The sequence below is a fragment of the Antechinus flavipes genome, chromosome 1 (assembly GCF_016432865.1).
Source record: "Antechinus flavipes isolate AdamAnt ecotype Samford, QLD, Australia chromosome 1, AdamAnt_v2, whole genome shotgun sequence".
NCBI lineage: Eukaryota > Metazoa > Chordata > Mammalia > Dasyuromorphia > Dasyuridae > Antechinus > Antechinus flavipes.
Window position 1 is genome coordinate 135,091,897 of NC_067398.1, and position 272,923 is coordinate 135,364,819.

Here is a 272,923-nt window from a genome sequence, read left to right on the forward strand (position 1 = left end):
TTTCACTTACAGCTATTACATATAGAAAGATTTCTATTTGAGCATCATTCAATGATCGATATCAGATAATTATTTATGGGACTTTTCCTTATAATTTGAAATTCATCAGTACAGATACTTTGGTACAAATTTGATACTTTTCACTGGTACAAATAAGCATTTACCTGTATCTTCTTGTCCTATGAAACGCAGTCATATGTTTCCACAAATCTACCATAGGATATCAATTAAGCATACAGGAAATTTTGTTCTAATATCTTTAATTTTAATAGTTTAATATTCACCAATGCATACATCATGATTGTCTATTTGTAGTCCTTTACTTTTACCACATGATCAAACAACCTCAATTGGGGCTCATATATGCCCTGATGATATCTTTTATATCATTTATTATGCACAAGACATCATTGGTCATATGCTATAATCTACTTATATCTCCTTCTTTAATTTGCTTTAGGAGCACTCCTTCCCCAGCTCCTGAAGTTGCCACACATTAAGTTGCAGTGTACAACCAGTTTTTATGTCACAAGCTAAAACAGGGAAGGGAAATTATATCTGCTGGTATTGCACTGGTTTAAAGTACTGAATATTTTCTTTGCAGATGCCAGTGTTTTTGCTATCAATTTTATCCACAATCCTTCTGCCAAGTGTCTAAGTCAATCAACTTCCATTCTCCAGTCCTGGGTTGATTATGGACTTAACCTCTCTCCCTCTTTTTGTCCTTTTTTTTACTCTACATTTCTTACAGTTTTTAACTCTGTATTTCTTATTTGCGCTAACTACAGAAGATATGAAATTAACTTTACTTCCCTACTTTCACTATAAGGAGTTCTGGTGTTTTGTCACTAGCAGGTAATTAGGTGATTATAAAATTTAGAATTGCTAGCCTGTATATCTTTTGTGTGATTCATAAATCAATCAATTAATAAGCACTCATTATATGCTTACTGTGTGTAGGCATCTCCTAAGGATTGAAGATAAAAGAGAAAGAGAGAGAATCCCCATCCTCAAGAAATTCATAATCAATGCATAATTAATTTTAATTAGACAATTTTTTATTAGTAAAACATGTAATGGCTTTTTCTGCCCCTGTCTTTGTTTTCTTTTCCAACTTGAATTAGGATATCAAGCTCTCTGTCTTCCTAATTTTTTCTTTTCCTTGCCTTTTCCCAAATAAATCTCAATTCTCTCTCTTAATTGACCCAAGTAAGAGTTTTTAACCTCTTCCTCTCCACTCTGACCATAATTTCTTTTTTAAAAATACCATTTCCCCTATTCAAGAATTTAGAGTACACAAATTCCATTTTTAAAGCAACCTTCATTGATTTAACATTGCATACTAACATTTTAACAGAAATTTTTACTGTAATGATTTTATGTAAAAGAATTTAAATTTCCTAAAACAAAAGCAAACATGAATTTTAAAAGTTTATTGAATTTAAATATTTTAAGAGAAAAAAATTTAGAGATTAATATTTTTTCAGGAAAAAAAATTCATAGGATTGATACAAATTATATGAGGGAAAAAATTCATCAAACTTGTATCTGACTGCATGTTTTATAAATATTAGTGTATATTTCCTAGAAAAATCATGCAAAGGCTTTATTTATAATATCTTGCTCTTTTATATAACTTGTCTTCACTACATTACACTTATTACTGTCATATTACTTGTATACCTCATTGTTATTTTTCAAAGCTTTTTGTTGTTGTTATTGTTTATGATTGCTTATTGTTTTTATTCGTAGTTATTGGCATGTTATCTTACCCATTAGACTCTGAGCTCTTTGAGAACAATTTTTTTGAATCTATAGTTCTTAGCACAGTACTTGGCACATAGTGGACAGTTAATAAATAATGGACAATACATTTAGTGACATCCAGTTACTTAGTGTCAAACTATTTTTCAACAAAAATGACTACATCCTGTATGACAGGAAGACGGGTGGAGGACTTTGTATATCAAACTTCCAGAAATCTTTGTTTACAAGACTGAGCTTTTTTTCTGTTGTTACAAGGCTGCCCAAAAGTTTCTAAGCAGGTCATGGCTTTTTCTGACAAGAGTTATCTCCACAACACATCTAAAGATGTTTCTTTTCCTTCTTTAATATAATGAAAAGAAATTTAAACCATCAGAATGAAAGGCTCTTATAAATATCTAAAGTTTATGGAATCATAAATCTCAAGTTAGAAGGGACTTTACTTAGTCAAATCCTCTCATTTTACAGATAAAGAAACTGAGGTTCAAGAAAGTTCACAGACAGGGAAGAATAAAAAGACTCAAAACCAAAATCTTCTAACTCCAGAACTGTTCTCTTTATCAAATTGTCTAAGTGCTAAAAGAAAAAAAAAAAAAGTTCTTAAGAAAGGAAAAGAAAGGCTCTGGTTTACACTGGCATTCTAGTTTGACTCCTCCCTCTATTCTCATTTATGCAATTTTTTTCAGTTTTCTGACTATTATCTGCTTTAATAAATACTATCTTTTTTGATGGGCAGTCAAGGTGGTACAGTGAATAGAGTGTCAAGCCTGAAGTCAGAAAGATTCACCTTCTTGAATTCAAATCTGGCCTCAGATACTTACTAGCTGTATGATACTTAATCCTTTTTGCCTCAGTTATCATCTGTAAAATAGGCTGGAGAAGGAAATGGTAAACTGTGCTAGTATCTTTGCCAAAAAAACTCCAAATGGGGTCATGACAAGTTGTTACAACAACAATAACAACAAACTTTTTTGATAAGCAGATTTAAATGTTATATTAGTTCAAATATATGTTGTTGTTTTTTTTTTACATTTTATGTGATAATGTCCTTTAAATTACATGGAATTTTATGGCAATTTAACTACATTTCTCAACTGAAGTTAAACACAGAAAATATATCCATGTTGAGCAAATCCTTTGTTCAGTCATTCCTTCACTTTTTGATTAAGTTGTTATCATCTTAATCCAAAGAAACTCAGATTTGTAGCTTTATTTTTCTTGATTTTCACCAGGAGATTCAGTGGCTGAAAATACTTAGTCTTCCATACTTTGAAGGCTTAAAGTTTAAGTAAATGAAACTGTATGGGCTCACAGTGTCAAAATTAGAAATCAATGGTGAATAACTTGTATTGACCATAACTTTGATCCATGAACAGGCCTAATTTATGCAGTCTTCAAGATATGAGAGAAATAGTTGGATTAATGAGAATGTTGGTGATCAGTTATATCCATTGTGTCCAAATCTTCATGATGCCATTTGTGGTTTTCTTGGCAAAGATACTGAGGTGTTTTGCTATTTCTTTCTCTAGCTCATTTTACATATGGGGAAACTAAGGCAAACAGGGCCAAACAGTAGTAAATGTCTGAGGCCAGATTTGAACTTAGGTCTTCTTGACATCAGACCCAGTATTCTGTCCATTGTTCCACCTAGCTTCCATAATAATCATAATCATTATTATTATAAATAACAATATTAATATAATAGCCCATGGATATAGGGAACTTCCAAGTCACTAAATTTCCTCTATTATTGTAGTTCAGCACCTTGTTTGCCACTAATAGTAAAATTTCCTAAATCTTGATCACTGAAACCTCATGAAGATATCTTGGGGTTTAAGGGCTAGAACCATGCCATAATCCAATCATTTTGGCTGACATTGGTTGACCAATAAGAGTTCTCAAGCCAATCCAATCCGCATTGGCTATTGCTTGGATCCAGGCAGACTCATAGTGAATATAAATAGCAATTGTTACTGTTTTGGAAACCCTGAGGGTTTTCCCCTCCCAGATCGAATTTTTTTTTTTGGACTAGGTAAAAAAGGTTATTCTCTATCTCATTTCTTACTTACACTTAATCACTTATTGGACATTGCCAATATTAAACTGTGACCTGTTAAAGACCTTAGTTTGAAAAGGCCAAGGTCTCCCACTGCATCCAGAACCATTTCCAATCATCCCGATCTGTATCTTTTCACTGGACTCAGATGGTTCTGGAAGAAAAAGTAAGGTTGGTGACTTTGCACAGACTTCCCTCATTTAAATCCAATTCCTCTACATGTTCTCATGACATCACTTCCCTAATGGTCAAGAACTTGAAACAAACAAGAGTTACTAGAATAGTGAGAAGTTACATGGTTTACCCAGGGTCATGTAGCCAGCATGTGTCACAGATAAGATTTTTGAACTTATATCTACCTGGTTTCAAGGACAAGTATCTAATCACTATACAACACTCCATCTCTCTCTCTCTCTCTCTCTCTCTCTCTCTCTCTCTCTCTCTCTCTCTCCCCGCCCCTCTCTCTCCTTTTCTCTTTCTCCTTCTCTGTCTCTCTGTCTCTGTCTCTCTCTCTCTCACCTTCTCTCTCTCTCTTTCTCTCTCTCTCACCTTCTCTCTCTCTTTCTCTCTCTCTCTTTCTCTCTCTCTCTCTCTCTCTCTCTCTCTCTCTCTCTCTCTCTCTTCCCTCCATCTCTCTCCTCTTTGTCTTTTCTCCCCTCTCCAACCCTCTCTCTTTAAATGTGTGTGTATACACACATGTGTGTACACACATAATCTTAATAATGCAATTTGTTTCTTAAGATACAAGATTCTGATTTATCTTATGAAATTTTCTAACAAAATATTTATTCCAAAGGCTTGTCTTGATCTATTATTAAAATATATCATATTTTAAAAAATCTCTAGCACCCATCAAGTTAAAGTATGTATGTGAAGCACTTCATAAACACTGAAGTACCACACAAATAACAGCTTTTCTTATGATTTGTTTCTCTAAAATCATCACTACCTCTTCTTATATAGGATCATAGATTAGATCTTAAAAGTGATCTAATGTAACTCTTTGTCTTACCAATAAGTAAATTCAGGGACATAGGGATTTAGTGCCTTGTCTCAAATTATAATTATATTAAATGGCAGAATCCATACCAATATTTGAATCTTTAACTACAAATTTAACTCCAAATCCAGGTCCTCTGACTCCATTCTCATTCCATCCATCAAGATGTTGTTAATTAGTATATAAGACACTTTATAAAAGCATAATTTTTGAGACAATTTTAGTATGTTTTAAATGGCACTCTTCTAATCTAAGTTCTATTTCAACTTAACTCATGGTTTTATGTATAATCAATTAGACATCTAATGTTAACCATTGTTCTAAATTGGGGGTTCTCAACATGGGGTCTATGAACTTGATATATTCTTTATATATTCTTTATTCTGAGAAGGGGCCACAGGCTTCACCAAATTCCCATTGGGACTATCACACCTACATACACACATACACACCTACAAAGATTAAGAATCCCTGATCAAGATCAATATATTCTGAAGGGTCTTTTCTAAACTAGAATCTACCCATGATACCTGGTATGGAGTTTCTATAGGATGACTTGATTTAAAGGCTATTACAAGTATTTAAACACCTTGGGGAACATCCATAGATATAGTTCAGTTCAAAATCTCTAAGATCTTGAGTCTTTGCTCAAGTAATTTAAAACCTCAAACTAATCCAACTTTTTAAACACCATCTAGATTGAGACATTCTGAAACTGGGCTAGATTTCTTTGGGTAGCACTAACTATTTCAGAATAATACACATAACTAGAAAGTGGAAAAGAGGCAGAGAAAGATCCTATATGAATTAAACTGTTGCATAATAACATACATTGTTATCGTGATTAATGGAGGAAATGGGAATGGCCGATATTTTGGAATTTCTATATGTTATATGACTTGCTATGTGATTCAGCAAATTAGCAAGGGTATTAGGGACAAAGAAACCCTACCCCATGCCATCCCCTTCAAAAAAAATTACCAGATTAATATTTTCCTACAGAGATTTTTTCTGGGAAAAGTGTGTAGGATTGAGGAAGGTGCTGGAAAAAGGAGAAAAGAGACATGAATAATTTCTTTGTTGCCTTACCTCTTACCCTGATATCTACATATCAGATTTAAAGCAATGAATAGATAAGCATGATACAATACATAGAATGCTAGATTTGAAGTCATGTCTCTGCATTCAAAAAGTCAGGTCTCTGCATTCAAAGGTCTGCTTCTTATTTCTATGACTTTAAACATTTACAATCTCTGGACCTCAATATCTTGATCTATAAAATGGGGTAAATGAGAGATAATAGATGACTGTAAGCACTAAATCTCTAAATACATATCAAACAATAGAATGATGACTATGATTTCCTATAGTTTTATCTCCTTATTTTTCACTAAATCTATTCTAATTTTCAATTTAGTGGAATGCAAGGATAAGCTTTGTAAACCTTCCCAATCATAAATCAAATCTTGTTCAAAATACATGATTATTACCAAACTGTTTATAGGTTTTGGATAGGAAATTGTGCTCTGGTACTTAAAATAGATAATAAAGCAAAAAATAAAAAATAATCCCAGCATTGGGATAACATTCCCTCTATTTACATTCATCCATCAATTTGTGACAGCATCATAAAAGTAACAGAACAGCCAGGGTAAGAATGCAAAAAATGTCAGTTTAAAAAAAAAAAAAAGTAAATCAGTCCTTTGATATTTATTGCTATTGAAACTGGTATTTGTGAGACACACACACACACACACACACACACACACACACACACACACACTTTATAAAGCTTTCAAGATAAGTAATCAGCTCCCATATTTGAGGTAAGCGCTGAAAAAAATTATACTAATTGCTATTGTCATTTCTTGAGGTTACCAAACGTCACTTTTCATTCCAAAAGCTTGCACCGTGATGTGCACAATGAACAGGAAACAGATGTCTCCTAGAGATTTATTCCTGCATTTGCAAGTATTTACTACAGATGGATGAGAATTAAAAATCCAGTTTAGCACGTAGTAGCACTCTCCATAGGCCCAGAGTGTTAAATTCTGCACTGAGTTACATTTTTTGTTGTTCTTTTTGACCATATGCAGTTCATTAGTGTATTTACAGAATTCCCCCCAAAGGCTTCAAACAATTCAATGCCAAGGACTATTCTTAAACCTGAGAAAATAGAATAGGCCCCTTACCAGGAGGCAGTGTGGTACAGCACTTTGAGTTCTACTGTACCAGGAGTAAGGAAGACAGGGATTCAAGCCCTCTCTTGGACATTTAACAGATCTGGAACCTAGACAAGTCCATTAAACTCTCTATAGCACTTTCATCCTCTATAAAAAACAAAGGGGAAGGGAGGCAGACTCCTTGGTTTCTAATTTCCTTATAGATTCTAAATTTATGATCATATAATTAGGTGAAAATCAACTAAAGGACCATGAGGTTCTGTTGAGATGGGCAACAAAGGAAATGAGGTTCCGCTTTCTGGAACAGTTTGCCTTAAAACTTGGGCATTCTTGAATCAATACACTTAGTCTAGGTTGATCTATTCCAACAAACTTAATAGACTTTATTCTGATCATTTGACAAGATATTAATAACTTAACTGCTCGTTTGATATTGTTGTTAATTTCCTTTTGTTTTTACCATTATGTGATAATCCTAAGCAACTGAATGTCCCTTGGAATACAAGTTATTTCAGAACAAAATAATTCAGTCAGCTTTTAATGTTAAGCAGTTTTCTGAAATGTAGTTATAAATGAGGCAAATCTGCTTGCTTATTAATATTTCATTTCTAATATTGCTTCCTGTTTGAAATTTCTTTTATTAGGATTAGTTCACTAACAGGGCAAGATAACACCAGTGATAACAAATATTTTAAGATCTACATTTCATAAGGAATTTGAAGTGAAACAGGGTGAAAAGACAAGTCACTATCCTGCCAGTATGCTCTGATATTCATTGTTCCCTGTACTATTAGACTGATTGACTTTAAAAAATTAAATCATTCAATACAAAGTATTAAGATGTAAACATCTTCTATAAACTCACTGAAAGCATTTGGAGAATAACTCTAGCAGCATACAGGAAGTTAGACATGATATATACCTTATTCTATTTTCACATTTTGATTCTTCTGTATATGGATCAATGTTATACCTAATCAATAGTGAGCAATAGTTCTATCTTCAATAATGGCCCAGTCCAATATCATTTATCTATTGAATTTTCAAGGATATTTTGAGGTTGGTGTTTGTAGTACAGATATAAATAAGTGAATTTTTATTAATGCAAAACACCTTTGGTTATATATTTGAAGTTGGAACTCCTGAAATTGCCTCATACCTTTAGTTCTCTTTCCTTTGGATACTTTCCAAATTTGTTATTGCCCATTTTGCAGATCCAAAAGTGTGTGTTGACAGGCATCGAGTAGGTATTAATTATTTCTGGTGTAATCTTCCCATTGAGTTTTGATTTTAGGAAGCCAATAAATTTCTTGATTTATATAGTCATGGCTTTCTCCTTGAGAGTTGCATGTTTGGTGCTTCCCATTTGAAGGAATCATCTCTGGTTCAGTGTTATCTCTGGATTCAAGCTTAAAATCTTATCTCTACCATTCATTGATATACATTTAAGATTTTAGACATTTTGTCAGCATAATCAATCTAGGAAGAACCAGAAGCAATCAAATAAAGTATCTCCAAATTTAATAAATCCAAAACATAAGTGACTAAGAGAGAACTTTGTAGTCAATAAAAACTGCACAAAAAGAACTACAAATTAATCCACAGAGATTTTGCATGCACAGGGCACATAAATATCACCAAGCAACAATATTTTATATCATTCAGTCTTTGAGTGTTAAGATGTCACAGAAACTTAATCTATATGCAACAAAAACTACTACAGAATGATTTCAAAAAGCTAACTTTGTATCATATCTATCTGCTATAATCTGTCTACAGTGTGATGGGCAGAGACATCAAAGTACTGACTGCTTTGATTACATCTTTTTATAGACATAGCAGAGCTGACCATATTATTTTAGAGTTATGGCAGGAACCATTGTATACCAGTGTACCCCTGTGCTTATAGATTATGATGCTGCTTTGAATCATTTACAAATATGAACACTACTAGAAGCCACACAAGTTCTTTCATTTTTTTGAATAGAAATCTAACACTTGACCACAAGAACTGACCTTTATGACCGTGAAAAAGGAAAATGTTAATTCCTTCATGTATTCATGTTGGCACCACATAAATTTCTGAATTAATTATGAGAATTAAGCACTTGCTTTTCCAAGCCTTGCATGATACTAAAATGCCAATTTCACATTTAACAATGTTAAGGGCAGTCAGAAAAACAATGTAAAGATAATTTCTGAAGTTTGATTCAATTAATGTTAAAGGTGTTTTTTTTTTTCCTTATAAGATTCTGAATTTATTTTTTTTTCCTTTTAGTAATACTATAAAATGTACCATGAGATTTTGTGACAGGCAGTTTTCTTTTTTAAAAACCCATGACATAACCAGACCCTGGATCCAGACAGGTTTTTCCAGGGTAGGAACACTGACTTTGGTTTCCTGTTTTCTTTTTCTTGCATCAGTAACTACTCAAGCTTTGCCTCTAATTGCTTCAATACTCATTTTTTAACAGCTAATACTCCTTTTTTAAGATTCAGAAGTTCCACTCATGATTATGTTTCAATTGTATATCATGGTTATAGCTGCTATTTTGTGTCTTAAATAAACTAGATAAGTCCTCATAATGGTATAAATTCATGATCAAAGCACATTTAAGAGGTCTCCTTTAAGGCTGGAAATCTTGATTTGACAAGTGTCAACTTTTTCCTACATTGGCAACCAAGGATTATATGGATTCCCCAGTCTACTACAATATTCAACAAGAATTCATGAAATCATCCTACTCACCCAGCTAATGAAACTTTACTTTGATATTCTCCAAATTACAAAGTCACTCCAATTCTTCTGTCAAACACACATACTTTTTTTTGTATAGATTTATGCTAATATGTCTTTAATACTGTTACAAATCTTACTAATATAAATGAACTTTAATAAAGTTATTTTAAGTATCTAGTACATGAAAATCCATGACCTGGACATTTTAATTGTGCATTATTTTTCATACTTCATTTTCTCCTATTACAAAAATATCAATATAACCTAATCTGGAGAAGTAGTGTAATGAATAACAAAAATATCAAGATGAAAGAAAATGTTAAAGTGATTTTTAAAATTATCTGTAGTGACAAATCTAATCCTAAAGATAAAAAGAATTGTTTGGATTTTTTAAAAATATCTTATGGTTATCCCATTACTCTAAGAATAATTAGAACTAATGGAGAAGCCTGCTTCTTCCACAGTAATCTCCAAGAATCTTTATCCCCAATTCTATTTTTTTTTAACTAGATGGCACAGTGGACAGAGTCCTAAGCTTGGAGTCAAGAAATCTTACATTCCAAAGTTCAAATCTGGTCTCAGATACTTACTAGCTGTGTAAGGTATATCACTTAATCCTGTTTGCTTCAATTTCCTCATCTATAAAAATGGGCTAGAGAAGGAAATGGCCAATCATCCCATTATCTTGGGAAAACCCTAAAAAGGGTCATGAAGAATTAGATGTGACTGAATAACAATAGGAAGAAAAATGGAATAGATAAGACATAAAAATTTGGACCAAAAAAAAAAAAAACCATACTTGATCATCTTATTATAGTAAGAATTATAAATCTTTTTTTTTTTTCCAGTGAAAAGATAGAGAAGCAATATGGTGGAAAGAGTGCTAGATTTGGAATCAGAGGACCCAAATTTGAACAGCAACTCTCCTACATACTACCTGTGTCATCTTGGGCATCTTAACCTCTCTGAGTCTCAATTTCCTTATCTGTGATATGAACGGGGTTGAACTAGATGATTTCAAAGTTTCCTTCTAGTACTATATCTTTTATCAATCTCAAATTTAACCTCTCTCCTTTAAGTTGAAGGAACCAGCTCTGGGTACCTGCTTAGTTCCAGAAATATCTGAAGGGAGAACTTGAGGGAAAACAATGGAAACTAAGAGCTCTGAAGAGCTTCTCTACACTAGGAATTTTTGGTTTGGGGTACCATTAACTTGAGGTTTAAAGGAAATTGCTTTATTTAGTTATTCAATATAAATGTTTTCTTTATTGTTCAATGTATTTTATTTTAAATGTAACTTCTGGGAGCAGCTAGGTGGCACAGTGGATAGAGTACCAACCCTGAAGTCAGGAAGACATGAGTTCAAATCTGCCCTTCAGACACTTAACACTTCCTAGCTGTGTGACTCTGGGCAAGTCACTTAACCCCAATTGCCCCAGCAAAATAAATAAATAAATAAATAAATGTAACTTCTGTTCCCAAGCACACTATGGGATTCTTTCCTTATTGGTGGAGATAAATGTCCTGTCCTATATAAGGGGTGAGGCACAGGTAGGGAAAAAGAGAAGATGGAAGAGACAGAATGATTTCATGGAAATTTCATAGTAACAGAGATAGATTTAAACTACAAATTAAACTACAGAGCTATAGCTCCACTGAGATAAGAGAGCTCTGGAACAATTTCCACAGATGTGGAACTGGCCTCTGATTGATATACCACTGAATGAGAGTTGTTTCAATTACTGGAGATTGTAACCAAAGAAAACAGTTGTGCAGTGACTGAATCATGATAGAAGTGGTAATGGGGAGCAAGGACCCTACCACTGAATGAAAAATCCAGAGGATGCATATGGGGCAATACACTGCCTAGCAGAAATGCTCACAGGAAGATGCCAAGGAAGGCCCATCACAAATCTTCATATGAAAAATATAGTAAAAGCCATATCAACCTTTTAAGATGCTCTCTAGAACATTACTTTGAGGGAAAGAGATAGGCAAAATTTATCATGGAGGGGGTGGGGAGAGGAGGCTCATTATTTCTCATTAATTCTATGTTGGCCCTATCTATCTTTTCTAAACCATAGAAATAAACTTGTTCATCTTGTTGACCTCATGAACCATGGGATTATAAGAGAAATTCATATCATTATATTATATGGTATCAGATAACAAAATTTCATGATTATTTGAGTGAAAGAAATAAAAGCAGAAAAAAATGAAAAACATCCCTAAAATATACCCAGATCATTTGTGAGAGCCTCTGACAGAAGAGAAACATCATCTTTAAAGTGACCCCATCTTTGACCACTTTTAATAAAACTCTATAGCACTTTACAATTTTGTTAAATAAGTTACCTTTTTTATTTTTTGTCTTCTAGCTCCATACTATATAATAGTGAAATCATAAAGGGAACAAATTTTCCTCCTTTTTTATTGCTTTCATGAAATAAAGGGAAAATAGCAGCTTCCAAGACTGCATAAGCTTTTAGTCTGCTGCACTCTAAGAATTCACAATTCAATTCAAAAAGAATGTATTAAGTACTTATTATGCACAAGGAATTGTGCTAGGCACTGATGATATGAAGATCAAAAGTGAAACAATTCCTGCTTTCAAGGAGTTCCCAATCTATTTATGAACTCAAGCTATCATTTATAGATGAATACGGTATATATGTATATATATATATATGTGTGTGTGTGTGTGTGTGTATACATATTATATATATATACATATCACAGAAAAGGTAGCATTTGAAATTCATCTTGATTTTATTAGAAAGAGATGGTAGTGGGATGGAAGAAAGGGGGGAAATCAAACAACAGCAAATTAAAATGCAAGATGGAAGTGCCAAGAAATCAGGTTGGAAAGCTGAATTGATGGTGATCAGATTAGAAGTAGGATGAGAACTTTAAATGCTAAGTTGAGCTTGTATTTTATATAAAAGGCAATAAAGAGCCATTACAGGTTTTCAAGTATGGGAGTGATGATATCATACAGGTTTATTAATTGCTCTCAATATAAAGGATTAGAAAGGGAAGAAAATAGAGGCAGGGAGACAAATTAGGAAACTATTATAATAATCTAGACAAAGGAGCCTAAACTAGGATAGTGATAGTGGAAGTAAGTGATAACAGATGCAGGAAATATTTTTGAAGTAAAATCAACAGGATATAGCAATGGGTTTAATTAGAGGACAGGAGTAAGTGAAAGGGAATAGTCACAAATGGCTGAAATTTTGAGCCTAGGTGACTCAAAAAAGAGTAGTCCCATCAAAAGAAATAGAAAGAATACAAGTTGAAGAGGGAAGATACTAAGTTTAATTTGAAAGACATTGAACTTTGAGGTCTTAAAAGGGCATTCAGGTGAAGAAATGTTGAAACTTTTGGAAACCAAGGGAGAAAAACAGATATGAGCTATAGATTAAGGAGTGATCTGCACAGGGGAGTTCGTTTTAGCAATCTTAGTGGATGAGCTTGATGTGGGAGAGAGAGCACAGAGGAAGGGCATAGTATTCTGGGGAACAAAAGCATGAGGGTTCAAAAAGAAATCAGTAAGAGAGAAAGAAAAGCACTCAAACAAAGAGGCAGGGTAAGTCTCAGAAATGAAGAGGAAGAGAGAACTAAAAAATGGAAAGTAATAGTATCAAATGTCTGATAAAAAGTCATGAAGAGAATGTTACAAAAGCCAGGTTACATTGAGTTAAAGAGTGAGTGTTGGGGAGGGAGAGAGGTGGGGGGTGAAGGGATTGGAATACAAAGTTTTGCAAAGACTAATGTTGAAAAATTATCCACACATATGTTTTGAAAAATAAAAAAAAACTTTAATAAAGGAAAAAAGGGAGAACAAAAAAAAATAACTACAACTTAAAATTAAAATTAACTTAACAAATGACTTAAATAAAACGTAGTTGAACAAAAAAAAATAGTGAATGTTAATGAGTTAATTGCACATTATTCTTTACTTCTAGAAGTTTGACTGTAGAAAAGGAGGTAGAATGATAATTTGTGCAGGAGTGAGATCAAGAGAGATCTGTTCCTTTGTTTATCTGTTAATAGGACATAGGAACCCTGAGCTTGTTTATAAATAAAGATGGAAGAATAAAAAGGGAATGATAAAAGATCAAAGAGAGAATGAATTCTTGATGGTGAAAAGCCCATGAAGAGATTGGAGAAAAAGAGATAAAAGTCAAAACTGCCGTAGTTAGCTTTGGCAAGGAGGGCCACTTCACTGTCATTAAGAAAAGCAAAAAGGGAACAGGGAGAGAAATAGAGAGATTTTGAGCTATTGGGGTGGGGGGAAGGAATGAATGAATTGACTCATTCTTCTCAGAAAAATAAGAATAGAAAGGTATAGAACATCCACTGTGAAGAATGTTCTATGTTGTTTTGAGAGGAATAAAAGTTTATCAGAATCCCACATCTGAAATGAAATAGTATTAGTAATGGACCCAGTCGAAAGGCTTTCATGGAAACTTAATATACAGTTGATTTTAGAAATATGAGCTAAGGAAAATTTTCTCTGTGTATCATTACTTCATGAAATTGAATTAAATAAATGTTGAGTAAGTACCTACTCTATGTGAGGCACTGTCCTGAAAAATAATGACTTAAAACAATTCCTGTCTTCAGAGAGCTTACTCTGTGCTTCGGAGTTGAATGTACACAGATATGTGTACAAAGCTCTCCAACCCCCCCCCCCAATATAAATAGGTTTTAAGATGCAAATGACCTGGTACAATTTAAATGTCATGAACATTTGAAGTTGAAAGTGAACACATGAAGGGATAGAATGATACAAAAAAGGAGAAACTGCATAATTACAGAAAAAAACTTAGCAAATCTCACAATTTAGTTTAGACAGTTGACCTCAAGTACTCAAGATATTCATTAGCCATTTTAAATAGTACCTTATTCTGAGAGGATTCTTTATAAACTAGAAGGACAAGGCATAATACTACAATAATCTCTACACCTAACATAAATTTCTGGGCTTCTGAATATGCTAGAAATAAATAGCATTTTTTGCGGAGTGGGGTGGGGGTGGGGGGGAGGGGGTCAATGTGCCCTATGAAAAAGTCATGTTATAAGACACCAGTTTTATTCATATTTACTTAAATTATTTTCTTTTCCAAAATATATTTTATATTTGATATATGTTTTACATGACCAAAATTTTCTCCTATATTCTTCCCTTCCCTCAGAAATTGATCCCATTAAAAAAAAAAAAGAATTTTTTAAAGAAAAATAGGAAAAAAACAGCAAAAATTATACATTAAAAGAATCTGAAAATATACTCAATGCCTTACATCCATGGCATCCCTCCTCTTCAAAAAAGTAAGAGATTTGACATAACTTTCCATGGAATTTTAAAAAGGTCTGGATAATCTAGTACAACTCACTCATTTTACACATAAGAAAACTAAGTAAATTAATTGCAGCAATTCCATCAATATTGGGGTATTTAACAGATTTAAAATAATTTTCAAACTTGCACACCAGGTCAAGGAAGTCAAAAATGTGACTGAAAATTGCTTTTCATCAGTACTTGATATTCTGAGACAGGGAGTGTCTCAAATGGAAACAAGGCTGCCAGTCCTACACCACCCTGCGCCACCCTGCCCCCACCACAGCCTTGGTGTGTCATTATTTCTAAAGTCTGCCAGGAAGTTTTAGGAAAATTGAGCTTAAAAAGCTGTACTGCCCTGGAGTTCTGAAGTCAAAAATTTCTTTCATACATACACGTAGCCCAAAGGTCTTTTGGACTAGTTTTTTTGGCAGTGTTTGGCCAGGAAATAAGGAGGCAGGAACACCTATTTTATATTTTAAGTGAAAAAACACTAAGAACATTATGCAACAATGAAAAAAAAAAAAAAAAAAAAAAAAAAACAACAACAACTGTTTGGTAGCAAAGGAAACCTTGAAAGCCCTGAAACATTAAGGTTTTTTTTTTTTCTTTTCAGAAACATTCTCCAACAGGATCTAGGGTGCAGAAATCAGAGTAGGATGTTACTATGAGCTTCATCATTTAATATTTTACATAGAATCCGGTCTTTTATTTCAATAAATTACAATAATTCTATTGAGTGTAACCTCCTGCCCTTTTTCCTGGATTACAGGTAAAATGAATTAATGGACAAAGAACTGACTTCTAATAAAGCAGGAAGTGTTACTCAGAGAGGTTGGCCTCATTCATAGGTACTAGGAATCTTAGGTTTCCTTCTCCCTCGAAGGAAGCATAATAATTCTCTATGAGCATGAAGATGTTTCTCAAGTTAAGAGCAGGGAGGATAACCTAATAGATTATGAGTACCTCTCCCACCTATCCCCAGTAGGATGTTAGCCCCTTAAAGCAAGAACTTTTTCCTTGTTGAATTAAAAAGAATCCAAGACAAAATATTTTAAAAAGCTAATATTCAGCTTCAGTCTATTTTTAATTCCTTCCATTTCTCCTTTCCCCTTCCAAAAACCACTTTTCTACTGTATACTGTCTTTATATTGTCTTGAGTTAATATATATAAAGCCCTTTGCAAACCTTCAAGTACTTGATCAATGCTAACTATTATTATTAACTTATGTTATCCTCAGACTCCTCAGAATAATCTTCCTTTGCAGGGCACCCTATTAGAGAATTGATCTACCCAGCTAATGCCCCATGCCCTAGACATGTTCTATCTTCAACTTTCCCCTTCACACCATCAAAATTTATCAAATCCTATGTCTCATTATTTCACAGCAATTTTCTGGTGATAGTAAATCTCATTAACAAATTTTTGCTGATGTGTTGGTTGGGGCTAATAGCTTACAAATGTGCTACTTTCCTGTCAGTAACAGGTTTGAATTTTTGTAAAGAGTTCCCAGAAATAATGCCCTAATTAAAAATAAAATAAAATGAATATGATGATGAGGTCCATTATGCAAACAGATCTTCACTCTCCTCCTCTGATCCATTCATCATAGCCCATCCAGGTTATCTTCTGTATGTATTTATTGTAGCCATTCAATTTCTCTACTTACAAATCTTCAATGACTCATTGCTACTGACCAAGTTCAAATTCAACCTGGCATTCAAAATCATTCACAATTTAGGTCCACCCATCTTGCTAGCCCTACTTTATCCTACTCTATGCTTACATTTTCTTTTTTTTTAATAACTTTTTATTGATAGAACTCATGCCAGGGTAATTTTTTACAGCATTATTCCTTGCATTCACTTCTGTTCCGATTTTTCCCCTCCCTCTCTCCACCCCCTCCCCCAGATGGCAAGCAATCCTTTACATGTTGAATAGGTTACAGTATATCCTGGATACAATATATGTGTGCAGATATATTGTGTGCAGAACTGAACAGTTTTCTTGTTGCACAGGGAGAATTGAATTCAGAAGGTATAAATAATCCGGGAAGAAAAACAAAAATGCAAGCAGTTTATATTCATCTCCCAGTGTTCTTTCTTTGGGTGTAGCTGCTTCTGCCCATCTTTGATCAATTGAAACTGAATTAGCTCTCTTTATCAAAGAGATCCACTTCCATCAGAATACATCCTCAAACAGTATCATTGTTGAGGTATATAATGATCTCCTGGTTCATGTAAGTCTCGCCAGTCCTCTCTGTATTCATCCTGCTGGTCATTCCTTATAGAACAATAATATTCCATAACGTTCATATACCACAATTTACTCAACGATTCTCCAATTGATGGGCATCCATTCATTTTCCAGCTTCTATCCACTACAAACAGGGCTGCCACAAACATTTTGGCACATACAGGTCCCTTTCCCTTCTTTAGTATCTCTTTGGGGTATAAGCCCAGTAGAGACACTGCTGGATCAAAGGGTATGCAGAGTTTGATAACTTTTTGAGCATAGATCCAAATTGCTCTCCAGAATGGCTGATGTGTTCACAATTCCACCAACAATATATCAGTGTCCCTGTTTTCCCACATCCCCTCCAACATTCTACATTATCTTTCCCTGTCACTCTAGCCAATCTGACAGGTGTGTAGTGGTATCTCAGAGTTGTCTTAATTTGCATTTCTCTGATTAATAATGATTTGGAGCATATTTTCACATGTCTATAAATAGTTTCAATTTCTTCGCCTGAGAATTGTCTGTTCATATCCTTTGACCATTTATCAATTGGAGATTGGCTTGATTTCTTATAAATTAGAGTCAATTCTCTATATATTTTGGAAATGAGGCCTTTATCAGAACCTTTGATTGTAAAAATGTTTTCCCAGTTTATTGTTTCCCTTCTAATCTTGTCTGCATTTGTTTTGTTTGTACAAAAACTTTTCAATTTGATATAATCAAAATTTTCTATTTTGTGGTCAATAGTGATCTCTAGTTCTTCTTTGGTCATAAATTCCTCCCTCTTCCACAGGTCTGAGAGGTAAACTATGCTATGCTCTTCCAATTTATTTATAATCTCATTCTTTATGCCTAGGTCATGAACCCATTTTGACCTTATCTTGGTGTACGGTGTTAAGTGTGGGTCAATGCCTAGTTTCTGCCATACTAATTTCCAATTTTCCCCGCAATTTTTGTCAAATAGTGCATTCTTATCCCAGAAACTGGAGTCTTTGGGTTTGTCAAATACTATATTATTAAAGTTATTGGCTGTTTTGTCCTTTGAACCTAACCTATTCCATTGATCAACTAGTCTATTTCTTAGCCAATACCAGATGGTTTTAGTAACTGCTGCTTTATAATATAATTTTAGATCTGGTACAGCTAGGCCACCTTCATTTGATTTTTTTTCATTAATTCCCTTGAAATTCTTGACCTTTTGTTTTTCCATATGAACTTTGTTGTTATTTTTTCTAGTTCACCAAAGTAGTTTTTTGGGAGTCTGATTGGTATAGCGCTAAATAAATAGATTAATTTAGGTAGTATTGTCATCTTTATTATATTTGCTCGCCCAATCCAAGAGCATTTAATATTTTTCCAGTTGGTTAGATCAGACTTAATTTGTGTGGAAAGTGTTTTGTAGTTTTGCTCATAAAGTTTCTGATTTTCCCTTGGCAGATAGATTCCTAAATATTTTATACAATCAGTAGTTACTTTAAATAGAATTTCTTTTTGTAACTCTAACTGTTGGGGTTCGTTAGTGATATATAGGAATGCTAATGACTTATGTGGGTTTATTTTATACCCTGCAACTTTGCTGAAGGTGTGAATTGTTTCTAATAACTTTTTAGTAGAGTCTCTGGGGTTCTCTAAATATACCATCATATCATCAGCAAAGAGTGATAATTTTGTTTCCTCATTGCCTATTCTTATTTCTTTAATCTCTTTCTCAACTCTTATTGCCAAAGCTAGCATTCCTAATACAATATTAAATAGTAACGGTGATAGTGGGCAACCTTGTTTCACTCCTGATATTATTGGGAATGGTTGTAGTTTGTCCCTGTTACATATGATGCTTACTGTTGGTTTTAAATAGATGCTATTGATTATTTTAAGGAAAAGTCCATTTATTCCTATACTCTCAAGAGTTTTTAATGGGAATAGATGTTGGATTTTATCAAATGCTTTTTCTTATGCTTACATTTTCTATGCAATGTTCTTCCATTCTTTTATGTTTTGTGAACTCTATGTATCCATTATAATAAAGGTTCTTAATTGTGCCATGGACACCATGAAGAGTTTTATTAAACCTATGCATCCCTTCTCAAAATAATACTTTTTAATAATCAAAGTAAATGCCATCTTTGGGTTACATTTTAATGAAAGTAAAGGTGTAAGTTTTCCCCAACTTTCTCCAAGTTGATAGTTATAACTAAATTCAAATGTCACTTCCTTCAGAAAATTTTCTCTGATTCCCTTAATTAATAATAATTTACCCCACCCCCAAACCAAGACCTCTTGTGATACTTTTTTTTGCAATTTTATATATACTTTTTTTACATTACTTTTTTTTTGTAGGTTTCATGTTCTTCTGCTAGGGAATAAGACTGCATTTATCTATGACTGTATCTCTCATAGAACTTAAAAGAGTGCTTTGTATAGAATATATGATCACTGTTTATTAGATTCAAATAGACTCCAGGTACAATGGCAAAATAAGGGGAAAATGTTAAGTAAAGACTGAAAAATCTCTCTTCTAATGCCCTTTACATCATATCGTTCCATATATGGCACATTGCCCATGAAGCTAGGCCTGGCTTGTTTTGTTTTTTTTTTTTTCTTTTAAGAAAAGCAATAAACAAAATGTCAATTGCATCATCTTCATCTAATAAGTATAATTTTCCAAACCTTTAATAATTGATATTGACCACCTGTGACTCCACCATTAATTTCTTCACAAATACAAATTTTGAAATAATGAAATAGACATCTACCATTTTGATTTGGAAATAATTTGAACTGGTCACTGTATCCAGGGCAAAGAAAAGGAAAGTCAGACTGGACATATTTTCATGAGGCCAAGCCACAAGGTAGAATTCCAATACTGATGCCAGCCACTACTTTTTCCCTTTTAACTCTCTAAAAAGTATTAAATGGGAAAAGATATCCCACAAGTCACCTCTCAAAGGCTCGATTGCTTTGAGTCAGTATGACTAAAATGAAAGAAAGATTGCATCATATACACTTTAAACAAAAAGGTAATATTAACAAAAACTGAAGACAGAAGATTAATAAAAATAAGTTGTAATAAGAAAAAGATAGGGATTAGACCCATGATTTTATGGTAGAAGAAATTTCCTCTATTAATGTCAGCTGGCACTTTTTCTATAACTTTAAGTTTGATAGAGTGGCTTAGACCTCTGAGAGGGTAAGTGATTTGACCAGGGTCATATGGCCATTATGTGCCAAATGCCAGAATTGAATTCAGATTTTCCTGCCTACAAGGATGACTTTTTAACCTCTACTCCATATTGTCTTTCATTGTTTAAAAAAAAAAAAATCAAAGGAAAAGTTGTAATAATCTAAGATGCATGGAAATGGAAACTGTCAAGGAAGTTAAGTGGTATTATGGTAGACAGTTCAAAAAACAGAAGACAATTATGGAGGTCTGGGTTCCAGTATTAACAGTGTTGCTCAAATCATTTAGGCAAATCATTTTTCATCAGCTGGTGGCAGTTTCTTCATCTCTAAAACTCAGTTTATAATTTTTGTTCTAACTGTAAGATAATGTAGTTTTATATAAAATTATTCATAAGAAAAAATAATCCACAGTTATATTGTAATAGAAATGGTTCAACAAGACTTCCTAGTAAATTTGATGTGAAAATAAAAGAACAAAGAAGAATAAAAAGCAGTTATTTGTATAATAAAGATGGTGTCATGACTAATAAGGGACAATTAGATGGAGCTTTGGATAGAGAATTGGGCTTGGAATCAGGAAGATTCATCTCTCTGAGTTCAAATATAGCCTCAGACACTTGCTAGCTATATGACTCTGGGCAAATTACTTAATCCTATTTTCCTCAGTTTTCTCATCTGTAAAATGAGCTGAAGAAGGAAATGGCAAATCACTTCAATGTCTTTGCCAAGAAAATCCCAAAATAGGGTCATGAAGAGTCAGATACTACTAAAGTGAATAACCACCAACAGAAAATGATGAAGAAAGTAGTATGTGAAAGGCTTGAGAAGAGAAACTAAGGGTTTATCTAATCACAAACAATAATAACATAAAATCTGCCCAAACAATACTTGTCTTTCAGATGTCACAGAAATAAAAGGGAATTTAGAGACCATCTAATCCAACTCCCTTCTTGTTATAGATGAAGAAATGGAAGACTGGAGAGATAACGTTATTTGCCCAAGATCCCATAGGTATGAATCAACTAAACCAGATAAATATCTAAGAACTTTTGTTCCAAACACAGCACCCTTCCCAATATATCATACTGCTTCTTTCTACAATACTCATTATCGTTATTGTTGGTAGTGGTGATGCTTAGAATAAGAAAAGAATAGTACAGTCGTCTCCCCCTGAAGATTTGTTTATTTTACAGTTAACAGAGTTAACTTTTAAGTGTTATCTTTATGAAAGGTTTTTTTTTGAATATAGGTTTATGAGTCCCAAATGTAACTTTTTAATTTTGTGTTGCCAATTCTTGAATTCTCACTCCCTTTAAACTATCTGTAATTTAACTTCCACTCTACTCACTAAACTGAAAGAATTATCAAATCTAATAATCTTAAATAAATAATTAATTAAATAAACAAACAAATAAATGAATGAATAAATAAAAAACCGGGTCAGCTAGGTGACACAGTGGATAGAGCACTAATCCTGAAGTCAAGAGGACCTATGTTCAAATCTGGTCTCAGACACTTAACACTTCCTAGCTCAGGTGACCCTGGACAAGTCACTTAGCCCCAATGCCTCAGGAGAAAAAAATCCTCTTTTCCTTTTCCTTATCTCTCCATATTTGGCACTAGGGACCACCTGTTCTTTCTAAATTCACTCTCCTTTCTGGGTTTTCATTATATCATTATATCTTAATTCAATCCTCAGTCTCCTTTGCTGGATCTTCATCCAGGCCACATCCACTGACTGTGGGTACAAGCCAAGTCTCTGGCCTTGTTCTTCTTTTATTTCTCTTACTTGTTAATTTCATCAGTTCCCATGTGTTCAATTTTGATGGCTATGCAAATGATTTCCTGATCTATTTATCAAGCCTTAGTCTCTTTCCTGAACTCCTTAAATCATGAAATGTCTGTTAAAAATTTCCAACTGGTGATTCCATATTTCAAACCAAATACATCCAAAACTAACTAATTATGATTCCCGCTCCCCCTCAAAACTCACCCCTCTTCAGAACCTCCCTATCACTACTGAGGGGCAACATCATTTTTCAATCCACTTAGGTTTGCAACTTTAGTGTCATGCTCACCTCTTCACTCTCATTTGTTCAGTTGCCAAATTTTGTTGCTCCTGTCTCCACATCTCTTGAATCCCCCTTCTTTCTCTCCTGACACAGACAACAGTTCAAGATTATTGCAATAAGCTCTTGAATCATTTTCTTTCCCCTTTCTAACTTATCCTCCACACAGCTGACAGTGAGTTCCCTAAAGCCCAAGTCTGACTATATAACCTCCCTACTCTAATGTACAATGGCTCTCTAATATCTCTAAAATGGAGGTGTCAAACACAATAGTTAGGAGAAGCATGCAGCCCACAACACTTCTGTGTCAGATTAAAATGTCATTGAGAGATATTTTACAAAATAAATAAAGATGCAATAAAATAGAGATTATGTTCATTTGTGGTTTTCTAAATCCACATTCAGCCAACAGGGAACTGTTTCTACTTGAGTTTGATACTGTTTCTCTAGAAGCAAATAAAAACTACTTCTGACATATAAAGAAAGCTCTTTACCGCTCTTCCTATTTTCCTATGACTCTTTATAACCCCATTTGGGATTTTCTTGGCAAAGATACTAGAATGGTTTTCCATCTCCTTCTCCAGCTCATTTTAGATGAAGAAACTGAGTCAAACAGGGTTAAGTGACTTCTTTGGTGTTAAACAACTCATGAATAACAGATCAGATTTGAATTCAGGAAGACTCATCTTCATTCAAGAAGACTGCACCACTTAGCTGCCCTATGTTCCTCACATCTTCATCTCCTATCTCCAAGATTTTGCAATGAATATCCCCAATTCTTGTACTGCTTTCTCTATTCACTTCTACTTCTTATAATATCTGTTTTCCTTTGAGATCCAATTCAAGTTCCACTTTCTGCAGGAAGTCTTTCTCAGCTCTCTCAGTTGGTACTGATGCTCCTTCTAGGTTTATGTTGTTTCTACTTTATATAGATCTTATATATATAAGCACCTGCTCCATAGGGAATGTCTTCACTTTTTCTTTGTATCTTCAGCGCTTAGTATAGTGTCTGGCACACTATACAGTAATCTTAATAAAGCTTATTGATTGATGACTCAGAACAAATGAGGTTCTCAATACCTGACCATCAGAAGCTGATTAAATAAATATAAAAATTTGATTTACATCAAATCAATTAAAACAATCAGTTGGCCACTACTTGTGAACACCTGCTTGGAAGGAAATAAACCTTCTTGAAAAATAAAAATATGTTATTAAAAAAAACTTTAAAAATATACAAAGTCTTCATTTTCCATTTAAAATCAATATTAAATATATAGTATGTAGTGAAAGACATGGGAAATATTTGAAAATGCAAGTGACTGGAGTGTTTTTGCACTTGGAAATCTTACATATAAAATTGAAAAAGAAAAAAACTAACAGCATCATGCCTTTTTCCACTGAGATTTCATAACATTTTTATAGCTTGGTTCATATTGACTTGTGTTTACTTTATGTCTATAGAAAAAGTTGCATGGAGCTCAGAAAATAAGCACTTACTCTAAATTGAATTCTTAAGCAAGGAGATATTTTCTCAGTCTTTGCATTTGCAAAGATTTGATGAGAAGAAAATCAATAAGACCTATTATCAAAAGACTTCTAAGATAAACAAAAATAAATTTAACTACTTGTAGTTATAGCATACACTAGACTTAGTCTGTCCTTAAGCAGCTTAAAATAGAGGTGAAAATTTATTCTCCTAAAATAGTTAAGTATTAATGGACAGGAAACAGTAAGCATCAAATAAATGGAAAAGACACTAAGTGCTTTACAGGAGGGATACAGCACTTCCTGCTAAGGGAGTCAGGAAGGACTTTACCAAAAAAGTGGAATTAGAGTTGAGCCTTGAAGGATGAGTACAATTTAGTTATGCAGAGAAGAAAAGAGCAAAGGGCATTCCAGGTAGGGAAAATGTTCAAAGACAAAATCGTAGTAAATAATCATTTTTTAAACAAGTATTTAGATAAAGGATAGATATGATAAATTTATCAAATCTGTGGATGGGCCAAAATTGGAAAAGTTATTATTGGACAAAATTGGGACTCAGAAAGATTTTAAGGACCTAGAATCACAAAATCTTAGCGTTGAAAAAGACTGCAAAGTTATTTGATCCAGCCCATACCTGAAGAAGAATCCACTCAGTAACATATCCATTTGCTCACTCATTTTTGGTTTGAGGAACTTCATGGACACTAGGCCATTCCAGCTCTGGATTACTCTAATTATTACAGGGTTTTCCTTATATAAGACCTCAATCTGAGACCAAGAAAAACATGTCTTATTCCTCTTCCACATGATAGCACTTTGAATACTTGAAGACAAGAAGAATAGCATGTCCCTTAAGGCTTCTGCAAACTAAACAACTTCAGGTTTTCCAGACACTCCTCATGTATCATGATCTCACAGCCTTTTGCCATCCTGGCCAGCCTCCTCTGGACATTCTTGGTATACCAGTGGGTTTTTTTTTGTTTGTTTTTGTTTTTGTTTTTGTTTTTAACCCTGAATTGGGGCAGCTAAATGACTTAGTGAATAGAGAGCACCAGCCCTAGAATCAGAATGATCTGAATTTAAATCTAGCCTCACTCATTCATTAGCTGCATAACCTTGGGCAAGTCACTAAACCCAATTGCCTTAAAAAAAACTGCATCTCCCAATTTCAACCACGTTAGAAGTACAGAGACCTCTCATAGACCTTATCCCACTATTGATCTACGTGGAAGTTTTAACCTGTTTAATTTACAGCTCAAGCCTCTTTACTCCTTCTTAAATAATCCCTTCCTTCTAGGGTTCCATCAGCTTGGTAGTACAATAGATAGTGCAGACATTGGCGCTTTTTTAAAACTACTGCAGCTCAGAATTTCTAAACTTAAACAATTCACTAGCCTCAGCCTCTCCCAGTAATAGAGATTCTAGTCATATACTACCACTCCTAGTGGTCAATATCTTTCCTAAAATATGGGCCACAGAATAGAATATAACATTCCAAATATGATTTGTTTAGAGCAGAACATAGTATCATAGACTTAGAGCTAGAAAAGAAGTTAGAGATTAAGTTCAATGCTATAACTTAAAAAAAAAAATGAGGAAACTGCTACAGATAGATGTGATTTGCTTAGGGTCACAGAGCTAATAAAGTTTATCATTATATCTATTAATTTAGTCTAAGATTACATTAACTTTTTTTTTGCTAACAACAGGTGAAATCTCATAAAGTACAGATTAATAAGAATACATAGAAATTCCTATACTTAAGTTCAAAAAAACAGTTTGACAAGTACAAGAAAGCAGAGGGACAATAAGACATAAGTTCATTTGGAAAAAAACTTGGCAGTTTTCATGGAAAAGAAACTATCTGAGTCAATAGTGTCATGATGTTGTTGGGCCTGCTTATTAAATTATGACTTGTGTGATTCATTTAACAATGTCTGGTTAGTGGTTTCAGTGACCTTTTTTATTCTATGTATAAAACTATGTTTGCATCTTCAAATTTTGTAACTACAAGTGACATTTTCTCTATGGGGAATAAATGAATTATTATTGCTTGCTGTAGAATAGATATGTATATATACATTAATAGATGGTTATTCAATCATCTATTCAGTTCAGTCATCAGTTCAACTCATCATTCAATTATTCAGTTTCTTTGTGACCCTATGGACTTGTCCATGAAGTTTTCTTAGCAAAGGTACTAGAATAGTTTGCCATTTCCTTCTCCAATGTATCCCCATTTTACAGATGAGGAACTGAAGCAAATAGGGTTTAAGTGATTTGCACAGAATTCCCTAGCTGGTATAATGTCTGGGGTCAGATTTGAACTCAAGTCTTCCTGACTCCAGGCCCAATTCCCTCTCTGCTGTATCACCTAGCAGTCGCAAGTATTCCATATGTCCCTCCAAATATATTGTCTGCTATTATATACCCTGAGACTAGTTTCTTATTTGCAAGTAGACACTTCAAAGTATTAGGAGCAACTAGGTGGCACAGTGGATAGAGTGTTGGACCCTGAAATTGGAAAAATTCATGTCTCAGAATCTAAATCTGGTTAAGTAATTGATTGAGTAGAACAAGACACATTGTAATGTTTCCCAATTTACTCAAGGTTAAATACTAAGGGGCATGAGGAGGAGTTTATCTATGATTTCAGGTGCTATGAGACTGTTTGGGTCCAGTGGATAGTTGTATATTGTTATTAATTGGGGACAAAATGGGACTCCATCTCTGCTGTTTTTAGAATGAAAGCAAAAAAAAAAAAAAAGCAAGAAACAATGAACAGTTGTAAGATACTAGTCAAGCAATATAGGAATGAATCTTCCCAGGGAGTTCTGTCACTTAGAGGGCCTGTCCAGTGCCAGTAAAATGACCTTGGAATTTTTTTTTCTCTAAAGAGGATCAAAGGCTTTATAGAGATGCTTATATTTTTTTTTTTCTCTTAGGAATATACATAGGAATGCTTCCTCAGATTTTTTAAAGGAAAGGAGGATAACCTATTACACAAAAATCCTAACGAAATGGGATTTAATTTCTTTTCTAGCCATAGGCAACCAGGTGATGCAGTTATATTAACTGTGTAATGCTGGGTAAATCATGCTATCCTTTCTGCCTCAGTTCCCTCAGCCATAAAATAAACCGGTGAAGGAAATGGTAAGCTATTCGAGTATCTTTGCCAAGAAAACACCAAATTGGGGTCATGCAGAGCCAGACATGGAATGACTGAATAGCAACAATAGATAAATGCACAAATATATATTATTATGTATGTATATGATATATACATAAATATATATGTGTAAGTATATATATATATCTGCATGTACATGTATATATATATATGTAAATGTGTACCTCTACGTGTATAGACACATATATGAATGCATGCATGCAGACAGATGTTTTCCAAGGTTTCCTGGATTGGAAGATATGTGTCAAGTGAACAAGAAAATACATGTCATGAAATAGTTTTTGACAAAAGAGTTATACTTGAATTATTTGAAGGAATTAGGAATGTTTAACCTAGAAAAAGAGAGGAATGAAGGGGTAGGGGTGGATATGTTAGATCTGCCCTCTGGCTGGAGGGCAGAAAAAAGATTAGACTTACAGAATTCTTCCCAGTCTCACTGCTGAATCTTCATCCAGATCTTATCTACTAACTACAAATGTTCTCTGCCCCTCCAAGATCTTCTCCTGGGCCCTCTTCTCCCTCCATAATATTTCATTTGGTGATTCCATCATCTTTATGGAATCAATTATCACCTCTATGCAAATAATTCAATAAACCTCAATGGTTGCCTATAACATCCAGAATTAAATATAAAATCCTTATGAGCTCATCTTTCCTGACTTTTTAGTCTTTTTATATCTTGCTTGTATGTATCCACATTTTCTTCAAATCAGTGACACTGGCCTCCTTGGTTTTCTTTGTTTGCTTGTTTGTTTTTGAATGAGATACTTCATCTCTTGACTCCATATATTTTAACCAATTACTTACCAAGCCTAGAATTCTCTCCATTTCCAACTCCCATTTTCTCTGGCTTCCTTCAGATCACAGCTAAAATCTAGCTTCTATGAGTAGCTTTCCCTGATCTTCTTTAAAGTTAACATGCTCTCTCAGTTGCTTATCCTCCAGTTTGTATGCTCTTTTATGTTGTTTGCATGCTATTTACCCTCATTAGAGTGTAAGCTCCTTAAGAGTAAAGACTGTTTTCCTTTTTAAGTTGAAATTTTATGAGAAAGTTGCAACAAAAAATCATATTTCATGATATTGCACACTAATGCAGTTTAATAATCATTATTTATCCAGAAGGTAGAGAAGAATCTGAAAAGTTATGGGTTGAGTTTATTTTAATACATCTAAAACTGTCATTCCAAGCTAAATGAAATATGCTTTTTAAAAAGTATTTTTGAATCATCAATTATGATTTAATTATTTATTTGCCTGAAATTAGTATTAATTATTTATTTGTTAGTTATTTAGTTATTTAAAATCAAAACAAATAATCCAAGTTTGAATCTGTGATTTTGTGATCCTATATGATCCAAAAGAAGAAAGCCCCTCAGTATAGTGGTGTACCCTTGCCTACTATTGCTACACATTTTCAAGTTTAATCTTCATAATCAACATTTTTCAAAATAAGACAATTAACAATGAATCAAGCCCTGATTTATAGCAGTTGCTAATTTCCAAGATGCAAATGCTCTCAACATCAAAAAGATTGAGAATGGTATTCTGTGATCCACATTCATTTCTCACAGTCCTCTCTTTGGATGTAGATGGCTCTCTTCATCACAAGATGAAAATTTAATAATCAGCTTAAATTAGTTCCAGTTCACCCCTGCATGAAACTCACTACTGGGAAGACTAAGATTGGTGGAACACTTGAATAAGTTTTGAGTTAATTGGGTGTTCGAACTATGTGTGGCACTATTATAGTGAACTGCTAGATGAGGAAGGCAGGGGTCAAATTCAAGAAGGGACAAACCAGACCAAACTAGAAATAAGCAGATAGAATCCATGTGCATTAAGCAGTGAGATAAGGCTCTGGAGCCAATATTCTTTCAATCTAGGAAAGAAAAGCAAAACAGAAATGGAAGGAAAAGAGAAAGAAAAGGATAAAGAGAGGAGGGAGAGAGGGAGAGAAGAAAGGAAGGAAAGAAAGAATAAAGGAAGGAGGGAGGGAGGGAGTGGAGGAAGGAAGGAAGAAGGGAGGGGAAGAAGGAAAGAGGGAGAGGAAGAAAGAAGGAAGAAGGGAGGGAGGCAGGAAAGGAGGGAAGAAGGAAGGAAGGAGGGAGGAAGGGATGAAGGAAGAAAAGAAAGGAGAGGAAGGAAGGAAGGAGGGAGGGAGGAAGAAAAGAGGAAGAGAAGGAGGGAGGGAAGGAGAGAAAGAAAGAAGGAAATGAGGGAAGGAGGGAAAGGAAGGAAAGGAGGAAAAGAGGGAAGGGAGGGAAGGTGGGAAGGAAGAAAGGGAGGGAGGGAGAAAAGGAGGGAAGGCAGGAAGGAAAGGAGGGAGGGAGGAAGGAAAGAAGAGAGGAAGGAAGAAGGAAGAGAAGGAGGGAGAAAAGGAGGGAGGGAAGGAGGAAAGAAGGAAGGAAGAGAGGGAGGGAGGAAGGAAGAGAGGGTAGGAAGAAGGGAGGAAGGGAGGAAAAAAGGAAAGGAGGGAGGGAGGGAGGAAGGGAGGAAAGAAAGAAAGAAATCTTACCTGTTTATCTATGTGTAAATCAACACTTTTCGTTTGTTAACTGCAGTTTCATGATTCCCAGATGACTCTTTTCTCAGTATTCACATAAAGGTAGGAGTGTGCTGGCAAGTGGTCAACAATTAGCTTGGGCAGGGAAAAGATGTTCTCATAGGACAATTTCAAGTTTAATCTTCATAATCAACATTTTTCAAAATCTAGTCAGTTAACAAAACAATAAACCAAACCCTGATTTATAGCAGTTGCCAATTTCCAAGGTGCAAATAAATACTCACATTGAAAATAAAATAATCAGCTTGAATTAATTCAAATTCACTCCTGCATAAAAGTGAATCAAGCTGGAAATAACCTCTTACACAAATGTGTACATGCACACACGTGCACATGCACGCACACACACACATACACACACACAAAAACAACACACACACACACACACACACACACACACACACACACACACACACCACCTGTCTAAATCCATGGCTCAAGTCTCCAGCTGCAGATCTGGTTTATCTCATCTAACCAGAGCTCCAAATAATCAAAACACTTTTGAGTACCTATCAGAAGCAACAAATGTTCTAGACTAGTAGTAATGAACCTTAGGTTCATTTATTTGATCCTATGGCAATATATCTTGTTCCTAGATATAAGTATCTGCCAAATTCACTTGTTGTTAGGAGGAATCTCCAGACTTCTGACACAATAGCTGTAAAAAATGAGTTGTAAGAAAAATTGCTTTGAATCTGTACCCAAAATATTTACTGGATAAACAACAAACATGTTGGTGACTTGAGTTCCTGAGTTTCTAACCCAAGTATAACCCTAAATCCTTGCTCCCTAGTCTTCTACTGGTGGGGACCATAGTCTTGGCCAAGCCATTTGAATTTTCTTTGGCTTCAGTTCCTCAAAGGAAAGCTGTGAGGTCTCACCTAAAGATGGTTTAAAGCATTCTGTATTTATAAAATTTTACAGAAAGTTCCTTAGTATATTTCTATAGAAAGTACTGGGATTTAGAAGAGAGGCAATTCCAGTATACAAACAGGGTAACGAATCTTAAACAAAAAAGCCCACACACATTCCTCTTCTAAGGAATTTGTTTTCCTTTCTTCCTTCCCTGTTGTTTTCCTCTTCCTTTACCCTTTCTCCCTTCCTAGAACATATTCTTATTTTCCTCTCTTTCCTCTTTGTCTTCCTAAAGAAAAGTATATCTTGCACCACTTGTTCAACCCCTCTCTGTTTAATAAAATTACGTAAGCAAACTCATAAAAACAAAGAAAAAACACTCTTTGGGGAATCAGTGGTCAGGGCAGGAAGCCTCCATTTGGGGGAGACAAGAGGGGATTTGCTTTATAATTTATCCTACATAGAGACAGTGACGAAAATGATTCGCAGGAAAGGGACAAAATGTTATTTACTTTGCCTGCGAGGAAAGTGCATCTGATTTTTTTGACAGCCGGGACCTGAGGGAAAGTCTCACCTCTAGTAAGAGAAAACGTACTTTTAAAGAGGGTCTCAGTGTAATTGTCCTAAATAGAAGGAAAGAGTGCGAAGGCGGAGCTTGCTAGTGAACCCGCGCCACCCAGAAGTTTCACTGAAAGTTTCCTAAACGAGCTCTCAGTAGCATTTGTACGACCCTGGGGAGGTGGCACGGGGAGGGTGATCTCCCATTCAATAGAATGCAGATGTCCCTTTAAGGTTTGCCTCTCTCTCTCCGTGGACTTTAGCCTAAACACCGAGTGAAGCTTGCTTTATTTGTACATGAGCACAGATTTTGGGAATCAGCCAGTTGCAATTTGAAAGACCAAGAACGAAAAGGGAGGGGCGATGTGGCAATTCATCTTGGATGTGAAAAGCGTGGAGAGGACTTAGAAGCATTTGCCGAAAACACAGGAAATTACCCCCTCGGCTGCTGCTGCTGCTGTTGCTGTTGCGCTGCCACTGCCACTGCCACTGCTGCTGCTGCCACAGCTGTTTGAAGAACTGAAGAAGTATCTCAGAAGCAGCGCTCCGGCCGGTTTGTTCAGGGCAACTTGAAGCGTGTCCCAGCTGAGACAGGGAGCCCTAGAGAGCCTGCCCTATCTCTCCTGCCTGTGCCAGGCTGGTCATGGCCCGCCAGTGCTGCACCAGGCCAGGTGTCGCTGTCGCATGTTGGTTGCTTATCGGTAAGAAATCCCATCTTTCTTTAAGCATCGTTACCCCTCTCCCTTCTCTCTCCCCTTTGCTTGAGGGTTGAAGTGAAGAATTAAGGGTGTGAGGCTAGGATTCGGGACAAATATGAGTTGTGGAGAAAAGAGGGATGGGAAAAGCAATAAAAACACTTCAGATTTTGGAGCCAGTACGGGCAGGTTAGAGAGTATAAAAAGAGTTTTGTGTTTGGTTTGACTAAGAATTTGTTCTGATTTTTCACCCTGGGGTTAGAGGATAAGAGATGACTGTTTGGAACTTTAAACCGTAGGTGAAAATAGGATTTTAAATTAAAGCCCTCTTGCGATGGAAAATAATTTAGTGTTTTTAATTACAGTTACGAGTTTAGTGAGTGACTTATGTTTAGGGTTGGATGGGGCTGTATTGAGCTGGAGGAGGAAGATGGGCAGCAGGCAGTCTATGCCAAATTCAAATCTCTATACTCAGGTTGCTCATGAATCGAAATATTGTATGTCCTTGACATCCGGCTTTCAGAATAATCACTATTTCAGGACTAGGGGAAGAGACGTATGCAAATTTTTTTTTTCCTGACTCTGAGGTGATATTTTCAGATCACTCTAGTGTGGAGATGTTGTGGGGCAGAGGATACAGGAAAAGTTTTAAAGTGAGAAGTAATTGGTGAACGTTTAACTCTATTAACTCTAAAAAGAAATTAGGCAAATAAGCAGTGTTATCCACAGTTTGTTGTTGTTGTTGTTGTTGTTGTTGTTGTTCTTTATTTTCCCCAATAGTTCCCCAGCAAATAATATGTAGGAATCTACATGTGAAGTGCCAGGGATGTAGAAAAATGAGAGGATGACTCACATAGACTGTTCCCACAAGAGTTAATACCTTACAGTATTTTCTAAGATGTATCACCAAAATTTTCTACTTGTTAGTATATAGTCTATTTTTAGTTTTTTATTTAAGCTGCTATATACTGTGAGCCCATTTCTCTTTAATAAAAAAGGAAAGAGATATTGCTAACCTTTGTAAAGAAACAATATAGATTAATGAAATTATTAACAAGAAGATAATTTGGTTCTTCATGAGAATGTTGAAAGGAGGAAAGAAAGGATTCTTATGGAACTATTGTGATGTGTGGGCCCTTCATGCTCACACTTAACAACTCACAGGCAGTTTCCAGTAATATAAACAATGGTCACACAAGAACAGCATTGCAAGCCAATGAGCTCTTTAATTTACCAGCTACTGTCATTACACACAGACACATATTTGGAAATACTTAACTGGATCTGAGTTGCTCAAGACCAGAATAATCTTTACCACTAATAAAGCTGTTCCTTGTCATTTTATAAAATGAACCACAGTAGTCAAGGACCCCTTTGGTTAAAGATGAAATAGAATAAGTAGGAAGGTGATACTCATAAAATAACATGTCAAAGGCCTACAATAGCTTCAAGATCAATTAATTCTATTTTCCCTATACTTTAATTAACACTTAGTTATAAAGAAGTCACTTAGGAGAATACACTTAAGAGAATACTAATGACCAATGAACCCAGACACAGAAGAGATGGCAAACTGATAGCAAGTTATCCTTCTTATGGTCTTTACACACACACACACACACACACACACACACACACACACACACACACATGCGCACACGCATATATGTATGTTTGTGTATTTGTGTGTGTGATCATAGTAGCTGAGTTAAAATAAGAATGAGATTCTAAGAGCATAAATTTAGAGCTAGAAAGAGAACTCAAAAGCCATTTAGTCTAAATCCCTCATTTTATAGATAAAGTAGCCTTTTCTACATAATCAAACAAGGATCAAAAGGAAAATAACATCCATTATATTTAGTTTTTCCCAAGAAGTTTTGTATATTAATTAAAACTTTTAAAATTTCTGTAACAAATGTAATAATATTGTGCCTAATCCTATGATACCTGAAGATAAGAAAAGACTTGATTATCAACAGGTTCCCAAAATGAAGACACAGCAGTTAGCAATTTGAATCCCCAAAGATTTAGTTCATTCATTCATCATCTTACTTCTTTATTTCCTTAATTCTTTACACCCAATTAGTCACTAAATTTCATCAGTTTTTCAGTAATATCTCTCTAAATTCATCCCTTTCTCTCCAATGCAATGATTATTTCTCTAGCATAGGCTCTCATCAATAAACATCTATAAAGTACTATAATGATTTATTTCTGCCTCTAAATCATAAACTTACCTCTAATAAATCTTGTATGCTTTTGTCAGATAAATTTTCCTAAAACATAACTTTTACCATAATAGGTCCTTTCTCAATAATAGCTCCCTATTGCCTATTAGATGAAGTTCAAGTTCTTCATTATGATATTGCAGGCCCTCTGTGATCTTATCTCACATCATCTATCCCACACTGCTCTCTCTAGTATATAGAAAGTTCACAGAACTTGAAGCTGGAAAGGATTTTAGACCTCTTATCCCTAAACCACTTATATTTAAAAAGGGAAACCCAAAGCACAATGGTTTGCCTTAATTTGCCTCATAAAATGTAAAGTAATAAGCCCTCATGCCAGTCAGGCTGCTAATCTTATCACCATCCCTCTGAAAGCATTATCTTTTCTTCCATCATGCATATAGTTTTTATTCAATTCACTTCCTTCCTGCTTCTTGACTTCTCTACAGGTTGACTGTCCTTCAGAATCTAAAAGCTTTCTCTAGGATTTTCAGTTCATTCAACTCTTCTTTTTATGAATTCTCATTGTAATTATTTTGATACTCATAGTTTATTATATAGACTATTAATTTGTTTGGTTTTTCACCATGTAAGTCATATCCTATCCCCAAGACTTCCAACTCATTGAGAACAGGTGCTATGGTTTTTTTTTTTTTTTTTTTAATTGAGTTGTGTCAAACAAATAAAAATGAGTCCTCCAAGAGGACTTAATTGTCTTAAAAAAAACACAAATTAACATTTTTGATACTGTATTATGTTTTTATTTATTTTGTTAAACATTTACAATTACATATTAATCTGATTTGGGCTCTGGAATCCTGGAGCCACTTGCAGCCTGGAATCTGAGCCCAATATAAAGCCCTCAAAGACTCAAACACATCCAAGAAGAAATAAGAATGATTAAATCTTACTGGAGAGGTTTATAAATATTCATTACAATGGAAAGAAGATTGAACTTTTGCTACTTACTACCTAAATGACACCCTCTCCTTGTCTAGGATTCCTCATCCCTAAAATGAAAGGTTCCATTAAGTCCTACACAGCAAATCTATTGTGACTCTTTAGAGAATCATAGGCTTAGAACTGGAAAGGACCTTGGAGTTAAATAAGAAATTCTAGTGCATTATCTATGATCTTATCATCTGATTTTGCAAATATTACACATTTTCTCAGTAGACTAATCTATTGTTTATCACTTTGTTGCTATCATGAAATTCTCCTTATGGTCCACACAACTATTTTCCATTTTAACTTGTTCTTCCCATGAAGACCTATAGATATGGAGTATCACCAAGTTACACATTCTAGTAATCTCATGACTACTGAAGAATTATTTGAGTGATCCTTTATATATGAGCCTAGCACTATCAGAATATAAAGGGGACCTCTTGGCTTTTAAAAATGCAAAAAAGATAAATGATAGTGGAAGGAATTTTAGAATTGTCATTTATAATTCACAAATATGTCATAGGCAAGGCTTTGAATAACATCTTCTACACGCAAGATTTCCTATTTGAAGTGAAACTGGCAGGCAATCAAGCTACTTACTAAAATGACAGAGAAATCAGAGGAGCTGTCAATAATGCAAGAACAAAGAATAAAAAAATCCTTCTAAAAAAGATAAATGGTTTAATGTCTTTATTCAAAGTGTTTATCAATGGAGTAATATTAACTTTGGGGGAGGTGTCTCTGTCCTAAATCCTTTTCTATTCTAAGAGTTTTATCAATAACTCTGGTGAAGGCAAAAATAGCAACTTTAGTAAATTTGTGTATAATAAAAGAATGGGAGGATTTTCTAATATATCTATTTGATATTCTGGAATTGAAAAAGATCATTACAAACTGGAAAGAAAAGCTAAAAACCATCAGAAATGATCAAATATAAGAGGAACAAATGTGAAGTACTACACTTAGGTTAAAAAAGAAAAAAACAACAACAAAGTGAACATAAAATGCTTTGATCTGCACTCAGACTCCATATTCTAGCCTGTCAAAACCTGGTCAGGTCACAGATGAAATACAAGGATTAGTATCAGATACCACCTTTTAGGAGAGACATTGATAAACTAAAGCATGTTTAGGGAAAAGCTATCAAGACAGTCAAATGATCCTAAACTATATGAGAATCAGTTGAATAAACAAACAAAAAATATGTGTAAATATGTATGCATACACATGTGCATAAATGTATGTATACATAAGTATAAATATAGATAAACATGTATGTAATTATACACACATATTGACACAGATATATACATATTGTACATTTTTGAAAGGCTTTCTAAAAGAGGGTTTATATTTATTTGACTCAAAGGTGGAGTTCCTTCTGTTCCAACTTTTCCCCTCCTTCCCTCCACCCTCTCCCCTAGATGGCAGGCAGTCCCATACATAATTAAACATGTTAAAGTTTATATTAAATACAATATATGTATATATATATGTATATTTATATAGTTATCTTGTTGGTCAAGAAAAATCGGATTTAGAAAGAAGGTAAAAATAACCTGGGAAGAAAAGCAAAAAGGCAAACAAACAACAACAAAGAGTGCAAATGCTATGTTGTGGTCCACACTCATTTCCCCGTGTTCTTACACTACATGTAGCTGGTTCTGTTTATCACTGATCAATTGGAAATGATTTGGATCCTCTCATTGCCGAAGACAGCCATCTCCATTAGAATTGATCCTCATATAGTATTGTTGTTGAAGTGTATAATTATATCTGGTTCTGTTCATTTCATTTAATATCAGTTCATGTAAGTCTCTCCAAGCCTCTCTGTATTCATCCTGCTGGTCATTTCTTCAGAACGATAATATTCCATAACATTCATATACCATAATTTACTTAGCCATTCTCCAGTTGATGGGCATCTATTCAATTTCCAGTTTCTGGTCTTGCTCTTGACATAATGGATTCCTCATCATTAATAATGCTCAGGGATAGACTGAATGCCAATTTGTCTGAAATTTTATAGAAGGTTATTCATTCAAGTTTCACTAAATGCCTCCAACTTCATTTCCTACAATCCCATTCCTGAGATTTTCACTCTAAGATCCCATGATTCTATGAAATTTGGTGCTTCAAATAATTTATTATAAGAAACAATTAGAGTGGTCTCAAATCAAGTGGTAGATCCAAAAAACTTCCAGGGTAGAGACAAGGAGAATAACAATGAGATAGATTAACTAACGCAACTTTGTTTCCTTCCTAATCACATTACAAATAAAGCTATTTCTGGTAGCTCACAAACTCTCATGAAAGCTCATCATTGTCCATTTCTCTTGACTTTTCTATGATTTCTTTTCAACTGGCCTAATCTTTAGCCCCTCCCTTCTCCCTTCTCTTTCTTGTTTTTCTTTGCCATTGATGATTCTGTTTTCAGATTTACAACTTGTCAAATTCAAATGTGATTTTTATGAAATAAAGTCAAAGTCAAAACCTTAGGGGTATTATTTAGTTACTTGCAAAGAAGCGGAATTTAACAATATTCTAGAAATCACCACTGCAGTTCTAAAATCAGAGTAGACTGTCTGTTCATTATGTGTGACTAGGAAAAGTTTAGTCACTGTCAAAGAAAGTTCAATAGGGAATTAAGAAATGTCAATGGATTTAACTGGTTCATCATACTTCCTGGGGAGGAAATGGTGTAGACTTTCAGAGGAACTTAGGAGTTATTCATCTTTAATAATATCCTCAAAAAGATACTAATCTAAAACAACTTGTAAACATTGTGCCATAGCTCTTTTTGTTTTTTAAAAAAATCTATTATCAGAGCAATTTTTATGTTCATAATCTGGAATGCAGAAATTAGAAAATTATCCCTCTACCTCTGACATAGATTTCCAGAGCCAAGCTTATAACTGACTCAAGGAGATAATTGCTCCTCTTAGTAGTAGCCTTTAAAAGTAGCACATGACATTTTCCAGAGAAACTCATGTAATGATGACTACCATGAAATATGATCCCAACTTTAGTATAGCCTGGCCACATCCTATGTTGTTACTGTCCACTGGAACTATATATGTTAATCAAGTTATCATCCAATTTAGCTTGTCTAAATCTAAATTGGAATTTGTACCTGATTTGGCAGGCATTAGAGAACTATGAATAGTTTGTGATGATCAGAACTACATACTAGGAAACAACTCAGTATAATACATAGGCAGATCTCACTTTTTTTCAGAAGTTCATCCTCTAGTCTGTTGGTGCTCATATGCGGGAATTACATTCTTCCAGCTTATACATTATGGGAATAATAATAATAATAATAATAACTAGCATTTATTTAGGATTTATTAAATGGCAACGACAATATATTATTGCCAAGCACTTTGCTAAATGTTTTTCAAATTTTATCTCATTTAATCCTTACAAAAATCCTAGGAGGTATGTGTTATTATTCTCTTCATTTTACAGTTCAGGAGATGAAGGCAATCAGAAGTTTCCCCAGAGTAACTTTTCTGAGTATTTTCTGAGAATTAATTTGAACTCAGGTCCTCCAGACCACAAGTTCTACCAGAATGCTATTCACTATACCCCCGCTATCAATTAAGAAACCTAGTGCTACAGAAGCTTCTTTTTAGCTGGCACTATGGATAAGAGATGAACAAGTACATGAGAAGACCCAAAGTCAAATTCAGCCTCACTTATTTGCTGATGGGACCCCAGGTAAGTCACTTAACCTTGACCTGCATTAGTTCCCTTGTCTATAAAACAAATAATAATAATAGTACCCTCTGCCCACAGTTGCTGTGAGAGTACAATTACAACATTTATAAAACAAAAAACTTCACAATCTTTAAGAAGCTATATAAATGCTAGCTATTATTATTATTTCAAAACAATATTTGTCTCTGTTTCATAACAACACCTACTTAAGTTGTTTCTCATCCAACTACACCTCACATCTTAAAAAAAGGTTTCTAACTAACAATGGGGAAAGCTAGTTTGTACAGTGGATAGAGTGCTGGGCCTCAAGCCAGGAAGGCTCATCTTTCTTAGCTCAAATCTGGCCTCAAACATTTATTAGCTATGTGATCCTGGACAAGTCATATAAACCTGTTTGTCTCAGTTTCCTCATTTGAAAAATGAGCTGGAGAAGGAAATGGCAAAACCCTCTAGTATTTTTGCCAAGAAAACACCAAATGGGGTCATGAAGTCAGACGTGACTAAATAACAACAAATAATAATGGTAAGAGCTATCATTTATATAGTGCCTATAATGTTCCAAATACTGATCCAAGCACTATATAGTATAGATATTATCTCATATATTCTTACAACAACCCTGCCAAGTAGGTATTATTATTATCTCCATTTACAAATAAGGAAACTGAGTCAAATAGAGATGGAACATAGTAGGTACTATATAAATGTACACACACACTGTGTAAGATTGACTTCTCCAGGATCATACAGTGTGTAAGGCTGAATTTGAATTCAGATCTTCCTGGCCTATCCACTGCACCACCTAGCTGCCCTCCAAATAATGATTTTGAGATTTATCTATTCTTTTTGGTTTTAATAACAAACCAACATATTGTTATATTTTAGTGTTTTCATGTCCATGATACACAAATCCAAGTCTCTTCCTGAACTCAAAAGGAGCCAATTTTTATTTGTGTGCCTAAAGCTTCCTATAATATCCTAACAGCAGAAATAATTGTGCTTCTAAATAAGCACAGTAGTGGATAAAGTATTATACTTGATCTTGTAAAAACCTGAGTTAGAATTATGTCTTAGACACGATGTTGTGGTTTGGACTTAATGACCTATAAAATCCATTCCACTTCTTAGTCTCCCATTCTATGATCTTATGAATTTATTAGCTGTATGACCCTGATCAAGTCATTTAATCTCAGACTCAGTTCCCTCATCTTTAAAATAAAAGGATTGGACTCTGGTTTCTAAGGTCTCTTGAAACTTTTAATGTATCATTCTATGACTCCTAAGCAACAGTGTTCCACTCTTTATACCCAGTGAAACCTAAAAAAGAGCAATGCAGAGACAAGTCAGGGAACTGATTAGCTGTCAGACACCTTCCTTCAATCAGCCACACCAATAGCAACTTTTCCAAACAAGAGTAACTGATTCTTTCAAAGTGACCAATTTGGCATTCTGCCAGAGTTACTCCAGAATTCTGATTCCCAGCCAAGAATACATATATATATATATATATATATAAACTTCATATTTGTAAAGGGTTTTATAAGTTTACAAAGCACTTTCACATATATTAGTTCCCTTGGTGCTTCACAACAATCCCATCAAGCAAGTATTAAAGATGTTATAATACCCAAGTGTACACAAGAAAAACTGAGATACAGTTGCTTAAAGTTAAACAACTAGTAAATGGCAGACCCAGGACTAGACTTGTTCTGGTTCTAGTCCAGTACTTAATCTTTAATTTGAACATTCTAGTATTTGAGAATTGAAAAGAATTTTAGAGACTGTCTAATCTAACTCATTTATTTTCTCTTTTAATCACATTTTATGGGTAGCTTTTGTCTTTATTTTGCCTTGATTTCACAGTATTTCTCTTGTCAACCCATCACTTTCTTTTGAAAGAAGCATTTAAAAAAATAGAGAAAAAGCAGTTCAGCAAAAGCAACCAAAATATCAACTGTGCCTTACTATAGAGGCAGAATTCCAGTCTCTTACCCTACAAAAAAGGAAGATGGTGCTTTTCCTCAACTTATCTGATGGCAAATACAGTCATTATAATTAATTAATCAATCAACTTACCAACAAACATTTATTAAAAAGCCTGTGCTAGAGTAGGCACATATATGTGTGTGTATATATGTTATGTATTTTAAATGAAAAAAAAATCTTTACTCAGAAGAAGCTGATATTCTATTGGCAGAAATAATATAAATGAGAATGTAAATATGTATATATGAAATGAATACAAGGTAGCTAAGTTTAAGGTAGTAAGTGAAGGAAGGAGTGCTCTAGCAATTGATGGAATCTGGACAGACTTTGTAGTGGTGCTTGAGTTGTATCCTAAAAGAAGAAAGGGATTCTGTGAGGCAAAGGTGCATAAGGGGAAGATCAATGCAAAGGCACAGAGATGGAAGATGAACAATCATATGGGAAGAATGGAGAAAGGGCCCGTTTTTCTGGACCCTATAATGTGAGAATGGGAGTAATGTATTATGAAGCTGGAAAGATATGTTTGGACCAGCTTTTTTTGTTCTTTTTTGTTTTTGTTTTTGTTTGTTTTTAAAGAGTAGCTTTTTAAAAACCTGGAGAAGACTATATTCTATCTAAGAGGAAATAGGGTCCCACTGAAGTTTATTGAAAAGGAGAGTGACATGGTCATATATAGGCAAATAATTTCACAGCATTCTGTTTGAGTTTTTTGTTCTTTGCATCTACATTCCAACTCCTTTATTATAATAAAGTATCTGCTGAAGTGGAACTAGGATCTTGAATTTCTTATTTTCTAATCCATTGTTTTTTATGTTACATCAGTGTCAGCTTAGAATGCTGTGTAATGGAAATTCCTAGAGATTACATCACTAAACTTTTTATAACCAGTTTTCATGAGGATAAAACTCCAAAATAACATCAATTTTAGAATAAATAACAGATATAATCAAAATTACTGGCAAGTAAAAAAGACTGAGTTGACAAAAGACTAATGAGTCAGAATCCAGATTAAATTTAAACAAGAAAACTGAGACAGGGTCTCAAATTCTTTATTTTAAGAAAATACAAAAATGCATATATAATAACAAGAGTCATTTCTAAAATAGACTTCTTTTAACAAGATTCATAATTTACAATGTTAATATTATCAATAGATTAAGTAAGTCTTTAAATAATAATGTCAGTAACCTTGACACATTTAAGTTTAATTGATTTTAAAATAGATAACATGACGTATTCCTTACATCATCTATAATAAGTGTAAAGTTACTAGAAAGAATATGTCTCAAATTGTTATAGATATTTCAGATTAAATTATATTTCTAGGAGAAATCTGTATATCAACTGACAAAGTAATCTCAAGAGACAGTCTAATAGATTTACATCATTTTTAAAAAGAGGATCTATGGAATATAATATATACAAGATGTTTTCACAAGTTTTAATATTTAATAAATGAATGTTTTGTAAAAGTAGAATTTTAGATCACCTTCAAAGATACTGCTGATCTCTTCAGGTGGATAAAGAATTAACAGAAAGAGACGAATGTGGAGGGAAGTTTAAAGTTAGAGGAACTATAGACAGGCCTTTCAGGTTCTTGAAATATACTACCATTTACCAGGAAAATGTCTGAGTCATTAGCCAAAAAACTTATATCTAAACAGATTACAGCATTATACAGTGAAATAAACTATCTTCATATTCCTAGCTTGTCTCCTGGCTCCATTCCATAAGCAGGCAGTATGAAACTATTCAGGAAACTGTTCTTAGTTCCTAAATTCTGAGACCATCAGGGTCTAAAAGCATTAACTTTGATGAGTGAAGAGAATGCAAGATTTCTGCAAGCATATATAAAAACAAATTTCGTATGGCTATCAGATCTTTCATCTGTTCCAAGTCATTTTTAAATCCAAATACTCAAAATTGCCATTGACATAGCTTTATGATGAAAGGAAAAGGATGTCCACCTTAATCCTATATTGTGAGGTGTAATAGTATATCTTTATTAGTAAATCAATCCAAAAACATTTATTAAGAACATACACCTTCAGGGACCTATATGTGCACGAATGTTTGTGGCAGGTCTCTTTGTAGTGGCCAGAAACTGGAAACTGAGTGGATGCCCATCAATTGGAGAATGGTTGAATAAATTGTGGTATATGAATATTATGAATATTATTGTTCAGTAAAAAATGACCAGCAGGATGATTTCAGAAAGGCCTGGAGAGACTTACATGAACTGAGGCTGAGTGAAATGAGCAGGACCAGAAGATCACTATGTACTTCAACAACAATGATGTTGATCATTTCTGATGGATGTGGCCATCTTCAGTAATGAAATGACCCAAATCAGTTCCAATAGAGCAGTAATAACTGAACCAGCTACACCCAGCAAAAGAACTCTGGGAGATGACTATGAACCATTACATGAAATTCCCAATCCCTCTATTTTTGTCCACCTGCATTTTTGATTTGCTTCACAGGCTAACAGTACACTATTTCAAACTCCAAATAACTATTAGGACATATATGCTTTAACATATTTAACATGTATTGGTCAACCTGCTATCGAGGGGAGAGGATGGGGGAAAAGAAGGGAAAAATTGGAAAAAAAGGTTGGCAATTATCAATGCTGTAAAATTACCCATGCATATAACTTGTAAATAAAAAGCTATTAAAAAAAAAGAACATACACCTTCACTATGAAAATAAAGCACTAGCTAGATTATATACATACATATAAAATTATGTATGTATGTGACCAATAAGTGCACAAAACAGATACAAAATAAGCTGGTAATTTTGATAGAGGAGGGGCCTAATGCTTAAGGGGCAGAGTCAGGGACAGATATGATGGTACCCAAAATGAGTAGTGAAAGAAACTTGAGATTTTAAGAACTGGAGGTGACAAGGGAGACTACTCTAGAAATGGGGGACAATTAATGCAAAATCACAGAGACAGAAGGTTAAAGAGTCATACATAAAAACTACTAAGAGGGGAAGTATAACTGAATAATGGAGTATATGACAAGTAATGATGTATAATAAGGCTGGAAAAGTAGGACAAGACCAGGTTCACAAGAACTTTATCTTTTAAATTTACTTCTATTCTTCTGAACTTAAGAAATAAAACAAGAATTTCCAGAACAAAGTTGGATAGAAAAACAGGATTGCACCTGAAATCACAGATCTATCATGTACAACTTGCTATCCCTTTCAAATATGCAACAAAGTTATCATGTAACTTTCTTTTTTTTACTCCACTCCAAACTTTGAGATGACTACCATTAGACATAAATATGTCTATATGTGTGTATACATATAGGCAAATATATATATATATATATATATATATATATATATGCACAAACATATATGTGTGTATGTGTGTCAGTTCTTTTTCAGGATTCAAACAGCATCTTCATAGGATTTTTGCAGTTAATTTGGATATTTTATAATAAAATGCCTTGGTCGCTCAAAGTTGTTCTTAAAAGAATACTTCCTTTACTATAAACAATATTCTCTTGGTTCTGCTCATTTTATGCTGCATTATTTCATGGAGGTCTCTCCATGCTTTTTTTTTAAATTATTAAGTTCATCATTTCTTATAGCACAGTAATATTCCATTATGAATATAGATCACAACTTATTTAGCCATTCCAATTGATGAGTATCCCACAATTTTCAGTTCGACACCACAAGAATTACTATAAAAACTATAGAACACATAGGGTTTTTTTTTTTTCCATTTTCCCTAATCATCTTGGGAAACAGACCTAATAGTGCTATTGATGGGCCAAAGAGTATAGCCAGCTTAATAACTCTCTGGGCATAATTTCAAATCTCTCTCCAAAATGATTGGATCAGCTCACAGATCCACCAACAATGAATTAAAGTCCCAATTTTCCCACATCCTCTCCAACATTTGTCATTTCTTCCTTCTATTATTTTAGCCAATGTGATAATTGTAAAATATCTCAAGTTCGTTTTAATTTGCATTTCTCTAATAATGATTTAGAACATTTTTTCATATGACTATAATTTTTTTTGATTTCTTCATCAAAAAATTACTTGTTTAGAACATTTGATCACTTATCAATTGGTGAATGCCTCACATTTCTACAGATTTGATAGAGTTCTTTATATAATTGAGATATGAGACCTTGGTGGTCTATACATTTTTCCCCCAGTTTTCTGCTTTCCTTCTGATCTTAACTACATTTGTTGTTGTTGTTGTTTTTTTTTTTAATTTAATTCAAGCACAGTTGTCCATTTTACAATATTCTCATTCTTTGGTTTGTTTATAAATTATTCACATATTCCTAAGTTTGATAAGTTCCGTGTTCTTCAGAGCTGGTGCTCTATTGCTCCATCTAGCTGCCCCACTTCTGAATATTTTTAATAGAAATCTGTGTTGTACTTTTATCAATTAAATGTTCTGCATCTATTAATGTTATTATATTATTTTGTTACTTTTTTATTGATATGATCAAGTATATTAATAGTTTTCCCTGAATTCCTGGTATGAATCTTATTTAGTCATAATATGTCTTTGTAATATATTGTTACAATCTTTTGGCTAGCATTTTATTTAGGATTTTTACATCCATATTAATTAATTAAAATAGTCTATAATTTTCTTTCTTTGTTCTTACTTTTGCTGGTTTAAGTATCAGTATCATATTTCTTTCATAAAAGGAATTTGGTAAGACCCCTTCTTTGCCTTTTATCAAAAGTGTTTTAAATATCAAACAGGAGTGTTTAAAATTGATTCTAAACTAGGCATAAGGAGTCATTGTAATTTACAGAGAAAGGAATTATTCAGACCTGTGCTTTAAGAAAATCTCTGTGCCTAGATTTTATATTGTATTCCTTGGAACTGAGGTAGGGAAGGAGATGGTTTAGGAATGGAGTAGAAAAGGTGTAGAAGAATTCTTTGCTCAAGGCAGCTAGGTAGCGCAGTGGATAGAGCACCTGAAGTCAGGAGGATCTGAGTTCAAATGTCACCTCAGACACTTAACACTTCCTAGCTGTGTGACCTTGGGCAAGTCACTTAACCCCAATTGCCCCAGCAACAACAACAATAAAAAAAAGAAATTCTTGCTCAAAAATGTGTCTATACTATTATTTTGGGGACTGGTATCTGCAGAGTACTGGACATTGCATCTCCTCAAGGGAGAGAACCTAAGGAGGTTAAGTGTGGGAGAGTCACAATATCATGTAATGAATGTGCCTCAAATAGATCTTAGAACATACTTAGACATTCTATAAATGGTTCTGTTCATTTTCTCTACCAATGAAGAGGGTCTTATGCAGATGTTCCAGGCTTGAGAACTGAGTTACAACCAGTTAGTTATTGTTGTTCATTCATATCTGACTCTTCCTGACCCCATTTGGGGTGTGTGTGTGTGTGTGTGTGTGTGTGTGTTTGTGTATGTGTGTGTGTGTTTGTTTTTTTTGTTTTTGGCAAAGTTACTGGAGTGGTTTGCCATTTCCTTCTCCATCTCATTTTACAGATGAGGAACTGAGGCAAATGGGGTTGGCTTACCCAGGGTTACACAGCTAGGAAGTGTCAGAGGCCAAATTTGAACTCTGGAAGATAAACACTCCTGACTCCACACCTAGCACTCTGTCCACTATACTTCCTAGATAATCTGGGTTATATAACATACCAATTAGAAACTTTTGGGGGGAGAAAGGAAAGGAAATCAAATCTTAGCTTAAAAAAAAAAAAAGATTCACACCTTATAAAGAATTACTTTAGCCAGTTATTGAGACTAACACTTGGATTAAATTCCTCAGCCTTTTTTTTTTTTTTTTTTAATCATGAACCTCTGACAATCTGGTAAAATTTATGGATCCCTCATTGGAGCAATATTTTAAAACTCAATGAATAGAATACATAGGATTACAAAAGAAGCAAATTATATGGGCCACACAGGCAGCCCTGACCTCTACCACCTAAAGACTAGGAATGTCAGATTTTTACCATTTCATTCCTTCTTCAGAGTTTTCTGGTATCATTAAGAGGACTGGGGAGGGGGGGAGAGGGAGGGAAGAGATTCTTTGACATTGGCTCCAGCTCCCATTGATGTATTCCCCCAAATGTAGGGGGTGTGGTTTTCTACACTGTAGCTCTCATTAGCCATTAAGAGCCTTTTAAAATTAGCTTTAGCTTTTACACAGAAATCTTTATTTGAAAAGGTAGAATTATAAACATAAAAATTTACTCTTCCATCATATAGGAGTCCTCCTACTCCTTTGTGTCATTTCATTCCCAGGAGAAGGGAAAGAGATTATATTCCTAGTTTAGTTGGGTTCCTATGAGATATAATCTCAGTTCCAAATCCAAAGGGCTGGAGTCCCCATGCATCTTGGCTTCTCCAGGTTTCCATGCCAGACTGGTTGGCTGCACCTTCCTGCCTTCAATCATGGCTCCAAGTTTGCCACAATTTAAACTATCATGTTTAAGGAGATTATTTATGAAGCTAGGGACAAACAGAATGCAAATAAACATGCCCAGGCTCCTTTTTACAGAATAAAAAAGAAGGAAAGTCTTTCTCCTCTTAAAATCCCCACTGTAAGTAAACTGAGTAAATGCAACAGTTAAAAGTTGTTAAATAGATAGTAACAGAAAGAGATCATCAATCTACTCTGTCTCATCAGTTTTAAGGATACCGGCAGCCAAGATAAGGAGACTAACTCTACCAATGTGGCAGGGTAACTAATGGGCTCCAGATTAGGCAAGCTAGGTGTGCTCAAAAGGCTCCTCAATTAGACCTTCAAGTTAGACAAAATAGGCATGAGCCAATACATTTATGTTACAAACAAATATAGTTCTCAAAATATTTTTTAAAAAACAAGTTTAAAAACCTTCTGACATAATTGAATGTTGATGGGCATTCAGAGAGTGAGAGTTTTGAAAGGGAAAAAGTAGAGAAGATGATATGTTTCTGGTGAGGCAAGGGAATTTGTCAGTTAATAACTTTAACTCAGAGTCTGCTGTATAATAAGAACTTTCTAATGAAACTAGGTACTGTTAAAAACAGTTGATCTGGACAATTTAGGACCAAAAGCAGAGTTGGTTGTAAACTTTTTGTTTGATTTATCCAGTTGCTCTCCATTTTTTTTTTTTTTTTTTGCTTGATGTTGGATAGAAACATTTGGCCCCACACTACTGTGAAATGAACTGTCTCCAAATCCAGCATTTTACACAGGCTACTGCAGAATGTACTGATTGATAGCTTTGGATTCTGCAATTACCAGGTCACTGGGTCAAGTAACTGAAAGGCTTTCTAAATGGTAAATTCCACAAATGCTTTCTGGCTCTGGAATCAGTGCTTTTTAACTATATTAAAACTAAGTCATGTGAGGACAGTTAGAAAGATCAGAAAGACAACCTGGTTGGTTAGGCATGCAAAGCTGTAATGCCATTTATTTTGGAAACTTCCAAACATGTTTGGAAACCCAACATGTATACCCAGCTCAAACAGGCCATCTGCTGAATCTGCACAGAGGAGCCAAGAAATATGGTAGGACACAGTAGTCTGTCATGGCTAATGTCACCCACCTCCCTGACAGCAATGACTTTCAACTTGATCCTTTTCTATGTAAGAACAGCTTTGGCTATTCAGGCAAAGGATCTCAGTTTGAATCTCCACTCTGTCACTTTCCACCTTCCTGACCTTGGGAAAATCACAACCTAATTAAATCAAATTTTTCATCTCTAAAAAGAAGGAAAGTAGGGGAGGAGAGAAAGAATGGACTCCATAGCTAATTACTAAAATCATTGACCCTTTAGACCCCAGATTCTTTGCCTTTTTTGTGTTTTATGAAGTATGCTGGTTAATGTTTAGCACCCAGTTCTCTGAAAAGAAAAGAAAAAATAACACTTCTAAGTTTAACCTGAATTATTAACATTTTAACATCAGTTAGTTTAACACTAACATTTTAACATTCCATCACTTTCTTCACTCTGTAAGCAGGGGTCCTCAAACTACAGCCCACGGGCCAGATGCGACAGCTCAGGACGTTTATCCCCCTCACCCAGGGCTATGAAGTTTCTTTATTTAAAGGCCCACAAAACAAAGTTTTTGTTTTTACTATAGTCCAGCCCTCCCACAGTCTGAGGGACAGTGAACTGGCCCCCTATTTAAAAAGTTTGAGGACCCCTGGAATCAACCAAAGAATAAATCATGCCCTGATTTGTAATCTGCCAATTTCTGAGGTGTAAATGCTCACAATGAAAACTTAACGTGTACTAGCTGCCTCCAGCAAGCCACTGCTGGTACCTTTTGGCAATAGGGTGAAGTCTGTATTCTTTTCTCAGAATATCTTTAAACTCATAAAATAAAATTCCTAGAAATTACAAAGGAAATCAGTGATCAATCAGCGAACGTTTATTAAGCACCTACTAAGTATCAGGCACCAGGTACCATGCTAACTGCTGGACATAAAACGTTTCTGGAGGTGCTTTGTGTCTATACATGTCTGTATTTGTACCGCATATGCTTCCATTTTACAGATGAGAAACCCGAGGCAGAGGTTGCCCAGGGTCACACAGTTATGTCTGAGGCCACTTTAGAACACATGTACCTTCCTGATTCCAGGTCCTTCTCCCTACCTCACTTAAAAAAAAAAAATACGCTAAAATACCAATATACATGACTTTTAAGGCATATTCACAGCTCCGTCTCTGCCTATTAGCTATCTGTGTACAAGGCCTGTATCAGTTTTATGTGATTTCTCCAAGCCTTGGTACAAAGCAGGCGTTTAATAAAATGTTTGCCGAATGTTAAACGAATGACTGGATCCCTTCCAGTTCTAAGGCAGTGAGTCTCCGTGAACAACTGCTGCTGCTGCTGGTACGGGAGAAGCAGAGCAGGAGGGGCAGGGCAGTCTCTGAGCCTCCCCAGTTCCTCTCCCGTCCACCCCGAGAAACTCGGAAAGCTGGAAAGCTACTGCCTGCAGGAACACCCGTAGGAAACTCATTGCCGCTTCTCCAGCCGGCAGAGGTTTAAGGCTCTGTGAGCCTGCGCACGCCGCATGCGCCTTCTACCTCTCCCGTAGCTTTACGTACACCCGTAGAGACGTGGCTCAGGAGGCGGTGTCTATTGCGCAGGCGCATAGCCAGCCGCCGTTACATCGGTACTGCCGGCCTCCCTGAATTGGGGGCTACGGGACTACGGGTCTTCACCGCGGCTCCCTTCCACCCTACGCAGCGGGGTCCTGAGCGCCGCGCGCAGCAGGAGGAAGGTTCTGCGGGACGCTCTTTCCCTCCTTCCGCGAGGCCGAGTACCCGGCCGGCGGGGCGGCGGCGGCAGCGGCCAGAGCCAGGCCCGAGGAGGCGGAGCGGGACCCTTTCCCCCCTTGACGGCTGCCTCCGCCGCCAGCATGAAGCTCGTGAGGAAGGACATCGAGAAGGACAACGCGGGCCAGGTGACTCTGGTGCCCGAGGAGCCCGAGGACATGTGGCACACTTACAATCTTCTGCAGGTGGGCGACAGCCTGCGTGCCTCCACCATCCGCAAGGTGCAGACCGAGTCCTCCACGGGCAGCGTGGGCAGCAACCGCGTGCGCACCACGCTCACACTCTGCGTGGAGACCATCGACTTCGACTCGCAGGCGTGCCAGCTGCGGGTCAAGGGCACCAACATCCAGGAGAACGAGTATGTCAAGATGGGGGCCTACCACACCATCGAGTTGGAGCCCAACCGCCAATTCACCCTGGCCAAGAAGCAGTGGGACAGCGTGGTCCTGGAGCGCATCGAGCAGGCATGCGACCCGGCGTGGAGCGCGGACGTGGCCGCAGTGGTCATGCAGGAAGGCCTCGCTCACATCTGCCTTGTCACGCCTAGCATGACCCTCACCCGAGCCAAGGTGGAGGTGAACATCCCCCGCAAGCGCCGGGGCAACTGCTCACAGCACGACCGGGCCCTGGAGCGCTTCTACGAGCAGGTGGTCCAGGCCATCCAGCGCCACATTCACTTCGACGTGGTCAAGTGCGTCCTGGTGGCCAGCCCCGGCTTTGTGAGGGAGCAGTTCTGCGACTACATGTTCCAGCAGGCCGTGAAGACGGACAACAAGCTGCTGCTGGAAAACCGGTCCAAATTCCTTCAGGTACAGTAGTCTAGCTAACAGGATAACCCAAATTAAAGCTTGTGGGTTAGCATAAATCTGTATACATAGTGTAGGAATGAGGACATTTGAAGGGATGTGGGAGTGACGTCTTAATCATATTCACATGATAACCCTAGAAATGTCACCTGGGCTGTAAGAGAAAATTAGTGTCCTTATTCACGTTGGTGATTCCTTTTAGATTAAAAAAAAAAAAAAAAGTAGTTGAGATATACCTAACAATAAGCAGTTTGATCCTAAGAAAGTTAAATGTTTGATAAATCTTTATATTGAATTCCTTTTGAAACATTTCTACATAAGTAAAGCAAGATTGATGCTTTATAGCTTTGGCAATTATGTCAGGATTGGACTAGGATGAGTTAACTTTTTCAAGGTAGAATAAGTGTTCTGAAAGATTTCTTCTAACTTCTCTAATTGTGATTCCAGGTGCATGCCTCTTCTGGGCACAAATACTCACTGAAAGAGGCCCTTTGTGATCCTACTGTGGCCAGTCGCCTCTCAGACACCAAGGCTGCTGGTGAAGTAAAAGCCTTAGATGACTTCTACAAGATGTTGCAACATGAACCTGACCGAGCTTTCTATGGACTCAAGCAGGTGGAGAAGGCCAATGAGGCTCTGGCAATTGACACACTGCTCATCAGTGATGAGCTGTTCAGACACCAGGATGTAGCCACCCGAAGCAGATATGTGAAATTGGTGGACAGTGTCAGAGAGAATGCAGGCACAGTTCGGATATTTTCTAGTCTTCATGTATCTGGGGAGCAGCTCAGCCAGTTGACTGGAGTTGCTGCCATTCTGCGCTTCCCTGTCCCTGATCTTTCTGATCAGGAGTCTGGTTCAAGTTCTGAAGAGGATTAATGATTGGCACTTGTAAAAAGAGACCATTTATTGCCCAACTTCTTCACTTACATAAACTAATATATAAAACAGATGTTCTTAAATCCAGTATGAAAGCTGCTAGGAGGTTCTGTTTCATTTCCATGAGAGAGTTTTTCTTGTCAGGCTAATCTATTACTGTTGGAAGATCTATACAACTAGAAAATAAAGAGAAAATTAATGTCTTAATTTTATCCTTATTCACATTACTATCACTTTAGGGGGAAAATCTCCTAGAGATAGAGTAAATAGTTTGATAATTAGAGGAGAAAAAGATGTGTTTCTATTATATCAGCTGCATTCAGTGTGTACTGTACTGGGGATAAACTACTGGTTTTGTTTTTACTTTATTTTCAGAGCGCTTTACAGTAATTTTACCTAGTCTTCAAAAATGGCTAGAAAGTGTTTTTGGAAACTGGATAGAAAATTCACTAAAGAAAACTTAAAAACTGACATTACAAGAATTGAATGAGATAGTTTCTAACATGCCAAGAAGCCACTGTCCTTAAGTTAACTTTATGCTATACTTAGCTTACTATTCATAGTTTTAGAACAGAAAGGAACTTTTTTAACTATAACACTTGATTTTACAAATGTTAAACTCAGGCCCAAAGAGGATAAGGTAACTTCTCTGAGGTCAAGCAGCTCAACAGTAGCAAAGGTCATAGTGCAATCCAACTTTGACTTCACATACAGTGGTCTTTCTGTTTATGCCATGTACTTGTTTTGATTTGTCAGATTTATTAATCGTTAAATTATTAGAATGTCAAATTGTCTGCCTTTAACTTGGAGTCTTTAAAGCAGTATTTTCTATATTCTAAACAATTTTGATTTAGTCATGCAAATGCTTCATGATTGAACAGAACCCATGTGGAGCAAAATAATGACAACGTATTTGACCTAGTTTATAATTGAAAAGGGATGATAGGTAATTCACTACAATGTCAGCAAAATGGTCTACTGTTTGAAATGGTAAATTGTATTTTGCTTATGGTTTTGGGGCATCAGGTAGAATATTTTTGACATTCATTGACTCATTTCAAAATAATATGGTTTATTTTCTGTTCTGACAGCTGGCATGTGTAAATACAATCTACTAACAATTAATTCTAACTACTATTCTAGCCAGTATTTTACATGTGCCTTCCCAGTAAATTTTTTTACAAAGTTGCTAACTCTGTGTAAAAATAGATCTTCTAAATCCAGGCTTTTCTACCACTCTACAATGTCTCCTTTTTTAAGCCCTTTCCACCCCCCCAAAAAAGTTGTTATATTCCCCTTCCTACACACACACATTCTAAATAAGCTTATATCATACTTGAATCTGATATGGATAGTTTCACTTAACCTCTACAATACTTCATTTCCAAATGCAGCAAAACATTAGGATGATATCTGTGATATTAGTTTATGCTAAGTAACTAAATTCAGGGGAAAAACTGGATTATTCCTCCAGTAATTTTGACCATTGCTTCGCACTTTTCAGGAAGGCATGTCCTACAGTTCAGAAACTTCTGCCTTAAACCAAAATGTTTTATGTTACCAAATGGTCAATAATGTGCTCATACGTTGGCCTTGCTTTATACAAAATTTAGTCTTTAAAGATAGCCATAACAATATTAGGAAATTATAAGAGGCCATTCAAAAGTCAGGAAGAACTAAATTCAAGTACAATTTCTGAAGTGCTATTCTCCTGAACCTGTCATTTAATCTCTCAGGCAACTCTTTTAGACTAAATTGCTGAATAGTTTCCAGTCTGCTTTTGTTTCATCCAGAGAATTTGCTCACTAAAAATTCTCTTCATTAGTGAAATAATGTGCCCTACTCCCCTGCCCCCCAAAAGGCATTTAAATCATGAATTGTTTCCTTATGTTCAGATTGTAATTCTTTTCAAAATCCCATAGTAATCAAATACATAACTGAAAAAGTTCTCTAATAATTTGTATAACAAATAATAAAATTAGCATTAACATCCCTATTTCCAAATCTCCCTTTAAAAACAGGAGTATTTTGGGAGTAGTTTAATTTTCTTTTCAATCTGAGCAAAGAAAATCATGAAATGTTTTATTTAAAGAGCATCTGTGGAATTTGCAGGATTCAGAAAAGGAGAGGGTTCCCAAGAGGGTGGAAGATCTAGAGGGCCTTGAATTTAAACATGCCATTGGTTAAGAACCAAATATTTCAAGTAACATAATGGTTTCTTTTATGTCTTAAAATTCAACGGACTTGAATTCTTGCTGCCTTTTATAACTTTATAACTTTGGTGTACAAATATTTATCTTTTTTGATTTGAAACAATTTTAAGCTTGTTTTGGTTTGCCTTGGATTTCTGCAGTGCAATGGTGCTTTACTTTAGTATACTCATTTTTGGAAGAAAAAAGTTTAGAAAAGCTCTTGAAATAAAAATATTTTAAACTCTTAAAATATTTAACCCAAGGTCTTAAAAATTATGTTGGAGTAGTAGTTCTTCCCTTCAGCACTTCTTGTTCAATTATTTCTGACTTTGTGGGCCATATCTCCCCATGGGGTTTTCTTGGCAAAGATACTAAATGGTTTGCCACTTCCTCCAGTGAACTGAAGCAATCAAAGGTTAAATGACTTGCCTAGGATCACACAATTAATATTTGAGGTCATATTTAAACTCAAGTCTTCCTGACTCACAGGCCAATATCCACTAACTTCACCTAGCTTTCAATATAATGTAGTCTTTAAGGATCTTTTTCTGCAAAATTATTCTTTGTCTGTATCCTTTTATGTTATCATTTATGATTGACTCTCCTGTTGAGAAAGTTTAATGCTATTTTTTAATTCTGAAATCTTGTTTGATAGTTATCTTCCTAGAAAATGAAAAAAATTATAATTAAATCTAAATGAAGAATGTCAGTATTGATGTAGTCCACTTCCTCCAGTAGTGTCTCAATTTGTTGGTATAGTAATTGAGTAAAAATTACTCATTTAGATTAATTAGATCATCTAAAAGCCATGATTACTAGTCCCTTTGATTCTGTTTCTCCCTTTCCAACCCCATTGTTACAGAAAGGGCCTGCATGATATTGAAAACTATCTTCTGTTTCTTCTGTCTTAGTAGATAATTATAGCCAAAGAATCTGTCACTTGTAGCCATTAGGTGTTAAGTATCATTATACTTAAGTATGTTAAGTATCATCATGAGTCTTAGACTGGTCATTAAATAGCAGATCATCTGTACCATGACTATATTTAAAGCATTTCCTTCATGAGAGCATCTGCCAGAGCTTAATCTGTTGAGAATAGTCCTTTAGTAGGGTATTGTCCCCTCCTGTGCCATGAAGAAGCAACAAAATTGTTTCTTAAATTTTTTCCTTAAATCTGTGAATGTGCCTATTTTGGCTGCCATCCTTGTTCTTTTCCATTGGATATATATTTTGATTTACATAAAAACTTACAGGAACATATTCATTATGGTATTACTGATAGAGAACTAAAATGACATTGGGGGCAGCTAGGTGGTACAGTGGATAGAGCACCCGCCATGAAGTTGAGAAGACCTGAATTCATATCTGGCCTCAGACACTTAACACTTCCTAGCTGTGTGACCCTGGGCAAGTCACAACCCCAATTGCCTCAGCAAAATACTTTTAAAAATAATAATTTTAAAAAATGACTGTGATGTGTAGCTGTGGCTGATCATACTAATAGGAGCTTAGAAGATTCTATTTCAGGTCAGGCACAGATCATCTTTATGACCGTTTGGGAAGGAAATGTCTAAATTTCCATTATTTTATAACCACACACATAAATAACTTCAGAAACAAATGCTAGGAGGCATAAATTTTATAATAATCCATGTATTAAGAGTTTCATATATTATTTGAAAGATTTCAGAGGGGAGGTAGGCAATTTAAAAATTTTGCAAAATAGGAACCATAAGAAAAGTTTGAAGGACTTAGAATTAACGTGCTGGAAGGTTTCATTGTATTTTACATACACAATCTACAAAACCGCATTCTAAAACTGGCAAATCCTAGGAACTAAAAATGTTATACAAAACAAAGCAAAAAGAAGTTTAAAAATCATATTTTGCCTATGTTGTTATCACCTACAGATTTATTGAATAAATGAATGAATATATAAGGAAGGAAAGACTGGATCATAAATTTGAAGCACAACTCTACCCTCAAGAACCCTGAAGGGAGAAGTAGTAGCTTAAGTAATACAAATGAATGAGGGATGATAAATTAGAATTAAAACAACTGCTAAAATCAGCTTTAAAACAATCTATTTGTTAGCATTAAGTAAATGCTGGACAGGGTAGGTAGCTTAGTGAGAGTTGGCTTTAAGGCCAGAAAAACTTAGATTCGAATCCTCTCTGACAGATAATATGCTCATGATCTCTTTTCTCTATTTCACATTATGCATGTCTTCTCCCTATTATCTCTTTCAACTTTTCACCTCACCAATGTGAGAAGATAAGGTAGCTTTTCATCTTACCAAGGCAAACCTTTCTATGTATATCCTTCATCCTATTCTTTAATCTTCAATTTTGTCCTCTTGTGGCAGCTTTTCTTCCTGCAAACATGTTCATTTCCCTCCCAACCTTAAAAAAACAACCACCACCACCAAAAAAAAAAAAAAAAAGCTACTTATCCAACCATCCTTGCTAGCTATTATCTACTTTGTGGCTGAACTTGAGAAAGCAGTCTGTAGTAGGTAGTAGGGTACCTTCACTTCCTCTCTCCTGTGAATCATCTGCAATCTTCCTTCTGACCTTATCATTCAACTGAAACTGCCCTCTGCAAAGTGGCCCTTATTCTTTTAATGGCCAGATCAAATAGCCTTTTCTCAATTCTTATCTTTGGTCTCCTACAGGATAAAATATTACTCTTTCCTGGCTTAAATTTTCCTATCTGGTGTTTGACTCGGGAAGACAGAGTGAGACTGATGTAGAAGCAACAACAATGATACAACAAGTTTTCGTAACTGCTATCTAACTGTTTCTTCTTAGTCTCCTTTGCTAGATCTTCCCAGTTACAACCATTAACCTTGCTTATTTCCAAAGGATCTATACTGGGCTTGCTTGCTTTCTGTGTTTTCTCACTTAGTCATCTCATCACCTCCCATGGATTCAGTTTTCAGATAACTCCCAGATCTGTACATCTATACATACATAACTTTTCTTCTGAGTTTGTCTCATATCACAACTGCTTTTTGTACATCTCAAACTTAGACATTTGAAATTCAGTATGTCCCAAAGAGATTTCATTATCTTTATCTTCTTAACTCTTCCCTCTTTCTAACTTTCTTCTTTCACCAAAAGCATCACATTCCTTTCAATCATTTAGCCTTGCAAACTAGATACCATCCTCAATTCCTTATGTATCCCACATATTCAATATGGGGCCAAGTTTTGTTTCAGAGTTGTCTTGTTTCTTCTCACTCAGTTGCTGCCTTTTATGCCAGCCCTCATCACTTTACATTTTTTGGTTGGTTTTTCCTGCCTCAAGGTCATCCTTTCTCCGATCCATCTTCCACTCATCTGCCAAACCAACATCTGATTATGTTATTACTCTACTCAATAAAGTCCAGTGGCTACCTATTATCTCCTAGATAAAATATAAAATTATCTGGATGGCAGTTAGCTCCTTCCTGTCATTCTAACCTATTTGTTCTTTCCTCTCCTCCATGAACTCTGCAATCCAGAAAAACTGGCATCCTTTGCTATTCCTCAGGTGAGACAATTCCATTTCCTGACTCCAGACTCTGAGTCTTGTAATTGGGTGTTTGTCCCCCCATTCCTAGAGTACATTTTTTCCTCATTTTCAACCAGTCTTTCTTACTTCCTCTAAGATAGCTCAAATCCCACCTTCATGAGACCTCTCCTACTCCCAAGTCCCTAGTGTTTTCCTTCTGAGATAACCTTCAATTTATATAGTAGAGATTTTACATTTATTTATTTATTCACTCCCAAATTAGAACGTGAGCTCCTTGAGAACAGGAGCAATGTTTTTGCTTTTCTTCACATTGCCACTGGGATACAAAGTGCTTGCCCCTTACATAGTAAGTGTCAGTAAGTGCTTATTGACTGACTCATTGACAGAAAAACATTCCCTTAGGGAATCCATATACCAATGAAACCATAGGTTTTGTCCCTAATCCTATTTCTTTTAGGGAAGCTTAAGATAAAGTAGCCATCATCTGTCTCTGACAGATATTGCTCACGACGCTAGCAAAATCAAACTTCTCCTTTCTTTTTATTTCTCATTACGCATATCTTCTCCTTACTATTTCCTTCAACCTTTCACCTCACCAATGTGAGAAGATAAGGTGGCTCTTCATCTTACCAAGGCATCGATACTAGATTGATAGAATTCAAGAATTAGGTAAATGAAACTCTCCTCTTTACTATAATGCTTAAAACTTCTCAGTTTCATGCAACCTAAATCTTGTGCTGTGGTCTTTTGTGCCTACCTCTGTCCCTTCCAACTCCTTCATTTTACAGATAAGGATAATGAGGAACAGGAGCAATAGGCATTTGCCAATGTTGTTACAGGCTAGTAGTAGACTATAAGTCTCCAGAAGTATACTTCTTGCTTTTCCAACTTCATCATGTTAAGATTAGTTTACATTTGATGTGAATTACTGTGTATCAGTAGTTTTGACTGCTATTTTAACCAAACTTTTAATCTCAAAGAAATTTTGAAATATTTCACTAAGGGTTTTCTAATTTTTTTTTAAAGAAGATCTATAGTATATTCACTTTCCTTTGTGGGCTATGTTCATTAAAATTCTTTTAACCTAAATAAATTTACTAAGAATAGACCTCTACTAAATTTATTTATATCCTAATAATCACAAAGTCTCAAATAATCATTTTGTATTTCATAGGAGTATAAGTTCCTTTAGGAAAGCTAATGGGTATAAAGATTGAAATACAGTAAACACAGCTTTTTCTTTAGAGTATTTACTGCTACTAGAATAGTTGTTTGTTTCCTGCCTTAGACCTTGTGGGTCATAGCTGACTAAAGGAAGTTAAAGAACTTCCTGTTTTAAAAAGTAATTAATCTACAATTTAATTTTTTAATGGAAGTTTCTTCTGTTTTTTTTAATCCTAAAAAGAGATAGGGTTTTTCTCCTAAAGACTACAAGAGACAATTCCAAAGAATCTATAATGTAAATAAATTGTGATCGATGTTGTATTTACAGGCCTTACTCTAACTCATATGATCTTTGCATCAGTAGAAATGAATGAAATTTTTTATGTAAAATTATTTTTAAAGTATATATTTCTGCCTTTTTGTTCTTGGTAATATCTATTAAATTCTATGGCAAATCAGTCTATAAACAATTATTAAACATTCATTATGTGCCAGACACTGTACAAACACTTGGGATACAGAGAAAGACAAATGGCAATCTTTCTCTCAAGAAGCTCACAGGCTGATGGGAGAAATAGCATGCAAACAACTACATAAGAACAAGATATAGACAGGATCAGTTAGTATTAGTCAACAGAGAAGACACAAGAATTAAGGAGAATGAGAAAAAATTACTTGTAGAACTATTTGTAGTTGGGACTTGAGGGAAATCAGGGAAACCAGAAACTAGAGATGAGGAAGGAAAAAATTCTAGGTAAAAAGGATAGCCAGAAAAAAAAATTGGGGGAGATGGAAATAAAAATGCCTTGTACAAAAAGAGTCTTGTCATTGGATCTCAGGGTAAAGAGAGAGTAAGGGTAAGAAGACAGGAAAGGTGAAGATGGTGGGGAAGATGGGTGATGGAGGACTTTTTGTGCCAGAGGATTTTATATTTGATCCTGGAAGGGGTCAGAAAATATTGAAGTTTATTGAATAGGGGGGTGACATATCCTTTTGGAAGATCATTTTAGTAACAGAAAGGAAGATGGTCTGGGTTGGGAAGAGACTTAGAGCAAGGTTGAAATAGTCCATGTGAGTAATGAGGGCCTGGTCCAGAATGATGGAAGTGTCAGAGAACAAAAGAGAGCATATGTGAGAGACAAAATTAAATCTTGTGACAAAACTAAAAAAGAGACATCCCAATTATATGGGATGTATATATGGGATATATATGGGATATATAACTGTTTACATGAATTATATGTTAAAACTTTTTGAGATATTAAAATCAGATGTAGAAATGAACATTTCTGTCTTCTCAGTTTTAAAATAGGTATTTCTGCTATGTGATCTCCTTTATGCTTCTATTCAAGGAAAGAGAGGATTCTTAATTTATGTTTCTATTCAAATTAATTATTTTCAAAAATTCTATTATCTATTATTTTACATATATACATATATTATTTAAATTAAATAATAATACTAAAACAAACCAGCAGAAAAAAAGTAGTTACCATTTTTATTGTCCAGATCTTGACATCATTTCTTTAAAATACAAGTTTTTTTTTAACTATCTTATGATTAGCTAACATCTGGGAGCCAAGAATAAGTAGTTTATGAACATGTAGCCTATTAGAAATATGAAATATGAGAATGATGGAAGTCAACAACCTAGTTATAAACATTCATACTCATAATTAAATACTATTACAGTAGCTTGAAAATAGCCATATAAGTGCTTTCATGAACCATCATTAACCACTGGGCAATTAATCTATGATTTTCTTATCATTGGGTAAGTGTGGAAATGAAATGTTAACTAAATTGAGATTATTCCAACCATACATGAAAATCAATTCCATTTAAGAACGATGGCTATTATTATAAAATCAATCCTGTAACTAGCAACAGAAATTTTATGTAGTAAATCTGAATTTATTCATGCCAAGTTGATTCAGTTTGTTTTTAATATTTTTCCAGCCTGATAATAACACAACACATATCTGGAATTCAGCTACTCAGCAACTACATTTATCTGAAATATAGTTAGGAATCTTTAAAAAAAAGAAAAAAAGACAAAAATATCTCTGAGCAAATGTTGTAAAACCCACACACTAAAACATGCACTTTACTCACAGGGAAATGCCTTGATGATGTCACCTATTTGGTTGTTTTATACCCATTTATAACAGATTTTTCTGTCTGATATCTAAATCTACAATAAATTAAAGATAGCAAATCAGTAAGGGTAGCTTCTACCGGTAGGCATGCTGATATCACTGATAAATGATAACTGACATTTTGACAATAAAGACTAAAAATATTTTTCAAAAAATATATGCTTCTGAGAGAAGAAGGAAAGAATTAGTGAATGAAGGACCAAAGGAAAGGGAAAAACAATTCTAAGAGTCTGGGGCCATTTAGTAGAATGATAAATAGCCTTCAATCGCATCTATGAGCAGTATTATTACAGCACAGTACCATCACTGACTGATGTTCACCAGGATGATCCTGAGCCATCCAGCATAAGTTGATTTATGTTTAATATTGTTTGAAACAACAAAGAATTATGCAGTATGTAATAGTCAAGATTTTAAAAGTTAAGTATGAAGGTTTAAGGGTAGTAAGCATATTCTGAAAAGTCAACTATCCAGAATGCTTCCTGGAGTTCTAATTAAAGAAACATGCACTAACAATGCTAACAAATGAACTTTTACTAAAGAAAAAAATTAATTGTACTTGTAGAGGGTATTTTGGGTTTGGGGTTTTTTTGTTTTTTGTTTTTGTAAGACATGATAGGCCAAAAACTGTAGGTCCTCTGAGTTCTTCATGCAAATCTGTTCCAGGATTTTTATGTCTGGAATTTTTCAGCAAGGCTAAGTATAAACATTGACTAGAACTTTTTGTTTGACACTTTGCTGATAAATTACTCTATGAATATAAAATGTACTTTAACCTCATCCTTCGGCTCATTTGATCCAAAGAGATCAGTTTATAGCTTGTTCTTCCTTACCAAGTATGTTACTAACAGAAAAGTACTAGCATTCTATTGAAAATAAGGTCAAGTATCTTACTGCATGGATCATTTAGATAATCTAAGAATCCTTATAAGATTACAGAAACTCAGATTTGAAAGGAGGGATCTCTGAGGGCATCTAGTCCAACCTGTACATAACCAAGAATTGACTGCTACATTGCCAACAAGTATTCCTCCAGCATCCACTTGAGAGTCTCCAGTGAAAGGGAACCTGGGACTTCTGAGGAAAGTCATTTCACTTTTTGATAGCATCTAATTATTAGGAAGTTTCTCTTTACCCTCCATCAATTTTTCCTAGTGGTACCTCATGAGACCAAACAATCCTTTTCCCATTTTGTTCCTTCCTTTATTTTGAGTCCTGCTTCTGTAACTGATCTGTTTAGGGAGAAGGATTGGGAGCAGGGAGAAAAAAAAGGGCAAAAAATACTTTAAGGTCATCATAGTTCATCACTTCTTTGTTCGTTGTTTTATTAATTTATTAATATGCCAAGTACTAGAAGATTATCTTCCAGAATCACATCAAATCAGCTTACTGTCTTTGGAGTCTTCCTGCATTTTTATTCATCGTTTCATTTTCCCTTTCATCCATCAGGAGTTTGTCCTCAACAAATCATGAGAACTTCTATCCTCTCTTCAGTGATATTTGTAATGAAATTACTAGCTGGGCTTAGGATGTGGTAGGACAAAAGATGAGTTTATGTAAAAGGTAGAGAGGAAATAGACAGAATCTTATGATTAGGAAAATACTGTGGGAAGGAGCTTCTAAATGGCATCCTTATTAAGAAAGGGAACAAAAAACAGGCAGTAAGCTGCAAGAAGATATGAGGTTATTATGAAGGATACCTCCAAGGACTCAAAGTTTTAGGGTAAAAACACTGCAGTAACTTATAAGCCAACTTTGTCTTTGGTGCTGACCTTCCTATTCTTCAGCTTGCAGCTTCTTTCTGCTCTAGGCAAAGAATAGCATCACCTGTGCCTTCATCCTCCTGCTTATTGCACATTGTATGACAAACCTGGTGGGATACTTGGGAAGGCATTTTTTGGTTGTTTTTTAAGTTATTTTAATGAATCTGTAATCTTATCCTCTAGCAGTGCAAATCAGAGTTGAGAGATAGCACCCTGCAGCAGAAAATACACTTGGTTTACAATCAGAACCCCTTGTCATCTCTTTCCCCTTAGAACCTTAGTGACTATGAGGAAATCATTACATGATCCAGAAGGACATCATTTTCCTCAGCTATAAAAATGTAAATGTAAAAAAATACATCTATATATACTCCTACCTTTCCCGCTGAGATTTTCTGATGTGCCATTTTATCCTAGACTATTTCTATCCAAAGATTTTAATAAACCATCTACTCAAAACACTCAACCTCTAATTGCTTAATTGGGAGAAGCTTTTTCTTCCTTTGGGATTTTCTCCCTATGGATGAAATCCATACTAGTACTGTAGTTGAGAAAACGCCCTCTACCATTGCAAATCAACATCTATTTTGCCTCATTACAATTTCATTGAGTTACCTGGAGCATTGAGAAATAAATAGATTTATCCAGAATAACATAAGCAGCATATAACAGAGTGAAAGCTGAAGTCATATCTTCCTAGCTTAGGATAACTCTCTACTCACTGTTCTGTGATACTTCTCATGATTCTTGTACCATCAGGAGCATTTGAGACATTCAATATGTTGTGTCTCATTCTTGTTACATGTCTTACCCACATCCCTTTCTGGACATACAGACAATTACTCAGTAGCATTTTACCACATCTCATTGGTCACTGATGATGTACTAGAACCTCCTTCTAACACTGTGGTGTTTGAGGATTTGCAGCTACATTACACTATGAATCCTGAGAGAAAATGAGAATCATAGTGTAAACTAAATGAAGCTATTTGTTTTAATATTTCCAATAAAATTAGTATTATGAATACTGAACTTACAATTTGCCTCTACAGATAAATTTGATCCTTTTTTAACTTAAAAATGATGGAACAAGAAATTTCATGAGTATCATAAGCATTTAAAAATTATTCAGACACAATTATCTCATCAACCAATAAGCAGTTATTAGGCACCTACTTTGTGCTAGGCATTTGGTTATGTACTAGGAATACTAATCTAAAAATAAAACAATTGTCTCCCTTCTATTGAGAAAGACAAGATGTATATAAACAGTTGTATAGATTATCTATGCAAAATAAATCCAAGGTCATTTTGAGAAAATTACATTATTTTGAAAATTAGGTAACATGCCTACTTGGGAAAAAATTCTCTTATTACTTTCCATTATTATTATTTATTATTCCATTATTCTATAAATTTACAGAAATTTTCAAGCCAGAGAACATACAGGAATGTTGAGGTTAGCAATAGGCAGGTATCATAAAATCTGGCCACAGAACAAATTGTTCTTGCTCATATTTTTGCACCACATTCTAGTTTTTGTTTTTTTGTTTCTTGTTTTGTTTGGGGTTTTTTAGGCCTATCTTTCCAACATAGTAAATCAGTAGTGACTGCTACATTTAAAAAAAAAAAAATAGTGATTTGCACATGTTCCAAAAAGCTGCCAAGTTCTGGTTTTGGCAGACAGACTGTAGGAAAGAGCAGACTGCTAGAGGGAGCAGATTCCAGAGCAGAAGGTCATTTGTTTTGAATGTTTTGCCCTCTAGGGCCAGGTTTTTTAAGTGTTAGGAGGCTTTCAGTTTGAAGCATTAGGGAAAAGATTATATTTAAACAGCTTTGCTGGTAGGTGCAAAAAAACATCTTGAGGCTTGCAAATATTTTCATTAGCTTGCCAAGTTTTACTTGGTCTGCCAAATCACATACCCCTATCTCATTTGTCAAGATTATTAGAGACAGTTAGGTAGCACAATGGATAATAGTGTGCTGGGTCTGGTGTTAGGAAGACCTGATTTCACTTACTCACTGAGTGACCTTAGGCAAATTCATTTATCTCAATTTCCTCAACTGCAAAATGTAAAATTATAAAAACACTCATCTCCCTTCTATTCTGATTCTATTATATACAGTTGTATAGATTATCTAGGCAAAATAAATCCAATGTCATTTTAAGAGAATTACATTATTTTGAAAATTGGGTAACATGACTACTTGGGAAAAAATTCCCTTATTATTTTTTACTATTATTATTATTATTTATTGGTCCATTATTCTATAAATTTACAGAAGTTTGCAAGCCCAAGAATATACAGGAATGTTGAGGTTGTCAGCACAAATGAGTGGTTATAAATATCAAATGAAAAAAAAAAATTTTGGTGAAATTCCAGTGATTTAAAGGATATTACAAAATGTTATCAGGGGCCTGACATATAGAATGCACTTAATAGATATTTGTTCTCTTCCAAATTTGTAATTCCCTTACTGTTAGGATTCTTACAAAGTGTTAAGTCAGTTATCTAATTTAGCATGGTATTAACAAGTTCTCTAATTCACTAACATATTTAGCACTCATTGGAGTTCTACAAGATTCACAAGTCCAGGAGATTCACAAGTTCAGTGGAGGAGATTCACAAGTCATAGCTCCCACAATCCTGCTCTCAGAGGAGGAGTCAACCTTTAAGTTCATACCTCTAAAAGAGCATATAAAAGGACGAGCCTCAGCCAGGAATCAGTTGGGGAGATTGAGAAGCCAGGAGTCAGAGAAAGCTAGAGGCTGAAGTTGGCAGAGGCAAAGGACAAGCAACAGGAGCTCTCACAACCAAGGAAAGCTAAGCGGGCTATTTTGAAGGAGACAATAAAGGACTGGACTTTTAACAGCTAGCTGTATTGATTATTGATCTGAACTGAAACTAAGGCTGCCTCCAGAAGCCCCCCGAGAAATCTGCTCCCAGAGAACAATTACATATTTTAGAAAAGAAGAACATTACACCTTACCACCAATAATAATTTCACTTTAAAAATGATAGAACAAAAAATTTCATGAGCATCATAAGCACCTAAAAAATTTTCCAGACACAAAAACACATCAATCAACAAACGGTTCCTAGGCACCCACTTTGTGCTATCCAAATGTGCAATCCAAAAATGAAACAGTTGTCTCCCTTCTATTGGAAGAGACACAATGTATATAAACAGTTTTATAGATAATCTATGCAAAATAATTAGTCTTGCTGACATCCTAATCCCAATGTTATCACAATTCTTGGAAAGAAAGCACTGAAAGGGACCCTGCTGAATACTGGCTCTATTCTATTTTGTTTTCCCCTATTAGAATGTAAAGTCCTTGCAAAATGGTAGGGATATGTATGACATAAAGTAAGTGCTTGATAAGTGTTTTATACATTTGAATTTGTAGTCCAAAGACCTGGACTCAAATCCCAGTTTTGCCATATGCTTCTGGTTTAATTTTGCAACTCACATGACCCTTTTGGGAGGCTTCAGTTCTAACTTCTGTAGAATAAAGGAAGTGAACTAGATGATCACTGGGTTGAATTTCACTCCAAGATCTGAGTCAAAGAGCAGCCCCTATTTTATAGATGAGAAGATGGAAGCTGCAAAAAAAAAAAATAACTCTCTGGGGAAGCTAATTGGCACAGTGGATGGAACACAGGTCCTGAAATCAAGAAAAACTCAGTTCAAATATGGCCTCAGACATGTACTAATTGTATGATCCCAGGCAAGTCACTTAACCCTTAGTGCTTAAAAAAAAAAAAAAAAAAAAAAAAGAAAAGAAAAGAAAAGAAAAGAAAATAACAATCCATATATAATAGTCAGATACTTGCTAGACTATTTGGTTGATGAAATGAAGATGTCCTAAAGCTGTTATAGTTCTTTGCTCTTTCATTTTAGACAGTGCCTATAACCCAGTCAATTAGAGTCTTCTATTCATAAGGGAAATTCTGAGACTACTCCCAATATTTCCTGTATTGTCTTGACCAAACATAATTATTTGCATAGTATTTCCCCATTAGACTGAGTTTCTTAAGGACAGGACTTGTTTTTTGTTTGTCTTGTTACCTTTCTTTGCATACTCAGTGCTTAGCACAGTGACTGGCACATAGTAAACATTTAATAAATGCTTGTTCAATGATTGATTAAATTAATATGAAAGGATCAGCATTTTAGAAAAGCAAGCAATTCAGGGGCATGATCTTGCAAGAGTAACTTCAACTCTTTTTGCAAAAAGGACAACATATTATCATTATTAAACATATACAGGTTTTACTCCAGACACAAATTCCCAATAGTAAACATTAAACATTTTGTGCCCTTTAAATATCCTCTAGATAATCATAGTACAGTCTAATAGGAGACAATCAAAAAGCATTTATTAAATGCCTATTATTTGCACACAGCGCTATACAACTTGGGTGATACAAAGAAACATAGGACTTGACATTGACCCTCAAGAAGTTTATCATGTCATTTGAAAGATGGAATAACTAACTGCTGATGCTAATATAGTTTATAGTTATGAGGGAGACCTCATCATATAACAACAGAGAGTCAGCCTGTGCTTTAGGAAGAAACAAATTTCAGAACCATCTCTGACACATACTGACACATACATGCATGTTATTTAGTCCCTCAGAGTTCCAGAGCTAAGATCCAAGCTGCAGAAGGGTTGCTCATCTGTCAGCAAAGGCAGGATGTTCTGCACCTGGATTCCCCTACATTAGTGAAATCAAAGGTTCCATCTGGTTCCATTATGGCTTGCAAAGGAATTTCCATTTATCATGCTGTTTACCCTCTCTGATAGCCTACATGATAGATATTGAAAGTGTTATTATACCCATAGAACTTATATAAAATAGGGAACAAGACTGTTAAACAAGAGATGTGTAGCCTTATGTTATTTGGAATCAGAGATAATAGTTTCAAATTTCAGCTCTGTCATTTATTGCTAACCGTGTGATTTAAGTCCAGTCATTTTTCTCCATTGAGCCTCAGTTTCCTTACATGAAAAATAAGGCAATTGGTATAGATGGCCTCTAAGGCCCCTTCTAATTTTAAATAGCAGCCTCCCTTCCCCCCATATTGTGTTAATGAAATTCTTTGTGTGTTGATGAATTAACAAGTATTTATTAGGTGCCTAATAAGTGTCATATTGTCTGCTGAACTTTGGAGACACAAATATAAAAGTGAAACATTCATTGCCCTCAAGGAGCTTACACTTTGTTGAAGGAAAACAGAGAAAACATGGCTTAGTGCAGATGATAACTGGACTTAGAAATAATTGAATGACCTGGGTTGAAATCCAGCTACAATACTTAGGCAAATAACTTTACCATCTGTAAAGGAGAAGATTGGCCTCTGAGTTCTAAATCTATGATCTTATATCAATATAAATAAAGGTATAAAAGGTAATTTCAGGGAAGTGAGCACCAGGAACTGATCCTGTGAGGATCAGAAAAGGCTTTCTATAGAAAGTGGCATGTTAGCTGATTTTGGGGGGATACAAGAGATTTTAATTGGTTGAAGTAAGAAGGGGGTGCATTTGAGGAATAGGTACCATGCACCATCTGGAAATACCTGTTAATCTTCATGTACAAATAAAGGGGATCCTAACAGCCTGGAAGATCCCTTGCCAAAAGTTTCCAGTATATCCAAGACCCTGATACTTAATAATAACACCTGTTAGCACCCCACCATTCTTGGAATCTCCCTAAAACCCTTAGCTTGTTCACCTTTGCTTCTTTTCAATCAATCTTTGATCTTGTTCTACGAGTGAGAAAGAGGTCAGTGTTAGCCTATTTTGAAATTATATTTATCTCCAGGCATGAATTTGGAGAGCTTCCGGTTTGGAAAGCACTGATGTTTTTCCAGGAAATACACAAAGGGTATTTGTCCTGTTATCAACTGGATCTATGATTTTATTGATTTTAGAGTTTCCTCCAATCGTACATATTGTAACTCATTCATGCTTGCCTATCCTAGGTGGCTCTAGGAGGACTAGGCAGTCCTCCCCCATGGAGTCAACCCAGGTTTTTCCCTCTTCTTCTTGGGTTTTGAGGTATTAGTAGACTATGCTAGTAGTCAATCTTCACTCTCATTATTGCCACATGACTAGCCCATCTCTCTTATCATAAGACAGTTCTTTCATGATATCCTGTGTAGGTATGTTTGTGTGTGTGTGAGTGTGTTTGAGTGTGAAGGGTAATTCTTTGTTGATTATATATTATGACCAACTCATATATAGCATATATCTATCTTTTGCTGTCTATATTATATTCATTTTTAATTTTTCAGAGTTAGTTGGATTCCATGTCTCTCTGCCATATACCATCACTAGTACAATATTACCATTGGGAAAAATGGACTTCTGTTTTCATAGGAATCTTGGAGATACTAGAGAAGCTTCACAATTTCCCAAGGGCAATCCAGGCCACTCTCCTTCTCTTTCTCATCTCTGGACTCAGCTTATTATCCATCAGTATGGTCTGTTCAAGATACACATACTATTATATAAATTGATATGATATCTCTCCAAATACATATTGGAATCTAGAAAATAGACATTCTTCATTCACTTTGTCTTTTCTATGCAGCTGGACAGGCCAAACACTTTTGAGGGATTACCGATCCTTTTAGGAGAATTTGTAGTATTCAGGACTTGATGCAATCAGTGCGTCATCCATCTGGAGGACCATCTGGAGGACCTCAGCATCTACAGGGAATCATTCTTGACCTAGGCTACCCACTGGACATTCTATCTGTGGTGATGTTTCTTGATTAAGATGCTATCTGTCTGGGCTCTTTTGGTCTCCTTTTATGGCAATTAATTTATATTGGTTAAACTCCTGGTCAAAATTATTATATTACTTGTCAATTTCTTTTCTGTTGTCCAGTCTCTATTTTTGATATTAAATAACTTGTTTGAATAGTTCATGATTAAATTGTTACAATTGTAAGCCATATCTTTTCTTCCTTTTTATTCACTTTCCTCTTAATTCTAATGAATTGATCCTCTGCACACAGACAGATGATTCAGGAATAACATCCAAATCAAAAATTTTTCCTGTCCATTAAAACATAACATATTTCATTCTTTTAGTATTATTTTGCACATGCTGCATTTATTTCTTACCAATAATTTTTTTAAAGAAAACATTGACCTTTTCCTACCTTTATAATGCAGTCACCAAAGGCAGGTAGGTGATATAGTAGTTAGAGAAACAAGGCTATAGTTGGGAAAACTCTTTTTTGTGAGTTCAAATCTGTCCTCAGACACTTGTGTGAGTTTAGTCAAATAACTTAATCTAGTTTGCTTCAGTTTCTTCATCTGTAAAATGAGCTGGAGAAGGAAATGGCATACCCTCCAATATCTTTGCCAAGAAAACTCCAAACAAGATCACTAAGAGTCAGATACAATTCAGTACCATTATCTAATGTCATTATAATAGCTGACAGCTTAAGATTTGTAAAGTCCCTTATATTTGTTTATTCAGTTCATCTTTCATAGCAACTCTGTAACTAATGATAAGGAAAGCAAAACAAAATTTGATCAATATGCATTATGGTGAGTACCTGAGGAATTCCTCATACCAAGATGAATAAATACTCTTGCCACTACACTGCACCAGATTGTGTTTCCTTATGGTAACCCAAACCAAAGTAAAAATATTATGACCAGACATAGGCCTATAATTGTTGTTGTTGTTGTTTTAAGTTTACCCATATGACTTCTGTCTCCCTGTTTAAGGATGCATCAGATTCTGTCATATGCATGGAAAGAATAGATTTAGAGCTTTTCTGAGAAAAGAGATGGATTGTATTGTTCCCTATAATTTGATCAATATTTTGTCCTAGTGCTAACTAATAGGACTGGCATTAGGACATAAGTGGAATGAGACTATTCATTTCTTATCCATTCCATTTCTAATGGTTCAGAGTCAGCAATCCAAACCTTTCAGTAATAACCCTACATATAAATAAAACAAATCTATTAACTATCCCCTAAAGAAAAGATATATAAATCCAAATCATTTAAATTATTATTCTTTAGTATTCATCACTATTTCCTTAAGGGAGATACTAGTTGCAAAGATATTTTATGATGCTATTCTGGGATGAAGTCTGAGACATATGCTTGTTCAAAATAAAATGGGAATTCCCAAGGATAAGCGAGATTTCAGGTGGAGTCAGAAGCTTGATGTAGCAGGATATTTTTACTGATATTTGTCATTAAGCATGTTTTGCAATTTAGAAAATTTTAAATATCAAAACTCCTTAAAGGCAGAGTCGATGTATTATCTATCTGATACAATAATCTCTTGATGTTCAATAAATACTCTGGATGCATTGTGAAAAAAAAAACAAAAAAAACAAGGTAATGACAAAACCAAGGCAGCCTTTATCTTCTGTGACCAGTAATGACTCTTTTCATTTTAATGAATGAAAAATACAAAAATACCATGAAAACAGTCAGGAGTATATGTCTATCTGCTTTGAACAGTCAGCTGCTAAAACTATTTGGTCACATGACTGCCAAATCATCTGAATTAACTCTAACCCAAACTAAAAAATGAACTATCTAAATAGGTAAAGGTAAATTGTGGTGAGTCTGATCCATTTTAGCATTCTGAGAGCATCCTTAGATCACCAATGTCCATCTGCTAACTTTTCTAGACAGTCAAAGAAGTATAATATAGGCTTGTCACTATAAAAGGTCAGGTATCTCCCAACCAGTTCCCCTTACCTCATTATTATAGGAGAGGAACTGCTATCTGGAAATGAATTGAACTAATGGATAGGCCCCTGAAATAAGAGTCAGAAAGAACTGAGTTTCCATTGTTTCTCAAACTATGTACCTTACCCTTTCATCCTGTTTCCTCATATGTAAACTGGGAATGATAATTCCCCCTATTACCAAGGTTGTTGTGAGGTCCAAATGAAATAACATCTATATAGATGCTTTGAAAACTTAAAGTGCTATATAAGTGAGAAAAGTGGGAAATATTCTTGTTTTGGTTGGGATGGCCAGCTGGAGATGGAAGTTTTCTTTTGAATAGAAAAACGCCTGTGAAATGCATCACCTAGCAGCTTGATTCCTTTGCCAGGAAGAATTAGAGTCCCAAAATCAGAGAAGCAGAAACACTTAATGTTGACAAACTTGTGTCAATTTACAGTCAATTTAGAAGAGGTCTAAACCCTTCAAGTCTGATGCTTTCTTAATTCCAAGAGGTTTATATGTTTTCCATTAAGAAATTATAGCAAAGGTACTTTCACTTTAAAATTTTAGAACTTTGGTTTAAACTTAATGATGCTTATCTTTTAAAAAAATGTTTTTCATTGTGAGCAGCAGTGGCTTCTCTTTATAAAGGTCAGTGAGAGTTTAATATTACAAAACATTTTATGGCCTCCCTCTTTCTTTAATGAGCAAATATATATTGAAAGGCAATTTTAGGCTTCTAATTCCCAGACATAGCATTATAGAGACCATCTTTCCTAAAGGAACTAAAACATTTTGAAAAGTAAATGTCTTTGGTTTTAAATTAAGTGAGGAAACCTGCAGGAGCAAACAGTGCTGGGTTTAGTCCCTAAAGCTAAAAATAGTACAAATACATGATTGCCATGTTTATCTTTTCTGTCAGGATTCCCCCCCCCCCCGCCCCAGTCCTTATGTTTCATAGTTTAAAACATAGGTTTCTACAACTTTCCTATAAAGACTCTCAACTATTTGCCATATATTCTTTTGTAAAATATAATAATAATTAGTATTTATATGGCACTTTGAAGTTTGCGAAGGACTTTACAACTATTTCATTTGATCTTCACAATAACCTTGGGAAGTAGGTGTTATCTCCACTATATAGCTGAGGAAACTGAGGCAGGCAGAGATTAAAGTGTTTTGCAAACAGTTACATAGCTCCTAAATATCTGAGACCAACTCCAGGACTGGTGTTCTCTCACTGCCTCTATTTCTTTTCTGGTGTCATGCTGAGTATTACTGTTGTTCAGTAGTTTTCAGCAGTGTCCAGCTCTTCATGACCTCTTTTGGGGTTTTCTTGGCAAAGATACTGAAATGATTTGCTATTTTCTTCTCCAGCTCATTTTTACAGATGAAGAAACTAAAGCAGATAGGGTCAAGTGATGTGCCCTGCCTAAATCCCACTGCTAGGAAGTAAATGAGGTTGGATTTAAACTCAAGTAGATGAGTTTTCCTGACTCTAGGTCCAATACCCTATCCTCTGAATTTCCTATGACTAATTAGAGCCAATTGGAGACTTAAGGAGACAAGGCAAAGGAGACTTTGCATATTTATTTGTAATAGTTATATAATAATATATTGGAGATGAGGGGGAAAATATGGACATAAAATTCATTGGAACTTAAATCAGTAGCCCCTACTTAAGCAGCTTGGTTGTTGTCCTAGGAGCTCACCTTATTGGTGTCAGACTTAGTGCAGACAACAAGTAATATTTAGCTTTACTTCAGTTGTATAAAAATGCTCCACAATCTTATCTTCTCTCATCCTGTATGACCAATGACAAAAGTAATTAGTTTGACTCTTTCATTAAACTTTTATGGAACTATCATGTATATCTCATACCATAATGGGTTTGTCTTCAGTCACAGGTTTGCCAGGACATCTTGGGCTTCTAGGTCAAGCCCACATTTGTTTTCTTGTTCCTCTGAGCTCTTCCTTCCATGTTTGGCATGTATCAGAATTCCACAAAGTTCTGTTTGGGGAACATTGAAGAGAGGATTTCCTCCTGTTCCCCCAAAGAATCCCTGGGGGAGCGCACCCAAGGGATATCTCATTTGGCAAAAGCTGAGCCATTGTCTTGTGTGGAATCTGTCAGTGTGAGCATGCCTTTTGTACTGAGACCTGTGTTCTCAATTGACTTAAATCATGCCTTTCAAGAATTTTTTAGATGGCTCTTTTTACGGGAAGAACTTTTAAGCAATGAAATGCCTAGCATTCTGTGTGCTGGTACATCATTTTCCTGCTATATTAGTACAAGAGGCTAATTTTTAAAGTCCATAGTTCCTTGCCAAAAACTCAGCATTCATGTTGACTTAAAATGACTGAATTGTTTGGCATTACTCTTGCCTTTTTGGTGATGCTCCTAGTACTCTGATAAGTTTAAAATACTTGGAAATACTAAAACAAAACTGGAGTGTTTTGTTTTGAGACTGAATTTTCCCATCTTTCTCAAGCTAGAAGTAGAATCTGATTGGATAATCTCACTGCTGAGCCTCTGGAAAACTGATCTGCTCTGTTTTCAGTTTTGAGCAATTTGTTCCTCCTTAGGCAGCTTGTTGGTTTTCTATTCCTAGGAACTCACCATATTGGTACCAGATCTAGTACAGACATCTAATCAACTTAGCATACTGCATCTCAGAATTCCCAATCTTAAGAGCCCCACCAGTCTCAGCCTCTCCTAGTAACAATTACAGTAATCTTTTTTCTACAGTACTTATTTTTATCCATGTCACCAATTTGCCGAGTCATTTCTTGCTTACCTAACTAGATTATAATCTTCTTGAAGGTTGTGACTGGGATTCTACTTCTTTATTTCCTCTTTATAATGATCATAATAATATTGATGAAAACTAATACTTAGGTAACACATCAATGTTTGCCAAGTGCTTTGAATATAGTGTTTTATTGGTTTTTCACAGTCACTCTCAGTGGCCAGGTACTAGAATTATCATTGGTCTTATCATATAGATGAGCAAATTGAAGTTAAGATTCAGCTCAGAAGTGGTAAAGAGGTACCATATGGAACTGTTTATTCTTTGATTGCAATTTTTGGAGAAATTTGTAATGTTCATATTTATATTAATAATATCATCATAAGCATTCTCTGTTGAAATAATGATTAAAACATGTAGAGCTAATCTACTTTAGAAGAGGAAGAGATAGTATGGAAAAATGGACTCCATTCATACTTGGAACCAATTCACAGTGTATGAAGAACACAGGATTTTTGTGGACTAAGTATTTATTAGATGCCTGCTGTGTGATACATAGTCACTAGGAATACACAGACAAAAATTATTGATTGATCAGTCCTTACCTTGGAGAAAAGTACATTCAAAGAAGAGAACACCTATGGAGTTTAATAGATAAAGTACTGAGCCAGGAGTCAGGAAACTGATCTTCCTGAGTTCAAATTTGGCTTCAGATACTGACTGTTTGACCCTGGACAAGTCACTTAATTCTGTCTGCCTAGATTTCCTCATCAGTAAAATGAGCTAGAGAGGGAAATGGCAAGCCACTCCTTTTTCTTTGCCAAGAAAATTCCAAAAAGGGACCCAAAGAATTGTGATTAACAATAATGACTAACAACAATAATAAAGGAGATACAAAATAAATACAGTACAGTTTCTGGAAAAAAATGTTTTATTAAAGCAAATCGTTTCCCAAAACACAATTAAGCAAGTCATTTTAAAAATCTGTTTTTAAAAATACAACACTCTATCCACAGCTGAGATAGGAATTATTTGGTCAAGGATTTAAGCAACACACATAAACATGTGTTTGCCTTCAATCACTTTCAGCGATTGAATATAGAGATCGCCTCATTCAGATATCCTTTATTCCCTTATTCTTTTCTGCATTGGTGAATATAGAGTTTAGGAACACCTAACCACCTTCCAAGTTGTGGTTTGGCTGCATGATCCTGCTGTGTTCTGAATCTACCCTCAGTTAAATGTTTATTTATTTGGTCAATGTTTAACTTTTAACTTGGGCATTGAAACATCCCTAGTGTAACTGGAAAGAATTCAGTGTGATAGAAGGAAATGAAAAGGGAAGAAACAGCTGAAAATATGGAGAAAAATAGAGGGAGGCAATTTTATTTAACTCACCTATTAATTCTATGTTTTCTTCCACATGCTTGCAATATAGAAGATATATGGATTTTTCAGCCTTTTAAATAGATTTGATATGTTTTCATACATGAAAATCCATTTTTTGTTATAAATATGCAAATTTCTCACTGACCCTTCCCACCCCATTACTTGGTAATGCTCTGATGCTTTGAACAACAGCAAATAGTAAACACAAGCCAAGTCACGGGTATTTTACATTAAACTTTTTAATAGCCAATATTCAAATTTCCTATAGACTCTGAACCTATGTTTCTTTGCTAATCTACTTAGCTAAACAACCTCCTCCCCCCAAAAAAAGTATGAAACAATTGGATGAAGTTCCTTTCTATCCTTGATCAATCTAATCAACTATGGACATTGGGTATTCATGACTTCATTGGGGTCTGTAACCTAAGAGATAATCTTTCCACAATTTGCTAAACAGCTTCACAAGCTGCTGTGACCAAAACAACCCATCACCTGGTGGCCAACTCTATGTTGACCAATGAGCTTCTTCCAGAATGGCCAGGCTAGTTTCTAGATAACACATATACATTTTATCTCCATGTCCAAACTCAGATCTCCATAGGATATATCATATCTTATGTTCTGAAAGTATACCTTCATGGTCCTATGATTAAAATTTAGAATACAAGTTAAAATTAATTCAAATTTTAATTTAAAAACTAAAATTTGGAAAATAAATTGAAATATGTAAGTTAAGGCTTCATAGCTTTAATGCCTCTTTGCTTAAATTCCTTTTATCTCCCATGAAACACAACCAACTTGAGAGAATGTTCTTTACTAGAAGGGCTGATAAGTAACCAAGTAAAACATACTGTACTTTTACCCAACGTCAGTGACAAGAGGCCCAACTTGTACAAGGGCCCAGTTACACAATCTTATATCAGGCACAAAAGTTAAAGGTATTTCCCATAACTTTATCTTAGCATTTTAATCAAGCCAAAAGCAAAACACTGCAAGGTCTTATGATGCATAAAAGTATGTTAATTAATACAAAGACAGCCAATTTGTATTGATTTCTTCATTTAAAACAGAAAGGGAAAGAATTCTGAAAGAACATGTTTAGTATTTGCAGAGAAAGAACTTCCATGATTAGAAAGAGACTGAGTAGAACAGAACTCATGTGGAAACCTAAGGGAGCTATGGAGTTCTTGCAAAGGGTCCACAAAGTATAAATAAGTGATTAATAGAATGAAGTAAGATAAATAAATAATTATGCCTTCTGTAGAGTGAATGGTGGTATGTTTGGCTCTTTTTCAAATATTTATAGAAGTTAACACTTAATAAAATGCAAAAATAATCCAAAAGAATTACTAAATTCATTGTAATTTTTGTCACTATATCTTTTCTCCAATAATACATACAAGACATGCCTCTCCCTTTATGTGAAGATTTGAGAAATGGGTTTTGTTTTTGTTTTTTGTTTTCTTAATATTTAAAAAGGTACTCTTGCAATAAAATAAGGATTTACTACATTAGAATAAAAAGCAAGAGTATTATCTTTTAAACATATTGATAAAGAGTTTTGTATATATTAAATTCTACCCATTATCATTCTCTTAACAGATTATACAAATTATTTGTAATAGATTTATGTAGTGCTTGTCCTGGTGCTGTAGATTTTTCCCATAAATCTCTGCTTTTCCTGGGTCATACACATTGTGATATGTAGGTCAGTAGCTAACCAAAAGTCTGACCCAATCATTTATTTATTTATTTAAGCAAATCATATCCCAAAACACAATTAAACAAGTCATTTTAAAATCAATTTTAAAAAAATATAACAATCTCTTTACAGCTAAAACAGGAATTATTTGGTCAAGGATTTAAGCAGCACACATAAACATATATGTTTTCCATTGTTGATGGTGATTGAATTTAGAGACTGCCTCTAACTATTTGAATAATAACAGCAAACATTTACATAGTACTAACCAAGTGCTAGGAACTATGCAAAATGTTTTATAATTGTTTAATTTCATTTTCACAATAACCCTGGGAGTTAGGTACTATTATTGTTCCCATTTTACTGATGAGGAAACTGAGTCAAAGAGATTGACTTGCTCAGTATCACACAGCTAGCCAATATCTGGGTCCAGCTTTGAATCAGACTAAACGTTTTATCCACTATATTGCCTAACTGCCCTAGAATTTTAAAATAGTATTGTGAAGTTCAGTATGAGAATAAACAAATTTAATGATTAGGAATCAATGACCTCATTCACAAGACTAAAGTCCAGTAAATGATTTTCGGGAATTCTAGTGCTATTTTAGAATAAGTTTTCCTCTTAGGCTGTGCAATCCATTCAGATATAGATGACAAAACCCTGATTCATAGTATTCTCAGGCTTTCCTCTTATAACAAGATGATGTTCTTCTATGAATACAAGTTGAGAATGCTTTTATATGTTTTTCACAGCCTGGATTGTATGGAAGTTTTGAACAAATAAGTCTTGATATTTTTTTTTTACCAGAGATTGCTCTCAAGAAGCTCTGCCTTGCTTTAGTTGACAATTGGATATTTTTAAAAAATAATGAACAGTCATTTCTCAGTCAATTGGACTTTATCCAGAAAGCCAGTTTCTTGTTGGTGAAAAGTAAAAGGTTAAGGGAGACCAATTTTTGACAACAATTCACAAAGCTCCTTTTATACCTTCAAAGAAATAAAAGGCCTGTTAGGTTTTACACAGGAAAAAAAAGTTTTAACTGAAATGTTTTATAGTGTTGATACAATTACTGTTGCTGCTCTTTGATCATCACATTCAGTAGGTATAACGCTCAACAGAGGAACGAAAAAAATGCTGAGTGGCTTGGCTGTGAGGTGACTGATGTGAAGATGCATCACTCAACTGTACATTATAAATGTCTATAACATCAATGAGCAAAGCATAAAGTACGTGACTAACTCTACTGTTCTCTCCCAGGCAGACCAGTCTGACAGCACAGTACCATTCTTCTTTAGTATTACCATCATCCTTCTTGACTGGGTGGAATTTAAGCTAAGTATTCTCACATATTGCCCAGAGTTTGGCACAGTACCAGTCCATGAAGTCCATTAATAAATGCTGATTGGATTAATTAATTGAATCACAGTACAGAATGTCACAATTTATACTCTTTCTCAGGGAAGCCGTATGTTATGGTGGAAAGAATGGTGGCTCTAGAATCAAGATTGTGTTCAAATCCCAGCTTTAAGAACATCGACATAAAATATATTTTTATTGCAATGTGCTCTAACTTTTCCCCTTTGAGAAAATGTATTTTAAATAGAAATCATAAGCAGATATTATGGTTTTACTTTAAAATGAAATTTTGCACATTATCTCTATTTTCTTTGCCTTATGAAGTTCAGGCAAGTTAAAGCAGAAGAGGGAGATTATACCTTAACCAATACTATAAAATCATATCTTCTTGGTGACATTTGTGCTTTCCCAGGGGCCTTTTGTTTTCCTAAAAGTTTTGTCCTCCGAGGCTTTTTAGATTTTCTTACAGATCATAGATTAAAAGGTAGAGAGAAAAAATACCCCATGAATGTTGAAGAGGGACTTTAGGGGATAGGGATCAGACTGCCCCATGGAGGAGAAAATGTTTTCACAAATCTAGAATTTCCAATGAAGACTGGACTCTAAGACCCTTCTCTTCCCAGGAAGATGTATCTTTAATCTTGTTACATCTAGGGAAAGAGAATGTTTAATAAACTCTGGACCCTCTGGCAGATGTGTTGTGAAAGATGGGAAGGCTTTATTAGGGAAATAGCATCCTCAGTCCCTGTAGAAGAATCATGCCTTCCTGGTAATCGCACAAAAGTTCTTCATTTGAGGTTGTGATTTTTTAAATTTATTTTTAATGTTTTGACAGTTATATTTCAACATATTTGATTTCCTTTGAAATTCTGTATACTTTATGTATTTTAAAATATTCCTCTGAGAAGTGGTCAAAAGCTTTCATCAGAGATCCATTACACACACATTAAGAACCCCTGCTTAAGGAAAATTTATCATTCATTTTTCTTTCTCTGGATCAGATAGGAGTAGGGAGCATGATGACTGAGCTCAAGGGACAGATACCCCATATATGCAGAGGGCAGTCCCAATCCATGACCTGCCCATAGGCTGGATTTGTAATAACTGAATGTCATTCTTCCATGTGAGGATTCTGGGAAACCCTAAATCAAGGGGCATCTTGGGGTCATCTTCCCAGAATTTCTGAGGCTGTTCCCCCCCCTCCCAGAAGCCCATTTTGCCCAGAGAGTATTAGAAATCTGTGATCTCCAGTTGTGCTTTCTCCTCCAGGGCTGAACCTCATGTTCACTCTCAATTCATTGCCCTCTATTTGCCCCAAGTTCAAAAAAGACTTCTTCCATATTTTCCTTCCTCTCTTCTTACTCCCTTATCCCTCACTTCCACCCATTCCCTTGTCTAATTCCTCATTTTCCACTTTTCTCTTTCCTATATCCATCCCATACTTCCAACCTCAAAGAAAAGCCACCCCTTTCCTTTTTGTCAGGCCCCTTAGAGCATCTACTTCTCCTCTCTGCCCCAAAATGCCAAGAAATTTGTTTGTTTGTCCTTCATTCTCAAAGAAAATTAATGATGTCACAAGATTTGAGTGAGAAAGAGCTGTGCAAAGTCATCAACCTCCCTCTCTCCTCTAGTCATCAAAGTTTATTGGAAAGACAAAAGACAAGATGACTTGGCAATGGCCCAGGATGCAACCCAATCCATCATCCATTCAACTACCAATGTGATTTTCCTAAAGTGTAAGTCCAACTATGTCACTCTCCTACTTAATAAACCTAACAGAGTAACATACTATTTGACACTAAAATATTACAATATGGGTGTGAAGATTCATTATTTAATGAAAAAAAAGAAAACAACTAGAAAAGCTGAAAAGCATTCTCAAAAGAAATTAGGTTGAGATCCATATTTCCTACAATATACCAAAACAGATAAATCACTTAATCATAAAAGGTCATATTATGAATAAATTACCTTTTAAATATTTTTTCAAGTTTGACTTCAAATACTTTTTTTATATATATAACTTTTTATTGACAGAACCTATGCCAGGGTAATTTTTTTACAACATTATCCCTTGCACTCGCTTCTGTTCCGATTTTTCCCCTCCCTCCCTTTACCCCCTCCCCTAGATGGCAAGCAGTCCTATATATGTTAAATATGTTGCAGTATATCCTAGATACAATATATGTTCGCAGAACCGAACAGTTCTCTTGTTGCACAGGGAGAATTGGATTCAGAAGGTAAAAATAACCCGGGAAGAAAAACAAAAATGCAAATAGTTTACATTCATTTCCCAGTGTTCTTTCTTTGGGTGTAGCTGCTTCTGTCCATCATTTATCAATTGAAACTGAGTTAGGTCTCTTTGTCAAAGAAATCCACTTCCATCAGAATACATCCTCATACAGTATTGTTGTTGAAGTGTATAATGATTTCCTGGTTCTCCTCATTTCACTTAGCATCAGTTCATGTAAGTCTCTCCAAGCCTCTCTGTATTCATCCTGCTGGTCATTTCTTACAGAACCATATTCCATAACATTCATATACCACAATTTACCCAGCCATTCTCCAATTGGTGGAAAGACAAAAGACAAGATGACTTCAATTTCCAGTTTCTAGCCACTACAAACAGGGCTGCCACAAACATTTTGGCACATGCAGGTCCCTTTCCCTTCTTTAGTATTTCTTTGGAATATGAGCCCAGAAGTAACACTACTGGATCAAAAGGTATGCATAATTTGATAACTTTTGGGCATAATTCCAGATTGCTCTCCAGAATGGTTGGATTCGTTCACAACTCCACCAACAATGCATCAGTGGCCCAATTTTCCCGCATTCCCTTCAACATTCATCATTATTTTTTCCTGTCATCTTAGCCAATCTGACAGGTGTGCTGTGGTATGTCAGAGTTGTCTTAATTTGCATTTCTCTGATCAATAATGATTTAGAACACTCTTTCATATGAGTGGTAATAGTTCAATTTCATCATCTGAAAATTGTCTGTTTATATCCTTTGACCTAAATCTTTAAATAATAAATGTTTAAGGACAAAAAATTAGGTAACTGAAGATAATGGGCACCAAATAACAATACACATTTAACAGTCAGGAAAGGAAGTTCTCTTCTTTGAAAAGGGGCACAAAATCATCTGCTCCTCAATAAAACAGATTTAGGAGAAGGTAACAGATTTAACTGACTTCTGACTGACTAGTTCTAGATGCTTTATTCATCTAGAGTAAAGTCTGGCATGGTAGTGAGCATTTCCAGTTAGCAAGAGCTGAGTTTAAATCCTGCCTCCAATATTTACTAGCTGTAAGAGTCTGGGCAAGTCATTTAAGCTATAATCCTACCTTGTTAAAAAAAAAAAATGGAAGGGCTATGCCCCCTGACCTCTAAGATCCCTTTCAACTCTAAATCTAGGGTCTTTTAAGTCTTAGGGCAATGACATCTGCACTTCAGATTTTAAATATACAAAGACATACACAGTTGAATGAGTTACAATGGATAGAGTTCACTGGGGCTAAAAGCCTGAAAATTAAGATAATTGAAGTAAAATGAGATAATTTTTTGAATAAGAAAATTTAAATTACCTACTTGGCCATTCAACTTCTCATAAAGAAGATATGTACCAGTGATGATTATAGTGACTTCCTTGCATTTGGTAGGTGCTTAAAACATAATTGTTAACTGGGTTATTCCAGAACCTATGGAAATTACTTCATATTAACTTTTCTGATAATATTTCTCAACAAGTTAGGCTTGGAAGAAGAGGAAGTTGTTTGTCTATTTTAAATAAATTGCCCAAACTTTGAAATTGTCTTACCATGTTTGCTGTATCAATAATGGAAAAGGCCATCTTTTACAAAGTAATCTGGTCCCTTTAGCATTATAAAATTGCTACATAGAGCACTCAGGATCTGGATTATTGCCTCATAAAACAGTGTACCCAGCCTAATGCCACTTAATTATCAGCACATTTTTTACAAGACACACTCTTTCTGTAACTCTATGGATCTTAAAAATACTCGTATAGCATGATGTGATGTATTATTTGTTCTGAAATGCATTAAGGGTATATCCTTTCTGGGAAAAGGTTTCAAAGTGAACATCCATATTCTCAGCAACATTTTTACCTTTGTCTTAAATTATTTTAAGCTTCTTTTATTACTATCGAGTCTTAACTATAGTTGAATTTTCTGACTGTTCCTTCAGTATCTACTAATGCTACTTTCCATTCGTGTGAATGTGTGTGTGTGTGTGTGTGTGTGTGTGTGTGTGTGTGTGTCCTGTGGGTTAAGAATTTTTGCATAAGTATAGAATTAAAATTTTCAGTCAAAGTCACTTGTTTCTATATCTTTGGGACATTTAATTTAGATGGGAAAAGCTAAAATTGTTCATAGAAACTAATGAACATTGAATGACAATTAAGAAAGTAGGTATAAATCAACCTCATAACAGAATATTCTATCCTCTAGGATTTTCTTTGCAGTGAGTTCCCTTTGAACTATAATGTATCCTTAACATCCAAATTATTTTATTCCTCTCCTTAAAGTCCTTGGATCCTTCTACTTGCTTGGGATTTATGGAAACTTGAATGCTTGTTTTTGACTAGGAAACACTAGGTAGGGATGGATGCTTTAAAAAGGCAAATTCAGACTCCATGTAAACAAAAACTTCCCAACACTTAGAGATATACAAAGTAAAAGGAGCTGCTTTTGCATTTATAGGTCCAACTCATTCCTTTTTCAAATGAAAAAACTGAGAGATTCAGTGATTATCCCAAGGTTACACAAAAGGAATTTGTCAGAGACAGAATTTAAATCCACGTCCTCTGCCTTTAGTCATAGCTCATTCCGCTGAACCATGCATAAAATTCCAATATGAACTGAAATATTTAAAGAATATAAACTTAATCAAGATTTTGATATGCAAACTATCATATAAAATATCAAACTATGGATAGTACTAAAAATAGACTTTCAAAAAGAATTTCCAGGTATTAGGTAGGTTGTAACAAATATGTGGCAAAGCAAAGCCTTTCAGAGAACATTTAGGCAAAAGAAACATTACTTTTTTTTGGTGTACTATATGGCTACGATAATTTCAGTTTCCTGAAAAACATTGTCATAAATACCCTATCACAGAAAGTGTTCAATCAGAGATCAGATGACCATTTATTGGGACAATGTAGAAAAAAATAAGGCCTAAGAGAAGTTAATAAATCTGGGCTACATATTCATGACATTTCCAAATCCGCTTTACTTTGGCTAGAAATTTAAATGTAGTAAAAGTCAAAGTTATTCTTGTTTCTTTTACAACTCCCTACCACATTCACACACACACACAAAAAAAGATATAATAAATTTGAAAGTGGCTTGATTTCAGTAAAAAGTGAGCAGCTGGAAATGGCTTCATAAACATCCAAACAACATTCAAATGAAGAGTGCTAAATTTGGGATTCTGGTACCTGAATTCAAATCCCTAATCTGCTACTTATGACTTATGACTGGACTCTCTCATTTATAAAATGAGGAGGCTAGATTTGATGATCTTTCATCTCTTTTTCAGCTTTAAGTCTTATTACCTCAAGACCATTGAAAGATAATTAAATTCTAGCATAACAATTGGGAATTTATCCCATGTTATTCTTGAAAGGAACTGTTGTCTACATTGGGCAAGACAATGGATTTGCTTGCTTTTTATTTTTATTCATTTTTTTAGGTTTCAGAAATGAGAGCAACATATACATGTATATAACAAAGGAAATTGTAGTTTTGAGCTTATAAGACAGAAGTTAAAATAATCATGAATTTTATTGTTTAAAAGTTCAATCTCCTTTTATTATTTGGACTCACCTATAAATTATTTTTGTTCAAAGGCTAAATGGAATAGGAAATCTAAATCTTGTGTCATTGGTCACCTTTCTCTTTGTTTCTGCCTCTCTCTTTCTTTCTTGACTCTCTCTCTTCCTGTAATCCTATCTATTATCACCTTTTTTATAAGTACTCTCTTTGGGTACAATTTTCAAATCTTTATCTCCAGCTCCAGTCTTTCACCAATAATGCCAGCAATCATCATCATCATCTAATTTAGATGCCACCTGTTCCATGAAGTTTTCCCTCTCCTACTCTACTTTATCTTGTCTTCCTAATTTGTACTGCTCTTTCTTTGTATCTTCCTTATACATATGTTCACATTCTACCTCTTTGCCAATGATTGGTGTATGTTTTGTAGTTGCTGTTGTAATTGTTATTGTTTTTATTATTAGTCTTCTATTTAGTTGTAAGTTCTTATGGGCAAATGTATATCCCTGAAATACTCAGAAAATCATTGCTCCATGCAAATTTGACAAATGAACATTGCCTTTTGTAATTATGAAATAATAACAATGGAGATAGCACTATTATATCTCTTCAGAAATCCTTTTGGGTATACACAGTCTACATACTTATGGCTAGCATTATAATTATAAGTAGCAAAGTGCTTCCTTTTAAGGAAAATTCAGGCGAGTTAACATTAGTAGACATTGATAACAATTGTATTTACTCCAACTCTAAGATACTCAAAATAAGTGGAAAGAATTTCAAAGATCATGATGATAACTAGAAATCATGCACTTGCATTCCAAGGATGTTACTGTTCAATTTATGTGCTGGGTGTAAAAAGACATTCATAGTCTTAGCCATGACAACAATAAAAACCAAACAAGACTGAATTTTTCAAATGGTGCAGCAAACACACTGAATAAAATTTTTCCCTTAAAAAATTCTTTGTGACACTCGATTTTCTAGGTTATTTCAACAACATTCCATACTGCAAAGATTGTTGCACCTCTCTGTTCTCCTCTCTCTCTCTCTCTCTCTCTCTCTCTCTCTCTCTCTCTCTCTCTCTCTCTCTCTCTCACTTTGTCTCTCTCTGTCTCTGTGTGTGTCTTTCTCTCTGTGTCTCCCTATCTCCACTATGTCTGTGTTTCTATCTTATCCATTTATTTTTCATCTCCTTTTTACTTCTCTTTTATTCTAAGTTGTCTACACTCATGGGAAACAAAACACTGACCTTAAAATTCTAATTTATTGAAGAGATCATTTCATATGACTACTAAATTGCATTTCCTCGACCTATTCAAATTATTTCCTTTGGATAAATTAGATGATTTTGAGATGAAGAAAGATACCTTAAAAAGCTGTACAAGTGGAATGAGAATAATGTTTAGTTGTAAATGAGACAATGGAAAATAGCTTTCGTGAGTAGCTAAAGAAGGAAGAAAAATGATACACCATCAAGTGTTGGTTTAAATAGTAGTGTGCTATTAAGGGCAATACAAAGTCATCCAGAAAAATTAGTCTATTGGGATTATGGGAGAAACAATGAAGACAGCTTTTAATATTTGAAAATTAGAATTGCTTAGCAAAAGCTAGCTAACACAATTAGGTAATTCTGGGATATGAGGATTTGTTTTTAAGATGGATTATTTTGTTTATTCAGTTTTCTAAGGAGCCTGGCATTTCTTCTAAGCCAATATAGTATTTGACTTTGCCAGTTAGCTTCATGAAACACTAGATTCATTAAAGTAAATGATGGATTGCTTGTCTGGTGAGCCAGAGGCTATTTACATGATTTCATTCTACTAAAAAAGAGATACTACTAACCCATGCACTCTGCATTCTCTTTCTGAGCAATGAGGCAAAATGAAAAAGAAAATTCAACAAGTGTTAAATTCGTTTTTATCTTCTACTCAAATGCCCAATATACTCAAATGCCCAGTAAATGTGACTGGCTTCTTGAAGGTTTTATGAGGCAGACATTCTGGCAACCACTACTAAGCTAGATAGGCTTTGAGTAGAAGCCCAGGTCATCACAAGAAGTTTGGCACTAGATGGTTTTGTTATTGCTGCTGCTTTTATAGTTTTTTATTGACAGAACATATACATGGGTAATTTTTCAATATTGACCCTTGCAAACACTTCTATTCCAACTTTTCCCTTCCTTCCCTCCACCCCCTCCCCCGGATGGCAGGCAGTCTGATACATGTTAAACATCTTAAAGTATAATGATACATTGTTTTTGACCACAGTAATTCATGAAGACTGGGAATTAAGGAGTGGAAGGGTCATGATCTGCACAGAGAAGAGCCACAACTATGTAATATTTTGAAGTGTTGAGGTACTGGAATAATAACAATAAGTGTAGATATACTTCACTTTATGTAACAGATGTGTTTCGGTAAATTGAATTGCATGATGAATAGAAACAACCCCAAGGATATTGTAAGGAAGTTAGAAATTGTATCTAAAGCACTTTGAAATTATAAACCCCCTTTATAAATGTTGGGATATGATAGTAGTGATAATGATAATATTAAAGATCTAGAGAAAATTGTTCTTTCATATAATATTGTAGTTAACATTTCCATAATCTGCATAAATAACCACTCCCTAAGTTATATGTTTTCATATCAACAAGTTTTCAGCATAGTACCTTATGGAATGGTATAACACATTATAATAGTTTATACTTATAAACTTTATAAGTTTATAAGTACCAATCTTTAAAGCTTAACATCTGATTCCTTTTCTCTTTTGCATCATATCAAGTTACATTTTTCCTTTTATACCTTTCTAATAATTTAATATTAAGCACTTATTTTGATATGACATGTTAAATTTACAAAGCACTTTAAATTTGTTATCTTATTTAATACTTACATAAACACTTTGAAGTAGGTATATATTACTATTATCTCATTTTATAGATGAGGTATGATATAAAGGGAAGAGCACTGGTTTTGGAATTAGAAGATCTATATTCAAATCTAGATTCTGATGTTCTCTTGACATCAATTTCATGTGTAAAATGAAGGAGTTGGAACAGATGTTCTCTCAGGTCCTTTCCATCTCAAAATTTATGATTTTCTAGTACTCTAACTTCTCCAAGAGCACATAAAAAAGAAAGGTTTGAATCTTACTCTTTGACTCCAAGTTCAGTGTGTTTTTCACCATCCTCATTCAATAAACATTTATTAATCACTTTACAGAAGCAATATGGTATAGTTCAGTAGTTAAGAGTTCTAGATGTAGAGACAGGAAGGTCTGGTTTAAATATTACTTCAGATCATTTTTAGCTATGTGACCATGGGCAAATTCTTTGTGAGACTAGTGTCTTTGTGAATAAAATGGGGATAATAATGCCTGTGATAACTAGATAATCTATATAAAGTTCTTTTCAAAATTTAAAGTGATCCGGAAATATCAGTTATTATCATCCCTATATTCAGAATACTGTGATAAAATAAAAATAAAATAATATTTAGAGAAAAATGGTTGCTGCCCCCAGAAGAGCTTACAATTTCCTGGATAGCTAGCTAGAATAGTGGACAGAACCCAGGAGTTAGGGTCAAGATTATGTGAGTTCAAGTCTTATTTCAGACACTTACTAGCTGTGCAATCCTGGACAAATTACCCTACTTCTTTGTGTCCTGATTTTTTCATCTATAAAATAGAAAATTATAGCACCTACCTCTGATTATGGATATCAAGTGTTATCTAAATGGTAGTTATGGTTATTATCATAATTATTATTATTATTAAACTACTTACCATGAGACATGTAACTTATAAATTAGGTAATTGAGGTATCTCAGAAATACTATATAAAAGACTTGAGTCCTCTAAGGTAATTTAGAGTGGAACCCTATGATGACAGAAGTCATCATAGGTCAGCAGACAACTGTGTGATGTCAGCATCATAGCATTCATTCACCACTGCTGCCTTGAAAATTTTGAAAGATGGTCTTGTACCTTTGGCAGCTCTGGTCCCTTTTTCCCTCTGTGCTACTCCAAATCTAGCAGGATTCCATGGATTTTAACTCTACTTTGTAGTGTCCAAACTCCTGACTACTTTCTGAGTCTCTTAGTCTGAAGTCATTTGAACTTCATTTACCATGAAGGGTTTATCTATTTCATCATGTCATAAAATGTTCGATCGTAGATTTAAATTTGGAAGGGACTGTAGAGTTCATGTAATAGTATTCTGAGCTGTGAGGCACCTCAGGAAAAAAAAAGAAAGAAAGGACATTTTGAAAGTAAGACAATGGATTAAAACTTTTCCTTCGTTAAAATGATTCTCCTCAATAAATTTCATTAAGCCATTTATAATTTTTGTCTCTATACTAATTCCTAATCCAAAGTAGCTAGTATCTGGTCTCCCTCCCACAACTATTGATGGCATTCTTATTCAAACATTTACAAATTTAACATTTAATAAGTATAATTATTTAATAATAAGTAAGCCTACCCTATTAAGGTATTGGGAATACAAAAATAATAATGAAACAGAAGACCATTCTCTGAAGGAATTTACAGACTAGTGGTATGATAAGAAATGTACAATAATGCTGATCATCATTTTAGAAAATGAAAAGTACAAAGAAATCCAAACAAAATGAATTGGAAAATCTGAAAAGAGAGATCATTTATATGGGGATGGAAAAAGAGTGGGTGCAGAGATCAGGGAATACTTTGTTGAAATATTCAAAGGTGAGTTACATTTTGATAAAGTATATATTGGGAAGGGGGAAGAGTTAATGGACAGAGATGGGAATGAGGCAGCCAATCATTTTTTTTTTTAATGTCCTTTAAGTCATATTGAATCTTCATGAGTCTATTTGGAGTTTTCATGGTAAAGATTCTGGAGTGGTTGTTCATATTCTTCTCCAGTGTTTCTTACAGATGAGGAAACTGAGGCAAACAAGGTTCAATGATTTGCCCAGAGTCAGCTAGTAAGTATCTGAAGCTGCTTTGAACTTATGAAGATGAGTCTTCTTGACTCCAGACCCAGTGCTCTACTATCTAAGATTCCTAGCTATCTTAGCCAATCAAGTATACAAAGCCACAAAAACTAAGGCATGAAAGTAAGAAAAAATAGGATGAGAACTCCAACTCCTTTTTTGTTGTTTTTTTTCTTTCCATTTGCTTTCCTCTTTCCAAAAATCAGCATCAAAAACTTAGATATTCCATTTGTTTTTCTCTCCATTTATAGTTATTATCTGGTTCTGACTACAATCAATACACTTGTGAAATAGCTTTGCAACTATGTGTTGGAACATTACTTTCCTGTTAGTCCAATTCTATTTAACAAACATTGATTAAGCACTAACTATGAGCAAAGCACTGTGCCAGGTGCTAAAGCTATACTAGGTATTTAATAAATATTTTGTTGAACTTAATTGAAAAACAACACCACCACCACAATCCTTATCTTCCCCATCCCCCTCCTCCCCTCCTCCCCTAGGAATTTCCAGTCCACTAGAAGGGATGTACATTTAAATAATAATGCAAGGTAGATTAGGTCTGGAGAAATCCAAATATAGTAAAAGAGGGAGGAGAGATCACTTTCAGTGATTTTAGGCACAGGGATATATTCTGTTTGAATAAATAACAGAGAGAAGGTAGAATCAATTCAGGATTAGCAATCAAATCGTGAAGATCTTGAATCCTATACAAGATCATAGGTTTATATTTTATTCAGAAGATGATTAGTAAGCCACTGAAGGTTTTAGATGAAAAAGCACCATGGTGAAAATAGTGTATTATGATATGAACTTTGGAAGGCTTCTGGGTAATCAAAGACTTTAGTTGCCAGTCTTTCTGGTAAATACTGAATAGAGTAGTAACTCAATTTGAGTTTAATGCTGACTATGCCTTTAAGAATGAAGAATTCCAAGCTGAACATTCACATAACCTAAGGAGTATCACTCTCAGGATATGCCAGGGCAGCTGTGTAGAGCGGCCCTGTTTGCTTGCTGTTTTCACAAATACTAAGCCAGCAATTCCCACAGTGGGAAGGAGGGACCCCTGCTGTTCCATATTTATTTAGATCTGCGATACATACATCCAGAAGATATTGGGGGAGGAAGTTGGGAAGAGAATACTGTGTAGACTAAATTTCAAGGACTAGAGTATTTGGGAGTAAGGATAATCTAAGGGGGGGTGTGAGAGCAGACAGTTATTTGTGGTGGGAGGATATGGGAAAAGAGCAGTTGTCAGTAGATACTGAAAAGTCAAATAAACATGTAGAAGAGCAAACTTACTGAGAAAAATGTTTAAAAGGCTCACAAAATACCAAAGTGGTGTTGTTGTTTTAAACAGTGGGAAACACTGAGCTTTACTTTAACAATCTGATAGCATATGTGCATATTATATATCTATAGATATATATTGTATATTTTTGTTATTTAATTATATCTGATTCTTTGATTATAATTCTGTCTGATTTTTTGCGACCCTCTTTGAGGTATTCTTGGCAAAGTTACTGGAATGGCCTGCCATTTCCTTCTCCATCTCATTTTACAAATTAGGGTACTAAGATAGCAGGGTTAAGTGACTTGCCCAGGATCACACAGCTGAGGATGGATTTGAACTCAGGAAGATGTCTTCCTGATTCTAAGCCCAGCACTCCATCCACTCTGCTCCCAGCAGTATGTGTATGTATGCACACACATATATGTATGTATGTATGCATATATATACATGTGTCTACATATATGCCAGTATGGTTTTATATGTATGCATGTCTATACATGTGTGTGTGTGTGTGTGTGTGTGTGTAAATGTATCATGTGGAGGAGTCAGGAAGGATGGGTGGACTATACAAGTTAAATCGTACATTATAGGAAGTATCTCTCTTCTTCCATTCTTTCCTCAGTGTGTGCGTGTTTCACAAAATAGAATATTATATATTATGTCTGAAAAACTCCAGAAAGATTAATGTTAAAAGAAAAATCTTAATGGTCCCCAGAGCAGTCTGAGGTTGAGAGTCTTTTCCCATGCTGAAATGAACCCAGTACTATATATATATGGAGTATCCTAAAAGTCTTAATGTAGTCTACACCTGGTAGAGATGTTCAAAAATGGAAGCATTTATTAAAATACTATTATTGAATTTACTAATAGAAAAGGTTAACATTCTAAAAACTGACAGCATCTTTGACAAGAATAATCTGAATGATAAAAATTAGTGATTCCCTTCTTACACAACTCAGAGAAAGTGCCAAGGTTTGAAGGATAGATAGCCAAGAGTAGTAAAATATTTCTCTTCTTTTTTTTTTTTAAGTATAGGAGCTTTATTATAGTAAAATAGTATTTTTAAAAATTTTTAAGAGCTTTTTATTTACAAGTTATGTGCATGGATAATTTTACAGCATTGACAATTGCCAAACAAATATTTGTCTTCTAATAGAGATTTCCTTTAAAAATATATTTTAAAAAAAATTCCTTAAAAAAAATATCTAATAGAGATTTCCTTTTAAAAAAATCCAAATAAGTAGTTATTCTTTGTGAAATGATTAGCTTGAGATGAGCATGAAATCCTTCAGTTAATACTTTTATCATAATTATCTCTTCTCTTTTAATCTTTGTTCCTTACTTAATTCCAGTTTATTTTTCTCTTCTACCCTCCCCAGTCTCTGCATACCCTATCACTGTCCCCAGATGCTCTTGTCTCTTGCTTGCTATAATAGTTGCAGTAAATGGAAAAATCTCATTTAAAAAAAAAAACACCTGGGTCCCATAAAATAATGTGTCTTGGCCACAACACATCATAACCCAGATTGGAACATACTCCTGAGCCTCCTAGACAATTGAACATCTGTAGTAAAATATGGATATATTTTATATAATCCAACATGGATAGCCCATATATTAGGTTTTCACTTAATCCCAAGATGCCAATTATATAATATTCCACTGTTTATCCATATCATAGTTTCAGTTTGGGAAAAAATACATCCAATTTCTACCTGCTGTAGTGAGTTCCATTTGTTCTCCTAATATTAATCTTTTAAGAAAGCTTCTAAATAGAAAACAGAATTATAGGTTGGCAAGAAAGTAAGAAAAGCATTTTAATAAATTGGAAAGAGTAGGGAGGAGAAATCTTGTAATTCTGATTGTAAACTGATGTGAAGAAACTGTTTCTCTGATCCTCCTCCTCTGACTCAATGATTCATTCACTCACTGTGATATGGAGTATCAAGGGTACATCAGGGTTAATGACAATGGCATCCTTCTATAAAAAGGACCTAGTAAATTCAGATCCCAAACTCTGGACCAACACCCCAGAAAGTTGGGGCTCCCTATGACTATGTTTTCCATAACCCCATTGAGTAAGCATCATGCTTCAGTATGGGTTCTAGGCAGTAGGAATCTAGCTTTAGTTAATGGCCCACCAAACACATTCTTGGATTTGTTTAAATGAGGGACAGTGAAATACCACTAAGAATCAGGAAAACCTCCCTTCAGACCCCATAATCAAAGTATATACATATTAAAGAGTTCATACACCTAATTTTGACATCACTACCTGAAGAAGGCAAAATCAGAACATAAGAGATCTAATATTACACTACAACATATATTAATCCATATACACTTACCCTATGATAGGTGGGCAGCAAGATGATACAGTAGATAGAGTGCAGGCTCTGGAGTCTAGAACCTAAATTCAAACTTACTAGCTGTGTAATTCTGGGTAAGTTATTCAACACTATTTGCCTCAGTTTCCTCATCTGTAAAATGAGCTGAACTCCCATATTTTTGCCAAGAAAATCCCAATGGGTCATGAAGAGTTGGACAAAGTAAAAAATGATTGAACAGCAACAATAATATAATATGTCAGGGGAATACAAAATGAGGTAGTCCCAGCCCTTGACTTATTCAAAGAAAAATAAATACATACTTTCTGAAGGAGAAGCCATGGTACTAATGACTGAAGAATTAGAAAAGGCTTTTGAAGGCTGAGGCACTTGAACTGAGCCTTGAAAGAAACTAGAGTTTCCAAACAGCAGAGGTAAGGAATTACTCCATTCCAGGCAGAGGGGCTTCAACCCATCTGAAAACATGGAGGTGAAAGATGGAATGTCATTATTTGATAAAGACAAGTAGGGCAGCCCAGGTGGGTCATAGAAGATATAAGGGAAATCATTCAGCCTGAAAAGACCACTGAGAACCAAGTTGGGAAGGATGCTACATTTTAAACAGAAGAGTTTCTACTTCATCCTAAAGGCAATTGAGAGTTGGGTAAAGAGTGGAGAAGTGTCGTTTCTTAGACAAAGGAGTTCCCTGCTCAGATCTGTACCCTAGAAATATCCACTGGGCAGCTGTGTAAAGGAGAAAATGTAGAGCTTGGATTAAGATAGATCAGTTAAAAGGCCACTGCGATATTCCATGTGAGGGGCATCTAAGTAGTTCAATAGCTTAAGTTCCAGGCATAGAAAAATTCAAATTCAACCTTAGATATTTATTAACTAGTAACCTTATTTGTCTCAGTTTCTTCATCTGTAAGTGAACTGAAAGAGGAAATGGCAAACCATTCTAGAATCTTTGCCAAGAAAATGTCAAATGGGGTCATAAAGAGTAGAACATGATTGAAATAACAGAACAATATGAAAAATATTAGGCTCTGTACTAGGGTGATTGTGTTTGAGTAGATACAAGGGCATAAATGGGAGAAATGTTTAGGACTTAGGAAAAAAACAAGATTTGGTAAATGACTAGACGTAGGAGGCGAGATAGAATGAAATATCAAGAATGATTTCTAGTTGCAAAACAATTGACTGGAAGAATGGTGGTACCCTTGATAGAAATAGGGAAGTGACAGGGAGAGGTAGATATAGAGGGAAAGTTGATGAGTTCTGTTTTGGAAATGTTGAGTTTGAGTTATACAAATAGTAGAAGAGGTGGAATTAGTGGAGCATTTGTAGTTAAAGGATCTGGGTTTGAATCTTGGCTCTTCCTTGCACTACTTGTTTGACCTTAATTAAGCAAGTCATTCTTCTGGGCTTCAGTGTCCTCATCTGCAAAATGATGGGGTTGGATAAAATGATGGGTTAATCCTTGAATCAAGCTCCAAATCTGTGATCCTACAGTTCCATCATTTGTCTAACTCCTGTCCTGACTGTGAAACTAACCTTCCCCACATACATATCACTGTTACAGTTCCATCTGAACCCACTGCCCATTTGGGAACTTCCCATCTTAAGAACTCTGTGAGAAAAAGTAGATGACAGCAATAAAAAATGATCAAAGGGAAATCAGAACTTCTGAGGAAAGAGTGAAGGAATTACTCTTATTTAGTCTGGAGAAGAGAGAAACAGGAATATCTTTAAACTGTCTTACAATATAGGAAGGGTTATAATACCAAAGATGGTAAGCAGCTGTTCCCCATCTCTTTTGAAGATTGCACAGGAAATGCTTCCATGGGTCCATACTGCCTGTCCACTTGATCTGTACCCTCACCTCCCACCAGGCAAATCTCCTGATAGTCTGCCAAGTGTAGTTCTTCCTACCCCTAATTTACTATTTACACAGACACTCCTAAATACTTGGAAGAAGTTGGTTTTTGTTGTTTTTCCACCTGCCAAATCCCCTTTCCTTCTTTCTCTTAAAATCTCTAAGCTCTAATTTAAACTCTAAGCTCACCTCCTCTGTATGGCAATTCCTGATAAGGCAGAATTAGGGGGTGCTGCTTTACCTGCATTTGGCACTTACCTATGCGTTTGTTCATTCAGTATTAACTAAATTTCTATTGGAAAACTAAATTTTCCTTCTGGAAAAAGACTAATGACATCAGGAAAATGATGTCATGACTTGCATAACATGAATTGGATTGCAGTGAGGTAAGGCTGTGCAAAATCATTAGTCTCTATATAGATATGATGTACTTGAAATAGGAAAAGCTGGCTGTTTACTTTCCATTTGTGGCCATAATTTGTTGGAGAAAACTCCAGTGCAAAATTAATCTCCTACCATTGTTTCAGGACTTAAGGTTATATGAGCTTCCACCAGCTAGCTCTCATATTTTTTAATATCTTTAGATCTGGGAATAATGTGGATGCCAAGTTACTATGGTTTCTAGTTAGAATATGAATCCTTCATTTGTATTCAATAAAAAACTTGCATTGACTTTGAATTAATATAAAAGCCAAAGCCAAGTTCCACATAGATTGCCTTTCTTAGAGTTCTCAGATTTTAAGTGTCAAAATTGCCCTTTGCAAAAAGAACATTGTTTTCAGTTGCAACCACAAGAACACTATCTCTAATTCAAAACATGAGTGGAATACATTGCTTATTGTGTTATTGAACCTTTTATTTTTCTTCTTAAAGTGATCTTGGACTTCTGTATATCCTTCAATGTGGATGTGAAAAATGCAATGACCTTCAGTGGCCCAGTGGAGGACATGTTTGGATACACAGTTCAACAATATGAAAATGAAGAAGGCAAATGGTAAGTTTTGTGTTTTTGTATTTACTTATTAACTTAAAAAAAATAATTCATTGAAACTGTTTTGTTCCCTGCTTTTTAAATGTACGTTTTTGAATGAACCATTTCTGAGCAGAGCATACTTTCTAATAAATAATGTTGTGAAAAGATAGATTTAAAGTTAGGGAAAAAAAAGTCCCTGGCAATAGGCCTTAAAGGATGTGGTCAGTGATTTCTGTTGGAGTCTGGCTTCACCTCAAAGGCCCCTGACTAAAATCGTTTAGCAATTAAGCTGCTATGGGGAGAGTTCAACATTTAACAAACATTTGTTAAATTCCTGCTGTGCTGTGTGAAATGATATGAAAAAGAGATGAAAAGTTAAATAAAATAGTCTCTACTACATATTTAACAAAACTTTCTAAATCTTTCCTGCGTGAGATGAGTCACCTCTAAAATCAGACCCTGGTCTCCTTGGGGCTAGGATAGGCCTGGACTTTAGATATTATGGCCCCATGGCATGCTTCCTTCTGTGAAAGGGTGAAAGTCATGGTAAGGGTACAGTGTAGTTTTAGTGTGAATAAAAAAAATAAGAGAAGTGGAAGAACGGAGGTTATAATCAAATTGTCAAGTTTCAGACCTCAACCATGGTACAATTTTGAAAGATAGTGAGGTTAAAAGTGTGGGTGTATGACTAAAGTAAAGGTCAGAAGAAGATCAGTAGTGTTGGAGAATTAGAAGAATGTATGGGGGGGAAGTGTCAGATGGTCAGTGAAGTCATTGAAGATGATGACAGGTTGCTAACAGAGAGGAAGATCTTAACCCTGGTGCAAAAGATATTGAAAAATTAGGTAAATGGCCTCAGGAGTTCTATAAGGGTTCTCATTTTTTAATCTGAATGAGACTGTGACAGACCAGATTAAATAATTCTTTAAAATAACTAAAATTTACACTAGATCTCTGATTTCATTGGTCATATAACTCTCAATGAGAAACTCTGTATCAATGTATATCTGCCTCTGCTCAGCAATTAATAGTTTTAGAGAATTCCCAACTGTACAGTGAGAGTAGGTTACCTACTCAGTTTCTTAAATCTTGAATTTAACCCTTGGTCTTTCTGACTTCTACTTTAGTCCACTAACCCTACCTGCTGTCCTTCAAAAGCATTAATATACCTTCCAAAATTATCCCCATTTTATCCAACGAATACTTTGTTCATCTCTTAAATTTGTCTTCTAAATGTTTCCTAATTTAGAAAAACAGCAATAAGAATAAAAACCTGGAGCTGTTAGAATTTACTATGAGTGTGTGTGTGTGTGTGTTTCTCTAGTGTTTTTTTTACTTTTTGAACAAATAACATGTACTGGGTATAAAAATTTTATGCATGTTAAGTACTCTATTGATTCGTATTCAGTATAGTTAATACAAAGCGTGGGGTTTAGTAAGGTGATCACAGTCTGGAGCAAATCTTGATATGAAAGCCAATCTGTGAACAGAAATTGAGCTCTAGGAAAGCTAGTGGAATTGATGCAGGTACAAGTAGGGTTCCACAGGGAACAGAGCCACTCCTTTAGTATTTGTTTGTATCAGGGCTGGGAGGTCCCTCTCATTCTTTCAGACAAACTGCAGTTGTGTTTTGCAATGATCTGCAATAAAAAGGTTAGCATGCCCTTTCTTCAGGTAATGGCAATAATAAACAAAATAGAGGCAATAAAATCTATTTGTATAAAAGAATTCTATTAATCTGTCATTATCCTTTCATAGAGGAAAAGGGCCAGAAAGAGCTTCTTTATTGCATTATATATTTTAAATTTGATTAATATAGTATATGACAGGGTATCAGAGTATGCTAAGAGTATGAGTTCCTGAGTTCTAAATGTGCTAAATTGTTGAAGACATTTTTGCATCTGCACTCCCCAAAATGCCAGTAATATAGCAGAAATGTCCTAAATATTGATAAAGGGCATGCATGTTCCCTAATGTTTTCATGAATGAATGGGGGGGGGGGGAATGTTTAAATGCCCATTTTGTTCCAGGCACTATACCAGGCTTTGGGAGGAAAACAATTTTTGCCTTTAGGAAAATGTTTGCCTTCTCATAGGAGGACATAGCATATCTAGGCCAGTATTAACGATGGAAAAAGGCATGGGAGGGCTACAGAAGATCAGGAGTTAAGATAGACAATTGCTTTCCAAATTTGTGTCAGAGAAGCCATATTCTGTAAAAAACTTAAATTTTCTCAATTCTCCTCCTTTATTGTAACTTTTGACACCACTTTTTAGGTTGTTAGACTTTCTCCTACCATCTTACTTTTTTTTTTTCTTTCTGGCTACAATATCTTTTTTTTTTTTCTCCAGCATGCCATATGATTAATAGTAGGCAGTTAATAAATGTTTGTTGAATTGAATTGTGCCTGAAAATCAAGAAGCTGACTCGGAAATAAGTTATGGAAAAGAAGAGGAAAACTCAAGCAAAATCTAGAAGAATTGACAGGACTATGATCATTGCAGAACACAACTGCAAGTATGAAGGAATGAGAGAGATCTCCCAGCCCTGATACAAACAAATACTAAGGGAATGGCTCTGTTCCCTGTGGAACCCTACTTGTACCTGCTTCAATTCCACTAGCTTTCCTAGAGCTCAATTTCTGTCCACAGATTGACTTTCATGCCAAGATTTGCTCCAGACTGTGATCACCTTACTAAAATCAATTTCCCTGCTTTTTAGGTTGTTGGAGTCATGGGCTTGGAACTAAGAAAATGGAAGTTCAAATCTTCCTAAGATATTGACTAATTGTGTAAATTTGGACAAGGCACAAAAACCCTTTCAGACTCAATTTCTTAATGTGTAAAATGGAGATAATATGAACATTTACTTCCCCAAACTGTTAGAAGAATCAAGATAATGGATATAATAATATTGATAAAATAAACAATATTAAAAAATAATTACACAGCAAATATTAATCTATATAGACATGCATCTTTATGTGTCCATATATATGTATATATGTATATATATATATATAAAATATGACCTATAATAATGTAATTATCTATAAGAATATGGATAATAGTTATAGGCTTAATAATAGAAAATAAATATAAAAATGCTTTGCAAACCTTAAGGCAATCATAACATTATGTTCCAGGCACTGTACTAAGCACTGGGATCCTCAAGGAGCTCACAATCTAATTGAGAAGACAAAACATAAACAACTATGTACAAACAAGCTATATATAGAATAAATTGAAAATAATCAATAGAGAGAAGACACTAGAATTAAGAGAAATTGGGAAGAGCTTCCTGGAGAAGATGGGATTTTAACTGGGGCCTTGAAGGAAGCCAAAAGATAGAAATGAAGGTGAATAGCATTTGAGGCAAAGAGGACAGATATTAATCCTCAGAGTTGCAAGATGGAATATTTTATTCAAAGAACAACAAAAAGGCAAATGTCATTGTATCACAGAGTACATGGTGAGGAGTAAGATGTTAAAAGACTAGAAAGTTATGTTTTAGTTGACTTGGGTTGGTTTTTTTTTTGGGGGGGGGTTTGGAGGTGGGCCAGTTATAAAGGGTTTAGATAAATAGAAGATTTTATATTTGATTCTGGAAGTGAGTGGAAAACTCTCTAAGTTTCACTTAGAGAGGAGAGCATAAATCTGGAGAGAAAAGGTCAAAGATTTGTGCAACAATGGTCAGAGCTCTGGAATTGTTTTCAGATGACCTAGATTTGAATCTTGGCTCTACTACATAATATCTAAATGACCTTGGGCATTTAATATGGGGCTCATTTACCTCATCATTGTCTCTGACTACCTTTACAATTTCTAACTCTAAATCTATGATCTTAAACTGCTATGACTCCAAAGGTTTTGGCCTATGTGGTTGAAAAGTATGATAGTTATCCACATCTTAATATATTTTATTTATTTTATTAAATATTTCCCAATTATATTTTAATCTAGTTTGGGCCTCATTCAAATGTTATGTGTTTGACTCTTCAGTTATAGGTAGCTGAAAAACCTTTCTGCTCTCAACTTCCAAGCTAGCATGCATGCAAAGTAGCAGCATATAGTATGTAGACTTGTAACAAAAAAAGAAAATGCATAATTAATTTTTGAATATGGTACAAATATGTATAAAGTTAGAAAAGATAAATGACTTAAAGGGAAATTTGTTTTATGGGAAGTTTTTTTCAGGAGACTTGCTTGGCATGATGCTAACTACTTATTTCTTCAATTAACATTAAACAGCTACAATATTTGTCAATTAGCAAGATTAATTTCTCCTCATTCTGCTGAAGTCAGGGGCCCCGGATTCTAATTCTGATGTAGCCTCTTATCTACATGAGTCACTCTTTCCGGACTTCCATTTCCTCACCTAGAAATATGATCCTGATCTATCCATAAATCAGGTTAGGTGGTATGTGCCTGGGCTCTGCTGTAATGATATAATTTTGGTCAGGTTATTTAATCTGGATTAAATGACCAGAAAAAATGTGGTCCTTTGTGGTCCTATATCCTAGCCTCAGAAGGTCCTGCTTTATAAAATGCTGGTCAATCCAGTAAATTTATCAATGGTAATGCATATTTTCTCTTCTCTTGAATGAATCCTTTCAGGTAAATTGTGCACATTTTTATGGTGGATTTCTCAAAAAAGTTATTTAATTTACAAGCTAGAGTTATAATGTAGGGACTTTGGGGCACTGTGTAATCATAATGGGGTAGATATCTTAGAAGCAGATGAGACTTTGGAAAAAGGCAGCTGAGGGTTCAGTGGGAGTCAGGGAAGATCTGAGGTCAATCTGGCCTCAGACACTTAGCTGTGTAATTTTGGGCAACTCACTTTACTGACGGTTACTTTAATTCACTGGAGAAGGAAATGGTAACCCATCTAGTATGTTTGTCAAGAAAATCCAGTAGACAGTATTGGTCTGCTATGGTCTATGGGATCATGAAGAGTTGGACAGAACTGAACAGCAAGAGTCTCTGGAAGGTTTTTCAAACTAAGCAGTGTATGATTAGGGCTCCTATTAAACAAAAAATATCTGGCCCTAGAAAGCCTCTAATCCACCCTGCTGGTATTCCTCTCTGCTCTAAGAAATGCATGATTAACAATAATAATCCTCAATGCAAGGAATCAACTGGCTCATAAACAAGTCAAGTGAGCAAACATTTATTCAGTACACATCATAAGTTTGGTATTGACTTGTGCTAAATGTAAAGACTTGGATAGATTAGGAAAGAGAATCTAACAATAGGTCATTTATAATAAATATATTTCAAACATAAATAATCATATAGAATTGAGAGGCTAAAGCAAAATCTATTGTGCTTCAATTAAATTCAAAAAAGTAGAGGTAACTCTCGACTTCAGAAAAGACTAGAATAAATATAGAGGTGATCAAAAAACAAGATATGCAGGAAAATTGCATTATGCTTAAAGGGACAAGGCTCCATAGATATCAAATTTAATAGGAATGTACAAAATAACATAATATCTAAATATTTAAGGTAAAAGGTAATGGAACTGAGGGAGAAATAGTAAAACTAACTATAATGGGAGTGGGGGGTGGGGAGGGTCAATCTACTCCTTAATGATCTAGACAATGATAAACAAGAAATAAATTAGGATTCTGAAAAGAATTTTAGGAAAATTAGAGATAATAGAGCTTTAGTGTTTACTGAATTAGAATAATAAGAAATTTGGAGTTAACCAGTGGCTCAGTGAATAGAGTACTGGACCTGGAATCGGGAAGTCCCAAATTCAAATTCAGCCTCAGATATTTCTTAGCTCTGGGATGCTGGACAAGTCATTCAACTTCTGATTGCTGAGAAAAAGTATCCACTAAAGAACAAAATGGCAAACCACTCCAATATCTTTACCAAGAAAACCCCAAATGGGATCAACAAAAGAGTGGAACTGAAATGACTGAATGATAATAATAGTAAGGAACTTAAGTACTTTTATATAACAACCTTGGAAAGATCCAACAAGTATTGGAGCATAAAGAACTCACCAAAAATGTAGAAAAGGAAAAATATTAACCATATCATTTATTCATCACAATGTGATAAAAATTATGTTTAATAAAATTCACTTGAAGAAAGTATAAGAGTAGGATGAAGGGAAATAAATAATTATCTCTCTTAATTGAGATTGTGAACTCACTCATAAAACCAAAGCAGAAAATAAAATAGATTAAAAAGCAGGTTAAATATTATGTTCTTTACAAGAAACTCCCTTAAACAAAAATTCACACATAATAAAAATAAGTAAATTCAAATTAAAACAATTCTGAGGTATCAACTCATACCATCAGATTAGCAAAGTTGATAAAAATAGAATATGACAACTGTTGAGGACTATTGCAAAAATGGCATATTAATGCTCTGCTTATAGGGGAGTGGATTAGTCCAGCCATTTTGGAAAACAACTTGGAATTATACTTAAAATGTTGTTAAACTGGGCAAATCCTTTGATCTAACAATAACACTAGTAGATCTATACTCCAAAGAAATCAAAGAAAAAGGAAAAAGAACCATATGAACAAAAACATCTATAGTAGCTGTTTGTGTGGTGACAAAAAACTGGGAACTGAATGGATAACCATCAATTGGGAAATAGTTGACAAAATTTCATATATTAACGTTACACATTACTATTGTGCCATGCAAAATTATTTTTTAAAAAGGACAGTTTGGGTGAATTTAGAGAATACTTGTATGAACTGATGCAGTGTGAAGAAAGCAGAACAAGGAGAAATATTTATGAAAGCCTTAAGATGTCAGGTTACATTAGACTTTTTTTTTTTGGGGGGGGCATAATCAATATAGGAATTTGTTTTCCTTGACTCTGGGTATTCATTACAAGGATCTCTTCTTCTTTCTCCTCCTGCTCCTCCTCTTTTTCCTCCTCCTCCTTCCTCTTCCTTTCTTCTTCCTCTTCTTCCTCCTCTTCTTCCTCTTCTATTTATTTTTCCTCCTATTCTTTTTCTCCTCTTCCTCCTCCTTCTTCTTTGTTTCTTTCTTTCTTCTTCCTTTTGATAGAGGTAGGAGAGAAAGAAAATCAATGTTTTTGTTTATTAAAACCACATAGTTTCTAACTGGTACTTAACTCACTATCCAAGCAAAATCATTCAAGGAAGAACTAAGTGATTCTTTGTCTTCTCCATGATGTGCCTAGGATATTGACTTGTGAGGAGGCAGACATTCTTGCTGCCAGTACTTTTCCTCCCTTGAAAGGGAGAACTGATTCATTTTTGTTTCTGAGTCCCCAACACCTGACCCAGTGCCTGGTACATATTAAGTATTTACTAAATACTTGTTAATTGAATCATGTGTCCTGCCCCTGAAAAGATATCTTCATCTGTCTCTCCCTAGTTTGTCAATAAATATAATAATTAAAAAAAAAAAAAAGACAAGCCATCTTACTTTTTCTTTCCCTCTGAATCCTTGAGTTGTCCATGGCACCTCCCTCTTGATTAAAAGATCTCCTCTCTTCCTGCACATTCTTCTTTTATTCCTCCCTGGATAACTAAAGACAGATCTCTATTAAGAAGGAAGGGGGACCAAAATATGAGAATGATGGTACATGTAAGGATAGTGCTCACAACTGTGTTCTTTCATGCCATAGCCAGAGAGTTTATGTGTAAAACTATAAATAAGCAGGTATTTATGCTAATAAAAACTAGGAAAAGTTGAGTTGTTTATAGGAATGAATCTCTGAATATTCTGAGTCAATTTTTATTAGTTTGTTTAGATAAATGGATTAAGTTCTTATCCTCGGAATTCCTACCATCAACATGAACCCTTTCCCAGGAGTCCTTAAATTTATGGTCTTCCCTCTGAAATTGTCTCTAGTTATTAGACTGAGTACTCTTTGAGATCAGGGTCATTTTTTCACCTAGCGCAGTGCCCGTATATGTTGTTGTTATTATTGTTGAGTCCTATCAGTCATGTCTGACTCTTCATGACTCCATTTGGGGTTTCATTAGCAAAAATACTGGACTGGTTTGCTGTTTCCTTCTCCAGTTCATTTTGCAAATGTTGAACTAAGATAAATAGGGCTAAGTGACTTGGCCACATTCATATACCTAATTAAGTATCTGAATTTTCCGAACTCCAGGCTCAATGCTCTATCTGGTGTGCCATTTTATTGCTAATTTTGCAACCAGAGTATAGAGATGAGGAAACTGAGGCAAGCAGTGACTTACCGGGGGAAACACAGCTGATAAGCGTCTGAGGACAAATATGAACTCAGGTCTTTCTGAGTATAGATTCAGGGTTCCTTTATCTACTGCACCATCTCTCTGCCCAAGTTAACATATAGTGCTTGATAAATATCCACTTGGCTTGACTATGCAACCCAAGAGGGATTTGTTCTTCTATAGAGCTATTGAGAAAAAAAGGGACAATGTATTTTAGGAGCATATCTAATTTCTCTTAGGTTTGTAGTCATTGTACAGTAATTCCATTTGTGTACTTAAAAAACACCACCACCTTATTTCAACAAGAGGTAAGATTGATTTTTTTTTTGTTATTGTTAAGCTGGGTCAAATCTTCTTTGTCCATTTTTAATATGTTGTTTATTTTGTATTACTTTTGTATTTGTATTTGTTCTCTTTGAAGTCTAAATTTCTCCTTTGGCAAATTGTCATTTCTTTGATTCCTCTCGTTTCTGCCCACATCCCTTTGCCTGGCATTTTCTATGGGCCTATAGTGTGGGGGTTGCTGTGTTTATCTTCTAAAAGGACCACTGGTCAATGCTCATGAATTTATTTATCATAGAATAAGAGGCTTGACTTCTGGATGGTAAGTTTGACTTTACATACAATTCCAAAAACAGAAAATATGAAAGATAATTAGAAAATATTAAAGAATGCTAGTGTATAACATCATGCCAGAGAGGACTACGAAATGGACAAGCATGCAATAATCAGCTCTTTAAACGAGTCAACAAGTTATCAAACATTTACTAAGCAATTACTTTGTGCGTATGGCACATTGTTAGGTTGTTGAAGCTATAAAGACAAAAAAGAAGCAGCCCTAGCTTTCAGAGCTCACAATACTGTTATTCATGGGGAAAAAAATAGCCAAAAACACTAAAAAGTCTCAGAATCATAGTATTAGAAGGGATTTCAATGATCATTTTCTCCAACTTATACAGGATGTTTTAGTGGAAAGAGTAACTGCTTTTGAATCAGAAATTTGTAATCAGCTCTTGGTCTCTGTCACTTTCAGACAGTGATTTTGAGCAAATCTTTTTACATTCTATGAGCCTCCACTGAAAAATGTAGGATAGAACTAGATGACCTTGAATATCCCTTGCATCTCAAAATCTATAACCTTATAATGAGGAATGCTCGCTTTAGCTGCCTTGCCTGTGCTTAAAGATTCCTAATGTGTGGGAAATTTACCATTTTCAGTATAGTCCTTTCCACTTCAGGATGGTTAATTACTAGTAAGACTTTCTAAATCTTGAATCACATCTACAAATACAGATACTTCTTGGTTTATATAAGTAGAATGATGTGCAGACAACTCTGCAAAGATATTACATAATGTGAATTTGCTCATGACAAGGGAAAAAGAGAGAGGGAAGGAGACAGGAAGAGGGCCATATGCCATGGAGGAGGGGACCAGCATACCACTCAAGGATATGTAAGGGCCAGGAGAGAAGAATGAGAAGGGTGGGGATGGAGAAGAAAATAGGGCAAAGGTGTTTTTTTTTTTTTTTCTTGCAGTGCCAGAAGTGTCAAGCCAAGCCTCCAATCTAGTGTTTATGGAGGTTTTTCACTAGTTGTTTCTTCAGAGTTTGGAGTTGGGGGGTAGGAGGGACAAGAGGGATAACAGAGAGCATAGTACTGTTTACATAGTTTATATAGTTGTTTACGTTTTTTGAATGCAGATTTCTTTCAGAAGTCTTTACATAAAGTCAAATTTGTATAACGCAAATTTATATAAAATGTGAACTATCTATATATTTTTCACTCTCCCTCTCTATGCTCACCTTCACATTAAAATCATTAAATATTAAGGTTAGGTACTCCTCAAATGGCATTTAATGGTCATCACAGCATGGTTCCAACCTACTTTCAAGCCTTATTTCACATCAGTCACATTCATACCTAAAATATTTTAGCTAAACTGGTTTACCAAATTTGGCATTCAATCTCCTGTCTTTGTGCTTTGCACACACTATTTGGCAAGTCTGGCTTGAGCTCACTCCTTATCTCATCTCTTTAAAGCCTTCCTTTTGCTCAGCTCATGTGTCTCCTCTGTGGGAAGCCTTAATTCCTCTAGTTTTCATTGCCCTTCCCTTCTTCAATTTACCTTTCATTTATTTATATATAAGTGTAGTATCCTTCAAGTGAAATGTAAGCTCTTTCAGGGAAACTCTGTTATTTTTTTTTTCATTCTACTCCCAGCCCCCATTAAATGTCCATAGTGGACATTTAATCAACCAATAATTATTAATAAATATTTGTAGAACTAAAAACGAAATTGAATTGTGACTTCCTTTGGAGGATTTTTATCAATTTCTTTATATAACTTCTGTACTCCATCATTGTAATAGAGGTTTGCATGTACAAAATTAGGTCTATTTGATGGTCTTTCTCTTTATATTTGTTTCCCATGAAATTATTTTTCTTTTTGCTCTTGAATTCAAAACAAAACTCCAATACCCTAAAGCATGGATCTGATCATGTCGTTCCTCTCAAGAAGTTTTACTGCTGCCCTGCAACCTCTAGGATAAAGAACACAGTTCTCAATCTAACATTTTAAAACCTTCAATGTCTGGCTCTAACCTAAATTTCTGGATTTTTTTAATATGATTTTTCCTATTATAGGTTAGAGTCTAAGAAATTATCCTAATAAGCAGCATTCTATCTCTCACTTCCATGTCTTTGTACAGGTTATCCTCTCCAATGTGGAATATTTTAACTTCCTAGCATCTGCCTCTTAGAAACCTACCTCCATTTAAGTGGCACCTCTTGTAATATGATTTTCTAAATCTCCCTCATTGATAGAGCTCACTCCTTCCTCAGTTTATTTTATATTTATTTTTCTATTTCTGCATTCCCTAGAAACCATATGAGGGCATGCTAGCTGAGCCCCAGTATTCCATTAAATTATAGTGTTTAGAACTAGAATAACCTTTAGAGATTATCTACACCAAATGCATTCTAAGGAAAAGCTAAAAGATTCTGTATTTAGAGCTCTGGAGCCTAGGTCACATCTCCACTAAGTGACTAAGTGAGCTATCATTCATATTCAAATTCTCTGACACTATATCCCCCAGTCATTCCTCCATAACATCTTTTCCCCCTAGGATTTTATTCTATATTAGAGATTCTTAACTTGAAAGGGGTCTATGGATAGCTTTTAGGAAATCAGAGAAGTTAGAAGGAAAAACAAATGTATAGATAGCCCTTCTGCTTCCCTAGTGAAGATAACAGAATTAGAAAGGGACAATAAGAATCACTTAATTTTAAGATTATTTAGAAATATTCATTTAACTTTTGGTACTATTGGTGTTAATTGTTGCCCATTAGAAAGTTGATATATTGAGGGGCAGTGAGATGGCACAGTAGGTAGAGCACCAACCCTAGAGATAGGAGTACCTGGGTTCAAATCTACCTTCAGAAACTAATTGTGTGACTCTAGGTAAGTAACTTTACCCTGATTTTCTCAAAAAAAAAAGTTGATACTCTGAGTACAAATCATAACTCTATTACAAGGTACCACTTGATTATCTTTTTATATCTGTATTTCCTCATCTATAAAATAGCAGGATTAGATTCAAATATCTTTAAAGTTTCCCCAAATCTATCTAAGTCTATTGAGGAACTAAAGCACAACCACATTGATTTTTGTTTTTCTAAAAATGAAAAAAAAAGACAAAGAAAAGACATCTAAATAGAAGAATGCTTTCTAGGTTCACCTTAGAGTGATTTAAAAAATTGGCATCCTAAATTGTCAGTGATTCACATGCCATCTTCTCAAACTATTACTCTACTCTCTCATGCTCCCAATTTTCAGTTCTGGAACTATAATTATTAAACTCTCTCTATATAAACTATGTATGTAAAAACTAGACTTATTACCACAAAAGATGTATTAATCTATTCCACTACAGATACATCCACATTTCCAATAATTCAAGCCAAAATAACCCTTACTGGCCACTATTCTTTATGTATTGTTTCCCCCATTAGATTATTAGTCAATCAATATCAATCAATTAGTAAATATTTGTTAAGTACTTACTATGTGCTAGACACTGTGCCTCAAAATACAAAGAAGAGTAGTTGATAAGAATTGCAGGTGTTTAGCATATATTGTATTACTTTTTATCTAGGAAGGGATGGGAGGAAAGAAAGGAGAAAAATTTGAGACACAAAGTTTTGCAAGGATGAATGTTGGAAACTATCTTTGCATATACTTTGAAAATAAAAAGTTATTATCTAAAAAAAAAAAAGGCAGAAAGCAAAGCACGTGAGAGTCTCTGCCCATGAACAGCTTGAAGAGGGGAAGACAATTTGTTAAAGAAAAGTACACACAATTTATATACAGGATAAAGTGGAGATTTTTGAAGATAACTTGAAGGCACTAAAATTCAGTGGGATTGGGAAAGGCTTTCAGTCAAAAAATGTTAACTCCTTCAGGGGAGGGAGTAGCAGTATTTTTTATTTACATCTTAAATGTTCATCATAATATGATGCTTAATAAATGCTAAATGCTTAAACTTTTTTCATTCAATTAATGGAATTGGGTTCACCATGATCACCAAACCAAAAAGAAAAATTATTTTAAGGAGTACCTAATGAGCTAGCTATGCAGGAGAAAGATAACAAATAGATCAGCATGAAGGTATTTGCAGTTTTACTTTGAAAAATCTGTTTGTAGATGATGTAGAGAAATTCTAAGGAGGATTTGGCAAGATATTCAAAAACAAGTCTATATATATATATGTGTGTGTGTGTGTATATATGTGTGTGTGTGTATATATGTGTGTGTGTGTATATATGTGTGTGTGTGTATATATATATATAAAATGTTCTTGGTGACTTCAATGTGAAAGTGGGACTGGGAGAACAGTGAAAAATACACATGAAAATTTGGTTCAGGATCAAGAAATCAAAGATTTGAAGAAAGCTTGTTCCTGTACAACACAAATATACTTTTCAGAAAAAGTCAAATAGTGTTGGAATGGTGACCTTCAAACATTAAAAACAAAAACAAAAAACTAGATTATATTTTAATAATCAAGGAATAATAAAGAAGTCACTTCAGAAATGGTTTATGTATAATTGGATCAACTAATTGGTGAAAAGGTCAAGTCAAACACTAAATTAGAAGAAAGAAGGAGAAAAGATTAGAAGATAAGTATGAGATTGTAACAATAAAAATAAATAAAGAATCCATCCTACCAAATGCCTTTCATGAAACAATTAGAAGAGTGATGCCCTTTTTAGGAAAGGAACAAGTAAACTAAAGGTTTAATGAATACCAAAGCAGAAAAATCAAATTAAATATTAGTGATACGACTATATTTAAAAGAGTATTCATTATGATCAACTTGAATTTAAACCAAAAATGCATGATTAGCTCTATATGAGAAAAACTAAAACGTAATAGATCAAACTACTAATAAAATGAGAATGTATATCAATAGATTCAGAAAAAGGCTTTTCTTTACAAAATATGATGCTCATTTGTATTAAAATTTATAAACTAGCATAGGAACCTTTCTCCAGTACGATGAGCAATAATTACATAAAATCAAGAGCTTGAATTAACTGTTAAAGACCAAACCTAGGTGAAGAGGCAGATCAATTCTCCAAGAGCCTCCACAGCTGTGAATCATAACATCAGAAGGAGTTGTAAAGTAGCCTTTACTGATACAGGTGTTGCTTGTGGACTGGAAATGAAATAAATTGGAGGCAGAGAGAAGAGAAGAGAGGTCAGACAGCACAACAGCCTCTCAGTCAGAGAGGTCAGAGAACAGCAACTGCCTCTCAGTGTCCTTGTATCATCATCATCATCATCATCATCATCATCCTCTCACATGAAGAGCTACAGATCTGAGTTAGACCTCCAGCGACACTGGCTGGTGGTTCTCGTCTCACACCAATTAACTATAAAGGAGAAATACTAGAGGCCCTTCCAATATAAGCAGAGGTAAAGCAATGATGTCCATTGTTGCCATTATAATTCTAGCTATTGGGATAAACTATTTTACTAATATTTCATTTGATATTTCTGCTTTGGTATTCATTAAGTCTTCAGATTAGGGAATTCAGTGAATAAGCACAGGTTAAAAAGAGACAAAATTATTGTTTTTTTTATAAATGATGTAATGATTTATTTAGAGGATTCTGAAGATGTTAATAAAAATTCATTGAAATATTAACTTCACTAAAATAGCAGAATATAAAATAAATCCACAAACTAGTATTAATCTTTTCATATATTATTTTAGCTTAACTGAATTATTTCATTTCCAGTGAGAACTCCTACACTACTTTATTGTCTTATATGTATTCTCCTATGTATAACTTCTCTGATTTCTGTTTTCCTACAATTTAAATAAATGAGTTACTTTGCTAAGTGTTATGTGTGTTCATTCTGGGACTGACCTTGGATATAGAGTCTGGGGTCCCCTTACTCTGCCAAAATGATAGTTATCAGAATTTAGATTATATAATCTAGAAGATCAATATTTAAAGGCACAATACACACACACACACATATAAAATACATAATACATCTACATACTGTATTATATACATGCATATATGTATATACATATGTGTTGTATATGAATGTGCACACATGGCAGCATCCCATCTCTCTAAGGAGAGCAGAGTAGCTTTTGGTTCCAACTTCCTGAAGGAAAAGTCTCCCTTGGAGAAGGGACAAGTAAGAAGAGTCTAGAGAACTATTTTGCCTGCCTTTGAGCCACAGATGAGGATAGATCTCTTTGTTACAAAGAAAAATGACTATATCCTGTAAATTACTTTGCAGATTTGATGCCTTATCAATCAAATGACCAAGAGGTTATTTATAACAAATATATAATATTTATTTTATATACATACATGTATAATATGATATTATAACATATTATATAATACATGTAACATATCACATAAATTTATAACAAAATTTATATCTATTAATAAAAGTTTTAAAATATTAAGGGAAATCATGAAAAAAGTACAAGTTAATAGAACCCAATAATATGAAATCTCACATTATTCCATATTGTAGAAATTGAAACTATTTGTATCAATTTAAAAATTAGGAGGGTTGATCCACTAAGCAATAAAATATACAAGGTCTGAAAGCAACCAAACATTGCAGGATAATGTCAGCAAATCCAAGGACACGATTAGGATGAATAGTTCTTCAACTATGGGAAAACTAGAAAATAGAATGTCAGAAATCAGATGTAGGCCAATATACAACCTACACCATATACCACAGTAATCTTAAATCTAGCCATTCATTTTTTAAGTCATCTGGAAATGAATACATGACCTAAGTAGAAAAGTTTATATCATAAACAAATTAGAAGTAAATGGAAGGAGATTTCTTTTACAACTATAACTAGGGGGAGAATTCTTAACCAAAATAAGGAAGAGGTATCCATAAAAAAATAAATTGAGATTTTCAATTATAAAAAAAATTTTAAAAAAATTTTAAAAAGCTTTGCTAGCAGTAAAACTAATTCAGAACAGAAACAGTTCTTTGTAGCAATGGCCGGACATTCAAAATATACAGGAAATTGATACAAATATCTGAGAAAGAAATTACCTAATAAATAAATTGTCAAAGAATAGAAATATTTAGTTTTCAAATGAAGAAAGATAAGCAATCACCAATCATACATTTATACTGGTCACGCTATTTGTATTTCTTGCTTTACTCATGAAGTTTTAAATTCCACATGTGCAGAACCTACTCATAAATACTATAAATTCTAAATACTAAGTACATTGTCCTGTTTACTATGGTTCCTTGTTTACTGTTTGATTAACTTATTATCTTAGATGTCATTCTTGGGACTCTTTTTGAGTATTTACTTATTTGAGTATCTGAGACTCAAACACATTATCTGATTGAATACTGGAAGTGAAAATAATAAGTATACTAACTCCTAATGTAGGAAAAATATGGTTTTTATTCACTTTTATATATTTTATCATTTATCTTTTGATGTTTGTGGAGATTTGGAGTGGATTTTTTTTTTTTGTGTGGGAGGTATTCTAAGTCATTTTTTTTTTCTTTTAAGAGACTATGCTCTGGGGCAGCTAGGTGGTACAGTGGATAGAGCCCCGGCCCTGAAATCAGGAGGACCTGAGTTCAAATTTGACTTCAGACACTTAACACTTCCTAGCTGTGTAACCCTGGGAAAAGCACTTAACCCCAATTGCCTTTTGGGGGTGGGGGGAGGACGAGGTTGGGGGAAGGAGACAGTGGAAAGAGAATATGCTCTGCCTTAATTAGATGTCTTTATAACACTAATCATAGACTTGAACTTGTCTGTAGGGAACAATTTGGTTGTTGTTGATATAAACTAGCTAAAATAAGGGATTTTTTATTACTTGAAATACTGATTCATATCATTTAATTTCCAGGGTGCTCATTGGTTCTCCACTGGTTGGCCAACCCAAGAACAGAACTGGTGATGTTTATAAATGTCCAGTAGGGCGAGGAGAATCATTACCGTGTATAAAATTGGATCTTCCAGGTAAGGTAAAAGAGTGAATTTATTCTTACAATGCACGTGGGGCACTCAGAAAATGAATCTGGAACATCTAATATGGAGAGTAATTTTTAGTGAATGAAAGAACATTTTAAAGCCCTAGATCCTAACTCCACTGCTTTGACATGCATATTTGTGCTATAAAATGTAAACAACTCAAGACAATCTGGGAGTTATAATGCAATGTATTAATATACTGTGTAAAAAGTATACAGTTATGTAGGGACAGCTGTAACTTCCTCCTTCATCCAAATGGTTCTTGGAATTTCTCAGGAGTAGCATGAAATAGTCCCTCCTCCCACCCCCAACCAATTCCTATTCTCTCATTCAAAGCAAAAAATATTTGTAGTAGTCCAGGGTTTAGGAAAGGAAGAAGACCAGCTCAACAAATGATCCATCCAAAATTTGAATTTTTTCCATATTTTATATTATATTAACAAATATTGACAAAAACATATATATATATATAAATTATATGATATATATTATGTATATTATATGTACATTTACATATATATATGTATATATAACTCTAGGATCAAATATGCAATCTTCTGTTTGTCATCCAAAGCCTTCATAATCTTCCCCTATCCCCTGCCTTTCCAGTCTTCTAACACCTTACTTCCTCTACCTTCTACCCATCTATGTGTTCTATAATCAAGTGACAGTGGCCTCCTTGAACAAGACACTCCATCTCCAGATTCTGCATACTTTCATTAACTATTCCCCAAGCTTGGAACTCTCTCTGCCCTTATTTCCACCTTTTAGCTTCCCTTGCTTCCTTCAAGTCCCTGCTAAAATCCTATCTTCTACTAAAAGCTTTTCCTGATCCCCCTTTCTACAAGTACCTTCTATCTGATCATTATATTGTCCTTTATTATCTCGAATGTATCTTATTTGTACATTGTGGTTTTCATGTTATCTCCTTTAGACTATGAGTTCCTTGAGAGTAGTGACTAGGTTTTTTTTTTTTTTAACTTTTTTTGTATTCCCAGCACTTGGCACAGTGCTTGGCGTATGGTAGGTGCTTATTGACAGATTCTCTCTCTCTCTCTCTCTCTCTCTCTCTCTCTCTCTCTCTCTCTCTCTCTCTCTCTCTCTCTCTGTCTTTCTCTTTCTCTCTCTCTCTCGCTGTCTCTTTCACTCTCTCTTTCTCTCTCTCTCACTCTCTCTCTCTTTCTCTCTCACACACACACACAAATATGTATATAAATTGACATGTACATACATATATATATTACATATATACATCTTTGTATCTCTTAGAAATTTCAAATAGTATCATAATATGTACTAATACAAGAGTAAGGTTCACTGATAGCTCCTAAAGAGTTGCACTACTGACACTAAAATAGAATTTTTTGGTTCACTAAAGTTTGAAGAAGTTTCGAAATAGAATTTCCTTTGAAACCTTAGGGGAATGGAACATCAAATTGGAATTATTCAGTGACGCAACAAGCACAATGAAATATACCACTTTTCCCCAATAACGGAAAGGGCCAAGAGTCACTGTCTCCAGTGTGACATGGTCCTATGAGATCTTGTCTGACCCTGGGTCATCCCCAAGCCAAAGGATCTCTGGGAGTTCAGGGCCATTCCATGACTAATTGAAGGCTAAAACAGACTGGTTGTTTAGAACATCAGGGAAAACCTAATCCCTTGGGTTAGGAAAACATCTAGGTTTTCTAGGGTAAGAAACAAACCATCCAGGAATCCAAATTTCATGTCGGGATATCAGACCACTGATCAGACATTTCAGAATGTCAGTCTGAAAACTGGCAACAAGGATACTTCATTTGCCCTTGTGAGAGGTATAGATTAATTTGTCAGTAGCAGTATCTCCTTCTAAATCCTGCTCATCCTAGTGTCACCATGATGGGAACTGGTATAGTTCATGCCCATGGAAAGGTCTGTTTCTGTTCTGATGGCTGATATGGTGTTAGTCAGTCCTAAGTGATCTGATATTTTGGAACCAACTTGAGTCTAAAACATTTATATCAAGTATGTCCTAAGCATTGCATTTCTTTCACTAGAATTTCATGACTACTACTCTAATCCTGTCCCACAATTTCCTTAGTAAGCCCAACTATATTCACCAGGATATTTACATAGAGATAAAAGAACTTTGCAATTGAGTTTCCCATACTGGTTTCCCACCCGATTTTAGCACATATTTTGTTAGAAATTTTTGACACATTCCTGAAAATGTAGAGAAGCATACAAAGCTACTTTATATATCTATGTATAAATATTTCATTTGAAGCCAAATATTGTATGTTTCTATTTGCAAAACTGTGCGAGAGGCAGCAGTCCCACACTCTCATTGCTTTGCTATTTCTGTACTTTTTTTTTTTTTTTCAGTTCAGTTAAACTATTTGAGACAGTGACCCAGACAAAGATTCTGGGACCTAAGCCAGTTTTTCAACTTTAACTGCTTCATTTTATTCCTAATAGTAATTTGAAGAGTACTTGGCCTTCCTCTCCTCCCCCACCCCGCACCGTGCCCCAAAATGCAAGGACTAGATTATTTTGAGTTAAAGACATTTCATTCTGTTTCTGCCATTTCATATTTTTCTTTTATTTTTAGTTTATACATCTATTCCAAATGTCACGGAAGTAAAGGAGAACATGACGTTTGGATCCACTTTAGTCACTAACCCAAAAGGCGGATTTCTGGTAAGAAACTAAAGAGCAGTATTTTTAACAACCTTAGGAAATTTATCATTGTAAATCTTATTACTTCTTTCTTTCTTTTCAAGGCTTGTGGGCCTTTGTATGCTTACAGATGTGGACATTCACATTATACAACTGGCATCTGTTCAGATGTGGATTCCAAATTTCAGGTTGTGAACTCCATTGCACCATCTGTTCAAGGTATGAATACCCTTGGAATATTTTTGTGTGTTTGAAAAGTAGTCAGCAATGAATGAGGAAATATATACACGGATACATGCCAAAAGCATGAAGCATTTATCTCAGCTACTAGCATTTCCAATTTAGGTCAATGTTTGCTTTGCTGGTATAAAACCAAACGTTGGTGCTATTTGGAGAATTGATCTTAGTGTAAACAATTTTTAGAAAGACATGAAGCACCCCATTGAAAAAATGTCAAGTCATTCTTATTCCAACAACAGAAATCTCTTTAAATAAAGAAGTCACATATTCAGAAAAATAAAGTAAAAAGAGAAATTCACAACCGTCTTTTAAAAAACTCATTGAAAATTTTTCAGTAAGAGCAATTCTACAACATGAGGAGAAGGTTGTGGAGAGATGTTTTTCATTGACAAGATACCAAAAGTAATTTTATTGATTGCTACTAATATTTCATATTAGTTAAAAACTGATTTTTTAATGAGTCTTTCAGAAAGTATTTCAGTTGTTTATAAAAAAAAAAAAAAAAAAAAGGATAACTGCAGAGTCCATGGTTGCCAATTTGCCTTTTTGTATTGTAGGATGCAGTACCCAACTGGACATTGTCATAGTGCTGGATGGTTCAAACAGTATTTACCCTTGGACAAGTGTAATAGATTTTTTAAATAGTTTACTTGGGAAAATGGACATTGGTCCCAAACAAACACAGGTAAGGGAATTCTGAATTTTTGTTCTTATTTTTTTGAATCAAAAAAAAAAAAAGCAAACAATTGAAATGTGTTCATTAATGAAGCGAAATATCAGAAATGAGTTTATAATCCATCTGTCTGTACTCATTCCTAAAAAAGGTGGAGTAACTAGAAGTGTGTTCTTTTTTAAAAGCTTTTTAAGCAGAAAATGTTGCATGAGCCACCATTTAAAAGTTTTGTTGATATCTTTTGCTTTTATATAACTTTCATTTGTGAACATTTTTCCCTTCTCCACTCCAAACTGGCCTTTATAAGTAGAAAAGAAAAATAAGAGGCAGCTAGATGGTGCAGTAGGTAGAGCACCAGTCTGAAGTCTGAGTTCAAATCTGACCTTGGACACTTAACACTTCCTATCTGTGTGACCCTGGGCAAATCATTTAGCCCCAATTGCCTCAGCAAAAAAAAGAAGAAGAAGAAGGAGAAGAAGAAGAAGAAGAAGAAGAAGAAGAAGAAGAAGAAGAAGAAGAAGAGGAAGAGGAAGAGGAAGAGGAAGAGGAAGAGGAAGAGGAAGAGGAAGAGGAAGAAGGAAGAAGGAAGAAGGAATTTTAATCCCCTTCCTCTTCAAAAAAAGGACAGAGGAACATTTTTTTCTCCTCTTCTCTAGGGCTAACTTTGGTCATTCTAATTATGCAACATTCAACTTTGTTTTATTGTTGTTTTTTACATTTGTGTTGTTGTAAACATAGTGCATTTTGCTCTCCTGATTCTGCATACTTTAATCTGCATCAGATCCTATATCTTCTCTTACTTCTATGAATTCTCCATAATTATTATTTCTTATAGCACAGTAATGTTCCATATTATTCATATGCTACAATTATTTAGCCATTATCCAATTAATGGGCATCTGCTTTGTTTACAATTCTTTGCTGCCACAAAAAAAGTAATAAGAATATTTTGGTAGGTTTGTAATTTTTCTTTCAATTGGGGTAGATGCACTGGGATCTCTGAGTCAAAGGTTATAAACATTTTAGTCAATTGCGGGGGGGGAAGGGGAATTATGTATGTTTGTTCATATAATTCTAAATTGTTTTTCAGATTTTTTGTATCAGTTCAAAAAATTCAAAATTGTATTTGTATATTTTTCATTCCATACCTCCTTCACCATTTACTTTATTTTGTATTATCATCTTGTCAATTCACAAGCTACCATTTTCAAAGACAATGAGGAACATCCTTCATAGATGTGGAGAATCTATCATTTAATAGCAAGTTTTAATATAAACTTGGCCATCCCTGCTCACAATAGCTGTTTCAATGTGCCTAGAAACTGTGATATGGTCTCCCCAGAGCACTATATTTACATTGTGGTTTCCTTTCTCATGTTGCATAAATGAAAGGGTAATGAAATACAGGATATTGCTGCAAAAAATCTGTTTTTCCTTATTTTAATTATTTTTCCCCCTTAAGTAGTAACCTACTCCAGGGTTAAATTGCAGAAAGTCATAGTTCAGAGCATTTTTATCCCAAAAGCTTCCATTTCTCAGCAGATCGCCCTTTTGGCTCCTAAAGAAGGCAAAATCTACATGTACTTTAAAATTTTGGTAAACTTTACTTTAGACATTAGGGTTAGTTTTCCTTCATTTTTAATTTATCAAATTCCCAGTAAATGTCTGACATATTGGATTTGTACCCTAGAATTAACATTTTGGATTTGGGAAAACACAATTTAATAGGAGGAAGACAGGATAGATGACTAAAGTGCAAGCATCTGAAGCAACTTACAAATAAAGGGAATCCCTCAAGGACAGAGTAATCTTATAATTATTATTGATCTCTCAAGCTAAGACTGATGAGCTTCTCCTTTAAGAAGGGGGTTCATGTACATTATTGGTGGAATTGTGAACATATCCAGCCATTCTGGAAAGCTATTTGGAACTATGCTCAAAAAGTTATCAAACTGTGCATAATCTTTGATCCAGCAGTGTTTCTACTGGGCTTATACCCCAAAGAGATACTAAAAAAAGGAAAGGGACCTGTATGTGCCAAAATGTTTGTGGCAGCCCTGTTTGTAGTGGCTAGAAGCTGGAAAATGAATGGATGCCCATCAATTGGAGAATGGTTGAGTAAATTGTGGTATATGAACGTTATGGAATATTATTGTTCTGTAAGAAATGACCAGCAGGATGAATACAGAGAGGCATGGAGAGACTTACATGAACTGATGCTAAGTGAAATGAGCAGAACCAGGAGATCATTATATACCTCAACAGCGATACTGTGAGGATGTATTCTGATGGAAGTGGATCTCTTCAATAAAGAGATCTAATTCAGTTTCAATTGATCAAGGATGGACAGAAGCAGCTACACCCAAAGAAAGAACACTGGGAAATGAATATAAACTGCTTGCATTTTTATTTTTCTTCCTGGATTATTTTTACCTTCTGAATCTAACTCTTCCTGCGCAACAAGAGAACTGTTTGGTTCTGCACACATATATTGCATCTATGATATAAATAGGATATCTCCAGGATCCTATTTAACATGTATAGGACTACTTGCCATCTGGGGGAGGGGGTGGAGGGAGAGAGGGGAAAAATTGGAACAGAAGTGAGTGCAAGGGATAATGTTGTAAAAAATTACCCTGGCATGGGTTCTGTCAATAAAAAGTTATTTTTAAAAAATCCTGGAAAAAAAAAGAAGGGGGTTCATGGCTATCTTGTATGTTCTGACACTCTTGTGAATCCTTTCCTTATTTTGCATACTTATGAGGAAAAAATAAAAACTGTTCTATATCTGATATATTGCTGATATGTAAAAATGAGAATCAGTATGAAATGATGGCTAGAGAGGTAGAAGAACTGGCCTTGAAAGCAGGAAGAACTGAATTCATGTATAGGCTATATGATACTGAACTAAGCACTTAACTAATCACTCACTGCTTTAGGAAACTTTTTAAAACTTCAAGTTGCCAAGTAGTAACTAATATGCATTCTTGGGGAGAATTTCCTCATTTGGGACTTCCATAAATTGTTGAAATCACTAATTCATTTATTCAATTGCATTTTTCAGATATCTTTAAGGTACAGGAATTACTTCTTATGTGATTTTTATTTTCCATGCTGTAGTTCAAAAGAAAAAAAAAGGAATAAAAAAATGTGATTTATTTGGTGATTTCAAGAGAACCATAGAATGTTAGGGCTAGACAGAGTCTTAAAAATCACCTTGTTCAACCCCCTAATAAAGACAAAGGGTAAATGATTTAGGTAATTGACATTGGTAATTAGCAGCAGCAGCCCTGGAGTTAGAATTCAAATTTCTCTGGTTAAATTCAGTACTCTTTGCATTATAGTATTAGACTGTTTAGAATATGAAGAAGAAAAATAAAGTTATACTCTTCTACCAAAGCAATGATCAGAGGAAAATGTACAAATAATTGACTAATGAGCTTCATTCTCCCAATTCATTTTCTAGAGGTCATAATGCCTGCCTGAAATGCTGAGGGGAAAGTATTTTCTTTTTTCCCCTTCCATAAAATTAATCGCTTGGCTGCTGCTACTGCTTTGTTCTGGGCTCTGTCGCCAACTAAGACGCCCTTTCTACAAACTTCATTATATAAAAAGTTCAGTGTCTGGAAACGATGACTCAGGCTTAATGAACACCCCCTACTTCTTGTGGCAAGAATCCATGTGATCAGCCCCTTCCCCTTTGGCAGGACCTCAGATTACCAATAAGATTTCAGATCACTTATAAACATATGGTCTCTCCATTCCAATCCATCTTCCATTCTGCCACTAATGTGATTTTCCTAAAGCACAGGTCCTATCATGTCACACCCCTACTGAATAAACACTAGGACTCTCTCTTGCCTCTAGGATCGAATATAAAATGCTCCATTTGGCCTTCAAAGCCTTTCATAATCAAGCCATTTCCTACCTTTCAAATCTTCTTACAACTTACTCCCTGCCATATACTCTTCATCTAGTGACCCTGATTTCCTGACTGTTCCATTAACAATATAATCTACCTCTCAGCTCTCTGATTGTCCCCCAGGCCTGGAATTTTCTCCCTCTTCTGCTCTGATTTCTGACATCCCTGGCTTTTTCTAAGTCCTAACTAAAATCCCACCATTTACAGGAACACTTCCCCAAACCCTCTTAATTCTAGTGCCTTCCCTCAGTTAATTGTCTCTTATTTATCCTATTTTATCCTTGCTTTATATAGATAGATAGATAAATAGAGATATAGATATGTATTTATTTATTTATCTAGCTACCTATGTATCAATTTATTATTTATTTGCATGTTGTCTCCCCCATTATAAGCTCTTTGAGGCTAGGGACTTTCTGCTTCTTTTTATTTTTCTGATGTTTAGTACAGTGCCTGGCACATAATAGACCCTTAATAAATTTTAATTGATTAATTGATTGATATATTATAGGGACGATGGAATCAGGAAACCTAAAAAAGCAAAGTTTTGTCTCAGCCTCTTGCTATTCAGCTTCTATTGGTCCCATTTTCTTCATTATGAGGGCACTGAATAGGAAGGGCCCTTTCAGCAATAGAGCTATAATCCAAGAAATACATGTTTGTAGTTTTACTGTAAAAGGAAATGATTTTCTTTGAATGACGGTATGATAGGATCATTTTCCCCTTTTTACTCCACCTCCCTCACCCCTTTTCCCATTAAAAGTGACAAAGCTATCCACAGGAATTGCTTACCTGGAGACAGACAAAGATCAATCAACATGAAGTTTGGGCCTTTTAGAATTGTCCAATTTCTCAAGATTTTGGAAATCAACATGGCCTCCCTCCTCCAAAAACCAGACTGGGCTGTCTATTATAGCTAAATGCTGGAATAGCCTTGTTGAAAATCCTTTCTATGCTTTGACTAAGTAAACTTCATTTTGTTAACTATAGGATTACCTATCAATGGATGCCTCTTTTTACCTCAATAATGAATCTCAAAAATTAGAGACAGACCCCATTCAAGCCTGCCTTTAACAAATGGTAGATATTTCCTTTTAATTTTCATCAAGGAATGGTTTTTAAAACTCCTTCCTTGATAAATGATTTGAAGAACCTGACTCATTATTCTCTAAATCCTTACTTTTACAAAATATATTCTTTTTTTAATAATTATAACTTTTTATTGACAGTACATATGCATAGGTAATTTTTTACAACATTATCCCTTGCACTTACTTCTGTTCCAATTTTTCCCCTCCGTCCCCCCATCCCCTCCCCTAGATGGCAGGCAGTCTTATACATGTTAAATATGTTATAGTATATCCTAATTACAATATATGTGTGCAGAAACAAACAGTTCTACAAAATATATTTTTGCTTTCATTTTAAAAATAGATGAAGTAGAATAATAACAAATATTCTAATTCATCTTCCTTCTGTGCTTCAGAAAAGAAATTTATTCACAGGAAATTTGGAAGTACACATCCCCTAAGTGAAAAAAGATACAAAAATGAGCATAATTGTTAAGGGCATACTTTTCTTTCATGTAGGCCGAGTGCCTCTTTCCAAGAAAACTGCCTACTTGTTTGTGTTGACAACCATTTTGATCTCAGTGGTTGCTAACGGGTTTGAAGTATAGTATTTTTAATGAAAGAGTCAGAGACATACTGCCCACAAGTTGGCAGTAATCTTAGGGAAAATGCTCAGAGTGATCTTCATCTCTTTTATATCTTTAGTGCCCAATTTATAAAAGGTTTCTAAAAATATCTGCATTCATAGAATCATGGATTTAGAGCTACAAGACATCTTAGAGGCCATGTCACCCCCTCAATCTAATAGATGAGATCAATGAAACCTAAGGAGATTCAGTGAGGAAGCAAGCTAAGAAGACCTATGATATTTAAACTTTACTATTACTCTTTTAATAAAGACACATTCTAGAGTCTTCAGTTCTGTTCATCTCATCACTAAAAATTGGAGGAGATATCATATTTTCTATCTTCATTTCAAATTCTGAGATAAGATTTAAATCAATCCCACATTAGCAAATAGAAAACTACTACTACAATCCAGTTATGTGACTTCAGGGAAGATGTAGGAATTTTCTGATGCAATTGTTTAGGGCCAAAATTTGAAGAAAGTGTTTGTATTAGGAGTCAGGACTAACTCCATCCTACTTTCAATTCATATAGGAGACAATGGAATGTCATTTGATACCATGATATTGATAAAGATGGATGAACAGACAAGTTTCTAATAGCACGAAACTCTGATGAATCAATGATATTCCCTTCACTGAGTCCATTTATTAAATGTGGTACAGTGAGGATTTTTTCAGTCTATCTGAATAAGACATGTCCTAATATGTCTATTAAGATTCCTTCTAACAATTCTGAAATTTTGTGATTTTCTTATTCTATGAACAAGTAAGTTCCCAACAAGTAAGGTATCAAGTTAAATAATGTTATTCCGGAAACTGAAAGACAAGGAAAAATGCTTAGTCACTGGAAAAATGGACAATATGAAGAAATGCCACTGAGGAATAGGAGAAAGGCAAATTGTAGCGGACCTGGGTCACAAATCTACCTTTGGCATTTACTTGAATAGTTTAATCTGGACATTCAGAAAGCACCATAAATTCAATAGAACCAAAATGAAAGTTATTATCTGATCTTCAAAACCTCGTTTATGAATATTCTGGTTCTGTTGAGACCACTACTCTCCTAATCTTCAAAATTTGCAATTTCATTGTCTTCCTCAAATTCTCCTCTCCTTACCTTTCTAACCAGTTGTCAAATCTTATCATTTCTATCTGCATAACATCTCTCACAAATGTCATTTTCTGTCTCCCTAATTAACTTCCTAATTAACTCACTCCTCAGGAAATCCACTAAACCTTTTCATTCCTTCTTAAAACTTCCCCAGTCTTCCTTCCCTTGAATTCTCAGCTGAGATTTTTGCCTCATAGTTTTCTGGGGAAAAAAAAAATTAAGGCCATTTATCAAGAACCTTTTTCTTCTTCTCTCCTTTGCTTCATATCATCTAGAAGCTTTTTGTCACTATCTCTTCTTCCCCCCCTCCTGCATAAAAAGGTGACCTTCTTACCAAGACAACCCCACTACATGCACATGTGATCACATTATTATGTTTTCCTCAGCAGATTATCCCCCACCATCATCCCTACTTTCTATTTTATCATTAGTATCTTCCCCTATCCTCAAAAAAACCTTCATTTGATATATCCTTTCCTACTATCATCCTTTATCTCTTCTCCCTTTTGTGGCTAAACTCCTAGAGAAAGCTCTTTGTAATGGATTCCCTTCTACTTTTTCCTCTCTCTCTTTTTTTTAACTGTCCAGTCTCACTTCCTAACTCATTCAACTAAAACTGTTCTCTCCAAGGTTACCAGTGACTTCTTACCAGCCAAATTAAATGACTTAAAAAACATTATACATCTTGAACTCTTTTTCAGCCTTTAATCCTATCAATCAACCTCTTAGAATTCTTTTCTCTCAAGCTTTCCATAACCTTGCTGTATGCTTGTTTTCCTCTTTGTCTGACTGCTCCTTTTCATTCTCCTTTGCTTGGTCATGACTACTAAAGTCTCCTTTAGTATAGGCTCTATACTCATTCTATATGATTTCACTTAGTGATCTGATCTGGTCCCATAGTTTTGATTATCATCTCTAAGCAATAATTCTAAAATTTGAGAAATTAGATATTATTCAGCCCTAATCTCTTTCCCTACCTCCAATCTTACATCTCTAATTGCCTAGGGGACTTCTCAAAATCCCATAAGCATTTTAAATTCAACATATCTAAAACTGAATTTATTATCTTCCCTGGTCCAAACTTTCCTCTCTTTCAGACTGCTTTATTACTGTTGAGAGCACTACCATCCTTCTAATCACCTAGGCTCACAATCTGTGCATTATCTACAATTCCTCATTCATCCTCCACCTATAGTTGGTTGCCAAGTCCTGTTGATTTCACCTTCATAGCATTTTCATATATGCCGCCTTTTATTCTCTGACACTGACACTCTCTGATAAAGACCTCATCACCTCATTCCTAGACTGCAATAGTTGCTGGTTGATCTTTCCACTTCAGTCTCCATAGAGAAAGAAATTAATCTTCTTAAAACCAAATCTAACCATGTCACCCACCCCCACTCCCATTTGATAAACTTTGGAGGATTCCTATTACCTCCAGAATCAAATATAAAATTCCCTGTCATTTTAAACCTTTTATAATTTAGTCCCTTCTTACTTTCCAGTTTTATTACACTTTATTTCCTCCATGTACTCTGTAATCCAGTGACATGATGACACTAGCTTCCTTGATGCTCCTTGAACAAACCATTTTATTTCTGGACTCCAGGCCTTTTCACTTACTGTCCCTCTCCCAGCCCCCACCTAAATTATTCTCCTTTCTCATGTCCACGTCCTGAGTTCCCTTCACTTCCCAACTAAAATCCCATCTTCTATAGAATTTTTTTTCCATTTTCCCTTAATGCCAATGACTTTCCTCTGTTATCTTTTTTTGCATCCTATCTTATTTGTACATAATTATTTTAATATTGTCTCATTTTTTAAATTTATTTTATAGCTTTTTATTTACAAGATATATGCATGGGTAATTTTTCAATTGCAAAACCTTTTGTTCCATTTTTCCCCTCCTTCCCCCAACCCCCTCCCCAAAATGGCAGATTGACCAATACATGTTAAATATGTTAAAGTATAAGTTGAATACAATGTATGTATACATGTCCAAACAGTTATTTTTTTTCTTGATATCAATTTGTTCCAGCATCTAATTTTATTCACAGATTTCACAGCATTAAAATAGAATGTTGGCTTGTAACTTACCCTCTTTTGATTCCCTTTTCGTCAAACTTTCCCAAAGAATAGTAATTTCTTTTTTTTAAATAACTTTTTATTGATAGAACTCATGCCAGGGTAATTTTTTGCAGCATTATCCCTTGCATTCACTTCTGTTCCGATTTTTCCCCTCCCTCCCTCCACCCCCTCCCCCAGATGGAAAGCAGTCCTTTACATGTTGAATAGGTTACAGTATATCCTAGATACAATATATGTGTGCAGAACCGAACAGTTTTCTTGTTGCACAGGGAGAATTGAATTCAGAAGGTATAAATAATCTGGGAAGAAAAACAAAAATGCAAGCAGTTTATATTCATTTCCCAGTGTTCTTTCTTTGAGTGTAGCTGCTTCTGTCCATCCTTGATCAATTGAAACTGAATTAGCTCTCTTTATCGAAGCGATCCACTTCCATCAGAATACATCCTCACAGTATCGCTGTTGAGGTATATAATGATCTCCTGGTTCTGCTCATTTCACTTAGCCTCAGTTCATGTAAGTCTCTCCAGTCCTCTCTGTATTCATCCTGCTGGTCATTTAAATATACAGAAATAATATTCCATAATGTTCATATACCACAATTTACTCAACCATTCTCCAATTGATGGGCATCCATTCATTTTCCAGCTTCTACCACTACAAATAGGGCTGCCACAAACATTTTGGCATATACAAGTCCCTTTCCCTTCTTTAGTATCTCTTTGGAGTATAATCCCAGTAGAGACACTGCTGGATCAAAGGGTATGCACAGTTTGATAATTTTTTGAGCATAGTTCCAAATTGCTCTGAATGTCAAATGGTTGGATGTCAAACAGTTATTTTACCAAAAAGAATCAGCCTTTGATAGTGTACAATTAACCTGTGAAGGAAATAAAAAATGCAGGCAATATTGTCTCATTTTTTAGATTGAGCTCCTTGAGGGCAGAGGTTATATTTGTATCCTCAATGGTTATAGCACAGTAGCACATAATAGGTACTTGACAAATGCCTATGGATTGATTGATTTTTTCTCTGTATTTACCTAGCCACAATCTTATCACCCTATCCTCTTCATCCTATCACCCTCATCACCCTATCCTATATTATTATATAGCCTCCTAAGTGTTCTACTTGCCTCAATTCTCTCTCCAATCTAATTCATTTTCCCCAGATTGCCAAAGTGATTTTTCTAAAGCACAAGCCTGGCCATATCACTCTCTGTTCAGTAACTCCAGGAACTCCCCCACTACTTTTATGATCAAATATAAACTCTTAACTATGTGGTTCATAAGTCTTCTTGATATTGATCTTCACTCCATCTCCCAACTTTATGTGTTTACATTGTCTATTCCCCATTTCTGGAATGTACTTCCTACTCATATCTCATCTTAGAACCCCTGACTTCCTTCATGATTCAATGCAAGGACCATTTTCTGCATAAATCCTTGCTTGGTCCTCCTAGCTGCTACTGCATTCTCCTCCTCTAAGATTATCTTGCATCTGCTTGTATAGGTTTTGAATATACTTATATATGCTCATGTAATTCTAAAATCTGATAATCAGTATACAATATATAGAGACAGAAGTAAAAAGGGAATGTTTCTTCCTATGGATGAAGTGAGGGTCCATTCAATTCCATTGACTCAAAAAAAAGTAAATCGTCATATTGCAGGATAGGAGAAAATAATTTTTGAAAATGAAGAAACATTAAATCATGGTTCCTAGATATTTTGCTAAAAAATTCCAGTCCTAGCTTTACAAAGCAATCACATCTAAATATTCACCTTTAATAAATGCGTCACAAAGACAATATTCAATATTATAAAAACTAATGCATCATCACTAAAGAATTCATGAAATCAATAATAGTTGTGGGTGAATACTCATCTTTGGCACTGAAATAAAGGTAAATTAAAGAAATAGCAATACTCAATCTCCCCTGCTTATGAACACTTGTTATATTCAGAATTGTGCTAAACCCCAGATAACCTATCTGCCCTAAAAAAGCTTATAATCTAGTCAGAGAGTTAAAAGTCAGCACATGTGAGGTGATGAGAGAAAAAAAATTAATGAAAGCTTTAGTATTTAAATAATTTATAGAAGGAAGAGAGGAATGTAAGGGAGGCTTCACTTAGATCTTGAAGGATGAAGAATCCTTTAAATAAATGGAAAATGTACTAAGATCTAATAGCAGGTTTTCAAGTATAGCTATCTTCTGTTTTCTCAACTTCCAAAAAAAAATAATCTCAGTGCTCTTAACTTGTCTTAGCAATAAATACATCCCTATCTGTATGAGGAGCAGAGTTGGCACAAGAGCTTTGAAAGGAGAAACATTCTTTATCTTATTTCAAAAGAGAAACATCTGTGACTCTGGATTCTCTAAGAATGACTTGAGAGGAGAAAGACAAAGATTCTTGTAGACATGTTGGGAAAACCAGTTCCTTAGTATGTCTTTGATTTCCAGCCTGTCTCTCTTAAGAGAGAGAACTCATTCTCACCCAAAGAGAAATTCCTCAAAGTCTCAGGCTTGCATTAGGATTTCACTGAAAATATTCCAGGCTTAACTGGAAATCTGGTTTTCAGTGGTTATATAGCTATCATCTATCTAAACAAATGCTCAATGTTTATTAGTTAAATGTTGGATTAGTTTGCTGAGTGAATAAATTAATCAAATCCAAAACTAGGGTAAGGTGACAGAATTTTGCCATTGGGAGGAAGACATCGATGGAGCACACTTTTCTTTGTTCTAGTCTTCTGGTTCATTGCTTTGTTTTTGAATCCTCCATTGTAATAGCATCACACACTAGTAACTACTCCTACTTCCTTACCTGAACTGCTCTAGCACCTTAAAGTATATGGGAGGGAGAGTATCTGCATAAGATGAATGATATCATACCAAGAGAAGGGTCCTGCACTTGACTATGGTGGAATGTTGCCAATTCTTACCTTCCTCTCATAAAACCTGTTTTGTTTCAGGGACCAAAATTTCTAGTTACCTCTCTTGACCATTTGGTATGCTATTGTGAGAGCTTGCCACCCATTACACAAAAATTGTGTTGTTTCTGAAAGAATCCATACAAATTCAATATCCTTTAGGAATATTTGCAAGCACTTTTGGTCTTCCAGGAATTAGTGAACAAGGCCATCTTCACATTAGGTACTTCCTTTGTCATTGTTTAAAACCTTTATCATATTCGACTACAATGTTGTCTTTCTGGTTTGAAACAATTTAATTTTTCAAAGAGACTCTTATTGTTTCACTTGACTATCTTTGAGCTTTCAGTTTTCTTTTTTTTTTAATCTGTTCATATCATATTTCACTTGTATAATATGTGATCAAGGAGATGTTTTCTGTTTCCTTGGCAGTATTTTATTTGCCTGTGTCCAACATGTTTTTGATCTTATTGGCCATGGGAGGATTACAGTGACTCCTGACTGCCTTAGATGATAACTTAAGATTTGTTGGAGGATTAAATCCAGTGATGCACATTTTCTATGCTGTCCTAGATATTTAATTTAAAAGCCTGCTATTTGCAATATCCTAGGGCTGTTGGACATTATCAGCAAGAAAAAAACATTTCCAGGAGAATTCTTTTAATTGAAACATGCTTAAATAGAATTGCATCAGGCTTTCTGTTTTGGAAAAACAAAAGTACAAAAACTAAAGCTTACAGTGCTATCTACATGGAAACTAAAAATCACATCACTAATGACAATATCAATTCTAAGTTTCTGTATTTTGTTTTTTTAAATTAAAGTTTGTTTTAGTGTCCTAGTTACATTCCTATAATTGTCATCGAGGAATATCAACAAACCAGCTTTTGCACAAGATGGAGAAAAAGCCATAAAACTGCCTTCAAAAAAGCACCTATAAAGTAAACCTGAGAACCACTTTGAGCCTGCAATAAAAGATATGACAGTATAAATGTTATGGAGGCCTTATTGATCCTCAATACCTAAACATTACATTGCTTTTAATAATAAATGAGAAGGATATAAATATGGCAAATAAGAGTACATTACCCTAAATAACAACAGTAAATTGTGAGACTTGTTATAAAAGTGAAATACACTAATGGAACATTGTGTATATTGTTTGTACCATGATCCATCAAAATTGTAGCATGATTTTAAACCAAGGCTAAGTTAAAAGAGAGAAATTAATTAATTTTTAGGAAAATTATTTATCTCCATTTTAACCACACATTTTTACAATCTTTTCCTTCAGGCATTTTGAGTACTGAACCTGATTCATTGTTTCAAAGCCTGAAGCAGTGACTAGTCTGGGCAACCTTCTCTCTCCTCAGGCATTTTTCTTCAGTGAGGACCAGGCAATGTACCAGGCCTTCCTAGTTTCCTATTTTACAAGATATCATAGTGACTTGAACATAATAAGCTCTCTAGAGAAGGGAACGGGTACCCAGTGTTGAGTATGTTTGTTACCAAACTGCTAGAAGCTTGGCATTTGATAGTAGTGTAGTATAATGCATTTGAATGGAAATCCAGCACTTGTGTGTGATACTTCTGCCATAATCACTACAAGGTAATAATTCAATCATGTTATTTCAGGATTCTCATCAGTGGTTTCAAATTTGATGATCTTTCCTAAGGTTCCTTATTCCTATTCCTCTACAGTTTGTAGCAGATGATAACTGTGTGGTCATAGATAATTTAAATTCTGGGCAGAATTTCAGAATTATCTCCCTATTCCTTTTGTTAATTTAAGTTAAGCTGATCTTCAACAGAGATAGTCCACTCCTCTCATGAGTGCAGCATTTTCCTTCCTCCATCTCTAGAAATAGACTACTTTCTTCATGTAGCCGACAGTCTGATTTTTTATTTTTGTTTCTTGGTTTTGTGATCTGACCCTTTCCCTAGACTGAAAATTAATCTTTGGTCCCCTCTTCTTGGAGAAGAACCAAAGCAGGCCTTTTCCCTATTTGTGCCAAAGGCAACAGCAAATATAATAATTATTCAGGCTTGGAGACTATATGCCATTCACCAGGGAATTTTCTATTTCCCACTCTTCTTATTTTCTCACATTCCCTTATTTCTGGGCTTTTTTTTTCCAGTTTTATTTCTCTATCTCTGCTGTTAAAATTTTTTTTCTTGTGTTCAACATTTCTATTTCTCCAATTATGGAATTTTTTGTTGCAGTTTGCCATGTCCATTTCCAGTGGATCCATTTTGACAGGCAAAGGTTAAGTGACTGTTCACACAGCTAGAAAGTATCTAAGGCTAGATTTGAACTCAAGTCTTCCTGACTCCTGGCCCACTGCTCTATTTACTGAGCTGCCAGCTGCCTCTAAGTATAGGATCAGGGAACTACAAAAGAACAATGATATCATCTACCCTATTTCTCAGCTCCCTTCCAGAGAAAGGCGGAACATATGGAAAAGAGTGAAATATATTGTTCTTTACTTTAAGGAGCTTATAGGGAAACGAGAACATTCTGTGTATTTGTCTCTCTACACATGAAAACAACTATAGAATATTAGCAACAGCAACATAATAAAGTAAAAATTGCAGGATTTGGTTGTAGGTTTAATTCTTAAATATATATATGTATATTCATCCATCAATTCACTCATTGAATTAAAAAATAAAAAAGAATGCCAGAGTAAATATTAATAAGAACCTATCTTGGGGGAATGGCAAATTTGAATAATTGTATCTTGTATCCGTTGTATCAGTATGAGAGGAGTCCTCAAGAAAGTGATATTTGAGATGAACATTGAAAGGTGAATATGATTTGAAGAGAGGAAGGAGACAGAAAGTGAATAAAGTATATAATTTGGAGATAGTGTTAAGAAATTTCCCTGGCAAGACCAGAGCTGAGGAACAGTAGAAGACAGAGTGGAATAGGTAGAATGTAACCAGACATTGAGGATCTTGAATTATGTCATATAATCAGTAAAGTATTGAAGAAAAGTGTCATCATGAACTCAGTGTTATAGAAATATTAATTTTGAAGTAATATATAGGATGAATTGGAAGAGAGAGAAAGTATTAGATATAATTTGGAGAGAGTCTATTGAATATGAAGTTAATTTTTAGAAGCCTCAATGAATATGAGGGTGATATCTTCAGTGGGAAAAGTTGAACAAAAGCAATAGATAAAAAGTGTATCTTACTGAAAGCTGTGTGCTTACAGGAAAAAAATCTTACTCAGAGTTACTTAGAAAAGTAGTGCTAATTGTCCAGAGAACCACATTAGCCAAAGAAATTGAACCTTAAATTCATAGTACAGGGATTTGGGTCTTGAAATATGCTAAAAAGAGACAAAATACAAGAGAAAAAATATTGTATAATTTTTCAAGAGCAGCAAGAAACTAGAGAGCATCTCAGCATGGAAATTTTCATGCCAAAAGTTGTTCTGTTAATGATGACCAGTGAAGAGAAGAAAAAAAAATCATCAAACTAGTATGATTTGAAAGAACCAGAAAAGCTCCTCTGTCCCCAAATATCTCCTCCATCCAAACGTGAAGGGCCTCCATTCATTCCTTTGGTAAATACATTGTTGTGCCCATTTTAAGATGAGTAGTGTCATTAAGGGCAACTAGGTGGCTCACTAGAGAGACCAATAGGTCTGAAATCCAAAAAAATTCATCTTTCTGAGTTCAAATATGACACTTGCTAGTTATGTGACCCTGAACAAATAACTTAACCCTCTTTACCTAAGTTCCTCACCTATAAAATGAGCTGCAGAATGAAATGTCTACTGCAATATCTTTGCCAAGAAAATACCCAAATGGGATCATGTAGTCAACTATGACTAAAAAACAATAAAAGTGCTTATTGAGGTTGTCAAGGAACATCACAGATATAAGTATATATGTACATAATAGAATAAGACATGAGAAAGGAACTGCTGGAAAGAAGAGGAAAGTAGGCATGTCATAATTGCAAATCAGCTAATCTTTAGATTACTTTTTAGTTGACAAGCACAATCAGGAAGAGGATTCAGAAATCTGAAACTTGGAATTTATACAAAGAGGATATGCTGTAAATAGGGGGAATGACACAAAAAGAAAATCAAACATAAATGTAATAAGCTTTGAAAATATGACCCATAGCCAGCACTACTAAGTTATGTCTTCAGACTACTGATACATACTGCATGGATCCTCATTTCATCCTGGGCCATTATTAGACATCTTGACTTTTGTCCTTCCACTGGACTTCAATGTCTCTCAAAAAGAGAATGAAGCTGATGAATTTGATAACTCTGTCTTACTTAAATTTAATTCATGAGTAAGTTAAGACATCACCCTTGTGGTATTATTGGTTCTCTTTGAAAATGAAAGACAAACAAACTACATTAACAGACAGATATTGATAATAATAGAAAAACCAACTGATTCTCAAAAATCTATCTGAAAAATTGCTAATTCTTACATTGATGCTATTTGCTTAGATTGAGGAAAATTGAAATTGACATTTCCATTGTATGGATTATTTATCTAATAGTGGATTGCTTTTTTAGGTTGGAATTGTACAGTATAGTGAAAATGTGACCCATGAATTTAATCTCAATAAATATACAACAACTGAAGAAGTGCTCCTTGCAGCTAACCAGATAGAGCAGAGGCAAGGCCGCCAAACAATGACAGCTCTGGGAATAGATACAGCAAGGTATGTACATCAAAAATGACTCAACAAATTAGAAATCTCTCCAAGGTATATAATTTAGGGAATTCTTCCTTTTGTTTCTTAGTTCATAGTTAACTGGTTGTAATGGTATCTTAACATCAAATACATCAGACAATGAACACATGCTATCTGTGCGACCCTGGACACTTTAATAATAAATTAAATAATTTTAAAGGCTCTGAAGTTATTAATTATTATAATCATAAGATGATGGATTTGGAGGTAGAAAGAATGTTGTTAGCCATATAGTCCAACATCTCTCTCTCTCTCTTTTTTACAGATAATGAAACTGAGGGAAAGGCTACTGGCCTGTTAACCAGCAGATTTAATTAAAAGGGATTAATTTTTTATTCTGAATTTTTTTTCAATGTTTAAAATTATTTAAATGTTTCAATGTTTAAAATTTGTGGATAGATGCCTCTATGGAATCAATTAAATTTCATCTTATTCTAATTTGTTCTCATATAAAGATTTTTAAATATGTTGCTTTAAATGCAAAACATAAAAAGGGAAAAAGTTAAACAATTGACAAAACATTTTTTCATCCTCTTTATTTTCTCCCCCTTCTCCAAAAAGAGTGTTTCAAAGGCTTAGAATATTTTTTAGAATTTTAGAGCTGGAAGAGACCTTAGAAATGATCTGTTTTAATCTTCAAATATTAAAGATGGAGAAAATTAGGACCAAGGAAGGATGACTAACAGCTAGTCACCCTTCTAGTCAAAAGTGGAATTGGAATCAAAATCTGGTGATTATCAGTACCATATTATTTACAACTCACTATTCCCTTTTAAGTTACAAAAGTCCTAGCTTTTTCACTATCTCAGTGATTTTCCTTCATTACCTGAAAAAAAAATGACCACATTCTTGTCATTTATAGGATGTTCTTTTTTCCTGCCTCATTCAGATCTGTCTACAATGTTGATGCTTTTAACCAAAACCCAAACTTGTAAGCATGTCAAAAGGAAGGGAAAACAGAACCACAAAATATAAAATGCTGTTAGATATCTTTCTTGTAATCCCTTTCAATCTGTTGGTGATTTTGAAAGGATTACTTGTATTGCTTGGGATTTTCTTGGCTGCCAAGCTCAGCATGTTAGTCCGGTGAAAAAAATTTCATACAAATCAATCCTTCTGACTGAGAAAATTCTTCAAAAGTCAAAAATCCAAAACAGCACATGTAATTGTTAGACCCATGAGTTTTAGGCTAGTATATGGTATCAGTTCCATAAGCCACAGAAGAAAAGAATCACTTACAGATGGGATCTCTCATTTCACAAACAGCTGCCCACTGGAGCAATAATTTGGGAAACCAAGAAAGAGTACAGGAAGAATACACATCCTTCTATGAGTGTGTTTCTTAAATATTTTAAATAAGAGAAGAAGATTCAATGAAATTAGATGTGAAAGCTTTGGGTCTAGGGGATCCAGGACTTTTCTGAGTGCAGTCACTTAATGATTCTCCATCTCTGAAACACACCAAAAGCAATGTGGCTGATATTATCAATATCCATTGATAAATATCTCTTTGAATACTAGGGTCCAGAAGTTATCTCTGAATATCATAGAGGGAACTACAGAAATATTCTTTGAGTGGATGTAGAAAAAAAGTTTCCTCTTTTTTCCCCCTCTCTTCATTGTTTTCTCCTATTTCTTTCCCTCTGGCATAGCCCTATACACAACATTGATGTACATGCTCTGTGATTTATATACCCTGCTTCATTTTTTCTGTACCTTGTGTGAGATATTTATAAAGTACATGCACTTAATAAATGTTTGTTCTTCCCCCCCATCCATCCACCCCTTTCTTCCATCCTTCACCAGGTGTCACTATAAGAAGAGAGCAGTGAAAGGAGATGGGAATAAATATGTATTAAGTACCTACTATGTGCCAGGCACTGTGCCAAATGCTTTACAAGTATCTCATTTTATTTTCTCAACAATCCAGAGAAATAGATATTATCCCCATTTTACAAATGAGGAAACTGAGTCAGACAAAAGTGATTAGAACCCAAGTCATACAGCTAGGAAGTCTCTGAGGCCAGACGCCAGACGCAGTATTCTATCCACTGTGCTTCTTATCTCATGAATCTCTAAAGGTGAAATTTTAGGCATAGATGCTACTGCATCTAAGTGGAGAAGATATATTGAGAAAAGGAAAGGCCTTCAAAACAAAACCATACATACATACATACATACATACATCCCTATTCTGCCTGTAAGTAAGGCTAATTCTGATTTGAGTGCTATAAAATTTAATATAAGGAAATATAGCAGGAACACTTTTCTATCCCTTTGCTCTTATGAATTCAATTCTATTCCATTCTTACAGTGAAATAGAAAGCACTGGTATTTTTCAATAAGCAGGAAGCTAGTACAGTATGGTGAATAGATCTTGATCTGGAAACATGTTAGCTATGTTTCTTTGGGGAAGCTTCCTTAACCTCTCATTATCTGAGAGGACTCTATCAAGGAAGGATATACTTTTAAGGAATTGAAATTAACAATAACTGATTTCATAGAGAACTTTATTTTTATTAATTAATTATTTTTGTGAGACGATTGGGATTAAGTGACTTGCCCAGGGTCGCACAGATAGCATGTGTTCATTGTCTGAGGCTGTATTTGAACTCATATCTTCCTGATTCCAGGGCAGATGCACCAGTCATAGAATATTTTAGAGTTTAGAGTTTTCACAGTCCTATATACACATCATCACCATCTGGTTAAGTAGGTACTCCAGGTATCATCTCATTAGTTCCAATTTATTGATCAGAAAATATTAGGGATTTTGACCCATGTTCATATAGCTTATGTCAGAGGTAAAAGTTGAACCTACACTTTTCCTGACTCCTAATCCAATACTCCATTCACTGTAATAATAAGAACTAGCATTTACATAGCATTTATTATGTGCCAAGCACTGTATTGAGCACTTTACAATTATTATCTTATTTGTTCCTCTCTGGGAGGTAGATGCTTTTATTTTCCTCATTTTCAGATTAGGAAATTGAGGCAAACAGAAATTGTGACTCGTCCAGGGCCACATACCTATTAAGATTTGATTTAAAGTCAAGACTTCCTAATTATACAGATCTGGTTCTCTATCCACTGTGCCACCTACCTGCCCTTACCCTCCCCTCTCAGTAATAATACATTGGCATGCTTTAAGTGGTCTGCAAAACTCTGGAGTAAGGCAAAAACTAGATTAAAATGTAATTTGGAAATGTTTAACAAAAAAAATACAATACAACACAGATAATGCTAGTTTGTGACTTTCTAAGAATATCTCTATTTGAATCTGACACCACATTTCTCAGGTTAAAAAGTTAAATTTTTAGACCTTTTAAAAAGCAACTTGATCTTTCTTTAAGAATTCTTGACTTTTAAGCATATGAGAAATAGAAATCACAAAAACCTACCTCTGATGAAAGTGGAAATAGGTATACATAGTCATCTTAGGTGCTTTTTTGGAAGTGGGAGTGGTACAAAAAAGGGCATCATTGTACACCAAGGTATAAATGATTCATCTTTCCATTTAAGGTCATATCCTGGAGAGCCATTCATTCTGTGGATAGTTATATCTGTATCCCAAAGTTTGAAAATATATGTATAAGCACACATAGATGCAATTGTATCTAAGTTGTATCTAAGATGTCCTCTTCATTCCCCAGTCTTCAAAGAGAAGGACAAGAGAAAGAAGTGAAACAGGAATGGACACACTCATGCAAATAGATGCACACCTTCCCCCAATATGCAACAAACACACATTGCAGATATTCAATAAATCTTTGCTAAATTCAATTGAAATTTCTTTTTCTTCCTGTGCATATTTCTACCTTGGTTTCTCTTTCTTGTCTCTTGACCCATCCCCCAACAATCTGTGTCCTAGATCACACTAATAATTCTTTACAACAGTCATCATCCCAAAGTCTGTTTCACTTTATCTTTCCATTTAAAGCCATTTAAAAAAACTATAAACTGAATATTCTTAGAAAATATTAATAAACAAATTATCAAGCCAAAGTTGGGATACATCTAAAATTTAAAATATTTCTTTTCCTTTTCTTAACATCTAATTTATTTTTCACCTTACCCCATGTTTACATTCAAGAACTGCTATAAGGGGAGGCTGTCTGGGGCTAAACAAATTTTCTCCTCTCTTGTTTCTCCTCCTCATCTCAGCTCTGCCACAGAGGTCAAATTGGTGAGCCTGTTCTGTGAACATCAGAGTAGAGGGTGAAGGAAGGTGAGAAACAAAGCAGATGCTTCTGCCAAAAGGAGAGAGGAAGAAGTCTGCTGATATGGAAAAAAACTACATTCCCAAGGGAAGGGGAGAAGGGTGTTTACAAAGAAGAGAGTGGGTGTGGAGAACTAATCTCTTCTAAGTCTTATGGTGAGCTAGGGACCCACCTTCCCTTTGATATCTCCAGGAGCACAAAGTCTCCTCTGGCTTTGGTATGTGAGAACATGTGGTGATTAAGCAAAATGGCAACCTTCTGCCATCTGGAATAAATCAGAAAATGCTACAAATAGTGGTCATCATGCTACCCAGTATGACTAGTGGGTGCTGCTGTTGCTCTTGGCTCCAATGCTAGGAGCTACCTAGCACAATGTATTGTTTTCACATATTGCCTAGAAGTTTTTACATAATCTTGGGGGTGGAATCTAATTTGTCTTACATGTATTTTTCAGGAAAGAGGCCTTCACTAAAGCCAGGGGTGCCCGAAATGGGGTTAAAAAAGTCATGGTGATCGTGACTGATGGAGAATCCCACGACAACCATAGACTGAATAAAGTCATTCAAGAGTGTGAAGAAGAAGATATTCAGCGATTCGCCATAGCTGTAAGTAAAATGTTAGCTCATAAGTGTTCAATTAAAGCTAGAAGGGAATTCAGAGGTCATCTGTTCTCACCCTCATTTTATAGATGAAGAAATTGAGGTCCAAAGAGATTAAATAACTTGCCAAAATCTCTAAGTAATGAGTAACAGAGTTGGGATTAAAATTCAGGTCTTTTGACTCCAGACCTTGAAGTCTTTTCTCTATAACATAGTATCTATCTCCTATATAGAACCCAGGATAGGCTCTCCACCCCAACTTTCAGGATAGGTCTTTTCAGACAGCACTTATATCAGGTTCAAGATTTTCTTTGATACTGCAGTGCTACACTGTAACTCACAAACACCACAGATGGGTTTATCTTGAATACTCAGCCAGATAACATAATTAGTTCAGAGAAAAGGAATTTATGAAATAGCATAGTAAGAAAAGCAGCAACTAAATATTTCATAAACTTGAGCTGAATTCCATCAATGAAACAAGAGTATGTGTCAAATATATTCATGATCGTTTGATGAGCACAAGAAACAACTGAAAGAAAGAAAAGTCTACAGAACCCTGCTTAGCGACTACGATGCAGGCCAATTTGTTAATAATGACATTTCCTCTACCACTCTCAGCATTACTTACAACTATACTAACATTTTTGATGTCAGGGGCAATTGGTGGATAGTATATCTGCCCAGCAATCAATCATGATGAAGGGAAACACTAGCATACTGGTCCCTTCTCCTCCTCTTCTCTTCCCATCACTGGACCTTGGGAAACCTGAAAATCACTTCTAAAAAGGTTTCCAGTGGGAAGAAGCTCAGTGTGGGGCTAGGGTATTCACCATGTATAAATTTCTATGCTTCCTAAATTTGGGCCAAAGTCCCATTTGCCTTATATTATTTGAGATTTTGGCAGCACTGTGAGGTTCAATAAGGAAATGAGCCCAATTCTTTGGAGCTATTTAGGAATGGACAGATAGGTGGTACATGGATGATGTTCTTGGCCTGCAGTCAGGAAGACTTGAATTCAAATATGGACTCAGACACTTCCTAACTGTGTGACCCTAGGTCTCAAATTTCTCATCTGGAAAATGAACTGACAAACCACTCCAATATCTTTGTCAAGAAAATACCACATGGGGTCATGAAGAGTTGGATTTGACTGAACAACAAAGGCATATAGAAGCAATAAGAAAAACCTTTATTAGCCTCATTTGGGGAAGAGGAGAAGCAGGCAGATAGGAGATTTAGTTCCACCTCAGTCTTGAAGGTGTCAAAGTTACCATATATTTCCTGGATCAATCAGCATTGAATCAGAAAAAGAGGGAAATCTGAAGATCCTTATCAATCATACAAAGAGATTTCCTTTCCCTCAACTGTCCAAGACAAGTTCAATTTCTCAAAATTATCAGGATAGTCATTCTTTGACAAGCATAAGGTAGGCTGAAGAGAAAATAGTACAAAATGTTAAGTTGGCATTTATAAAGTGCCTGACACATTGTGCTAGTCCCTGGAGGTGCAATGAAAGACAAAAACCAAGCAATCTCTTCTCTCAAGACTACATGCAAATAACTACGTACCAAAAAAAAAAAAAAATGTATGCTGGATAAACTGGGATCAGTCTCAGAGGGAAGACACTAAAATTAGGGACTGAGAATAGCTTCTGGAGGAAGGTAGTTCAAAGCAGAGGGAAGTTCTTATTTCCAAAGGGAGGCCCCAGCCTGCTCTTCGGGACATAGGCTACATAATACACAATGTACTCTGTACTCATCTCGAGGGCCACCGTGTAAATACACAGCAGTATGCTTATTGTTATTAACAATAATATTTAAAGACTCATTGGCTCAAAGAAAGCAGCCTGTACAAAAACAAAAGACATCTGTCTGCCTACAGACTTTATTATAGAGATCCTATCAGCAGCCGCCAGCTCCTAGGAATATGCTGGCCAAATTTTCTTGATGCCATTCTACAGAGAGATATTCCAAGCTGTGGAGGAGGAAGGTGATAGATGGAAATTCTGTTTCTCAGAATTTAAATCAACTTTGAAGCAAATTACAGTCTCTGTCCCAATGCAACTCACTGCACCTGACTGCTCCCAAAGTTTAAACATTACCCTTCCCTTCCCTTAGAAGAACACTATTCTTCTCACTGCCTTAGCCTTCCCCAGTGCAGTGACTGCAGTCTACTCTGAGCCTGTGTTTGGAGCAAGAGGAGGAAGAGGTGGAGCTGGAAGCAGACAATGCAAGGTTACCACACATTGCCTTGAAGTGCTGGGTAAATGGAGAAAGAACTAAGAACTTTTTAGAACTAAGTTTAAGGGCAGTGCCTATCATCACCACACTCTCTTCCAAAAGACCCAAAGGATGATCCAATCCTGACTACAAAGATAATGTCTCAAATCCTTCCTGAGTTATCTCATTCTGTTCTCCCTATCCCACCCCCTCTACTCATCCCACACACTGCCTCCAGGTTAATCTTCATCAAACACCACATTTCATTATTTCTCTCATTCATTCAAGAAATATTTAAAACATGATCACTGTGGCAAGTCTCTATACTGAGCACTATCATCAAGTATTGAAGGTTATCTTGCAGGGGGAGGAGAGGAAGAAGTTATAAAATAAATGAGACATCTCTTCCCTTGAGAAATTTACAATCATAGAGTAATAGTAGTTTGGAGCTTGGAAAGGACCTTCCAGAAGAGGAATCATGTTCATGCCCTCTTTTTAAAGTCTATGACTGATATTAGAAGTGATTTGAGATTTCATGCATCATTGCCTCCTCCTCCCCCATATACCTTTTAAATTATAGTCTAAATTTCTTAACCTGACAGTTTAGACCCTTAGCAATCCACTTCAATCCACTTTGCTAATGCTATTCACCAGCATGAAATCTTTTTATAATCAGGCTAGACACTATACTGCCTTCAAAATAAAGATTTTGTTCATTATGATCCACACAACTTGATTAGTTTTGGTTTCCTATCCCTGGCATTTCTTCCCTGCCTCTTCTTTCCACGTATTTCAAATCCTCTTTATTTTTAAGGCCTACTTCTTATCCCACATCTTTCATAAATTCTCTGACCTCACTGTCAATGATCTCTTTTTCTTCTCTGAACTCCTATAGAATGTCATTGTCACTAAATTGCATACAACCTTATTTAATTCTTCCTAGGTATGTTTTGTTTGCCATCTTGTTACAAGGTCTTTGAGGAGAGGTACCATAACATAAACTTCCTGGTCATCCTCTCAATAAATCTCAGATAAAAATTTCTGAACCAGTAAATTGTAGAGGAGCTTGGCATTTTTAATCATTTCCTTTTCTCCATTCATATCTTCTTATACTAGATATTATAAATAGCAAATTCAAATTAATACATAGGCTTACAAAACCTGTATCCTTAATAGAGGAAAAAATCCATCTATGGGATTATGGGAACAAAAATATCAGAATTGAGGTTGCATTAACAAGCTCACTAATAAAAATATCAGAGCTGAAGTCAAACTAACAAGTAAAATGAGAAAAATAGAGAGGATAAATGTATATTAGGGGAAAAAGTTAGAGAAAAATACTTGGATAATGAAAATGAACTGTATAAATACTATGTGGGCAAGAAAGAAATAATAATAATAGCTAACATTTATATAGAGCTTACTGTGTGTCAGGCATTGCGCTAAATGTTTTATAATTATTATCTCATCTGCTATTCCTCACAACAATCTTGGGGTATAGATGCTATTATTATCTGCATTTAACAGATGAGGAAACTGGGGCAAAAAGAGGCTAAATCACTTCTCTGGGAATCACAAAAGCTAATGCATGTCTGAGACCAGATTTGAATTCCTATCTTTCTGATTTCAGGCCTTTCTGACTTCAGGCCTGGCTCTTTATCCACTTTACCCACTATACCCATTATACCCACTATAACTATGGCATCATGGTGGTGCTTTCATTTAAAGCAATGAAAGAAAAATAGTAGGAAGAGATGAATCAGGTAGAGTTTTCATCAAAGTACTTGTGCATTCCCTTTTTAATCCAATTTGTCAGGAAAAATTGATCTAAGAAGGAAAAATTACAAAATAACATATAAATTATGTATTCTGTTTCAGTCAATAGAAATGTGACAGGCTCAAATGTTGGCATTCAGCTAATGTTCACCTGAGGTAGACATTGCAAAGCCGCATTTCCCCTGGGCTAAGCATGTCAAACGAAAAATATTTAATCCATTTACACTTAATACATTGTCCACTGTCTGCAAGCAACCAAAGAAGATTTGAAAGCATACTGTAATTTCTGTACTTCTATTTGAAGATTGTAGGTTTAAACTAAAAATTAGGTGGATTTTAAAGGTACTACTGACCAGTAATGGATTCACTAAATGTATATTTTTTAGCCTACATCAAAGATTATGCATGATCTAAAAAAAAAAAAAAAAGCCTCCATTTTTCCTACATTGTGTTTTCAATTCTATCAATTTATGAATGCAATTGAAGTGTTAAAGCAATAGAGAATCTAGGGAGAAAGGAAAAATGTAAGTGTAGAGACATTAAAAAATATACAAAAATATTTTCCATATAGTTCCCTTCTTGGGAAGTACTTAAGATGACACATCTATAAAATGCCTACTTTTTTTAAAGGACAAAGTGTCATGCATGAATTGAGAAAAGGAAATGATAGCATCTGAAGAACTAGGGACATAATTCATAGAGATGCAGGCAGAGATGTGCTGATAAATATTTAACAGTTGTCTCTCGAGGAAAAATTTTAAAAAGGTAGCATAACATACTTTTAAGTTTAACTCCTTATGCAAGAAAGTCTTGTCTTGCCCTGTATGGTAACCCATGCACACAAATCCTGATTCTTAGTAAAGTGAGGCTAATCGATTGCTTAAATTCTAGAGTTCTGAACTGCATCAACCTAAAGGTGACCAGGTATCCACATTAAATTGAAAAGCTCCTGGGAAGGGGCAGGGGAAACTCACAAAGCTGCCTAAGGAGAGGGAACTACCCTAGGTCAGAAATGGAACAGGTTAAAGTTCCCCCCCCCCCATGCTGATCAGTTGTGAGTGGCTTTGGGAAGAAAAGAGAGAAAGAAGGAAGGAAGAAGGATAGAGAGAAGGAGGGAGGAAAGAAGGAAAGAAGGAAGGAAGGAGAGTTCAAAAAACAGCTAGTGTGCCAGTTTCAATAGAATATAGAATATGTAAAGGGAAATGATGGGAAAGAAACCTTGAAGGATTTGCAATAATCAGACTGGGAAGGCCTTCAGTTGCCAAGCCAAGGAAGAATGGCATTGTCAGTTTCCTGTTTCAGGAAGGTTATTTTGGCAAATATATGACAAATAGATTGGATAGAGGAATCTGAAAACAGGGAAACCAATGTGAACTACTACAATAGGCCATAGGAGAAATGGTGAGGGCTTGAATTATGTATGTAGGGGAGTAGGATACAGATGAAGAAGAAGTTATGGCACTTCCTTCTGTGTGTATCTTGGTTCTTTGCTATCCCTACCCTTTATTTTTCAGTTGAAGAAACTGAAGATCTAAATGGTATGCTCAAGTTCTCAGAGCCAAGAGCCAGGAATGGGTTGTGCTGGAACCAGCTCAAACTATCTCATGAGAGATGATTGTAAAATTTTCAATGCGAGCATTTATACCTCAGAAATTGGCAAATGCTAGAAATCAGGGTGTGAGTTACTATTTTGTTATCTAGCTTTTAAAAAATGACAAGAAAAATGTTAATAATTCAGATTAAATTTAAAAGTATGTCCTTCATATCATTTTTTCCCACCCAGAAATCCAGTTATTAAACATTTATCAGCACATCTCTGCTAGCCTCCTGTTTCTTTTGGACTAGTCTAATTTGTACAATCATGCACAACCCTCACATCTTCCACAAATGAAAAACTAGACATGTTAACATTAAATAAATTCGATGACTTGAAAGACATCCAAATGATCTCCCCATTACTTTGTTGTCTGGTCTATTTGTCTTTTGTAGCACATTTCTTCCAAATAGCTCAGAGTACTTTGCAGACATTATCTCATTATTCCTAACAACATAAATGGCATTTTACAAATGAAGAAATGAGTGAGCAGAGTAAGTAAGGGAATTGTTCACCTGAGGTCAGAGAGGATATCAGTGAGGGAGATATCTCAGAGATCTCAGTCTGGGACTCTTTCTCCCTTAGGTTATCATAGACTTGTCTATACAAGCCTGAAGTAGAAGAGTAAGGAGGTATTCAATGATAAGAAATAACTAGCTGTCAAGTTTTAGTACCACTGTTTTAGGCTTTGTCACCTCCCTAACCAGAAGGCTCCTGGCTCCCTTTTCCTTTTTAAAAAAATTACTGATTATTAAAAAAAACATTGGATAGCAATATAATCAACTAAACTTGTTTTGCAATTATTTCCATTTAAATAAATGAATAATTCAGTCCATAAAAGATCACAACACCTTGAATCACTTCAAGTCTTCATTAAGATTCTTTGAATGAATAAATCTGTGAGTGAATGAATAAATAAATGAAAGAAGGATGTCATAGTTATGTTCTGCCCTCAAGGAACTTAAATTTTGATGGGGAAAAAAAAAAGAAGTGGTGGCTAATAAGAGATTCTTTGGGTTCAAAACTTGAAATTAACCATGTAAGTAATTTTAGATGTGGTATTTAAGTTCCATTAATGTATTCATTTGTACAATGAAGAGTTGGACCAATCCCTTTTTAAGGAAACTTCTGTCTCTAAATCCTATAAATCTATTTTTCAGAAAATGTCTCTGTACTTGTGAATGATACTGGTTATATCTCATAAATAGTATCTGTTTTTCTCTTCTTTGTGCAACATTTGCCCATCTCCAAAATCTAGTTCTTAATAGGAGCAGCCAATGTTTTAGCTCCCAGATCAGCCATGCCAATTAATATTGATTCCTAAAATAACAAATGGGTCCAACATCCCCTTACCTTCCCTCGATAAATACTGTTTTCAGAAAGACTAGACACTCTCAGATCAACCAGTTCTATTGCAGCTATTTGGTTTTGCAACAGCTGGAAAGGCACAGAAGAGGTTCCCCACATTATAAACCACTAGATTCAAAAGATAAAACTGTTTAGAAACAGCAGGAAGCAGTCATGGTTAAGAAACCCAGGACAGTGAAGACGATTGTCCTTTGTCTGTTCCTAGACCAACTACCATGTTTCTACAGTACCTGTTATGAAGTAACATGAATATACTGCAAAGTCCCCTTCCAAGAATATAGAAGTACATAAAAATTGCATTATATTAAATTACTCTGTTTTTCTGTTTACTGACAATCTGTCAGTAATCAAATATACCATGTTCTGGAATATTATTGTTTGGTAAGAAATTGCTAGCAGATGATTTCAGAGAGGCCTGGAGAGACTTACATGAACTGATGCTTAGTGAAATGAGCAGAACTAGGAGATCATTATATACTTCAACAATACTATATGATGATCAAATCTAATGGAAGTGGCTCTCTTCAATAATGAGATAATCCAAATCAGTTCCAATTGTTAAGTAACGAAGAGAACCAGCTACACCCAGTGAAGGAACTATGGGAAATGAGTGTGGACCACAACATAATATTTCCATTCTAGCTGTTATTTTTTGCTTACATTTTTATTTTCCTTCTCAGATTATTTTTTACATTCTTTCCAAATCCGATTTTTCTTGTGCAGCAAGATAACTGCATAAATATGTATACATATGTTGTATTTAACATATACTTATTGGACTGCCTGTCATCTAGGTTAGGGGAAGGAGGGGAAAAGTTGGAACAGACAGTTTCACAAGGGTCAGTGATAAAAAATTACCCATGCATATGTTTTGTAAATAAAAAGCTATAATAAAAAAAATCAAATATATTCTTGTCTTTTTTTTATTGCGTCTTAGATTCTTGGTCACTATAACCGAGGGAATTTGAGCACTGAGAAATTTGTGGAAGAAATAAAATCAATTGCAAGTGAGCCTACTGAAAAGCATTTCTTCAATGTCTCTGATGAATTCGCACTAGTCACTATTGCTGAAGGTCTGGGAGAAAGAATATTTGCCTTGGAAGGTATGAAAATTTCTTTAAACCAAAATGCTAAATCCATACCTCAGGCCCTCAAGAATACTGCCTTTGTTATTTGTAACATCTTTTTTATCTACCATGGTATTAGACTGTTTTGTACACATCTTTCATTCAGACAGATATTTCACAATGCATCAGAGCTTCTAGAAGACCTCTTCTTAAGGGCACAGCACAGGTGATTAATAAAGAGGACAATGATGAAAAGAGAAGTTAACAAAAATATCCTGTATTTTTTCATTCCTTTTTGATATTTTTGGAAAGATTCAGGAAGTAAACAGATATACAAGCAGTTTCAAACTTGGAATTTTGACTTAGACTTTGTCAGTGTAATTTTTCAGTCTTTTAAAGGTCTCCTTGGAAAATGGAACTTTTTATATCAGTTTATTAAAACATTGTCTCACTGCATAGCAATAGAAGTCTGTAGTCTTGGCTTATTATTTGTATTTGATGGTTTCCATACTTTGACTTTAAATGGAGATAAACTATAAATGATGATGAATATGGGTGTTTTGCTCCATGGTGCTTCCTAGGTTAACAAGTTACTTTGAACTAGAAAGTTATAATCTTTTCCTTGTCAAAATGTCCCTAGAATTAGTACAGATACTTGGCATAAAATCCAGAGCCCTTTTAAACGAATATTTACATATTCTTGTGTTACTACTGTAGAAGAGGTGCCATAGAGAAAGCTATGAACTTTGTGATCCAGTGAGGATCTACTACCCCTTGCCACTAGACAAAAATGACAACAGTCTGAAAAATCTTTGTCTCCTATATATGTTGCCTTACCTAGCCCCATAGACTGAGCCAGAAGGAGAAGTATTCTGGTAAATGTTTAACAACCAATTCTGGCATTAGATGGGGAGGGGAGGGAGGTGGGTATGTGGAAGAGAGATTGTGTATTACATGTATGCCTTACACACTTTAAATTTAACCTGGATTATTAGCATTTTATTAATCAACAAAGCTGTAAATTAAGTATAAATTTGTAACATTTGCCAATCCTAAGGTATAAATGTTCATGGTGAAAATTTAACAATTGATTCTCATTAGCCAGCCCATTCAATTGACCCTAATACACTACTGGCTTGAAGAGGCTTTAAGAGATCATAGGATTGCTGTAGAGTTAAAAGGAACTCCAAAAACCATGTAATAGAATCCTTCCTCATTTTTTGAGTGAGAAAACTGACACTAGAAGAAATTATGTGATTTTGTTATTATTATTCAGCCATTTTTTTTTAATTTGGGGTTTTCTTGGCAAGAATACTGGAGTGGTTTGCTCTTTCCTTCTCCAGCTTATTTTATAGATGAGGAAACTGAGGCACACAGGGTTAGGTGACTTTCTCAGGTCACACAGTTGGTAAGTATCTATCCATTATGCCATCCAACTTCCCATATACTATGATTTACCCAGTCTATAACTTCCAACTAGTGTTTGAATCAATCCTCCTAATTTTACAATATTTATAAACTTTCTTATTAAGTAAAAGAGAAGAAAAGAAAGAAAACTACTTTAGAAACAGATCATAGTAAAGAGTGGGGGGGAATTAACTCTAAAATTATAAGGTTGGTGGTAAATGATACCTCAGATATTTACTGCCAATGTAATCTTAGACAAGTGATTTAGTTATCCTGGGCATCCTCATCTATAAAACAAAGAGATTGAATTAGATGGTCTCTAAGCTCTCTTCCAGATCTTGGCCTATGATCCTTTAGTGATAGGATCACAGAAACATAATTATAAAGAAAGAGTTAAGAGGGTGAAGAAAGCAATATAATGAAGGCACTTAAGTCACATACGATCTGCATTTGAATCCTGTCTCTGACTCTTGATTTTGGCCAAGTCACTTAAGATTTCTGAACCTGAGATTCTTCATGTATTAAAAAAAAAAAAAAAAAAAGAATAGTCAAACATATCCTACCCACCTTAAAGATTCATTGTGAAAATTAAATAAGATAATGTACAGGAAAATACTTTGCAAGCCTTTTAAAGCAATATATAAATGTCCACTGTTAGTATTGAAATGAAGCTAACACTTTCCTAGAGAACATAGGTGTTAAGAAAGTGTGGGGAACAAACAAAATCAGAAAAAACTGAAGAAGAAATGGCAAAAGGAGAACTTGCTGTAAAATTTCAGCGAGGTCCGCAAGTCAGAATACATTTTGCACATCCGTTTCACTATGCTTTTAGAAATAGTAAGACTTCAGTGATTTATCAATCAGAAGTTCTACTCATTCCTTAAGGACCCTACTGCTAGAAAAGATACCTCTAGCCTTTATTTTCCTTAGTTGGAAGTGTTATTTAGGGGTGACCTAGGGCACAACTAAAAGGTACTGGTGGGAGGGGGGAAATAGCATAATATCTTCATATAACCCTTTTAGATTTTAAAATTTTAATAACCTAAACTTGTAAGCCTGAGAGAAACAACTTCCAAATGGAATTTTAAAACAAATTTATTAAAGTATACAGGATACCATTATCCACTATGTATTTTCATTTAGAATCCTGTGACAAAAGGAAAATAATTACTATAGAGGAGAAGGCAAACTGTGTCTTTTGGAAAGCAGAACTATTGGCTGTGAGAAGAAAATTCAATTTGCTTTTAGATGTCATATGCTTTTTCTGTCTATCATGTTTACTACTGAAGTTAAAGCTTCTCAGTTTAAAAGCTGTGCAATAATCTCAGGAAGACAGTACACCAAAAAAGCTCTCTGAGAATCTTTATTAGATTTTTAAATTAGATTTTATTTATTTATTTTTTAATGAACAGAAATCTATTTTTTCTCCTTCTTATGCTGATTCCATTAAAAAAAAAAAAAAGGAAAGGAAAAAGAAAAAGGAAAAAAAAATCCTTGCAAAAAATGCATAGTCAAGCAAAACAAATTCTTTCATTGACTGTGTTCAAAAAATAAGTGTTACCAATGAGCACCCCTTGAATCTATCAGAAATCTGTCAGGAGATCATCAGAGATCATCTAGAATTATGAGTGGTCATAGTTGTAATAATCAAAGCATTTTTGTCTATTGTACTAACTAAAGTGTTTCTGAATTTTACAGAATCAGATCAGAAAGAACTATATTTTCCTGCCACTTGGAAATTCTCCATTTCCCATAAATCTTTACCTTTTGTGAGAGCAATTGCCAGATAAAATGAAGGCTACATTGTTCTTTCCTTTTGGCATTCGTTTAGCCTAGTGAGTAGCCAGTGCCAGTGCCTTACTTTGGGATATCAGGAAGTTATTTAACATTTCCATTTCCCTTATGAACAGGTAAAGGAGAGGTCTTGAGCAGGGTAGGACTAGGCTGTTCTCCATAATCTTTTTCTCTCTGCTCCTGAAGACAGAACCCAGAAACAAGTGGAAATTTGGAAAGTTAGGGCTCCCTAAATTAGAGGAGGTGGTTTTTATGGGCACTTTGGCACAGTTTCTACTTGCCTGTTAGGGAGATTGTAAAGATAAATTTGATAATAAGTGTAAAGTGCCTTGAGCTCTCAGAGCAAAATGTTTTAAAATAAAGCTTATTTTAGTTGCCTTAATGAAAGGGCTATTCCAACGGGTGATTGAAATGTAATATGTGACTCTTGACTGTTTCCCCTATAAAATTTAGTCCTATAAAAGCCATTTGCAAACCTATTCACTGGCAATTTATTCCAGGTAAGTTGTAAAGAAGCTTAGGGTTTGATTTCATTCATTTGACTACCCTATATTCCCCTGCTGGAAGAGCAGGTTGATTTTTTAATATATAAATTTTGGATTACTTATAGGTTTTTTCCTTATCTGCAAAGTAACATTAATAAATGACCCATTAATTAGAGGAAAATAAATGGATATTTTTCCAACTTCCTTAGTATTATGTGACACTGCTAAGTTTGGAATACTGAATGTTTTCAAATGTATGTCTATGGATAGATATATATGCATTCAGCACAAAGGTATATAAATAAACAAGGATGCATAAAAATATAAAGGGTGTCCCAGAAGTCATAGTGTCTTTTAAAGCTTTAATATCATAAAGCTATATTAAAACTTTTGGAACATCCTGTGCCATGTACATAAGAGATCTGACTTCCGATTATAAAGGAGCATCTAGATGGTGGAGTGGATAGAGTGCCAGGCCTGAAGTCCAGAAGACTCCTCTTTCTGAATTCAAATATAATCTCAAATACTAGCTGTGTGACTCTGGGCAAGTCACTTAACCCTGTTTGTCTTAGTTTCCTAATCAGTAAAATAAATTGAAGAAGGAAATGCATACCACTTTAGTATCTTTGCTAAGAAAATCCCAAATGGGGTCATGAAGAGTTGAGATTGACTGAAAACAATTATGTTCATTGTGGTATTTTATACAAGTTCCTAAGTTTTGGAGATGTACTATGGGAATGGTCAAAGGCAGATTACATATATGTAGATGAAAAGGCATATTTTTTTACAAAGAACAGAGTTTAAATTATCATTATTATTATTTCAATAATAAACAATTTTCCATGTATAACATGTATTTTTCTGGTACTAGGGGACAAAGGTCTCTATAGGAGGCAATCTGCACATGTTCCAAAGGTTCTTCAGTGGCATCTTTATATTAGGCTAATTAGGCATGTAAAGAGAAGGTTTAGTTATATTTAAATTGATTCTGTGACTTGGAAGGAGCTAGATGGCACATTAGATAAAATATCTTAGATTCAGAAAGACCTGCTGCACTGAGAGATAACTTACAGGAATAAGAAGTTGTTCCCATAATTTTCTGTCATACATGGGTTGGTTAAAGGAGCTGGGAATATTTAGTAGGGGAAATAATGGATGAGCGTTGCAATGAGGCATATATAAACTCCATGTACGGAAAACTTTTCTAATAATTGAGACCATTTAAGTATGGAGTGGATTGCTTTGAGAGATCTCCTTCATTTGGTACTCTTCAAACAAATGCTGGCTGGTTCCTTCCAACTCTGAAACCCTGAGATGATGATTCCCTAAGAACTCTCATTGCCTTATGGGACAAATTTGGTTTTAGAGACCCTAAGTCTGAGAGCTTCTTAGTAGAAGCAAATTTATTGACTAGTCAGAACCAAGACTTAGTCCCCAAGAAAGATTGGGTTACAAAAGTCTGCATTCCTCCTATATTTCTCTGAGAAAAATAGTACAATGAGTTCTATCAAATGAATATACTATAATTTTATACAAATCTTTGTGGGTTTTGATGATTATTAAGTTAAGAGAAAAAAAGTCAATTGGAATAAAAAAATCACTGTAGTCTTTAAAGATGACTATTTTCTATTTTTTAGCCACGACTGACTTGTCAGCAGCCTCATTTGAGATGGAAATGTCCCAGACTGGATTTAGTGCTCATTATTCACAAGTAAGTTGATCACTACTTGGTAAAAACTAAAACTTTATTTTTGTCTCTTTGGTTGAGAAAGCATAGAGGATAGAGTCCTGGCCCTGAAGTCAGGAAGACCTGAGTTCAAATACAGCCTCAGATACTTAAGTTGTGTGACCCTGGGCAAGTCACCTAATTTCCTCATTCTGTAAAATGAGAATGATAATAACATCTATGTCCCAAGATTCTTGTGAAGATCAAATGAAATAATTGTAAAAGTAATTAGCACAGTGCCTGTCAAATAGTAATTATTATGTGAACTTTAGCAATTATTATCTAATTAATAAAATTGATATTTGATATTACAAATATTATGTTTCTGACATGAGGATTGTCTTGATTATATCCTAATGATTTTTTTTTTTTTTGGCATAGACAATTGGGGTTAAGTGACTTGTCCAGGGTCACACAGCTAGGAAGGGTTAAGTGTCTGAAGTCAGATTTGAACTCAGGGTCTCCCGACTTCAGGCCTGGTGCTCTAACCATTATGCCACCTAGCTGACCCTATCCTAATGATTTTTGATCCAAATTTGAAAAAAGCATTCCTTAGGCCTCTTATTAGAACTGTATACGAATTCATTACATATTTAACAAGAGAAGCGAGTGGTACATAATAGAGTTTTATGATTTCAGGTACAATCTTCCACAGTTTTAAATATCCCTTTCTATTATGTTCTACTGTTTACACACAAATGCCTATTCCATTTAGTATTCATTAAATTCTGAATTTTAAAAATTGAAACAATACTAATAGCTAACATTTATGTAGCACTTTGAAGTTTGCAAAATGCTTTATAAATATTATCTCATTTTATCCTCTCTATAATCTTGAGGGATAGATGCTATTATTATCCCCAGTTTACAAATAAAGGAAACTGAGGCATGTGGAAAAACAAAATGTCACCCCACACAATTCACTAATATTTATCTTTCTCTTTAAATCTAAGGACTGGGTTATGCTTGGAGCTGTTGGGGCCTATGACTGGAATGGAACAGTTGTCATGCAGAAAGACAACCAAATTATAACCCCACCAAACAATTCCTTTAATGTTGAGGCTACTAAGAAAAATGAGCCACTTGCTTCCTATTTAGGTGAGTATATTTATATTCCTTAATTATTGATTATCAAAATTACTTCTTTTGGGGATTTGACTTCACCAGAATCCTAGGCTTCAATATCATGAAATTAAGCTCTTGCCTTTTATTGTCATATGCTACATTAGCTCCCTATTAGCGCTAGGTTTAAGTACAAACAAAGCATACACTTTGTATATACTTATGCATAATATAGTGTAATATTTATAAAATCTGTATAATGTAACATTTATATACAATGTGTATAATCCCTGATAGAATGTAAACTATTTGAGGGCACCATTGTTTCATATGATCTTTGAATTCCCAATAGACTAGCCGAGTATCTGGCACATAATAGATGTTTAAAACATTTGTTGATTGAAATGCTTCTTTCTTCATTAACCAGAAAGAAAAGTCTGGAGTAAAATTACCGCAGAGACTTAACTGGGCTCTTTGAGATAGTCACTAAGTGTATCAGAACTCAGCCCATAGTGGAAGCATTGTGCTTAGTTCTAAATGCCATGTTTTATGAAAGACCAATCATATCTGATGTGAAAATTAGTTTAAGGGAATGTATATCTTTGTCAAGGAAATCTCAAAAGGGTCCCATGAAAAGTTGGACATAACTGAAAAATGACCAATCAACAAAGGAGTATTTAGTTTGAGGGACTTGGTGTGTAATGCCGGAGAAACTGAGGCAAGATAGAGATTAGAGAGTATTTAATAATTTATTTAAAAGGGAGAGATTTACTGGGACCAAATGGATCCATGGTTTGGTCCCAGGGCTGAATGAAACTATTGTCTCCAAGAATCCAGCAAACAATGTGAGTTCTCAATGACATATATACACATGGCTCAGACTCAGGGGGTAGACTGAGGCAGGGGCGGAGTCAGGGTGCTGAGAGCAGGAACAAGACTCTGACAGGATTGAGTGAGCCACGGGAGAGGGGGATGACATAATAGGGGGAGGCACCCTGGAGATGGGGAGAGGCATCTTGATAAGATGGTATCTAATATTCTGATAATTTGGGATAAGGAGAGGCATTCTGATATTCTAAAACACAAGATCTTTTATCCTTATCAAATATTCTGATAAAGAGGGAGGGGAGGTTTTGCAGGACAATTATAAATTGAAGCAGAACACTTAGAGAAACTGAGACAGGACTGGGTCAGGATAATTAGGGAAACTGAGTTAGAACAATAAAAGAGAACTGTGGCATAACAGGTAGAGTTGGTGAAAGGTGGGAAGCAATAAACTAATTTTATTAGAATTAGAAGCAATAAATAGAAATTGTTTATTCTGAACAATAAACTTACTGAAAACACAAACTCTCCAGATCTGGAAGGGAATAGATTTCAGCAGGAACCAGTGAATTTTTCTTTACTAATAGCATTTTAAGCAGAGTCTAACATGGATACCTATATTTGATAGGAGATTGGATTTGATATATTGTCTAAAATTTCTTTCAAGTCATAGATTCTATTTTATATAAAATATTAGGGAGCTCACAGACTAACTTATATATGTGAATTCCACTTCTTTCATATAAAAGGGAGAACAATAATGCTAGCAGGAATATTTACATGGTAAAAATCTTAGATTAATAAACAGCTATAAAAATCTTGGATTAATGAACAGCTATTGTTGAGTTCTTTTTTTTTTTTTTTGTACTTTTTATTTTATTAATCTCCAACCCCATACTTCCTTCCCCTCACAGAAGGCTATAATTAAGCACAAATATATAAAAATAGACATCCATGAATATGTATATGTACATATACATGCATATGAGCACATATACATACATATATGTACAAATATATCCATATATAAATATATATAAACCTCATTTGTTGAGATCTTATGTGCAAAGTATTATACTAGGTTCTGTGAGACATCAAAAGCTATATAAGCTATTCTACATTGGTGATCACCCACTTTTAACTAGCAATGAACATCCAGGTGTTGAAGCAGGTACTGTGAAACACTTAGAGTTCAATCAAACATTAAAAACCCCAAGATCATCCATTCCATCCTAGGCCATTGCCCGCAAACCCGACTTTTGTCTTGCACAGGATTTTGATGATCCTGGAAGAGAGTGAGATGAGATACTTTATACAACTCTGCCTCCGCAAATCTAATTCATGTGCAAGTCAAAACATCATGCTGTCATTAATCCTCTGAAAACAAAGAAGAAGCAACAATAGCTACGAGCATTATATATTTGCTAATAGCCAAATGAGGTCTGTTGCTGATGAATCTTTTAAATAAAAATCTCCTATTCCAATCCCTACTAGAGCTCAGGGTTATTTTCGGCAGATTTAGAAATCTTGATCACAAGATGTTATTGGTGGCACAAAATAAATAACAACTTCTTCATTCCTGGCTGTACAAGCTAGAATTTATGACTCTTCTCTTTCCAGGAAAGGAAAACTATGAATGTGCTGTCTACAATGTACAGGAACGATGAGGTTTTGGTCTGTTGCAGCAATCATTAAATTAACTTAGTCACAAATGAGACCATGGATACCCTTTGCCAAAATAAAGTCTAACTTATATAAGGAAATTTCTTTCCAGGAAGAAAAGTGCCCAGAAAAAGAAAACTACCTTGTGCTTTTAAAATGGTCTCTCAATCCATAGAGAGATTTTACAAAAGTTCATTAGGAAGTTTACAAGCTAAGAAAATTTTGAATTTGTGAGCCTAACACCTGCCTACATTTGAAGCTATTGTTATGTTTAAAATCTTTTGCATAGGTTCTAGAAAAATATCTTATGTTAATCCATAAATCCCTAGGAGTAGCACACATTGCAATACCCTGCTTCTCTATAGCTAGACATGCTCCCTTTTTTTTTTAAGATAAAAAAGATCTTCATCCCATGTTCCACACAGACAGATATACACTTCATAAATGATTAGGGATTGTTGGTGCTAAAAGGAAATAGGCGAATTTTTTTCAGGTTTATTGATTAGTAGACTATATTAGGCAGAAACAAAAGTAAAAATACATGCAGTGGAACCATAAAATCAAGACCAATCAAAACAACTTTTCTCTTGACCTACTAGATCTTGTCACTTTATCGAAGAAGAAAATTAAAAAATAAATATCAGGATTCATTTCTTATAAGGATTGTAGTTGCTTTAGTTTCCTCCTAATTTCCTACACTTTTGTACATGAGAATAGTATTTTATTTTGCCTTAGATAGTGTTCTGGATTTCTTTGTATTTTATACATCTTCCTAGTTGGGTCTTTTTAATTCTAAATCTCAACATAGTTTTCAGATCCATAGATTGCTCTAAAAATAACAACAAATGTATTAATTTTCCCTTTCCCACTACTAGAACCTCCCAAATTCAGGAAGTGACAAAGATTCTTTGTATATAGAATACATTGTCATGACCTAGATTTCTAGTTCATACAATAAACTCTTTGAGGTTTTTGTGTTTTGTTTCTGTTTTTAATATTTAGTGATGACCTAATTGTTGGTAATTGCTACTCCCTCCCTCCAGGTCTGCCTAGCCAAAACATTTTCTACCCTATAAGTATCAAATCAAATGCTATATTCTCTGTAGAACCAAAGATATTCCCTAATATCTTCCTATCCTATACGACTATGACATTTTGTACCTCCCTTATTCCAATATTATTATTATTAATTTTCCTTAGCCCACTTTCAAGTTAGTCATTATATAAAACTTATTTCAACCCATAATATTACTTATCTTTACCTTCCTTCTTCCCACAGCACTTGACAAACTCAAAAATGTTAATTTCACATAATGAATTTTCCACAAAAATCCTACATTGTTTCCTCATAGTGGCTTGAAGGTGGTCTGCATTCTCATAGTCTTTGTCACTAGGACCTTAATAAGTTCTTCTCAAACTGAAAAGGCTTGAATAGAGATTTGGTGACACAGAACATGAGTTCCCAAAAATCACTAATTATTAGCAAAGAAGCTCATCACTAGAAGGTTTATTATAAAATGATGAAAAAAATTTCAGTAAAAGCCCAGCACTATGTGATCTCCTCTTCCTGCTTTTCAGTGGTAATGATGGGATGACATTTTTTTTAAAAGATCAAACAAGCTAAATATTGGATAAGCTTTAATTTTTTATAACAGTAGCTTTTTATTTTTCAAAATACATATAAAGATAGTTTTCAACACTCATCCTTGCCAAATCTTGTGATCCAAATTTTTTTCCCTCTCTTCTCACCTCCCCACTCTCCTAGATGGCAAGTAATGGTTAAACATGCACAATTCTAAGCATATTTCCACATTTATCATGCTGCAAAGAAAAATCATATCAAAAGGGGAAAAAAACGAGAAAGAAAGAAAAAAAAAACAAACAAGCAAACAACAACAATAAAAGGTGAAAATAGTATGTTGTGTCCATACTCAATCCCTATAATCCTCTCTCTGGATGAGGATGGCTATTCCCATCACAAATCTATTGAAATTGCTTAAATCACCTCATTGTTGAAAAGAGCCAAGCTCTTCACAGTTGATCGTCACATAATGACATGTTTTAATCTTAAGGCACTGATTTAACTTCTACAATTGCCCAGTGATGTAATTCAATTCAATAAACATGTTTTAGCCACCTACAATATGCCAGGCACTGTGCTAAGTGCTGGCAATAACAAAAAAAAAAAAAAAAAAGCAAAAGACAGTTCCTGGAGACATTGAGTTTTATTCATATTAACATTCTATCAAAAAAAGCTTCAATGAAAGAACAGCTCATAAAATAAAGGATCCCACTGAGACAATAGTAGCTTAAGTGCCAATAGCCACTAGAAGGATAAAGCAAAGAAATTCCATGATAAAAAAAAAAAAAAAACTTTACAAGATTTCTCAAGCTAAGCCAACATCTTTGGTGCTTGGTAATTTCAAGACAAAAGTGATTACTGAAGAGCACAGCAAAAATACAGTACAGAATCCCTGCCAAAATTAAAGAAGTCACTTTCTTAAAAATTATTCCAAAGTCTTTTTTCACCTGTACATTATGAATACTTTCTTTAAGAAGCACTGGAAACAGTAGACATAGGGAGAGGGAAAAAAATCAGCCAAGAAAGAAAATGAAATTGATTATTTTCTCAGGAAGAAAAAGGCTAGTTATAGTTATAAAAGATATATTGGAATATCAAATTGTTTATTGTCATCCTTTCTTGGAGAATTTGTTTAACTAGTACAAAAGAATCTCCACAATAAGAAACTCCAAAAGGTCTAAACTCTCTTCAGCCAGCAAACACGTTCACTTTACCAAGTAAAGAGACAAAGGCACAGGTGGTTTAATACATAAACAAACTTTTAAAACACTCCAAAGAGAAGACCACAAGATCAGAGGCAACATTATCACAAAATAAAACAAAACAAAAAAATAGCCAAAAACAATTGACAAGAAAACAAATCTTTAGAGAACTTGGCATGAGCTTTAATGATCAGTAAGATAACAAATAAGAAATGGAATAGTGTAGAAGACATTTTTCTAGTGATTTATTCTGTTCAATGGCTACAGTGAAACCTTCATATTTGGAGTTTACTACTACAGAATTACAGGGACCATGTGAAAAAAAATGAAATGGCAGTTAAGAAAATAAATGTAGGGAGAGTATCTGGACTAGATCAAATACAGAGCAGTCATATATTTATCAAGAAGTATTTTTTAACTAAATAGAAGAATTCAAGAAGGCATCAAAAACTCCTGCCATAAATGCCTAGTTTTGATCTATAATATGAGAATCAATTTTACACAAATTGAAGTAAACCTTCATGAAAATGTGAAGGCAAATTTTCATGGATGATTTTCTACAATAGACAATATTTTTATCACTACACAGCTAACTGAGAGCTGGAGGGTATGTGCATGTGTGGGTACGTGTGTGTGAGTGTGTGAGTGTGTGTGTGTGTGTGTGTGTGTGTGTGTGTGTGTGTGTAAGATCCAACTATGTATTGTTCCTTGATTTGAAAACAACAATAAAATAATTTTTGACTCAGTAGAACAAGATGCAGCTTCAAAGACCATCCTCTAATAGGATATTTTCAACAAGCTTATTAGAATTTTATGTGTTTCTATAAAAGATATGGCTATAATAGTAAATTTATGAAAAGAGCACAGGATTTGGAATGAGTACTTCAAAATCAAGTCTGAGTTCTACTGCTTGTTGGTTATCATGTAATTTCTCTTAGGCTCATTTTCTTCATATATAATGTTATTGTTTTTCCTTCATTCTTGAAGAGGACCATGATATCAGGGAGGTGGTGTCATCACTTGCAAGTGAACCAACTTTATTTTCTCCTCCGAAGCTATCTGGATCCATTGTTAATATATATAATGAAGCAGTTAAATGATGAGCTGGTTGCGGCATGGTGTAGGAGGCAGAGATTGGCCAGATCCCATTTTGGACACCAAAAGCAGTGATTTTGGTGATTGTAAACAGCTTGATGTTGCAAAACCCCTTGCTTTTACACTAAGCTCCTCTCAATAATACTTTGTGGTTGTAAATTATAGAACATCCAAATATCAGAAGAATTAAAATTACAATTATCCCAGAGGAAAATTGTAAGAGGCATGGGTGGCAAAAAGGACATAAACAAGGCTGTAGCATAGTATATTGCATATTCACTACAAGTAATTTAAGAATGAGGGCAGCTAGATGACACAGTAGGTAGAATGCTGAGCCTGAATCAGGAAAGCAGGTTCTTAAGTTCAAATCTGGCCTCAGACACTTAATGGCTATGTGACTAGGCAGATAACTTAACAGTATTTGCCTCATCTGTAAAATGAGCTGCAGAAGGAAATGGAAAACCACTTCAGTGTTTTTGCCAAGGAAAAAAAAAAAAACAAATGGGATCTCAGAGACATGACTGAAACAACAGCATAATGTAACAAGGCACAAATGCCTATAAACAAAGGTAATTTAGTCATATAGCAAAGGGGAAGTGCAATAGATACAGAACCCAAATGCTACACATATACTCTCAGAAAATTAAAGGAGCAGGAAGGATTCTAGTAGCCTCCAGGCCTCTGGGTTGATGTATGCTTTCTTTGGGATTTTATAGCAAAGTCATGTACAAGAATTATAGAGAACGTGAAAATGTAGGAGGGTTGGGACCTTTACCAGTGAATATGTAAGTTAATAGTTCTTAAAATCAAGAAGTCAAAATTTGACACAATTTCATGAGCTGAACTTAAACTTTTACTTGCATGAGCATGTATGACTTTCTATGATGATTGAGAGCAGAAAGTTAGAAAGTTTGAAAGCTGAAAGACAAGATGTGCAAAGTTAGAGTCTACCCTAAATGTTCACATGAAATAGCCTGACCTGTGGCAGAGCATTTGGAGATCATATTGATCTGATAGCCACAGTCAGATACATTGTAACTGGACTCTAACACAGTGATGTCTTTTTAATCTTCTTCTAAGTACAAAAGACAAGCTCTCCATTTGAAAAAAGTTTTACTTTTTTTTTTTTTTAGCATTACCCCAATTGAGATGAGAAAAAAGAAAAAATGGAAAGTAAGAAACAAATATTTTAAAAAGAAACTAAATCTAAGTAGTTGCTTATCCTTTAATTAGAAATCTCAACCATTTTGGAGTAATATTTATAAAAAATGGAAGATATTTTAATACTAAAGACCTCGATGTCTTTTCTTTGAATCAGTAAACATTGTGTAAATTTATGGTAAATTTTTTTCAATACATAAATGAGCATATATAATCTAATCTTTCGCAGGAAATGCTATTCTTATGAATTGTTTTCATTCATGTACCGTAATATTTATAAATAAAACAAGTTAAAACACATTGGAGCCCATTAAACAGAGAATAAGAATTTGTTTACATCAAATCCCATGTAAGTTAATAGTCTCTGTTCTCCACATGCTTGCTATTTTGTGCCAAAACAAAGTCTGACATGTACAAATACAATTTCTGTCCAAAAATGGTCTATTAATGGACCCAACTATGTAAAATTCAAATCAAAAATCATTTATTCAGCATCTGCTTTTTGAAGACTCTGCGTTACAATAAAAGCTGAGGGGAAAATAAGGATGATAATAGTCTTCAAACTTAAGGACCTCGGAATCAAGAAGAGTAAAACTGATCTAAATTTATTTTACGTAGAACTTTTAGTAACAAACCAAATGAGATATAATAACATTGCATCAAGACACAGGACAATTCTGAAACCCTCATGTCTACCATTATTTTCTTTCTAGGTTATATGGTGAACTCGGCCACCATTCCTGGGGATGTGATCTACATCGCTGGTCAGCCCCGCTATAATCACACAGGCCAAGTCATTACTTACACAATGGAAGGCCAAGACATCAAGATTCTCCAAACCCTCAGTGGAGAACAAGTAAGTTTACAAATTACAATTAATAAAAGTCTAAGTATACTAGTTAACTTTGCAAATCATTCACTCTCTTTATTTTTCATAAGCTTAAATCTATCAATTGCTTAACAATTAAAAAATTTTTTTCCCACTAAAGTAAGTCTTCCTTCAGTAGCGTCCTCTTTTCGATTGGGAGGCAATCTGGATTTTTGAAGAGTGGGTAACAGAACACAAATTCAGTTCTTCAGTAGGTTCTTTCAAGCTGGAAAAAAAAAGTTTAGTACAGGCTGATAGTAGATTATTTTAGCTAGGTGACACAATAGATGAGCTGTATGACCCTAGGTAAGCTATTTGATCTCTATCTGTCTCAATTACCTCATCTATAAAATAAGGATGGTTAATAGCACCTACCTTCCAAGAATTCTGTAAGAATCAAATGAGATAATAATTGTAAAGTGCTCACCACAGTGTCTGGCACTTAATAAACACTATCTAAATGTTAATTATTATCATCACTATGTGTCTGTTCAAAGAAGAATTTACCTGTGTTCAGAGAAACTTATAAGGAGAATGTTAGCTGCCTAAAAATCAATTATTTTAACAATAGCAACTCAGGAAACAACTATTTCCTAAAAAAAAAATTACATGTCGTAAGTGGCATTCATACTGATGAAATCATAGATGGAATCTTGAAATACTATCCCTCTACTTATTATCTGCAAAGTGCTATTCTAAGCACTACAGAAAATACAATTTATCATAAAACCTAATTTTTCAAGGAGCTTCAAATCAAGTTCAAGAGATGAGACATAAAGACTTGAGAAGATAACTTTTAGTAACAAGCAGACAGAAAATAGCCCCCCCCCAAAAAAAAAAAAGGATAAAAAATGCTTTGAATGATAAATTCTTAAGGTTCTCAGGGAAGAATCAGGTCCTTAGTGGCTAGATTTAGTCATGTAAAGACAAGAGCTGGGCTTTAAAGCAATAAAAGTAGGATATTCCAGAAAACAAAGGGGGGTAGGGGGGAGAAGCACAAGATAGGATCAGCAGATAGTAAAATAGATCCACTCTAGCAGGAAAAATTAAATGGTTGATAAATCTGAAAAGGGAGGCAGGTCAGATGATATAGGATTTTGAGGCAAGCTCAGAAAAGGTATGAAACTGTGATGGCTGGGGACCATTATACATTTGTGTTACATAACTCCAACTGAGCACTATAGCAAAGCAATCCTGTTACACCTCCCCAATTACCACTATTACTGTAATCCTTGAAGAAAGATATAAAAAGCTGTAGCTGCCCTTGTAGTAATCCAACCTTCCTGTGTGAATGAGGGTTGGGAAAGCAGCCTCAGAGAACATGCTACAATACATTTAGTCCTTTATAGAGCATATAACTTTCTGTGACAACATGCCCTTCTATGCCCTCCCCTCTGCCTCTGCAAAAATAAAAACAAAAACAAATGTTTTTCTTCTTGGCCAAAATCATTCTATACAGCTTAATTTGGAGCAACACAAAATCATTTAGTAGCAAGAGACTTCCTGGATTAATCAATTTCCCTATGGAGCTTCAATTTCACTTTACTACTTCTAAATATGTGAAAATGCCTTCTGTTTTATTTTGCTGATGAAAATTTTCAACAGAACTGTATCAAAACAGAACCTTGGGGTACTGTATTAGTGACTTAATTCATGGTAAACAGCGATCCATTCTTGAGGTCTGATCTATGAACCACTGCTTCATCCAAGTAAATGAACAATCATGTGAGCCTCATATCTCCACTTTGACCATAAGATTAAAGTGAGATTATATACAATATTTCTCTTGTTTTACAGTCTCATAATCCTTTCCAAAAAGGAAATTTAATTAATCTGAAATAATTTATACTGAATCGTCACCATTTGTTTTAATTTAATGTTATTTTTATTATAAACTTAACAAACACCAACATTTCAACTTACAATAATGAACAAGGAAGAGGCTTATATAAGAAACTGTGAATTATGTCATCTATTTTAAAGACGTATATGTGTATGTGCATATTATAATAAATTAAACATAATAGATGTGTTCCCTTCTGCAATTTTTTTTTGTTTTCCTCTATCTATTTTTTAGAAAAATGCTTCAATAGCCTTTTTTAGCTTTGTATCTATCACTGTTCACTAATCTACCCCTTGCCCAAAAAAGAAATGCTTTGAAATGGTTTCCATTGTTCTGTGATAATTAATGATTTCCATTATTCCTCTCATGGAAGAATATTTGTGGTTGTGAGGTATAGTTAACAAGAAAGAGAACTTACCTTTATAACTAGTCCTTCAAAACAAATCAGTACATTAGTCATCTTTAAGAATGTCTCCTTTTGCCTCTCTAATTCATTACCTTCCTGTCAAGATAACAAAGAAGGAAAATAATGATTATTTTTAAGTATTCAGAAAGCTTACCCCTCATTTTTGTCCAATGTGACTCATAGAGACCAAATTATAAGACAGGGAATGATTATAATCTGCACTAAAATCACAGATCATTGAGATAGGAAATATGGATGAAATCAAGTTAAGATGAAGGGGTATTCATTAGTATTGGAGAGAGAAGAGGCAGGGCAGTTACAATCACTTTTCTTTGATATACTGAAAGAAACAAGAATTTACAATCAATCATTTGAGTTTAAATTCTCCATGTGATTTAATAGTGTGACCTTGGACTGATCATTCCCCCAATCTTGAGGGGGGGGGGGGAGGGGGAGATGATCCAATCTTGGAAAGAACTTGGACTAGATAATACCTAAGTTTAATTCCAATTGTAAATTGATAGGATGCCTTCTTTCTTTTTCTTTTTAAACCAACTACTTTATTCTTTCTTTGGAATTAGTAAAGAAGGGAAAGAAATTTGGAGGAAGGATAAAATCTATTCCTTTTGGTTATCCATCCTCAAGCATTAAGATCTCTACATGGTATTCTGTCAGAATTCTCTAAGCTCACATATATCCCTTTTGAGGATGTAAGATCCAGAAGTCACTTCTGTGTCCAATTCCAATGTCAGAAATCTTTCTTCTTGTAATGACATATAAGAACATGCCCTGGGGGAACTGGATACTATTCAGGTTGTGCCCAAAGCCTTAGGACAATTTAAAGTTGCTAAAGTTTCCAAATGGCCTAAAACTTTAGAGATAATTTGTGTTTAGTTTACCTAAAGCTCCATCTCAAAATAATCAGCCATGGAAAGGATAATGAAAATATTTCCAGAGTGTTATCGTCATCGTCATTATGGGTCTCCTCCTCCTCTTTCTTCTTTTCATATTAGAAGGAACAATGGACTAAGAATCACTAGTCCTGAGCTTTAATCCTAGTTATGTCATTTATTATCTAGATGTTGTTGAGAAAAATATTTCACCCTTCATTGACCTAATTCTATCCTGTATGAAATGGACATGATAATACCAATAGTAACTACATGTTGCTACCTTAAGTTGCTGAGTTTCAAACAATATCAGAACTGCAAAAGCAATTTTAAAAGGATAAATAATATGTCTTTATAATATAAGGATTCATAAAGTCTACTATTTTAATATAGGTGCAATAAATAATAGTTTAATGTTAAGCTTTCCAGGGAATTTTGATAATCATTGGGACTTCCTTTTATGTTTCCTAGATTGGGTCTTACTTTGGCAGTGTTTTAACAACAATTGATGTTGATAAAGACTCCTTCACTGATATCCTACTGGTTGGAGCTCCCATGTATATGGGAACAGAGAAAGAGGAACAAGGAAAAGTATATGTGTATGCTTTGAATAAGGTAATAAACTAATATTTGAATAGTAATATGAAGGCATCTCTTCTTTTAGTGCAGTGTTGATTTCTCAACTGTACGTTATTCATAGAAGAAAGAAGCATAGGAAAGAAATTTTCAGGGCTCATCAGTATTTTTTATATAAAGAATTTGAACTCTTAATATGGGAATACAAACAAAAAATATTTACTGTTCGGTAATTATTCATGAATTATAATGAAGTAAGAGAATGTAAGAGGTATAACATGCCATAGATGAATTACACATCTTGATGTAAGGAAGATTTAGTTTCAAGACTTACCTCTCATACATACCAGTTGGATAGCCAGGGGCAAGTCACCTAACATCTGTGTCCCAAATAACTCCCCTAACTCTTTAAGTTATAGGTGAGCTACAAAGCCATAAGGACCAAGTACATGGCTCAGTAAATAGAGCACAGGCCCTGAAATCAGGAAGACCTGAGTTCAAATCCAAACTCAGACAGCTTTAACATCACTAGCTGTGTGACCTTGGGCAAATTACTTAACCCCAATTACCTCATCAAAACAAACAACAATAAAAAAATAAACAAACAAAAAAGAACAAAGCCGTAGAGGCAAAGAGTTTCCACAATGGAATTTCCTTTTGTATCAGGCTCCAAAAGGAGAGAGACAGAAAGAGACAGATTCCAAAAGAAAGAGATACATGGATGACAGAGAGTGACAGTGATTTTCCTAAGATCACTTAGCTAGTATAATAGATATAATATTATAATCCAAGTCAAAATATTCCCCTCCATAAATCTTTGCATAACATCATCACAAAATTTGTATTCTTCCCAGTATTCTAAGATTGATTTGATGAGTAAATCTTGCTTCAATTATTCTATTTGTAGAAAGACACTTAAATATTATTAATTATGCATATATTATCATAGTATCAAGTTTTAGATTTGGAGCTGGAAGGGATCTTAGAGGATATCTATGATACTAATAGTATATAATATTAGTAATATTTAATGATGATCAAACTGAATTTCAAAGAAGTAATAACTGATTCAAGATCATGCCGTATCCTTCTTCCCTTTTTCTACTTATATTAATAATATTTTTAACTATTATATAAAAAAATATAATTTTTAGAATAGACCTATCATTCCATTGCTGAAGTAAACTTCCAGGGAAGAAGCTCCTTTAACCAATGCCTTATCTACAATTTATAGTCTTAGACAATGCCTGAAGGCACTGAAAAGTTGAGTGACTTGCTTAGGATCACACAGCCACTGTGTGTCAGAAGCAGCTGTGTAAAAGGAACTTCATGGCATCTTGGATAAAGAATCATCTTTGATGGGTCTTGAACCCAGGTGTTTCTAATTCAAAGAGCTATTCTCTATTCACATAGAACACTGCCCACCACCACATAAATATTATTACTATAATTGCATTGCAAATATTGTTATTAAATTTTAATGTTTCTAAAGGTCTTATGAGACCTGATTAAATTTATGATTCCATTTCCCTTCTTGCTGTCTTCCTTTCCTTTTGGGAGAATTTCTATTTATGTATATTTTCTTCCATCTCTTACTTCCTCTTATTTATTATTTCCTTTCACTACAGACTCACAACACTTTCAATAACTTTGTTTTTGAACAGAGTAACTTTTATCTTGCTTCTACAGAAGAGAATCTGGGATCATATCTTTGGGGGATTTTTCCAAAGTGTGTGGGATTGAATAGAAAAAAGATAACAGGATGAGTGAAGATGCCTTTAAAACATCTCTTTGTTGATTTTATCAAGATGTAATGAGGTGTCCACTGATTTAACCCTACTGATGAAAAGCTAGTGATAAATTTTAGAGAACTTCTTTCCCACAGTCCTATGATCCACTGTGTGAAATCCTTAACTTTCTCACACAGTCATTTCACAAACTTTTGGTAGTTACTATGTATCACTAGCACAGATTTTAGTATATACTTTAAAACAAATCTACTCATCTGCAGTAATGATAGATATCCATAAATATTCTTTTTCCTCTTTCTCACAGACTAGGTTTGAATACCAGATGAGCCTGGAGCCCATTAAGCAAACTTGCTGTTCATCCCTCAAGCACGATTCCTGCAAGAAGAAAAACAAAAATGAGCCTTGTGGGGCTCGTTTTGGAACAGCAATTGCTTCTGTGAAGGACCTCAACCTTGATGGATTTAATGATATAGTGATCGGTGCTCCCTTAGAAGATGATCATGGAGGGGCCGTGTACATTTATCATGGAAGTGGCAAGACTATAAAGAAAGAATATGCGCAAGTAAGAAATCAAACCTTGGGCTTATGCCTATCTGTTAAGCTTTTTATCTGCACAAGTTGAATTGCTAACACTGATTTCTGATAGTGATTCTTTGTTGGAAAAATCAAATTTACAATCTTGCCAATTTGGGTGGTGATACTGTTGATTTTCTTTTTTTCCAAAAGAAAGTACATTGTGATTTTTTTTCTTTCATCTGAGTCCCATTCTAGTTTGGTTTACTCATGTCTCCATGACCTAGCCTTTTCTAAACAATAACCATAAGAACAAAAGAAATGTGCAAATGATGCCATTTAACATCTGTAATGCATTTGTTCTCTCAATTAGGGTGCTACTTTCTGGTAAAAAAAAAAATAATTAACTGACTTAACAAAGGAAGATGAATTATGATTTAATACATAACATCCATGCCATTTTACTAAAATTATGCCAAGCATATAGTTATGTATACTAGAGTTATAATTTTCTTATTAAGATCTATTTGTAAAACCTCATAATTTACCTTTAAGGAATTCTTGTTGAAAAAAAAAGCCCCCAAAAGCAGAGCCTGGCCTTCAGGGGAGATTGACATTAAAAAAAAATAAATAAGTACAATTTTATAGACAATTAACAACTCATAATCCATAAAGTGTTGTTTCTGCCTGAGAAAAATAAACCCGACCACAATAGTCTTTTACAGCAGTGTTTATTACACAATAAACACTGGAGACTTTAAAAGAACATTATAATTTAATGTTTGCTGAATGCCAGAGCTGTCTGGGTATTGAACAATCGCATAAAACATAAATACGATACAGTTCACTAAGCTTGCATAGCATGAATACAAGACTGGCATTGACTATTTGTTTCTCTTTTTTTATTTTATTAACTTTTCTGCAATTTTAATGTCAGGATTTATAGGATGCATTGTATTGAGAAGTTGATTTTAATAGTAAACTGGACTGTTGCACTTTTTCAAAAGTCCCAATAATATTTTATGAAATATGACTTAATACAGACACAAAAAGAAAATTTCAATAGCAATCTATTCACTCCATTTACTAAATAAGTGATTTCTTTTAAGTTCCTAATGACATTATTTACAAAATAGTATTTAAGTGGAAACAGGCAGGATGTCAGAGGATAATGTAATTAAGGAATTTTTTAGCACATGGAATAAAATTTCTTTCATATGTTCTGCTACTTTATTACTTCAAAATTTATCCAATAAATCTAAGAGAGATACATTTGAAAAGCCAATAAATATTGTTCTACAAAAGAAAGGAACTTCCAAAAATCAGGAGTGTTGGCAGGTATGGGCATTATTTATTTGTTTCATTTATGTTTCAAATCTTTATGACCTCGTGTAAAGTTTGCTTGGCAATGATGCTGGAGTAGTCTGCTATTTTCTCCTCCAGCTCATTTTTACAGATGAGGAAACTGAGGCAAGTGACTTGCCTAGGATTATATAGGTAGTAAGTATCTGAAACCTGATTTGAATTCAAGACATCTTGATTCCAGGCCCAGTGCTCTATGCATTGTGCTCTAGCTATCCTATATGGCATATACATGCTGTTAATTTTGCAACCTTGACTCTACAGCTTAAATTGAAATTTCATTTAGGTCAGAGTAATGATCAATCTAATGTTTTTACCTGTCATGAATGTTTGCTTTCCATTCTGGAGAGATGTGGTTGACGAAGCATATTTAAACTGTGTATGTGTGCTGTGTCCAGTTCTGGGCTCCATTTTTTTAGAAAGAATACTGATGAACCAGAGACATTCTGAGTAAATTAATTAGGATCATGTGAACACTCAAGATGAGTAACGAAGAATGTAGAAATTTATGAGTTGGTATTATAGGAATAGAAGAAGTGGCCCAAGATTCCTCAAAACTATATCATATGATGATAATTGAAGCACCTAATAATGTTTAGCCTACGTGAAAGAAATCAGGGAGAAAGAATAGCTGTCTGTTTATTTGAAATCTGTCATGTGGAAGAGATATTAAACAATTGGATCTATTCTCCAGATGATAGAAACAAAATTATGCTCTTTGTAAGGAAAACTGCTAACTATTAGAATTAGCAAATAAAATAAAATAGATGTCTCAGGAGTTAATGGGCTGCCCCCTTATTAGATTATTAGGGAAAACAGGTTCACTTGTTGGAGACATCATTGCAAGGACTGGTAATCAGATATGACTTTGATTGCCAACTCTACAGCTTTTCTGATTTTTGAAATCTCTATTAACTTTTGTGATTCCCTGATTCTGATTCTGTGGAATAATTGATTGTGGGATAAAAAGATCGAGATTAAAATCTTGGTTCTAGGGGGGCAGCTAGGTGGCGCAATGGATTGAGCACCGGCCCTGAAGTCAGGGGGACCTGAGTTCAAATTTGACCTCAGACACAACACTTCCTAGCTATGTGACCCTGGGCAAATCAGTTAACCTCAATTGCCTCAGGGGGGAAAAAAAATCTTGGATTTACTTCCTCTCACCGAATCTTAGACAAGTCACTGCCTCTTTCTGGGATTCATAGACTGTTCATAGCATCTTAGAGCTAGAGCTTTATGGGAACTTAGAGTTCACCTACTTTGACCCTTTATTTTTTAGATAAGAAATCTAAAGTCCATTTAAGTGACTTGTCCAAGTTCATATTGGTAGGAAATAACAGAACAGGGATTTTGACCCAAGTCTTTGACTCCAAATCTAGATTTTCCTGATCTGTAAAATGAGGACACAGGACCACATGATCACTTATCCATACTGCACTTATTAACTGTTAAGTAACTTAACTTTGCTTCAATGTTCTCATCTATAAAGTGGAGATAATAATAATAGTATCTACCTCCTGGAGTTATTGTGAGGATCAAATAAAATAAAAATTGTAAAGCGCTTTAGCACAATACCTAGAGCATAGTAAGTGTTATTTAACATCATCATTGTCTTCATCATAATCATCCTGTGCTACTTAGGTTTGAGAAGACCTAAAATTAAACTGGATCCTGTTCAAATGTCAATAACCATCTCTTCAACATCCATGAGGGGAAAAAAAATCATTATTTTTTCTGACAAAAAAAGGAAAAAGCACGGTTCAATGAACTACAAATTATTACTTGATAATAATGATCTCTTTGTTTCTGATTTGCTTTATTTATTACTTTACTTACTTGACTTGCCTCATTCACACTGTGTAGCTGAAAATTCACTAAGTTTAGGGACAGGTTCCAATTTTTTGTGCCATTCTCATATTTGTCATCAAACAGAACAATAGTCAACCCAATGTACTAAATATTCTACCGCTCTTAATTGTTAGCATGATGTCCCAGTGTCTAATTAAAATTTGTAGTTGCTGAAGGCAGTGGCCATATCTCAATACCAGTGATTTGTTATACCTATACCCATTTTTATTTTTTTATTTTTTTTTAATTTTTAATAGCTTTTTATTTACAAGTTATATCATGGGTAATTTTACAGCATTGACAATCGCCAAACCTTTTGTTCCAATTTTTCCCTTCCTTCCCCCCACCCTCTCCCCTAGATGGCAGAATGATCAATACATATTAAATATATTAAAGTATAAATTAAATACAAAATAAGTATATATGTCCAAACCGTTAATTTGTTGTACAAAAAGAATCGGACTCTGAAATATTGTACAATTAGCCTCCTATACTCATTTTTTAAAAAAAGGTTCTGTTTCCTAGATAGAAAAGGAAATGATGTATGGGGAAATGCCCATGTTTAGAAGTGAAATACCTTAGATCCTTCAAGACTCTCCAAGTCCTGTTTTATCCTCCCTGTAAAACTTCCTATTACTTCACCTGCTTAGAAACATCCCTTCAAGGTGCTCAGGACTTGTCAGAGTCTCTGAAGAAAAAAGCTACATAGACAGAGGAACTAGAGTCAATCAGTGGAAATGCTTTTCATGAGGTTCAGTCAGGGTGAGATGAGAGCATTTTTTCCACTCTGGTGTCATTGACTAGGACATGATTTTGTCTAGAATTATTAAAAGCAAAATATCCTTTAGAAATAATAAACTGTTTCCTCTTGATTCAATATAAGAGTCTATTTGAACATAGATGCAAAGAAAACTTTTCTTTCTCTTTCCTTCTCTATATTTCTTTCTTTCCTTTTTCCTTTCTTTCTTTTCTTTCTCTCCTTCTGTCCTTTCTTCCTCCCTCCCTTCCTTCCTTCTTTCCTCCCTTTCTTTCTCCTTTTCTCCCTTCCTTCCTTCTTTCCTCCCTCCCTTCCTTCCTTCCTTCTTTCCTCCCTCCCTTCTTCCCTCCCTTTCTTCTTTCTTTCCTTCTTTCTTTTTTGTTATCGTTTGTTTTTCTTTCTTCCTCTGTTTTTTATTTATCTATTAATTTGTTCATTTATTCATTTGCAAATCAGCTAAAATGTAATTTAGATTCATATTGAAAGTACTTTTAGCATTCAATTATCCCATGGATAATACTATTTGGGGATCCTCACAGCGTATTCCATCAGGTGGAGATGGAGAAACACTGAAATTTTTTGGCCAGTCTATACATGGAGAAATGGATTTAAACGGAGATGGACTGACTGATGTGACCATCGGAGGCCTTGGTGGTGCTGCCCTCTTCTGGTGTGTATTTTAATAGCACCTAGCTGAATTTGTTTCTTTTCTAGTTCTTAAGTACAAATATTTTGATTTTTTTTTTTTTTTTGGATGATAGCTTGGAAACAAAGAGAGCTAGCTGATATATGAGCATGCCAAATGTCACATTCTCTTATGTACGCAGTAATGTAATACAAACCTTTGTATGTGCATAAACAGGAAAAGTAAGTTAATCTGATGAATAAAGGGGAAAATATAAAAATGAAACTATAAAACTTTTTTTTAGCTCTGAATAGTTGCCAATGAGTAGAGCCTATCTTTTTTGGATTCTTGTTATTAAAGGACAAAATGCAAAATATTTGTATGCACATATTTATGTATATGTTCTAGTATGTATTTAAAAGATGGAAACAGAGAAAAAAATAGAATCAGTTGGCAATTAAATCTCTATCATATATCCAGAATTGTACTAGCATGGTAAGGGAACATACCTTTATGTACCCTTAAATACCTACCCTTAAATAGCTTACAATACAATATCATGATTTTTAATATGTTATATTCCTTTGTACATATTTTGTTGTGTGTATATATATCATTTCAATACAATGCAATACTCTTGAGAATACAGAAAGAAAGGGAGAAGGGAGAGACAGAAACATAAGTCCTTTTTTGCACTCCCACAACTCCTATCTTAAACAGGTTCTCAGAACCTCTTGCTTGGAGGAGTGCTACAATTTCCTGTTGGTCTGCCTTCATCTTTCACACAGCTGATACAACAGGTCTCAATTAACCTGCATGGTTCCCTGTTACTTCTTTGAATGAATATAAATTCTATTTAATTTTAATGCCTTTTTTCTAATAACCTGGCCTCAAAATAGCTTTCTAAACTTTTTTCCATATCACTGTCTTCCATGGATTCTACAGTCCAGGCAAATTAACCTTCTGACTGTTCTTCTCACTGGACATGTCATCTTCCACTCAGATCCATGCCTTTTCACTAGTTGTACCCTACCTAGAAAGCACTCCCTCCCCATCTCTGCCTTTTAGAAGCCTTAGTCTTCTTCAAGATTCAACTCAGGCTCTATATTCTACATGATGGTTTGCCTAATCTTCACAGCTGTTAGTGCCCCCCACCAAAAAGATTACCATGTGTTTGTGTGCATATCACACATACATACACAACACACACACACATATCTATATATGTCCATGATGTTCCCTTTAATAGAACATAAGCTTCTTGAGTTCAGGATTTATCTGATTTTGCCTCTATAATCTCAGAGCCTAATAAATAGTACACAGAGGTACTTAATTAATGCCTGTTTACTCAGACCTATTATTGCCTTTTCACTTGCCTGCAGGCCAAGTCCATCAGAATGTTACATTAGTATCTCAAAATTAACATTCTCCAAATCAAGTTTATTTTTCTCCAAGAGTTCCTCTACTTTATTACTATTGTTTATATCAGTGGTACCATCAACTCAATATCCCATGCTCTAAACATCATGGTATTAGATATTTGATTCTTCCTTCTCCCTAACTCTCATATATATCATATGTATATATGATATAATATATAATAATATATAATCAATTTCCAGTTAATTTTTCCTCTGTAATATTTTTCATATCCATTTCCTCCTTTTTGTTCCCATAGTCACTGCCTGGTGTATAGCGCAAACATAGACTATTCAGGGACCTAGTTTCTCCTTTATTTTCTCCTTCACTCAAACCATTCTTCTTTTTTTAATAGCTTTTTATTTATAAGTTATATGCATGGGTAATTTTACAGCATTGACAATTGCCAAACCTTTTGTTCCAATTTTTCCCCTCCTTCCCCACACCCCCTCCCCTAGATGACAGGATGACCAATACATATTAAATATGTTCAAGTATAAATTAAATACAAAATAAGTATACATGTTCAAACTGTTATTTTTCTGTACAAAAAGAATTGGACTCTGAAATATTGTACAATTAACCTGTGAAGGAAATCAAAAATGCAGGCAGACAAAAATATAGGGATTGGAAATTCTATGTAATGATTCTTAGTCATTGCTCAGAGTTCTTTCGCTGGGTGTGGTTGGTTCAATTCATTACTGCTCCATTGGAATTGATTTGGTTCATCTCATTGCTGAAGATGGCCAGGTCCATCATATAGTATTGTTGTTGAAGTATATGATGACCTCCTGGCCCTGCTCATTTCACTCAGCATCAGTTCATGTAAGTCTCTCCAGGTCTTTCTGAAATCATCCTGCTGGTTATTTCGTACCGAACAATAATATTCCATAATATTCACATACCACAATGTATTCAGCCATTCTCCAATTGATGGGCATCCACTCAGTTTCCAGTTTCTGGCCACTACAAACAGGGCTGCCACAAACATTTTTGCACATGTGGGTCCCTTTCCCTCCTTTAAGATCTCTTTGCAATATAAGCCCAGTAGTAACACTGTTGGATCAAAGGGTATGCACAGTTTGATAACTTTTTGAGCATAGTTCCAAATTGCTCTCCAGAATGGCAAACCATTCTTCTTATAACTATAGGACTTATATTGATTATCTTCAGATCTGGTCCTGTCATTTTGTTAATATCTTCAAGGAACTATTAATTTAGATTTGGAAGGGACCTTAGAAACCATATATTCTAACCAGCCACCACTTTATTTTACAAATGAACAAATGTGACTCAGATATTAAGTGACTTGTCCAAAGTCAGACAGATATTAAAGTGTAGACCTGGGTTTTGAGCCAAGGTTTTATACCCTCAAATCCAACATCCTTTCCATTGTTTCCCCAAAACTCTACACTCAGTCCTGGCTCTCTCTTTCCAAATCTATTTCCTAAGATTTCCATGTACTCTATGCTCTAGTTGGACAAAATTACTATGAATACCTAATATTAAAGTATCTCCTTGACTTTGTTCACATTATTTTGTAAACTTAGAAGGTTTACCATGATCCCTATAATTACAAATTTAGAGCCAAAAAAAAAACCTCAGAAACCATCTAATCCAACCACTTCCCCACCAGTTTTGCAGATGACAAAACCAGGGACCAGAAAGAATTAATGTCTTATATCTAATGTTACAGATAGCCAATAGCAAAACAAAGATTGGAACTCAGGTCCTATCACTCCAGATTCAGCTAGTTTTTTCCAACTGTACCATGCTGACTCCCAATTTCCTACTTATTGAATTCTCTTCTTAAAGGCCAAGATATAATGTTACCTATTTTAAGAAGTTTAATCTTTTTGATTGATGGTGAGCTTTCCCACCCTGGACTTCACATAGCACTTTGCACTTTTCTTATGAACTTATTTTTCATCTTTTTATGTGTATTATATCCTTTTCTAAGCACCATAAAGGCTGAAAACCAAGTTTTCTCTAAACCTTGTTTCTTAGAACCTAGCAAAATGCTGAACACACAACAAACATTTGTTGAGTTGAATTTAATTTTGTTGAAATCAAATATCTCTTGGTTTTTATTCTTACAGGTCTCGAGACGTAGCTGAAGTTAAAGTTACCATGACTTTTACTCCCAATAAAGTAAATATTCAAAAGAAAAACTGTAAGATGGAGGGGAAGGAAACAGTATGCATAAATGCTACCATGTGTTTTCATGTCAAACTGAAATCAAAAGAAGATACAGATTATGTAGCTGGTAAGTTTACTCTACAGAAGACATTTAGATTATAACTCAGTGCCTTTCTTTGTTCTATCAAAGTGATATCCAGTAGAATTTTGCTGTACTCTACTACCTGTCTTTGGTATAGGACCTACCTGTGGAATAAAGGTTTACAAGAAGAATTTGGTTATGTCATGAGGGGAACCAAAAAGAAATAGGCAGAGTTGATTAGAGTATATTTTCCCTAGAGACAATGGAAAAGGAAGCAGAAAATAATTGACATCAAATATATATGTAGTGATACCATTTCTCTTCTCAGGAATCTTCAGTGGTTCCCTGTGACCTTTTAAATAAAGCCCAGGTTTTGTCTGGCATTCAAGGCTTTCTTTAAGCTGGAACAACCTTCCCAATCTTATGTCACAATACTTCTCAGCTATTCATACTTATGCAATGTGATATGGTACAAGGAGGGCTTAAAATAAAGTACTGAAAAGCTGGGTTTGACCTTCCTCTATACTTATAAGCTATGTGACTCATGGAAGAGTCACCTAAGTTTCCTTTTCTCTAAAAGGGAATAACGTACCTACCTTTTAAGCTTACAAGGAAGCTCTAACAGAATGATTCATGTGCTTTACAAACTTGACAATTGTTTTTATACATTCTAATGCTTCAGGCCACAGGCAGCTAGATAGCACTGTGGATTGTGTTGGGCCCAGAGTCAGGAAAACTTGAATTCAAATGTGACCTTAGATAGTTACTAGTTGTATGATTCTGGATAAGTCACTTAAACCTGTTTGTCTCAGTTTCCTCATTTGTAAAATGTGCTGGAGAAGGACATGACAAATCACTCCAGCTTTTTGCCAACAAAACTCCAAATGGGGTCATGAAGAATCAGACACAGCTTAAATGACTGAACAGCAGTGCTCCAAGCAAATTGAATTATTCTCTGTTTTTCAAAGATATTCTTTACCTTACTTTCTATATGCTTTATCTAAACTACTTATACCTGAAATGTCCTCTGTTGAATTTCTATGTTTCTTTTAATATTCAACTAAAGTACTATCCCCTACAGAGTAATAAATAAAATTTATATATGTTAGGTACTATGGTAAGATCTTAAAAACGTTTATCTCATTTGGTCCCCACAATAATCCTGGGGGGTAGATGCTTTTACTACCCTCATTTTACAGATGAGGAAACTGAGGCAGACAATGGTTCAAGAACTAGCCCAGGTTTACACAACTGGTAAGTACCGTGGCTAGATTTGAACTCAGGTCTTCTAGTCTCTACTTCTAACAGTCTATCCACTGGGCCATCTAGCTACCACAAATTGGTTTTCTTCATAAAGCAGCATCTGCTTCTCTAATACAGTAATATCCTTTCCCCATATTTCATATGCAATACTTTTTTAAACATTTATTTTATGCCCTTATAATAAAATAATCATGTTTTATAGTTAGCTCCATTTATATCCTGACCCTTCAGACTGCAGGCATTTAATAAATGTTTATAAATGTTGAAGTTTAAGTTCAGGACACCAAGACTTCATAATTCTCTGGACCCTTCACTTATGATGAGGAGCTCAGGAAACAGTTCTGCTGTCAAAAGTGGGAAACCAGAGAAGAGCAAGCCTGGAGAGATTTTGAGTACAAATGAACATCGTTCTTTATGGGTTTACCCAGCAAAGGGACTTTTTTTTTTTTACTCCTGTCTTCCTAGCAAATAGGCAAAATATAACATTATTCTGTTTTGCTTCTCCCAATATCCTTCTAATTAAACATCTCCACTGGGAATGAGGAGTTCAGTAGAAAGTTGGAGAAGTGATTTTTTTTTCATCTATAGTATATATTTCCTCAATACTTTTAAATGCTACTTTTAAGGCATCATAGAGATATATGTTAGCTATATATTGGAATTGACAATCATTCATGGCCATAAACCCTGAGGATCTTTCCCTCCCAGATTTATTTATTTAGATTTCTTTTTCTATTTAACTAGGTGAAAAAGGAGATCTTTGCCTAAATTGCTACCTAGGCTATCACTGAATGGGTGCAACAAAGGCCAAGGTCTCCCATTGCATCCAGGGCCATGTCCAGTTGTCCTATATCTTACAACTAGATCCAGATAGCTCTGGAGGGGAAAGAGAGGCAGGTGACCTTTCCTCCCTTACTTAAATCCAATTCACTTACATGTCATGGTTATCATGATGGTGTTATGATCCTCTTCAAAAATGAAGGAAAAACAACATTCAGGACAGAGGAGAAGGCCAATGTTTTCTTTAAATCAAATATAAGCTAAAGAATAATATTCAATGTCTTAAAATTTCCTTTTTTGTGCTTCTATAATACAACCCCAATAACATCCTTCCCTGATGTGTCACTTGTAAATATAATCCTGAGCTCATAATTATGCAAATGGAGCATAAATTCTAACACCTATTTAAATTTAAAATAATTAAAATATGTCTACCAGTTAGCTAAATTTGGAGATGCTCATTATTGAAGCATTGGCTATTAGGTGATTAAGTTTTTTGGAGGGGGCACAGAAAATTATTAAGAGTTTGGGATTCACATTTGTGAAGGGTGTAACCATAGTAATAAAATCAAAGATCTTTTGAAAAATTGAAGTCTCCAATATAATTTTCAAACATTCTACAGTCATCTATTTTTGTTTAACTCTTTTTTGTTTTATTACAAGAGTCTCATGCATGGAAGATGAAGTAGAAAGAATAGAGAAATGAGAATATCACAAAACTGACATAGAACAAAAAAAAATAATAAAGGTATCAATCATACCTTTAAAAAAGTTTTAAATGTTCCACAAAGAAAAAGTAAGGCAGCTAGCTAGCACAATGGAGAGAGTGCCAGACTCTTAAGTCAAGAGGACCAAAGCTGAAATCTGAACTAAGACATTTATCAGCTATGTGATCCTGGACAAATTGTATAACTTCCTTTTGACTTTCTTCATATGTAAAATAAGATAATAATAGCAGCTAAATCCCAGGGTTTTTGTTAGAATCAGGTGAGATAATTGTAAAGCATTTCGCATAGTATCTGGCACATAGCACTATATAAATATTAATTACTATCATCATCATCATAAGTATTATTATTAGGTTTTAATACTTTATTTATGATTTGTAGAATCCATAGCTTTACCAAATAAGTGTGCAAAGGGGAAATAATATAATTTATATGGGATATAAATATATTTTAATTACTTTAAATTTAAATAAATTTTATATTACTTTTCAAAATAATTCAAATATTTTTAATCTATATTGGATTACTTGCTGTCTAAGGAGGGAGAAAGTGGTGGGGGAGGGAGAAAAATATGGGACATAAGGTTTTGCAAGAGTGAATGCTGAAAATTATCTTTGCATGTATCTTGAGAAATAAAAGCTATTATAAAAAAGAAATTACACATGAAAAGCAATGCAAATGGAAAAATAAAAGCATTCTGACCAAACTGGAAAAAGTAATATTCAATTGATTCCAATTAATTGATAGAATAGATTATTTTATGCTTCTTATGCTCATATACATATTTGCATTTTAATAAGTTTGGCAATACTTCAGCTTTATGGTGTAATAGAGACTCAATAAATGTCTGTTGATAATAAGTGTAATCTAAAAAGAGGCTCTTTTGTAACCCATCTGTGAAGCCTTAATATCAATGTGCATTTCTGACTGTTTTGTGTCCCTACACAGCACAAAGGCTTGCATATAATAGGCAGTTATTAAAGGTTTTAGGATTGATTATAATGTAGACTCATATGCCAAGTGTTGGTCTAATATTTTTGATTTATTGCACTAGAAAAGATTATAGTCAGTAAATTCTAATCCAATATGACCTGGGAATGAAGTAAAATACTAGTCCCTAATTATTTGTTTAGTAGAATATTACCAAGCATGTGCCATACAAGGCTTAAGGATCTGGTCAGTAAAATACACAATGTTAAAATCATTTGTGCCATAACTTAATCTTCCTTCAATCACTTTCAATCTTACTCAGTTTGGATTAACTACAACAATTACTCTTGATTCCAGAAAACAGATAGTAAAATGTGCCTCACTTTTCTCAGCAATAAGACAGGTGACCATTGACAGGCACATGATAGTGTGAGAAGAAGCCAATTCAGGATCTCAACATGTTTCATAACATTAATTATTTCAAGTCCATACATTTCTGGGAGTGGCAGTCAATGGAAAGCCCTAATTATTTGAATAATGAATAAGTATATCTTACTGTAATCCTCAATTACATTTCTTGTCCATGAAAATGACTATGGATAAATTTTTAATTTTTTTTAAATAGATCTGCAATACCGAGTTACATTAGACTCACTAAGACAGATATCACGAAGTTTCTTCTCTGGAACACAAGAAAGAAAGATTCAAAAAAACATCACAGTCCGGAGATCAGAATGTACTAATCATTACTTCTACATGTTGGCAAGTAAATCATATATTATAACTGTCTTATTATAAAACTTAATTAAAAGAGATGTTTTTAGTCATCCCTTCTTTGTCAGGAAATCAAAGGAGTAGGCTTTTTCATTATCAAATGTTATTTGTATTATTATGTATTTCACTATAGTGTCATTTGCTAAATAATTTTGTATTCTGGATTCGCCCAGTACATATATTGGAGCTTCTCTTTAATGAATTGCCTATCTGGTTCTTCTTCTTCTTCTTTTTTTTTTTCTTTCCTTTTCTTTTTCTCTCTTTTTTTTTCTCTCACCCAGATAACTCTAAGAATTTCTGTAGTTGATTTAAATTCAGATACTCAATGGCTCATCATTCAAGCACACCCATAAGAGAAATAGCATCAAAACAAAATGGCAAAATGATAGATAGTAATCATAACCTATATTCTAGTTAAAATAATCTTGCTCTCTCCCCTTTTCCTCACTTAACAAAAATTTGGGTCTGACAAAGTCTTCCAAAAGCTCATGACTTTGATAGGCATTGTCTGTATGTAAAGTGAGCAAGAAATTGGAAATAGCACCGGTCCCAGGTAGTTTCAGCATCTCTCCCAGTCTCTTCTTTTTGCTTGAGGGAACCTCAAGTATATTCCTGAGTTCTTGAATTCCTAGATGCTTTCATAGCTCTCCCAGACATTTTCTCCACCATTCCAGAAATCCTTTGTTTTTCCTCATTGGGCAGGTACATGAGAAATTATATTCTTGCTGGCTTTCAATAAATGTTTATATGTTGGGATTAGGCATTTTAAGTAATGTAGCCTTTTCTCTATTAGACACATTTGTTTAAAATATATTAGGTATCAAAATATATTAAATTAAAATATATTAGCTATAATTTATATCAAGTGTTCAGTATTTACCTATTGTAATAATCTATTTTGGAAAGAGTGATAAGAATTTGGGAGACCTTAATTCTAGTTTTCCTAGCTGAGTACATTCACTCACTAATTCACTAGCAGAGTTAATTTGGCAAAGTCATTTAGACTCTGAGTAATGTAACTTCTGTCTGCTTCAATATATTCAGCTGTAAAATGTGGGTAATAATAGCAACCATCTTCCAGGATTATGGTGAGGATCAATTGAGAGAATATCTTTAAAACTTCTTAGCACAGTGTTTGATCCATAGAAGGCACTAAATAAATCCTTGTTTTGTTTTTGTTTTTTCTTCCTCTCCTATTTTTCTAAATAGAAATGAGATACATTTATCTATCTTAAGGCAGAGGATTAGCTCAGATGATTTCTTGAATTTCTTTCTAAGATCTATAATTATAAGATATAAATATATACATATGATATTAGATATAATTATATTTACTGTTTCTTTATACATAGACCAAAACCATAAAAGTTACATTAACTTAATCACTTCTTTTGTAAAATTGCAACTAAGACTGGACTTGGTTGTGTTGTATTTCATTTTTCCAGTAGCAGAAGCAAATAATTTTTTCCTCTTTAGGGTGAATAGTATAACCAATTTGAAAGATTTTGAATTTTACCATTCCATTTCCTAACCTAACCATTTTCTTACCCTTTCAATGTGGCAATGCTATATAAAAAAGTCTCATGACACATTTGTAAATCAATATTTTGTGGTCACATTGAAGGATTAAATTAATTTGTTGCAGCAAAATTTTTATTTTCCTAAATTCATGTATAATACTACACCACAGAATGTTTTCTTTAAAATCATTTCCAAGATTGAAAAACACTAAAAATATCATAAATTATTGTAAAGGTGCAGCTCTAGAATACAGACATTTAATACAACAAACTATTTTTCCTGAGTTATTTTTATGTTTCTTATATATTCATGTTCCAGTTTGAAAATTATAGTTCTCAGTAAGACAGATACCTAAAAAAGAAAGAAAAAATAGATTCTACTATTTATAAAAGAAGAACATAAATCTAGGGCTGGAAGAGATTTAAATACAATCTAATTTCTCTCCCTTATTTTATTGATAAGAAAACTATGAGAAATCTAGTGCTTTGGCCAAAATCACACAGTAGAAAGCAGCAGAAGTACAATTTATTCTTTCCCATATCTCTGATATCAATTTTTCAATAGTTTAGTCATTTTCAAGTAATATTTGCCTCTTTGTAGCCCTATGTGAGGTATTCTTGACAAAAATACTGAAGTGGATTGTCATTTCCATCACTAATTCACTTTACAAATGAGGAAACTGAGACAAACAAGAGTTAAGTCGCTTGCCCAGGATCTCACAATTAATAAGAATCTGACACTAGATTTGAACTCAGCCTTTCTAACTCTGGATCCAGTGCTTTATCCAATGTGCCACTTAGCTGCTCTCCACAGGCCTACATATTTGCACACCTGACTTTACAGATGAAGAAACTGAAGCAAACAATGACCTGTCCAGGATCACACAGTTACTAAGTGTTTGAGGCCAGATTTGAATTCATAAAGAGGAATCTTCCTGATTCCAAACTTCAGTGCTCTATCTATTGTGTCAACTAGCTGCCTGGATATCATTTTTGCTCATACATAAAAAGAAACATTACTCTATTGATAAATTCATATTTCTAGTGTGTAGAAGCTTACAAAGTGTTTTTGTCATGATGCAAGTGTCTACAATTTGCCATTAAACAAACTGCCAAACTGCATTTTGCAAACAAAATTTGCCATTGAGATAAATGGACTTGCCCAAACCTTCACAGCAAGTGTAGAAGGCAAGACCTGAATCCTGGACTTTCGACTCCAATGCCAGAGCCCTTTCCACTGTAGCACTACTAGACTCCTTCTATAAGTACCCCTAAACCTTACAAGGTTTAGGGATAGGGAGTAAAACTAGAGAACATCCTCCTTTTTAGTTGATCAGAATTTATTTATTTATTTATTTATTTTGCCATTTACTCTTTTTTTTTTTCATTATAGCTTTTTATTTACAAGTTATATGCATGGGTAATTTTACAGCATTGACAATTGCCAAACCTTTCATTCCAATTTTTCCCCTCCTTCTCCCACCTTCTCCCAGATGGCAGGTTGACATGTTAAATATGTTAAAGTATAAATTAAATACAAAATAAGTATACATGTCCAAACTGTTATTTTTCTGTACAAAAAGAATCAGATTCTGAAATAGTGTACAATTAGCTTGTGAAGGAAATCAAAAATGCAGTCAGACAAAAATATAGGGATTGGCAATTCTATGTAATGATTCGCAGTCATCTCCCAGAGTTCTTTTGCTGGGTATGGTTGGTTCAATTCATTACTGCTTCATCGGAACTGATTTGGTTCATCTCATTGCTGAAGATGGCCAGGTCCATCAGAATTGATCGTCATATAGTATTGTTGTTGAAATATATAATGATCTCCTGGTTCTGCTCATTTCACTTAGCATCAGTTCATGTAAGTCTCCCCAAGCCTCTCTATATTCATCCTGCTGGTCATTTCTTACTGAACAATAATATTCCATAATATTCATATATCACATTATTCAGCCATTCTCCAGCTGATGGGAATTCACTCAGTTTCCAGTTTCTGGCCACTACAAAGAGGGCTGCCACAAATATTCTTGCACATACAGGTCTTTTTCCCTAGTTGATCAGAATTTAAACCTCAAGAGCGAGAATTTAGCTCAGAGGAAAGGCAGTGTGCTACCACCCAAAGGACAGAGGCTTTGATATCAGAGGACCTACATCCTAGATTCCATTTTTCTCACTTACCAATTGTATCACTTTGGCCAAATCAAGGGACTTGCTGTCTAAGCCTCAGTTTTCTTATCTATAAAATTAAGGATTTGGACTTGAAGTCCTTCCAAATTCCTTCTGGCTCTAAATCTATAGAGCTTCTGTCTGCTTTTGGCAGCAAGGGTTAGCTTTGTCCATAAATTTGGTATCTTTTCTGTGTTTAAAGAATGGGAACTAAGTGACCCAGAGAAAGCTATTTAACCTCTCTGGGTTTTGATTCCTTCATCTACTAAAAGAGAAGATGAACTAGTTGATCTCTCAAGTCTTTCCAGCTTTAAATCTGTAATCCTATCATCTTCTTTTTTTTATTGAAAAAAAAAATTTAGACCACAATTACCATTTTCATCATGTACCAGAAGTTAACCATTCATTGCACAAAGACTCAGTCCCTCCTTAAATTCTTAAGTATGATATTATATTAATGAATGGCCAGCTCAGCCTAAACTTTCACAGATCTACCTATCTAAAACTGAAAAAAAAAAATTCCTAAAATTATTATTTCTGTATTTTTAGTTTAATGAACTGTTAAGGTAAAAAAAAAAAAGCTTCATTCTACTTGCATTAATTATTGTATCATTTTATTATGCTTAGCACCTACAAATAGGTAAACTTAGAATGGCTTTGGATGAATCCATCTCTAACAGAACTGTCAAATTATTCCATGAGTTCACGTGGATCTTTTACTCCTTTTATGTCCCCTTTCTTTTTTTCTACTCATTCTCCCCACCTCCAAAAGCATAAGGCAAGAAGGAGAGGTAAATGTTAACATATCTAGATTCCTTGGAAAAATATGTAAGCATCCACTGGGGCACATAGCAAAAAGATAAAACCCAAAATGACAAGGCATAAAATATAGAAAATACAAGTAACATATTTCTTGCTTTCCCTTCTAGGACAAACATGACTTTCGGGATTCAGTGAAGGTATCATTGGATTTTAATCTTTCAGATCCAGAAAATGGGCCTGTTCTTGATGGTGATCTGCCTAATTCCATACATGAATATGTAAGTCATTTTTTTAAAACAACTTTGATATCTAATTATTAATAAGATATTAGAAACTAAAGTTAGTATATAAATGGGTTACTGAAGAAAAAGAAATCATGAATCTTCTGATAACAAAAATTTGCTTTACCCACTTTTAACTCCATTTTCTTAACTTTCTTGCTAGCTCCTTTATATTCCTAAATTGTTTAGAGCTGTCTTCTACAAAGTAACATCCTTTGGAGGAAGAAGTCATAGACTCATAAATCTTCTCACCACTCCCCAAAAATAAATAAATAAATAATGTGAAATTATTCATTGTGCAGATCACAGAAAACAGAGACAACCTATAGTACAATGGGACCAGATTGTGAAAATTTTTAAATGATGGATGAAATTTATATTTGAATCTGAGGCAATAGAGAGTCTCTGGAGCAAATGTTTCTTATTAACCTGTGGTCCAAGACATTTCACAGAGTTGATGAACTTATATAGGAAAAATAACATCTTTTATTTTCACTAAACTAAATGAAATTTAGAACTTCTTTCCATTTTGTTTTTTTTTAATTATTCTGAGCATAGGTTCATAAGATTCACTATCAAATACATACACACACACACACACACACACACACACACACATATTAAGAACCCCTGCACTAAAGTTTTTTGAGTGTTGGGAGTAAGATATATGGAGTGGAGAGGGAATAATAGATCTGTGCTTTAGGAAAATCATTTTGGTTGCTGAGTGGAAGATGGATTTGGAGTGTAAAAGAGATTTGAAATAGGGAAATAGAATAAGAGATGATTGTAGTAGCTTAGGTCACTGGTGATGAGAGCCAGCTCTAGGATGGTAACTTTGTGAATTAAAAAAAGAGATAAGAGATACTATGAAGCTGGATACAACGAGATTAGGGAATTGATTGGATCTATGGAGTGAGTGAAAGTGAACATTGAGGATGACAAAAAAAAATTAAGAAGTTAGATGTCTGTAAAGATAATGGCCTCTTTGACAATAATAGGGAAACTTAGAAGATAGATTTGGAAGAAAAAAAAGAATATTCTTTAGAAATGTTGAGTTTGAAGTACCTACTAGACATCTAGTTCAAAAAATTTAATAGTTGGTCATGTGGTACTAGAGCTCAATTGTTACAGGAGCAAGCTGCTAGTGGCTGCTAGGTGTTATGAGAGCCACCTGCTAGTGACTGCAGGGGATCTAATTCTTACTAGCAGAATAATGAGAGGATTCATGTGAGAGGATGATAACAGTACAAGGAGACTGAGAGGCAATGCATTGCTTTTCCTCTTGCCTCCTATTTATTTCATTCCCAATTCACAAGCAACATCTGTATCAGTAAAGGTTGATTTACAATTCCTTCAACTGTGTTATGATTCACAGCTGTGGGAGCTTTCCAAGAATTCACCTGTCCCTTCACACTTAGGTATGGTCCTTAACACTAAATAAAGAGACTAGGGCTAAATATATAGTGCTGAAAATCATCTACCTATAGAGATGATAGCTGAATCCATGAAAGATGATGAGGCTATAATGTGAGATAATACAGAGAGAAAAGACAAGAGGACCACTGATAGAACTGAAGGGGGTGGGGTGATATAAATGGAAACCCAACAAGAAAGACTGAGAGAGTAAGATAGGTAGAGGAAAAGCAAAAAAGAACAGCAATATGTAAATCCAGAAAAAAGCTATGGGAATATCACAAATAATACAAATAATTTTACTTGGAAATTTTGTAATGAGTCTTTGTCCATTCCAATGAAATCAGTGATTTTAATTCTTGTTCAAGATTGAAGTACTAGACTCTACTTCTCAGAACAAAATGAGTGGAAATTGGTAGATCACATATAATGATAAAAAAAAATGCTGCCTGACCTTTTGGTAGAGTCCATCTTTCAAAATGACAATAACAATTTTGCAAATATTAACAGAATTTTAGGAACAAAATAGTAATGAAGACTGGACCTGTGATATCATTGGTATAAGGTTTTTCTGGATGATGATATTCCCTCTATCATTGTAGATTAGGCCTTCTCTATACTAGATGTTGAGAGAGAGAGAGAGGGAGACGGAGACAGGGAGGGAGAGATGGAGACAGACAAAGACAGAGAGAGACAGAGAAATTGATTGTAATTGTACACCAATCTCTTACTCTAGGGTAGAGTGGCGAAGTATATAGAATCCTTGCCACAATAAGTGAGCAGTATTCAATGAGCCTGAGTCAGCTTTGTAGACAATGAAGTTTTTATACAATCAGACATGGCAATAAAAATCCCAGACAAAGCAATAATAACAATCAATCACATAATTTAGGGGATGAGAATAGAAGAAAGTTATTTTTCCTTATGCAATTCAAGAAGACACTTTATCTCCTAGAGAATGAGGGAAAGAATGAAGCTTACTAATCAATTACTATTTTTTTTCTTCAGATTATTGCTACAAAACATAGTCCCAAAGTGGAAAGAATATTGTGTATACATTGTTATCCTAGGTCTGCTATTTGCTACCTTGGTTTCTTCACTTGTAAAATAAGGGAGCTGGACTAAGTGATCTTTAAGATTCTTTCTATCTCTAACAATTCCGATCAATTCCTTGAGGTCACAAAGTAAAACATTTTTATCCTCTATTTTTCCTGCTTTTGAACTTTGAAATTAAAAAATACTATTTCGGTACCTAATAAGTATTTGATAAACAAGTGTTACATGAACAAATTAGTGAAAAATCTAGGATTACAGTGCTATTGGGAAATCCCAGATGAAAACCCTCCCTCTAGCAATGAGATAACCATCTTTTCTGCAACTAATAGTCTTAGAGAGTTTCCTAGAGTCTGAGATGTTAATTGATTTGCACAGGGTCACACAGTAGCATGTATCAGAGACAGGATTAGAACATGGATCTCTTGGTTCCAAGTCTAGCTTTCTATCCACTGTACTGTGGCTTGAGATAACAAAGAATTAACCAATATTTTTGCTGAACTGCTTTTTTAAACATTCTTTTCTTTTTCTTTTTTTATAAAGGATAGCTTGCTGAAGAGGGTAGAAAGAGAAGATGCAATCTAAATTGAAGATGATGTTATGTAAAAGCAAAAAAAAATCTAAATATTTTTTAAAAGAATGTCTAACAGTGACCATTTCTAGAGGAGAAGAAAGGAGAGGAAAAAAGGAGAAAAATTAAATAACTCTGTTATATATTTTAAAGGAAGAGCAAATTGTACACAATAGATTTGTAGTTTCATGTGCAAGCATATTTTATTATACTATATTATAGAAGTGTTTATTTTATTCCATAAGTTAAAAGTAAAAAAAGAATTTTAAAAGAATGAACCAACTAAAATTATAGAGCTTATTTAAGCAACTTGTTTTAGAGCAATCTAAAAGGATATCAGCAACAATCAATTGTAATTTTATTGATGTATCTCTGTATTCTTTTAAGCCCTTACTTATGAGTGGTTCTCTGGGTAAATGTAAGGGCATAATCAAATAGTCACTGGGTATGAAAGCAGACAGAGAACTTAAAATATTTTTTTAAGATAGGAAAAAGAGAGAATAGAAGCCATCTGTCATTGAAACAACCTGTCCTGAGTAAGATGGTCCTGTTATCCCTTTAACAGCAGCAGAATAAAAGTTCACATTAGTTCAAAATGGCAATATATGAGTTGTTATATGAATGAATTTATAATTTTGAATAATAGAATATATTTTGCTCTCAATGCTACAGATTCCTTTTGCAAAAGATTGTGGAAACAAGGAGAAATGCATCTCAGATTTGGCTCTGACTGTATCAACCACAGAAAAAGACTTACTCATTGTTAAGTCTCACAGTGATAAATTCAGCATGGATCTGACCATCAGGAATAAAAAGGACAGTGCCTACAATACCAGGGCCATTGTCCAGGCCTCTCCAAATGTAATTTTTTCAGGAATTGAGGTAACTGTTCATTTATTCATTCAACAGCTCTTACTAAATTCCTACTGTACCTATTATACTAGCATGGTTGTGGTTTTAAAAGGAAAAGTGAGTTATCTATCCAATTAACCCATGATGTTGATTAGATTAAACAACCAGGTAAAGAAGGACAGAGAAAAATTTGACTTTACACCCTGTCTTTGATGATATATACAAATTGTGCAAGCATAAGATTTACCAATATTCTCAGCACCTCAAGGATTCTAAAATTATAAGGTACAGAAGAATAGTTGATTTGCATAGGTGAAGAGAGTTTCTACACAGAGAGTTCTCTATACTGATATAATGTATTATATTAAGAAATATGGGGGGAAAGGGAGTCATATAAAGAACAGACAGATGACTGGGTTTGAAAGTCAAAAAACGTGGAATCAGGGGCAGCTAGGTGACATAGTGGATAGAGCACCAGCCCTGAAGTCAGGAGGACCTGAGTTCAAATTTGATCTCAGACACTTAACTCTTCTTAGCTGTGTGACCCTGGGCAAGTCACTTAACCTCAATTGACTTTGCAGGTTTTTTGTTTGTTTGTTTTTTTGCTATCAAATATATTTCTGCCCTTTTCTACTTCTATGTCTTTGGACAAACCACTTAAGCTTTTTGGGCCTCAGTTTCCTCACCTCTGAAATGAGAGAAATAGACTAAAAGACTTTTTAATTATGAGTAAAGTATTATTTGTAATGGAACTATGCTATTTGTCTTCCTAGTAAGATCAGTGGTGAAACAAGAGGATGATCATCAGCATTATTCAGCATTATATTGAAAATCCTATCAATAGCAATAAGAGGGGAAAAAAAGGAATTAGAATAGAAAATGAGAGAACAAAATTATCTCTTTTCACAGATGACATGATGATATATTTGGAAAACTCCAAAGACTCAACTAAAAAGTTAGCTTAAACTATTGATAATTTTAGAAAAGTAGCAAGATATAAAATAAAGTCACATAAATAATCAGTATTCCTATGTATTACAAACAAAACCCTACAATATGAGAGAATAAGAATCATATTTAAATAATTTTAGATTATATAAAACACCTGGTAGTACACTAGAAAAATCAACCCAGGAACTGCATTAAAAAATATAAAAAACTCTTTATACAAGTAAAATCATATTTAAATAATTTGGAAAATATTAACATGTTCAGTGATAGGCAAGGACAATAATAAATATGGAAATTTTACTTAAATTAATTTATGTATTCAACATCATCCAATTAAATTACCAAAAATTATTTTTCAGAACTAGAAAAAATAAGAACAAAATTAATTTGGAAGAACAAAAAGTCAAGATTTTCAAAGGAAGTAATAAAAAATGTAAAGAAAGGAATTTAGCAGTGCCAGATCTTAAATTATAAGATAGTGATTATCAAAACTATCTGGTACTGGCTAAGAAATAGAAGGGTAAATCAATGAGAAAGAGTAGACATATTATTAACAGCTAGAAATAAATAAAATAACCTTGCATTTGATAAATGTAAAGACAAGATTTGAAGATAAAAATTCATTATTTGGTAAAAAAAAAATGTTGGGAAAACTATAGAGTGGTATGGCAGAAACTGGGCATAAACCAATACCTTATACCATTTACCAAAACAAGATCAAAATGGATGTATGACCTAGATATAAAGAAAGATATTACAAGAAAATTAGAAGAAGATGGAACATTATTTATTAGGCTTAAGAACAGATGAATTTATGAATAAAAAGATATAAAGCAAAGTTAGGTATAAAATGGATGATTTTGATTACATTAAAGTAGATCATGATGTATAAATAAAAAAAAATGTACCTGAGATCACAAAGAAAGCAGAAAAATTGAGGGAAATTTTTATTGACAATGTCTCAAATAAAGGGTTCCTATCTCAAATAAAAAGAACTTTTGTGAAATCTTTAAGAACACAAGTCATTCCCTAATTGATACATAGCCAACGGATATGAACAGACAATCAAAGCTATTTATAGTCATGTGAAAAAAATTTCTGAATTATTATCAATTGTTTTGTTTTAGACTATTTAAAATAACTAGATAGTACAAAATTGGAAGATTGAGTGGTGTAAGACTTGATGAATTGATAGATTTAGAAAAATGTAAAAATATTTGGACTTATAGAAGATGATGTATATATGTATATGTATATGTGTACATATATTTGAGTATATATGTGTATATGATTATAGACATCTATATGTGTGTATGTGTATATAAATATGAGTTCATATATATGTATATATAAATATATCTGCATTTAATTGTAACTTCTTGGGGGAAGATAGGGAGGGAGGAAAGAATAAAGTAAAAAATGCAAAGCAGAAAACAAAAGAAAATCTACAAGGAAGCAAAGAAAAAAGGGACATCTCTAACCACACTGGATATTTATTATATAGAGTATATATTCTATAGGATTTCTTTAAACAAAATCTATTTTTTTCATATTTTTAACCCTCTCTTAGGTTCTACTGAGAACATAGCAATTTTTTCTGATTTTTAAAATTTTTCTATTTAATATTTAAATCTTAAATAAAAATTTAAAATAAAGCATTATTGATTAAGAAATACAAATTAAAACAACTTTGAGATATCATTTTATATCTATCAGATTGGCTAAAATCATTGAAAGAAAAAATGATACATTTTGGGAGGATTGTAGAAAAACTGGGACACTGATCCATTGTTGGTAGAATTGTGAACTGATCAAAGCATTTTGGAGAGTTATGTGGAATTAATGTCAAAGATTTATTAAATTAGCCATACCTTTGAACCAGCCCTACCACTCCTTGATTTATTTCCGAAGATAATTTAGGAAAAAGGAAAAAAAAACATATGTATTTCAAAATATAATCTCTTTGTAGTGGGAGGAAACTGAAAAAATGCCCATCAATTGGGGAATGGTAGAACAAATTATGGTATATGATTGTGATAGAATACTACTGTGCTATAATATTTGATAATGTGCTATAAGAAATGAGCTCTGGAGTAGTTAGATGATGAAGAGGATAGAGCACCAGCCCTGAAGTCAGGAAGAACTGAGTACACGCTTTATCTCAGCCACTTAACACTTTCTAGCTGTGTGACCCTGGGCAAGTCACTTAACCCTAATTGCCTCAGGGGGAAAAAAAAAAGATAAGTTCAATGACCTTAAAAAATCTGGAAAAACTTATCCAAAATAGTGAAGAGTAAAATGAGTAGAACTGAGAGAACATTATATTCAGTAATAGCAATACTGTTTTAAAAATGACTTTGAGAGAAAGTCATTTAGACTGTTATAAATACTTAACTCTAAAGTGGATATGAAGGAAGATGTTATCTGCTTTCAAAGAAACAACAGATAAATAGAAGTACATATAAAATATTTTTACATGTGTATGCATGTATGTGTGTGTGTGTGTTTATTTGTGTCTAATGGTAGCCATCTGCCGGGCTAAAGGTGGGGGAGAAGAAAAAGAAATTACACAATAATTTTATTGTGTATTTAAAAGAAATAGCTAATTATACATAATAGATTTGCAGTGTCATGTGTAATCATCATTTTTTATTATTCTATGTTAAGAAAATGCTTGTTTTATTACATAAATTTTAAAAATAATAATGATGATGAATAAAGAAGAAAATAGTAGAGGATAATGTTAAGAGGCTAGGGAAAGAGGCATTAAAATGAAGCAAAGACCCCAGTTTAGACTGTGGAGTGAGGATGTATTATAAGATTCCTGAGAAGAAAAGTTTGGGAATATTTGTTTTGGTTCACTGAAGGTCGAGTAGAGTTTGGATAACAGTTCTATAGCTATAGAGAATCTCTATTGTAGCCAGGCTCACTTGTGGTGGATAAAATAAAGGCATAATAGTCGTCTCTAGTCTCTTCTTCCCCTACTCTTTTTCAAAAGAGATTTTTCTTCCTGCCTGGAGGGGAAGCAGGAAATTGGAAACAGTCCATTCTGCTCTCCAAAACAAGAAGGGTACTGAACTAGAATTATCTGTCTATTCCCTTAAATGGTATTAGTCTCTAGGATATGATCAGGTTCAATTTAATTTCTGATCATTGTCATTATTGAGGGGAAAGAGGATCCCAAATTCTATATCAAAAGCTTAATCCCTTTCTCATCACATACTAGTTCCACAATGAATGCACATAGTGAATAGCAAAGAAACTCATTTATCCAAATCATAGCAAAAGAGAAATCTGAGTAGGTATACTTAGGAGAATATATATCTGAAAGTTCAGAGTGAAGGAGCTCTCCCATTGGAAGTGAGATAACTCAATCAAGAGAAAGCATTTTCTATGTCTTCCCAGGAGAAGTTTCCTGAGGTCTCTAAAATAGGGACATGGTGGAAGCTGCCAGCTCCTTTCATGCCTTTCCAGAGGCTTCAGCAACCTGAAGTGGGGTTGGATTCTATTATCTTCTCTCTTGCATCTAGAAGCTATCAAAATAACTCAAAACTTGGGGAAAAATCTGAAGAAAACTCAAAGATGCCTGAAGAGACTGATGGTCTCTCTTATTCTTGACAATCCTGCCCCATCCGGCACACAGGGCAGAGCATTCATGTCCACTAACAAAGAGAACACTCCATTCAATGTATTTTGGGACAATGATTACATAGGGGATGCTATCAACTTTATTGGGTGACTTTCTGCAGCTATTCAGCAGAATATTCAAGGATAGGAAGGTTTTGTTGTAGTGAGGAAAAAGAATTGTTTAAGAGAAATAAGGCATAGAGCGAAAGGAGTAATAAGAAATTATGATCAAATAAAGGAATTTCAGAGTTCTTGATTATGGAAATGGAACACTTGAAAAGATGGCAAGTCATAATGTTAAAATTTCTGACCATTCCTATGTGTATCTGAAGTGATATAGAGTAGTACATTATGGGGCTTAAGTAGATTGAGAAACAGGGTAATTAGAGTAATCAAAAAAAAAAAAAAATCAGCATATATGCTGAAGTCCCCTAATACAAAACCAGAAGTTAGGGCAAAGAAAGAAACTATATCTGGTACTGAACTCATTGAGGAAGGAAGGAAAATGTCCTGGAGATAGAAAATAGCCCCCAGGATTTAAATTGGGTAATCTGAACAGAAGTTTCAGTCATAGTTAAGGGGATAGATGAGGATAATAATGATGCAAGAGAGATTGAAGAACAACCATCTGGCAGGAGACAAAAGATCTTAGAGAAAGGTAATTCCTAATCCCTAAAACACTTCATTCAACACCCTCTTCTGCACCACTTACTAAACTCAGATAAGACTGAATAACCAAACTACAGTTTTGCAAGACAACTTCCACTTTGCTGCTCCCTCTTCCTTATGCCTCAAAAAACTAAAGGCAGAAGCTTGCTGTGGCTGGTACAGCAGTACAGAGGTTCTGCATCAGATTTCTGCCAGAGAATTAAAAACCAGAGGAAGCTGGAGCAGGAAGCCAATGTATATAGCTATATGATTCTCTACTAAGTGTAAAGTAAAGAGTAACCAACTGGGATAAAATCTCTCCCCCTAGAAGCCACTTGAGGTAAAGATTGTGGCTGGTGAAATGTTAATCGCCCCAGTATGGGATGAGGCTGAGATGACTTTGTGTTCTAGCACCCCCACGGAAACTTCAAAGAAAGAATAATGAGTCAAAAACTAAACAATAGAGAAATATAAAGAGAAATGCCTGAAATTATCAAAGATTTGAGAAGGAAAAAAATCACAAAGACCTTGAGTCTAAGAAGATAAACTTCGAGGGGAAAAAAAAGTAAAAACAGTAATCAGCTAAGTCAGTCCAGACATCTTTTAGTAATTACTTCAAGACAAAGGAAAATAAATCAAAATAAGGTAAAGAAGGGGACCTTTTAGATTTCCGGGAGAGTATGAAAACAAAGCAAGATGTTCCTCAATGATTAAAAAAAAAAGAATTTTTAGTGCAAAATTCATGGCCTACATAGCAGAAATCATTGGCAGAATAGAAAAACTTGAATGGGTGGTGGCAAATTTCACCAAAGAAACAAAAGAAAGAATAATTGTAAATGTAAATTCACAACAATAAATGATCTGGAAGAAGAGAAGCAAAAAGTTAAAAGAAAGAATCATCTTCATATAAGCAAAACATACACAAAGAAACAATTGAAAGATTATGGATCTTCCAGAATACAAACCAAAAGAAACCTAAACATCAAAATGCAAGAAAATTACCCAGAACTTTCAAACACAGAAAACAAAGTGTCAATCAAAAGAATAACAGAATTCTTCCAGGAAAAAAAAAAAACACCACCACTGCAAATTCAGGATGAAAAGTGATTAAATGTAACAATTCCAAAGACAAGCAACACATGCTGTCATTGTAACTGTTCAAACAAACTTTCAAATGCAAAAGAAAAAAAGTTTTTAATAATTTTGAACTATTCTGCACCCACCAGAAACCACAACAGATGATGAAATATGTTCCTAAGAGCAAATGAGAGCAGGGATGCAACAAAAATGGCATAGCCCTGTAAATTTGAGCTTAATGCATAAAAAGATGGACATTTAATTTTTTTTAAGCAGGCATTCAAAGCATTCCCAGGAAGAAAAACTGACCTGAAAAATTTAATAGTTTTTCAAATATTTCAGACAACACAAATACAAAAAAAAAAAAAAAAAAGGTACAAGGACATATAATAAATACATTATTTTTTTTAATTTAAATACTTATTCAAAAAATAAAATAATAGAGGCTATTAAGAGATTTCTTTCTAAATGTACACAATGAAACAAGAGGGTGAAAGAAAGGAAATAGAAGTGATGGTGGAGAAACAGGTCTGAAACATCATGGACTAAAGTTCACAACTCTTCTTTAGGTGAATAATTCAGTGTTTTTGTGGGGCTAAATTAAATAATGGAAGGGCACATAAAAGAGAGAAGGTGAAAAATCAAATATTAACAATGAAGGAAAAATAATTCTTGTAATCTCTCAAGATTAAAAAAAAGAATCTATTTGATAATGGGTAGTAGGGAAGCAAAGGGAAAGATTGAAATGGGAGTTAAAAAAGGGGAAATCTTGTTTGAGGGATGTCATTAATCAATGCTCCCCTGGGAGAAGAAAAATATTCCCTAAAGATGTAGGGACCTTACAACAGGTGTAATCTGCAGGAATTTGTTAGAGAAACTGCTCATTCTTTCTCCATAGAAGAAGAATCAAAGTGAAATTTTGATCATTTTTTAAAAGACATTAATAAAAACTTATTTTAAAAAATAGATCTATTGTCTGTTTTCATCACTGACATTTTTCTCTATTTACTATATTGGTATTGGCATACTGGTATACAATTTACTATAGTGGTAGGACAAAGAAAGCCTGGGGAAAAACTTTGTTACAGGTTATTATTTATTTTGCATTCAGTTAAGAATTTGAATTCTAAATAGATAACAGAAATATATTGAGGAGTAAAAAAACAAAAACAAAAACACTGCCTTTCTCATTTCAAGAGGTAAAATGAATATATACATACATATGTATTTATATAAATGTATATATGTATAAATAATATGTATATTATACATAAATTTCTAGCTTTCTTTGGAAAAGAAAACATTTATAAATTTATTCTTTATGTTCTCCTTTAATTCATTCCTAATCAAGGAAAAAGTATGAACTTAGTTAAAATCTTAGTTTGTTATCATTTTAAATAAAAATGATGGGCAGGAGAAAAAAATATTTTGTTTTATTTCCCATATAGCCCTTCACATTGAACCTGATTTTTAACTCAAGCAATGGCTGTGACCAAGAGCAATGATTAAGTCTGACAGTGGCTATCACTCACCAAGCTTATTTTTTTTTAACATGTGCTTTTCTTACTAGGGTATTCAAAAAGACAGCTGTGAATCCAATCAGAATATCACATGCAAAGTTGGCTATCCTTTCCTGAAAAGAGGAGAAGAGGTGAGCAGATTATGGAAGCTTCATCTAACAATCTGTATATGAAAGTTGGTATGTTCCATGTCATTTGTGTGATTATTCTTGACAGTTCAAATGTAATGGAAAGAAAAAGGAAAAGAAATTCACAGGCAGGTTTGCTTAGAAAACTTGAAATCCTCAACATTTTATCTCAAATATTAATTATTAAGATCCAAAACAGATTCTTTCAAATGAATTTTCAGTTGAACAAATTATATACATATATATATATAAAGTTATCAAGCTAAATGGGGTGCTATTGGCAAATATTGGCTATTAAAAAAAAAAGAGAATTTCAAATGAAACCCATTGGCCAAGACTGTGGAAAGAAACAAATGGGTTGCCTGGAACTTTGGCTCTTAAGATAAACTTGAGATCCAATTGGATTAAAGGTAGTCTTTTTGTTGTTGGTATTTCTTGATATAATTCATACTTTAAAAATAGAGAATATACTATTTACATAAAAGAGAATTGTCTTTCCAACATAATTGGTAGACGTTATTTGTAAAAATTAAAGTGTATATCAGAAATAGTTCATTTTTTTCCCCATTTTTGCATGTATGTTTTTATTGAAACTTGCACTTAATTCTAAAATGTTTGGTCAGGTCATCTACTGACTACAGAGTTAGAAAGGGAAATGTTTAACTAATCAAAATGCCATACATGATTAATAAAAAATGTTACCTTACTTGAACTGAAAAAAAAATATGGAGGGGGGGAAGTTACCACCCTATGTTACATTCCCCATCTACTTTTCCTATACTGATTTTTTTTTTAGAACAAGAAATATTCATTCTAAATAGACAACATACTAATGGTCTGATAGACAAATAGCCGGAAAAAAAAGAACTGTGGAATGGGCAAAACCACAAAATTTTGGTAAAGGCTTTCAGCTGACTAATATGGCAAAAAAGAACTCTGAGGCTTTTTCCAAAATTACATGTGGCAAAATGAAAAAGAGAATCAACAGATTGACAAAAATTTCCCTCTTAGCTGTCCCCCAAAATGTACCAAAAAATCTACTCCATTTTATTCTTTTTTTTTCTTGCTGAGCAATTGGGGGTCAAGTGACTTGCCCAGGGTCATACAGCAAGGAAATGTCAAGTGTCTGAAAGCACATTTGAACTCAGGTCCTCCTGACTTCAGGTCTGGTATTGTATCCACTGCATCACCTAACTGCCCCTATTCTTTTTCTTACACTCTTTAGCACATGCATGTTTGTATATACATTATATTTCATTTTAATTCCTACCTATTCACAATACTTCATATGTTTGTGGAGAAGAATATCAAATGGAGTATATATGATCAGAGTATCAGTATCTATTACATGCTTATACCTGAAAGTATCATGGTGCTTTTATTTTCAGTCTTTACAATAACTATTTTTAAATACAATGACATACTGGTAGATGTACAATGGTAAATATAGATTTACAATATATAGCATATGAGTATTGTAGTATGTTCTGATATAAAATGATAATTCTTAAATTTCCTTGCATTTTTAAATTTGAGTGGATTAATTTGTATAAGCTGAATATTGTTGCCAAAGTCAATTTTTTGTTATTCCTGTATTTAACCTAAAATATTTTTTATTACAGATATCTTTCAAAATACTCTTTCAATTTAATATTTCCTATCTTATGGAAAATGTGACCATTCACATAAGTGTAACAAGGTTAGTTTATTTTCTTTTTCCACATTAATACTTGGATTCAAGGAAATCATTTAAGCTTTGTTTTTATGTTTTTTGTCCATACTTGTGATTATGTTATTTTGCTGGTGTAGAGAGATCCCTTTTACTAATGTACATGAGACATTTTTACAACTTACAGTCTTGAAGAGCTCCTGAAGGCAATTAAAATTGAAGTGATTTGTCCAGGGAGACAAAGCTAGTCAATGTATCAAATATAGGATTTGAACTTTAGTCTTTTTAATAGTTGGTCTAATTCTTTATCCATTACACTACAGGATCTCTAAAAACCTTTTATTTAGAAAAACAAATCATTCCTTAAAACTTCCTGTTATCTGTATAGTATCAGCACAAGTGGAAAGCACTGAATCCTATTATTTTCTTATAAGTGGAATGGTAAAGGATGATATATCTAAAGTAATTGTTTATTTTTCACTCATGTCTGGCTTTTCCCAACACTATTTGTGGTTTTGTTGATAAAGATACTGGAGAGGTTTGCCATTTCCTTCTCCATCTCATTTTACAGATGAGGAAATTGAGATAGAAAAGGTTAAGTGCTTTGCCCAGGATCACATAGGTAATAAGTGTCTGAGGCCAGATTTGAACTCGGGAAAAGAAATTTCCAAGACCCAGCTTTCTGTGCCACCTAGCTGCCTGAAATGATACATATGAATAAACTAAACTAGTGATTAGGAGAGAGAAGGAAAGAAAAGGAGGTGAAAAATAAAAATTACCTCATCTGCATAAGCTCTAGTAACAAAACCTACTATAAAAGTACAACTAGCAAAATGATTAGATTTAAAGGTAAGCTATATTTATTTCATGAGCAACAGGGAGGCAAAGGAAAGGAGGAAGTAAAAAATGGATAAATTCACCTAGTCCCAGAGCTGGAGCAAATTCTGTTCAAGTAGGACATTCCTTCAAGTCTGTCAGAGAGCCAGACAAAGCTACATCTGCTCCTGATTACATTCTATTCAGAATACCATCAACCTTCCCTTGCAATGAGCTGGCAGGTCCTGGCATGCTCCTGAATACCTTTGGGCCCCTTTCAGATACGTAGGGATCAAAAATTCTTAGTGAATCTGTTCTTCTTTTCTGCTTCCCTGTGATGATTCAATCCCTCCTAGCAGATTTTAAAAATCCTTTAAAATTTGCATTTGGATCTTTGCTGAACGAACATTATACAATAGCTTTCTCTGCAATCTCTGTCATAGCAAATTTCACTTGTCTGTTAAAAATAACAAAACTCATTATCATTTTATTTCAAGATGGTAGACTGAATCACAACTTCAGTTGTTGGTGTTTCTTAAACTCTTTAACAATAATTTTTATCAAAATCAGTCATCTCCTTTGACCATTATCAAAAACAAGAAAATTTTTAAATAGCCTTCTACCCATTACCTCAATCTGCCTCACATACAAGTATTTATTACCCAACACACATTGATGTCTTCTTATAGCTCCCCTCAGTCCCTATCCCTTTCCCTATCTGTGTAGAAAGTGGAGTTAACAACTACTCAGCTCTTCATCTTTTGAGCAATCAGCCAATTAATAAATATTTATTAACATACTAGTGTCTATTCCTTAGAAAACATTATTGTGGTTTTTGAGGATGATACAATCTAGTATAAAATATTGCCCTCTGGTTCTTAAAGTAAATGCTTCTTAATTTGTGAATTAAAATATTGTCTATCTTTTCCCCAAAATCTGGCTTGTTCAAAATTTTAATTCAACGTAAAATCACATTTTAGTAAGAAAGAGACAAATAATGAAGGTAAAGAAAAATAATAAAAATGAATAAAACAACTTTTTTAATTAAAAAATATAAAAAGAATTTCATTATAAATTAATTTTATAAAGTAACATCATCTAATTGTTTTTCAATGAATACTTTTATAAGGAAGAGGACAGGACCTGGGATTCCATTGGGAACTCCTGGTTGAGAATTCTCCCTCAATCAATACAGGTTTTCATGTCACTTCTTCTTAGCTTAAAGACAGTGACTTAGCCAGGATCATACATCTAGTATGTGCATCAAAGATTGTACTTTGTTACGCCTAAGTGCAAAACCCAGAAAGCCTGTAAAGGGTTGAAGGGGACTGTACCCTTTTAAAAGCCCCGATACTTGTGAATCATAAGACACTTGAAGGAATTGCATTTCAGCCTTTACTGATGCAATGTTGCCTGTGAATTGGGAATGAAATAAATCAGAAGCAAGAGAGAAGAGGAGAGAGGTCAGGGAATGCAACTGCCTCTCAGTCTACTTGTATTGTTATCATCCTCTCACATGAAGGGATCTATTCTGCTGGTCAGGATTAGATCCCCAGTAGCCACTAGCAGGTTGCTCCCGTAATAGGACTTGAATTCAAATCTTTATGACTTCTATCCAACTCATTAACTACTGTCATATGTATGTATATGTATATACATATACATGTCTGCACATATACTATATGTAATATACAAAGAAATATATGTATTTGAGAATTATATCCTATACTGGAGAACAATCTATATACTTAGTCCATATGATAAAATGAGAAAGTTGGATTATTGAAATTCTAAACTCCTTTCCATTTCTTACATCCTCTAACTTTAGTCTATTCAAAGACTCCTATCATATGCCCATCTTCCCTTCTAAGCATCTTCCCTTCCCTCAGTCTATCAACACTATTAAGTGAAAGTAGGGATGAGAGTTCATGACTATTTACTTTTCCTTTCCAAAAGAAAGATTAAAATGCGAGTCATAATAAGTATATTCTGTTGTTTTGACCTAGTTTTTCTTTTTAAAAGTCATGTCAGGTATAATGGATGTCACATTTCTTATCTTCTCAATGGATAGAGAAGGGGCAAAAAGGAGGGAGAGAATTTGGAACCCCCCAAAAAATTGTTTAAAAAATATTAAGATAAATAAATAATGAATTGAGAAAAGAAAAAATTTAAAACTAAATAAAGTGTATGGCAGGGAGAGATTCAGGGGAAGGACTTCAGAGGCCCAGATGTTTTGAGGATAGGCCTTGCTAAATGCTAGAAGTTTGGGGAAAGTATATCAGTCTATGCTAGAGCTGTTCAATAAAACTATAGGATACATGAGGTTTTGTTGTCCTAGGCCATGAAAGAAAGAACTAAATGTCACTCATAATAGTTTGTCTTTTTCAATCTAGTATTCTCAAAAGTATGTTTTTATTTTAGAAATTTTGGATTCTTTTTCAAATGTGTGGGAATATCTCCAAATGGCTAATTGTCTGTAATAGAACCATTATTCTTAAAAAATGAATAAATAAAATCAAAATAAAATAAAATACCATATGCCAATATAGAGTCTATACAGGTTATTTTAATATTAACTAACATAAATATGTTGGTCATTTTCTAGTGACAGTGAAGAACCTTTGGAGACACTTTCTGACAATGAAGTAGATATTTCTATTCCAGTAAAATATGAAGCTGGACTCCAATTTTCCAGGTAGATAAATATCTATTTTTTACTGTTTTGTAAAGGAAAATGTTTCTAAAAATCAAGAAAATAGTAATGACTACATTTCATAGGTTTACAAAGTATATCTCCTACAACACCCTCAAAGAGATATATTAAGACAATTATTTTCTCCATTTTACATATGAGAAAACTAAGACTTAGAGATGGTGATATGCTGGTACCATAACTCATGATTCTTAGTCCTTATTCTGCCACTTAAGTGCTGACCATACTCTTATATTGGACAAAATACAAAGATGAGATCAAGTTCTCATCAAAAACTATTATTTAGGTTTTTACTTTTTTTTCTTTCAATTATTTTAAAACTATCTTTCCATTCCAGGCTTTTATTTATATTTGCCCTTTCAAATATAACATTTTAATACAATTTTATCCCTAACAAAACTTCTCAAGCAAAAGAGAGTGTTAGAATCATTCTAAAAATAAATATCAGGAACAAGAAAATTCTAAGAATCAATGTCAAGCACAATTAGGAAGTCTTTTAAAGGAAAAGGAGTCAGAATTGTAAGACATGCAAATCTATCTTTATGAGGGAGTTTTCTTTTCATTTTTTGTAAATTCTTTTTCCAATCTGATGTATTCATTTTTCCTAATACTTTGGCTTTTTCTAAGAATTCTTTCCATTCCATTTCTTAAAAGACCAATTCCAATAAAACATTTTCAGAGTTTCTTTTATTCATTTTCCCCCTCATTTTCTTCTGGAATTCTGCTTAAGAAAACTTTCAAAATTCAATTGACACCAATAGGATGAATGGCTAAGTTGAATAATAAAATTACAATTACAATGTTAGAGTTTTTAACTTTAAAAAAATGCAAGTTAATAAAAACCTTATTACAGGGAAATTAATGACTGTTAATTCATTAGCCAAAATGAAACTATAGAATCCATACAAATTTTTCATTATTGCATGTCACTGTGCTATGACTTATTTTTAATTTATATTTATTAAAACAGAGAGATGCTAAATATGTGTCAACACTAATTAAATTGTTTCTCTGGCTCTTCTCAATTTCCTCAGAGTTTTATTGATGATTCAACTATAAGCAAGAGTAGAATTCACCCTAATCTATATGCATGCATCTCTTTTGGAATTACCTGGTTTAGTGTAGAAAAAAAAGAATCTACCTAAATAAAAACAAAATTTTTTCTTTTTTTTATTAATATCTTTTAAGCTCTGCAAGTGAATATCACATTTCAATTGCGGCCAATGATACAGTTCCTGACATTATTAATTCAACCAGTGACATCGGAAACGAAATCAACGTTTTCTACTTGGTGAGAAATAGCTACTAAAACTGTATCTTAAAAGACTCAGTTGAAAGCTTTTAAGTTATGTTGGATCTCATGACAATTCACCTATCATGTAAGGATAAAGGTACAGACTGACTGCAAAGAATAAATTAACATTAATATATAAGATTTCATGGGAAAATACAGTGTTTTCTTTTCCATACCATAGGATTTTGGAGTAGTTAGGGAATTTAGTATTGTTTGCTTGTTTTGTTTTCATTCCCCTTTCCTGAACAAAATACCAGATTCAAAAAAGGTGAGGGAATATGAATATTCAAAAAAGTTTTGTCATGCTATTCAATATTTTGCTTTTTTCAACCCATCAATAGTCAAGGGTTAGAGAACCCCAAGGGTAAGAAGAAAGAAGTCCCAGAAACACCCTGGCAGATGATTCTAGGCTTTCAGGACTAGAAGCCCCACCTAATTTGAAGTAACCAGATATTACCTCTAGATGTGCTGAGAAGTCCATTTAGAGAGCCTAGCTAGGTAGAATCATTTCTGACCATCCAAGTCCAGAGGGATCAGATCCTTTGGCATTCTCTCAAGTATATCAGGACTACAAAGGAAGATACTCCCCTAGAATTCATGTGACCTCAAAGTAATCCATGGAGTTCATAAAAACTGACCTCAGTCTGGAGATAATACCTGAAGTGATAAGGTAAAGGGAAGGGAAGCAGGACTTTGTTTCTCATTAGATAATTTTATTTCTCAATGGCCAATTCTGGGTAGACAGGTTCTTGGCTAAATTAACTTGTTCTTCCTTTCTCCTTATTATTCCTTCTTTCATGCTAGCCAAACCCCATATTAGCTGAGTCTAGATTACCTCACTTAGTATTATCCTTAGATAAGACTATGGCCTCTTTTGGTTCTAAGATTCTACTGGAAGCATCTACCTGCTTCTAATTTTCTTGATTGGGAAATTTTCCTGACTGTGAAAATTGAGAGGTGGCGACCAGAACAAGAACATAAATGTAGGTAAGGATGGCCACTATTAGAAATAACACACATGAATTAAGTACTACATGCTTAATCAGGTTTTTCTTTTATTTTGTACAGATCCGAAAAAGTGGGCATATTCCCATACCAGAGCTTAAGCTGAATATTTCATTCCCCAACTTAACATCAGATGAATACCCTGTACTTTACCTAATTGAATGGTCATCTTCTGATGTAAGTCATGTTCCTTCACCATTCCCCCCTTACTTTAAGACAAGTTTGCATGAATTGTTAAACTCCTTATATATGTTGTCTGGTTTTGCTGAACTTTTTTGGTTTTGTTTCTCGGGATGGTTTGTTGGGTTGGGATAGGAGAAGATTATTTTCAGAAAGGAAGGTGATTTAAATAAACAAAAGAGATCCATTGTATTTTATTCATTTACTCATTCATTTCTTTATGAAACAATTGGGCTTAAGTGACTTGCCCAGGGTCACACAGCTAGTAAAGGTCTGATGTCAAAATTGAACTCAGGTCCTCCAACTTCAGGGCTGGTGCTCTACCCACAGAGCCAACCACCTATCTGCCCCTGAGATCTATAATATTTTAGAAAATAAAGTCTAATATTACTTCTTGATTTTATTTTCAATCACATGAGAAAATTGGTGCTGAAACTAACAGCATCCTTCACTTTACCTGGCAAGTACTTTGACAAAGCACTTTGGCAAAGTGAATAACAAAAATATCAGGTAGCTAAGCGGTACAATGTATAGAACACTGGGCTTGGAATCAGGAAGACTCATCTTTATGAGTTCAAATCCAATTTCAGATACTGGCTGTGTGAATTGGGGTAAATCATTTACCTCCCTATATGCCTAAATTTTCCTCATTGGTAAAATGAGCTAGAGAAGAATATAGTAAACCACTCCAATATCTTTGCCAAAAAAAGTGACCCAAGATGGGGTTATATAAAGAATCATAAATGAGTGAAATGACTCAACTAAAATAAGACATCCTCCTAATTAAAAAAATAATTCAAATGACTGCTAATTAGACAATGAAAACAATAATAATTTGCAATTATGCATACTACACTGATTGTCACTTAGCTAGGTTTCCTCCATTAAAGTCCTACTCTAATGGCTGGTCCTGTTTTGGAGATGATCTTGGATTCTCAAAGTCTGTGTAGAAGTGTGCAAGCCATGGCAAGTTGTATCAAGCAAGAGAAACTTTAGGTTTGGTGCCAGAAGTAGTTTGTATGTTTCACATTCCAGGGTCCATTTAGCAACACTTGGAGATCACCACCAAGTTACAGGGAGATGATTTATTTTTGGCCACAAAACTTTTCAAAAGATATTTTACTGAGTCAAGCAAGAGGAGTTACAGTCTGTGTCACTGAAGGGAATAAGCCCCATTGTTATAATCAAAGTTCCACTAAAGTTCTAAACTAAATGAGTGAATAGGTAAAATAGGTGAGTTTTAAAGTAGCACTTGGTGTAACTTGGATAGACCCATAGTAAAGTGATCCTAAACTAAAGTTATAGGCAACTCAGAAAAGTGAATATATCAAATATGCTCTCTTTACTTTTATATTTTATTTCAGAGAATAATAGAATTATTTAAAACAGACCCTGATGTCTGTTGTATCTTATTATTTTGTCTGTTAACTTTTCCCCTAAAGAAACATACCTTTTGCAAAAAAGGGAGATAAAAAGACTCTAAAAAGCCATGATAATTAATATATTGATTTTTATCTCATTTCTATTTTTAAAAAAGATGACATGCAAATTAGAACAAGGCTTGAAACAAAACTGATATCCAGACATAATCATTGATGGCACTTTTATAGCTCTTACAAGTTTGCAAAGAACTTTTACAAATGCTATCTCATTCTCATGCTGCTATATGTAACATTCTATTGTACATAATGTATATAACGTTCATTTCATTCAAGTCTTTCCATGCCTTTCTAACATCACTGAGAGTACCATTTCTTATAGCATAGTATTACATCACAACCACATCCCACAACTTATTCAGCCATCTTCCAACAGATAGAGATCCCTGAAATTTTCAGTTCTTTGCAACCACACAAAAAAAAAAAAATACCCTGCTATAAACAGCCAATTTATGTTCAAAGCAATAATTACTATGTGTGAATTTATTTTTACTATTTTCTTTCTCAGCCTCTCTTTTTATCCTATCCCTGTTATCTTAGACTTCCATAACTTCTTCATTCATAATACTATATAGTATCATATAAAATGCCTTTTATCACAAAGCAAGAAGTAGAACAGAGGAGAGGCATAATCAAAAGTAGCTCAGACTCCTTCAAAGATAATCTCTTCCTCTATCACTTGTTGAGAAATACATGATTTCAGTGCTGAACATGTCACACACACACAAAAAAAAAAAAGACTAATAGTTTCCCACAGCCCCAGAAAATAAATTATGAAAAAATAGGACCTCAAAGGATAAGTGGAGAGGTAGTTGGAAAGCATATTAAATGAATTAATCATTAAATAATCATTTAATAAGTTTCTACTACAGGTATTGTGGTACATTAGCTCTGGAAATTTAAGGACAAAAGTGAAATAGTTCTTAGCTGTAAAGAGTGCATAGCCTAATAATCTAACATGAATATAATATAAGTATTCAGTGGGGGGGTGGGGGAGGAAATAATCATATAAGGTAAACCAAAGGAGAAACTAGTAGCTGAGGGAGACCAAGAAAGTTCTCATGAAGAACTGGCATTTAAGATCTGGAAACCAGAGAATTTAATAAATATAAATGAAGATGAAATGAAATTCAAGCATGAGGCTGAAGCCTCCAGTTCAGAGAAATGATGTTTCATATTTGAGGAACAAAAAGATCAGACTGGTTGTATTATATAGAGTGTGCAAAGGAGAATAATGTTGAACAAGACTGAATAGATAGGAAGAAACCAGGTTGTGAAGAGTTTTAAAAGACAAAAAGAGGAGTTTTATGTGATCTTTTTCAGCAAATTATGGCTGGGAGATCAAATTTGACCTATTGCCTGCTTTTGTATCTAAGAATGGTTTTTACTTTTAACTCTCAGACCAAATAGAAGTATTCAGTGGACCAGCCCTATCCTATAGTTTGCCAATTCCAGCAATCTAGATTGTAAGAAGCTATTAGTATTGAGGGGGGATTCAGAAGTAGAGGGGCACCTTGTGTGACACCATCAAAACAAGTTTTAAAAAATGCACTTTGCCAATTGTATGGAGAATGGAGTACACCTCCAAAAGGTGCTAGGGTATTTTGTAAGTGTAGATGGTTCAGATTTGTCTGTGTATTTGTCCTTTGATTAAAGACAATCTTATGTCCTTTAATTAAAGACAAAAAGCTAAAGAAGCACTCTAAGGGGAAGTTTGCATATCTTGTGATCTTGGCATCCAAAATTGAAATCCCTTCCTTTTAAACTCTTAAAAGGTTTTTCTATTACCAATCCACATATGATTCAGCATTTAAAAATTAAGTTGGGGTACGTAATATTTTTCATTTATCCTTCAGTATCCTAAGAATTTTAAAAGTACATATTTCTTATATTGTTATGTTTCATAAATCTTAATAAGAGTCAAGAAAGCTCATAAGCATGAGCTCAAATTGATTTTGTACATGGTGATATTATAGCATCCTGTCTGTTCTCTCAGAACATTGATGTCATGCTTATCAGATAAAAGATGATATCATGGATAACGATTATTGCTTTCATATAGTTATGGCTATAGCTAATGATGCTACACATTGAAATTAATATGTGACCAAAGCCAGTATTCACATTAGTACTTTTTCTATAAGATTCTTTTCTTTTTTCTTTTTTTCTTTTGTTTTTTGTTTTTTGTTTTCTTTTGGTGGAGGGACTGGGGACAGGATCTCAATATCTTATAAAGTAACATCTTTGTCTCATAACAGAATGTTAATTGTAGACCAACTAGCCTTCAAGATCCTTTCAACATCAACTTTGGAAAGAAAATGATACCAAAATCTGGAGAACTCAAGCGAGGCACTATATCGGTAAATTTCAACTAAGAGACAAATGCTAATTTTAGTAATAATTATTAATTCATATTTCATAGTTTCCATTCATTTCCATTTTTTATTCCAAATGAATAAATTCAACATCAAACTAAATTGAACTGGTTTTGTTCCAGTATCTGACTTAAAATAACAATGATTGCTAATTGTTTTTTTTTTTTCCCCACTCTCATACAGAACTGCAATACCTGCAAATTTGCAACCATTGAGTGTAATCTGATCCCTTCTGATGTAAGCCAAATAAATATTACATTCATCTTGTGGAAGTCGACATTTATAAAAGTAAGTGACAAATAGACAAATAGTGATAAAAATAATGATAATCACTCACATTTATATAGTGCTTTATAGTTTGCAAAGGTTATATTACCTTCTTTGCTCAATAACTTTGCAATGCTAGAAATTGTGGGAGATATTGAAAATCCCTAATTGTTCTTATTTAATTTTATTTTTAATGTATGAAATAAACAAAAATTTCATAATATAATAGAGTAATAAAAGGATTATTATGCAGGAAATTGCAAATCTATTATGTATAACTTGCTATTTCTTTTAAATATGTAACAAATTTATCATATAAATTTCTTTTTTTTTCTTCCCTCCTCCCCTCACCCTATAGATGTCTACCATTAGATATAAGTATGTGGATAGTTAGGTAGATAGATAAGTAGGAAGGTGTAAAATCATCCTATACATATTTCTATTTATCACTTTTTTTCTATGGATATAGATAGCATCTTCCTTCATATGTTCTTTGCAGTTAGTTTGAACATTTATAATAGTCAAAATGACTTAGTCAGTCAAGTAGTTTTAATGAAACAAACAAACAAAAAACCACTAAGAAGTTTTGGGCTCTGTTACCAGCTTGTACTGCTAAACAGTTATGTGACTTTGAGTAACTTTCTTTGTACTTCAGTTTCCTCATCTGTAAAATGGGGAAAATAAGGAATGGATGACTGGCCTCAAGAAAAACCTGTATTCAAATCCTACTACTGAAAGATTCTATTTGGGCAAGACACTTAAACTCTCAATTCTTCAGGACTATAAATTTCAAAACGTTTACCCATCTGCATTGGAAGAGAGCATTATCTTAACAAAAAAGCAACCTGGACTCTTATGGAATCAAAAGTATATTGCTTCCCTGATGAGATTGTCTGAAGAAAAAATGCTTTGTAAACTGGAAAGAACAACATAAATGGGGGGGGGGAGGGTGTCATTAAAAATGGTCTGAATTCTTTATTAGAATCAGAGACTACAATAGCTGAAAGATATTTCAGAAATCATCTAGTCCAAACTTCTCATTTTCTTATTTTAATTTTCTTCCTTATTATGAATTTAGCCATTTAGAAGTACAAACATTTGAAAACATAAAAATGAACAAAGAAAGGATTATATATGAAATTGTGAGCTCACACTATGGATACTTTTTAATTGTATATTAAATTTAATAAGTTAGTAACAACTTTTTACTTATTCATATCCTTCTCTGAATCTTTTTTTTTGTTTTCTCTGAGTATTTGTTAATTTCTTTTTCTTCCTTCTGTCTTTGAAAATAACAATCTATTCTAGTTTAACAATGCCACAAGATTTAAAAAACTGTATCAAAGATAAACAATTGATACATAGTGAAACTTCTATTTGAAACTCATATCATTGGACATCTTTGCTTAAATCCCATTCCACTAGTCATGGAAACAATTTTAGGATTTTGAAGGTTATTCCAGTAATCTCTACACTTTGGCAATTTCTTCCAAACTTAAAGATTCCTGAGCAATCCTGTGTTTCTCTTATTCAAGAACCAATCTAGCTAAGCAGAATGAAAGATAAACAATAGGATTTGGTCACCACCCAATAATATTTCCCACTATAAAAATTTACAAAGTCCTTATACTAAAGTTGATAGAGGTTACTATCTGCATTAATGGAAGAACCATTGAGAGAGGTCAAACTGTGAAACTTTTAAGTATTGAAATTGCTAATATATTAAAGCTAATACCCATGTTGCCAACTCACTGTGAAATATCAGGGTTTTTTCAGTGTCTATTTGGTGGATATTATTTGATTCTTGTTACAGCCAGATGTGTATGATAACAAGTTCAATTCTCAATCAATCATTAATCATATATTAAGAATCTATTATGGATCAGTCACTCCATTAAGTACTGGAGATACAAAATGCAAAATTGAGATGTTCAGTCTTTGACTTCCAGGAGCTCAATACATTTCTTCACCTTATTAGATAAAGTTTTTATCCTAAAGAATTCTACTAATTACTGAAAAACTGTGTTTCTTTTTTCCAAAGATAATTCTAATCAAAGTTATTTTCTAATTTTTTTCTTTATTTCTTTTCAAGTCCTGTTTTTTTTTTTTTTTGAGGGGAGTGAAATATCAGCAACCCAAGGGAGGAAAAAAACAAGGAATGAAAGCTACCACACTTAAATATGAAGGTTATTACTTAAACATGACTTAGATTTAATATGATTGCAACAAATGCTAACAGAAATCCTTCCTATTTTCTTTGCAGGCAAGTTTTTCCAGTTTGAATCTTACTATAAAGGCAGAACTTCATAGTGAAAACTCATCATTGGTATTAAGTAGTAGTAACCAGAAAAGAGAGGTAAGGAAGTACCAATTCCGAAAACATTCTGCTTTATGATGTGACATTAATAATTAAATATCACACCTGAAATAGTGGAAGAAAGTAGTCTAAATTTATGTTATTTTTCTCCTCGCCTTAAAAAATGAAATTCATTAGCCTAGCTATGATTTTAGTCTGGTTCTGAGGTAGAGTAAGTAAACTGGCACAACCATGCTATTTACCTATTAACCTTTGACTTTAGTCAAGTTAACTTCCTGGACCACAATCCTATTAAATCTATTAACATGCTGGGCTTATTGTTTGTCTTAATAGCTACTAAAAATTGAAATAAAATTATGTTTTTACTATTCACATTGATTATCAATGATACATTTGGAATTACTGATTCTTTTTATCTTTATTTTTCTGGCAAGACAATTGGAATTAAGTGACTTGTCCAGGGTCACAAAGCAGGAAAGGGGCAAATATCTGAGACCAAACTTGAACTCAGATCCTCCTGACTCCAGAACCCGAACTTATCCATTGTGCCATTTAGCTGCCCCAGAATTGTCTATTCTTAAAAGACATTTGGAACTGTAATTGACATCCGAAGAACAACTCTGAAAAACAAACTGTTTATAAATGCATATATATGCATTTATATATGTATATAAAGATATACATATGGTTTTTAAAAACTGTTTAGATAGGATTATAGGACTATGGATATGGAATTTAAAGGGATCTCAGGAGCAATCAAATTCAATTCCTTCCTTTTATAGATAAGAAAACTGAAGTTTAGGAGGGAGGGAGAGAGGAAGGAAAGCCCTCATTAAAATAAAATAATATAGGGTCAGCTAGGTAGTGAAAAGGATAGAGCACCAGCCCTGAAGTCAGAAAGATATGAGTTCAAATTTGACCTCAGACACTTAATATTTCCTCTAGCTGTGTGATCCTGGGCAAGTCACTTAACCTCAATTGCCTCAATAAAAATAACTAAATAATAAAATAAAAATAAATACATAAAATGATACAATCAAAAGAGAAGTAATGTCATTACCAGTCATTAACAAAGGCAGCTAGGTGGTACAGTAGAGAGATTGTTGGGCCTGGAGTCAGAAAGATTCATTTTCTTGAGTTCCAATCTGGTCTCAGATACTTACTAGCTATGTGACCCTGACCAATTCACTTAACTTTGTTTGCCTCAGTTTCCTTATTTGTAAAATGAGCTGGAAAAGGAAATGGCAAACCATTCCGATATCTTTGCCAATAAAATATCAAGTGGGGTCACAAAGATTCAGACCCAGTTGAAAAATAACAATGACAAAACAGCAATCCTCTCATAATCCCTAGTGCCTTATCCCAGTATACCATGTAGTTTTGTTTATGTAATAGGATGTAAGCTTTTGTTTTCTAGTGCATAGTGCTAAGAATATAATCAACTCATTCAATAAATGATCATTGATTGATACATCCTTTATTTGCTCCTCACCATGCCCTACTCCTTGGACATTGACCTCACTCTCTACATTTCCAGCACACTGGACTTGCTTTCAGTAACACAATGATTCAAATCCTACCTCAGAAACTTTCTAGCTGTGTGACCCTAAACAAATTACTTAAATCCATATGCCTCTTTTTCCTCATCTGTAAAACTCCACATGAGTCACAAAGAGTCTGAAGTGAGTGAACAAGTCATTAACAGCTCTTATGGACTAACTTAGGATCATATTTCTACATTCCCACCCTTTCAGTTTACAATTAAGTTAACTGGCACCTTAAGAAATTAATTAGATTTACCTCTATCACAAATACTGTCAAAGATAAAATGTGCACCAGCTTCCTCTGATTCTCAATTAATGCTCATTACCAAATTGGCTCCAGTTTCAATTATCTCTAGGGCTCTAAAATGTGAGATGGGAAAGCCACTTGTTAATAAGAGAGGGAAAAATTGATAGAATGGAAAAATGGGAGTACGTGCTTTTCTGATGGCCTCTACCACAGAAGGAGACCCTTGGGAGTTAGAAAATGGCTGACATTAGAGGAGGAAAGGAAAAAAAAAAACAAATCTGTTCACTTCACAATTTTGGAAGGTCAGCTCTGATCAAAGAATAATGCAGCCATGTTCAACATGAAAAATAGATGGGAATAGGAAATTGGTTTTTTTTTTCATTTTTTTTTAAATTTTGGATTGGAAACAGACAGGTTCTAGTCCCAGCTTTGCCACTTATCAGCTAAGTGGCTCTGGATAAGTAAACGTATGTTAAAGATTAGTATATATCCTGATTTGCATATTAAAAATATAGTATTTAGTTAAAATATTAAAAATTTTAAAATTCAATCTCTAAGGTTTCTTCTAGCCCTAATGTCCCATTCATTTATGTTCTCTATTCTTGATTTTTTCAATGACAAAGTTTACAACAAAGCTTAGCACTTAGCAAAAAGCCAGGATAACTGAAATATTCCTTGTATAGTTGTTACTTGAAGTGTTGCTGCATATTAATACTATGGAAGATGAAATTATGAATAATCTCCTGTGTTCAGTCATTTCATTTATGTCCAACTCCTTGTGACCTCATTTTTTGAGTTTTCTTGGCAAAGATATTGGAGTAATTTGCCATTTGCTTCTCCAAATCATTTTGCAGATGAAGAAACTGAGGCAAACAGGTATGAAGTGATTTGCCTAGGATCAAACAGCTAGTAAGTGTCTGAGGGCAGATTTGAACTCGAGAGGAAGAATCTTTCTGACTTTAGGGCCAGCACTCTAGCCACTGTGCTACTAAGTTGTTTAGTTAAAATTATCACCATTTATATCATGCTTAAAATTTACAAATTGCTTTTCATTCATTGTATCATTTGATTCCCACAATTGTCCAGTAACCCAGATATGATAATACAATATAGAGATATTATCTGTATCATTGATACAAATAATATAATACAGATATCATCCCCATTTTAAGTATGTGCTCAGAGAGGTTAAATGAGTTGTTCAAGATTAAAGAGCTGGTGTTAGAGACCAGATTTGAACCCAGGTCTTCCTGGCTCCAAGTCTAGCACTCTATTTGTTGTGCTACAAATATCTTTTTATTGAGAGTAGATTTGGGGGGCAACTGGGTGGCAAATTAAATAGAGCATTGGCCCTGGAGTTAGGAGGATCATAGTTGAAATCTAGCCTCAGACTCTAGATACTAGTTGTGTGACAAAAAAAAAAAAAAAAAAAAAAAGTAGATTTTATGTTAAAAATTTGGGCATATGGAAATTTGTTAAACTTTATAATATATAATTAAATACTTGAAATACTCTGTATACACTGTTTAGAATAATTACATTGTTAGCATAACAATTATATTGTTAACTAATAACATTGTTAAAAGTCACTATACCTTTTATAGTATATAATTTCTCTTTTAATGGCTTTAAAAGACATTTCATACTTTTGACTGCCTATCTTTACTATTTCAGCTGGCTATTCAGATATCAAAAGATCTTCTACCTGGTCAAGTGCCATTGTGGGTGATCCTTCTGAGTGCTTTTGCAGGATTCCTGCTATTGATGCTCCTTATATTAGCATTATGGAAGGTGAGTGCCCTTTCTTCTGATTTTTCTGTTATAGTTGAAGAAATCATTGCCAACAGATAGGTGGTTAGGGAATATTCTGTGTTAATTGAGGGTCACTATATATAGCTTCAAAATCAGATCTTGTTTTGCTTCTGTATGGGTATATACTAGTATCATTTATATGTGTGTGTGTATATATATATATATATATATATATATATATATATATATATATATATATATATATGCATATATATATGCATATACATACATCTCTATAACTTACTTTAATCAGAAGACATGAATTCTGAAAATCTGTTTGTAAATGGAACTTTTGTGAATGAACCAAATCCAAGGAGACCTCCTATTTCACAAAATCTAATTGTGTCACTTTATAGACTCTAATTAATCTTTTGTATAAATCTGGTTTTTCACACCTAAGACTCCATTACAGTGAAAGTGCACATTTCTTTGAATCATACTACTAGCATAATAGAGGAGAATTAAGATCCTTGGGTTTAGTAAGTAAAGAATGAATAGAAATCTACTGTAAACTATACTATATTGGTTTACAGACTGCATAGAATATTAAAGGGTGTTGTGCATTGAGAGCTAGAGTCAGGAAAATTTCTCTTCTTGAGTTCAAATCTGGCCTCACAAACTTACTCTCTGTGGAACTTTGAAGGAGTCACTTATTCCTGTTTGCCTCAGTTTCCTCATCTGTAAAATGAGCTAGAGAAGGAAATGGCAAACTACTCTAGTATCTTTGCCAACAAAATCCCAAATGAAGGGTCAGACAAAAATGAAAGAACTGAACAACAACAAATAGAAAAGTGAGAAATGGATAGGAACAGAGACAAGTGATTTCATTGATAGAGAGAATTCCCAAATGAAACTCCTTTTACCAATGCAGCTCTTCACCTCTGTAAATGATAATCTAAAATAATCTGATAATCTATATCATCTAGAGGTTGTGACTCAACTTGAATTCAGGTTTTTCTGGTTCTTTTCTCTTTATCATAAGGCTTCTCTATTTCAAATTCATATTACCTCATATTTTACTTCTTAAAATAATGAAAATACAACAATAACCAAAAAATATAGATTATTGGTACTAGCTAATTTGGGCATTCTCCCAATAATTAAACCAATTATATCATCTTTTTAATCTAGAACACACATTGCCAAGACGATGTCACTATATTTAATAATGATAAAACTGATCAAAAGGATCTTGGACTCTCAGGAAAATCAAGTTCAATATGAATCAGCAGTTTGACTTGGCAATGCCAAATATTAATATCTAGAGATTAATTTTTCAATGTTTTTATAAAGTGATGAATCCCTTTGGTAGTCTGGGGAAAACCAGAGAAATCAAAGAGGCAGTGTTCATAGCCCATAAGACTTCCAAGTAGAACCTGAAGCAGATTAAAATATAATTGAGAAATATTTAACAAAATAAATAAAAATATTAATGATAATATGTGGCTTTCTAAATCAATATACTGCCACCGTAATTCTTATGCATGGTTTTATGGGCTCCAGTTGCTATCTGAGTTTGACAGCACTAGTGAAAACTATGGAATATTTTTCAGAATAATGTTTTTAAAAAAAGAAAAAAAGGAAGCCAACTATATTGAGAGTTACCAAGATATATGCTTTAAAAAAAAAAAAAAAGCCAAGTTCATGTAGGCTATTTTATGATCCCCCTCATTTGAGAGAGTCTCTGAGGTTGATTCTCAGTCTGAAATTCTGGAAGGCTATGGTATGTTACTGTTTTTCTAAAAGAATATTCTATGTCCTTTCCAACTCAAGTTATTTTTCATGTGGTACACAGCTTCCTTTTTGGGAGTGGTAGGAAAGAAGGAAAAGGATCTCCAAAACGATGCAGATCCTATTTAACAATTAGATGCAATTTCTGATCTTTCTCTAACAAATGCCAGGGACTATTTTTTTTGGGGGGGGGGAGGGGGTCACCTCTTCTTATCAGAACTGTTCTTATTTTAATAGATTTTCTGTAATACCTCCAAAGGCCACAGTGTGGTGCACAAATCCTGGTTTACTGTTAGTGTGAGAGGACTTAATTTCAGGTCAAGCTTATACACTTGTTCCAGTAGGTCTGTATACCTTAAACTGAGCTGGTATATTTATTTGAGTGGGACCATTCATAATATGGTCTGCTACTCATGAGACAAAATGATCCCATGTACAAAAATACAATGTGCTGTTAAGAATGCTCAGTCTCATAAGGTATCCTGTTGAATGCATATGATGAGTTCTTCAGATGTTTCCTAACTGCCTCCATAAAGGTTATGCTAACATATCAGAGATGCTAAATAGGTTAAATAGAGATATATTAGTACCCAGGGAAACTGGGTTTATATCTTAGGTCTAGCACTCACTGTCTGTATTTCCTTGCTCACAATTTCCTCAATGTGAAAAAAAATTGTTACACTAAATGACTTTTAAAGTCCCTTCCAGATCTCTACCTTTCATTTTGAGTAAGGATTTGACTGTGTTCAAAAAGGAAATGGTATAATAAAAGACAGAATAACCAGATAATTATTCTTAGTCTTCGTGCCAGGTGGACCCTGCCCTCACCCATGGAAGACACTAGGTGAATCTTGGGGCCTCAATGACATGTGGGCTTAGTCTGGAGCAAGTTCAAGTGATCTGTGGCCATCATAGCCTATAAAATTCATCCAGGAGTAGAACAAATCTTTTAGAACCAATCTTTGACTCTCCAGGTTCCAAATTTCCCAAAAGCAGAAATTCAACCAGACCTGTTGTGATTCTCATGATTGTAACCAATTTCTAAAAGTCCCGTGGAGATGGATTCATAGAGTATTCATGGAGTTTCATTGTCCCAACAAGAGTTTCCCTCCAGAATGAAATTAACATGGGATTAATACCATGCTGAGTGATAAGCTCAGTCAAGGTGCCCCACACCCCAAAAGACCCCCTTACTTTCTCAAAAATCTTTTCTTTGAAGTACTTCAAAAATAACAGTAACAACAGCTGGATGGTGGATTCCTTTAGAGCAGAAACTTCCTTTGCCTTTTTTCTTTGGTATTTATCCTGAGAGCCTAGCACAGTGACTGACACATAGTAGGTGCTTAATAGTCCTGAAATCCACCCAGATTATACATTCTTTTAACATAAAGCTATACTCTCTATTAACATGCAAATCCTTCTGGGAGAATATTTTACCTATAATCTTTTCAATCATTTGCATCTTTCCAGAATGATTTCATTTCTGAAAACAAGTTTTGACAGAAGGAAGAAGAATACTTTTTTTCAGAGGGTCAAAGGGAAAAGAATTTCAAGTCACCTTGGAGTGGGGGTGGGGTTGGGGGGGAGAAGACAGTGGAAGAGAATGAACAATGCAAGGAGAGCCTAAGAATCTGAGGAAAGCCTGCTTTATGACCTTACTTTGAGTCCATAGCATTATTGACTTTAGAGTTGAAAGGTATATTCAAGACTTTATAGCTCAATTTCTTTATTTTATACTCGAGGAAACCAAATTTCAGAGAAACTAAGTAACAGAGATAGAATTTGAATCCAAGTCCCTAATACCAAAGAGGGTGTCTTTTCAGCTATACCATATTGTCCAATCTGGGAAAGCCAAAAATAAAATGAAGACTATTTACCATCTGACTTCTCTGAGGTCATGATACAAATACTATCTTACTGGACCACGTGGTACATCAATGTATATTGTATGTTAAATTAGAGAGTGTTGGAATCAGTTCAGTTCTCACAAGTGGAGTGTTAAATTTTCAGTGTGAATAATTACACCTTGAAAATTGTCAAATGCTATAAATCAGAGCTTGCTTGATTAATTATTTTGTTGATTATCTAGACTTAATAAAATATAATAAAGCAGTTTAAACTTTAAAAATGTGTGCATATGTACATATGTATATAAATATATAAGATAAATATAAATTTGTAAAAAAAAATTAGGTGTTTGTGTATATTAGACACACACACACACACACACACACACATTTTTAAAATAAACAATTGTTAAATTTTTTTTTACCAGCAACCAAACCCTGTTTTTAAAGATTGTTGAGACTGAAACTTTTAATTGATAGAGGAAAAGTACATTCTTAGTGTTTCAACTTGGAGCTTACTAGGCCCAAGACTCTTTTGCTAGGATCCAAATGTTGGTGCTAGGTGTGGAAAAGTGGAGATGGATTTCACAGTGACTCAGGGACAAATATTTGTGGGGGGGGCGGGGAGGGAGGGTAAAAAGGAAGATACTAAACTGCTCTTTCTAACTATATGTTCTAACTACATGTTCTAGAAATTCTTCTCAAAGCCAGGTGTAGAAAGGATTAGATTCTAAAAACATTAGGCATCTTAACATGTGCCTACATGCAATCAAATTGGAAACGGTTAAAAAGAGACCTAGAAAGAAAGATGTGGGGATGACAGCTGCCAGGGGAGGCACATCACTTAAACTCCCTTAGGATGTTGCTGCCACCTTAGGGCATATCTAACCCTTACTGTCCCTCACTAGTTATAACTGAGTCAGGTTCATTTAGCTTAAAAAAGCTTTGTTGAGTAATTAATTGATTTAATAAAATGGAAATTGGCACTTGTCCAGTTCTATTTGAAATATAATTATTCATAGGAGAACTTTGTACAATGATTTTTGTAGAGTCACATTTTTAACAAAAAGCCTCATTTCAAAGGAGAAATCCTGTGTCTGTAATGCCCAGATAGCTAGTCTATGATATTGATTAAATTACCAAAGGTTTTAGGAATGTCATACAGCTTGAAAAGCATGTTCACATCATAGCAAAAAAGTTAATTCTGGCCCCCACCTACAGATGACTCGGAGATGGAGTTTGAGATTTGGTGAGAGATTAAGAGAAATTTAAATATTCTCACAAAGATGGTCAAAATTATTGCAGAATTTTCTGTGTCCCATAATTATTACCTCTGTTCCCCAGGGGATGCTAGTAGCCTCCTAGTAGCTCAGACCATACCCAAGCCTATATAGTTGACTCAGATCTGGAGAGAACTCCATAAACAGGAGCTACCAGAGGGATTGAATCTCCTGAAGCTGCCTTTCCTAAACACTTGGATTTACTTATAGACAAGGAGATAATAATAATATTTAGTATCTATATGGCATGTATTTCTATATGTTGTCTCACAACAATCTTTTACAGATGAAGAAACTGAATTTGAGGGAGCTGATTTATCCAGTCACATTACTAGCATATATCTGAGGCAAGATTCAAATTCTCTGCTTGCTGCCTACTAACTAGTTGCTATTTATTAGTGTAACTAAGGAATATCTGACACTAAAAAAAGTGATTTAGGTGCTTAGCAATTACTACCCATCCTGGCTGTTGTTAGAGTTGGCTAGCATACCCTTACTTCAATTTGTCTTCTGCCCATCAGATAGTTGCTAGGAAGTTTATCTTCCACTTTAAGAAAAAGGATAAGGGAAAGGGAGGAGAAACTATAGTCACGGGAAATGCCTTATAAAACATTTATCCATGTTAGTACAAGGCTTATTTTGTCATTTGCTGGAAGAGAAATATCTTTGACCAACCAAAATTTTCTAAGTATGGCAGGAATTTGAAAGATGTTGCAAGTACATAGACACGTAGTGCAAAAGATAAATAATCTTTTATGAGTTACTATACTAAAAATTTCCAATAAATGACTAAAGCCTGTGATCTCATTAGTAACTAAGGAACTTCCTGTAAGGAAAAGCCCTTGGTCAGCATTTGCTCTGCTTGTTGTTGTTGAATAATGTCTTTCAATCATGTTGGACTCTTTATGATCTGATTTGGGTTTTTTTGGGCAAAGATACTGGAATGATTTGCCATTTCCTTCTCCAGTCCATTTTACAAATGGGAAACTGAGGCAAGTAGCATTAAGTGACTTGCCTAAGGTCTACTAAATGTTTGAGGACAGATTTGAACTCAGGAAGATGAGTCTTCTTGACTCCAGGCCTGGCACTCTATCCATTGTGCTATTTAGCTGCCCAATTTGCTCTGTTATTTATAGTCTTAAGAGTTGCCCATGGCCCTAAAAGTTAAGTGACTTACCCAAGAGATACAGATAGTATGTGGGAGAGGAGATACTTGTCAGAGGATATTTATAGGACAGAAAATTCTGGATTACTTTTCGATCACCTTGGTAAGGATTTATAATTTCCACTCTTTATCCATTAAAAAAAAAAAAAACATCCATCATCTCAGTTTTCTTTCTGGGTTAGTACCAGAACTATCCTGAGACAGATGCACCTTTCAAAGGTTTGAAAGCGTTTGCTGATTTTATCATCAAAGGCCTAGGGCTATCATAAGTATAGTTAAGGAGTTTTCATTTATCAAATTTTCCCTTTTTTTGAAATGTGGCTATTTTTTAGTTCCCTGTTTAGGACATTATTCTGCCTTAATAATGATAATACTAATACACTTATGTAATCAAAATGTTATCAATTATAATAACAATGCAATTATTATATTTACATTATTATTAACTTTTTTCCCAATCTTGAAAGCAAATTGTATTTCTATTTTATATTTTCTTTGCAGATTGGATTCTTCAAAAGGCCATTAAAGAAGAAGATGGAAAAATGAAATTCCATACCAGAGGAGGAAAACAGCAATTGTTCAATTATCTGTCCTCAGGCTTGCTTCAAATTTGTGACCAGAAAAATTCTTGATATAATTATCATCTACATGGTCACATGCCTTTGTTCCATTAAGGAATTAATCACTCAGAAAAAAAAAAGATCAATAATGATCCCAAAAGATGATGATAAATTTATATTTGTAAAATATCAGGAAATATTTTAAAATAATTACTCGTTTTTGCTGAGTAATTGAATTTAATATTACAAAGTGTTTTGAATAGAAAGGACAGCCTATTCAAACGTGTTTCAGAAATGAAGGAAAAATATTGTCAGACTCATGGAAGCATGTTTTGTTTTGTTTTGTTTTTTTCCTCCAGAAAAATACAAGTTAGATTTTCTTTCTCTGACCTCAATGGAAATCTAGACTTTCAGAGTTTGAAAATGTACGTGCCAGGAAAAGTCTCACTTGCTAGGGTCACTTCCCATCATGCACAACTGAGCTCAAGGGAGAGGACGTTGTGTAACATGAACTCATGACACAGAGGAGACAAAAAACAGAATGAAACAGGATCATACAGCAGGTAGCCTTTGGGTCATTTCTGTCCATTTCCCAGGGTGTCTAAAAAGCAAAGTCTATACAGCTGAAATTCTATCCCAAGTTGAGAATGAAGATAAAAGCACTGTTAGAAAACAAGCATAGGTTTATAAGCTTTTATTAGGCACACTGAACTCTCATTTCTGAGCTTTAAGAATCAATGTAAAATGTCATGGTAGTGAAAAAAGCATTTAAAAACAATTTTTAATTTTATGTGTACCTTAAAAAATGTGATGTGATTTATTCCCAAAGAATTCAATGTGAGGGATATACTGAATTGACTTTTGAAAAATGGAATTTGTTGGTAAATGACTATGAAGTGCCTATTGCACCTTTGTGAATCACTTTTGAGTTTTGAGGGACCCAGAATTCCCATTTTCTAAGACAGCCCAAAAAAATGAGTTCTCTTAAGTTCTTGTACAGGGTTGATTCAAATCAAAAACTAGGACAGGGTTTTTATTTTGTTTTGTTTTGTTTTGTGTTTTTTATTTTGTTTCTTGAGGATTATTTTTTCAAATGCATTTCTAATATTCTGTAAAAGACAAAATTCCATTTTCATATAAGACTTCACCAAAAAGTGTTTCCAGTGCATGAGCTACACATATGTATCAAGTAAATAGATCACTAGAAATATATTTAAGGCATTTTGTGTTTGAAAGCTGGCAACAACAAGAAGTCACTGCTCCATATTTAACTTCTTTTTTTTTTTCAAATCATTTCCTAAGGCAAATAGAGTTAATCAGAAAACCAGCTGCCATGAACAATTCATTTATTTCCTGTGACAATACAAATGAATGAATGTATAGTAGTTGTATCATTCAATAAACATTGAATAAGTGCCTTCTATGTGCTAGGTACTGTGCTAAGTGCTGAGACTATAAAGAAAAGCAAAAAACAGCTCTAAAGGAGCTCACAGTCTAATAAGGGAAACAGCATGAAAATAACTTGTATAAAAAGATACATAGAGGATAAATGGGAGAGAATCATCAGAGAGAACTAGTATTAAGAAGGATCAGGAGAGGTTTCTTGCCAAAAAAAAAAAAAATTAGTTGGAAGTTGAAAGAAGTCAGGAAGTGAAAATTAGGTGAATATTACAAGCTTGGAAAAATGCCCAGAATCTGGAGATTGAATGTCTAGTACAGAAATGGGAAGGAGGTCATTGTCATTGGATCTCAGGGTATGTAGGGAAGGAGGAAGGCCTAAGGTGTAAAAAGAGTGGAAAGGTAGGACACAAGTTGTGAAGGTCTTTGAATGCCAAGAATGATTTTGTATTTGATTCTGGAGATGAGAGCACTAGTGTTTATTGAATAGGAAGGTGACCTAGTCAGAGCTGCCCGTTATGTATGACCTGCTGCTGTAAAATACATTCAAATTTTAAAATAACTTTCCAATTGTTACCACATCCTATCGAGGATGTACTATAATAAAAACTCAATTGATCAGAACCTAATACCTAAAGAGGAGCTTAAAGATTTTTTTCTTTGATCATTTTCTAGGAAAAATAAAGCAAATAACAAATAAGCCAACTTCAGGGTATTCAAAATCAGTCTAATTTCCTAAAATTTCCATATCTATATCCATACTATGATTAACAGTAAGATTAATCATGCCCTTCCATCTTCTCTTTCTAAATATCTTATGTACTTATTAATACCTTCTCACACCTGCTATCCATATACACAGTCCCTTCAAGGTACCTGATAATTCCTCTCAAATCTTCACCTTGTTATTCCCTTCCTGTGATATCCTTTTACTCCAAAATTATCATTTTGAATTCCAATTTCCCCTAGTTCTTAGGCAGAAATCAAACTGGGTTAATTAACCTCTCAACCTTAGTTTCCTCAATTATAAAACAAGGTGGCTGGACTAGGAGATTTGCAAGGATCCTGTCTAGTTCTATGATTATAATTCACATTAAAGTGATATTTTCACTTTCCCATAAGGTATTTGTGCTTTAAAAAGAAAATGCTTATTGATCCAAAAAAAAGTTTCAATGGTAGAATTCAAGATAATATGAAAAAAAGTAAGACAAGTATTTAGGATCTAGGCACCTTCTAGTACCCCTTACATCATATAAAGTATATAGTTACCTATTTTTTCTATCCAGTAGTCCAACCCCATTTCAATCATAGGGGTGGAAATAAAAAGTATCATCTGTGTATTAATAAGAATTTCTATTTTCCTAACATATTAAATTCATTAAAACTTTATTACATATGAGTTAGCCCTAGAGACTAGTCCTGCAATTTCATTAATAGAGAGAATTCCTATGTAAGGAAACTTCCTCTACTAATACAAGTTATCAGGCAACATCTTCTCTGGAACTTAGCTTCTTAAGAGAGTTGCTAAGAACATCAAGAGTTGAAATGATTTGCCCAATATATGTATGTGCACACACACAAAAATTGTATGTATATATATGCACCTGCATATGTATGTATAAGACATACATACATACATGTGTGCATGTACATATATATATATACATATATATATATATATATATATATATATATATATATATACACAGAGGTGAGGCATGAACTTAACTTTTCTTGACTTCAAGACCAGCTCTATCAACCATTAAAATAAATAATCAAATATTAATTAAGTATGAAATTTTCATTTAAATGAAATTACAATATGACACTGACCTAAACAGCATTAATTCATTAATCATACTTTTTAAAATATGACTAAAAATTAAGTACCAGAGAAACAACAAAAGTAGATTCCTAAAAAGGTTTTCACACAGTCTATTTAGCCACATATTATGTATGTATATACATGTTTGTGTATGTGTACATATTATATATACATATATGTATATACATATATTTATATGCCTTTAGCTAACAGAGTAGATATATTAAAAGTTGAGTAGGCAGATTGGCTAACAGAATTTTATTTTAAATGTTAACTCGTGTTTTTCTTCAACTGGTTGCTTAGCTCCTTTTTTGATTTGGTTTTCAGTTCCTTCCTTCTATCATCAATTTTAAAGAAACTTAATATTTAATTGTATTGTACAATACAGATAATATTGAAGATGGGGAATATGTTGGCAGAATAAAGAGATGAAATTCTATAGCCCCCAGTTTGACCTTTACTTTGTATTAATAAAATTTCTGCACTTAACAAGAAAAAGAAGAGATTGAAAATATATCTGTACAGTGTGACACAGTTCAATAAAATCATATCTTTCTAGAGTCTATATGGTTTCAGAGCCACAATTAGGCAGCTGTGTGTCCTGCACAAGTGGTATGAAACATAGATGATAAGAAATTCAAGAAAAACCAACCACAAGCATGAAAGGAGATCACCTACAAAAGAAAGAAATGCTATAAAAATATTAATTTCTTATTATATATTAAGCACTGGAGATAGAAATAGAAAAGCAAGCTATCTCTTTTCTCAAGGAGCTCACATTCGAATTAGGGAAGGCACATATTCAAGAAGTTTTCAGCTTCAAATCAGATGATAACTTCCTATTCTAATTATTTTTGCTAAGTAGGCGATATGCCTGGTTCTTTTTTTTTTTCCCTAGCTACTGATGGACTACTGCCAAGTACCCTCCATTGCCTATAATTTTTAGTGTGCAAGGATAAAGTCCAGTCTCCTTGCCCTAGTTATGGTTGTAAAAGCTAAGAAGAAAAATCATTTGCATGCCATATTCAGATGTCTTAAGACTTGTTTAAGAAGGGATATCCTGGTTTCCTACCAAAAAGTTGCTAGTCAGTTTTGACTTCTTTTTCATATCCAAAATTATCATTCAATTTCATTCAGCAGAGTAATTTTATGGAAAATACCACCTCAGAATGATCGGATTTGTTGTGGGTATGAATGAAGCAGAAAGATACAGGGGATGCACAGGATTTTTAAAAATTCTATATTTGAGCTTGAGGAGAAAGAGAGAGGAATAGAACTATTTCCTTTTGCCTAAATTTAGATTTAGAAAGAAATGTTTGCTTAAAATGAAAAAAAATAAGACCAAATTGTTATTTAGTGAATTTAAAGTGGCAGCAAAAAGTCTTGAGCAGCCCTGCTTACGGGATGCACTCCCCAATACTGATGAGGCGCACATAGCATTCATAGGACTACTCCAATAAGATTCTTCAAAGTGCTGTCTAGTGCTAGCCAGCCTCTTTATCCTTTCTCTGTCTAATACACTGTAATTTGTCGCACATGAACTTCGTGTGCAAATTTAGCCAAAGTTAAGAAACTAGTAATGACCAGACAGCAGATCTAGTTTGTATGTCTTTATGATTTTAAAATATGCTCTGAAATATGCACACTGTTTAAGGAGGAAGGGAGACAGAATGAGAAGGGCTTATTCTGACAGATTTTTAAATAATATTTTATACATTGTTCTTGTATTTGTAACTGTTCCTCATTCTATCCCCTCCCCAGAACACTTCTTTGTTCCTTTTCTTCCATACTTCACCTTTCAAAGAGGTTTTCAAAAAGAATTTGTGTTATTAAAAAAATCTAGGTCTACTAAATTTAAATAAAATGTCTATTTTATTTAAATTAAAAAGACGAGTTAATGGGTCAATCATTTGGGGAATACCTCAGCTTTCTATGCAGTCAATCTCTGTTTAATGTTGGACAGACAGCTCCTTCATCTGTAAATTTTTGCAAATGTATCTCAGTGGGATGGAAACCTCACAAATAAGTGGAACTCAGTAAGGAAGTTAAGACAGAGGATGTCATTTACTATGGGACCCAGGAACATCAAAAATCAACTATCAAGGACACTAAATAATAATTATAATAAATGAAAATAATGAAGATTAAATTGATCTCAGGTGAAAGTATCCGTTTTTTATTCAGCAGAATTCCCCTCAAAACTAAATTTGTGCTGTAATAATCATTTACTATTAAAACTGGAGTCAGATAGACTCATCTTTGTGAGTTCGGATCTGACCCATGGTGTGACCCTGAGCAAAATCATTTAACCCTGCTGTTCTCAGTTTCCACATCTGTAAAATGAGCTAAAGAAGGAAATGGCAAATCACTCCAGTACTTTTGCCAAGAAAATTCCACATTGGGGTCATGAAGAGTTGGACATGAATGACTGAACAGCAACAACAAAGTAATTTACTATACATAAATATGCAGACTGCTTGTAGATCTTGTTTCAAACCCTGCCTCAGTTATTTATTACCTGCTTGATGTATATAAATTACCAAGTTACTAAACATCTCTGGACCTTAGTTTCCTCATCATTAAAATAAAGCTGGAGTAGATAGAAGACTTCCCAAATTCCTTCTATCTTTATATCTTATGGTTAATTCAAAATCTTTACTTTTGTCTCAACTGCCTGATTTGAAATTAATCCAGAAATTGAGAATAATTGGATCTTTAGCCATCAATCACACTGTGAAAGATCTAACATGGGCAGCATTTCTGACTTTGTGGGGCCCCCACTTCTAAATTCATGGGAGAATATTTGTCTGCCAGAAGAAGGTGCTAAGATTAACCCCCTAAGTTCTCTCACTGGAAGCACCCTTCACCACAACCAGAAAGACTCACAATAATATTCCTTGTTATAATCATCACTCAAAAAACAAGGAAAAATGAAAAGGAATGTTGATGACATTTCAAATGCTTTACTAACTATTCTCAGATCCTTTATCTTCATTATAAATCAAAACATTGTCCAACAGCAGATAAGTTACTCAGTTCAAGGCTCTGTAAGGAATTCCTTGCTTTTATTCAAAAGCTAGCGGCTGGGAAATTTCAATGCTATGAGAATAGGGCAATGGGAATGAGAGGCCCGATTTGAATGAGAGGCACACATGATCTCATCCTGCTCCAATTGGTTTCTCCTCAGCCACTCCACAGTGGGAGGCTTTTGTTTTGGTCTGGGGCTTCCTTGGTAAGGCCATTATCTGCCAAGGACTTGAATACTTTTTGGCTGAAGGGAGCCTGTGAAATCCTGAGCTATCTGACACTGCAATAATAGACTGAAGGCTGAGAGGTGCTCCTGGCTAAGAATGTACTAACACAACTTCAAGGAGTTTGAAGTTACGCCCTTGTAAGAGCAGAGAACTGGGGGATTCTGCTACAGTACTAAACCATGGGCTGGAAACCCACATTTGCTATTCAAATTCAGACTGTTCTATCCCATATATGTCAATTGGGAAGACAAGGTTGAGAAATTCTGTGAAAAGAATAGACAATGACATGCAAAGTATCTATTGTGCTCTGTCTCAACACTCACATACACACACATTCTCATATACGCACACACACACACACACAATTTGTGATGGGAAAGCAGGAGAATTTAATTGTTCCTCTATAGAACTACCTGGTATCTGTAAACTTGGGAGAATGTAGTATTCTTGGCAACCTTGGAAGAAGATTCATTGTGTGAGACTTGGAGAATATCCAATGCTTTGAGACTTGAGAGTTAGGAAATAAAATGGGACTCTTGTATCCCTAAAGTAGCTTTTCTCCACTTCAACCCTTTAATTCATACATTTGGTAGAGAATAAATTGGGTTTTAATATTAATATTTTATTTCTAGCATACCAGTTTGATGAGGCAGTAATATTAAGGCTCCTATATCTCCCCTCCCCCAGCTCAGACCTTGTACTGTAAAATTATTTTACTTTTAAAGAAGAAAAAGTTGATCATAGTTCAAAGTCCCACTTGATTTTAAACTCCCTGAGGGCAGGGATTGTGTCTTAGTCCCAGGGCACCTATAACTCAAGTCTTTACAAAATAATAAACACTCAATAATATAAATTAATATATTATATAAAATATAATCATAAAATATAAATAAACTATAAATTATTGTTATAAAACTATCTGGACTTTAGAGGTGATCGAGTGCAACCCTTTTATTTTATAGTTGAAGTAAATGCTTGCTCTTAAGATCAGAAAGGTAGGGGGCAGCTAAATGGTGCAGTGGAGAGAGTACTAGCCCTGGATTTAGGAAAACATGACTTCAATTCCACCCTCAGACACTAAACACTTCCTAGTTTTTAATCCTGGGCAAGTAACTTAACTCCCAATTGCTTTACCAAAATAAATAATTTTTTTTTTAAATCAGAAAGGTAATAATTAAAGGGGAATTTGAGCCAAGGTTCTCTAGGCTTCAGAAGCAGTGTTCTTGCTACTCTACTACAGGTAATTAGATTGATTAATTGCTTAATCAGGCACAGATCTATCTCCCACTTGTGTCCACAACTTGGCAGAACAGAGCTCTATTAAAGGTGTTGCTATTCAGTGTTTTCAGTTATGTCTGATTCACCAAGACCCCTTCTGGGGTTTTCTTAGCAAAGATACTGGAGTATACCATTTTCTTCTCCAATCCATTGTACAAATAAAGAAACTGAGGCAAACAGGGTTAAGTGACTTGCCAAAGGTTGTGGCAACCACCCTAGCACCCAGGATACCCCAGAATCAGCCGGAGTCAGGATAAGCAAAAGTCCTTAGTATTTATTCTTGGTCTTTAGATGCAGGATTGAATAGGATGGAAGCAGAATCTCCACGACCGCCTTCTTTCTCATCTACTGCAAAAAGTGACTCTGGCTCATCTTACTCCACCTAATCCCTCCTACAATCCTCTGTATACACCAATCATTGAGCCAGTGCAGGATAATGGGAAGGACCATTTTCCACGCATATGCCCATAGAGTATTGTCCAATCAGTAATTAGCCCTAAGTGCTTGAACCGACCTCAGTGCAAAGACTCAAGAGTTTCAGCCCTCTACAAAAGGACACAGCTAGTAAGTGTCTAAAATCACCTTTGAATCCAGGTCTTCTTATTTCCAAGCCCAAAACCCTATCTACTCTATTACCTAGCTATTTCACTAAGGGTATTCCCCTTGAATCAGATATGACTTGGTCAAATGAAGGAAACTCCAAGAGCCATGCAATCCAACATTTTTTTGTAAGTAAAGTCTACAAAAGCACTCAGGAAACAATTGCAAACAACAGTATTCAACATTTCACTTTTGAAAAGTAATCTCTCCACCACTACCTTCAGCCCCAAGTATTCAAGATGTAACAAAAACTGTTCACATTTTATTAGGAATCAGAGGAGGAAGAATAGTAATTTGCATATTTATATTGTGAGGTTTTCTAATCTTTAATAGAAAATATTTTGTATTTTTTAAAATTTTGTTTCTTTTTACCATAGGAAATGTTGATTTAAAAAAAGGTATAGGGTTTTGTGCATTTCAATGAAACAAATTTATTAGAAGGAATTTTTTTCTTGCATCTCTTTACAAAAGAGTACTGAATTTAAAGATAGAAGGACTCCACAGAACATCCCATCCAATTGACTCATTTTACAAATCAGGAAACTAATACCTGGATGTTGGAATCTTTACAAACTGCTAACTCATTAGAGTTGATAGATTATTGATCTGATCTTACAAGATGTTTTGGGCCAGAACCTGAAACAAGGTACTAAGTAGAACTAATTGATACAATGCTTATGTTTACACCTTTACTCATTGGAATTCACAAGCATGGGAGATTCACAAAGTTAATTGTGTAACTTTTTGAATTCACACCTCCCTTGAAGCTCTTAGGGCCAGAGAGCACTATGGGAGAAAACCCATAATCCCATTCTCTCAGAAGAGTCATATATAAGCCCAGTGAGGAGAGATTCATTGCAATATTTTCCACTTGGCTGGCTGATGGAAGAAGAGAGTTCAGCTGGATTGGAGAGGAGCACTCTGGTGCAGACACAGAGTACTTTGGGAGATTGAGAGCCAGAAGCCCTCTCTTGGAGGCAAAACAGATTCAACTTGGAGCTGGATTGGAGACTGAAGAAAGCAGAGGCAGAAGCAAAGGACAAAGCCTTCTCTCCGAGGCAAGAGAGATCCATTTCATTTTCCACTTGGTTGGCTGGAGGACTGAAGGACAAACCTTTGGATTTGGAGACATTCAGAGGAAGCTCTTGGAACCAAGAGAGAGATAGGCCTCTAAGCTAACCGGGCTATATTGGAGACAATAAAAGATCTGAACTTTTATCATCTGGCTGCATTTGGAGTGATTTTTGATCTAAATTGATACTACGGCTGCCTCCAGAAAACTTCCCCGAGAAACCTGCTCTCTCCCAGAGAGAACCATCTTATATTATTATTATAAAGAAGAATCCTGAACATAGGACTGATTCAGATCCGGATCCAGTGGAAAATCCTCTGATCCTGATTCCAGTGGAAAATATTCTTCAACCCAGAAATTAGAGTGAGTACAACAAATAAATTTTGTTAAAAGAGTTAAAGTAGAATTTCAGCTAAGATGGGACAAATGTTTAGAAAACAGCCTTCTGTTTCTGTTCAAGGAAAATGTTTAGAGAGCATTGTCAAAGTTATGGAAAGCCAAGGTTTAATTATAATTTTACAGCAGATCACTGAACTTTTACAAACTGTAAAGCACATATGTCCTTGTTTCTCTCTGGAAAAGGAATTAGATCTAAATGAGTGGAAATTGGTAGGAGAGGATCTTTGTCAATTCTATAATAAAAATGGGCCTAACTCAATTTCCAAAGACATACTTAATACATATAATTTAATACAACTGGCGTTAGGAAATTTTATAAGTATTAAAATAAGGAAAAAGAAAAAACAGCAGGAGGAAGAGGTGCCAACTATACTAGGTAAAAAGGAGCAAGAATCAGATAACAATGGAATTAAGTACAATTCTGAGTGGGATACTTTACAGCAGGAGGAATTAGATCATTCCACATCTCATGACCCTCCCTCCTCAATTAACCCTTCATGGGTAGAGGAAGAAGGGGGAGGAAGAGAGGCAGAAACACAGTCAGCTTCTCCTATAAAGCGGGATATGACAAGATTAGAAGAGGCATTAATTAAAGCAAAAAATGAAGGAGAAGATATATCTGATTTTATAAATGCATATCCTGTGATTGAAGACATTGACTCTTCAGGTCAAAAAGGGAGAAGATACACTCCTTTTAATTTGGAAAAAATTAAAGATTTGAAAAAGGGTTGCACTCTTTTTGGGGTTACAGCCTCTTATGTTAAGATGTTACTAGATAATTTGTCTTATGAAATCTTAACCCCGAATGACTGGAAATCCATAGCTAAGACATGTCTAGAACCTGGACAAAATTTGTTGTGGCTTTCAGAGTATAATGAATTATGTAGAATTCAAGCCCAACGCAACAGGCAAACAGGAGCTACTGGACAGATCACTTTTGACCAACTAGATGGTGAAGGTCAGTATAGAGAGAATTCAGAACAGATTTATTATCCCATAACAGTGTATGAGCACATTTCTAAGGCTGCAATAAAAGCTTGGAATTCTCTCCCTGGACAGCAAGATGGAAGTAAAGCTTTCACAAAAATAGAGGAAGGTCCCAATGAACCTTTTGCAGATTTTGTGGGACATTTGCAAACAGCTGTAATAAGAACCATTGGAGATAATGCTGCCACAGAAATAATGACTAGACATTTGGCTAAGGAAAATGCCAATGAGGTTTGCAAAAGAATAATATGGGTACTAGACAAAGATGCTCCTTTAGAGGAGATCATAAGATACTGCCACAGTAGGCACAAATGCTTATTTTACCCAAACTATGATGAACATAGAAAGACAGGGTCCTTCTTGGCAAAGAAATTCTAGAGAAACTCATCAATGTTTTCAGTGTGGAAAAGTTGGACATTTGAGAGCTCATTGTAGAAATGGAAATAGAATGAGAAGACAGGGTGAGAGAATAAAACCCCAAATCCCATATCCAAAATGTAACTGAGGCTTTCACTGGGCTTCTGAATGTAGACTGACTCAGGGAAATGAGAGGCGGGGCCCAGTTTCAGGACCCCAGGTGGGGCAAGATGGCAGCCAAGGTTACACCCAGAGAGTCTTTAGAAATTCGATAGTAAGATATGATCAATCAACCAAAAGGCAAACAGATGGAAGAAGGAGAATACACAATCAATCAGCCAAAAGCCAATCAGAGGGGAAAAGGGGATTGCAATTAGGAAAAACAGAGTTGTATGCAGTAGAGACTACTGAGATATCCCCTGGAGAGGTGAAATCTGTTCCTGTCCAGCCTATGGATCCCTTGCCTCCAGGCACAGTAGGCTTGACCATTTCACCTCCTGAGGATGCTTACAAAACAGTGGCCATCCACACACTTATGTGGGAAACTGGGGAATTTGTAGCTAATATCCCAGTCACTAACACAGGTAGGCAACCTATGATTTATCAACCAGGAGAAGTAGTAGCATCAAGCTTACTGTTACATACCCCTAATAGACAATCTGATGATGGTTGCCTAGATTCTAACTTCAAGCAGCAGAGTCCAGGAATATTTTGGACTGCAGCTGTGACAGATGACTGACCTATGCTCACCATTAAAAGGATTGGTAGAAACAGGTGCAGATCGTACTGTCATTAGAGGTGCCAGCTGGCCCAGTCACTGGCCAAAAATTAAGGTAGACACCTACATGTCTGGTGTAGGAGGATCAATAGCAGCAGAAGTTGATGCTGCCCCTATGAAATGGACATTTGAAAATGAAATAGGAGTTTTTACTCCTTTTGTAGTTGAAAAAATCCCCATCAATCTGTGGGGAAGAGACATTTTGCAGCAGATAGGATTAAAATTAAGTACTTCAGCTTTTTAGGCAGGACTGCTGTTGAAGGCCTGCCAGCAACTCTCACCAGTTCCTATTCAGTGGAAAACTGATACACCAGTGTGAGTAGAACAGTGGCCCTTAAGAAGAGATAAAATTCAGGCCTTAGTAGATATAGTGCAAGAGCAACTTGACCAAGGACACTTACAACCTTCTCTAAGTCCTTGGAATTCCCCAGTGTTTGTTGTAAAAAAGAAATCTGGAAAATGGAGGGTGTTAAGTGATTTAAGAAAGGTAAATGAACAGATGGAAATTATGGGAACTCTTCAGCCTGGACTTCCATCTCTTACTCAGTTGCCTAGAGAATGGCCTCTTTGGGTTATAGACATCAAGGAGTGTTTCTATTCTAACCCTCTAGATAAGGAGGGTATGAAAAGATTTGCCTTTTCAGTGCCCAGTGTTAATTTAGCTGAGCCTTATAAAAGATATGAATGGACAGTTTTGCCACAGGGAATGAAAAATAGCTGTACTATGTGCCAAATGTATGTTGCTGCTGCTCTTGCTCCAGTAAGAAAAACATTTCCAAAAGTTATGCTGGTTACATTATATGGATGATATATTGGGATGTGCATCTGAGGAGCGAATGTTAGAAGCATGTCTACAAAAGACCAGAGAAACACTAAGAAACTACAAACTTTATACTGCTACAGAAAAAATTCAAAGGCATGCTCCTATTCAATATTTAGGATATGAAATATATCCTAAGGCACTTACAGTACAAAAACTGGTCTTTAAAAACAGAGAGGTTGAACACCTTAAATGATTTCCAAAAATTAATAGGAGATATCCAATGGATGTGTCCAGTGTTAGGTTTAACTACCAATCAACTGTAACCCCTATGTGACATTTTAAGGGAAGACAGTGCTTTAAATTCACCATGCCAGCTTACAAAAGAAGCTCAAGAGGCTTTAAGAGAAGTTGAACTGGCTTTATCCAATGTGGTTGAAAGAGTAACTCAAAAACCCTTGAAAATATCAGTTTTTGCTATGTCAGAGGCACCTACAGCAGTCCTTCATCAAGGAGACAGTGTGATAGAGTGGGTGAACTTGCAGCACAACAAAGCCTTACTCCTTATCCAGTGCTTGTGGCTAGAATTTTATTAAAGGACATTAAACGAGCAGTACAATTATCTGGGACAAGACCTGACACCTTTTATACACCTTTTATACAAAGCACAAATTAATGTATGCTGCGAGACCATCCCAGAGTGGCAAATTTTATTGGTCATAGCTCCAAATTTTGCACATAGGTTTCCATTAAAGATAAGTAGACTACTGCATAATTGGCAATGGATTTTTGAGGAAAGGTGTCTAAGGTTCCTCTTAAAGGACCAACTATCTTTACAGACACATCCAAACAAAATATTTGTGCTGTATACACTTATGATTTAACCATAAAAAGAGTAGTCAGAACTCCTTTTCAGTCCACTCAGCAGAACGAAATGTATGCCATCATGCTAACTCTCATTTATTACCCAGGAGACATAAATATAATATCTGATTCAGCCTATTCAGTAGGTGTGGTACAAAGAATTGCCACAGCCCAAATAAAATTTGCAGCTTCTAATATATATCAGTTCTTTAAGGAACTTCAGGAGCAAGTGAGAAAGCATCCAGGAAAGATTTATATCTTGCATGTCCACTCACATAATGGACTCCCAGGTCCTATTTTTGATGGAAATTCAAAGGCAGATAGCCTTTTAACTATGTTAGCCAGTATGCCTTTATTTCAGGAAGCCCAGGAATCCCATTCTAAACACCATCAGGCTGCTTGAGCTTTATGTTTACAATTTGGGATAACAAAAGAGGAAGCTAGGAACATAGTAAAAAGCTGTATAGCTTGCCTTCCTTTCCACCCTCCTATGCTCCCTCCAGGGAAGAACCCTCGTGGTTTGAGACCCAGTGAAATCTGGCAAATGGATGTGACCCATTATAAATCTTTTGATCATCTGTCTTTTATCCACGTTGTAGTAGACACCTTTTCAGGATTCACTTTTGCAATACCAGCAGCAAAAGAGACAGCCCGAGTGGTCACTGAAGTCCTCATTCAAGCATTCACAATTATGGATGTGCCACAAGAAATAAAAACAGATAATGGACCTGCATATAGCTCCAAATATTTTGAACACTTTTGTGCACAGTATAAGATTTTACACACCACTGGCATACCCTTTAATCCTCAAGGTCAGGCAATCATAGAAAGAAGAAACAGGGACATTAAGACACTCCTCCAAAAACAAAAGAAAAGGGGAGCCACAGGTAACCCTAGAGAACTTATAAATTTAGTTCTCTATACCATTAATTTTTTAATCTTTGATAAAGATGCACTGGCTCCAGCAGACAGGTTTTATATAACCCATCAGAAAAGCAGTGCGAGCAGCTCCACTATCTTTAGATAATCTCCAGGTGATGTGAAGAGATCCAGAAAGTGGTGAATGGAAGGGAGCAGATAAGCTAACTGCTTGGGGGGGAGGGTTTGCTTGTATCTCTACAGGTGGAGAAGGAATCAGATGGGTGCCAATGAGCCGCATTCGCCTTGTCCATTGCAGAGAGAGGAGCAGATCTTTGAAATGAAGGAGAAGACCCAAAAAATATCGGGTGGTTCTATTGCTGATTGTGATCACCATTGAAAGAGCATGGCTGACAATGAGACTGTTAAAAGAACTTTAAAATCTTCAGTTTTCAGTTCCTGAAAAAGCAGCAACAATCATTGGATTCCCTGAGATGAAACAGAAAGAGAAAAACTTCAAAACAAAGAGCATGGCTGATAATGAGATTGTTAAAAGAACTTTAAAATCTTCAGGAATCTTTGGATTTTCTAACACAAGATGAGACTATTTTAGTTCTTGAAAAACCAGCAAGAATCATTGGATTCCTTGAGATAAAAAATTGTTGACGAGACTATTGCAGTACTTCATAGCTTACAGGAACTATTGGATTCCTGGCACATGAACTAATGGACAAAGGATTCCTTTTGGACTATTTCTAAGACTTACGGACATGTGTAAATTCTCAGGTTGATTCATGTTATTTGTTACATTACTACTAGCCTGTGTTATATTGCTATGTGCTTATATGTTTTATGTAATTGCAAGAATCATTGGACTTCTTGAGATGAAAAATTGTTGATGTGACTATTGCAGTACTTAAATTTTCATGTTGATTCATGTTACTTGTTACATTACTACCAGCCTATGTTATATTGATTATGTGCTTATGTAAATTATGTGTAATGCCTCCCGTATTGATGGATTTATGTATACCATGTATATCTGTTTCAAGTTCTGGCCCATATTGATGGATTTATGTGTACCTGTTTCAAGTGAGCCCCTTCAGAAACCCGCTAATCTGATTTGACTTCCTATTTCCTTTGGTGTTTTCATCTCCCTTCCTGAGGTGTTAGGGAAGGCATGATCACCTTTTTTAGGGGGTTCTCACCTCCTTGAGAAGTCAGGGAGGTCATGATCACCCTATGTTCTAAAAGAAAAGAAAGGAGGAGATGTTGGAATCTTTACAAACTGCTAACTCATTAGAGTTGATAGATTATTGATCTGATCTTACAAGAAGATGTTTTGGGCCAGAACCTGAAACAAGGTACTAAGTAGAACTAATTAATACAATGCTTGTGTTTACATGTTTACTCATTGGAATTCACAAGTATGGGAGATTCACAAAGTTAACTGTGTAACTTTGTGAATTCACACCTCCCTTGAAGCTCTTAGGGCCAGAGAGCACTATGGGAGAAAACCCATAATCCCATTCTCTCAGAAGAGTCACATATAATCCCAGTGAAGAGAGATTCATTGCAATATTTTCCACTTGGCTGGCTGGTGGCAGAAGAGAGTTCAGCTGGTTTGGAGAGGAGCACTCTGGTGCAGACACAGAGCACTTTGGGAGATTGAGAGCCAGAAGCCCTCTCTTGGAGGCAAAACAGATTCAACTTGGAGCTGGATTGGAGACTGAAGAAAGCAGAGGCAGAAGCAAAGGACAAAGCCTTCTCTCCGAGGCAAGAGAGATCCATTTCATTTTCTACTTGGTTGGCTGGAGGACTGAAGGACAAACCTTTGGATTTGGAGACATTCGGAGGGAGCTCTTGGAACCAAGCAGAGAGATAGGCCTCTAAGCTAACCAGGCTATATTGGAGACAATAAAAGATCTGAACTTTTATCATCTGGTTGCATTTGGAGTGATTTTTGATCTGAACTGATACTACAGCTGCCTCCAGAAAACTTCCTTGAGAAACCTGCTCTCTCCCAGAGAAAAACCATCTTATATTATTATTATAAAGAAGAAAAAGAACTCCACACCCGGAGAAATAAAGTGCCTACAGTCACATAGGTTACTGTCAGATCCTGAGAAATTCAGTCTTTGATCCTGGGTTTCTTGATGTCAAATCCTGTATTCTTTCTTTTATACTAAAAAAGATTTAATCTGATTCCATATGGATTAGTAAATAATTCTGCTTGATAAAGACTAATGCATTAGTTTTTAAATAGTATTTTTTTACTTCAGTTACATGTCAAGAAAAATTTTAGCATTTATTCTTTGATGTTTCAATCTGTATTCAGACAATCAGTTTTTTCATTGGGTATGGATAAGATCAGAGTAATTATGGATCATTGTATTGGTGAAAATAGCAGTCATCCCAGAACATTGCTGTTACTTTGTACACAGTATGATTCACTTTATAGAGTCCATGGAAAACTTTCTAGGTTTGAGAGCATCCTGTTTAGCATTCATTTTTATAAAATTTTGAGTTCCAAATTTTTCTCCCTCATTTCCCACTTCTAAAAATGGTAGACAGTTTGATAGGTTTTATACATGTGCTATCATGTAAAATATAATTCCATGTTTATCACAGTTGTGAAAAAAAAGAAATAGATCATAAGGAAAGAAAAACACAAGAAAGAATAAAGTGGGAAAAATGTTTCATTCTGCATTTCAGCATCCATCAGTTCTTTATTTGAATATGGATAGTATTTTCCTTCTTGAGTCCTTTGTATTTGTTTTGGTTCATTGTGTTGCTGAGAAGAGCTGAATCATTCATAAACAATCATCACACAATGTTCCTTATACTGTGTACACTATTTTCCTGATTCTGCTCATTTCACTTTCCATTGATTGGCATTATTATTTCCAGTTTTTTTCTGAAATCTGCCCATTCATCATTTCTTATTGCACAATAGCATTCCATTATATTCATATACCACAGCTTGTTTAGTCATTCCCCAATTTATGGGCATTCCCTCAGTTTCCAATATTTTGCCACCAGAAGAAAGGCTGCTATAAATATTTTTCCATATGTAGGTTCTTTTCCCATTTTTATGATCTTTTTGGAATACAGACTTAGTAGTGTTATTGCTAGATCAAAGGGTATGCACAGTTTTGTTGTTCTTTGGGAATAATTCCAAATTGCTCTCCAGGATGATTGATTCACAACTCCACTAACATTGTATTAGTATTCCAATTTTCTCACATGCTTTCTAACATTTATCACTTTCCTTTTTTGTCCTATTAACCAATCTGATAGGTTTGAGGTAGTATCACAGAGTTGTTTAAATTCACATTTCTCTAATTAAAAGTTACTTAAAACACTTCTTCATATGCTTATAGATAACTTTGATTTCTTTATATGAAATCTGTCTGTTCATATTCTTTAGCCATTTATCAACTGGGGAATGACTTGTATTCTTGTAAATTTGTCTCAGTTTGCTATGTATTTGAGAGATGAGGCTTTTATCTGAGAAAATTGCTAAAAAGATTATTTCCCAGTTTTCTGCTTTCCTTCTAATCTTGGTTGCATTGTCTTTGTTTATACAAAAGCTTTTCAATTTAATATAATCAAAATTATTCATTTTACATTTTGGAAAACGCTCTATCTCTTGTTTGGTCATGAAACTGTCTCTCCCCATAGAGCTGATAAGTAGATTATACCTTGCTCTTCTAATTTTCTTATGATGTCACATTTTTAGCTTATCTTGGTATACAATGTGAGATGTTGGTGGATACAAACTTTGGGAACTATTATTTTCCAATTTTCCTGCAGATTTTGTTAAATAGTGAGTTCTTATCCCCAAAATTGGGGTCTTTGGGTTTATCAAACACTAGGTCATTATGCTCATTGATTCCTATGTCTTATTACCAAATCCTAATATGTTCCAATACTCTACTACTCTATTTTCTTAGACAGTGCCAGACAATTTTGATCATTTTTGCTTTCTAATGTAGTTTGAGATCTAATATTGCTAGACCACCTTTTATATTTTTTCCATCAATTCTCTTATTATTCTTGACCTTTTACTCTTTCAGATAAATTAATTGTTTTTACTTTTTTCAAGCTCTCCTAAATGGTTTGTTGTTGATCTGATTGGCACGGCAGTGAATAAGTAAATAAATGTAGGCAGAATTGTCATCTTTATTATACATGACTCAGCCTACCCATGTGAAATGGATATTTTTTCAACTGTTTGGATCTGACTTTTTGTGAAAAGTGTTTTGTGATTGTGTTCATCATTCCTAGGTTTGTCTTGGCAGGTAAATTCCTAAGTATCTTATATTATTTACAGTTATTTTGAAAGAAAATTTTCTTTGTATCTCTTGCTGCTGGGCTTTGTAGATCACATAAAGAAATTCTAATGATTTAAGAAAGTTTAACATATCCTACAACGTTTTCTTTTCTTATTTGCTATAGGTAATAATAGTGGTATTAATAGGCGTCCTTGCTTTACACCTAATCTTATTCAGTGGCTTCCAGATAATGCTTCCTGATTGTTTTGGATAGATATTGCTGATCATTTTAAGAAACATTCCCTTTATCCTTCTGTTCTTTAGTGTTTTAAATAAGAATGGATTCTGTACTTGGTCAAAAGCTTTTTCAGAATCTATTGAGATAATCATAGGATTTCTGTTTTGTTATTAATATAGTGAATTTTGTTGATGGTCTCCCTAATATTTAACCAATCCTGCATTCTTGGTATAAATCCCATCTAATTGTAGCATATAATCCTTGTGATATGCCACTGTAACTGCCTTGTTAGTGTTTTGTCCAAAATTTTTGTTTCAATATTCATTAGGGAAATTGGTCTCTAACTTTCTAGGATTTAGCTCTTCCTAATTTAAATATCAGCACCATATTTGTGATCATGGGAGAAAAAAGGAGTTTGGCAGTTTGTTTATTTTTCAAAATAGTTTTTATGATGTTGAAATTAATTTAAATATTTTGAACTCAATAAATTGAATCCATCTGGTTCTGGGGATTTTTTTCCTAGGGAGTTTATTAATAGTTTGTTCAATTAATTTTTCTAAGTTGAGGATTACTTAGGCATTCTGTTTTCTGATCTGTTAAACCTAGGTAATTCATGTTTTTTGCAAATATTCATAGATTTTGCTCAGTTTGTCAGATGTATTGGTATATAATTGAGCAAAATATATCCTACTGATTTCTTTAATTTCTTCTTCATTAGTAGTGATTTTACCTTTTTCATTTTTGATACGAGATATTTGATTTTCATTTTTTAAATCAAGTTAAGCAATAACTTTTCTATCTTATTGGGTTTTTTCATAAAACCAGCTTCTAGATTTATTTATTAGCTCAATATTTTGTAGGTTTTTCTTTCAATTTCATTAATCTCATCTTTGATTTTTAGGATTTCCAATTTGATACTCAATTGGGGGTTTTTAATTTGTTCTTTTTCAAGGTTTTTTTTTTTTTTAATTTGACCAATACATTGATCTGTTCTTTACCCATTTTGTTAATATAAAAATTTAGAGAAATAAGATTCCCCTAAGTACTCCTTTGGCCACACCCCATAAATTCTGGTATGTTATCTCATATTTATCTTTCCCTTTAATGTGAAATTATTGTTTCTATGATTTGTTTTGGCCCACTTATTCTTTAGTATTAAATAGTTTTGTTTCAAGTTAATTTTTAATCTATCCTTTCCACTTTTTGTTGAATGTAATTTTTATTGCATTGATCTGAAAGGAATATATTTAGTATTTCTGCATTTGATTTTGAGGTTTAAATGTCCTTTTATACAGTCTACTTTTGTGTAGGTTCCTTATGATGCAAACAAAATGTTTAGTCCTTTCTATTCCCATCCAGTTTTCTCCAAAGTTCTGTCATATCTAACTTTTATAATATTCTATTTATCTTTTTAATTTTTTCCTTATTTATTTTTGATTACATTTATTAGAGGAGGCAATTGAGGTTCCTCACTAGTATGTTTTGATGTCCTTTTCTCTCTGTAACTCGTTTAACTTCTCCTTTAAGAATTTGATTTGTATACCACTTGGGGAAGTGAAGATGGGAGAGTTAACATAATTTACTGCTTCTCCACCATCTTGGCTCCCAGAAGTCAGTATATTATTTTTTAAGATAATTATTTTGGAAAGGAGATATTAAGTAAGCAACTTGATTTTGGAGGCTTACATAGCTGGGCATGATAGAAAAATCTAGAAAAACTTTTGGAGCATCTCAAATATTGAATATCCTGTAGCCTGATTTGGAGGGTCAAAAATTTTATGTTTTGGTGTGAGTTTATTTTATCTAATGCATCAGCTGTGTCTTTTACGTCAACTAAATTAGCATCCTGTCTTAAATGTTGAATTGAAGAGACTCTTTTAAAAAAATGCCATTTCAGCAGCCTTTGGAAGTACATGAACTTGATCCTAAATTTAAATGAGCTTTCAAACTTTTAATATTTTTAGCTTTAGAATTTTTTCTTATTGTTTAAAAAGGAAATTTGAAAAAAATAAGGTCTGTCTGTGATGTTTCCTGGCCATAGAATATCAATATGGTTACACTTTATCAAACAAAAGACAAAATCAGAAATATTTTTGTCTAGTAAAATGTCTCTAAGCTAATTAGTGAAGAAAGAATACATTAGGTTACCTATTGAGAGATCTAGAAAAAATCTTGCTAAGGAAGGGAAGTTGAAACTGTTTATTCTTTTATTCTTCTTGAAACTTAAAGGGAAGAAGGGCAGGAGGGATAAATTTATCATAGCATAGGAATTATGGTTTAAAGGAAGAAGACCTAATACTAATGTGTTTTTACTTTAACTTTTAAAAATTCACATCTATTCTGTTACTTTCATATTCAGACACCCCTATGAATATAATAAAGCAGCTTTTTTTATAAGGGAAAAGAAAAACAACTCAATTTTATGCTTTTGTAGATCACAGAGGAGGGACTACTCCCTCTAATGAAAGCCTACTCCCCTGAGTCTCAAACTGTCGGAGTTTTTATTCTTCTTTAAAATAATATAATGATTTTCTCTGGGAGCAAGGGCAGGTTTCTCGGGGAGGTTTTCCAGAAGCAGCCTTAGTTTCAGTTAAGAGTAATAATCACCCAAATGCAGCCAGGTGATAAAAGTTCAGATCTTTTATTGTCTCCAATATAGCCCAGTTAGCTTAGAGGCTTATCTCTCTGCTTGGTTCCAAGAGCTCTTGCAGCTTTATCCTTTGCTTTTGCCTCTGCCTCCAGCCAGCACCAAGGTAAAAGTTGTAATGAATCTTTCTTGCCTCCGAGAGAGGGCTTCTGGTTCTCAATCTCCCAGAGTGCTCTGTGTCTGATCCAGCGTGCTCCTCTTCAATCTAATTCAGCTCAGGTCTCGACTTGTAGCTTCTTCACTTTGGAAAACTTTTGTGAACTTCCCATTGAAACTTTATTTATGCTCCTTCGAGAGAGAGGGATTATGGGTTTCTTCCCAGAGTGCTCTCTGGCCCCAAGAGCTTCAAGGGAGGTGTGAATTCACAAAGTTACACAGTTAACTTTGAATAAAGGTGTAAACACAAGCATTGTATCAATTAGTTCTACTTAGTAGCTTGTTTCAGGTCTGGCCCAAAACAGTTAAGAGTAACTTGTAAGATTAGATCAAGGATACTGAACCATGCTAAATTAAATAATTATTGTCTCTATCAACTCTAATGACTTAACAATTCATAAAGATTCCAACATCAAACAACCAATCATTTTATATTCCTTGTGTCCTATCATAAAAGCAATATTAGAGGGACTTATAGTTCATGAGGAGGTGGCTCCCCAGCTTCTAAAGAAACCCCCTTTTGTAGGTCCTTTCTAAAATCCAAAACCCAGGATATCATCATCCACGTGATATTAAAGCACAAGAAGTTTTTTAGACAAAGCAAGTTCCTTTCTGTTTTGGGGGACATAATCAATACTAGAACAAAAACTTTATCAGCAGAACATAAGATTATAAGAAAGGAGATTTAAATATTGTCAAAGAAGTATCATGGATTCCCCATGTAACTGAAGCAAGAAGGATTGAGAACAATGCTTGGACATAAAGATATGTGAAGAGAATTGAAGCTATAGCTTCAAAGAACTAAGCTAAAGGAGAAAAAAAAATAGCAAGTATTGAGTATTCTAAGTATTCATGTGAAACTTCCTCTGTTATTTGCTAGTGCCTTCCTTCTCCTCAAAGTTACTTGTGTTGTAATTATTTGCATATACATTGTATTTCTTGACTAAAATATAAATTATTTGAAGGTAAGAGTTATTTACATTCTCTAGGAAAAGTTTTTATATTTTTGCAACTAGCATATTCCCAGAAAAATGAATAAATATTTGTTGAATTAATTAGATTACTTTTGTTTGGCCTTAGGAAGCACACTGGAAGCTTCAGAGGAGCTAATTTCAGGGTCATTGCAGATAGTGGGCATGGAGGCAGAGGCGATAATTTATAAGCCAAAGATGAGCAACTGGGTATTAGGAAGAAATGCAGGAGCTTGGTGAGGATTATGAATTAGAGCTAAGTTTCACTCATATTATGAGGGCAAAAATGGGTACTTTTGTAGCCCCATATTGACAAAAAAAAATAATAACGCAAAATCGAGTTTTTCTCAGCTGGAAAGAGAGAATAAAGAATCATGAAAGATGAAAGTTGCATAGGGTGGGGTAGGAAGAAGCCCAGGAACTTTTGAGGCCTGAGATGATAGGGACCCAAGAGTGTCTGAATGAAGACTAACACTTGTTGCCAGTCAATTGTGAGAGAAGGATGCTGCTACCCCCAAATGAATATAACTATGAGCAGTTGAAGCCCTGACTGACCCTTCTTAAGAACTGATCTGATAGAATAAAATTTGCTTCCTCAATGGAACTTAGTGGATTTATTTTCTCCTTTTCTCCTTGCTTCCTTTACCTCAGTGTTTCTTGGAAGCTGGTATTGCTTCCCCTTAAATTGTATTTTGTACTCTTAAATTCGGTGCTGTACCCACATAAAGATAAGGTAATTTTCATTATTATAAACAAGAAGTGTCTCTGAACAAATAGCCCTTGACTTAACTGTGAAAGATAATTATTATTATAAAACTATTCTATCTCTGTCTCTTTCTGACTTTCCCTCTTTCTCTTCTCTCAAATCCCACCCTTGAGAAACATAAAAAGGTCCTTCATTATTTTTGCCAGATAATTTCAGAGAATTTAGGGGAACTGTGCCCAAGGGAATTAATACTTTAATTTTGCTAAATATATTTCCCAATATATTATTAAGTAAACCTCAAGTTGTCTCATGTTAGATATTCATGTTAGATGAAATAATTTATTCTAATCCTGAGCCTGAACCACCAGATTCACCTAATTTGTGTTTAGCCTTGAAGAATCAATCAATCACATATTTATTAAGTTAATCAATCAATAAACATTTATTAAGGGCCTACTATGTTCCCAAACTAAGTTTGTGAGGTAAAAGGGGGGAGGAGCAAAAATAGTCCTTGCTCTGAAGATTATGATCTAATTGTGGAGACAACATGCAAACAAATATAGACAAAACAAACTATATACAGGATAAATAGGACTCAAAAACAGAAGGAAGGCATCAGAATTGAGAAGTGTTGAAAAATTTTTCCTATAAAAAATGGGATTTTAGTCCATACTTAAAGAAAACTAGGGAAATCAGAAGGCTTCGATGAGAAGAGTGAACATTCTAGGCATGGGGGACAACCAAAGAAAATGCCTGGAGCTGAGAGATGAATTATTGGTGAGAGCATAGGATATAAAGGACTTTGAATGCTAATTTTAAGATCTTTTTCCCCCTGGAAGTGGCAGGAAGTCACTGGAGTTTATTGAGTAGGTTAGTGACAAAGTCAGACCAAAAACACTTTGGTGAGTGAATAGAGGACAGATATGAATGGAGAAAGACTTGAGGCAGGCAGACCCACCAGCAGGCTATGGCAATAATCCAATGAAAGCCTACTCCAATGGTAGAGGAAAGGAGAGGGCATATTTGAGAGATATTGAAAAGGTGAAACTGGCAAGTCTTGACAACAGATTAGAAATGACAGGAAGGAATAGTGAGTAATCCAGTATGACTCCTAGGTTGAGAGTCTAAGGGCCTGGGAGGATTGTATTGCCATTATAGTAATAAGGAAGGTAGAAGGATAAGTTAGGGGAAAAGATAATGAATTCTATTTTGGATATGTTCAGTTTAAATGTTTACTGGACCTCTAGTTCAAGTTGTCTCAAAGGCATTTAGAGATGCAAGGCTGAAAGTCAACAGAGATTGGGGCAGGATAGATGGATTTTAAGAGTCATCAGTATAGAAATGGTAATCAAATTCATAGGAACTAATGAGGACCTCTTGAGATAGCATAGAGCAGGACTTCTTAAACTTTATACTTGTGACCCCTTTTTGCCTGAGAAATTTTAATTTCTCAATATACCAGTATATAAAATAAGTATATAAAGCAAATATTTACTGATCATAAATTATCATTTCATGACCCTGAGATTCAGTTATGAAACTCCATATTGGGTTGCAAGTCACAGTTTAAGAAACTGGGGCACAAAGGGTGAAAAGAAGAGGACCTAGGACAGAACATTGAGGGACACCATGGTTGGAGAACTCTATGAGGCACTATGCTAAGAGCTTTGGAGGTAAAGAAATATAAGGGTTTTTTGTTTGTTTGTTTGTTTTTGTTTTTTAACCACATTTTGCCTTCAATGAGCTTACATTCTTATGGCAGTGATACATTACTACCTCCACAACATTTCTCAAATGTGTCTCCTTTTTACTGAGAGATCAATCTAATTTAGGCATTCATGGCCTCTCTCTTAAAATCTCACAATGACATTCTTGCCTGCTCCAGTCCTTCTTCTAAAAAGCTGACAAAATGAGTTTTCTAAAGGAATTATCATTTCTCTAACTCAATAAACTCCAGTGAAATCCCCCTGTGATTCTAGGGTCAAATATTAGTTCATCTTTATCTTTTTTCTAATTTCTATTTTTGCTATTTTTTTGCAGTAATAAAGTATTTGACTTCAAAAATTTGGATACCATTTAACTGGAAGAGTGTAGTAATTCCTAAACCTATCTCCAGGTCCAGTAATATATGGGCAAAGGGCATCTTAGGGCCTAGCAATTTAGATCAAGCTAAATACCATTGCCTTTGGCAAGAAAGTAGCCAGCAGCTGTCCCAATGTAGCTGATACTTGGTAGAAGTTCAGGTTTATAGCCGGCATATGAACTTCAAAAACTGGCTTAAAAATGAAATATCTATGGGTTTGGTCTTTCCATTTCCATTTCTATCAATGAACAAGTACATATTGTTTTTGTATTTTCTTCCAAGAGATCTCCAGTATTGATTCACTCCAATATAATAATTTTAAAGCAATGGAAAGCTAACATATCAAGTAAAGAACATTGTCTACAAGTATCCCCTAGACTAATTAGTGTGCCTGGAAATAATCCAAAGCAAGGAGTATTTTCATCAACATATCCTCAGCAGTTTAATTTCACACAATAAATAATGAATCTCTATTCTTTTTTTTTCTTTTTTGCCTTTTTCTTTTCAGTTTCTGCTATTCTTTTTTTTCCCTTTTACTTTGTAAGCACTACCTTCCTTGATTTTTTTCATGCCTTCTCATTACTTCTCTCATTTTTTCCTATCCTTCATGTCTAGAAATGAAAAGATACTTAATTCACAGAAAATTCAGATTCATGTATGGGAGGCTTGCCAGCCAACTACTTATGCTTATTGTCTGAGAAAGACAATTCAATGAATAGGGAAAAGTAAACAGGCTTATGTCCCAACTATCTGGTCAGTTTTTATTAAGTTCAGATACACGTTGGTCTACAATAAAGCAATTCTCTTTTTTTTTTTTTTCAAGCTCTCTTTTTTTTTTATTTAATAATTACATTATATTGACACTCGTTTCTGTTCCGATTTTTTTTTCCCCTCCCTCCCTCCACCCCCTCCCCTAGATCGCAAGCAGTCCTTTATATGTTGGATATGTTGCAGTATATCCTAGATACAATATATGTTTGCAGAACCGAACAGTTCTCTTGTTGCGTAGGGAGAATTGGATTCAGAAGGTATAAATAATCCGGGAAGAAAAACAAAAATGCAGATAGTTTACATTCGTTTCCCAGTGTTCTTTCTTTGGGTGTAGCTGCTTTTGTCCGTCATTTATCAATTGAAACTCAGGTCTCTTTGTCAAAGAAATCCACTTCCATCAAAATATGTCCTCATACAATATCGTTGTCGAAGTGTATAATGATCTCCTGGTTCTGCTCATTTCACTTAGCATCAGTTCATGTAAGTCTCGCCAGTCCTCTCTGTATTCATCCTGCTGGTCATTTCTTACAGAACAATAATATTCCATAACATTCATATACCACAATTTACCCAGCCATTCTCCAATTGATGGGCATCCATTCATTTTCCAGTTTCTAGCCACTACAAACAGGGCTGCTACAAACATTTTGGCACATACAGGTCCCTTTCCCTTCTTTAGTATTTCTTTGGGATATAAGCCCAATAGAAACACTGCTGGATCAAAGGGTATGCACAATTTGATAATTTTGGGGCATAATTCCAGATTGCTCTCCAGAATGGTTGGATTCGTTCACAACTCCACCAACAATGCATTAGTGTCCCAGTTTTCCGCATCCCCTCCAACATTCATCATTATTTTTTCCTGTCATCTTAGCCAATCTGACAGGTGTGTAGTGGTATCTCAGAGTTGTCTTAATTTGCATTTCTCTGATCAATAATGATTTGGAACACTCTTTCATATGAGTGGTAATAGTTTCAATCTCATCCTCTGAAAATTGTCTGTTCATATCCTTTGACCATTTATCAATTGGAGAATGGCTTGATTTCTTATAAATTTGAGTCAATTCTCTATATATTTTGGAAATGAGGCCTTTATCAGAACCTTTAACTGTGAAAATGTTTTCCCAGTTTGTTGCTTCCCTTCTAATCTTGTTTGCATTAGTTTTATTTGTACAAAGGCTTTTTAATTTGATGTAATCGAAATTTTCTATTCTGTGATCAGTAATGGTCTCTAGTTCATCTTTGGTCACAAATTTCTTTCTCCTCCACAAGTCTGAGAGATAAACTATTCTATGTTCCTCTAATTTATTTATAATCTCGTTCTTTATGCCTAGGTCATAGACCCATTTTGATCTTATCTTGGTATATGGTGTTAAGTGTGGGTCCATGCCTAATTTCTGCCATACTAATTTCCAATTATCCCAGCAGTTTTTATCAAATAATGAATTCTTTTCCCAGAAGTTAGGGGCTTTGGGTTTGTCAAACACTAGATTGCTATAATTGACTATTCTGTCTTGTGAGCCTAGCCTTTTCCACTGATCCACTAATCTATTTCTTAGCCAATACCAAATGGTTTTGGTGACTGCTGCTTTATAATATAATTTTAGATCAGGTACAGCTAGGCCACCTTCATTTGATTTTTTTTTTCATTAATTCCCTTGAGATTCTCGACTTTTTATTGTTCCATATGAATTTTGTTGTTATTTTTTCTAGATCAATAAAATATTTTCTTGGAAGTCTGATTGGTATAGCACTAAATAAATAGATTAGTTTAGGGAGTATTGTCATCTTTATTATGTTCGCTCGGCCGATCCAAGAGCACTTAATATTTTTCCAATTATTTAAGTCTGACTTTATTTGTGTGGAGACTTTTTTATAATTTTGCTCATATAATTCCTGACTTTCCTTTGGTAGATAGATTCCCAAATATTTTATGGTATCAACAGTTATTCTGAATGGAATTTCTCTTTGTATCTCTTGCTGTTGGGTTTTGTTGGTGATGTATAAAAATGCTGAGGATTTATGGGGATTTATTTTGTAGCCAGCTACTTTGCTAAAATTATGAATTATTTCCAATAGCTTTTTGGTAGAATCTCTGGGGTTCTCTAGGTATACCATCATATCATCTGCAAAGAGTGATAGTTTGGTTTCCTCATTGCCTACTCTAATTCCTTTTATATCTTTCTCGACTCTTATTGCCGAGGCTAGTGTTTCTAATACGATATTAAATAATAATGGTGATAGTGGGCAACCTTGCTTCACTCCAGATCTTACTGGGAAAGGTTCCAGTTTTTCCCCATTGCATATGATGCTTACTGATGGTTTTAAATATATGCTCCTGACTATTTTAAGGAAAAGTCCATTTATTCCTATGCTCTCAAGTGTTTTTATTAGGAATGGATGTTGGATTTTATCAAATGCTTTTTCTGCATCTATTGAGATGATCATGTGGTTTTTGTTTGTTTGGTTATTGATATAGTCAATTATGCTAATAGTTTTCCTAATATTGAACCAGCCCTGCATTCCTGGTATAAATCCTACTTGGTCATAGTGTATTATCCTGGTGACAATTTTCTGTAATCTTTTTGCTAATATTTTATTTAAGATTTTAGCATCAATATTCATTAGGGAGATTGGTCTATAATTTTCTTTCTCTGTTTTCAGCCTACCTGGTTTAGGTATCAGTACCATATCTGTGTCATAAAAGGAGTTTGGTAGGACTCCTTCAATCCCTATTTTTTCAAATAGTTTATATAACATTGGAGTTAATTGTTCTTTAAATGTTTGGTAGAATTCACATGTAAATCCATCTGGTCCTGGGGATTTTTTCTTAGGGAGTTGATTGATAGTTTGTTCTATTTCTTTTTCTGAGATGGGACTGTTTAGGATATTTACTTCTTCCTCTGTTAGTTTGGGCAAGCTGTATTTTTGGAGGTATTTTTCTATTTCATTTAAGTTGTCGAATTTATTGGCATAAAGTTGGGCAAAGTAACTCCTAATTATTGCTCTAATTTCCTCTTCGTTAGTGGTGAGTTCTCCCTTTTCATTTTTAAGACTAACAATTTGATTTTCCTCTTTCCTTTTTTTAATCAGATTTACTAAGGGTTTGTCTATTTTGTTGGTTTTTTCATAGAACCAACTCTTAGTTTTATTAATCAATTCAATAGTTTTTTTACTTTCAATTTTATTGATCTCACCTTTTACTTTTAGAATTTCAAGTTTAGTGTTTGACTGGGGGTTTTTAATTTGTTCCTTTTCTAGCATTTTTAATTGCAAACCCAATTCATTGATCTTCTCTTTCTCTATTTTATACAAATAGGCCTCTAGAGATATGAAATTTCCCCTTATTACCGCTTTGGCTGCATCCCATACATTTTGGTATGATGTCTCATTATTATCGTTTTCTTGGGTGAAGTTATTAATTATGTCTATGATTTGCTGTTTCACCCAATCATTCTTTAGTATGAGATTATTTAGTTTCCAATTATTTTTTGGTCTACTTCCCCCTGCTTTTTTGTTGAATGTAATTTTCATTGCATCGTGGTCTGAAAAGGATGCATTTACTATTTCTGCCTTACTGCATTTGAGTTTGAGGTTTTTATGTCCTAATATATGGTCAATTTTTGTATAGGTTCCATGAACTGCTGAAAAGAAAGTGTATTCCTTTCTGTCTCCATTACATTTTCTCCAGAGATCTATCATATCTAACTTTTCTAGTATTCTATTTACCTCTTTGACTTCTTTCTTATTTATTTTGTGGTTTGATTTATCTAATTCTGAGAGTGCAAGGTTAAGATCTCCCACTATTATAGTTTTACTGTCTATTTCTTCTTGCAGCTCTCTTAGTTTCTCTTTTAAGAATTTAGATGCTACCCCACTTGGTGCATATATGTTTAATATAGATAGTGCTTCATTATCCATGCTACCCTTTAGCAAGATATAGTGTCCTTCCTTATCTCTTTTAATTAGGTCAATTTTTGCTTTAGCTTGATCTGAGATCAGGATGGCTACCCCTGCTTTTTTGACTTCACCTGAAGCATAGTAGATTTTGCTCCAACCTTTTACCTTTAACCTGCATGTATCTCCTCGCTTCAGGTGTGTTTCCTGTAAACAACATATTGTAGGATTCTGGCTTTTAATCCATTCTGCTAACCGCTTCCTCTTTATGGGGGAGTTTACCCCGTTCACATTTATGGTTAGAATGACCAATTCTGTATTACTTGCCATCTTGTTAACCCCGGTTTATGCTTTCCTCCCTTCTTTCCCCTTTCCCCCCCTTCCAAGTATTAAGCTTGTGAGCACCCCTTGCTTCTCACAGCCCTCCCTTTTTAGTATCCCTCCCCCCGCCTTAGAGTTCCTCCCCCTATCTTACCCCTTTCCCTCCCGTTCCCGTATTCCCTTCCGCTTAGCTTATTCCTTCCCTTTCCACTTTTCCCTTCTCACTTTTCAATGAGATGGGAGAAGTTTCACCATAGATTGAATATGTCTTAAGATTTTTCACTTAAAGCCAATTCTGAAGGCAGTAAGATACCCACTATATTCATCCCCCTCCATTCTTTCTCTCAGATATAATAGGTTTCCTATGCCTCTTCATGAGATGTACTATCCCCACTTTACCCTTTTTCTGGTACAATGTCCTTTCCACATCAATTTCTAGAACAAGGTATACATGTATTCTTTATACATCTATATAGTCAAAATATAGTTCCCAAGATTAATCTTTACCTTTTTAGATTTCTCTTGAGTTCTATATTTGTAGATCAAACTTTTTGTTAAGTTCTGGTTTTTTCATCAGAAATAGATGAAATTCGCTTACTTCGTTGAATGTCCATCTTCTTCCCTGGAAAAAGATGCTCATTCTCGCTGGGTAAGTTATTTTTGGTTGCATACCAAGTTCCTTAGCCTTTCGGAATATCATATTCCAGGCCCTTCGATCTTTTAATGTGGATGCTGCCAGATCCTGGGTGATCCTTATTGTGGCTCCTTGATACTTGAATTGGGTTTTTCTAGCCGCTTGCAATATTTTTTCTTTCATCTGAGGGTTCTGGCATTTGGCCACTATATTCCTTGGTGTTTTGATTTTAGGATCCCTTTCAGTGGGTGATCGATGAATCCTTTCAATGTTTATTTTTTCCTCTGTTCCTATGACTTCTGGGCAGTTCTCTTTGATAATTTCCTGGAAGACAGTGTCCAGGCTCTTTTTTTCATCATGTTTTTCTGGGAGTCCAATGATTCTCAGATTGTCTCTCCTGGATCTGTTTTCCAGGTCTGTTGTCTTCCCCAGAAGGTATTTCACATTTTTCTCCATTGTTTGATTTTTTTGGATTTGCTTGACTGATTCTTCTTGTCTCCTCGAGTCATTCAATTCCACTTGTTCAATTCTGATTTTCAGTGAAGTATTCTCTTCACTCACTTTTTTAAAATCTTTTTCTAATTGTCCAATTGAGTTCTTTTGTTCTGTGGAATTTTTCTCCATTTCGCCAATTTTGTTTTTTAGAGAGCTGTTTTCTGTTTCCAGTTCACTAATCCTATTTTTCAAGGATTTTACTTCTTTATCCACTCTCTCTTTAACTGACTTCTCCAGGCTCTTTTCCCATTTTTCTTCTAGCTCCCTTGTGAGAGCCTTTTTAATCACTTCTATGAGGTTCATCTGTGCTGAGGAACAGACGATCTCCTCCTTTGGGGATTCACCTGGGGACTGCCTGTGTTTAGTCTCCTCAGGATTTAGAGTCTGCTCTCTTTCTGTATAGAAGCTGTCAAGGGTTAAAGTCCTCTTCAGCTTCTTGCTCATTCTGTCTATTAATCAGAGACAAACTACCAAAGAAAAACAGAAAAAACTGGAGTCTTTCTTTGGGGGGGAGGGGGGGGCTGGGTGTGTTATCGAGCTTCCTCTACAGACTGCAGGGGGCAGCAGTGAGGCACTAGCAGGACTGTGCTGCGCCTGCGCTCTGAGATCCCAGAGCGTGCTGAGTCACTGTGGGGGGGGGGGAAGGGGGGGGCGGCCAAGTCCTGAGAGACTCCAGCTGTTTGGGGTTGTATTCTTCAGTCCCGGTGTTTTTAGCTTCTCTGCTGGGCTGCTGACTTGCTGCCGGAGTAAAGTATCCAAACCTGTAGCGAAGCTCTCCCCGCAGAGACGGCTGCGATCACTCCCCACCCCCTCTCCAGTCTGCTCCTGTGCCCTCACTGCCGCTGCCCGCCGCCTGCGCCCGATCTAAAACCGCCCCAGCCCTCCAGTAAAGACAGACCTTTCTTGGCGGATCTCAAGGATGGCTTCTCTTGGTAACTATTTGTGGGTTTTTTTTTCAGTCAAGCATTGATTCAGAGGCTTGTAATGAAGTGGATAGTGAGAGAAAGCGTGGAGCTTATGCAGCTGTGAGCCTCCTCTCCGCCATCTTAACCGGAAGTGATAAAGCAATTCTCAAGGACATTATGAGGGCATATTTGTGTACATGTCAAAGTAGATATATCTGTGAAAAAGTTTTGGAGAGATAGATTTAAATAGGAATTTGTGGATATTCAGTAAGTAGCTCAAGTGCAATAAAAATAGGATGGGGTAACAGTATAAATAAATAGAAATATAAACATATCAATGAAAACTGGCTCATTTGCCTGAAAATCAAGAGGAGTAACTTCACATTGAAAATCAACAAAAATTTATTATCTTACTCTGTGCCAAATACTATGCTAAGCACTGGAGATTCAAAGAAAAGCAAAAAATAAGTGCTTTCAAGATGCTGACATTCTAAAGAAAGAAACAATATGTAAATGAATATATATATATATAAAGAAAGGAGGTAAGTGGACTTAGAGGAAAGATATTGTGAAGATAGAAACATCAAGATAACATGAGATAAGTTATGTCTGATGAGTTCAAGTGAGGAATTGAAAATGACAGACTAATTACACATTACTTCCTCCTCACATGCCCTCTACTCCAGATAAACTGGTCTGTTGACTGGCTAAATTAATTCCTTTACACCGATTGTGTGTACAAAAAAAAAAAAAAAAAAAAAAGCCTCTCATATCTAGGAAGGAAAAGAATAGGTGGTCAAGAAAGGAAAAGATACCCACTCAATTTAGGCTCAGATTGTTGGTCATCAGGTTTTTTGGCTCCTCACCAACCAGAAGACTGTTTGACACCAAAGTGTCAGCCCTTCAATCATTCATGGCAAGAAGTAATTCACTGGGCTTCCCCCTACTAAATTGGAATGAATGCCCAATGGTGTCTAATTATCCATTTATAAGGACCTAACTACAAAAGCCTCCACCCCTTCTCTGACCTTTTCTCCCATTGGCTGGCAAGTTTTAATTTACTCAAAGACTAAATATCCACTCCAGAACACATTATACCTATTAGATATTTAAGTGTTAATGAAAAGATATGTATGGAGAATGGTGGGACAGGAGGGAAATGTTTGTTTATCTAAGATAATAGAACACCTGTTCTATTTAGGTATAGCACAGTTTGTTATTGCAAAGTCTCAACTTACAATTAGGGCATAGGTCAAGGCCATATTCTTATATGAGGTCTTCACTCAGTTTATCCCATTAAGGGGGAATATTCAAAGATATACTATTATATAACCCTTCACTGGCCAGTTCTCCCATTATTAAACACAAAGCAAAATGGAAAGATGTGAGCTAGCCCCATTCATTCAATCAATTCACCTATATCCTAGACTCCTCTTCCTGAATTCAAATCTAGACCCTGACATTTCCTTGCTGTGTGACCCTGGATAAATCATGGAAGGCTGTTTTCCTCAGTTTTCTCATGTATAAAATAAACTAGAGAAGAAAATGGCAAACTATTGCAGTATCTTTACCAAGAAAATTCCAGATGGAGTTGTGAAATCACACATGACTGAAACAACAACAAATCATGGAAATAGCATCAGATTTAATGTTAGAGGCTCTGGGTTTGAATCCTGATTCTGCCATTGTGAGATTTGGCAAGTCACTTTCCTTGATGGGTTTCAGTCTTGTCCTCCGTAAGATAAGGGAAAACAACTCTATATGAACTTTAAAGCTCTTTACAACTCTGTAACCTGTAAAATACAAAAAAAAAAAAATCTGAGAAATTTCTGTGCCTGAATTTTACAAAATGTAGTTGACATACCTTTTAGAAATGCCTGTTTCTGAAATGGGCATCAGGCAGGCACTGGACATATTTTAAGTGCTTATTCTGGGTCAAACTTAGTTGTTGTTTTTTTGGTTCTGGGGACACAAAAAAAGAAAAGAAAAGACAGGTTTTTTTGCCTTCAAGGGGCTTTACATTTGAATTGGGAAGATATTATGTAAAAAAGAAATTAAAAGGTGGTTAGTGTGTACTTAAAGTGAAGGTACCTGGGCAGGAGCCTAGAACCATAGGGACAGTACACACACACACACACACACACACACACACACACACACACAGCTATCATGAGAAGATTGAAGCATAACAGGCCTGGGTTAGGTCCCAAAATGAAGACCCCTGGAAGACATTCCCCAAAGTTAGAAGGAGGCTAGTGTGGTGAAGGAGAGAAAAAAATGATTCTGAACATGCCATATTCTATCAAATACCATGCATGCTCAATGTTAAGCCTGTGTGTCAGGTGCTCTGGTCCTTTGCTCAAGGACATATGCAAACAATTACTGGTAGTCCATTATTCCCTGGAAAATAGGGCTATGCCAAAGGTGATTGACAACTAAGTCAGGAATAGCTCTCACTTAACAGATTTTTAACCTTTTTTTTATTTAGAAGTCTTAGCATTAGTACAGAGAAATTTAGTTTAGAAACACTAAATATCAATGATTATATGGTGCAATGGGTATATCACTGGACCTGGATTGAGGTAGATTCAAGGTCAAATCCAGCCTTGCATATTTACATGCTGTGTGATTGTACAAATTACTTAATCTCTTCCTCAGCTTTAAGGTGGGAATAATAACAGCACCTCCCTCCTAGGGTTGTTTTGAAAATCAAATGGGCTAATATTTATAGAGATTTAGCACAGAGTTTGCATAGAATAGATATGTGACAAAAGTTTGTCTCTTTCCTTCTTTTTACAAACAAGAAATGATTTACACGCAGAAACAGAGATTTCAGAACTTCAGTGAAATGGGTGATTTTCACATGTCCACCATTTCAATAGTGACTTTCATACATCAATTTATTGAAAATGTTACTCTCTAAATAGGAATGTATCACAAATTTTCTAAGACTATTATTGTGCCATCATATTCTCTAAGTTCATTTTTTCCAACTTTCACTCTAACTGGCTACATCTTTCCCATTCTTTCTAAAATTTCTTTTAAAAAAAATTTCAATCTAGCAAGCTATAAGATTACTTGTAATATGTTTCCTCGAGATTTTTCTGGTTATTTATTAATGCTCTCAACTAATAACAATAGCAACAATAAAAATGACAACAATAACAAGCATTTATATAGCACTTTTAAGTTTGCAAAGAACTTTACCTATAATATTTCTTTTGGTCTTCATAACATACCTGGGAGCATTGTTGTTATCCTCATTCTACATATGAGGAAATTGGCTCAGAGAATAAATGATTTGCCCCCTCTGATGACAAATGTCTGAATCAGGATTCAAATTCAGGTCTTCCTGACTCCAAACCTACTACACCATGACTGTGCCATCTAGCTACTGTCTATAATCCTTTCAACCAAAATTTGATGGGGGGGAAGGGAGCTTTTTAAAAGTCCATCTTTCCATCTCTTAACCTGATACCTATGTTTTGCTTGTGCCCTCTAGAAATACCCTACTCAGTATGATTTTAAAAAAGAGAGAATTTTGCATTGCTTCTCCCTCCTCTTTTTCTTGTCCATTTCTGTCTCTCTCTGCCTCCATCTTTCTGTCTCTTTGTCTCTCGCTCTCTCTCTTCCTCTTTTTGAAAATGTGGCCTTCCAGTCTTTCTCTCCCAGTGAAAGATTAGTTCTAGTTTTCCCTCACTCCACAAGCAATTATGGAACCTATATTAATATGGAAATGAAAATATATGCTTGCTATGAAAATATGCTCCAAATCATTATTAATCAGAGAAATGCAAATTAAGACAACTCTGAGATCGGGAAAACTGGGACACTAATGCATTGTTGGTGGAGTTGTGAACGAATCCAACCATTCTGGAGAGCAATCTGGAATTATGCCCAAAAAATTATCAAATTGTGCATACCCTTTGATCCAGCAGTGTTTCTATTGGGCTTATATCCCAAAGAAATACTAAAGAAGGGAAAGGGACCTGTATGTGCCAAAATGTTTGTAGCTGCCCTGTTTGTAGTGGCTAGAAACTGGAAAATGAATGGATGCCCATCAATTGGAGAATGGCTGGGTAAATTGTGGTATATGAATGTTATGGAATATTATTGTTCTGTAAGAAATGACCAGCAGGATGAATACAGAGAGGACTGGCGAGACTTACATGAACTGATGCTAAGTGAAATGAGCAGAACCAGGAGATCATTATACACTTCGACAACGATATTGTATGAGGACATATTTTGATGGAAGTGGATTTCTTTGACAAAGAGACCTGAGTTTCAATTGATAAATGATGGACAAAAGCAGCTACACCCAAAGAAAGAACACTGGGAAACGAATGTAAACTATCTGCATTTTTGTTTTTCTTCCCGGATTATTTATACCTTCTGAATCCAATTCTCCCTACGCAACAAGAGAACTGTTCAGTTCTGCAAACATATATTGTATCTAGGATATACTGCAACATATCCAACATATAAAGGACTGCTTGCCATCTAGGGGAGGGGATGGAGGGAGGGAGGGGGAAAAAAAAATCGGAACAGAAACGAGTGTCAATTTAATGTAATTATTAAATAAAAAATTAAAAAAAAAAAGACAACTCTGAGATACCACGACACACCTGTCAGATTGGCTAGAATGACAGGGAAAGATAATGCAGAATGTTGGAGGGGATGTGGGAAAACAGGGACACTGATACAATTGGTGGAATTGTGAACACATCCAGCCATTCTGGAGAGCAATTTGGAACTATGCTCAAAAAGTTATCAAACTGTGCATACCCTTTGATCCAGCAGTGTTTCTACTGGGCTCATACCCCAAAGAGATACTAAAGAAGGGAAAGGGACCTGTATGTGCCAAAATGTTTGTGGCAGCCTTGTTTGTAGTGGCTAGAAGCTGGAAAATGAATGGATGCCCATCAATTGGAGAATGGTTGAGTAAATTGTGGTATATGAATGTTGTGGAATATTATTGTTCTGTAAGAAATGACCAGCAGGATGAATACAGAGAGGACTGGCGAGACTTACATGAACTGATGCTAAGTGAAATGAGCAGAACCGGGAGATCATTATATACCTCAACAAGGATACTGTTTGAGGATGTATTCTGATGGAAGTGGATCTTTTCGATAAAGAGAGCTAATTCAGTTTCAATCGATCAAGGATGGACAGAAGCAGCTACACCCATAGAAAGAACACTGGGAAATGAATATAAACTGCTTGCATGCTTGTTTTTCTTCCCGGGTTATTTATACTTTCTGAATCCAATTCTCCCTGTGCAACAAGAGAACTGTTCGGTTCTGCACACATATATTGTATCTAGGATATACTGTAACCTATTTAACATGTATAGGACTGCTTGCCATCTGGGGGAGAGGGTGGAGGGAGAAAGGGGAAAATTTGGAACAGAAGTGAGTGCAAGGGATAATGCTGTAAAAAATTACCCTGGCATGGGTCCTGTCAATAAAAAGTTATTAAAAAAAAAAGAAGAAGAAGAAGAAAATATATGCTTGTGTATGTTCTCTTAAGACAGTATCTCAAGTCCCCCATTTACTCTTATTTTTTTCTGTTTCTTTCCCTGAGAAAGATCACTAAACAGTAACACTGAGAAGGTCTTTAAAAAGGAATTTTAGAAATGGACAGTTCTAGCTTCCTGAGTTTCAGAAGTCATGAGTCATTAAATTGGGTGCTCATTGCCTGACAGGGGGTGTTCCCTTCAATTATTCTCTTTTGGAGAAGATGATCATTACCAGGAAGATAAACCTTGCATGACTAGGGAGCCAAAAATCTAAACTTTTGATTGCTGCTCAGGGAAAGCAAACTGAGGGATAAGTGAGATCTGTCAGCAATCCCACAAATGAGGGTGTCTTTCCTATCTCCTGGGAGATAAGATTAGAATAATGGCTTATAGTTTCTGTTTATGTTTATGTTAATACAAGCTTATAAGTCTTTTGTGTTTCTTTGATGGGGGGAGGGGAGCTTTTTAAAAGTCCATCTTTCCATCTCTCAACCTGATACCTATGTTTTGCTTGTACCCTCTAGAAATACCCTACTCAGTATGATTCTTAAAAAGAGAGCATTTTGCATTGCTTCTCCCTCCTCTTTTTCCTGTCCATTTCTGTCTCTCTCTGCCTCCATCTTTCTGTCTCTTTGTCTCTAGCTCTTTCTCTTCCTCTTTTTGAAAATGTGGCCTTCCAGTCTTTCTCTCCCAGTGAAAGATTAGTTCTAGTTTTCCCTCACTCCACAAGCAATTATGGAACCTATATATGCATTTCTTTGTGGAAGAAGGCAAAAAAAAAAAACTGATATCTAAGATTTATTATTTTGTGTGGTGACTATCTTCGAATAAGGGATCTTGTTAGTCGTGTTTATGGAAGATCCTTGACATAATTCATAATTAAGCTTTAATTAAAGAGATATTCTCTGAAACTTCCAGGTGAGGAAGAGCATAATAAATTAGTGTAAGAAAATAATTGATTACTTATGTTTGAAGGCAAGGTCCCCCAGAGTTACTCCGGAAGCTATGAGTCCTTATGAGAAGGGATAGCCCCACTGGACATTGGGTAATAATAAATGGGAAAATATAGTTAATCTAGATGACTAGTGTGGCATTCTAATATATAACCAAATAGTAACAATTATTTAAATTTTCTTTACAGTTGGGTCAATAGACCAAATGAAATACTCCTCTGAATCAGCAAATTGCTGACCTATTAAGACCTTAGATTCTTCTTTTTCTTCTTCTTTTTTTTTAACAATTAACTTAATCATCATAAAACATAAACAATTCAGTATATAATGAATAACTGAGAGGATGAGATATAAGGCTGAACTTCTTTTATGTATGGATTTATTTTTTAAGGTGTAAATTAAATTGAATAAGAAAGTAAATATATCATGTTATTTGTTTGTGTCCCACAAAACACTGAATATTTAATCCGTCACTCTCAACACCCTTCAAAGGAATAATATTGCTCAAGATAATTCAATGCCAAAAATGCAGAAGAGCTATTAAATTACTTATGAATAGCAAGGCTCTTAAGCTTTTAAGCCAAATCAAATGCTTTCAAGCATGAACATTTTGTTATCTTTAAGGGAAATATAAACCCAAAAGACATGACTGCTTTTTTGAAAAATCACTTTTCCAAATGGAAGTGTCCCAAAAGTGACACAGAGTGTCCCAAGAGTTCTCATCTTGGAAGTTCTTGGAAGAAGAAATGTGCTTTAGATGCAGTTTCCTAAGTGAAAAATTAGGAAACCGATAAGTAAAGTCTTAAATTTGTTATGTCATCTTCCATGAAAACACTGTAGATCATATTAGTTAATAAATAAGCACTTATTAAATGTCAATTATGTGCAAAACACTGTGCTAAATGCTCCATACACAAAGAAAGATAAAAGATAGCCCCTTTTCTCAAAATAGCTCACAGCCCAGTGTAGAAGACTATGTGTAAACAACTATGGAGAAACAAACTACATACAAAATGCACTGGAAATAATCAACAGAGGGAAGGTGCTAGAATTAAGTGGAATTAAAAAAAAGTTTCCAAAAAGAAGGTGAGCTTTTAGCTGGGATTTGAAAAGACAGTAAATCTGGGAAAATCAGGGAGAAGAGATATAGGAGGAGAGCATTTCACGCATGAAAAGAAAGCAATGAAAATGTCCAGAATACAAAGATGTTTCACTTAAATCTGATGCATGTACAAGTAATCATCTGTAGTATCATGGATCTTCTTTGAAAATGAAAGATAAAAGAACAACCACAAACCTTTTCCTTTAAGTTATACCCAACAAGAGCTATATATTCTCTCTCTCTCTCTCTCTCTCTCTCTCTCTCTCTCTCTCTCTGTGTGTGTGTGTGTGTGTCTTTTTTATTTTTCAGAATACATGCAAAATTTCATCCTTGCAAAACCTAGAATATTTGCAGAGGAGATAAAAGTATAAGAAGGGGCAGCTAGATAGCTCAATGGATAGAAAGTGGAGTGAGGAAGATCTGAGTTTAAATATAGCCTCAGATACTTATTAGATGTGTGATTCTGGGTGAGTAATTTAATGCCTTAATCCAGTGGAGAAGGAAATGACAGCCCATTCCAAGTGTCTCTGTCAAGAAAACCCAAGGACATTATAATACACAGAGTCCTGAAGAGTAAGGAAAGACTGAACAACAAATATATAAGAAAATTGGAAAGGATGAAGGAAGAAGGCAAAACAGGTTATAAGGGTTTTGAATGCCAAACAGAAGGTTTTATATTTGATTCTAGAGGTAATAAGGAACCACTGGAGTTTATGGGATAGAAAGGTGACATTGTCACCTATACTTTAGGAAGATCTCTTTGACAGGTAAAATGAAAAGAGACATGGCAGTAAAACTCAACACCAGGTTATTGCAATAGTCTAGGTATGAGGGGATGAAGACCTATGCTAGGGTGCTGACCTGAAGAAGGAAGGAAGAAAATATATGTAAGGTTGTGAACACACAGTTCTCAAAGTAAAAAAATCTATATCCCTGCTTCTTTTTCTGCCAAAATAGACTAGTTAATGTTTTGGTAGTGAGAGGTCCACAGAGACATATTTGAAAGCCTCTTCCCACCCCATCACTACTTATGCCTCTGAGCCTAGCATTGAATTGACTTCCCAACCTTTTCTTGATCTATTTGTGTACAAGTATTCTGTATTATGCTCTGATACAATCTCATTTCTCTCCAATGAACTTCAGTCAAATACTTACCACTACACTCTCTAGTTTCTAGATTTTCTCACATAAATGTATGTTCTTAATATACAATATTACACTAACTTTGTACTTTTTATCCAGCTCTCTCACCTGTAGTTCCAAGAAACTGTAGTATGCACAAAGCCACACCCTGGTAAACCAGGTTCACAGATAGATTAAACAAATTGAGGGTAACCAATGGGCCTCATACCTTTGGTGGGCAAGGGGGATGTCTATCCCAAGCATGTGAAGACTTTCCCTGGTGGAATGGGCAGATACAAACAAATTGTTCCAGTGACTATGAAGCTGAAGCAGAAACTTGGTTAGAGCATCATCAGGCAACAAAGATGCCAAGATCATCCATTATATCTTGGACCATCACCAGTCATTTTGGTTTTTGTCCCTAGACTTCAGTGATTCTGGAAGAGAAATGAAATTGATGACTATGTACAATTCTGTTTCACTTAAATCCAGTGCATATACAAGTAATCATGTGTAGTGTCATGGATCTTCTTTGAAAATGAAAGATAAAAGAACAACCACAAACCTTTTCCCTTAGGTCATACCCAACAAAAAATATATTCTCTCTCTCTCTCTCTCTCTCTCTCTCTCTCTCTCTCTCTCTCTGTATATATATATATATATATATATATATATATATATATATATATATATACACACACACACACACATATATGTATATATTTCATAATACATGCAAAAATTCATCCTTGCAAAACCTTTTGTTCCAAATTTTTCTCAATTCCTTGCCACTTTCCACCTCTCCTAGACAGCAAGCAATCCAACATAGGTTAAATATGTAAAACTCTTCTAAACATATTTCCACATTTAGCATGCTGTGCAAGAAAAATGAGATCAAGGTGGGAGGGGGGAGTAAGAAAAAAAACAAGCAAATAACCACCATCACAACAAAAAAATATGAAAATTATATGCTGTGATCCACATTCAGTCTCCATAGTCCTCTCCCTGGATGTGGACGGTTCTTTCCATCACAATTCTATTGGAATTGCCTTGAATCATGCCATTATTGAAAAGGGCTGTGCCCATCCAAGTTGATCATTACATAATCTTGCTGGTTACAATATTCTCTTGGTTATACTCACTTCCCTTAGCATCAGTTCATGTAAGTCTTTCCAGGATCTTCTGAAATCAGCCTAAGAACAATATTCTAAAAGTGTGTTTCTTTCAAAGTTATGGTGATAGTGTTTAACAAGCAACTATCCAGAAAGAAAAAAAAAATAGTACACAACACATTTTTAGACTTAATCTGCATAAAACATTTTCTTTATCACTTTCTTAACTCTAGACCAGTGGTGTCAAACTCACATTCAAAGGGATCTACTCAGTAATATTTTCCTGCAGGCTATATGTTGACTTAGAAAGCATGTTAAGATTGTTTCCTTTTATTTATATTTATTTTGTTAAATGTTTCCCAATTACATTTTAATCAACTTGAACAATGAGAGTGAGAAAGAGCTAGTTTTAGCATATCCCTGGACTTATATACTATTAAGTCATATATGTATATTTCATTCCTCATGTGATGCATTTTAATGCATGATTTGGAGATGAATAATTTCCCTCCCTTACTGTAAGGCATGAATGGAAAAGTACGTTCATTCTTAATAAAGTTTGCCATGGCCTGAAAAGTAACTTCTTTGTATCTACTTCTGCTTACTGAGTGAAGAAATTATTTATTCTTTCTGTTTTAAGCTGGCCTGGAGTCCCCTTTCCTAGAGTAATATTTTCTTTTTTTGTTTGTTTGTTTTCTCCAATATCTACACTCAAAGCAAATTATTGAATCTACCCTTCAGTTAAGGTATCTTAGACTAATTTTTGTCATGAATTCATTTTGGGCAACCCTGGAACGATTATTTGGTTATTGAGTTTAAGTTTTTTCCAAGATTTGTAAAGGACAGAATATTCATTATCATTTTGTTAGTTGGAGGAAGTTTTTCTCTCCTAATACCATGAGGAAAAAAACATTGAACTTTCTCTCTCCTCAATCTCTTTGGCTCTTTCTCTGTCTTTATGTCTCTGTTTCCCTTTGTCTCTGCCTCTCTGCCTGCCTTTCTCTGCCTGCCCTGTTAGGATTTTGCCTACAATTCGCTGCTGTTTCTATTCAAAGATTGACTAAGAGATCCTAACCTCTAATCTCATATAGGAATATAGCTATGAAGGTGAATATTATCCTTGCTTCCCACATTTATGCTTTTATGGACAATTGTGACTTTTATTTATAAAACTTGGTGCTCTGCTCTCTATAATGCTTTGTTCAAGTCTCAAAATACAAGACATAATCTCTTCTAGAAGGTTTTGTTTTGTTTTGTTTTTCCAACTAAAAAGGCACTTCAATTCTTGATTTTTCTCCATCTTAACTTTAACTCACTTTTGTGCATTGAGAATGTTTTCTCCCTCTTCTAATCTCCTTTATTTTTTTTTATTTTCAAAACATATGCATAGATCATTTTTTAACATTTACCCTTATAAATCTCTGTTCCAATTTTTTTCTCCTCTTCTCTGTGCCCCCTCCCCTAGACAGTAAGCAATCCAACATAAATTCTCATGTGTGTGATTCTCAATTATCATACTACACAAGAAAAATCATATCAAAAAAGAAAAAAAAAGTGAGAAAGAAAACAAAATTCAAGCAAATAACAACAATAAAGTGAAAATATTATCTTGTGATCCATACTTGGTCCTCTCTCCAGGTGTAAATGGCTTTCTTCATCACAAGACCATTGGAACTGGTCTGAATTAGCTTCTTGTTGAAGATAGCCATGTCCATCAGAATTGATCATCATATAATTTTATAATTGCTCTGTACAACATTCTCTTGGTTCCACTCACTTCATTTAGCATCAGGTCATGTAAGTCTTTCCACGTCTTTCTAAAATTATTCTGTTGATCATTTCTTATAGGACAATAGCATTCTATAACATTCATATACCACACCTTATTCAGGCATTCTTCAACTGATGAGCATCCATTCATTTTCCAATTCCTTGCCACTACAAAAAGGGCTGCTACAAACATTTTTTTTTTCACATGTGAGTCCTTTTCCCTTTTTTATTATTTCTTTGGCATACAGGCTCAGTAGAGACTTTGTTAATTCGAAGAATATGCAGTTTGATAATCCTTTGGGCAGAGTTCCATATTGTTCTTCAGAATGGTTGGATCAGTTCACAACCCTACCAATAATGCATTAGTGTTCCACTTTTCCTACATCCCTTCCAACATTCATCATTATCTTTTCCTATAATTTCAGACAGCCCAGAGTTGTCTTGATTTGCATTTCTCTGATCAATAGTGATTGAGAGCATTTTTTCACATGACTAGAAATGGTTTTAATTACTTCATCTGAAAATTTTCTATTCATATTCTTTGATCATTTATGAATTGGAGAATGATTTGTTTTCTTATAAATTTGAGTCAATTCTCTATATATTTTAGAAATGAGGCCTTTATCAAAATCCTTGGATGTAAAATTGTTTACCAGTTTATTGTTTCCCTTTTTTTCTTTGTACAAAAACCTTTCAGCTTAATAAAATCAAAATTATCCATTTTGCATTCCATAATGTACTCTAGTTCTTCTTTGGCCACAAATTCCTTTCTTTTCCACAGATCTGAGAAGTAGACTATTCTTTGTCCCAGAAGCTGTGATCTTTGGGTTTATCAATCTCCATTCTCCTTTACCTTGTTTTAAACTCTAAGTTGCAGGGTACCAATAACATTTGACTTCTCCAAAACTTTAATGGCTTTGTGACCTTTGGGCAACTCATTTTCATTCTGAGGACTCAATTTTATCATATGAAAACTGAGGGAATTGGATTAAATGATTGATAAGGTTCCTTCCAGTTTTACATTTTCCATGATCCCATAGAGTTGCATAACTTCAAGGACCTATAGAGGTAAAATCAAACTACAATAATGCCATTAAAAAAATTGACAATACAAAATAATTTGTGTCCAAATACACGACTCATAATAAAAATATTTATTATATTATGTAGGACTTAAAATCCCTAAATTCATCTTTGTCCTATAATAATTACATTGTAATCACAGTAACTTAACTATAGTTATTAATTTTATAGTTCTCTCATTCTACAATAAAAAGTCTTATCTAGACTATTGCTTCTTCATCCAAATTGGACTCCTATCTTCCAGTCTTTCTTATCCAATCCATCTTGCATAGCAGGGTCAAAATAATCATCTTAAATGGCTTTAATATCACTCAAGAAAAAAAAAAAACAAGCATTTTTAAAGTGCCTACTATATGCCATATTTAAGAGGAGTGAGAATTCATCAGAAGCTAAAGGTCTTATCATGCCTAAAAGACAGAGAAATTGAGATATAAAATAGAAAGCTTACAGATGCAGAATAGACATTTCTCACTCTAGAGAAGGTAAGAGGCTTAATATTTCATTTGCAAAGGAAGAGTTTGGTACTATCATGAACCTGTCTGCAGTACATAAGCTTCATTAATGCCTTTGTCCAAAGACAAGCATTTATATGATTATCCAAGGAGTATAAGAGGTAAAATTGACTACATTGAAATTAATCACAATAACGTTATACCAAATGGATTGGTGAATGAGAAAGTCTTTTTGGTAAGCAAAAATATATATGCATATATAATATATGATAATATATAATATATACTAATTGAGGAAGCAAGTTTTCTCCCTTCTTTTCCAGATGTTGACAAGCAGATGTTCTCAGGAGTCAAAGAGAAGAATCTGTTGTCATTGCCTTTACTAATTGTTAAGGACAGAGCACAATAGTCAGGGTTCAAGAGTAAGTGCTTAGGAAGATGGCCATTTATTGGACTACCCCCTTAAAGTCCTGAAAGTATAAACAGTTGCCCCTCTGGAAGCCCAAGCTGTCAGTAGCAATGTGAGTTGGGCACATGAGCTCAGAGTGGGAAATTACACATGTACATTGTACTAAGTGCTTGGAATGCAAGACAAAAAAAAAAAAAGATATAGTCCCTGCTTTCAAACTGTTTTTCAAGAGCCTTCAGTGACTCTTTCTTGTCACTAAGACAAAACACAAACCCATTAGCTTGACATGTTTAAAGACCTATTCAATTTCCCTCTAGCTTACCTCTCCAGGTTTACTACACTTTCTTATTACTTTGTACTCCATGTCACAACCAAATTATCATACTTGCTTTTTCCCTTAAACTCCACAATCTCCTTATTTTCGCGCCTTTAGACATGTTTGGAAGATGTTTCCTTCTTGCCTCTACTTTTTATAATCCATGGATTCTTGTAAATCTAAACCCAAGTGTCACCTTTTATCGAAAATTTTCCCTGATCCTCTTAGACATTAGTGCTCTCCTCAAAACTATCATGTATATCATTTATCTGTTTAATATGTTGAATGTCTTCAGCTGAATTTAATTCTTTGAGGATAAGAAATGGTTTTTGTTATTGTCGTTTATTTATTTTGACTTCTTGAATTGTTCTTTTAGAGACATAGTAGGCAGTTGATAGAGAAGTAACATCTGAACCAGGAAGTCCTAAATGCATTCAAGTTGTGTCTCTGACACTTATTGGCTGTATGATCCTGGGGAAATCATCTCTCTGTATTGTAGGAAATGCTTTAAGACTCCAAGCTGCAGAAAACGTACTAATCTGCATGGGTAGAAAATATTTCCTCATAACAATGAAATCACCAATCTAGTCCTTATTCATGTCCCTAAGGCAATGCCTTACACAACTCTCCCTTTTTCTTCCTCATATGGTATGTCTCAAACTATCTTCAGAAGAAAAGAAAACATTTAAAGTTCCCCAAGTATCTGCCAGTGACAAAACAATAACAAAAATCACTGATCCCTAACAATAAAAACAAAGAAAGGGGTAGACATCATAAAAACCATACTACTCTATTATTTTTATTTTTTTATTTTTTATAACAGCTTTTTATTTTTTAAAATACATGCAAAGAAAATTTTCAACATTCACCCATGCAAAACCTTGTGTTTCATATTTTTCTCCCTTCCTCCCTCCATCTCCCCTAGACAGTAAGTAATCCAATATAGGTTAAACATGTGCAATTCTTCTAAACAAATTTCCACCTGTATCATGCTGCACAAGAAAAATCAGATCAAAAAGGAAAAAAAAATGAGAGAGAAAAAAAGCAAGCAAACAACAACAAAAAAGGTGAAAATACTATGTTGTGATCCATATTCAATCCCCATAGTCCTTTCTCTGGTTGCAGATGGCTTTCTCCATCACAAATCTATTGGAATTAGTCTGAATCATCTCAGTGTTGAAAAGAGCCAAGTCCCATCAAAGTTAATCATCACATAATCTTGTTGTTGTTTATACCCCTGTATTCTTAAAGTATTTCTTTAGCCAATTAGCAAATTGGACTTCATCTTTTTTCTCTTAGAATTCTGCAACCTTGAAAGATATTTTCTAGCAGTCTTCAATTTACCATAGTTCTACTACAACCTAACAACTTGGAAGTCCAAGGAATCAAGCTATTCCAGAACAAGGTTAACTCAATTAGAAAGTCTGATCCATGGGTCCTTTCTCCTCAGAATGCCGGTGATGGCAATGTAGTGCAGTGGGAAGAACACCGGACTTAGAAACTATAAAATTTAATTGTGAAATTGGGGTCTGAAAATTAGCCATATGATCATGGGCAACCCAATTTTTTTTTATGTCCTTTATGTCTTCCTCTGCTATAAATGAAGAAGAATTGGAGTAAGAGATTTTTAAATGCCATGTCATGTTGATTTATTTTATTCAGATACAAAAGTCAAGGCAGATCCATTTTCCCCCCAAGAAAAAAAAATACAGAATGATAGTTGGCAATTGCATTCTCTTTTAAGATTTGCAAATCACATTACAGAAAGTATCCCAAATAATCTTTGCAAAAACCCCATGTGATAAGCATTATATTCCATAAGATAATAGATTTAAAGTTGGAAAAGACCTTGGGGCTATCTAGTCTAACATCCTTGTGTTATAGATGAAGAAGATGGATGAAAGGTAACTTAACCAAGATCACAGAGATAGTAAATAGCAAATATTCATGATCCAGTAGGTGAAAATGTGGCCAAAGACATGTAAGTAGTTTGTCTAAGGTATCAACTATCTGAAATAGGAATGATCTTTTTGATTCCCAGGTCCAGCTTTTTAATATAATTCTTCCATATACAGAGGAAACTGTTGCTTTTCTAGAGCAGGCATTTTTTTGTTCCAGACAGAACTGAATGAGTCAAAAGGAAAGCAGAACAATATTCAATGTTCTGAGGTCTGATGTTACAAGGTGTTGCAAGCCTTTATCAGACAACCAGGATGTGTGTCAGTATTAGTGATCCACTACGTAATCAGGGTTCTGAGGTAATATTTATATATATAGGAAGTGTTAGTAAAGCAGTGAGCATTATAATTAAGTCATAAAAAGTACCAAAAGGTCACTATGTGTATGTGTCAGAGTTAGTAAGAAAAGACACTGAAAAGAAGCAAAGAGGAAAGTTATGATTTTATCTCTAGTAATAGTTGGCAACATTTACAGGAAAAAGTCTCATTAAATATTTTGAATTCAACTCAAGAAGCATTTTTAAAGTATCTACTATTTATGAGTTAGATATATTACTAGATATGGGGGGATACAAAAGGAAAAAAAAATTAGTCTTTGATCTCAAGGAGCTTACATTCTCCTGAACAGAGGGTTTTAAACTTGCTCTGTACACAGTACCCTTAGGCCAAAAGAAATTCCTAACAGTTCCATTAAGTAGTTAGGTATAAATAATTTAAAAAACACTTATGTCCTAAAAACATAGTATTTGTTTTTAGAAAATAAACATAATCGAAAGAAAAATATTTTTATCCCATTCATAAATTACCACATTTACTTGATAATAGAATGTACCTTTCTATATGGTACTGCACAATTTCACAAACTTTGGAATTCGATTGGACATTGCCAACCATTTTTCCTGTTCTATATTGATTTTTTAGCACTATTTGCTGAAATCTCAGTTTTGTAAAAATATGCTGCACAAATGGATTTAAGATTCACTAAGTAATATGGTTCTCTTGAAAATTTAAAATACCTTCATGGTAGCCTTGTGACTTTACTACAACTACCCAGGGTGTTTAGATTGGGAACTCCTGTACCGGGGGGATATAACATGAACCCAGACAGCAAATACACACATATGAAGGAAAACAGACACAGACACAGACACAGACACACACACACACACACACACACACACACACACACAGAGAGAGAGAGAGAGAGAGAGAGAGAGAGAGAGACAGAGACAGAGACAGAGAGAGACAGAGAAAGAGAGATACAAAGGAATGAAGTTTTTTTTTTTTGTTTGTTTGTTTGTTTTTTAGCATTTTCCCCATATAATTTCATTTATCCTTCACAATAATCCTGAGGTTAAAAGAAAACAATTTGATTTTGCAAATTCTGCCAGATGAGGGATTTAGATCAATTTTAATATCTGAGAATCCTTTCCCCCTTGAACATTCTATGATTCTGTGCACTCTCTCGTTTAAGTCTAATTTGCTAACAAATCTTGGCATCGACTTCCTGAAGTCCTGGTCCTCTTAGAGAACAAGGGCCAAACAAAGATTCCAGATTAGCTAAATTGTAAACTCAATCCACAATTTTGTGCTTTATTACTGTTGCTACAATTGTATTTAGATGTTTGCTGAACTGAATCACTTCCAATGTTTTACATAAGAAGAAAGCAGCATGTTTATTGTAGTCAGAAATGATAGTAATAACACACTTTCGCTTATATTTTTTTTAAATATTTGGTTACCTGATTAGAACCATTACTACTTGTGATAGTCATTTATTGTCTTTGGGCCTTTGCTCACTAATTGTTAAATTGAAGGGCTGCACTAAATAACTTTATGATTAAATTTATGATCCTATGAACTTGGAAGAATAATTGTTTCAAAATGAATAAATTAATGGATGAAAAATAATTTATTAATTACTCACTTATTAATTGCTTACTATGTGCTAATTGGGAGATAAGGATGTTTCAATGGCCACAGTTTTAAGATGTTGGTTTAATATATGAGAACTACTGAAAAATTGGATTTCCAAAGAATGTTGCAAACTTTCAGGTAGTATGGGATAGTGGGTACTACTGACCAAGAGATTTTCAGAATGTGAAAAGATAAGGAAGGTTAAAATTCACAGGAACAATTAAATGATCAATAGAAGCCTTGAGTAATTCAACCAATCAGAAAGAGCCTTGTGTTTTTGAGAAAATCACAAACTTAAGATAATAGCTGATCCAGCCCAAACTAGTTGGGGTCTATCACTTGACTTGACCAAATAACTATTGCATCTGCTTAATAGGATAATTGAGTATTAAACAACACACCTGTGGAGAAGTTTTCTGTCATTTTTGAACATGGGATATATGATGAAGTAAGGGGAGCATGCTTCTAGATATTTAGGGAGAAACATATAATGGGCATATTAGAACCCCAAAGGAAACAGACCAAGCTGGTCTCTGAAGGGATGGATTGTACTTAACTAACACGTATAAAGTTTTTCTCACTTTGGTGTGCTCAGGGGAGCACACCTCTTCCCAAAAAGGAGTGGAGCACAAATGTTAAGAAGATTCCTGAAGACTCTTCTTCAATAAATTTTCCTCGATATCTAGTTTTCAGTATCAAGACTGTATTTGTAACAAATAGTAGTTCTTTTCACTGATGAACTATTATTTATTTCTGATTTTAAGTCACTTGACAGCATGAGAAAAATATTCTTCTAAAAATGTGAGAGTTGCAGCACCTTCAGAAACAGTTGCCAAATTATATCTCCATAAAGGTTGTGCCCCTGGATGTTGACTACAGGAATTGTAGGCAGGTAGTCTGAGGGATGCTACTATTCCAGAGGTTTCTGGTCCCATTTATCTGTGATCACATTGGACTGGAAGCAAGTCCCATTTTGTGAGAAGTGGTGCTATTCCAGGATCCTAGAATGTCTCCACTAGGATATGAGGGAAGGAGATGCTAATAGTTTGATTCACCTTGCATATAATGCTTTCTCTTTTCTTCTCCTCCTCCTCCTCCTCTTCTCCTCTCTCTCTCTCTCTCTCTCTCTTCTCTCTCTCTTCACTGCTTCACTGCTTCACTGCTTCAACTAGATTGCTTAAGGGGAAGGAAAAACAAGTTATAAAATGAAGTTGAATAACATTGAAAGTATCATATTTCTTAAGAAAAAATAAAAAAAAAACTTTTAAACAATACAAAAATTAGAATTGCATTAACTGAGAGCCAGTGATACAAGCAGGACTTAATGGCAAAACAAAACAAAACAACAATTAAAAAAAAAAAAAAAAAAAGAAAACTTTGTGTCTGGAGTGAGACATATAGTATTGCTCTCTTGGTGTGTTTAAAGGGAGGGGACTGGAAGGACTCAAGTGAAGAAATCAAGGCCAAGGGAGGTCAAGCACTTAGACAATGTCACAAGTGATAAATATCAGAGGCCGGATTCATGATTAAATGGAATTTGAACCCAGATCCTCTAAACCTATAGGCAGAGATGTCTCCGTTATACTTCCAGACTTCTTAAAGACTGGAGAGCAGTCTAAACAAATGCAACCGAAAATGTCTGTCATGATTGGTGCTTTGTAAAAGTCAGTATGCCCAGCCAAAAAAGCACCTAGGTTTTTTTCCAGCTGTTCTACAACTGTTGTATTTGGTTTCTTAACCTGGTCATTGTATGTTTATTTCTGTCCTCTTCTCCACCCACTTCCCTGAAATGGAGAGGTAGGGATACTACTCTCCCAGATTCTCCTAAGGAAGAACTTGAAACTCAGGTGAAAGAAAAGTTGTTTCTTTCCTTCTTCCTTCTCTTCTCCCACCCCCCCAACCCCTCCCCCTCCCGCCTCTCCCCATCCCCCGCCCTTTGGTATAACAGTGTTAAGGGGCAAAACTTTTTTTCCTAAAAGCTCAAGGCCCACAGTCAGAAGGAATCAGAAGTCTGAGAGAGAAGAGGTTTGACAAGTAATTACTTCTTACTTTTCCTGCTCAGTTTTTATTCTATACATGAAATTGTCCTCATGAATAAAGAGAAGGTACCGAACTTGTATCCCATGAAGGGGCGTTGAAGAAACTTAGCTCCCCACTTCAGGGACAAGGGCACGGTTTGGGGGTGGAGATGGGGAGGGTGTGGGTGAATGATTGACGGGAGGTGCCCGGGGTAGATCCGGCTGTGCCGAGGACAGGGCGGGGCGGGGCGGGGCCGGGCCAACTGATTGCTTTCTTGGCTCTTGGCCCCGCGGACACCCCATCCTGTACTGCTGCAATACAAATATCCAGTCTCTGGTCCTGAACAACTTTTACTTCTTTCCGGAGTCTACTTCTAGCCACTACTAAGAGAGAGAAGGAGAATTTGAGAGGGGCCATTTCCCTTTCTTTTTGTTCTCTGCAACGGCATTCTTGGCTACAACTCAGTGCTACTTTCGCCCGGGTTGCTAGGCGAAGGATGGGGGAAGTCGGAAATTGGGGCGCTCTGTTGCTTCTCAGTCAAGGTAAGCAAAAGTCTTGCCATCAGGTTTTGGTTTGGGTTTTTATAAACCGAGCGATCCTTTTGCGAGCATGGAAAGAGGACTTAGTTCTGGAGACAGGAGCGTGATCTTAGAAAGATAAGTTCCTAAAAGAATCAGGAGCTCCCTTCTTGGATTGGGACTTCAGTAGGAGATGAGAAGACAGATAAACCTTTGAACTGCGGTATAAAGAGGCGCGGCTACACGAGTTTCAGCGATTTCTTTTGGGAACTACAGAAACCAGTTTCTTCTCGG

At 34.6% G+C, this 272,923-nt stretch overlaps 2 protein-coding genes across 2 annotated transcripts; both read left to right on the top strand.

Annotated features, from left to right (window-relative positions):
- Positions 1–30,885: 30,885 nt before the first annotated feature.
- Positions 30,886–221,261, top strand: ITGA1 (integrin subunit alpha 1). The gene is made up of 29 exons (XM_051990626.1): positions 30,886–31,930; positions 95,678–95,798; positions 112,423–112,535; positions 115,138–115,226; positions 115,310–115,424; positions 116,003–116,130; positions 132,422–132,570; positions 137,281–137,431; positions 145,323–145,488; positions 150,776–150,849; positions 151,818–151,962; positions 160,167–160,309; positions 163,932–164,075; positions 166,092–166,349; positions 170,807–170,937; positions 174,411–174,577; positions 178,859–178,995; positions 183,629–183,739; positions 187,452–187,661; positions 195,505–195,585; positions 197,205–197,281; positions 200,673–200,762; positions 201,969–202,071; positions 203,143–203,256; positions 206,957–207,058; positions 207,257–207,361; positions 209,604–209,696; positions 213,123–213,239; positions 219,785–221,261. Exons 1-29 carry the CDS (start codon positions 31,873–31,875, stop codon positions 219,827–219,829), a joined length of 3,537 nt encoding a protein of 1,178 aa, XP_051846586.1. The 5' UTR covers positions 30,886–31,872; the 3' UTR covers positions 219,830–221,261.
- PELO (pelota mRNA surveillance and ribosome rescue factor) lies at positions 50,113–54,246 on the top strand. The gene is made up of 2 exons (XM_051990637.1): positions 50,113–50,928; positions 51,373–54,246. The coding sequence occupies exons 1-2, from the start codon at positions 50,203–50,205 to the stop codon at positions 51,802–51,804; spliced, it is 1,158 nt and encodes a 385-aa protein (XP_051846597.1). The 5' UTR covers positions 50,113–50,202; the 3' UTR covers positions 51,805–54,246.
- Positions 221,262–272,923: the final 51,662 nt, after the last annotated feature.

Bases quoted from the DNA above. Each gene is read 5' to 3' on its own strand.
- ITGA1 (XM_051990626.1), top strand. From the start codon at position 31,873: ATGGCCCGCCAGTGCTGCACCAGGCCAGGTGTCGCTGTCGCATGTTGG. The intron at 112,536-115,137 runs GTAAGGTAAAAG...TTTTATTTTTAG, and splicing joins TATAAAATTGGATCTTCCAG to TTTATACATCTATTCCAAAT. The intron at 195,586-197,204 runs GTGAGCAGATTA...TTTTTATTACAG, and splicing joins TCCTGAAAAGAGGAGAAGAG to ATATCTTTCAAAATACTCTT.
- PELO (XM_051990637.1), top strand. From the start codon at position 50,203: ATGAAGCTCGTGAGGAAGGACATCGAGAAGGACAACGCGGGCCAGGTG. The intron at 50,929-51,372 runs GTACAGTAGTCT...TTGTGATTCCAG, and splicing joins ACCGGTCCAAATTCCTTCAG to GTGCATGCCTCTTCTGGGCA.